At 46.7% G+C, this 279,422-nt stretch overlaps 2 protein-coding genes and 3 long non-coding RNA genes across 12 annotated transcripts; 1 reads left to right on the top strand and 4 right to left on the bottom strand.

Annotated features, from left to right (window-relative positions):
• Positions 1-34,194: 34,194 nt before the first annotated feature.
• On the bottom strand, positions 34,195-47,049 carry ALAS1 (5'-aminolevulinate synthase 1). Of its 2 annotated transcripts, none has more exons than XM_075939434.1 (11): positions 46,892-47,049; positions 46,070-46,309; positions 44,377-44,595; positions 42,731-42,880; positions 42,363-42,585; positions 41,467-41,651; positions 39,320-39,499; positions 39,019-39,183; positions 37,071-37,339; positions 35,936-36,098; positions 34,195-34,498 (listed from the first exon to the last, which is right to left on the bottom strand). In XM_075939434.1, exons 2-11 carry the CDS (start codon positions 46,290-46,292, stop codon positions 34,338-34,340), a joined length of 1,938 nt encoding a protein of 645 aa, XP_075795549.1. In that variant the 5' UTR covers positions 46,293-46,309; positions 46,892-47,049; the 3' UTR covers positions 34,195-34,337. The 2 variants fall into 2 exon arrangements, with proteins under 2 accessions (XP_075795549.1, XP_075795550.1); XM_075939435.1 differs by having other exon boundaries at positions 46,094-46,309; positions 46,892-47,048.
• Positions 47,050-87,046: 39,997 nt separating this feature from the next.
• On the bottom strand, positions 87,047-97,804 carry LOC142830964 (uncharacterized). The gene is made up of 3 exons (XR_012906538.1): positions 96,819-97,804; positions 94,545-94,706; positions 87,047-88,240 (listed from the first exon to the last, which is right to left on the bottom strand). It is a non-coding gene; the product is annotated as an uncharacterized LOC142830964 (long non-coding RNA).
• Positions 97,805-115,485: 17,681 nt separating this feature from the next.
• On the top strand, positions 115,486-278,889 carry POC1A (POC1 centriolar protein A). Of its 5 annotated transcripts, XR_012906534.1 has the most exons (13): positions 115,487-115,732; positions 116,114-116,198; positions 118,682-118,853; positions 125,197-125,376; positions 129,454-129,561; positions 131,302-131,417; positions 142,777-142,910; positions 152,333-152,401; positions 155,116-155,214; positions 181,996-182,130; positions 242,970-243,072; positions 243,715-243,796; positions 278,768-278,889. XR_012906534.1 is itself a non-coding variant. In XM_075939432.1 (11 exons), exons 1-11 carry the CDS (start codon positions 115,715-115,717, stop codon positions 199,815-199,817), a joined length of 1,176 nt encoding a protein of 391 aa, XP_075795547.1. In that variant the 5' UTR covers positions 115,486-115,714; the 3' UTR covers positions 199,818-200,312. The 5 variants fall into 5 exon arrangements, 4 of the variants coding, with proteins under 4 accessions (XP_075795547.1, XP_075795546.1, XP_075795548.1 ...); XM_075939432.1 differs by lacking the exons at positions 242,970-243,072; positions 243,715-243,796; positions 278,768-278,889 and adding an exon at positions 199,758-200,312 and having other exon boundaries at positions 115,486-115,732; XM_075939431.1 differs by lacking the exons at positions 242,970-243,072; positions 243,715-243,796; positions 278,768-278,889 and adding an exon at positions 185,355-197,717 and having other exon boundaries at positions 115,486-115,732.
• Positions 153,665-160,795, bottom strand: LOC112546515 (uncharacterized). Of its 2 annotated transcripts, none has more exons than XR_003090212.2 (3): positions 160,033-160,795; positions 155,567-155,707; positions 153,665-154,343 (listed from the first exon to the last, which is right to left on the bottom strand). It is a non-coding gene; the product is annotated as an uncharacterized LOC112546515 (long non-coding RNA). The 2 variants fall into 2 exon arrangements; XR_012906537.1 differs by having other exon boundaries at positions 160,064-160,795.
• LOC142830963 (uncharacterized) lies at positions 174,199-227,632 on the bottom strand. Of its 2 annotated transcripts, XR_012906535.1 has the most exons (5): positions 227,369-227,632; positions 210,786-210,870; positions 182,737-182,877; positions 176,938-177,058; positions 174,199-175,849 (listed from the first exon to the last, which is right to left on the bottom strand). It is a non-coding gene; the product is annotated as an uncharacterized LOC142830963 (long non-coding RNA). The 2 variants fall into 2 exon arrangements; XR_012906536.1 differs by lacking the exon at positions 182,737-182,877 and having other exon boundaries at positions 227,369-227,631.
• Positions 278,890-279,422: the final 533 nt, after the last annotated feature.

Below are 279,422 nucleotides of genomic sequence, written 5' to 3'. Positions count from 1 at the left end.
CCTGGCTTCCTGGCATGGTACCTGGTGTGTGACTTGTGGTTCTGATTACCAGTTTCTCTCCTGCCTCTGACCCTTGGTCTCACTCGGGTTACTGACTCATGGGTCTGATCTCAGCTTCTGAGTTCCTGCTAGCCTGAATCAGAGGAACTCTTGTCTCATGACTGTGGACTCTAGCTCTGACCACTAGGTCTGGCTGCCCATAACCCTGTGTGCCCGGCCTTGTGTCTTCACAGCAGAGTTGGAGTTGTACCTGAATCACTGTGTTCTGTGTACTGTGCTCTTGGTGGGAGGCCAGGGTGGGAAATGGTTTCTTCACCCGCAAGAACTTGAGAGCATTTGAAAAATATTCCCCTCCTCCCCAACTGGGATGGGAAGTCAAGATCCTGAAAATTGTTCCTGAACAGAGAACACGGAAAAAGAAATAAAGTTGGTTTGGGTCTTTTAAAATGTTTCATTTTGATAATTGTGAAACCTTGCCTTTGGTGTCAGTTTAAATCTTTATTTTTAAATGTAATTACAATTTCTAAAGGTAAGTTATTTCAAACCATGAGTCAAAATGTTTCTTCCAAAAAAATGTTGAAAGGGGCTATTTTGACATTTTCAAAGCTTTTTTGGCCTTCTCAAGTCATATATGTCATGGCATGTGATACGATCCTACTGGACGTTTTGCTTTTGATGAATTTGCATTTTTTTACCCCCTCCCCCCCCTTTTTTAAATCAAAACATTCCTGATACAGCTCCTTGGTTCCCCCGTCACCTGTGGGCTAGTGGATTACCAGCCCGAGTGGAAATGGAACCCAGATCCCAGCTGTGCCAGCTAGTCAAGGTGGAAAACCCCACTGAACTCAGGTGAGAGTTTATGTGAGATCAGGTAGCTGGAGGTTGAGTGGCAACTTCTGAGTAAGACCTATTCATATATTCCAGAACATGTGTGCTATATACACCCAGCAGTTTGCTGCCCCCTTAAACAGGCATACTTTGTAAAGTATCAGGGCCATAGGTGTCTGGCCATGCTGCCAACCTTATCCATCATCACTGGATCATTAAGATACCAAGGCTTTTGTGGTCTCTAAGGAGATGGACCTACATGATAGATGGATACCCCTGTCTCTTTCTGCTTGTTCTTGGTATTAGCATGGTGCTTCTAGGGGAGCAGGGTTAAGGCTGCTTGCATGACTCTGCAGGCCTGTACTTTGGGTTATTGTAAAGCAAGCCCTTCTCTTGGCCTCTCCAGGCGGGTTAGAGATGAGAACAGAGGTCTCTAAAGGGGATTTTGGATGCAGGGACAAATTGTTTTCCCCTTACGGCCAGGCTTAATGAAGATGGTTGCTTGGGATTATATTACAAATGCAGAAAATGACACTTAGCATTCTCCTGTTTTCCAGTGGGCAATCTCCTAGCTCCTCTGCCATTTCTCCATGCACATCTCTTAAAGGAATGGCTCTAACCTCAGCAGAACACCAACAGCAGCTAGAGGGTTGGGGGCCATAAATGGTGTATGTGGACAGCTGCCTGAAAACTCAGGAATACCTCTGTCTATTAACAACCTCTGATCTTCACCACCACATCCATCCGTTTGGATCAGCTGTAGCGGAAGTTTTTCCCAGGGAAGAACACAGATTTGCATACTACACATGCTCCACACTACACACGACCTGGAACAGCCAGCTTCTGCCCTGCTTGGCTGAATTTTGTTCCATGCAGTGTATAAAGGAAACAAACAAATATATCATCCCTTTAACAATTATTTCTCTTTCATTCTTGGTTCACTCCTCTCCTTTCCTGCCCATTACCACTCACCTAGCCCAGCTTTTTCTTTATGTGGTACAAAGAAAAAAAAATGATCCAAAAGAAAATTATGTGCTAAGGTTCTCTCCCACTTAGATTATCGTATGAAAAACCAGTATGACAGCTGTTTTAACAAAAAACAGCAATAAGGGCTCAAATTTAGTCGACCCTATGATTTTCTTTATTTAAAAAAAATCAATGTTAAAATTTTGATATGAAGGATACTCAAGACTAGAATCTGAGCTCTTTGAAAACCTGGTGCGAATCAGGAGCCAGGGCACAGCACTTAAGTTACATTGGTATAAAATGGATCAGATCGGAACCTGGTCCCTGGGAGACAAATGAGCCATTTTTCAAGCTTGTTTTTCTCAAATGGCAACTTCTGAAAGCTGGAATTTGTTTATAGGCAAGAGCAAGAAAACAGCAGGATTTTTACACCCAGTAATAATTTTTGAAGAAACAATTATCCTTGATTTTTTGCTACACACTCACTTAGGGAAATCAATAAACTGACTAGCCATAAATGTATCTGCAATTCCTATGGGAAAAGAAGTCACAGAGGTCAGGAAGCTATGGATAGCTTTGTCATTATATTTCGCAAATGATCATGCAAACTGAACTGGGGGTGGAGATTCTATAGATAAAGGAAAAATACACTGTCTAGTCTAGGAAGTTTTGGCATGTTCACAACCAGGGAAGAGGAGGAGACAGTTTAGAGGAGAGAATGGTTATCTCCCGGGCTTCCCCTTTGCGCTCTATATCACTGCTTACTCCGCCACTGATCTGTGCAGCTAATTTCCCCAGCCCCTTCTCACTACACTGTAAATCTGGTTTCCAATTCCTCCTGGCTCTTAAACTCACTTACTATGCACAGCGCTTGGGCAGAGAGAGGTGCCAGCATGGAAATCGCTTCCACCTGCTGGGTGTGTGTGCATGAGAGAGATGGTCTCAGAGAAACATCCTAGGTCCTTCCAAAACTTGCACCTCTTGCTTTTTCCCCCTCACCCCTGCCCCCAGCTGATGGAGGGCAGGAGATCCCTATCCCATCTTCTTCTCAGCTGTCCTGGGTCCAGGATCTCAGCTGCTGCCGTGCAGGCTCCGACAGGTGAATCCCGAAGGTTTCCCGCACAGCCCTCGCTCCCTCGCCTTTGAAGAAAAACAATGTAATAAAATAATCCAGCAGGAAAATGAGTGGAGAGAGAGAGTGAGAGAGAGAGAGAGAGAGATGGATTCACCTACCCGAGGGGTTTTGCAGCCATGGCCGTGTGCTTGTCCCTGCGCCCCCTTTTTCCTCCCAGCAGTGCCCTGACCACTTTAATGTGCTCTCCTTCGATTTTTTTTTTTAAAGGCTGAGACCTGGAATATCAGGGCACCTGCTAACCCAGCTCCCAGGGTGGGTCCAGTCTGGCTTGCACTAGTTTCCTAGCTCCTGGGCTGCCCAAGGTAGCTCGGTGCCTCTCGTCTGCACCACTTTCCGATGCATTTGCAGATGAGTTTTGCACTGAGAGCCACTAAGTAGGTGTCGCTAAGACCATCGGAACTGCAGGGGAGGGGGCCTACCTGTGGCTGCCCACCCCTGCCTTTGTAGTGGTACAATCCATGTCTGTGTGCTCACTACAACAGCTGTGTTTATGAGTAACTCCTCCGGGCTATCCTCATGCTTGATGGTGGCGCGTGTGTTCATTCAGTGGCACAGAGACGCTACGACGCTCAGCGCGTTGAGTCCCTGGCTGGCAGATGGGGAGGGTGGCATGGTCTCTGCATGCCCATCTTTCCTCTGCCCTCCCTGGGAAGTGGCCTGTTGGAAGAGCCCCTCCCGCCTCATGCCTGGAATTGGGAATAGCTTGGTCCACAAGAGTCTGGATGGGGAACCAATGCTCTCGCCTGGCGCGGGGCAGGGTGTGGACACGGCCTAGACAGCAAGGGGGGTTCATAAAATCTGGACCGGCAGTGAAAAGTGACTCCGCCTGCCCTGGGTCCCTGGAGAGCGTCGCTCAGTGAGCCCAGATCAGATGGGCTCCGTTTCCAAGTTTGCGAGGAGCCAGCCAGCCCAGCTGCGACATCCCGTTTCTGTCCCCGCTGCCCCTGGCGGAGCTGGGCGGGCCGGTAGCTCAGTGTGATGGTGCCGTTTGGACAGTCACACTTCAGGCCCCAAGGCGCAGTCAGAACAAAGGGTAGGAGACACCATTTAAAGCTGAGCCCGTCTAGCTAGGTGACTTTTCTCTGCATTGTCTCTGGAGTGGGCAGAGCCCTTTGACTCAGGGGGTAACACCTAAGCTGGTTCTTTGGGGATGACTCACAGAGACAGAGCTCCTGTGCCGTGCTCACGCCTTGCCTGCTGACGCTGAATGTTCATTTGCACGCCGTGTAATGGGCTCCTGCCCAATGCCACGAGGAGCTGGTGTGAAGGGCTGGCGGATTGGAATGCACCAGCTCACCCTGGCCCATTTCACTTCTGCCAGCCTGTCAGCTCTCTTCCCCAGTGAGAGATTTCGTACAGGCTCTCGAAGCCCAGTGGGCCGGTAACACCCGTCAGCCACTGCGGAACTGGGCTGGATTTGAGACGCGGCCTCGAAATGAAGTCTGCAGTAGCCGGTTGCCAGTCCCCTAGGCCATCAGGAGAGGCCCTGCTCTTTAAGGCACAGTGCATGGCCCAGAGCTGGCCTGGCAGGTATTTTGCAGGATCCATCTCAGAGCTTCAGTCCAGCAGGGGTGCAGCTGCGGTTCCTCCACAGGTCAGTGCTACGCAGAGGGGAGGCTCCTGCTGCTCTGCCGTCGGCTCTGCTTGTGTCAGGGACAAGGGGGTGGCTGTAGCCCCTGCTCTCCCCACTGTGCAGTCACCCCGGTTGTGAGGGGAAAGCTCCTTGGCCTGGGGCCTCAAAAGCAATCCAGTGAGATCAGAGGGGTTGAGGAGATTTTGAGGATCTAGGTTCTTACCCCTCCGGAGCCTCCAGCTGCATGTCCTCCTATGGGGCAGGTACTGCCCTTCCCCACGCCAGACTGCCATCCTCACAGCTGTCCCTTTTAGGTGGCAACCCCTGCAGAGAACATGTTGATCCATACCGAGTGTGAATGATTCCACTGGGCTCAAGCCATGGCAAACCTGGCATCTGCTGCCCTTAAAAGTGGGTCTACATGGAGCTGCCACTGTCCCTTTAATGGAGGCCCTGGGGACGTATAACTACGCCACGCTCGCTGGCTCTGTGCCAGGTGAGTACCGGCGTTGCTGCCACCTGACCCAGGTTTAAGTAGTGGAGCGCTCTGTTTAGCGTCCAGGTGTGTCTTTGAGCAGCATGGCCCTCTTGCTGCTGCCAAGGCACTGCTGCGAAATGACAACGCAGAGGATAACGGGGGTTCCTGAGAACACCCACCTAAGCTCTGCTGCTCACCAGACAGGCAACCGCTCGAGTGGGCCCCTAGCTTCACCCTGGGACACACGGCTTGCCCATCACCAACAGCGGCCTGGAACAGGCTGGCTTTTGGAGGCTTAAAGGAGCTGGCCAGCCGTTCAGTCAGAGTCACCGTTGTGCCAAGACGGGCATTCATGGGAAGTCTGCAGCACCGGGCCAGATCGGGCAGTGGGACAGGAAAGAATTTGTTCCTGCTGGGAGCTGAACTGTGGATGGGGCCCGCTGACAGGGAGCGGGGGGAGACAGGGGCACTTTAAATCGCCGCCGGAGTGCTGTGCAGCTGCTCCAGGCAGCTCGGAGGGCTGGGGGTGCGGAGCATGCACTGTGGTGCTGAGGGCTGGGGAGGGGGCTGATGTGGCATGCCTGCTGTCCCAGACCCTTCCCTGCCCAAGGCCCCTCCCCCAATACTGTGATAGCAGCACCCAATTGTGACTTATCTCAGCTCATGTCTGACATGCTCCACCCATGGGTGGTGGGTGAAGGACCAGTTGGGAAGGCAAACCCGAGGCCCTGTCTCTTCCACAACCTCTCACCCTCCGTGGACTCAAGTCTGGTCCCTACCCCAGGTTACAATCCCCATCTCAGGTGGCCTGGGGCAGCCGTGCCATAGCCCCAGCCCTCCTGGGTGGCTGGTTGGAGAACAGAGAGTGTAGGCAGTTTTGGGAAGGCAATGCCTTCCCTTGCCTGCATTACCCACTGCCCACGGCCCCCCTCTTCAGGGAATGCTTAAAAAGCTATTCCACGCGGTGGCTTGTGCCAGCTGATGAGCCACAGAAAGTAACTTGCATGTGGGTGTGGCAGGACTGGAGCTCTGGAACAAGCCATGGTGTTTGCTGGTTGAGCTAATGCAGTGGTCTCCAACCTTTTTACACCCAAGATCACTTTTTAAGTCTCAGAACAGGCGAAGATCTACTGCCCCGCCCCTTCCTTGAAGCCCCGCCTACATTACATGAGGAAATCTAATGTAAATGTACTGTGCAGGTGCGCAGTTCAGAGAGGGCTCAAGAGCTACTCTTAGAGACCCTGAGATCTACCTTTTGAAAGTTTTGCCTAAGGTCAAAGCTTCTCATTGAAAATATCCCTGAAACCCACATGTGGGGGTGTGGGGACTGCCTCATACTGTCTGTATAAAAGGAGCTGCTCAGCAGCAGGCCTGGCTCCAGAAAAGCACTTTTGGGAGAGCAGTGTGGGGCAGGAGCTAGAGAGGGAGGGTCCAGTCCAGTGAATCCCGACCTTTTCCAGAGGGGGACCCATTTTGACAATTCAGGAAGACGTGGTGACCCAAGCAATTCAAACAATGTGTGACTGGCTCCTTAAGAGCCACCTGGGGAGACACCTGGCGACCCTTTTGCAATGTAATGGTGACCCATCTTTGGGTCCCCACCCACAGGCTGGGAAACCCTGGTCCAGTCTGATCCCTGCCAGGCTGTGGCCTTGCTAGAAAGGCCAAGTGGGTGCAAAGGGCTCCAGGCGAAGTGTCTTAGGGCACGGGAGGCCAGAACAGGACTGTCCCAGAGAGTACCTGGGTCATGACCCAGAGTAGTGGGCAGAGCTGGGTCCCCCCTTGCACCGCAGCTTGCCACCGAGGTGTGGCTGCTGCAGATACTGGCTGGCGCCTGAGGTAAGGGGCTGGCCTTTGGGGCCGCAGTTGGCCGCTGTGGTGGGTGAAATGCAGAGCTGCTGATGCTCTCCTGGGAGGAGGCTGTGGCCCATACAGACTGTGGCTTGCGCCTGAGACAGAGGGGCTAGGCTTGGAGGCCACCCTTGGCCACAGTGGCAGCAGAGGCACAGCACTGCTGATAAACCCCCGGTAGGGAGCGAGAGGTCATTGGCGGGGGTGCTGCCGGAGGGCAGTGTCCCAGAGAGGACGCCATGGTCTAGGAGTGACGCAGGGCCAGAGCAAGAGCACAGCACACGGACGGGTGAGACCCCAGCCTGAAGGAGGCGCCCTGTTAATGAAAGGACTAATTCCCCAGAGCAGCCAGCAGGAGGCGCCGCAGCGGTGAGCCCTGCCCTGTGACACCACGTCATTATTTGCATTTTATTTCGGAAGAATTGTTAGGGAAAATAGCGTTAATTAACTAGAAGATGAAAGACTCCAGTGGGCTGCAGCATTAGGGCAACGCAATCATGCCGCCTACTCCTCACCGCTGCCCTGGACGGTGGGCCTGGGTGTGATCAAAGACCAGCGGCTGTGATTCTCAGCAATGCCTGTGTGATCAAAGGGGTTGCTGAGGATCAAGAAAGGCTCCCATAACGAAAGACCTATTCACGGGCAGTCCTCAGTCAAAACCCTAACCTGTCTCTCCTGAGCAATGAATAATTCATCCAGCCTGCCCAAAGCAAGGGTGATTGGCACCTTAGAGGGAGGGCACACTAGTGCACCTGGGCTTACTATTGCTGTCAGGCTTAAGGGACTGCACCTGAGCCTTATGAAGCGGGAGAAGATTGCAGGTGGCTGGGTGGTGCCTGCAAGTGCTGTGGGGTGGGAGAAGATTCCTGCAGGCCCTGAGGCAGCAGGGGAAGACACCGGTGGAGAAGGCCATGCTTCATGCAAGCAGTGGTGGGGGGGAGACAGACCCTCACAGAGGTAGGCGGGGCCTGGCTGAGTTGGAGATGAAGACTTGGTAAGTTTGGGATCTATCTGGAAGAACTGTGTAGGGCTTGCTCACGTGGATGTGAGGAGGGGACTGTTCTGAACAGTGGGACCCTGTCAGCTTTGGAAGGGGCCCTGAGGGAAGGGGACATTGAGGCCAGCCTTGGGAGAACCATACTGGCCAGCAGGGGTTGCTACCAAGCTGGCATGCCCTTTGGTGCCAGGGGCCGCAGGTATCAACTGCTCTCTTCAAAGCGCTGTATTTTCTGTTAGACGTGTGGCCCTTTTTAAAGCAGTCACAGCAAAATGGAAATGGGCCGCCCTGCCCCCCCCCCCCTGCTGCAAATGGCCAGAGAAAAATCCAGCTGGGATCAAACCTTAAATACACCTTGACCCCAGAGCCTGGATTGGTGTAAAAATGTTCACCCTGTTAAAATGGAAATCTGGGTGTAACCTTAACTGGGGCATGCTACAGCCCCATGTTACAGTGATGTGCCATGCTGGGGGGAGGGGCGTGCAAGCTGAGCTCATTTGCTTGAAGGGTTCCTGAGACGCAAGCCCCTCTCTCCCCCGGGCCTCTGTTACGTTAGTTTGAGAGAGCTTTTAAAAGGAAAGTGCTCTAAAATCCGCACGCAGAGGGAGATGGTCTTGAAAAGCAGCGTGCTGCAGCAGCGACTGGGGTAGTGCTTGGGGTGAAAACATGGGGTCATTTGACCAAGGGGTTCCTGTTATTCAGCCCCCCTCCCACGCTGAGTCTCCCAACTTTCTAAAGGTGCTCTCCTCCACAGCTGTTGTCAGATCACCTTGGAGGCTGGTGCGCTGTAACAGGCAAACTTGGAGTCTTTTGGGTAGCTCAGATCCAGACTCCCCAGTGAGGAGCTGAGTTGAATGTTCACATCGCTTTAAACCCCCTGTAAAGTACAGGTCAGCCTCAGACTGCTCTGTACTTCCTGGCTGTTGGAGGCTTGAGGCTAGACGCTCTTGGGGTGCGGGAAGGATAAGGCCTGGCTGTGGATCTGAATGCTGCGTTAGTGATGGTCTGGGGAAGTGACTGATCTGTGAGGCTCGTTTTGGTCCCTTTGAAACTAACCTAGCGACTGCCTCCTGGAGAGGTGGAATAACAACAAGGGGGAAACCCTGTGGCGGCTGTAGGAAGCAGCACAGCTCTAGCATCATCCACGGCGCTGGAGTGTAGAGGTAGCATGAGAAAGCAGGAAATAGTCTGGGATGTGTGTTGTTTTTTTTTTTTAACTTGGTCTCTGGATTGGGCGAGGGGGTCAACCAGTCTCGCGACTTTTGAATCCTCCTGCAACTGCTTTGTGCATCATGTGAAAAAATCTTCCAGCTTCTAGTAATGGGCCAGATCCTAAATGCATAGCTATCAGAGGTAGGGGATGTAGATATCGGAAGGAGAGTTTCCTGCCTAATTCTTGGAATCATAAGGCTGGAAGAGACCTCAGGAAGTCAAGTCCAATCCCCTGTTAAAATCAGGACCAATCTGAACTAAATCAACCCAGCCAGGGCTTTGTCAAGCCAGGACATAAAAACCTCTAGGGATGGAGATTCCATCACCTCCCTAAGTAACCCATCCCAATGCTTCCCCACCCTCCTAGGGAAATCGTTTTTCCTAATATCCAACCTAGACCTTCCCCACTGCAACTTGAGACCATTGCTCCTTGTGCTGTCACCACTGAGAACGGCCTCTCTCCATCCTCTTTGGAGCTCCCCTTCAAATAGTTGAAGGCTGCTATCCAATCCCCTCCTCACTCTTCTCTTCTGCAGACTAAATAAACCCAAATCCCTCAGCCTCTCCTTGTAGGTCAGGAAGTTTGTGGTTCTCTTCTCTCCTGGGCACTGGGGAAGGAGGGGGCTTTACTGGGAATGCTGCAGCCTGGACTGGTATCAGATACGAAAGCACATCTTGAAGAGCACAGTTATGCAAAACATTTCTAGAGGGAGAGTGTAATTTCCTCTCTCAATTGCAGCCAACGATATTCCGCTGCCTTTGTGCGCTGGCGATTCCCTTTGTAATGGAGATTGCCTCTCCACAGACGTCTGGAAATGCAGCTGTCTAGGGAGTTAGCTTCACATAATAGCAGAGAAACTGTAGCCATGTGCTCTCAGCTTAGAGTGAGGCATAAATCTGCCAGGTGATTAGACTGCACCAGAGCAGGGGAAGCACCCAGCAAAGAAGAGGCAGGTCAAGTCCAGTGGGGATCTCTGGGCTGTCTTTCTGGCTCCACCACGGTCTTGCTGTTTGACCGCAGACAGGTCGCTTCCCCTACTGGTGCCTCGGTTTCCCCAGCAGCATGAGTGGGGCTAAGCCTGGCCTCAGACTGTGCTGAATGCTGCCGTTTGTCTGAATGTTGCCTTTGATTTCAGTCCTTGCGGATTGGCTCCTCTCCCAGGTGTCCTTTGAAGTTTGCTTTCCAAAGTTCCCACAACCTCACATCATCCGGCTGCCTATGGAAACCATCCTGTATCGTAGGGTGGTTAAGCCGGCGTCAATCAACCGGCGTTAACTCAGAACTGGGCCCTGCTAGAAGAGCTGCACTAAATTCATCAGCAGCGTTACCTGCCTTTATCCTCTCCCTTGTAGATCTCCGGCTGTCACCTCCAGGCTGGACTCTGGGCATAGGCTTTATTTGGATGGAACCCGGGGGCTTGGCAAATGCTACCCCCTCTGACCTGGCCATCGGGATTCCTCCATGTGGTCTGATGGTGAGGGACGGGGCGGTTATTGCATTGGCAGAGGGCAGGCATAGGGTAACGGATGCGATTGCTTTTTCAAAGCTGAGAGCTAGGAGAGTGATTGGTTTCTAACCTCTCCTCCAAACATACACAGAGTTCAAACAGGCTTTTACACAGCCACCGCCATCTGCTTTCAGTGCCTAATGATCCAGGCCAAATCTCCGCACGGTCCCCAGGGCCACTCGGACAATAGAGAAGGATTTTTTATCCTGACCCTGTGACAGAGGGGCATTTATCCCACTTCAGTGCCAATTCCTGGAGAAATGCTTTCACCCTGGGATGATCTCTGTGCCTGGAACTGGTTTGCTGAGTTATTCAAGCCCAGTTTTTCCAGCTCCTATACCCTTGGAGGTTGGGGTAGCTCTAACTGGGGAGGTTTTCCAGTTTATTCATATCTTGGCATTCACCATCCCATAGGTGCTAAGGTTGGATCTCCGTGGCAATCAGACTCTGTGTCTGGCCCATGCCGGCTGACTCCGGCTCTGGAGCTGTTTGACTGCCCTATGCTATCCTGGCTCAGGCTGGTGCCCAGGCACTAGTACCCTGTGAAGCCGGCATTACTCCCACAATGTGTGGAAGATGGTACAAGAGGACTGACAGACGTTAAAAGCAATCGACTTGAAAGAGAACTGACTTTGGCAGGCAGTAGGTATTAAATCTGGTTCTGGCTACTGCATGTCCAAGGTCAGTGCCTAGTATCAAAGAGACACTTAGAGTAGGGTTCCCACCCAATGTTCCTTCTAATTTTTATCATCCATGTGCAGAATAAATTTTACATGCACCGAGACAGGTGCAGATGTGCACCACCAATATAAACACATGTTGCCGGCGGTGGGTGCTCTAATCGGCTGGGTGGCATGTGACTCTCTCCTGGGTGGCTCCCATGGGACCTATTTTTCTTTGTGTGCCAAAATAATTGTCATGATGAGGCATCACTGAGCAACAATGCTATGTCCCCACCCCAAAACAATTTTTTTTCTGAATGTGGGGCTGAGTCAGACCCTTGGAAACCGAGCCAAGCTCAGGTGCTGAGTAGAAACTAGCTCTCTGGGTGACGCTGAGATTCCTTTTCCACCGGGGCACAGAAAAAAAAATCAAAGTGAAACCATCCAGATTCAGGCTCCAGCAATTCAGGCCACGTGTGCTCACGGCAAGTCCTGGGCTCTTGGGAAATCTAATTTCAGGGTTATTCTGGATTTACACCTGTTTGTTTACACTAGAAAAGCAGTGCAGGCTCAGCTTTGCAACAACCGGAATATAAACACTGCCTTTGACTTACAATTGTTGAACTGGTCTAGAATCTGGCGAGTGGCATGCATATAAACACTCACATAACTAGCTAACCCTAACCCTTTCCTCGTACAGAGGTTACAACAAAGCATTCAGTGCAGAGAGGAACGGCTGGGAGACCTCGACGAGCCATGCATCTGAGCCAATTCAAATTTCATTTGCAATCAGCTAACTTCTAATCTTGCAGTGTCTCCGCGAGGAATTAAAATAATACCTCTTGACAGCACTCTATGCTCTGCTGCAGAGGCAGCCCGCCAAAGGTGCCCGTGGTAATGAGCCGCGTTGCCAGAACCGTTTTGACATCTCCGACTGCACCACCAGATCCTTTTGACACACAAAGGAGTAAACAAACCATAAAAGATGCAGAGGAAAAGCCGCCCCTGTCTGAACAAACTTAAAAGGGAAGTTTGAAACAAGTAGCAAACTTGCCTACTGTCGATGCAGCTTATGCTGGAAAAGAGTGCTTTTGCCTGTGTGGTTCATAATGGTCCTTGAATAAAATCAACTGTACCTGCGTAAGCATTCTAGCTGCCATTCTTGCCTATATACTAAGGCTTTTGCCCGTATAGAAGTGTCATTAAAAAAAAAAAAAAGACGCTGGCAACATTACTATGGGCAAACGTTTCTAGTGTAGATCTGGCCACAGACCATTTGGCCCAATGAGTCTAATTCAAACCAGAGACTGAGCTTCCATGCCTCCCTAGGTGATCGTCTCACAGCCTAAACTATAAAAAATAAGCCCCTTTAAAGCTATTGCACTCTCTAGCATGCGCACTTCAGGTTGGATCTCTCTAGTCTGGCACCCTCGGGACCTGATGGGTGCCGAACCAGAGAATTTGCCAGCCCATGGGAGGTCAGTATTGTGTTGGAAAGGCTGCTAGACATCTACTGCTTCCTGGGCTCTTAGAAGACATTTTGGGCTAAATTACAGCACATAACTCAGAGTCAGGGCTGGTGGCTGAAAATAAACTTTATGGGACCAGGGGAAAGTTGGCCACCCCCATGATAAGTGGACAACCAGCTAACTAAGATCATGCCAGGCCACAGATATTGCTGGACCAGGGAGTGCCGGACTAGAGAGTGTCAACCTGTAGTTTTTTTAGATGCTTATCCGCATGTTCAGCCTTTAGATACAAACCTCAGCAATACAGAAACATTAAAGCAAATTCAACCGAAGACCCCCCCCCCCCCCCCACATCAAAACAGCCAATTCCAGTTTAACAAATCCCGGTAGCAATTTGTGTGGCAACAAAACCTGTAGCAATTCATGCCACCGGATCCTTCTTCTCCACCAGAAACTTCCCAAAACAGCAGGAAGCTGCTGAAGCTCATGGCCAGCCCTGTGGCGCTTCCAGCATTGTCCTATGAGGCTCTTTTAAAGCAGAGACTCAAATGGGGCCAAAGTTCAATGCTCCAATCTTCAAATTTCACCTGGATTAGCCCTGAACTCGCCAAGCTCCACAGCATTTTGACTCCAAACCAAAATGCAGCTCTCTGGCATGTAGGAACATTGATTCTTTCTTATGCCCTGATGCTGCAATTGGTCCATGTGGACAGACCTTCGTGTCCTGGCAGAATTCAGTTGGCTTCACTGGACTCCAATGTTGGCTCATGATCTTACTCAGCGTCTCCTGTTTAATTCTGTGTGCAGAGAATAAGAGCAGGTCCATCACTGCACGGAGGTCGGGCCATTTTTGATGCCATGCTTTGGCGCTTCTCACCCTGCCTCTAAAGTTGGGTAGCATCATCCCTGCTAAGCTTGTGGGTAGATGCGTCTCTATAGTACAATGCTGCACTGGTTCATTCTTCTTAAAGATTTCACTTCCTCTAGATGCCCTGGAACCCGCTTCAGTTTTCGTCTGTTACCCTAATGCATCCAGCTCCTTTTCATTCAAAATTAAACAGATGCTTATTACCCAGAAATTCAGCAAGGAAGCGCTTTCATGTTGGGAAAGGATGCTAACTGGGTCATGTAAAATTTATCACGGCTGCTTCTTGATTCCCCCACCCCTCCTTTGCCGCAAGGCCTGACTACTTTGGTGGTGATGTTTGTTGGAATCGTTCACACATCTGTGATGGCATTTCCAGCTACTGTACGCTGAGCTTCTGTGCCTGGATCAGGACCCAGGCAACCTGGCATCGGCTCTTGACTCTGCTACCCCTTGTGCGTGGGATGGCTGCCACGCACTCTCCTTCAGCAGCCAGCAGAACAGGACTCCAGAGTGGGAGCTCTGTACCCGAGTTAGAGGTTCACTCCCTACGCTTCCACAGCTACCAAGCCAGGGCAGTAACTTGGACTGCATGGGAGTGAAGTGGGCTTCACCCGATGTGCAGAGATACCTTCACAGGAAAGCCCTTCGCTCTCTCGAGCACCCCCTCTAGCTCACCTCTCTCAGCATGTGCAGGTGGCGGTCAGAAGAGGATTCTGCTAATATTGATCACAGGCTGGTCTGGGCCTGAATAGCTGAAGGGCTCTTCTAGGACACAAAGGCAGGATCCTTTTATGGCAGACACTGAGGCGGTCCCTCGAACGATGGAGACCCAGGCCTCTGGCAGAATTTCAGCAGGGTCTTAAAAGCGCCCAAGTATTTCCCAAGGGTTAGGGTCTGAGGCATTGAAAGGATGGAGCGGTCACATTTGGGTTAGCTTATGTATTGCTTTTTCAGTCTCTCCTGGGAAAGGAAGCTCTTCAGCTGAACCTTTCCTTACACTTCCCAGTATTACTCCCCTTCCTCCTGCTGTGAGCTGACCACCCTCCAAAAATCACCAAGAACCCCCATCGACAAGAGGCCCACTGGTGAGGTGACTGGTAAATTGCTGGAGTCACCTGGAAGGTCAGAGTTGAAATGCCACAGCTTCTTGTGGCTGCTGATTTTGGAGCCAGGTTGAAAGTCTCCGGAGAAAGGGAGCAGAGTGACTAAGAGGTGGGTGGATTTAGAACAGCGGTGGGCAACCTGCAGCCTGTCGGGGTTGTGTGGGGCCCGCATGACATTTTGTTTACCGTTGGCCACGTATGAGCTTGACAGATTCTGCTGGTTGCCAGCCAGGCTGTTTTTTTCTTACCAGTATTATTGAAGCGACCTGCGCGTGAAGCAAGGGCCCGTGATGTGAGGTGCATCTGATTGCACACAGCACTGACTGGGAGAGCCGTGCGCTCCCTCTGCATCCAGTCCCAGCGCTGCTGTGCTTCCATCGGCCCACCCCCTGCGAATTCTAGGGACGCAAGCGCAGTCAGTAAAACTACCCTGTCCCGGGAGACCGTCTTGGTTGTGACAAGCCCCTGAGGAGGAGGCCTCTCATGTGGCCCGCTCACTCGCCTGGGTTGCCCATTGCTGATTGAGAATGTCTTGGCTTCTGCCACAAGTTAGAACAGCCCCGGGTCCAACTGCAGAGGACTCCTGGGCTGAGTCCTGCCCTCGGTTCCACCCCTGCGGCCCCATTGAACCAGAGGGAGCTGCAGCGATAGACGTGAGGGCAGAAGTTGGCTCAGTAGCATAGCTCAGAAGCTGTTGGTGGGGCTAAACCAAACCCTGGGATGACCACACATGGGATGAAGCTGGGAGCTCTGTTTGCAGCCAGCGTCTATCTTAAAATAGGCTTCATTGACGTCCTGGAGGTGGATAACAGTGTCGGGCCTGTGGGGCCAGATCTGCCGTCTACCGTCTGGACCTGTCCAGCTGTGGCTTCCAGATCCAGGCTCACCAGGCTTGGGACGCTTTATCCCCACTGAGGGGGGCAACAGCCTCACTGGGCCCTTGGGCAAGGCAGGAAGGGGGCAGCTTTGCACTCCTAGAAGGAGCCTCAGGCGGAAGGGGTGGGGCTGGGGCAGCCAGTTCTCAGCGCTGCCTGGACTGCGCCATATGGCGCCTGACTCCGTGCCCTTGCCAGGCCTCTGAGCTGCCTGGAGCACGCGGCACAGCACTCCAGCGGTGATTTAAAGGGGCTCCGGCCACTGCCGCAATAGCAGCCACGGCAGCAGGGGGCCCCATGGCAGTTGCATTCCCATCCCCGCCTTGGGGGGCCTGTCGCCCATTCCCGTATCCTGTGCCTGCAGACAAACCATGGTGTCTGTATGCTGCCTGAGGGGCCTGCACTGACTGGACATGCAATTGGGAGCTGGGCTCCATATAACCATTCACACGAGCCCGAGCCCTAGCCCCCCCCCCCCCCACGCCAGCTCCCCCACCCTCCACAGCTTCTCCTCTAGCCCCAGTTGGTCTCTAGCAGGTTCCATGTCTGTTGAGGGTGTTTGGAAACCCGCTGCCAGTTCTTCACGGGGGCAGGGCCAGCCTGTGGCCGCCAGGCCGCATAAGGGCTCTTTGGCCCAGCGTTGGCTTTGGGGTGTGGGGTTAGTGGCACAGATGCTGACCCTGCCCGGGGCACTGCATCACTTTGTGTAGTGGGGGGCTGAGCACCATAGAGCCAAACGGAGCCCCGGGTCCGACGGAAACCGCTTCAAGCCAGGGGGTGTGTGGCAGCACCTCTAGATCCTCCATGTTTGGATCCACCCCCAATGAGGACAGCGGCTTCATAGGCTGGATCAGGCCCTTATCTGTGAGGGCCCTGGCTTCTTTCTGGGGGGGTAGACACCACTTCAAGGGCTTCCTCTCTAGCCCGAGCTAAACCTCAAGTGGCAATGGACTCAGCCCCTCCCTCCACCCTATAGGTGAGTGAGGTGGGTAGGTGCCGCTTATTATTAATAATGAAGCATGATTGTGAAATACGCTGTTGGGAGCTCTGAGGGCGGAGTGCTCTGAAATTCTCAAGCCGTGTGTGTGTGTGTGTGTGTGTGTGTGTTTTTCATGGAAAAGAGCCCTAGGGTGCCACCTGCTGACAAAAAGCAGGACAATGTAGCACTTTAAAGACTAACAAGATGGTTTATTAGATGATGCGCTTTCGTGGGCCAGACCCACACAGACCCTGCTGACACACGCTCTGCAGCCAGTACAAAGGCCCAGCTGCGGGTTTGCCCAGGTTCTCGTAAGTTCTCAGCTTAGTTTGTGTTGAGAGTTATTCCTGTCCCTTCACACGAGGGGAAGAGAGGGCTGGGCTGGGCCCTTCTGGTGCCTGGAGAGCTGCTGGCAGACTGCTCATTGCAGCACGCCCGTCAGGACAGCTCACCGTGATGATCACGTGAGCAAATGTTGGGAAAATCGCAGGCAGCTTAGAACAGCCCCTTTAGGGGTGTATTTCCTTATGAGCAGATCTCTAAAAACAGACAGTTACAGGGCTCTTGAGAACAGGCAGGGTACAGCTGCTGATGTGATCATTAGAGGACATTTCCAAGGACGTGTTTCGAGGCCTTTTGTGATTGCTTTCGACTGTCATGTGACTAGAGCCCTGCACTGTCCCTGTGCCGGTGCTGGTCTGGAGGGACTGTTCCCCCTGGAGCCTATTTGAAATCCTAGGAGTGATGCTGCCCACTTCTAAAAGCTCCTCCCCCAGCCTTGTGGGAGGGACGACTGGACCCGGGGATCAACTAATTCTGGGGGACAAATAATGAAAAACACAGCCGGGGGTGCGGGTCACAGGTTTAAAATGAGGGAACTGGATGGGGACACGGAGCAGAGAACCGTGGCCAGCGCCCACTGCTATCGATGGAGCCAGTGGATGCTGCCCAGAGGAACTTTTCCCTGATACGTGACGCTAGGGAGGAACGGAAGTAGGCCCCACAGTCGCAGAGAACCCCCTCGTCCAGCATCCTCCTCCTGGTGTTATATACTGAGGCTTTCACCAAGGCCTGGAGGAGGTTGACGAGGAGGTCTCGTGACTTTGTGGGGCCACGAATGGGATGTGCATAAATAAAAAGGTGCGGGGAAAAGTGCAGCCAGAACCTCAATAAGAGACTCTGGAGGAGCTGGAATAGGGGCTGCAACCTGGCGCATTCTAAGTATGCGTGCGCCAGGTTTTCCCTCGTGCTGCAGAAAGGACAGGAGTCTGGGATAGGGGTGAACCACGCCAGGTACACGCCCGTGCTCACGACTCCATGAAGGAGCCGCCAACTGATGTCCCCGATGGGCCGTGGGATTAAGGTGGAATACACGCTGGCCCAGCGGGGTTCCCCAACCTCAACTGGTCACAGGTGGTCCCGCAAAAATATGGAACGCTTCACGAATTTGCGTGTTGGTGCCAGGAGCCCAAGGGAGGAAGAACACAGATGGGCCAGCAGCTCTCAGTAGGGGAGCAGTGGCCTGTTTTGAGGGAGGTGGGGACTAAGTTGGAGGAAAGGGCAGCATGGTTTTGGGAGAAAGGGGACATTGAAATGGTGAAGGGACTGTCCAGGAAGAGAACTGGTTCAGCTCCCTCGCACATGCTGGCACCCTGGCCACAGGTCCTGGCTGTTCAACTGCAAAATCTGGCCCCAACAGCTGAAAGGGATGTTATAAAAACGCCAGAGAGACAGTCGTGCAGCTGGGACTCCAGAGAGGGAAAATGGCCGCCAGGGGTCTCCTTCGCCTAAGAATAGGAAGGCAGAGCACAGCAGGAGACCTGCCATCCTCTTTGCCTACTGAGTCCTAAACTGTTTTACATTCCCCAAACTAAGCACCGGCAGTGACACTGCAGTTTTAGAAAGAAGCAGCAATCCCTCCCCGAAGGGTGTGCCGCCCAAGCCGTCTGCCCTCGTGGGGACGGCCCAGTCGCCACGTTTAATCCGCCTGCTGCAAAATGTCCTGGCCGATAAGCGATCCCAGCACCATCGCTCTGAATCTGACCTGTCAGCCCTCAGCCTCCACAGACGCCCGCCCAACGCTTTCAAACAACAAGACTGGGCACTTAAATGCAAGACTTTGCTCAACCCTACACATCAGGCCCTGGATCTATGGCTTGCTACAGCAACGTGGAACCCGCTAACTTTGCTTTTTGCCCTCTGACTGGAGAGGGGTTAACAGGCCACTTCCCCTGGAATGGTCCCTAGAATATACAGTAAAACTCCAATAGTCCGGCATCCAATAGTCCGGCACTCCTGATAGTCCGGCATCAAAATGGCAAGAGCCTAGTGAGTGAGCTTCGGCCAAAAAAGAGTCACAAGGTAACAGCGGCAGCAGCTGAACTAAGCAAAAAGGGTAAAAAAGGTTTAAAAAAACGAAAACACTACAGTATACTGTATACAATATGTACAATAAAAAGGGTTAAGAACACTTTATGTACAGTATATAATGTATACAGTGTATATATATATATAACTTGCTTATAGTACCTCCTGATAGTCCGGCATATTTGATAATCCAGCACCACCTAAATCCCATAGGTTCTAGATTATCGGAAGTCTACTGTATACCAAGTCAGGGATAGACTGAGGCTCGTGAGCTGCCAGTGGCTCTTTGTCCTGTGACACAGAGCCACACATGATAGTAAAACACAGTGGGATTTAATTATTAACCAATCTGAGTTATGAATCAATAGGGATGCTTTTACCTTGGTATTAACCAATTGAATTTGATAAAATAATACTTGGTCAGTCATTTTGCCGTGAGAATAATGGTTATGCACAAATATTCCCGTCAGACTCAGGTCTGAGAATCACTGTGCTACCTGCCTATTTTCACATGGCAAGAAGCATTTCATGAGAGGGGAGACAGCCAGAGTAGCACCGGAGGGGACAGGAAGTGGGGGCACCCTGGTGTGAAGCTCTGGCAAGAGCTGTCCGAACTGCGGCAAAAGCCAGCAGGGAGCTATTGAAAGAACTGGCAGGGACCTGGGTTGCAATGGAACAGCACCTGTAAGAAATTAAGTTACTTTCAGTGCCGAGCAGCACACCTGGAAATAGAGGAGTCTTGAATTGAGCTGTGAGGCTGAGTACCTTTCCCAGGCCAGAAGAGCGATGCGCACCTCAAAGGCGTGTGTCTCTCACTGACACATATTGGTCAAATAAAAACAATTCCCCCCTCCACCTCGTTGCTCACAGAAGATGACACTGCCCGTTGTCCATCTCATCTGTGTCTCTCGTGCTCGTCACTGGAGCTTTTAGGCCACAAATGTAATGTGCGATCACTTCTAACAGTCACAAGGCTGCAACCTAAATGATGACCAATGTGAGTTCCAGATTTTAAAAGGGCGCTTTTAAAAAAATTATTATTCAAGACCACTGTGTGACAGTGCCACACAAATGGAATTGTTGAAATTAGTCTCTTGCTGATTATTGTAAGAGTTAGGTTCACATGGTCATTATGTAAGCAGGGAATTGCTTCTTTCCCTTTACTCGTTTAATTGTGTTACGTTAATTCCTGTTAATGTTGCTAGTCTCTCTGGCTGAAAACGACATAGAAAAATTGTCAGATTGCACACACAAACCTTGCAGCCCGCCAACCCGACATCTACAACCGGCTTTTGGATTGTTGTTTTGAAATACTGATGGTTTTGCACAGTTCAAGCAGCCAGACTCCCCTTCAGTGAGGCAGGTGTTGGTGGCAGGCTGAAGGAGTGTGACGGGGGGTGGGGGGTATGCACACAAAATTATCCCAAAGATTCTTCAGTCTCTGAAGGGTTGTTATATAAAGAGGGGATGATCACGGGGGTGGGACACTGTCCCACAGACTCATTCCAAGTTGTGAAGGCCAGATCCAGAAGACTGACAGGCCCCCATGGAATGCACATCATACCAGAGTAACGCCATCATGCCAGCCGGGAAAGCACTTCACCATCGTTCTAGTCCTGTTTAGCCCCATCAGCACCGGCACTGGTTGGTGACGTGTTCACTTGTGGGATGGATGGAGAGGAACAGCAGACAAGGAGGAGCACGCAGGGTAGACAGAGAGAAAGGGGAGAGACAGGTGACTTCTCAGAATAATTTTCTATTTTCTTTTTGGCCTGACTCAGTTGTGAATTTCACTCTGGCCTTTTGGGCACCACCTCTGGCCTGCGAGGCACCATGTCCAACAGATTCTTTGGCTGCAGATGGTGCTAGCCTCTTATACACAGCCTACAAAGCCTGGGCAGACATTTCTTTTCATAAATACCTCCTTTAATTAGAAGGGAGGGAATAATTTTAGTTTCAGCCTAGAGGAATAGGAAGGGTTAAATAATCATGGGGGTGCATCGCCCCAGTCAGGATGGGAGGAGAAAGACAAAGGAAATGTTATTAATCTAATTTTGGAGTTGGGGAACGGAGCTTCCAAGTGATTAAGTGACTCTGCCAAGGTAAGAATAAAGTCAGTGGCAGAGTTGTAAATAGACCCTAGATCCCCAGTGTGTTAGCCACAAGAGTTTTCTAACTCTCTCAATCACATGTTGATCCCGTTGCATGTCAGCTTTAAAGGCCAACTGAGATGACATTTAATGGACTATAAACAAACCCGAAACTGACTCTGGAAAGCCTCTGCTTCATGCAGTTTTTTGCTGTGCTCTCCGGTCACATGATGGCCTTCACGCCCTTTCAACCGTCACACAAGAAATGGCATTTCCTTCCTCCCAAGAAAGAACAGCAATTAGCCAGGCTTCAAGTGGTATTCTGGCTTCCTGCTGAAGTGAGGAAGAGGAGTAACAGTGTGAAGTTAATCAATGGCAAAGATGGAGATCATTATCAGCCACCTGGCCCTGGGATAATAATACATAAAGGAAAACACATGATGCATCTCACGCTAATTTTCAAATCCCGGCTCTTGGGTAATTCTGTTAGGCGCCTTTTTGCCATTCCAAATACAATTTCTTTTACGGAAGGCAATCACAGACTAACCTGGCACTTATTACCTACATGTGATCCAAGTACTTCATGTGCACTTGCTTCAAATTCCTATTTAGGGTAGCCAGATGGTTTAACCAAAAATACCGAGCAATCCCTCCTACCCCTCCCCCCAAAAAAACTCACCAGGGAAAAAATTCTGTTGAGGGGGAAAAAAAAGGGGAGACCAAAGTTGTTGAACAAAAAAACAAACAAAAGAAAAAGCCCAAGAATTATTAAGCTAAAAAAATTAAAAAATAAAAATAAAAAAACCAGCCTGGCCTGTCTAAGAAATGCTTTTGAGGCTTTTTGGCTCTAACAGGCTGCCGGTAGCCATCTGCCATCTTGTCTTCCGGCTCCAGGGCAGACAGCTTCCCTGTGGAACCAGGTAAGTACCTGGTATTTTCACCTCCTGGCCGGGAAAAAATCAGAAAATACCAGACATTTTAGGTATCCAGTATTTTCTGAATTTTTTTACCAGACAGGAGGCGAAAATACTGGACTGTCCGGGTCAATACTGGATATCTGGCAGCCCTATTCCTATTGCTTCCAAAATATGGACCCAGCCATACATAAAGGGCCTGATTCTCCAGTCATGGGCACTGGTGTGAATCTGGAATAAAGCCACTGAAGCCAGTAGAGCCTCACCAGGAGAGAGGGACACATTTCAGCTCTTGGACAGCAAAACAGCCCCTCTGCCGTTACGGGAGTTGTCCTGTTTGCTCAGTAGCATGCTGCCACCAGCAGGGAGGTTCTACCATCAGGCCATAAGAGTGCCGCAGCAGAGGCTAACGCAGGGGCGGGCAATCATTTTTGATGAGAGGCCGAGTCAAGATTTTGGTAAATGGTTAAGGGCTGCTCTTTTCTATGGAGGGGGTGATTGGGCTGGGGGCGGGGCCAGCGCGCAACGTCTCCCCATCCGACCATCAGCGACATGCGGCGCCGAGCTGGCAGCCATTTTGAGCAGCCTCAGGCTGCAGCAGGTAGAGAGCCTGCCTCGGGGGTCTTGATGGCGTGGGCCGCCGTCTGGCTCAAAAGGCTTGGTGGGCTGTATCCAGGCCATAGGCTGTATCTTGCCCTCCTCCTCCCCCCCAGGCTAATGTCAGAAGTAGGGCACTGGGCTTTGGACATTTGCTTTCAAAGCTACAGATAAGTTTTTTCCTTTGAACTCTAGGAAAAAATACCGTGTGGTAAAATACCGTGTTGTTCTATTTGCGTGTTGTGTGGCACAGCACTGCTTTCCGTGAGCTTGACAGACATTCAGTGCTGGAGATGGTTCCTTCGCGCCGCCTTTTCTCAGCAACCTCCTGCATTGTTTGTTGTTATTGTTTCTATCCCCTTGTAGGGTTGCCAGATGGTTTCAACAAAAATACCGGACACACTTGACATGCCATCATAATCGACATTACATCTTATTTAGAAAATACCGGACAGTTCTATTTTCTCATTTCTATTTTCTCAATTTGTTTCCCGAACAGAAAACTCAAATACTGGACTGTCTGGTTCAAAACCGGACACCTGGCAACTCTAGCACCTCGGAGGCTGCGTCACAGACCAGGACCCAGTGAGATAGGTCATGTACAAACACCCCTGCCACCTACCTGTTTGTTGCCCGTGTTTTACTTTGGCCTCATATACACTCAGGGTTGGTCCAGTCCACTTTCAATAGATGCCCCTCTGTCAGGCCACTCATGTTAGCTAACACAGGCTGGTTTGGCCTGTGTCGATGGGACACATCCCCTCTCATTATAACCAAACCACGCAGCAGCTTTGGGCATTACAGTAACATGTTTCTGTAACCTGATTACAATCTCTATTGGTGTCATCGCCACACACAAGCCTAGATTGTGGTAGGACGTGCTTTGGGGACTGTTGGGTTCTAAGCGGCTCTCCCACCAGGTTAAAATTACCATGGAAACAGGCCGGAGTAAGATCAACACCACCCATTTTGCACTGGCTGAGCACGAAGCTTGGCTTGTTTGGATTGTGTGGTTCCAGGCGGTTACCAAGTTGTGTACACAGTAGACGGGGATGACGCATGAAGAAAGGCCTGGATGAAAATGTCTGTAAGTGCTCTCCACTTTCCCTGTGCTACATTGTATGTAAAACAGGGGTTTTGCACTCAATTTACCTTCAGACAAGTGCTACTCCTGAAATCCTCCTAGTGGGCTAGCAGACACTCCCCTCTGGCAGGGCTCTGGAGAAGGAGGACGTCCTCCCCACGCCCCCATCTCCCAGCCCCGCCAAGCAGCCTGCATGCTCCTCTCCCATGCTGCCCTCAGTTTACCCCCATCCTGTCCTTGTATGCATAGCAGCTGACTCATTTCTTCAGACTTGGCTGAGGATCTGCCATGTCTAAATATCACTATGTTGCAGACTTTGCCTGAGTCACATTATTTCTGGACTTGGTCAAAGCCACCATTCATGCAGGCATATTCTACATTCATCCAGGAGAGACTCAGTGTGTTTGTTCCCTGTTCTTGTAGTCAGCACCAGGAGAAAAGTTTCTCCCTGCATGAGGGACCATGAGGGACTCAAGTGGGGAAGCAGTAGATGTGATATATCACAAATTTAGCAAGGCTTTTGACATAGTTCCACATGACATCATCATAAGCAAACTAGGGAAGTGTGGTCTAAATGAAATTACTGTAAAGGGGGTGCAAAGCTTGTTGAGAGACTGGCTAAAAATGTAACTATCAATGGTTTGCTGTCACACTGTGGGAGATGGATTTAGTGGAAGTCCCACAGGAGTCAGGCCTGGATCCAGAACTATTCAATATTTTCATTAATGACTTGGATATCGGAGTGGAGAGTATGCTTATACAATCTGTGGTTGGTGCCAAGCTGGGAGGAGTTACAAGCACTTGGGAGGACAGGATTAGAATTCAAATCTACCTCAACAAAGTGGAGAATTAGTCTAAAATCAACAAGATGAAATGCAATAAAGTGCAAAGTACTAAACTGAGGAAGAAAGAGAGATCAAATGTACAGCTACAAAATGGGATTAGCTGCCAAGGCAGCAGAACTGCAGAAATGGGTCTGGGTGTGATAGTGGATCACAAATTGAATATGAGTCCACAATGTGATGAAGTTGCAAAAAAGGTTAATAGAATTCTCAGGTGTGAATAGAAGTGTTATATGTGAGGCCACATCTACACTACTGCAGAAAGTTGACCTAAGGTATGTAACTCCAGCTATGTGAATAATGTAGATGGAGTCAATGTATGTTAGGTTAAGGTACCTCAGGGCATTCACCGCAGAGGGTGTAACTCTCCCATTGATTTTCCCTTACTCCTCTCATTTGGATGGAGAAACACGATCGACTGGACAACAATCTGCAGTCTATTTGGCAAGTCTTCACTAGAGCCACTAAATCATTGGAGTACTCTGTCCAGTTCTGGGTGCCACACTTTAAGAAAGATGAAACAAAATACAGGACTATGTAGCACTTTAAAGACTAACAAGATGGTTTATTAGATGATGAGCTTTCGTGGGCCAGACCCACTTCCTCAGATCAAATAGTGGAAGAAGAGAGTCACAGCCATATATACCAAAGGATACAATTAAAAAAAATGAACACTTATGAAAAGGACAAATCACATTTCAGAACAGAAGGCGGATGCGGGGGGGGGGGGGGGGAAGGAATGTGAGTTAATGATATTAGAGGTGGGGAAGGGTAGATGTCTGTGAGTTAATAGTATTAGAGATGATAATTGGGGAAGCTATCTTTGTAATGGGTAAGATAGCTGGGGTATTTGTTCAGCCCCCTGCGGAGAGTGTCAAATTTTAGCATGAATGCCAGTTCAGAGGATTCTCTTTCAAGTGCAGATTTGAATGTCTTCTGAAGTAGGATGCAGGTGAGTAGGTCATTGAGACAGTGTCCTTTCTGGTTGAAATGGCAAGCAACTGTTTTTTCTTTGTGATCCTGTCTAATGTCTGTTTTGTGGGCATTGATTCTTTGGCAAAGTGTCTGAGATGTTTGTCCAATGTACATAGCAGACGGACACTTTCGACACTTGTTTCAGCTACACCAGACTAACACGGCTACATTTCTATCACTATTCTTAAGAAAGATGTGGACAAACTGCAGAGAATCCAGAAGACAGCCACAAAAATTATAGCAGCCTTAGAAAACCTGACCTCTGAGGAAAAGCATAAAAAAAAAAAATTGGCATGTTTAATCTTGAGAAGAGAAAAAACTGAGGGGGGACATGATAAGTCTTCAGATATGTTATGGGCTCTTATAAAGAGGATGGTGATCAATTGTTCTCTATATCCAGTGAAACTAGGACAAGCAGTTATCAGCTAAAGGAGAGTTAGCTCAGATATTAAGAGTGTTTTAACAATAAAGATAGTTAAGTTCTGGAATAGGCTTCCCAGGGAGGTTGTGGAATCCCCATCGTTGCAAGTTTTAATGAACAAGTTGGACCAATATCTGTTTCGGGTGGTCTGGGTATAGTTGGTCCTTCCTCAGCACCAGGGGCCAAACTATATGACTTCTTGTGGTCCCTTCCAACCCTGCATTTTATGATTCTATAAATGGTTGTGCTTTAGTCACTCATTGGCTTAGTAAATGGTACCACAGAATATGGAGGACAATGTCTGCTTCCAATTGCCTCTGGTTCAGATACAGTTGGGAGAAGTGAAGCTTCAGGGAGGTCTTGTCTGTCTCTTCCACACTGGGTTGTAATGAGGCAGCTCAACCGGACGGTAGTTTAGAGTCAGGAACAGCCTCTTTCACCGCATCCTGCTCCTCCTTCCTCTCATGCTCCACTTGCCGGCTCTGCCTTCTGGGTCAAAACTGCAAGGCCCAGGATGCTGCTAACTGCAGATGGACCAAGAAGCCTGGAAGAAATGCTCTCGCTGAGACGATATATTTCTAGCCAAAGGGATGCAGTGGCTTCTAGGGAAAGGCAAAGACTCGTGACCAGTCCGTTTTTTGTTTCACTTCCCTTCCTTCTTCTTTCTGGTCTTGAAACTGAAAGGTATAGATGGACGGGAAACCAAACATGAGTCTGACGGTTAGAACAGGGAGCCAGGTTCTGCCTTGGCCCCTGGCACGGATTGGCTGTGTGATCTTCACCTCTCTATACGTTCATTCTCCCAGCTGTAAAATGAGAATAGTGACTTTTCCCTACTGCATATAAATTGGAGAGTGAGACTCAGTTACTGTGTGAAAGCACTTCAGTGATTTGTACTCTTACATCTTTCTTCATCTTAACGTTTCGCATGAATAACAGTTACTGTTAGAATTTCACCTGCATTTGAAAACGTGACGCTCTTTATCTCTGTATGGCATTCCAAGAATGCCCCCAGTGAATGATAAGCGCTTTTAACCGTGTGAAATGTGTCCGCTGCACTGAAGTTGTTGATTAAATGTGGCCTTTAGCTTGTCACATTGCTGGAAAAGTGAATAACGAGACCCCTAGTGAGGGAAATGCATGTGGAAGAAAGCCGGGAGCTGGTTTAGTAGCAGATGGTAAAGCTACACAGCAGCCTCTCCCAACCGCTGAAGGAGAATATCCTGTCTGATCAAAGCTGCACAAGGAATTTGGCTCACACCCTGGGGTTAACAGACACATTCCCCTTCTTCACTGAACTGGCCAAGTCTGAAAGAACATGAGGTGATATCGTCACTGCCCAGCCCGTGCACAACAATTCTGTGGTGGAATGAAGTTAGAATAGCCAGCCTCAGAACCACAGTATGCTCAGTTAGGATTTTAGAGGTTGCTTTTACGTAAGGGGTCTCAAACTCATGGCCCAGGGGCCACCTGTAGCCCAAGAAGTTCCACAGTCTGGCCTGTGCACGGCTGCTGGCACGTGAGTCCCTGTGGCCCTGGTCATACCAGTAAAACCTTTCCTTAAAGATAAGGCCTGTTCTGGCAAAATGCCAACCTAATCTCTCCATCATCTGCTCTTGGCTTACTCCTAAACAAAAGCTTGATTTGATATTTTGGGGATCCAGTAAGAAGCTGCTCAGCTATACGGACAGGCTGCAAAAAGCTGGTGGTGTCAGCACTCCCTGGCATTTACCTCACGTATACTCTTGTCCTCGAACAAAATTCCTTCTCTTGCACAACTTGTCATTTTGCTTTTCAAATTCTCCCCAGACTGTCACCCTCAGCCAAACTGTAGCCAGAGTCATCCCTCTGCCGGTTCAGGTCCACCTTAGAAAACCAGCCTCAGCAGCGATCCCCATCTTCAAGAGAAGGCTATTGCAAGAGTCCAAAGCATTTTTCTTGAAGCACACAGCTCAACACCTAATGAGAGCCTGTCCAGAATCAACAGTTGAGATGGGATCTGTTCTCCTATGGCTTTCTGTGAGACCATGAATCACGGTATGGCGGCATCACTGTCCGGTTTCACGTTTGTATCTCTGCTCAGCCACTTTCCTCCTTTGTGCCCCCTATAGCTAATCTTCCTTCCCTCTTACTACTCTTAACTCCCTGGCATCCACTTAAGCAATCTATGGGTGCGGCTACACTGCAGGGCTTAAAAAATAAACTATGTAAATTGAGCTACGTCAATTGCGTATCTTATTTCAAAACAGATTATTTCGAAATAGGGAGCATCTACACAGCACTTATTCTGAAATAGAGCACTCTTCCTCCGACTTCCTCTCTTCCTCGAACAACGAGGATTACAGAAGTCAGAGTAAGAAGTTCTCTAGCTTGACAGTATTTTGACACTATTTTGAAATAACTGCCTGCTGTGTAGACATGGAATAAGTTATTTCGGAATAGCGCTAGTTATTTTGAAATAGTGTTGCAGTGTAGACATACCCTAAATGTGCTATCTAGGTGAAGTAAGGCAGCATGCATTTCCCTTGTTTACTGTGTTGCAAATTATTTTTTGTTTACATAAAGCAGATTCCTTTTCCCACTGGGCTGTAGAGGGTTTTCATGTGCATTCAGCTTTTGTTCTCATCCGTACTCATTTTTGTTTCTTAAAGTTTAACTACTTCAGACAGAGGGGGTTCTTTGTTGGGTAGACATTCCCAATATTTCTTTTAGGTTTCTATAGACATCCTCCCTAAGATTTGTCTCTTCCTGGAGCTTTTTATTCTGGTAATTTAATATCTTTCCAAGTAGATTCCCCATTTACCTGTAAACCAAACAACTGAATTATATAACCTGGTTTATGCAACCTTATTTTGCAAGCTTTGTTTGTACAGGAACAATTACATTTTTATTTCTTTATTCTCCTCTCCGTCTCAAAGAAAAGTTGATCCTTTCTGTCCTCCAGATTATTTGCAGGTCTCCACATTCACATGACATGGCATTTTCTTGTTGATTTCACCTCTCCTGTGGCCTGTCTCCGATTTCTGTCCTGCATTTACAAGCACCACGTCTATCAGAATAAAAATGGCGGTTACAGTCTTTGAGTATGTGCGCCTAAATGAAAATCACTGGGAAGTCTGGACATACCCATTTCTATTTCCATATTATCCATTTTAAACCCATTTTGTTACCTGTTGAGTGAGAATCGTCACCGTCAGGGTAGCAGCTATTCAGGTTACATTTTTTCATACTGTGTTTTCTGTTATTTGCTTGTCCGGGCAAACCTTCAACATACGAGTTACAAACCTCTGACGTCCGAACACCTGCACGTACAAACACAAGCCCACCTGCAGCCTCGGGGAGCAGGCAAGAGGCACGGGTGGTGGCTAGCCGCACAAATGCTGGCAGGGGGCTGTTGCAGAGCAAAGCAGCAACACTCTGAAAGGGAAACTGCCACTTCTCTCCAGCCGCCGGCTGCACGGCAGCCCCTTCTCCTCCAAAGTCCTCGGGCCTCCGCTTGCACCACTCACTGCCGCCTGGTGAGTGTGGGCTGGGTGCAGCTGGAGGCGGGTTCGGCGGGGCTGGCCACAGGAGCCAGTGCAGAGTCTGTGGTGGCACAAAGGGAGGCCAGGGGATGCCCAGAAGTCCCCTTCAGAATCTCCACCTACCTCCTCATCCTCTTGTAATTAAACCTGCCTTTCCTCACATACCAGCATTCAAGGTTAAATTAAAAAAAAAAAAACCTTTCTACTATTTTTTCATTGCAGATGTACAGTATTTCAGCTACATTCTGGGTTCAATAGACTTCTGTGGGCTAGCCTGGGAACCTAACTACCATTTATAACATGGTTTCTATGCGAAAATGTGTTCCGAGTTCCAAACAACGGGCTTACCAATGAACTTTTGGAACAACCCGTTCGTAAGTGGGGGACTTGCAGTGTACTGCCATGTAACTTCTATACAGGTAAGCGCTGGTCTCTTGTGAGTCTAGCTAAGCCTTGGAGAGTAGGAACACACTGTTAACGCCTGTAGATGACTAAGGAGATGAGCAGCCCAGAGAGCAGCTTGAGAAGTCCAGATGGACTAGGACTGCACAGGGGTAGAGGGTCTGTCTGCCACCATTTTTGGTGAGCAGAGGAAATGGCTAAACGGGCCAGGGCTCATTTGCATTTCAGTTATGCAGTCTGGGGCATTTTGGTTAAAGTTCAGTTAAGTTTTGAGTTTAGGGGCAATAACCTGCGATTATCCTCGCTGGGAAATGAAAGAACAACAGAACTGAACCACATGGCCTAGAGTGAGGGATTACCCTGACCAAGATTACAGTAATTGCATATGGGAGAGGAGTCAAGGCTACTGAGAAGAAAGGAGTGTCTGTTAAATATGTGTTTACAATGGGTTTGATGTACTGCTGCTTTTTTGCTCTGAAGACTCAATATAGAGTCAGGTGTTTTGGCCTCAAGTGGCAGAGAGTAGCCACTGAGCTGAGGGACTACAAGGTGGGCCCCCTTCCTCAGCAATCGAAGCTAAAGTTCCTTCAGCTGGGTCAGGTGGAGAGCTTACAGGCTGGATACAGACTTGAGGGCTTTTCCCCCAGACTCTGCCAACTTTGCACAGCAAACCGTGAGTGGGGGAGCCAAAGGACGAGGAGGGAAGTGGCTAGCATGCACTAGCCAGTTACAACTGTGAAGATTAAGGCTGCGTCTAGACTGGCACGATTTTGCGGAAATACTTTTAACAGAAAAGTTTTTCCGTAAAAGCATTTCCGCAAAAGAGCGTCTAGATTGGCACGGATGCTTTTGGCAAAAAGTGCTTTTGCGCAAAAGCATCCGTGGCCAGTCTAGACGCAATTTTGCGCAAGAAAGCCCCGATCGCCATTTTAGCCATCGGGGCTTTTTGCGCAAAACAGTTCTTCCCTGTCTACACTGGCCCTCTTGTGCAAGTATTCTGCGCAAGAGGGCTTTTTGCTGAGCGGGAGCATGAAAGTATTTGCGCAAGAAGCACTGATTTTATACATTACAAAGTCAGTGTTCCTGCGCAAATTCAAGCGGCCAGTGTAGACAGCTGGCAAGTTTTTGCGCAAAATCTTGCCAGTCTAGATGCACCCCAAGAGTATTGCTAAGAACCCTCCGGAAGTGGGCAGTCTTGCCTAATATTTGCTATCGATTTGTTAATTGTTGGCTTTCTTAGGTTTATTGCCCTCCCAAAAAGTTTTGTTTTAAAACCCTGGAGCTAATGTGTGAGTGAGGAATATTGCTTAACCGGGGTACCCAGAAGAGGTTCCCTAGGTTGGGGGCTCAAGCTGCTATTAGATTTTCAGAAGGAATCCCTGCCTAGATTAACACTTAGCCCCCTCTCCTGCTAACAACACTTGATGGTGGGGGGAGGTTATACTTACTCACACTGGGAAGCATTGGGCCAACTCAGTACAGGGCTCGGAAAAGAACAATGAAATTTTGCTGTTCTACCAGGAGCAATGTTGGTTCTATAGTAACTGATGTTTTTCACTTCACCATGGTGCTTTGAGGGACACTGGTGTTTGCTGGCCATACTGTATTTTGGAGGTTGTGTAATTTAAAAATATTAATCATCAGTGGGATGGAACTTTATTTAAAAAGCAGACACTGTACAAGCTACACTGATTAGTGAATCCTGGCTCCATTGATGTCATTTGTTTTACCACCATTTGTTTCCATGATGGCAGGCTATGACTGCTCTGAAATCATTGCTGGGTATCACAGAAATGTGATGCGTAGATCACGTTCAGTTTTAGCATGAGACATATTATTCTCTATCACAGGAAAAGCAAGACAATGAATTGCATAGTACTTATTCCTGAGTAAAGTCATTTTCTCAGGTTATTCAGAACAGCTTCTAAGAGTAAAGTTAGTATCATGGGAAGAGACAGAATTAAACACTGTTCTGCAAAGTGACAGTGACCAAAGATTTTAGAATTTTTAAAACCACCTTCTTTAAAAGGAGCTTGTGATATTAATATTTCAGTGATGAAAGATGTTTCTCCCTCCCCCATGTGAACTACCTGGCTTTCTTATTTTTATGTGAATTGTTGCAATAATAAAACTTAGATTTAAATTTTAAAAATGTTTGGGAATGAATGCACCTAAGTTGTGGTTTGCTTGGTTTTGTTCCTCTTTGATCGGTTTCCAATTGTGCTCATACGATAGGGTACATGTGAAAGCTAGGAGCTCTATCTTCTGCAACCAAGTGGCTATAGATTCTCTTTCACTCTTAGCTTGATAATTAAGGGCTACTTACAGACTGCTAAACAGGAGGAAATAGCACTTTGAAAAGTGGTGTGCCTTTGTGAATAGCTCAAGTTCAGCAGTTTGGTTTCCAGGATGCACATTTATTGCTACAGGTCATTCTGATTGTCTTTACAAGAATATCTAGTTCAACTGGGTTTTCTAGCCAGTTCACCTAAAAAAAAGAATTAACTCACGTCTGTAGGTACTTGTATGCATTTGTGTGAAGTGCTATGACTTTTTTTTCCCCCCTTTGCCTTTCAAGATCATTTTACATTACTCATAACACAGTATATTAAACTGTTTTCTAGAGGGTCTGGCTGTAGCAGGAGAGGGGAACCCAAGGCCAGTTCTGGCCCCTGAGGCTTGGGGATTGCCCTTGCAGCATTGGGGAATCTGTGCTGGTGTTCCAGCCCTCTGGCCTCCCTTCACCGCTGTAGTGTGCATAGGTTATGTGGGGAGCGTCTCATCCTCAGCCATGGGCTCAAACACACATTTGAGATTGCTTGATACCCTGGCACAGAGCTTAGGTTTTGGAATTATGTTTTCAGCCACAAGGGAACTAGCCCTTAATGGGATATATACACCTCACTCAGTTTTCACTGACAAGTGGAAAAAGTACACCTAGTTCATACAATTTATGTTGTTTTTACCTGCATCACTCCTTCTATGGTCTCCACCCCAAAGAGGAAATATTTATGATTAAAGCACATAATCTGTTCTCTAAACAGAATACAGGTCAAGAGCTTAATGAAAAGTTCAAATTTCTCTACCACATACTATTTAAATCTTCTTCAGTTATTTCCTTGAATAGATATTGTATTAATAGTTGCTGTATCCAACTCTCAAAACATGCCTTGGCTGTTATCTGACTCTCAGGAAAGCATTTATGAACTATGGCATAAAGCAGGGCTGGGAACCCTTTGAGTCAGGGGTTTGCTGAACCACAGAAAAATCAGTGGGGGGGGGGGGGGGGAGGAGGGGAGAGAGAAGAGGAGGGAGGAAAGGGCTGTGCCTAAGATCTGTGCAAGGGTATCAAGCAATCTCAAACAGAATGCTTAACAACTAACTGGTTTTTTTTTGGGCTGAGGGAAAGAACATTGTACAGTAGACTTCTGATAATCTGGCACCTTTGGGACCCAGATGGTGCCAGATTATCAGATATGCCGAACTATCCAGAGATACTCTAGCCTGGGGGGGGAGGAGGGAGAGAAGAGAGCACTGTTCCCCAGTGAGCTCCGCCCCTACCCCTGCCAGAGGCAGTAGAGGAAAGAAATTGTGAGCCTGTCACCTATGGATCCACCCAGTGGTAGTGTAATTGACTAAACTTCTTGAAACAGCTGCCGGAGCACTTCCAGGTTCCAGCTGATGCCCGACTATGGGGAGTGCCAGACCACTGGATGCTGGACAATTGGGGAGTTTTACTGTAACTTCCTCCAGAAAGCCACTTTCTTCCCTGAGGATTCAGGACTGAGGGAAAATAGCATTGGAGGACAGAGTGCAAGTGTTCAGGCTTGTTTGGGGAGAGGTGTTGTATCTTAATTAAGGTGCATTGTAGGAAAGGGCAGAGATAGGATTAAAGACTTAGTGCGGACTACACTAGTTGAATAAGTGATCCTCCAGAAACAAAGCACTACCCTCTAAAGCAGGTTTCAAGGCCCTAAACTCACCAAGACCTGTCTGTTGGCAGGTCTGCTTCCACACTAGCGTAAGATTTCCTTTCCCTTAGGGCTGTAAAAGCCTGTGTAATCAGTTAACATTTAACCAGTTAGGTGGCTAGCTGCTCTGGCCAGGCTGGAGCAGGCTATTGCAACCTCGATAGACCAGCCCTGGCCTGCATCAGGTGGTGGAGGTGGGGAAGCTACTCTAGCCCAGCTGGGCTGTCGGTAAACCATAACTTCAGTGAGCATCAGTGCTTGCTGGTTAACCATTCACATCCCTACTTTCCATTTCACCTCATGGCAAAAATTTTACAGTGTGCTAGTTAGTGATGCCAACTTTCACTGATATCACCCAAACCAAAGTTGGATGATAGCCAGTAGTACGCAATTGAGAGTTTTTGTTCCACTTGGTGGTATTAGCCCCTATAACTAAGATTGTAGGACGAGTGGTGAGAAAAATACCAAAACAATAATGAGCTGAAAAGGACAGAGCCAGGACCCACTGTTTGGAAGTTTATTTCCAGAGGTGTATTTAAACTACTGATTAAAATGTTTATATAATTTAGTATGTAATTTAAAAAGGCTACTGAGGCTATTTTGGATATTAGAGGACTAGACATGGATAGAGTTACACAGGTGACTTTCATGCAGTGGCAGATACAAGTTTGCTCATGCCACTGAAGTAGGATCTTTCCCTTTCACTCATCACTTCAAAATGCAGAGGTCTTCTACAAAAATTGCATTCCGCTGAAGAGTGTGGTTTCAACTCCAGACCAACATCCTTCCATGTAGCCATCAGTTTCTCTGTCAGAGAAGAGGAAGACATTTTGGGGTTTAAATAAGCTTTCAGTACCTAGAATTCTTTCTAAACACGGAGTTCTGCAACTGAGATGAAAGTTAAAAAAAAAAAAGAGCCACCTGCTGGAAATGCCTGCCCCTTTTGCTTAGCAAAGAAAGCTGTGGTGGAAGCTCTTGTACGGACACTGGCTCACTTTCAAAGTTACAAGCTAGCCCCCACAAGCTAGCCCACCACTGTCCATTGCTCTTATTCCATAATAAAAGTGCCTTTCTTCCCGTGAATCAGAGCACTGAAAGCCCTTCAGCATGCTCAAGAGGTAGGTATTATCCAGTATTCTACGGTTTACTTACCTGAAATCATATTGTCCCTGGGTCACTAGAGTCTACTGACACAGACCATGGAAGCAACCCCCTACCCCGCGTCCAACTTGGATTAGTGCTCTACAAATAATATAGACAGCACTTTGAAGTTGTCGCTCAGGCTCTGAAGTCCACCCCCCCATCTTTAGAGCCCAAGACACAATTTAAGTGCCACCTACAGAGCTAGTTTTAGGGTAGGCTGTGTGCTGACAAGTGGGTTGGGAGGCTCACATTTGCTGGCTGTGCACAATTCCCAGCTCTGTCCTGGCTCACTAGGTTGAAAAGCCAGGAGTCCCAACTCCTTTCATTCTCATTTGTAAACACCCTTTTAATATGAATTAATTGGACTGAAGAGGTTAGATCCTGGGATGCTTTGCTACAATAGATCTTGATTAAATGTACAGATGACTAGGTCATTTAAGGAACTGAAAAAATCCTGGAGTAGCACTATTAAACCACCACCTCTGACTGTAAAACACTCAATGTTCTATTTTAATTATTAAGAACCATAAGTTGGCTGAAGACTGGTTTAGTATTGGTCTGGGCTTCTGTATTGCAGCATGTTGTAGCCGTCAGATTGCTACCACCACTTATGCTCAAAGGTAAATCAATAGTAAACATGGATGTTTTCTAACGCTTCGTTTATTGCAATACAGTCATGTTTTCTAAGGCAGTGGTCCCCAACCATTTGAGGCTGCTGGGTGCCAGGGGGCGTGGCTGTTCACCTGCTGGGCACCAGAGGGCATGCCCCCCAAGCGCTATGCGCCCAGAGCACAGCAGCCAATCCACGGCACTCCCGGGGCTGGTGCTCACCGCGCGCCATGCGCCTGGGGCCGGCGCCGGCACCATGCATGTGCCATGTGCCCAGGGCCAGGCCAGCCCCAAGCACTTGGCGGGCGCACACAAATGCCTCCACGGGCACCGTGTTGGGGACCACTGTTCTAAGGTGAGCTTTCCTAGCCGGATCCAGCAAAGTGTAGATATCTTATTTTAATTAAATTAGCAATAAATGATAGATCTTCAGCATGAAGATTCTATAAAATGTTCTGGTGTTCTTGGCTCTGACAGAGTCCATTTACTCACCAAGGAAATAATTCATCATCTGAGGAGTGTGATGAGGTGTAGGAGCAATCCGCAGCAGCTCTTCTCCTCGTGGGACTGTGGGATAGTTTATTGCCTGGACGTAGATGCTGTGCTGACTCATCAGTCTGTCACAGATCTCAGTATTTTTAGCAGCATCTGCAACCTAGATTTACAAAATGGTCAAGTGCAAGGTAAGCAACGATGCAGTCAAATAAATAATCTCAAATAACTTTATGGGATTGAAAAGTTAAAAGCTACAGTTTGTGAAAGAGTCCATTCTAAAAATGGATTATCCACAAAGCCCAACCCTCCCCATTTAATCATTTTGTCCTCCCTATACTTAAGCAGAAAGGAATTTAACCCCCCCCCCGCCCACTTATTCTGGCCAGACAACTTTAATGTATACACCTTTGTACACCTGAAGAAATTTACATTTACAATGTTCTACAGAGACCATGAAATGCTACACAGTAAGTTAACTGTAAATGGAATTTATAGTATTTGCCAATTCAATGTGTTGCCTACGCCCTGCTGCATAAAACAGCAAGGCTGTGTCTACTCTGGCGTGTTCTTGCGTGAAAACAGCCGCTCTTGCGCAAAAACATGCCGCCTGTCTACATTGGCTGCGCGTTCTTGCGCAAGTAAACTGATGTTGTACTGTAGAAAATCAGGGCTTCTTGCGTGAGAACTCTGACGCTCCCTCATAAGAAGCAGCCTCTTGCGCAAGAGCTCTTCCAGATGAGGCCAGTGTAGGAAGACAACATGAATTTCTTGTGCAAGAAGCCCCTATGGTTAAAATGGCCATCAGAGCTCTCTTGTGGAAGAGAGCGTCTACACTGGCATGGATGCTCTTGCGCAAAAGCACATGCCAGTGTAGACACTCTCTTGTGGAAGAGTTCTTGCGCAAGAAGCTGCCAGTGTAGACGTAGCCCAAATTTTAGTCACTTAAGGAAAAATGACCACAGCTTCAGTCGACATCAGCCTACGTAAACCTAAAATAAACCCTGCACTTTAGCATATTGTGAAAATGTAAAATTAGCTTCAGGTATTTCCTGTAGTACAAAATAGTTGATTCTTGTGGAACATCTTTCCCTAAACTTGCATAGAGAAAAATACCGTAATCTTAAATAGTTACCCTGATTGGAATGATGTGACTAGGACAGTGTACAACAGGGAGTCCAGCATCCATCAGCATTTGTCTCATGAGTTTAACATTGCGTTGGTGCTGGCGTCGAAGAACTTGGCCTTCTGTGCTCTTTAGAGTTCTGACAGATTCAAGTGCACCAGCTAACAGCATGGGTGGCAGAGATGTTGTGAAAATGAAGCCAGCAGCATAGGAACGTACGGTGTCTATTAAAGAACTTGTACTGGCAATGTAGCCGCCTACACAACCAAATGCTTTGCCTGAAAACAAAACAGTCAAGATTTACTCTGTCCTTTAGAAAAAGGCACTCCAAACCAGCATCTGACAACTGTATTTTTCTCTTGAAAGCAGAGATCATTCTGATTCAAACATTTCAGAGAAGTGGAATGACAGGTTTTGACATGACATACTTATCAGCAACAATTAGGTGTTTCCAATAATTAAGCACATCAATTAAGGGTCCTCAATTTTATTCTAGTACAGGTTGAACCTCTCTAGTATGGCACTCTCAGGACCTGACCAGTTCTGAACCAGAGAATTTTCCAGACCACAGGAGGTCAATATTGTCTAGCAGCATTGCCAACACTTCCACTTCTTATTGGGCTGCTAGAAGACATTTAGGGATAAATTAGAGCTAAACAGCACAGAACAGAGAGCTAGAACTGGTGGCTGTAAACAAGCTATGGAACTGCAGGAAACATGGCCACACCGTTAAGGTCTGGCAAACTCAAATCATTCTGGACGATGGATGTTTCCAGATCAGAGAGTACTGGACTAGAAAGGTTCAACCTGTATTTACAAATTAATGGTAAATTAGTAAAGACAAGGTTAATCCACCTCACTCCACAAAAAAGTCGCACATGGTTATGAAGAAATTGTGTGACTGCTACTAGAACATTGCTTAAGACAAAAAAATGCAAACACCTATTGATTCCTGGAACAAAAGATTCTTGTACTGTAGTTTGATACCAAAGAAGAAAACTAAGTCCTGCCCAAACAAAATCAGTAAGTATTGGAGTAATAAAATATTTCAGTGAGTTTGAATAGTTGGACCATTATTTACACTCCACTACCTCAGATTTTTTTAATCCAGCAGGTTTACATGGGTAATCTATCCCTGATATAACTAAAAATAGCCAGAGCTCCTGTCTTCTAGTTGCATCTTTATTTGCTTTATGCAGTCTACTGGGCATGTACAGTAACACCATCTCAAGGTATAGTGTCCAACATTTAAAGGCCAAAACAAAGCCAAGTTAAACTGAAGCCTATGAACAGGATAGTGCAATATGCTCAAGTTTGAGAGCGGAACATCTTTTCACAGTTTCTAGAATTTGAACTGTTGGAGAACAGTCTGCATTACATCCAGAAGAATTTTATTGGTTTTCAGTTCTCGCCAAATCTCCTTACATAACACCCATCTCAGGTTTCTGGATTAGGAACATTCCACTTTACACAAAAGGAGAGTTAAGATCTAAATATAGAGCACTGCCCCACAATTTTCTCATACACAAATTCACTGTTGGTAAAATTACTCCAGTGGCATAGCTAGAACTCCTGTAACATTTCAGGTGGCATTTTTTAAATCAGCTTAAGTGACTTGGTACAAGTTTAAGGAACATGGGTGCCTAAAAAGTTAGCCTGAATGATTATTTTGAAAAATCACATCCTTCCATTCCTATGAACAAAGTAAGTTTACCAACTAGATTAGAGTTAATTTTATTCTTTCATCTTGTCTGCAATGTTGAGCTTTGCTGACATTTATCTAACAACTTAAAGGCAGTTTCATCTGAACTGGGTTGTACCCATGAAAACTCATGATACCATCTACATTTTGTCTGTCTAAGGTGCTGCAAGACTAAGTTTTTCCAGTTACAGACTAACGTGACTACCCTCTGAAACTTATGCATTTTTGTAATTGAAGGCCAGAAGATACACATACCAAGTGTTCCAGAGATTATGTCCATTTTACGCATGACTCCATCCCGATCGCCTATGCCACCACCTCGAGCTCCATATAGCCCAACAGCATGTACTTCGTCTACAAAAGTGATTGCCCCATGCTCATGAGCCACATCGCACAATTCTTCCAACGGACACACTGCACCTGAGATCAAAACAACAATTGCAATCAATTGCGAGTTCTTGCTTTTGATGGTATATATATTTTTCATAAGTTAATGTTACTGAAATATTTAAGTCACCTATTTAACAAAGGATGCTACCTTTTTAAAAACACTCACCATCCATAGAGTGAACAGTCTCAAATGCAACAATTTTGGGAGTAAATGGATCTGATTTTTTTAGTAGTTCTCGTAAGTGACTGACATCATTATGGCGAAATATGTGCTTGGGCACTCTGCTGTTCCGAATTCCTTGAATCATAGAGGCATGGTTTCCTGCATCTGAGTAAATCTCACAGCCTGGGGAGACAACCAAAAGTTACTAGTAGTTATGGCTGCACTGAAAGAACACAGGTGATTGTTCAGGTACCTAAAAATTACATAAATGGGATTGTGCTGATGAATTCATGTTCTGGCCCCCTGAAGAAAGATGCTATAGAAGTTTGTTAAATCAGTAATTTTACAATAGAATACCCAGCAAAATAGCTGTGGTTTCTGTTTTTGCTTGAGAGCTTCTGAAATATAAGATGTTCTCATGAATTCACATCTATAAATTTGCTTTACTGATGTAAGGCAAGTAAACATCTAATCCCAAAACAAATATACTTTAAATGTAATTTTATATTTGGGAGTTACAGGGGTATCAATTGTAGACATTTCTGTAACAGCAGACACAGGATTGGAAAGAGCCAGTTTACCAGTAACTATATCCTGGATCATAAAAGGGGGGGGGGGGGGGGTGGAAATCTCACATGCAGCTACTTGGGATGGGGGAAAACATCTTTTCAGAAGCAAAGCAAGACTCTGGAAACAGCAAGGAACTACAGCAACTGGGCAGGGAGACCTCTGGGGCGGGGAGGGAGGAAAAGGGACTGTCATTTGCTGGGCCCCATGAGACATCAGCAGGTTGTCTCATGTCAGTCTCCCTCAATTCCTCCTCACCAGTTTCCTTTCTTTGTGCTCCTTTCCATTCTTCCCTGCCCTTTAGAGTTTCCTCACTTTTATATGGCGAGAATAAATGGAATGGAGGAGATGTCCCCATCATCACTTTGGACACTGCTCATAGATTCTACCCTTGCTTTATTCTACTGTAAGTTCATCAGCCTGCACCTATCAGGAACAATTCCCCAAATCCTGATCAGGCTGTTTAGGTGTTACCACAATAGAAGTGAGCAAAGATTTTTTTTTTTTTTGTTTTTTAAAGTACAGGCAGTCCCCGAGTTACGCGGATCCGACTTACGTCGGATCCGCAGTTACGAACGGGGCACTTCCTCTCCCTGGTCTCGAGCAGACCAGGGAGAGGAAGCAAAGCAGCAGCGGAACGCGCGGCCAGCTGACAGCCCAGACGCATCACAGCCCAGACCAGGGGGAGGGGGAGCAGAGCGGAGCGGAGCAGAGCAGAGCGGCAGAACGCGCGGCCAGCTGACAGACCAGACGCGTCTGGGCTGTCAGCTGGCGCGGGCTCCGCTCTGCTCCCCCCCCCCCCCCCTCTGCAGACCAGGGGGAGGGGGAGCAGAGCGGAGCACGCGGCCAGCTGACAGCCCAGACGCGTCTGGGCTGTCAGCTGGCCGCGCATTCCGCCGCTCTGCTCTACTCTGCTCTACTCTGCTCCCCCTCCCCCTGGTCTGCAGACCAGGGGGACGGGGAGCAAAGCAGAGCAAAGCCACGGAGCCGGAGGGCAGCAGGACAGCCACGGCGCGTCTGGGCTGTCCCGCTGCCCCCGTGCTCCGCGGCTTTGCTCCGGACGCCTGAGGTACAGCAGCTGGGGCGCTGCCGGTTGGTCCCGTAGCGCCGCTCTGGGTGCCACTGGACCAACCCAGCAGCACCCCAGCTGCTCTGCCCCAGGTGTCCCCTAGTCAGCAGCTGCTGAAAATGACCAGTGGCTGACTACAGGAAGCCCCTGCCCCGGGCTTCCTGGAATCAGCCGCTGATCAGTTTCAGCAGTAGCTGACTTGGGGATGCCTGGGGTTCTTAAGTTGAATCTGTATGTAAGTCAGAACTGGCGTCCAGATTCAGCCACTGTTGAAACTGATCAGTTTCAGCAGCGGCTGAATCTGGATGCCAGTTCCGACTTACATACAGATTCAACTTAAGAACAAACCTACAGTCCCTATCTTGTACGTAACCCGGGGACTGCCTGTAGTGAGATTTAGTGACCAAAAGTGTTCAGAATCTCAGCTATCACCCAAAAGGTTTGTTTTCAATGGCATTTAGGGTATTTTATTTGCGGGGAATGTAGTCTAGTATGCAGTACCATCAGACCTCACCTGGCAACATTTTAGCTAATGTGAAAAGCGTGGAATCATTAGCTACAAAGCAGGACGAGAACAATAATGCTGCATCTTTTCCATGGAGATCAGCCAACTCTTGCTCCAAATCAACATGAAATTTACTTGTTCCAGAAATATTTCTGGTGCCTCCTGCTCCAGCACCATGTTGTTTCAATGTGTCCCTTTAAGAAAAATTCAAAAGGAAGCAGCATTAATAAATACTATTTGACTTGGCTGCATATGAACAAAGAAAAGGGACGCTCTTCTAGGACAGACCACCATTCTTTAACTTACTTAAAAGCATTAGGGCTTAAAGAGAAATGGGCACAAGAGGGTACAACTACATGGTGTTTGAATAAGGATTTTAGAAACCAAAACTAAATTTCACAAGAAACTTATTGGGCTTAGACCTAGTACAATTTACTAGCTGTGCTCCCTACAAAAGCCATAGGAAGGCTCCATTAACTTACACGGAGCCATTTATCTTTAACAGGTATTGAGAATCACAGTATTGCATCCAGCATTTGTCCACAACCTCCCCCCCGACCCCAACATGTAACCAAATACAGACAGGAGGAATATCAGGGGTTCACTAATTAGCATTGCAGCACTAGAGCCAATTGTATTTTAAGCTGTTTTGATAGTATCCAAACATGTGATAAGGGAGCAAATCGCAAGATGTTAAGAAAGGATATACTTTAAACAGCAGAAGGAATCTAATTATTTGAAGTAAATTATTCTCAAAACCATGAAGTTCAATTCTCTCCTCCCTCCACCCCCCAAAAAGACTAACCAGTTGTAGGAAGGTAGTTTTGTCTAGTTCCCTACACATCACTGTATACCTTGCAGTTACCAAACATTTTACTTTTAAATTAAATTCTAGAACTACTTACATAACAGCTCCACACACCCGCGGATGGCGACTCATCCCTAGGTAATCATTGCTGCACCATACAGACACTTCTTTTTTGCTGATAAGGGAATCAGAGTAGTCATCTGCCATGGGAAAGATCTGTGCCCTTCGATTCACAGTTTTGAATACACGGTATGTATGATCCTTTTTTTTCTCATCAATTTTTTTCTCAAAGAACTGGTCATATTGGAAAGTAGAAACAGCTAGAAGAGGAGAGAGGCTATTAAACATAAGAACTAACAGTTTTGAATATCAAAACATCTGTCTGCTGCTGGTACTGCAAAAATGGATTTAGCAGACATAATAGATTCAAATATATTTTGCTAGCCAAATGAGAAGGATTCTTACATTTTGGCAAGTTATCCTGAAGCAGATGAGACACTCTTTCTGGCTTCTGCTTTAACATAATATCCTGGAACTTTTTCAGCAAGCCATTCTGCTCTTCTCCAGAAGTCTTGATGTTTATCATGGTGGGATTCACTGGCGTTTTAGTGAACTCTGTACATTTGAGATGTTACAAAGAAATCCAGTGAGTTAAGTTAGTTTCACAACATCTTATATAAAAAGATTGTATGCCAAGAAAAGTTATGAATTCACTATCTTACATTTTTTAATAAAACAATCATAGTTGAGACAAGAGCAGAGCACAAAGACTCAAGCTGAAGAGAATGCACTGTATACTCTCTTCAGATCTTGTGAAATCAGAACTTGTCTAACAAACATTTGAGGTCCAATTAAAAAGTGCCTGGGACCAATTCAGTTGACCTAAGAATTTGGTAGGTAGGCTAATACAACTAAAACACATACTTGGTTCTAAGTAAAAATGTTTCCCTGCTGTTCCAAGCTTTGGATCATTGTTACTACGGCTTGCAGCAGACTGGAAAAGCTGGAGTGAATGGGTAAGGAACAAACTGATTTCTTCCAGAGGAAGCAGCGAGACTTTATAGGTATTGGTGAAAGAAAAGACTTTAACACTGAGTTTTGACAAAACTCAGTTAATCTGAAAATAACATTCTGTTTATGGTATGGACAGTTATTTGTACATGTGCTATGTGAGCCCAATCTCTGATCAGGGCCATTAGGCACTACCAAAGTATTAAGAAAAAATGGTCCAGGGTGGAAGGGAGGCTGATTCTATTCAATTGCTACTTGTCTCTAGTGTCCTGTTTTATGCTTTCCAGTCTAGCTGCTTAATTCTTTGAAAATGCTAATGTGTTCTATATACTGGTAAGACTTTCTGGTAACAACATTGAATTTTTATAAACAATAGCAAGAGCTATTCTTTCAAGCTAACTGACAAAGAATGCTATAGCTTGACAGGTTTTGCAACTAGAACATAGTCTCACTAAAAGCAGCTACAAAAAACATGTAGACAAACAGTTGGTATAAAGAAAGATTACACAAACTGGCTGCGTCTAGACTGGCATGATTTTGCGGAAATACTTTTAACGGAAAAGTTTTTCTGTTAAAAGTATTTCTGCAAAAGCGCGTCTAGATTTTGTGCAAAAGCATCCGTGGCCAGTCTAGACGTGATTTTGCGCAAGAAAGCCCCGATCGCCATTTTAGCCATTGGGGCTTTTTTGTGCAAAACAGTTCTTTCCTGTCTACACTGGCCCTCTTGCGCAATTATTCTTTTGCAAGAAGGCTTTTTCCCCCGAGCGGGAGTGTGAAAGCATTTGCGCAAGAAGCACTGATTTTGTACATTACAAAGTCAGTGCTCTTGCGCAAATTCAAGTGGCCAGTGTAGACAGCTGGCAAGTTTTTGCCTGCTTTTGCGCAAAATCTTGCCAGTCTGGACGCACCCTCTGAGTATTACAAACAGCACTACATGTGCACATTAAAATTCTTATATTCTACAATGAAGACTTTTTGTTGCAGTGTCCTATGGCCTTCCCTCTGGCCTATAAGATAACTATTGTCAGACTTAGGTTTTATCTCCAGGTATTACAAGAGGCTATATTTCATTGTTTATTGCAGCATACGTAAAAACATACCTTTCCTTACAGCCTGCATTTCATGCACATCCTCTTGGAGTTCTAGGCTGGCTTTGCAGAAAACATTACTATTCCTAGGGTTCATCTGAGCTGCCAGGAAAGGGCATTTAGTGGCAGAGCTCTGGTTAGTGTTCTGGCTAGTAACAGCAGGCGGATGGCCAGTAGGGAGCTGGGATCCATTGGTTTTCTCAGGGGACACATCTTTGGAATTTTTGGCCTCTTAGATAGGAGAAACAAAATAATGGTTAAAAACCAAGAACTGAGGTGACTGGATTGCCTAAAAACAAAAACTCTGACAACTGACGCTAAACCACAAGCTATTCAGAATTGTGCAACTGAACCATCTATACTTGTGTAATCACAAAATATGAAGTGTCAATATCTGATTAGCATTTAAACTCAAGTTTTCTTGAAGTGTTCAGCATTATTGCCTCTTCCCCCTATGTGGAACCAGTATGCTTTGTGTAGGAGTTTAATTTCAACTTCAAACTTTTTCCAGCTGCCCCTTCTCTATTATTTATTATAAATTCTCATCCAGGGTCAATAACAGCCATAAATCATAAGCTGATAACTCCACTGACCTGGATTTGTACCAATTACATAGTTATGGTCAGCAGACCTTTGCTCTCAGACACTGCTCTAGTTTGCAGAGTATGAACAATAGTTTTAAGATAATCCAATTGATTTCTTTGCAAGTATTTGTTAAATTGATAAGCAACACGTGTTAAGAGAAGATTGAACACAACACTTAGAAGTAAACTGGTTCAGGCAGTTACAATTGCCAGACGTTTCCTTCTGGCTGGGCAGTTCCCAGGGTGCTTAAAGTTCTTCCTCTTCTACTTAAGCAGGAAGCTTTTATTACATAAGTCAAAGGTTGTTATTGTGAAAAACTACTGAATAAAAATGGCACCCTGCAAATGTTACAGAACAAGTAACCCTATCATCATTAAATGCACGTTAAAAGGATGGAATATTATATAATAATGTACCTAGGATGCAAATTAGCTATCAAGAGCTGATTATATCCATTTAATGTTGCCCTGTAATAATTTAATGTATGCTTAGCAAATGCCCCAGGGACCCAATTCATTTTTATCTTATTGCATACCTTTTCACCGTTGCTTCGCAGTAAGATAGCAATGTTATAGCATACTCTGCATTCCTAGTTTTTGGAAGGTGGTGTGTTTTTCAAACAGCTAGGTTCCACCTCCCACAATTTCCCTTTCGGTTGTTCAGTGTGCATTACATACCGTAGCTGTTTTCATTTACACTTCTATTGCATTAGAAGACATACAAGATTTGGATGAATTACAAAATCCAAAAGTCAGAATTCCAAACTCATAACCCTATTCCAAGTGCAACACTGAATCGTACAGGATTAAGTAGTTTTCTTTCAAAGAAAAGCTTAACAAACCAGACAGACCAGTCTTTAAAAACAAACAAAAAATCCCAACACACCCTGAGGCATTTGAATGAGTATATAAGCAATACAGAGTAAGAACAACAGCGAGATATTTACTGGTAAACTTTTTTGGGTTTTCACGCCACTCATTGAGAGAGCAAAATCAGGGGCAATTTAGAGGTTCTAACCTCTCCTAGCCCTATAAATGAAAGGAAAATGTTGGGAGCTAGTATTAAACAATCTAAAAAGCCTTATGGTGAGGAAGCTTTATTTTACCATAATTTTAAGCACCTGAAAGACAAAATTGACACTGACTGTCATTAGGTGGAGTTGTTTCTTCGGCCTGTTGGCAGTGAGCAACTGAAGTACCCAGGGCACGGGAAGCAGGCTTAGTCCCAACCTCCATCATTTTAGGGCAGCTCTGAGCGTAAAAGAGCAGCGACTTGCCAGCCTTCTGCAGAAAAGCCTGGGATACCCGTGACAGGAACGGGCAGCGGCGAACAACAGTTTCCATTTTCGGGTGTTTGGATCCTGTAGCAAGATGCAGAAACGGCAACAGCGTTAGATAATGTCTTACCTACAAGACTGCCAGGTTGCATAACACACACAACAATCAAGCCCCCGCGGGGGGAAAGCCGCGCAGTGGCAGCCCCGCGGTGCGATGAATGAAGCAGAGACCCAGGGAGCGATCAGAACCAGGGTGGGCGATGAGGGGGCTGCGCTCCAGGCTGCCCACAGGAAGGGGCGGGAGGGGGAGCGTTTAAAGGGGCAGCTGCAGGGAACGGACTGACCGGGAGGTTACTGCGATGGGCGGGCTCAAGCATTCCCCCCCCCCCCCCCATTTACTTGGTGCTCGCACCCGGGGCCGGCCCCGCGCGGGGGGGGGGGGGAGGGGGAGGGTGCCCGGCAACGCCGAGGGGCAAACGGGGTTTCCCAATGTCGGGGGGGGGGGGCAGCGAGACCCCTCCCCGGTTTCAGCGGGGCGGGTCCCCGGGCGGGGGGCCCGAGCGCTGCGGACCGGAGCCGGCAGTCGGGGAACCCGCCCCCCTGCCCTGCCCTGCCCGGGCGAGCCGCGGCCGGAGCGCTCTCCCCCCAGCCCGGGGCCCCACTCGCCTCGGCCGCTTGTCCGGCTGCTCCTGAGTCCCTCCGCGAGCGCCTCAGGCCGCCGCTCCCTATATAACCACCCCGCGCTCCGCGCAGGCGCACAACAGGACGACTGCCCGCTGTCCCCCTGCCCGGACACACAGCGGGAGCGCACGCGCGTCGACGCCTACCTACGCTATGACGCTCGCGCTCGCCCCCTCGCCCCGCCCCCCTCCCCCGGCCTGCGCGCTCGGGGGGCGGGGCCAAGTGACGCAGCGCCGTTTGGGGGCGGGGCAGACCGAGGGAACGGAAGGCGCCTCGCGCCTGCCCAGGAACGGGGCTGAGGAGAAAGCTCTCGCTGCGGGCGCCTCGCCCCGGGCCGGCTGGAGCAACACGAGCCCCTGGCGCGGCAGGGCCTGGCTCGGGAGCCCGCAGGCCCCTTCCTGCCGTGCCCCGGCCCGCGGGACTCAGCCTTTGCCTGGCAGTGGGGCGGGGCGTCATACAGGCAGCTCCCTGCTGAGAACGGGTCTGGGAATCGCCCCCCCGGCTAGGGCCCCGCTGCCCCCTTCCCGGGGCATGTTTGGGGGAGAGGCTGGGCTCAGGGCCCGCTTTACTTAGGGTACGTCTGGAGGACAGGCTCTGGGAGCGTCTAGACTACCCCCCCTCCCCCCCGCTGCGACAGAGCAAGCTCTTTGCCGCCCGCACAGTGTGGATGCACAGGACAGTGTAGCTGCTCGAACGCCTTCTGTCGCCAGACCTCCCTGCGCAACAGGCGTTATTCCTCGTAGAATGGGGTTTCCTGCCGAGTTATGTCGACGGGACTGGGCGGTAGTGTAGCGACAGGTATAGTTTTGTCGACAGAAGTCCACATTTCTTGACAAAACCCTGTAGTCTACACACACCCTAACTGCGAAAGGGAGACAGCTCTGTGAGCATGGACAGTGCAAGCGCTGCTGCTAGTCACTAAAGGGTTTGGAATTTCAGGGTGAAAGATGTTGGGGACAGATACTTGTCTTCTCCCACCAAACTATCCCATCAGCCACGTGTAGATCTAAGATTGGACAGCAAGACACACAGGTGGAATATGGCACCTGACCCTACTGCCAGGTAGGCCTATGTACTGGAGGGAGATAGTCACCTTCTATTAAGTCCAGATCACAGATGCAGGAAGAGTGGGAAGCTATTTGTTGAAGATTAGTTATAGAAATGTAGCTGTGTTAGTCCTGTTTCTTGTTTCAGCTACATCAGACTATGTAGCACTTTAAAGACTAACAAGATGGTTTATTAGGTGATGAGCTTTCGTGGGTCAGACCCACGAAAGCTCATCACCTAATAAACCATCTTGTTAGTCTTTAAAGTGCTACATAGTCCTGTTTTTTGTTTGTTGAAGGATTGTTATCTTTGCTTGTACTGTTACTTCTCATGTCCTTCCATCCCTAGTGCAAGACACTGCCGTACTTATTACATGTAGGGATTTTAAGTCCTTTGACTTTTTTTTAAAAAGCACTAGAGCCATGCCAAATACTATTTACTTCTGCTGTGACACTCCTCCCAGTCCTCAAATATGAGATATTTTCATTTTGAATTATGCTTCAGGAAAAATAACATTTATCATGAATACCCGGATCTTTATTGTTTACCTCACTCACATTACAGCTAATGTAAGCAAGACTTTGGTTTGTTCAAACATTGATACTTACTGTTAAACTCTGATGCTAACACTAAAAACAAGCAGCTCTGTACCATTGTGTTAGGGTGTGGAGCAGGAAAGGGGTGGGGAATTCATAGACACCATTGAAACAAATGACAGCAGCAAGTTCACTGACAAATAACATTCTTCTAATTTAGAGTCATATCATAAAATCATAGAAGTTAAGGGTTGGAAGAGACCTCGAGGTCATCTAGTCCAACCCCCTGCTCAAAGCAGGACCTACCAAATCATCCCAGACATGTTTTTTTTTCCGAGCCTAGCCTTAAAAACCCCTTAACCGGGAGATTACACTGTCATAACCCATTCTAGCACTTCACCACCCTCCAGTGAAATAGTTTTTCCTGATATCTATCCTAGACCTCTCCCACTGCAATTTGAGACCACTGCTTTTTGTTCTGTCATCTGCCACCACTGAGAATAGCCTGTCTCCAGTTTCTTTGTAACACCCTTTCAGGTAGTTGAAGGCTGCTATCACATCCCTCCTCACTCTTCTCTTCTGCAGTCTGTCAGTTATTTTGAAGGTTTAGTAGATACTTCACTCTTGGATCATCGGTGCAATCTTCCCTTTTATATATTATGTTTAGTGGTTTACTTGGCACTAGCCTTTATTTTAGACTATTAAAACCACAAACTTTCAGTAATTTCTTGGCCTCGTGTGGAAGTGATCATTGATAGTGGCGGATAATGATCAGGCAGTTTTGGTTCTGTTTTTATTTAACAGCACAAGTATTTGTGTGGATGATTTTAATGGAAGATAATGTTACTTTGACTAATACTATATTGTTTTTTGGTGAGTGAGATAGGGAGGGAGATCAGAAATAGTAAAGATATGGAAGCCATTTCCAACAATGGTCAGCACATCCCTTTACAAGCCTGAACATTTCATTTAGATGTCAAAGAGAGCAGAGCTCATATGAAAGAGTAATGCACTTTGAGAAGAAGCTTGGATATCATAGAAGTGAGGGTGGTGCAGGAACCTACATAGAATTGAGGTGGGGTGTGAACACCTGAAAATCTGCCGATTGAAAAAAATGTAAATTAAGAGACATGCAGAGGTTACAAGCTGATCCTTAAAGTCCCATTTGTAACTGAGAAAAGGGACCAGTTATTTGCCTGATGCCATGCAATGAGTTAGTGGCAGAGGCTATATTAGAATTCCGAAAGTTGTTGAAAAAACTGCCAACTTTATACTACATAATAAGAGCTAGTTATTAAGAATCAGGGCAAAGTCATCTTCCAGCTGTCCAGGAACTCTGAACTGGGGAAAGAGGGAGAAAAGGCAAAATTCTGTCCTCATTTAAACCTTGTACAGTCCCCCTCCAAAAAAAAATCAATCATCATCCCCGATGGAATTTAGTCTGTTGATCAATAATGTTGTATGACTGAAGTTTTTTCTACATGTAAAGTGTTTAAATGCCTTTTTTGCTTAAGCTGTAAGAATCTTACACTACATTGGTCAACATTTTTTATACTAATAAAGCTGAAGTAGGATTTGAACTCACTCTTGGCTATATAATGCAAAAACACTGTGTACCAGATTATAGACCATTGTCAACAATGGCAATTTACACTTAAATTACCACAAGGAGAAATAAAATGAGAATGATATATTAATATCTGAATACAAGGACTAAATGTTTTATCAAAGCCTGTCACCTGGTCATACTCAAAGTTAGGTGCATTCAAAATGTTCAAATCAAGTTTGTGATTTGTTTTATTGAATAAAAACAGTCATATCAGAAATACATTTTACATGGAACCACAGTAACTATTTTTGCATGGATTAGATGGAGGCATGAAAACAAGACATAGGTTCACTGCTTAACAGTATCAGAACAAGTCCCCTCCGCAAACAATTCCTCATCTAGTTCATCCAGGCATAGAGAGTGTTGCTCTTTTTGCCTAATTGGAATCCAATTCCACTAATGGCATATCTTCAATATTAATTTGTTTGCGAACAGGAAAGTTCCCTAGCCTATTTGGAATTTGTCAACTATGCCTTATCTTTATAAATGTGGCTCCTTCTGGTGAATCTATGAAAAATAAAGCAAAGAAATCTGACCAATTAAACAAAAATGGGTAGAATGGTAAAGGGTGTCTGATGGATACTGTTCAAAAAAGTTGGATCAGGTTTAGAATTACTTTTGCTATTTGGAGATCTTTGTAACTTGGCTAGAAAACGTTCAGCTTTACGAATCTTTAATTCTGCGGTTTTAAACTAGACTCCTCATATATGCTGTGAACACTACCTCCTGTAGTTACATGTAAAATATCTGTCGTGAAAGAACAATATTTAACCTAGTAGCTTAGTGGAGGTGAGCAAAGTTAAATAGTTTTGGAGTACAGTTAACTTGATTTCCACTGCATTTGCTAGGTCGGAGGCCTGCCAAAGAGTGTCACATTGGGAAGGTCAGGGTATTTAATAACCAGGAGAGTAACTGGGTATGGAGTGTGTCCACAATTCTACCTTCCTGTTTTTTGCAGAAAGGAAGGAATACAGAGAAAGGGAGAAAAAAAGTAAGGTGATTGTATTTTATTGTATTCTCAGAGTTTAGGTGTTGTGCACCAATAAAGCTGACACTAAAAGCTGAAGTGTATTAAAGGTGATAAAGAGGATTTAGTTAAAGCACATTTTGAGTTAGTGATCTAAGTTCATTTTGGGGGTTTATTTACTTTTATTTCTAAAATGGAAAAATCTTTATTAATAGAACTGGTTAGACATTTTTCCAACAGTCCCCATCATGCCAAAAATGGACAGTTTTGATAAATCTCCCAATTCAAAAATTACTGGAAAAAAGTTTGTAATCAAACCCTCCCATTTTGCAAAAAGAAGTTTTTTAGCTTAGAGTTGAAACTGCCTTAGTTTTGAGATTTTACTAAATTTAGAAAAGTTTACAAGATCAAAATGAAATCTTTTGATAGATCCAAACCAAACACTTTCCAGAGTTTTGGTTAATAAAATATGAGATTTCAACTTTGTCCCAATTCAGAATGTGAAAGTTTTTCAAAAATTTTCAAAGATTTTCACAGGATGAGAAAGCTGTTTCCTATGCAGCTCTACTTACTAAATGCAGACTCCTGCAATTAGAAAAGATTCTCTGTTCAAGGCAGCCCCACACCACCTCCCTAGGACCCAAAGGTAGGCTGTAATTTAGGATCTATTTTTAGCTACATTTTTAAAGATTACCCTGACATTAATCCTTGTGCTGCTTAGTGATTTCCCTGGGATGGCACAAGTGTAACATAGGTCAGGCTTTTGATCCAAGATATTGAGTAATTCTTTGTCAGGGAAATGTTTGATTTGGTATGTGAATTGGAGTTCAGAGGCTCAATTATACTTGGCTTCCCATTTGAGTAACTGGAGTTTAGGGCACAACTTCTTTCAAGATTTGGCCCTAGGTCAGCAGGGAAAAAATCCATGTTTTGTACCCCAGGCTGGGGTCATCAGGATATTGGAGGAGTGCCAAAATATCACAGCTGTAGATGTCTTTCTTTAAACATAGTGTAAAAATGTCAGAAGGAAGTTGCCTTTTAAAAAAGGCCAATAGAAGCACTTCCCCTTTTGCAAGACAGGTTTCTCTAATATTTCTGGAAACAAAAACTTGAACAGCCAGTTTGTAACCTCTCACACCAATCAGATACACCCATTAGTGATTAGAGCTCCTGCACCCTGCTTTTTAGCGAGGTAGGCACTGAGGGATTTTTGTGCTTCTAAAAAAAGAGATTTCAATAGTGTCCGTAACACGGTTAAACTGAAAACCATTTCCTGCCTCCTGCTTTCATAGCACAAGCCAGTATATAAGCTACTCGCTGCAGAGGAACATGAGCAAACCTTAAACCCAGGCACAGCCCTACAGACAGGATTAAGTTTTTACCTTAACTCCACACAAGTGGCCACATCCTAAGAGGTTTCTTGCCCCATTGGTACATATGGAAAATTGTGAAGTAAAAGCTATTGTGATATTTAATACAGGCATCAAGCTAGAAGAGGGGACACAAAATAATGCTATTTTGAACTTACATCTCTCTCATTATCTGATCTCAAGATGCTTTACAAAAGTGGGCCATGCCCATTTTAGAGATGCAGAGCAGTTATGCAACTTGTTCACTGCCGTACAGTCAGCAGGGTCAGAAATAAAGTGCCAATCCCAATTTCTCCGAGTTCCAATCACTCTCCTTAACTCCACTAGAACCGCAGAATGCCTTTAAAACTCATGACCTATTGGTGCAGCCCCCAGGACAGCATTAAGAATTTTCTAGACTAAAAAAAAAAAAAGACATCCCCTGCCGTAGTTTACAATCTGAGGGACAGAATGCAAGTTTTCGCATATGAACAAACTCTACCTATGCAGAACCTCATGCAGATCAATGGGGTTCTGTGTGGGCACAAAGATCTGCTCGTGTTGCGTAATTTACACAGTCTCGGCCTAAATATTAGTAAAGATGCAATGAGCTACGGCAACCAAGAATAGGGTGCAAAAGAGGCATGAGAAGGGTTAGATTACTGAAGAAAGGCCTTTCCGTCAGAATCACCAAGAACAGCACATAAACCCACACGTATGTGCAGGTAAGGCATTGAAACAGCAAATTTTAATCTTAATAGATTCAGAGCACAAAGAAAATGATGGCCTTTATAAAAAGTCCAGAAACCAGAACATACATATTAATCCTGTCTATTTTGGAAAGACAAAAAAAGCCCCCTGACTGTATTAGAAATATTCAACTGAGTTTTTTAAATGGCATTTCTTATAATAAGCAGGTTTCACAGTTGCGTTATACTTTACAAGAAAGTTAGAGATGGTATAAGAAGTGTTGTTGACCTTGACCAAGATTTGCAGTTAATTTGTATTTAAAGTTTGCTTGGAAAAGGATAATATGAACTCCAGAGTTTTACTGAAAGATGGAGTAATTTTTGCCAGATATGTTCTCCTCTTTTCCAGGTGACAGTAGCCTTAGAATGGAAGATAATTACTTTTGTGTTGTCAGAGTTGGAGTCAGCAAGGACTCAGCTTATTGAAGTTAACATTGTATAGTAGCCGTTGTGTTTTACACTTTTAAGTAGATTTGTGAGAGAGGAGAGCAATCAAGCTTGGATCTCGGGCTACTGTAAGAAGCAGACAGCCTTGCAGTTACCATGCTAAGGAACACAACCCAGAGCATACAAGGACACAATTGAGGCAACCTAACAGAATTTTGTTCTTACCTTCTGTTTGCCAGTTGAACCCTCTTATTTTTCCAGGGTCTAGTTTTCATCTCTCTGCCATTGGCTTCTCTCTCTCTCCCATGGGTCTCATAAAGAGAGAAGTATGGCCTTGAAACAGAATGGGCTCGTCTGCACTGGCCCCTTTTCCGAAAGGGGCATGTTAATTTCACAGGTCGTAATAGGGAAATCCGCGGGGGATTTAAATATCCCCCGCGGCATTTAAATAAAAATGTCCGCCGCTTTTTTCCGGCTTTTAGAAAAGTAGGAATAAGATCCTCCGGAAAAAGGCTTTTTTTCCGGAGGATCGGGGCCAGTGTAGACGCTCTTTTCCGGCTTTTCTAAAAGCCGGAAAAAAGCGGCGGACATTTTTATTTAAATGCCGCGGGGGATATTTAAATCCCCCACGGATTTCCCTCTTACGATCTGTGAAATTAACATGCCCCTTTCGGAAAAGGGGCCAGTGTAGACGTAGCCAATGTCTTCTAAATGAAATGTTTTCCCTCTAACAACTGGGAAATACAACATCTTGCCTCAGTTCTGGGCTCTATATGGGGGCATCCTACAAAGCAACATCTGACAGCCAACTTGAGGCTCTGATCAGTGCCACATGCCCCTTTCAAATGTTGTTTTCTAAGGGCCAGCCAGGCCTGTGCGTTTGAAGAGGCAGAACAGCAGAGGTATGGCTGGAGGCAGTGCTAACCGGAATCACCTGTAAGACCTCCCTGTGACAGGGGAAGAATGGTTATTGGTAACTCTGCAAGCAGAGTGGTGAGAATGATGATGACATATTCAAGTAATGCCTTTTATCCAGGCAGGTGCCCCAGAGTTTTAAAGGTCTTTGCAAGTGCTACGGCTGGCTTAAGGAACTAGGCTATAAAACCATTCACTTAGGAGCTGCTTATCCAAATCTCTCCCTCCCCACCAGTAGCTTAAGGGTGTTAGTATTATACTTTGTCTGCAACACATCTATGTTGCTCTCTATTGATGTGGCACTTTATAGAATGTGCTTTGTGACCTGAAGATCTTACAGCCTGTCAGTCACTAGTGCAGAGTAGAAGGGAGGGTATTTTTGCTGGAGATAGTTGTTCCTATTTGGGAGGGAAGCAAGGTGATCCTGCAATGGAAGGGTTTGGAGGAGTAGGTGAGTACTTAGTGGTCTCTGATGATTGGTAAACTGAGTTGGGAGGGGAGTTCCTTGGTCCAGGGCCTACTGGACAGGAGTTGCCTCAACAAAAACATTTATAGCAGCTCTGATCAGCAGTGTCAGAGGCCAAGAGTTGACTGCACATGAGGACTGAACTTCTCTTCACCTCTAAAAGTGGCCGTGCCATTGGATATTCGTGCGGCACCACAGAGGAGACATACAGTCTCTGGTGCCACCCACTCGGTATCTAATTTCTGGGGGTTTCTTTGTGGTATTTGAAGGCCTGTGCGTGTTGTTAACCAAGAAGGTGTGTGGAGAAGTAATATGTGAATATTATACGACGACTGCCTGCCTGTAAACAGGGGCACCCACAGCCTCTGCTGGCCCCTGGGCAAGGTATGGGGGGTGCTTTGTGCTCCTGGAAGAAGCAGGGTCTCGGGCAGAAAGAGTGCACCAGGCAGCCTTCTGCATGGCACTGCCCCTCCCCTCCAGCCTGCAGCGCTGCCTGGAGCATGCAGATCAGTGGTGATTTTAATGGCCTGGGGCTCTGGCTGCTGCAGTAGCAGAGGCTGTGGCTAGGAGCCTCTTCTCTGAATCGCTGGGCCCCGAGGCACCTGTCCCCTTTGCTCCCCCCCATCAGCAGGCCTGCCAGTAATAGACAAGCGGAGGAATCCTGATCCAGGGGAGAAAGTGCTAGTGATTTTTCCACCTATCATCGGGTGTTCTGGCAGATTATGTATCCCAAAGTTTGTCTCATTGAGGGGTGGGGTGGATTCTGCCCAGGTCAAGCCGTGACTGCATACCTGGAGCCCAGTGCACTGGTTAATGCATCCATCAGTGGATCCACCGCTCCAGAGCAGCTGTCAGCTGGGTCTGCCTCCTGTGCGTCAGCCGGGCTTAGCACTTCCTTCTCACCCTGGCCACAGGCACTGCTTTGCATTCAGAGGCTGGGCTAGGAATGAGTGTTATGTTTGTTGGGCAACTTCCAAATTGCATCATGCTTGCAATATTTTCCCCAGTGTGGGAACCTCAGATTTCTTTGTCTCCAGATCTGGAATTCTCAATCTTTGACAAATTCAGCAGCTTCTCTTTCCTCAATGTCCACTCCTCAGGGACAGGGCTGCCATCACCGTTTTCAAATCAGATGCAGTTATGAAATAGACTTCCTACTTGAAATGAAATTGGAGGCCTTGGGGTACATTGAGCTGTCCATTTCCACAAGTCAGTGCACTAGCCTTCCCCACCCTAGCAGAAGAGGGCACAAGGGACATGAAATGCTGAGGCTTTCTTATCACATACATTGCATTGGGGACTTTCTAGCTTTGCTACACACACAATTTATGAGGGTTATTGGCTTGTTCACGGAAATCAGCCTGAAAGGAAAAGACATGCTCATAAAGCACATGCCCACACCCATACACTAGGAGAAGCCAGCCCATGTTCCAAAAGCTAATTAAAGGCCTTGAAAGTTTTAATGTGATGCTCTTGTCTCAAGTCATGAAGGAAGAGGAAACCTGGTGGAAAACCCCAAATCCTCTGTCTAATTCAAAGACTCGATTTCATAGCGGGTGCAGTGACACGCCTGTTCCCTTGGAATGGTGGACTACAGGAAATGTGTGAGGCCTATCTGAGAGGACAAGCTATTCCACTTTGTATAAAATAACTGAGTGGTCCTTGGGCCAGAGAGAGAATCACTCCACGACCTGGCAGTTGGAAATTCACCTGTCTCCACATCAGATAGAGGAAAGAACTCAACCTAGGACTCCCACAGCCTGGGTGCATGCCCTAACCATGGGGCTAAAAGTTAGACCCCCAACAAATTCTTCCAGATGTTAATACTCTAACTTAAAAAACCCATATACCTTACTCCCAATTTGTATTAGGGTAGCTTTCACTTCCAGCCATTGGATAGGTTTGCTTGCAGTTCACTGTCCTGTGGTAGGGTTGCCAATTTTGTATTCCTGGGCATCATCACATGACATAATCATGGATGCTGGGTAAACTCAGGGCTGGGGGAGGCAAGCCCCCAGTCCTTCCCTGCCGCCCCCCGTGTATGGTCAGGCCAACCCTCAGCAGGAGGTATGTAGCCCCAGCCTTCTCCCCGAGTGTGGGGAGGGGCGGGTGGCACATGGCTCCAGCCTTCCTCAGAGCACAGGGAGGGTGGGTGCCTCCCCCCAGCCACAGCAGGCAGGCAGCATCCTTGGCCTCAGAGTGTGGGCAGCACCCAGCCCCAGCCTCCCTGACCTCTAGAGCAGTGTTTCCTGATTTTATTTGGCCACGGAACCCTTTTCAGCTTAAAATAATTTCAAGGAACCCCTAGGGTTCCCAAAGTAGAATTTGGCAAGCCAAAAAAAACCACCCCGCCAGAATTGGTTGAGCGGGGCAATGCCACGTTCTCGCGGAACCCTTACTTTCTCTTTGCGGAACCCTGGGGTTCCACGGAGCACCAATCGGGAAACAATGCTCTAGAGGGCTGGCAAAATAGCCCCATACACAGCAGGGCAGAAACTCAGACAGCCCCAGGACACTGAGGGAGCCATATTGAACAGGAGTGGGGGCAGAGGGCGATGCATGTGTGGGGGCAGACTTAGAGTTTTGCAATTGCCTTCCCTTCCCTCTTATACTTGCCGCCCAGGCATATAATCGGGCATTAAAGATTAATCTTGAATTCCTGGAGACTCCAGGTCAGTCCTGGAGAGTTGGCAGCCCTACCTAGGAGGTCTCCATTGTAAGGCTTGGGCGGCTTCGCATGTGAGCTAGGGTGTAAGATGCTCCCTTTCACACCAGCCGAGAATTTGGCCCTCATGATGGTGAAACTACTTCCTCCATGAGAGATCATCGCATTGTGAAATGCAGCCTTGAGAAAGCATCATAAAAATGGGCCAGCTGAAACCCAATTAACTCTCCTACCTCCCCCATAATGGTAATGACCTATTAGTGAGACCGCACTCATTCATTAACACCAAGTACTAACCTAGGTGATTGTGTAAGTCTGGCCTAACGTCTCCCACTCCCTCCCCCTCCTTCTTCTCTCCCATACTTGTAAAAACTTGAAGTCATTCATAGTAGTGTTGCTAGCTTTGCAGACTTAGAGAGGCACAGGCATGAATGAGTCTTTCTGGAAGACTGGAGATGGAGCATGAGACAACCTGGAGCCAAGCTGGTGTCGAAATCCAGACTTCCCTTAGGAAACTTCTTGTATCATAGAGATTTAATCCTTTGTATTGAGCAACTTTGTGAAGCATTTTAGTGCATTTGGCATGTGCTCTGCTCTCCTGAGAATTGTGATTGTATTTTAATTGCTTGATAAATAAAACATAATCATCATTAGTGCAGTCCACGTGCCTGACCCTAGGAGCCTCAATAGGTGCGGTCACAGGGAGAAAGATGCAAAGCGTGAGTCCATTTTCAGTCAGGGCTGACAACAGATTCAACTTTCAAACTGTCTTTCCTGGCCCCTTAGACCCCCCATAGACACTTTCACTCAGATTCCTAAGACGGAATCGTGTTTTCTTCTTACTCCAGAGTCCATTTGTCTCCTAAATGAAAGGAGGTGGCTGTTCTGTTGTCCTCCTCTGCCTCATCCCTTCTAGGCCTCCTCAGATTCTGTGTGGCCTACATCCCAAGGTCTTATTTAAGGTCTGTTTATGAGCTGGTGTTACTTCAACAACCTGATAACACACAGCAAATGTTGGCTCACCAACCCCTGTATTTATTGAGGATCACGGGCGTGACCTAATTAAAATGCTTCCTAAGCCTGCATTATTTTTTCTGCTCCTCTTCTTTGCCATGGGGATATCTCCAAGTGGCCTTTTGAGGCCCCTCTGCTCTGGTTACTCACTGTATATATCCTGCTGGGATTGAGCCCTTTCTCTTGTTGAGCCCAGAGCGCTCGAGTTACATCCATTTCTTTAATAGATTCCTGCTTTACCATGTGAGGATTTAGATAGCTGCTGCCTGCTCACAGCACACCTGTGTGGATTAATCTACTAACCTAAATCTTGCCCGAAGTTACACAAGAGCACAGCCCAAATTGAAGTCATTGGGGCATAACCTGGATACAGGGGCAGACCGGGCCTCAACTTTGGGGCTTTTTTGGTATTGATTGTACCTCCGTCCTGACACTCCCAAACTAGCTGGTCCAGCTTTGTATCTACGCACTTCCATGTTCACTGCTCTCAATGTCTGTAAAAGATGGGAGAACCTGGCCTTCACTGGTCTTTGTTTCCCAGCCTGGCATCATGCCTGTTGAAGATAGTTTAGAAACTGAACTTTCTTCTTCTGGTGATCTTGCCTCAATGGCTCTAGTGGGACTTTCTCCCCTACCCCATGGGATGGATTGGCATCAGTGTTCCCTGTAAGCGGTGCACTTGTGCGGCCTCTCAGGAAACATGCAGATGCTGCCCAGCTGCCTAGCAGAGCACCCCCAGCTAGGTTTACTGTTTCTCCTGGTGGTGCACATTCACACATGCCTTGGTGCACATAACATTTAATCCATACAAGGATGGAAAAGATTAGAGGGAACATTGATTGGCACCCCCCAACCCATGGGGGATAGGTTGGCACAAAGTGCCTAAGAGCCCCCGGCAGAGGGAAGGACCCCAATTGTGTGAGGTGCTTTACAAACACGGCCCCAGAGAGTTTGCAGTCTAAGCAGGTGTCATCATCACCCTTGTCCCATTGCCTTCTCAGACAGTTGCCTCTGTTCTCCCTCTTTTCTCTTCCTGTTTCTTTCTTTTCATGTTTTCTGACTTATTATTATTGTGATGGATTTCTTGCTTTGTGCTCTCTCTCTGTCCCCAGCTTTTCCCCTTCACTGGCAGCCCACCTGCTGCTGCTCAGAGAGGCAGCATTCACCGACGGCTCAGGAACATGTGCTGCCCTGGCACGTGCCGGGAGAGGAGACTCAGGATGGGGGTTGGCTTCCCTGAGCCTGCAGCCCTGTCCTCATGGGCTGCTCCAACACCCCACATTACTGTCCAAGGGGAAATAAGGCCGATCTGGGCCCTTGAAGAAATCCCTGTCCCTTACTGCTCCCCCGAACAAGTCTGGAGCTCTGGTAAGGGCCCCGTTACCCTCTAGCTGGACCGCAGATTTCTCCTGTGGACCTTAGAGTCCCTCCTTGGCTGCCGAGGGGGAACCGGACCCCTGGGCACAGTGTTTGGTTTGTTCTCAGAAGCACGCGCTACGAAGGGATTGCAGTGGCTTTTCTCCTCAGTCTCAGAAAAATGTCTCCTATGCCCCAGTGACCCATTTATTATTTAGGTCAGACAGAAGCAGGGGAAAAACAGCGTCTCCGTCAGAAACATGTAACAAGCTGTTCTTCAGGGAGCCAGCTCCCTCCGGAAAATAAAGATATTTATCGTGGGCAGGGGCGGCTGGCCCACACCTCTTCCTTTCCCTCCCCTCCGCCAAAGCAAGCCATCAGTCCGGATGGCAAGTGTTAGCAGGCTGGGATACTAGCCACACGCAAAGGTAGTCAGAAAGAACACATGTAACTGTTTGAAGTGAGAACTGGGGTTTTCTAGCATGGAGCACATGGGCAGGGGACACCAGACACACCAGCATTAAAGGATTAATGAATCTCTCTCAAAAGGAGTGGCACACTTGGATTCGTTTATTACGAGGCTGTCTCCTCCAGTCACCAGTCCATCACACTGCTTGTTAGTGTGTGTACAATGTACTCTTGAGATGACGGCATCGCCTCTGTGTCCAGCTGAGATCAGGGCCCCTTTGTGTTGGGTGTTGTACGTACAAATAAGAGAGAGCCCCTGCCACGAAGAACTTGCAGTCTGACAAGGGAAGACAGAGGTGCAGGAGCTCGGTAGCACCTGAACCCGGGTGTCTACGACCCAGTGCTATACCTGAACCACCAGCTGAGCCTTCCTCTCTGCGGAAGCTTTTGTAGCTGATGATATACACTTGGAAACTGCAGCATCTATTGCATTTTTGAATTGCTCTCTGCTGTGACTTGAAATCACAGGCAATTTGACAAGCAACCACTAGTTAAAAACCAAAACCAAACCTCCCCTCGCCCAAACTCTGGGACAGACGGGTGGGGGCAGCAGGAGAGAGCTGACTGTGACAATCAAGAGGCAAGAGAAGGGACCGGATGTGCTCTTTCCTAGAGCAGACGCTCTCAACCCTTTCTATAGCATTGCCTGCAGCCGCACAGTGTCTTGGGACCACTTGCAATCTCACGTACCTGCTCCCTTCCCACGTCCAGTGGCAGAACACCCCAGGGTCCCCGACAGTAATTGCTCACATGGAATAGGAGTATGAAGAAAGTTGTTAGTGTGTTTGCGGCCGCCTTTTCATGTGATTGAACAACTAGGCTGTACCATGTGACCTGCCAGCCCCATGCAGACCTCCGCTGGAGAAACGCTGTTTCAGAACAGGCAGTTCTAGTCAGGGAACAGTATTTTCTGTAAGTGATCAAGAGACTCTTTATCCCCTTTAGGAGCTCTTTGAGGCAAGGACTGGTACTTACTGTATGTATAGTATTGCTTAGCATACGGAGTCCCCAGCCCGGCTGAGCTCTCTAAGGGCGATAGCCATATAGCTAAATAATGATAACATAAGAACATAAAAACGGCCGTACTGGGTCAGACCAAAGGTCCTTCTAGCCCAGTATCCTGTCTACCGACAGCGGCCAGCACCAGGTGCCCCAGAGAGGGTGGACCGAAGACAATGATCAAGCGATTTGTCTCCTGCCATCTCTCTCCAGCCTCTGACAAACAGAGGCCAAGGACACCATTTTATCCCCTGGCTAATAGCCTTTTATGGACCTAACGTCCATGAAATTATCTAGCTTCTCTTTAAACTCTATTATAGTCCTAGCCTTCACAGCCTCCTCTGGCAAGGAGTTCCACAGGTTGACTACACGCTGTGTGAAGAAGAACTTTCTTTTATTCGTTTTAAACCTGCTACCCATTAATTTCATTTGGTGTCCTCTAGTTCATATGGGACCTGCTCCAAACCCCTAATCATTTTAGTTGCCCTTTTCTGAACCCTTTCCAAGGCCAAAATATCTTTTTTGAGGTGAGGAGAAAACATCTGTACACAGTATTCAAGATGTGGGCATACCATAGTTTTATACAGGGGCAGTAAGATATTCTGTGTCTTATTTTCTATCCCTTTCCTAATAATTCCTAGCAACCTATTTGCCTTTTTGACCGCCGCTGCACAGTGCGTGGAAGTTTTCAGAGAACTGTCCATGATAACTCCAAGATCCCTTTCCTGATTTGTCGTAGCCAAATTAGCCCCCATCATACAGTACATATAGTTGGGGTTATTTTTTCCAATGTGCATTACTTTACACTTATCCACATTAAATTTCATTTGCCATTTTGCTGCCAAATCACTGAGTTTGGTGAGATCTTCTTGGAGTCCCTCACAGTCTGCTTCTGTCTTGACTATCCTAAACAGTTTGGTATCATCTGCAAACTTTACTACCTCACTGCTTACCCCTTTCTCCAGATCATTTATGAATAAATTGAAAAGGATTGGTCCCAGGACTGACCCTTGGGGTATACCACTAGTTACCCCTCTCCAATCTGAAAATTTACCATTTATTCCTACCCTTTGTTTCCTGTCTTTTAACCAGTTCTCAGTCCATGAAAGGACCTTCCCTCTTATCCCATGGCCATGTAATTTACACAAGAGCCTTTGGTGAGGGACCTTGTCAAAGGCTTTCTGAAAATCCAAGTATACTATATCTACTGGATCCCTCTTATCCGCATGCTTGTTAACCCCTTCAAAGAACTCTAATAGATTAGTAAGACAGGATTTCCCTTTACAGAAACCATGTTGACTTTTGTCCAACAAATTATGTTCTTCTACATGCTTCACAATTTTATTCTTTACTATTGTTTCGACTAATTTGCCCGGTACTGAAGTTAGACTTACCGGTCTGTAATTGCCAGGATCGCCTCTAGAGCCCTTTTAAAATATTGGTGTCACGTTGGCTACCTTCCAGTCATTAGGTACGGAAGCCGATTTAAAGGATAGCTTACAAACCACAGATAATAGCTCAGCAATTTCCCATTTGAGTTCTTTTAGAACCCTTGGATGAATACCATCCGGTCCCGGAGATTTGTTAACATTAAGTTTTTCTATTTGTTCCAAAACCTCCTCTAATGACACTTCAATCTGGGACAGTTCCTCAGATTCATCACCCACAAAAGACGGTGCAGATTCGGGAATCTCCCCAATGTCCTCAGCCATGAAGACTGAAGCAAAGAAATCATTTAGTTTCTCCGCAATGGCTTTATCGTCCTTGATGGCTCGATCATCTAGGGGACCCACAGGTTTTTTAGCAGGCTTCCTGCTTTTAATGTACTTAAAAAACATTTTGTTATTTCTTTTTGAGTTTTTGGCTAGCTGTTCCTCAAAATCTTTTTTTGCGTTTCTTATTACATTTTTACACTAGATTTGACAGTGTTTATGTTCCTTTCTATTTATCTCACTAGGATTGGACTTCCAATTCTTAAAAGATACCTTTTTGTCCCTCACTGCTTCTTTTACATGGCGGTTAAGCCACGGTGACACTGTTTTAGGTCTCTTGCTATGTTTTTTAATTTGGGGTATACATTTAAGTTGGGCCTCTATTATGGTGTCTTTAAAAAGTTTCCATGCAGCTTTCAGGGATTTGGCTCTAGTCACTGTGCCTTTTAACTTCTGTTTAACTGACCTCCTCATTTTTGTGTAATTCCCCTTTTTGAGGCAAGGACTGGTACTTACTGTATGTATAGTATTGCTTAGCATACTGAGTCCCCAGCCCGGCTGAGATCTCTAAGGGCGATAGCCGTATAGCTAAATAATGATAAAATCAGCTCTGCTTTTTAGCGTGTTGTGGCTAGAAGGGGCTTCTATTAAAACCTGTCATATAAAGATGTGCATATTGAATGAGGGCAGGTACTGGATACACATAAAACAGACACGTGACAGTGTTGTGCTGCTGTCACAGCCAGACAGCTAGCCACTCCAAAGGAGTTGTGTAGACCCAGCTTGGATTCACCAGCCATATTATACACCTCAGCTGGGGTGAATTCAGAGAAGACCAGAGACAATTCTTGTGTTTTTATATAACACTGACACCACAAATACATCAAATGCAACAGGCCAGGCTATCCCAGTGGACCTAATAAATGTCCACCTCACAGGTATTATGCAAAACATAACATCCAACTATAATGACAGAAAAGTTTGCTTTGCTGAGATCCAATCTTGTCAGTAAATAGCACCTCTAGCCCTTCAGTCTGTCAAAGGCACAATAAACAGCCATCCTGCACTTGCCGTGTAGGTAGCTGACACTTTCCTGGGTGAACCTTTTTTTCGTCTAGGTGTTGGAGAGAAGTTCCAGAACCACAGTTCTTGTTTAATCTGTCTCTGCTTTCTTGCTCCAAGACATTTCCAGATAATCAAAGATGATTAAACTGTGGAACTCCTTGTTGCATGAAGTAGTTGAGGCCAAGAACTTAAGATTCAAAAAGGGATTTGTCATGTATGTGGATAACTAGACTACCCAGAGTTATCAGAATGTAACCATAACACATTTTTGGAAGGAATATTTAACTGTGTTCCTCAGGGCTCAATGGCTCACTACTGGAGAGTAGGATGAGGGTTATGGACATCTGAAGGGGGACAGATTATTTCACATTTGTTACTGCTAGGTGTGTTACAGCCAGAACAAGTGACTGAAGCCTACGTAGACAAGTTAGTGTTCAAGCAACAATAGCAGTGAACCCATGGCAGCGGGGGGCAGGGAGCACTGACTGTGGCTTTTATGTTTTATTGCTTTCAAACTCTCTTTTGAAAACTTCAGATCATTTTTCTGTTGCTGCTCCAGTTTCTTACACACACACGATCTAATCACACAGACCCTGGACTTGAGCGGATGTAGGATTGGGCCCACTCTGTCTGCTGTTATGTGCTACCTTTTCAGTTTCCTCTCTTTTTCCCTGCCTTTGATGTCCCTCTTGTCATATGGCCTCTCCTCTTCAGTTTCAGGTCATTTACTCGCTAACCCTTTCAGCTCAAGGTTATTTTCTTTGATCCTGTTTCACCTGCTGTGTTTGTCCTCGGGCCACATTGTTTGACTAGACTAGTGTTGTGCAGCTATACTCCCACCCGTACTGGCCATCTCTGCAGTAGTCCATTTGCCTAATGTAGCCAGACCCTAAGATACACAGACAGCCCCAAATCCTTTTATATACTAACAGGAGAGCAGGGAGACTTGAATCAGTAACGAGTCAAGTTCACCAAGGCCAGGCCTGATGATGGGGGCAAGGGCAAGGGGGAGGAAGGGACAATTGCCTCAAGACCTGGTGATTCAAAGGCAGCAGTGGCGGCTGGAGCTCGGGGCCCTTTAAATTGCTGCCGGAGTGCCGAGCTCTGAGCATCTCTGAGGGCTGGGCGGGAAGGGGTATGCAGCACTGAGGCCTGGCTGACCCCGGCCTTGCTCCTTCCGCCAGAGGCTCTGCCTCCCCCAGGAGCACAGAGTTGCCCCGCCATCAAGCGTGACCAGGGTGCCAGCATACAGCCTTTAGGCTACTTAAGCTCCCATGAAGGCTTCAAAAAGGAGTTCCATCAGCTCCAGAACTGTAGAGTCCAGTTTCTTTGCACAGCTCCCTTTTCCTGAAGGAGTGTGGGTACTGACTGACTTTCTGTGGGAAATGAAGAGTACTTTATGTCTGGGGGCAGACCTGTTCTTAGGTTATGTAGCTTTTGTGGAGCAGATTCTAAGAATCGCTGGTTTGCGGTCCTTTGCCAGTTTCTTATGCAATCCCCCAAACATGTGCACTTCCCCTGTCCTGGTGATCAGGCTGCATGTGAAATATTGCTGAGTGCATAACTGCTAAATTTGTGTGCCTGATAACTGTGGAACCAGTACATAGTTGATGGAAGTCCTTACCTTCACAGTCACAGCCTTTAGTTAGCCATGAATTTCAGTGAACACTGCAAGTTATTAGAATCTCTGCCTACAGATCACAGTGAGATTCTACAATGAAATGTGCGAGAAGCGAAATGAGGATGTATAACCGGTGCCTCTTTCACACAACAGACCGACTCCCTGCGTACATTCAGTCACATCTGTTGACTTCAGTGACAAAGTAAATGTTTACTCTTTTAAACCCTATTAGCACTGCATAGCCAAGAGAGCTGGATTCTGTTAAGACTTACATATCAGCACTAGAGAGCTATTAACTAAAATGCACAGGGACGCATTTAAGGGCACATTGATTGTGCAGCTGTAACCCAAGGTAGATTTGGGCCTTTATTGTGGGAGGCCATGATGAATGAGAAAGAAACAACGCAGCTTGACTTTCAGATCCCAGTTTGGGACGGTGGTGCTGGCAGGTAAGGGAAAAGCACTTCTTTACTAGATAGCAGCATACATTTGCTGTGACCAAAAATAAAACAACGCCATTTTCAAAGTCATTCATAGTTAAAAGCGTGCTTTGGGCCTGACTCTCCTCTCACACTGGTGTAAATCAGGAGTGACTCCACCGGAGTCAGAGGAGTTACTGTGGTTTAAAAACTGTTGGGGTGAGAACGGAAGTGGAGCCTGCATGCTTAAAGCAGAGAAACATGTTGGGCTTGGAGCTCGCTGGGCTGACCGCCATAGAAATAATAAAACAATTGGGTTGGGTTATTGACGTTTTGATAACGTCTAACATGCACCTTTTCCTGCTGGGAGCCCTTGCTTATGGTAATCGAGGCTCTGGAGATGTTTTCCTGCTTCCTCTGTTAAAAAGCAAACTTGACTTAGAGCTAGTATGAAATTAACAAGGCAGCTGACACTGTCGTACATGTTAATAATGCTTTAGGGATTTTTGAATCTAACAACAATCTAAACAGCTGTCATGGATGGTGAGTAACTTTAATCCCACCGGGGATATTCCTCCCATCCCTTGCCTAGCTTTTTTCTGATATTTTTGTTGTTGGAAACTTAGTGTTGATAATAATGGTATTTTGACAGCAATTGACATGCAAAAATGGAACCATGCACTTGAAAAAAATACAGCTGAGATTCACAGGCAGCTACTTGCGTGCAGGCCTGTCAACATGTGCTCCCAAAAGGCGTCAGGGGGACATATAGGGTCTGGTTTTCTGCAGCCTCACGCATTTGTGCAGGGTGGCCTTGTGAGCAGAGCACTGAGGCCTTGGTTTTATTCTGAGCTCTACGGCTGGCCAGCTGGATGACTGAATACTTCCTTTCTCCTTGGCCCCATGTCCCCATAGGAAAAAGGGGAGTGGAGCTAGGTATCATTATTAGTTGCTCCCTTCTGCACAAGTGTAAATCATCTACTGGCCTACATGGGTGAAAGTCCTTGGAAGTCAGTGGAGGCCTGTCCATTTACAATCACGGGGAATTTGGTCCAATGGGTGAAAACGGAGCCAAAATTGGGTGCATATGCCTAAATCAGGTCCAAAGCAGTGGTGTGCTAGGACAGCATTTGGTTCCAGGCATCCTCCTTAGTTTGCTAACAGACAAAGAGCTCTATATTTTTAATGTGTATCTCTCTGCCCCTTCTCTCAATGCGTTTCTTTTCTGAAGAAACTATAGTTGCCGGCTGACCAATTTCTACTTGGAATATTTCCTGCTGAAGAATTTCTTGTTTATTTTTGTTTCTCTTGTGCAACCCTCTTTTCATGGACTGCCTGGGCTTTTTTTAAAATCAGGCTTGTGTGTGCTCTTGCAAATGACATCACCTTGTTATCTTTCCAGACCTCCCCTGCACGCACAGGAAACCTTGCATGAGAGTTCTTTGCTGCTGTTCCTTATGTGATATGTTTTCCTTATTATTTTAGCCTTTGCTTGCCTCTGAGGTATGGTGACGGGATGACATTTATAAACTTTGGTTGTGTATGTATTTATCTTTAATCCTATGTGTCCTTTCTCTTTTAGTGCATCATTCCAATCTGTTTCATTTAGGACTTGCTGCTCTATGCTGAATCTTACCAGCTCAGCATCCTGTTTCTCTTTGTTTTTATTTTTGTCTTAATTATATAGTCTGTTAAATCCATGGAGCCTAGTGCTTAGATCAGGGTAAGCAAACTTTTTGTCTTGAGGTCACATCAGGATTCAGAAATTGTATGGAGGGAAGGGTAGGGCTGTGCTCCTGAAAGAGCTAATCATGGCCTGTCCACCAGCCCCTATCTGACCCCCCGTCATGGTCATGTGGATCAGACCAATGGGTCCATCTATCCCTGCATCCTGTCTTCCAACAGTGGCCAATGCCAGGTGCCCTAGAGGGAGTGACCAGAACAGGGAATCATAACATGTTCCCTCCCCTGTCGCCCATTCCCAGCCTCTGACAAACAGAGGCCAGGGACATTTGAGAGCATGGTTTTGCATCCCTGCTCTTCCTCGCTAATAGCTATTGTTTGACCTATCCTCCATGAACTTATCTACTTCTTTTTTGAATTCCATTGTAGTCTAAGCATTCATGACATCCTCTGGCAAGGAGTTCCACAGGTTGACTATACGTTGTGTGAAGAAATACTTTCTTGTGTTTGTTTTAAACCTGCTGTCTGTTAATTTAATTTGGTGTCTCCTACTAATAGCTTTCATTGGACCAACCTCTGTTGGTGAGAGAGACAATTTTTTAAGCCAGCCAACAACTCTCCAACACCTTCTATTTTAAAGAGTTTAAGGATGACCTGAGGCTACAATTTACCCAGGAACTTAAGGATGTCATCAAATCCCCATTCCCCAGCCACTCCAACAGAGAGTCTACACATTTTTCCCACATGTAACCACCCTGGATGCCTTCTCCAGGCTTCCCAATATACACACACAAAGGAACCAAAACAGATTCATCCTATCTGGCCAATCTACTTTTGCAGAAGGAATATCTGCATTCATAGAGACCCTCTTAAACTACTCACTTCATCGCTTCCTCCAGGACACAACTGATTTCCTCCACAGTATTAACAGCTGCCTGTAGAACACCATCCTAGTCACCCTGGATGTTACCTCCCCTATATGCCAGCACCCCTCACCATGACAGCATAGCTGTCTGCCTCAGAGCATCAAACAACTCTCCAGCATCCAATCAACGGATCTTCAAACTCCCCCATTTCATCCTCCCTCATAAGAATATTACATGAAGCCCAGACCTAACAAAGAGCTCTGGGTAAGCTCGAAAGTTTCTCTCTCACACACACAGAATTGTCTTGTAATAAAAAACTGTTACCTCCTCCACCTTGTCTCTCCAGTTGCTTCTAAGCAGGCTGCTAAGTGCTCCTCTCTTCACTTTCTTCCTCTCCCAGTTTTTCATTTACTCAATGGGTTGTGGTAAAGTCCAAGATGTTGACATCTCTCTACATTAATTTACTTTTAGTTCCTGTCTGGCTTTGTGATGCTTCTGGTAAACCCAACCCGCTCATAAACTTGCCCCACATGCAACCTGCTGGAGTTTTCAGATGGTTTCCCCATTATTACTCTTCTTTTTATTCCTCAGCCCTCTAACTCTTTTGGTTTCTTTGCTAATTTTATTTCCTCTCATTTGCTTATACTGAATAAACTCCACCTAGGCCAGACCAGTGAACAGAGGAGAGCATTTTCCTGTGTAGCGTAACATAAGGAAGCTAGATAATTAGCTAATGGGACAAGATAATTAGCAATGAGATGATTAATAATTTACATTCATATAAAGTCTTCCATTCTAAAAAATCCCTAAGGACTTCACGTCTACCATACACACAGAGAGAGACAAGCTCCCTCAAATATATATCTGACTGTCTGTTCAAGAACTCCTTCCTCCTAAATGGTAAGAGCTAGGAACATCAAATTTGGTATACAGCTTCCTCTTCTCATATGAAACATGAATTTATTTTCCGGTAACCATCCCACACAGCGACATCATAAGCATCCAGGAACCCAGCCCTGCAATCAGCCCCGTTGCCAACTCTACCCACATATCTATTCATGCAAGCGAATTCATCACTGGTGTCAATCACACAAGCCACCAAATCAGAGGGTCATTTAACTGCACATCGAGTAATGTGATCTATGCCAGCAATGCCCCACTGCAATATATATTGGACAAACTGGACAGTCCCTACGGGAAAGACTCAATGGACACAAATCAGATATCCGTAAAAGGAACATACAGAAACCTGTTGGTGAACACTTTAATTTGCCTGGTCATTCATTAAGAGATCTTCAAGTTGCTGTTTTATTACAGACCAGTTTCACAAGCCAAATATACAGGGAAGGGTTGGAAGTACAAGTTATTCACAAGTTTAATTCTCATGCCAATGGTTTGAATTGAGATACTGGATGGCTGGGACATTATCAGCCAACCAAACAATGAAGGTGCCAATGGTTCTTTGTCTGTGTAGATTCTGGTGTTAGTACACTTCCTCTCTAATTGCTAACTAATGGTCCTTATCTGCTTCTTTTAACTATCCAGTTTTTAGGTGCCTATTACCAGCTCAGTTTTCCCTTTGATATTTATATACCCACTGCCTCCTTTTGTCCCCCTCCTCCCATTTTTCCTCCCCCCCTTCTCTGCTATTTATTTTGGTTCTGGACATACAACACTCCAGTCATCTGAAGAAGTGGGCTGTGCCCACAAAAGCTCATGATTCCATCTACATGTTTTGTTAGTCTTTAAAGTGCTACCAGACCATTTGTTGTTTTTTAAGTTTGTTGTGTTTTAAGTGTATCGTATCTTAAAGCAAGGTCAGGGTTTGGTTGTGCCAGGAAAATGTGATATGCCTGGAATGTGATTGTGATTGCTTCTCAGAAAACCATACAGAAGAGACAGAATCACCAGGCAGGTGTAAGTGATTATTCCAACCCCGCGCCTCCCACCCCTTTAAGGGAGGGAGTGTCAGTCCCACCCCCAATTCATACAGGAACATTGCTGGGTGTTGCCGTTCATCAGGGAGTAAGGGGAAAGTGCACAGTTTGCTGCATTCCTCCCTCTGGCCAAGGAGCTCAGGAAGCCGATGAACCTGGACCTGCCCCAGCTGGGGGACATGCACCCTCCCCCCAGTAGTGCTGGAACGGCCATGGAGAGGTGCTTCTTACCTGGCCCCAAGATGCTGCAGTGAGAGAGGGCTGGGGTGGTCCTCTTTTCCCTGGGCAGCCTGCAAACTGAACCACTGCTCCTGGGCCCCTCCCCAGATCCATCATTCAAACGACGCATGAGCATTTTCATTTCTAAGAAACAACAGTGAGCTAAGGACCCGAGCAACATGAGGTAATTCGTCTAGTACTTTATTACATAGCATTCTGCCATCTACACAGTACCACCAACATACAGCCACCTCGGGGGTAGAGAGCGCACACGGCAGTCTGGGAGAGGAAATTCTGGCTTGGGACATGAATGCCAACAGCTGCGTGGAAGAGCAGCACTATGGGACACATTCTGCCACGCTTATGTAACCCCCTGTTACGCTGTGGGTTCCCCCTCAGGATCACAACTCTGTCATCATCGGGGTTACCCGCCAACGGGTGCTCACCCTTTCCCTGGTGTTCCCCCTTTCCCAGATCCCTTCATCTCACAGTTTCCCAGTGATCCCCCTGAGTCTGCCTGCCTCAGTTCAGCGGGACTTGCCTGGCCCAGTGCTCTGCGGAGAAGGAGGGGGACTCGGGCCCGCCCCCGCTCCAGATCCCGGCCCAGGACCCTAAAGGCAGCGAAGTGGATTCGCTGTCTGGTTGGTGGGGAGTTTCCTCATAACTCACCAACCCTCGGAGAGGGGTTGCTCCTTCTCCTGTCCCCGTCCTGGGCCACTTCCTCCTTCTGTTTGCAGTCGTTGGCTTGGTGCATTGGCTGCACGGGGTCCTCAGCAGTTCTCTCCCTGAGCCCCCCCCCCCCCCCCCCCGGTGGGCCTGGGATGCCATTTAAACTGCTGCCGAACATGGCCACACTCGGCCCGCCCCCCTCACTCGCCAATGACGTCAGTTGACGTCCTCCCCTTGCCAGCTTCGGCCCGGCCCTTGATGGCCCCAGAGCAGGCCGGACAAGATCGCCAGTGAGCATCACCGGGGTTTGGGCACTCAGTCATCCGGGGTTTGGGCACTCCGGGCTCCTCACGATGCGCTCGCTGCTGAGCGCCTCCTCCTGCGGCCTTGAAGTGCAGGGCATTGGGAACTCCACTTGTTGGGAGCCTAGTGCCCCGTCACACCCCCCGAGGTTGGATTTGAATGTGGGACTGCTGGAATTTAGTGTAGTGGCCTCTCCAGCTTGAGCTATAAAGCCAATTAGCTCTCAACTTAGGCTATAGAGCTCCCTTGTTCTTATCTCTTGCTGTAAGTGGTCTAAGTACCACTACATGGGACAGTGAACCACACTAGGGCTACGTCTATATTGCTTCCTTCTTGCGCAAAAGCCTATGCAAATGAAGCGCAGATTAGCATATTGCCACGCTTCATTTACATAATTAATTATGGGCTATTTTTGCGCAAGAGGCTTTTGCACAAAAAAGAGCTGTGTAGACGGTTCCTTTTTGCGCAAAAACCCCCTCTTGCGCAAGAGCCGTTCTTGAGAACCCAATGCCCCTCCCTTTCCCCAAAACCAGGCAACCTCAACCCCCCTGCTCTAACCCAATGCCCTTTTCCTCCTGCAGAGCTGGGGACATAAATCTAGCAGGGCAGAGGGTAATACCCTGGGTCTCATCAGAATCACGCGCTTTTCCCTCCATGCCCTGGAGCCGTGCACAGAGCATCTGTGAATGGTCCGGGCATGTGGCTCCGAATATTCCACTGAAGGCACATGCCACTGCCCCCTCCCTGTTTCGGGTTGCCAGATGGTTTCAGAAAAAATACAACAACAAAAAAAGGCCGCCGAGAATTGTTAAGAAAAAAAAAGCGTGACCCCTTTAAGAAATGCGTGGTGAGGCTTTTTAGCCCTAACAGGTTGCTGGCGGCTGCCCGCCATCTTGCCTTCCTGCGCAGGGCTGGACAGCTTCCCTGCGGAACCTGGTAAGCCCTAGGGTTGCCAGGCTGCCTCCTTATTGAGCTGGACAGCCTGGAATTTTCGCCTCCTGGCCGGAAAAAAATCAGAAAGTACCGGACATTTTAGTTGTCTGGTATTTTCAGAATTTTTTTACCAGAGGGGAGGCAAAAATACCGGACTGTGCGGTTCAATACTGGACACCAGGCAACCTATCCCTGATCCCCTTTGCAGGGCAAAAAATCCTGGACATTTTTTGCCTTTTAAAAAACCCGTCCGGATGGCGATTTAACATGTGAAAACAAGGACATGTCTGGGAAAAACTGGACGTATGGTAACTCTATTCAAACCCCAGTGCAGACTTTTCTCACCCCGGCCTCACTGCCTGGTTCTGCCGCCACCTCACCATGTCTCTTGCTGCCCAGCTCCCCTACTGCCTCTTGCCACCCCTGGCAGCTCCTGCGTACGGCCTGGCTCAGGGCAGTGAAATGTGGCTTGGCTCGCAGGGAGGTGCTGCCACTGTGGCTGATGCGGCTGGCGAGCTCTCCTGCCACCTCTTGCTGCTCCCCCCCCGCTGGCTGGCAGCTCCTGCGCACCTGGTTCAATGTGGCGCCATGCGGCTCGGCTCGCTGGGAGGTGCTGTCGCTGGAGCCCACAGCAACGAGGCAGGCAGGTGGCCCGGGAAGCGGCTCAAGGTGCCACAGGCCGCATACAGCTTGAGCTATAAAGCCAGTTGGCTCTCAGTTTAGGCTGTAGATCTCCCTTGTTCTTGTCTCTCGCTATAAGTGGTTTAAGTGCCACTACATGGGACAGTGAACCACAATAGGTGTGTGGGTTACACATATTCACACTGAAGCTGTCTAACTCTAGGACCTACCCTGTATGGGTATGTCTACACTACCCCGCTAGTTCGAACTAGGAGGGTAATGTAGGCATACCGCACTTGCAAATGAAGCCCGGGATTTGAATTTCCCGGGCTTCATTTGCATAAGCGGGGCGCCGCCATTTTTAAAACCCCGCTCGTTCGAACCCCGTGCGGCGTGACTACATGGGGCACGAACTAGGTAGTTCGAACTAGGCTTCCTAGTTCGAACTACTGTTACTCCTCGTGGAATGAGGAGTAACGGTAGTTCGAACTAGGAAGCCTAGTTCGAACTACCTAGTTCGTGCCCCGTGTAGCCGCGCCGCACGGGGTTCGAACGAGCGAGGTTTTAAAAATGGCGGCGCCCCGCTTATGCAAATGAAGCCCGGGAAATTCAAATCCCGGGCTTCATTTGCAAGTGCGGTATGCCTACATTATCCTCCTAGTTCGAACTAGGAGGGTAGTGTAGACATACCCTATTTTATTAATGGGACTGTTCCTGGAGAAAGTTGATGATCACTGCAAGTAAGGGGGGCAAAACTGGGTCCTGCAAAAGTTGGGTCAAACTCATCTCTTGTGTAACTTGACTTGAAGTCAGTGGCTCGTAATATCTTAGAGCATCTTATTACCTGTCGTGCGGGACCATGACTCAGCTGCGTACTTTGAACTCTCGCTCCGTGGTTCTCTGAGGCCATTAATTATACTCGGCAGTGGAATGATAAATGCTGGGAGTGAAATGCAGACATTCAGGGCTCTGGGTGAAATGCTGGCCCCTTTGCAGTCAGTCCCCAGACACCACTCATATCAACGGGGCCAGGATTTCACTGCCTCTGTGTAGCTCTTCACAGATTCTGCAGCAATGGTCACCGAGGCTAGCCTTCTGTACAGAGAACGGCCCCACAATAATTCCCAGAGCAGAGCTTGTAGAAACACCTCCAGCGTTGCTATAAAAATGGTCGGTGATGGAAAACCCTCCATGACGGTTGGTAAGCTGTTCCAATAGTGAATTTCTGTGGCTGTTAAAAATCTATGCCTCATTTCCCGTCTGAATTTGTATAACTCCAGCTTCCAGCCTCTAGATTGCATAGAACTTTCTCTGCTAGATTAGGGTCCTAACAGATACATTTCTCTAGCATAATAAACGCAGTCCTGTACCTCTTTATGCTGCTTGAGTGAAACTTACCTCTCTTCAGAGGCTCACACGCAGCCCTATGCTCCACTGTGGCCCTGTGGAAAGACTTTGGGAGGCGGTAATAGGAGCACAGGGACGTGTATTCATCTTCTGGAGAAAGATGAATTTCACTGACACATGGGGCATCAGTAGCATGGAGGGTCTTGCAAGTGCCCTTGAATTTCGTCTTTAGTCACTGTGGGTGACGTTCATCCTGGGCAGAGGTCTTGCAAAGTGTCAGTGAACCACTGAGGCCCTCAAAGTAAGGGGTAAGTAAGATCTAAATGGTGCACAGCTTTGTGTGGACCTTCTGGACAGTGGTGGATTTCACCCAGCACTTGTTGGAGGTTTAGGGAATTTTCCCTCCTTCCCATTCTCTAATTCTTTTGAACGTGCCTAGACGCTCACACAGTCATTGTAGGATAAGTAGCAGAATGACTCAAAGTCTTCCTGTCCTTTGCCCTTCTCTGCAGCCGAAATTTTTCTCCTGTAATCTCATTCTCCTGGTGAAGAAAGCCCATAAAGCAGAGGTTCCCAAACGTTTCGGCATCACGCCCCCTTTTTGATTTTTGAGAAACCCTCACACCCCCGCTCCCAAAAAAATAGCAGAAAAACTTGGGGTGAGATTGACGGGGGTGTGTGTGGCTGGGTCGCCTCGCACCGCCTCTGGAAGTTCTTCACGTCCCCCAGGGGGGCACGCCCCTGAGTTTGGGAACCCATGCCATAAAGGAACAACATCCCTTTTCTTCCAAATGAGCTTCCCTTTCCTTGCCTCTGATTATTTGATGAACTAGTATTAAGAGAGCCCTCCACCAGAATTGGTCAGGGTGTGTCTACACTGCAGGGCTTAATTCGAAATAAGCTATGCAAATTGAGCTACTTCAATTGCGTATCTTATTTCGAAATAGCTTATTTAGAAATTGGGAGCGTCTACACAGTACTTATTTCTTGAGTACTCTGTCCAACTTCCCTTACTCCTCATACAATGAGGGTTACAGGAGTCGGAGGAAGAAGTCCTTCAGCTTGACGGTATTTCGACATTATTTCGAAAGGACTGCCAGTCTGTGTAGACACAGACTAAGTTATTTCGAGATAACACTAGTTATTTTGAAATAATGTTGCTGTGTAGAGTACCCCTGATATAAATCCTGCTATGCCTAAAATCTTTGGAAACATATTTTTAACATAAACATCTGGTGAAATTTCATAAACCTGTCTGTTGTTATGGAGAGCACACACAATAAATTAGTGTTCCCTTTTTCTAAAAGCAATGAACTTTGTTATGAGCACACTAACCACTCTGATTACTTTAAAATCATGTCTTTGTTTCAGTGCATTACATATGCAGTAATCTGGAATGATGGCTTTATGAAGGCTTAAGAGTACATTTAAAATATAAAATCAGCTTAGAAATACTGAGGAAGAAATGTAAAACAGAAGAGCTGCATCTGTAGTCCATAACATTTAATGTTGCACTCAGCAGGACAACCAACTTGCCCTTACTACAAAGTTTTTGCAAATAAGTTTTGCCCAAACCTGTGACCATACCTTCTGCATGTCCAGTCATCACAACTGTGGAAAACATGCTCCATTTTCTTTAGAAATAAATTTTAGAAGAGTGTTTTCCCCAAAGGTCATTTGCTACATTAGGGTTTGGAGATGTGGTTGGAAGGGGTGAGCAGGGACGAGGAGGGAAGAGAGACAGTGGGGAGAAGGCAGGGTCTGGGCGGAGCAGGGGGAATATGGGTGGGGCCACAGTCTGTGAAGTTTGCTTCCCCAAGCAGCAGCTAGACCCACCACCCTTGATTAAAAGAGAAGCCTCAAGAGAGGCATGGAGAAGAGGAGAAGGGCTGCCTGCCTTTCCCAGGGGAATGGTCTCGCAGACCCCTCAGGGAGGGCCATGGGACACCTAACATGGAGCGAAGCAGGGCTGGGCGTGAAGGGAGCAGGAATAGTTTGGTGTCTTGTACTACATTTCATACACGAGACACCACCAAGGGGATCTTCACTTAAGCATTCTGACCCAGGAGTAAGGGCAAAAACCAAACCAGGAAGGTGAGGGCAAGGCAGCTGCTGAGCCACACTCTGCCACAAAGGAGCCCCCCTGCGATCGTGCCTCATTACAGCCCTGCTTCTCTGAACACAGCAGGCTGTTTGTTTGGGTAGCCATCCCCAAGTCTGCTGCTCCAGGAAGCTCTGCCCCCGAGAAGCCCTGTCCCTCTGTTTCCTCTCAGGGTCACACTCCCAACACCTTTTCCAGGCTTCCTTTCGTCAACCCACAGAGCCGACAGTCCACATCTGACAATCCTGCCCCGGTTTTCACCAGGGAGACCCCACACGCCACACAGCTTGGCCAAGCGGCATGTTGCCCTTTGGGGCCACCACCCTCATTGCCTGCAGCTGCTGTTTTTACTACAGAAAGGGGCTTGACTGCTCTTTCTGCTGAGCTTAAGGAGAGAGCCTGATGCCCAATTGGTCCTATTGGCCCCTGGGAAGTGAGCGGGTTTATGTCTGCCCACAGCGAAAGGACTCTCCCCTAACCTACGAGGGGATTCACTGAGCCCAGTGAACGAAATGATTATGAGGGACTAATAAAAAGAGAAACTGGAGCAGGTGTGATGGTCAAAGGGCTAAAAGAGGGGAACTGGAAGGGAACACTCAGCAGAGAGCCCCACACAGCGACCTCGAAAACATCCAGGGAGCGACTTTGTGGGGCCACGGACGGGGAGCACATAAATAAACAGGTGAGGGGAAAAGTGCAGCCTGAACCTCAATAAATGTTTCTGGAGGAGCCAAAAGAGGGGCTGTCACCTGATGTACCCCAGGTAGAAGTGCCCCAGGGACACCCCGATTGGTTTAGTGAGACCTTCTGACTAGGGGCAGGAGACAGCACTAAGCCAAAGATTTTTCGATTGTATCTCCAACAAATGTACAGGCAGTCCCCGACTTATGCGGATCCGACTTATGTCGGATCCGCAGTTACGAACGGGGCTGCCCCAGAGTACACGGACTGCGGGACCTCGCGGTCCTGCCGCCCGTGTACTCTGGGGCTTTCTCTGCGTCTCCCTGGTCTGCAGACCAGGAAGACGCAGAGCAAAGCCGCGGAGGGGCTCGGGCGCCTGGGCTGCCCCACCGCCGGCTTCCCCGCGGCTTTGCAAAGCCGCGGAGGGGGGGAGGAGGGGGCTCGGGCAGCGAGTTGCTCTGCCCTGGGCTTCCTGGAATCAGCTGCTGATCAGTTTCAGCAGCAGCTGACTTGGGGACGCCTGGGGTTCTTAAGTTGATTCTGTATGTAAGTCAGAACTGGCGGTCAGTTTCAGCAGCGGCTGAATCTGGACGCCAGTTCCGACTTACATACAGATTCAACTTAAGAACAAACCTACAGTCCCTATCTTGTACGTAACCCGGGGACTGCCTGTAAATCCTTGAGAGTATTCTGTTCTAATTCTTTGGGGGTGGGCGTCCAATAGAGAAAACAAATGAAGACATGATCTAATTTTAACTGTATATTGATTGCTAAAGGCCGTGTTAACACAGAATAACTCTCTAGGTTTTCCAGTGTTAGAGAAATCCTCAGACCAGGGATCATGGATAAAGACCCCTTTGTGTTGCATTGTAACACACAGCACAAAGGCTGTAGCTCTTTGAGGACTATCTCCGCCCCAGGTGAGAGAGAACAAGTGGGAAAGCACCAGCTCTTGGGATGACTGTAATTAGCCGGGGTCACAGGTATGTTTCTCATCCTCTTCTTTTATGGCGCTCGTCTATCCATGATGTCAGTGATTGCAACATAAGGATGAGTAATAAATGTGACCTGTCTTCTACTTTACAAGTGACGCTTGTCTCCCTGGGGCTGTTCTGAGGCGAAATTCATTGGCAAAGCTTGTTGCAGTGTTTTACAAATACTAAGGATCACACCAGCTCTGTGAGGAGGCGTGGATCCCAGCTGATAGCAGAGAGGCCCCATCTGTTGCTCATCTTGCAAGCGCTGTAGTGGAGAAAAAACTAGAGCCGCGAAAAAATATTGCGGTGGAATGCCACAGTGTGTTGCACAAAGGAGAGAGATTCTTTCGGCATGAACATAAAACAGAGCATCTGTTTGCATTGCTGGGGCCAGGTTCTGAGCAGATGTACCTGCTTTGATCGGATGCATCTTTACTGGGCTTCCAAAAAAGCATCAACAGAAATTTATGGGAGATAGGCTACAAAAAATTCAGAGGGTATACTGAGGGTGAGGTGGGAGACATGCTCTAGAGACACTCTGCTATACTCATACCCAGCAGAACCTTTCTGCAGGCCAGATTGTGCCTCCTTTGGTTGTCTAAAACAGCAGAACACTTTCCCTTTTCTCTTGGCGGTACTTTCCCCCACTGCTGCACAAGCTCTGGAGCTGCATATCCCAGTCCTACAGTTGTCTGTCTTCTCTGCAGTGAGCTGAGTTATGAGTATTGTTTTCCCTTCTGGCTTATGCATCCCATGCTATCAATAACTTGTGTTTCTGACGTCGGCTGTATTTCACTGTCTGGGCATTCACATCAACTGTCTGTCTTGCTGGAGGTTTTTTTCTTCTAAAGGTCAGGGCACTTGCAAAGGAAACAGCTGTTAACCTTTCCCGTGCCGGTCCTCTCCTGTACCACTCTGGACGGGTTAGGTTGTTAGCTGTAATTGGGAGGGAATGGTGATGGCATGGTACGGATACAAGCTGGAAAAATATTTCCATCCACTGCGATCCAAGTGTGCAGATCGGTAAAGTAAGAAAAATGCTGCTTGAGGACTCAGACTAAGTCCAGTGCTTTAGGCTTTTGAGTTACGCTTGTTACAGGAGGCCTTGTGCAGGGCTCTCCAGCCTTTTTAAGCACCAGATCACCTTCTTGAATCGGAGTGCAATCCAGGATCTACCTCAAGCCCCGCCCCTGTCCCGAGGCCCCGCCCAGCTCATTCCATTCCTCCTCTTTCCATCCTCACTCACCTGAGTCAAGTTGGAGCAGGGTTAAGAGGCAGGGGGCTAAGGGCTCTGGTCCTGAGGCAGGGGATTACAAGTATGGGGGGACTCCCAGGCTGAGCCTGGGGCAAGGGGATGGGGCACAGGAGGGGGATCAGGGTGCAGGCTCTGGGAGGGAGTTTGGGTGCAGGAGGGGCTCAGGACTGGGGCAGGGGTTCAGGATGTGAGCTCCAGCTGGGCACTCAGGTGGCTCGTGGGCGGTGGTGCAGTGGGGCTAAGGCAGGTTCCTCCCCCGCCTGGCTGTGGGCAAGGAAGGTGGCTCCTTGCTCTGCCCCCATCGTCAGGCACCGGTCCCACACCTCCCATTGGCCAATGGGAGCTGCAGGGCGGTGCCTGCAGGCAAGGGCAGCATGTGGAGTTCCCCGCCCCCAGGGTCCGCGGGAACGTTCCAGACACTTTCAGGAGTGGGGTGGGGCCGGGCAGGGGATGTCTGCCTTAGCCCCACTGCACTGCCAGATCCCCCAATTGGCTGCAGGAGCCCCCAGGAGATGGAGCCCGATTCCAGGGGACTCCCAGCTAGTGTTCCACTCGTGGGCGGAAACAATTAGAGGGAATGAATGTTGTTTTGTGCCCCAGCCTAGAGGGTCTGTGCAGATGTGCACCACCAGGAGAGACCAACCCGAGATCTAACAGAGAGGGTTAGAAGATGACCAAAGGGAGACTTACCCCTGCCCGGCCAGGCTTGGCATTCTAGAACTCGCTACGCAGGGAATTCAATTTAAGCCTGAGAGAGAAATGAAAAGTCCGAAATGTACAGCCCAGTCAAACCCCTAAAACCTCACCCTTTGAAAGAAGGAAAAGAAGCAACGGCGACACCACAAGTGTGTGTTGGGTCAGGAGATGAGTGTGACAGTGTATGTGCGTGTGTGTGTGTGTGAGTGGCAGTCAGGTTGCCCCTTTATGTTTGAATGTGCTCAGCATACGTGGGAGCAGCTGCCAGCAAGCGCCCTCCATCCCAAGCCCTGTCGTGTCCCTCTCTTTGTGGAGATGGGGTTAAAGGGAGGGGTCACCCTGACATCAGCACCCACCACCTCTGCCTCCCCCACCCTGCACAGCAAGCAGGAGGCTCCCGAGAGGTAGCTCCAAGGCACAGGACAGGAGCAGCACAGCAGTGGGGGGAATGGGCAGCTGACGTGCCTGGTCTTGATAGTTTCCTGGCCACACCTGTGGGGAATCACCCCAAGATCAGAGTGCGAGATCTCCCAGTAGAGCCCTGTCTACTGGCTGGTGACTGCTGGTGTAGTGCAGGGCTGGTGAAAAAAGGGGTGATTTGTACATTTCAGGGTATTGCCTTTGTGTATTTTGACACGTGATGTTGACCGTTTTGTTAATGGTTCCTAGAGCTTTAACTTGTCGAATCTCAGTGTTTACTGCCCTTAAATAATTGTCTGACTTCTCCCAGCCCCCATCATTTCATACCACTTTGAACATTTAAATTGATAACCCCCCACTGCTTGCACATAAACATTGGTGTTTTCCATCCAGGTGATGCAAATGAATTCTGCCAAACATCCCTCCCACGTGCTGCTGATGCCCAGTGAAATGTGGAGGGCAGAGACACCCCCGGGGTTCCACTCCACGTAGCATCCCCATTGTTCAAAGATGATGGATCAGACAGCCATGAGGCTGACTTAGAGACTGTGATTTTAGAAAACACTGGGGGCTCTTTTTCTGTGCCCTCTGGTTTGGAGGTGCACACACGTCACATTTTCATGCTTTTCTCTGCAACCAGCAGGGACAGGAACGTAGTTTTTAAAAAGGGAACTCTGAGATGTTCATGCAGTCACTTGACTCCAGGACCCGGGGCATCTGGAAAACCATTGGTTACTGTGAGGCTTGTAATAGGGATGTTTTAACTGTTACCTGGTAAGCCTCTCCCTTAACGGGTGAGGCTTACCGGTTATGGTTAACTGATGGGGACTGGAGCAATCCCCCACCCGCCACAGGTCAGCCTCGGCATGGTGTAGGCATGGTGTAGCAGGAGGGGGCTTGCTCCAGGCTTCCCTCCCCACCCCCGCTTGCTCCTATTTAATTGGTTAATTGGTTAAACTTAATGTTTAACCAGTTATGTGATTAAACAGGATTTTACATCCCTAGCTTCTCCCTTGCCTCTGGGCTGCAGCCCCTCCGTCAGGGTTCACCTTTGGCAACTTTACTAGGTTTATATTAGAGCTGTCAGGAATTATTCTCAAAAACGGTTTTTGTCAGAAAGTGCCAGTAAAAAAAAACTTTTTTTCCCCTCTTTCATTCATAGGAAGATTTCTCTTCCAGGGTGGAATTTCAGATTGGAACAAGGTCCCTGTACCCCCCACCAAAGGCTCTCTCCTCCTCTCTCCTTTTCCTTCTCACCTTTTTTATTTTACACTTTGCTCTGTTCGGAGCTGCCCAGATCAGTTACTGCTAATATAAAACCCCGGGAATTAAATTAACCTTATTGGGGACCAAACCTCAGCCAGTGTTAATCTGTGCCACTTCATTGGAGTAAAGGGAAGTGCGCCCATTTATACCAGCTGAGGATCTGGCCCGCATGTGTTTTTTAAAGAAACAAAACAGGCCACTGAGCCCCGTTGAATGTGAAGATGTTGCTGGTGCATCAGGGAAGCAAGCTTTGCCAAGGGGTACCTGGCGTGTTCACCTGCTGTGGCGGGCAGCACAGAGGGCTAGCTTTAATGAGGTATGCCTGGAGTACCTAGCAGGCCTGTGGCTGAGTGCCACCTGACCGCCCTTTGAGCATTCAACCACACAGAATGTGTATGCCCTCTCCCCATGCCTGGAACATGTTGTGGAACAGCAAGTGGCTTCTGCCTGGACCTGTCTGTGGCATGAGGCTGCAGTCCAAGGTCCTATGTAGGAAAGGGTCTAAGGAACAGTGTGAACTTTCTCTCCTTGGAACAGGGTAGCTCTGTTGGGCCATTGTGTAAACCAGGGGTCTCAAACTCAATTTACTGTAGGGCCAGAGCCAGTCCTCAGAAGCAGGCCAACAATGTCACTGAAGATGGTGTTCGGAAAAAACAAACACACTTGTATTTTTTATTTTGAATTTCTTAGAAATAAAAATCCTGTTGTACAACTTGATACAATCCCTCGCCTGGCAGAGTGCGCCGGTGTTTGCCAGACACCTGGCAACGCTTCAGTTCTGTCAGCTCACTGATGTTTGGCCTCAGGGACTGAGCAGCTGAAACCTTTGGGACTACAGCATGGTGGGCATCAGATCGCTGGGTTCGGTATTTTGACTTATTTAGGTTCATTGTGAAAAGTGTGTGTGTGGAGAGAGAATTTGTGTGTGTGTGTGTGTGTGTGTGTGTAGAGATTTCTGTGTGTACGTAGATGGTGGTTAAAATCCCCTTTCTGAGGGCAGGGCTTTGAACTGCAAATGCTCTGAGCTGTTCCATTAATCATTCCTGGAGCTCCAAAATATCACACTAATAATACCGGTCACCCCAGGAGTGATCAGCGGCTTCCAAGTGGCCCTGCCCCACACGCCCGTCTACTCCGATTGCCACTTCGACCTCAGCCCTTTCGCTTTTTCGCTTTGCTGGTGCCTGCCTCACACCCACAGCGCCAAACTGTGTCGGCTCGCTTGTGTCTCAGGAAAATCCCAGAGAAATCTCCCGCTTGGTCCAGCCCAGTCTCTGCCCCAGGGGGTCTAGTCACTGCACCATAAACCCTCTCCTGCACCCCGGTAACATACAGGCCCCCACACTGGGATCCCCCCACTAACATCCATGTCCTCACGCAGAGATCGCCTGCTCCCACCCTCTGTAACTGAAAGCAAAATTCACTGGGCCCCCTGCCCACAGAAGCTTGTCAGCTCAGGCGGCTCCCTGGCCAACACGATTTGCGTTATGGCAGAAGAAGCCAGTGTGGCCCGAGCAGCCCCTTCTCTGGCTGGCAGTATGTGGGTACTGGGAGGCTGGGGAGTGCTGCTGGGAGCTGTGTGTGGGTGAGTCCCCATGTGTGGGCCCTCCCCCAATCCCCTGCCAGCAGCCGGGTGGGCCTGATTGAAAAACTTTTTCAAAAGTTTTTGCAGGCTGGATGAAGGATTCTCTCAGGCAGGAGGCATAAGGGATCTGTCGAAAAAGGCTTTCTTTCTCCACCGATCCCCCTCTAGACTGGCGCTTTTTGCGGACAAAGTGCTAAGTCGGCAAAACGCGGCGGCCATTTTTATGCAAATTAGGTGCCGGATATTTAAATCCCTGCCTCATTTGCAATGTCGACCTGCCTAATCTGCATCCCTCTGCCGACAGAGAGATGCAGTCTAGACATACCCTGAGATTCTCCTGCAGCACAAATTGGAGGTCTGGTGCAAAACCGGGTCAGAAGGCTCTGTTGCCTTCCCGGTGAATGACACCCAGCAGGTTGACATTGAGAGGGTGTCAAGTTACTGGATTTTAAGGAGAGCAGCCAGAGCACTGCTGCACCCATGGGGGGGGGGGGGGTATTTGCCCTAACATGTATTCAAAGGGGCCATGTGAGGTGTCACATAAAAGCTTATGTTCTACTGATGCTATACATGCTATTCATGTACTTGTCTAATATCTGTATGTGGAGTTATAAATAGGGACTCTGTGCTGATGCTGGAAAATTCTCTGTCTGAGGCAGAAAAATGTGCCAAGAATGTTTGCTCAATGGCTGTGCTGATGAGCGAGGGTCCAGGGACAATGAATCTCTAGGGGCCAATACACATCTCAGGAATGTGACTGATACCTAAGGGCTGCCAGCATGGAACACAGGGATAGGCCACTGACCAGGTGACCTGCTGCAGCCAAGAAGATGCCAGGAGAGGTATATAAGTGCCATGTGGCCTCTCCATCGGGTCTTCAGCTCAGCTCAGCTCTTGATCCTAGAGGCAGCCTTGCAGGGAACCACGAGCTGGAAAAAACTGTGGACCATTCTGACATAGGATGTACACCAGAGACTTTTAAGCTAGCAGTGTATAACATCTCTGCTACGAGCCTGTATCGAGAACTGGGTGATTCGATGCATGTAATGTATTTTCTTTAACAACCTTACTCTCCTGCTTTTCTTTCTTTTAATAGTAAACCTTTGGATTTTAGATTCTAAAGGATTGGCTCAGTGTGATCTTGTGGGTAAGATCCAGGGTGTAAATTGACCTGGGAACTGTGGCTGGTTCTTGGGACTGGAAGTACCTGTTCGGGGTAGGTGAGATTGGGTTCTAAAACCCCTCACCTGTGTGTTAGGCCTGGGGCTGATTGGGGCATGGATAGGGCTGGGGTGTCACAGGGGTTTTGCTCGTGAGGCTTCTGGCTGGGCAGGCAGGCAGCTGAAGCGCTCTGTGTGACTGGTTTGTGGCCTATTTGGGAAGGGCCTCCACTCAGGGGCTGTAAGGAGCCCCGAGTTTGAGCAATTTGCCCTGAGAGGACGCCCTCAGCGGTGTCCAGACCCGGCCTGGTCCGTCACAGGGGAGGTCTGAGGCAAGATCGTTATTTTGTCACTTCTCAGTGGACCCTGAAATCATCATGTGTCCTCGGCCGAAAATCCCTCATCTGGTAAATGTAGCCACAATGGATCACAAGAGGGCAGAAGACCATGTGCTGGATTAACCAAGTTTTCAGTTAACACCAGATGTGTCATAGCATGCAATTTCATCACAAGTTTTGCTCCACTTCCCTCTCTGTGCACACTGGGTGGAGTAATATTGCAGAGAACCGGTAACCACGGGAGGGGAGTAGATTTAAGAGTGCCTGAAATAATATGCAGCGTGTATAGTGATCATCTTTGTGTGGGACAAGAGAGCACAATGCTTCACCACTGAATAACAGAGAAGAAACATGAAAGGGCAAATTCCCACCACATAGAACAAAGTTCCTAGCTTGTGAGCCAAAGTATTTTGTAACTGGGAACGCTGGCGTCCACTCTCCGCACAGCAGTTCTCCGAGGCTGCTCAGGGTTGTATGTCCTGTCTGCCGCACTTTATATGTTTCAAATTTGTTCTGATTTTTTTCCAGGAGACGAGGAGAAACATCACCTCTTGTCTCCTAGGGATGAGTCTAGCGGTGCACTGCGTCACCAGCAGCTTAATTTAACATTTCTGTGCATGGGATCAAAGCACAGTGATAAGGAGAGATGGAGGACGTAATTCTGATGGTTCATCAAACGGGTAGGCAGCATATCTGGCATTGAGCTGAAGGTCAGAGGAAGAGGAGCACGTCTGTTCCCAAGGAGCAAGCATGAAATGCGGCAGAGGAGAACGCAGCAGCTGGGCATCTGCAGAGGAAATGAAACCCCTGGGGAAGCCTGGAGGCACCAACCTGTGGGAGATGTTACGACAATTCTCCACCTGCCACTCAGGAGGTGGCACCAAGCAGCCAGGCCAGTGGGAGACGATTCAAAAAGTCAAAGCGTTGCAGTGAAGCGTGAGAGAATCTAGGAGTCTTATATAAGCCCTTGTTCCTGTGCCAGCCAGCCCATTGAACAGCTGGACTCTGTTTGCACGTGGCTGCAGACAGGCTGGGACCGAGAGCAGCGCCGGTGTGCTGTCCTTTGGACTCCTCATTGCTTGTGGAGTCCGATTTTAAAGGCACAGAGGTGCTCAGAAACGTCAGGACAAAGGCTGTTTTTTCACAGGCTCCCGGCTTTCCCTCACATGGTTGCCAAAAGCTGGCAGGAAATAGGCCTGAGAGGTCCCGGTGAGCATTGGCACTGATTATAGAGGGAGCTGTTCCCGTTCTTTATAAAGTCTCTGCTGCTTAGACTTTGTGAGGCATGTCAATGGCAGAGTATGAGCTGGCACATAACATCCTATGTTCCTATTGCTCCTTTCACACCACACTCTGCCGCCTTCCTGCCGACCCTTCCACTGAAATGCAGCCACCTCTGGGGGGCGGGTCACAACCAGCCTAAGCATACTGCATAGCACTAGCGGGAGGGGGACATTTTGTCTTAGGGCAAATCCATGTTCTTTAACATCCCTGAGGAGCAGCGGGGAGCCTGGTCATTAAAAGTCTAAGGGGAAAAGCCCCTATCACAAGTAGTATTATGAATATTATTGAGGCCCCAGAGGCCCTGAGTTCAGGGCCCCATTGTGCTGGCCGCTGCGCATATGCAAATGTAATAACAGACAAGGAATGGGAGGAGAAATAGAGATGTAGGGACGTGTCCAAGTTCACTCAGTAGGTCTGTGCCACGCTGCCCAGGCAGAAACTCCCTGGTATTCAGTGGAGCTGCCTCGCGAATACAAAGGCCTGAATTGACCCTGGATAGGACGATACTTGGGCCTGAACTGAATCCTAGGTGAAGTCAGGACATTGTCGCACACAGGTGGGGTTTAAATCAAGAACCCATCTTTCCTATGCCATGTAGAGTGGATCCACGAACGAGAACTGACATACCTGGTTAGGGCTTTTCAGGACAGTTAATGCTAAGGATGTTAAATATCGATTCATTTACTAGTCACGTAGTCGATGGAATTTCCATTGACTACTCCACTAGTCGTTAGGCACTTCCGCATTCCTCCTTTGAAATGTACAAGAGCCCCAGGGGGGACTCTTGTGCATTTCAAAGCAGAAGCGCCCGCGTGGAGCCTGGGGTCAATGGGAGACAGAGTCCCCTGCTGAGCCCGGGCTCTATGCGGCACTGCCGCTTTGAAATGTCACGCGGAGCCAGAGTCAGCTGACCTGGGCTCCATGCAGCATTTCTGCGGAACCCAGGTTGGAGCCCAGGGTCAGCCTGGGAGTCCCCAGCTGACCCTGAGCTCCATGTGATGCTGCTGATTTGAAGTACCCCCTCTCCCCACTTTGCTGCTTCTGTCTGATACAGTCATCAAGGGAAGGGGGGTGTTAAGCAACCAGTCGACTAGTCCTTGACATCCTCACTTAATGCTTCAGCTGGTGAAATGAAACGAAGTCCCTTGTCTGCTTACAGGAGTGAAGCAGCTGCCACCAGGACCTACGTGATACACAAACTCACTCCCCTTGTCTGCCTACTGAAGGGTTTACTCTCACGCTTACTGCCATAATAGCAAGTGCTACCAGCCAGAACCTTGACCGGTAGCTGAGAAAGCAAAACGAGGCAGTGGGGCGACCCAGGAGGCACAAGAAATAATTCTGGTGGATTTGTTGTTGGATGTATTTATACATGCTGTCTGGGGAGCATTTTACACCTACGCTCTCCCAGGGGGCTGACTACCCAAGGTATACGGCAGTAGAGAATCAGGCTCCAACAATGGGCTGTAAATATTACACATGAAATCTTAAAGTTAGAGGACACCTTTCATCCAGAAGCATCTGAATGCTCTTGCAAAGAGGGGGGTCACTTCACGGGCCAGCGGTCACAGGAAAATCAAGCCACCTCTGAGGAAGAACTCAGCTTTGCAGGGCAGGACAGGATCAAGGAATAGCACATCCAGTGGAAGCTGTGGGGTAGATTGGAGGACGTGGATGTTAGTCGGAGGGGAGATGGGATCCCAGTCTAAAGGTTATGGTGCAGTGACTAGACTCCCTGGGGCAGGGACTGGACTGGACCAAGCGGGAGATTTCTCTGGGATTTTCCTGAGACAAGCGAGTCGACACAGTTTGGCGCTGTGGGTGTGAGGCAGGCACCAGCAGAGCGAAAAAGTGAAAGGGCTGAGGTCCAAGTGGCAATCGGAGTAGACGGACGTGTGGGGCAGGGCCGTTTGGATACCTGTCATGGCAGGTATCATTAGTGTGATATTTTGGACACACATACACAGAAATCTCTCTCTCTCTCACACACACAGAAATCTCTCTCTCTCTCTCTCTCTCTCTCTCTCTCTCTCACACACACACACACACACACACACACACACACACACACACAGAAATCTCTCTCTCTCTCACACACACACCCCTGTCTCTCTCTCACACATTTTCCACAGTGAATACAAACAAGTCAACACACCGAACCCAGCGATCTGATGCCCACCTTGCTGCAATCCTGAAGGTTTCAACTGCTCAGTCCCCTGAGGCCAAACATCACTGAGCTGACAGAACTGAAGTGTTGCCAGGTGTCTGGCAAACACCGGCGCGCTCTGGCAGGTGAGGGATTGTATCAAGTTGTACAACAGGATTTCAAAGACATTTGAAATCAGAACCACCATCTTCAGTGACATTATGGGCCCGTTGGGAGGATATGAGGACTGGCCCTGGCCCTATGGTAAATAGGATTTGAGACCCCTGCCTTAGCTGGATTCTGATGCCCTTACTTGTGGTGAGTAAAATCTGGCTCCGTTTAGACTCTCTGACTGCAGTGGAACTACACCTAGACCATGACAAAAGTCATCAGACGCCGCCTGTGTGTGATTAATGGCTGCGTGTTGAGGCCCTTGGACGTCAAATCTTTACCAAACAAGCTCTGCCTCTCGGGATTACTGGCAGTGCTGATCTGGCTGGGAGAACTCCTGTAGCCTTCAGTTCCCTGTGGAATTTGGAGCTTTGCATCCCCCGGGAGAGATGAAGAAAACGGACAAACACCGATCAAACTGAACAGAACACCAGGAGACCTCCAGTGTGGTTTGGTTCAGCGTCCTGCTTCTCTTGGATCCTAGCCAGCTCCGCTGCCATTGAAAATGTTCCTCCCATCCCCATCCTTACAAACAGAAAAAGTCCTACGGAGGGGATGCAAAATGCCCCCCCTCAAAGCCACACTGCTCTACCACTCCAGAACACGGCTGGCAGGTGTGCATTAGGGAAGATCACACTTACTGTGCATGGTGTGTTTCTGGCATGTCAGAAACTCCCAGCCATTTCTTCCCCCGTCCACTGATGAAGGTCAGTGTGTGCTGCTTATTTTAGCCGGCCAATGTATTCGGCTCTAGCATGGTGCTCCAAGGCTGTCTGCTGCCAGGGAGTGTGCTGGAAGCACTGAGCAAGGACAGAGCAAGGCAAAAACATCGATGGCTCTGATTTGCTTAGCCGCTGGAGTCACACAAGGCAAGTCACACCTAATAAATCCACTGTCCCAAGAAAGTGTTTTTGAGCAAGTAACAATCAATGCACAATATGTGTGGTCTTCCCTAATACACACCTGACAGCTGTGTGCTAAGTGGTAGTAATGGTGCAGACTGGAGGGGTAGGATTTTGCACCCCCCCCAGAATTCTGTCGGACTCTTTTTGTGTATGGAGTGGGAGGGAATGGGATAAATATCTTCAATGGAAAAGGGGCTGTCTAGGCTCTCAGAGAAATAGGCCGCTTGCGAGTGGGGCTGGTTTGCAATAGAAAGAGGATGATGAACAGAGGGCCAGCATCAGACTGCAGAGGGAGGCCAACAGAGAAGATCGTCGGTGTTCTGGAGGAAGGAACAGGCTGTGCAGCTACTGAATGAGGCAATGATTAAACATTTGGGGAGGGAAGAAAAGGTGACTGGAGGGCAAGGAAATTACGTATGACTTGGATCATTTCAGAAGCTGACCTGACAGGTGGGTTTTGGCTGAGATGTAAGCAGATGCAGAGGCATAGACAGCTTTGCCAAAAGGAGCCCTGCTTACAGAAACGTCACCTGTGTGATCTTCTCTTCCATACAGCTTCTTTCCCGCTCCTCTTACTGTTGTATCTGACCACCCTCCGGTAGTGCCACCAGTCCGTACGGAGAATAAAAGGGTTGTGTGATTTTGGGGTGTGGGGTCTCTGGGTTGGGGAGGGGAGTACAGAAGGCAGATGAGACACAAAGTATGCTGAGGGAAGAGAGCCTAAGGAACAGAGTAGGGAGCTGGCCCCATAGTGCAGCTGTGGAACTCAGCATAGCAAGACAAAGTGGCACGCCCAAGGTCATCCAGTAACTCTGTTGTCAGAGCATGGAAATGAGACTAGTTATGATCCTAATCCCTGGAGCCAGAACCCCTCAGTTGCTGACTTACTGAAGCCAAGGGGCCTGATTCTTGTCTCATTTATTCCTGTGTAAATCTGGAGTGATTCCATTAAAGTCAATGGAATTACTCCATGATCGAACCAGTGTGAGTGGAGAATCAGGCTCCGCCTCTTGCGTAATCTTCTGATCAATAAATTAGGCAAATACAACTTAGATGGGGCTACTATAAGGTGGGTTCACAATTGGCTGGATAACCATTCTCAGAGAGTAATTATTAAAGGTTCACAATTATGCTGGAAGGGCATAAGAAGTGGGGTTCCGCAGGGGTCTGTTTTGGGACTGGTTCTCTTCAATATCTTCATCAATGATTTAGATGATGGCATAGAGAGTGTGCTTATTAAGTTTGCAGATGATACCAAGCTGGGAGGAGTTGCAACTGCTTTGGAGGATAAGGTCAAAATTCAAAATGATCTGGACAAACTGGAGAAATGGTCTGAGAAATAGGATGAAGTTTAATAAGGACAAATGCAAAGTGCTCCACTTAGGAAGGAACAATCTGTTCCACACATACAGAACAGGAAGTGACTGTCTAGGAAGGAATGCTTCAGAAAGGGATCTGGGGGTTAAAGTGGACTGCAAGCTAAATATGAGTCAGCAGTGTGACGCGATTGCAAAAAAAGCAAACATGATTCTGGGATGCACTAACAGGAGTGTTGTGAGCAAGACACAAGAAGTTATTCTTCCACTCTACTCTGCGCTGGTTAGGCCTCAGCTGGAGTACTGTGTCCAGTTCTGGATACCACATTTCAAAAAAGATGCAGAGAAATTGGAGAAGGTCCAGAGAAGAACAACAAGAATGATGAAAGGACTATAGAACATGACCTATGAAGGAAGACTGAAAGAATCGGGCTTGTTTAGTTTGGAAAGGAGAAGACTGAGAGGGGACATAATAGTGGTTTCCATGTATCTAAAAGGGTATGGCAAGGAGGAGGGAGAAAAATTGTTCTCCTTGGCCTCTGAGGACAGGACAAGAAGCAATGGGCTTAAACTGCAGCAAGGGAGGTTTAGGGTGGACATTAGGAACATTTTTCTACCTGTCAGGGTGGTTAAGCACTGGAATAAATTTCCTAGGGAGGTTGTGAAGTCTCCATCTCTGGAGATATTTAAGAGTAGGTTAGATAGACATCTATCAGAGATGGTCTAGTTCAGGGGTGGCCAATTCGTTACAGGCAAAGAACCAAAATAGTGGAGGATATAGCACAAAGAGCCTAGGGAAAAAGGTTGTCAACCAAAAAAAAAAAAAAAAAGGGGGGGGACGCTGCCCCTTTAATGAAAACTCCAGTGTGGCTTTTTGGCCACATCAGGCTCCCATCGTCCGGCACCATTTTGCTTCACTGCGCCGGATGGCTCCCCTGCACCCAGTGAGCACAGGGAACCAGGGGCCCTTTGTAGAGGTGCAGGGGCAGCATCGCGAGCTGCGCTTTCTGCAGTGAAGAGCTGTATGTGGCTCACGAGCGTGGGTTGGCCACCCCGGGTCTAGACAGTACTGAGTCCTGCCATGAGGGCAGGGGACTGGACTCGATGACCCTGTGCTGTCAGAAAGGACAGCCAGAGAAACGACCCTGCCATGTAATTGGGTGTAGGGGCAAGCTCTTCTTTCTGTGTGCGGAGGGAGATTTCCAGGCCTATCTGTCTAGCTCATCTGCTAACACAATGTCCATTTGTGGCACAAGCCACAAAAGCCCCAGCTGCTGAAACTGGCCCTGTTCGTCTTACCTGCATGTTGACTGTAAATTATGATATTAAGGCCAAGGACATTGCAATCATAAGAACACTGAAATCAAAATGGAGTCTTGGATTCCACACACAAATCAAAAAGGAACCCAAAGGACTGAAAGATGTTTTTGCCGCCAAAACCATCGTCTGCACATAGCACATGGCTGTGCACACAGCACTGTTGCTCTGCACACGGCATTAAAGTCTGCACCAGGAACGCTAATTTGCACCCAACACCACACCTTGTGCACTAGAGATGCTCCTGCTGTTTTCCCGCCTTGGGATTTTGATAAGCTCAGGCCCCTGAAGAGATTGGGTTCGTTCGTTCCTTCGGTTTGTTGGTTCCTGTTCGTCAGCAGCTTGCTGTTCCCAAGGACCGTGGTGAAGGCTGGGACCTACTCCGGGACAGACCACCATCCCAGCTGCTTACAGTGTACTTCAGTTCACCACTGTGGCAATTGCCCAGTGTTGTGGGCTCCAGCTACTTGCACCACTGAACCAAGCATACTGCCTAGTTCCACTCTGATTATTGTGGCAAAAGCCCTTAACCCCGGAGCCAAGAACTATCATTTCCATCGTGTGTGTGTGTGTGCTACTCACGTGCTGTCACACCATCGACAGAGCAACATCAATTGGACTCCTCAGTGTTCCTGCCGAGGCTGCCTAAGCCAATGGGTTGAAGGTCCTGAGCCTCGGCTGTCATCTACCATCAACCTCTAGAACAGACTGGTTACGTCTAGACTGGCATGATTTTCCGCAAATGCTTTTAACGGAAAAGTTTTCCAATTAAAAGCATTTGCGGAAAAGTGCGTCTAGATTGGCACGGACGCTTTTCCACAAAAGCACTTTTTGCGGAAAAGCGTCTGTGCCAATCTAGACGCGCTTTTGCGCAAAACAAATCTGAGCTGTCTACACTGGCCCTTTTGCGCAAAAGGACTTTTGCCTGAACGGGAGCAGCATAGTATTTCCGCAAGAAGCACCGATTTCTTACATGAGATCGTCAGTGTTCTGGCGGAAATTCAAGCGGCCAGTGTAGACAGCTGGCAAGTTTTTCCGCGAAAGCAGCTGCTTTTGCGGAAAAGTTGCCAGTCTAGACACAGCCACTGAGTATAGTGTTCCTCCTTTATACTGTGCTATCTTCTATCACTTCTGGGATGAGGGGTTGTTTTATGCAGTGTTGCATTCTTGGGTTATTCTTTGTGTTATCTGTTGTATTCAATATATCTTTTAAATTTGACATTCGTGTCTGTGTTTATTTTGGACTGGAGAAATCTGCCGGTGATAGATACAGTGGTTTCCAGGGCGGACCACCTTCTGGGACAAAGGCATTTTCCATCTGTTTGGCCCCACACTAAATTTAGTTTACTAGTGCTCCTTTGCTGGTAACAAATTACCAGCACCCACAAGCTTATGCTGCTTAATCATTCATCCAGCACAAACAATTGGGAAACCTCTTGTTGGCATGACCTCCGGGTAACTAGGCTTGAATTTGGTCGTTAGAATGCTTCACCTGTAACACACTTTGTGGATGTGTCTGGCACATTCTTCTTTACCTTGTTCTCCTTCCAGGCTCTGGCTCAGATCTCAGTTGAATGGGGGTAAGTCGATGGATTGAAACTGGTTTAACAGAGACCAGACTCCACCATTCCTGGACTCCAATACTAGCGAGCAGGGCCGGCTCGAGCCATTCCTGTGCCCCGGGCAGCGGGTGCGCGACACATGCGTGGCTCCGCCCCCAGGCTCATGGCGCATGTGCGGCCCTGCCCCCCGGCAAGCTGCGCAGCTTATAGCACACCTGATAGCAGCTCTAAGGGGTGCCGTGTGGCCCCCGGCCTGGGCATGCGGCGCCTGATGGCAGCTGTAAGGGGTGCTGCCCAGCCCCCAATGCCGGGCGCGTGGCGCCCCTTACAGCTGCCATCAGGCGCCCCCCATAGGTTGGCGCCCTGAGCAGCTGCCTGGCTAGCCCCCCCTTTAATCCGGCCCTGCTAGTGAGCAAAGGTTTTAGAGTCTGGCCTTTAGACATCAGCAAAGTATAGAACAGTTGATGGCATTGGGGTAAGTTCCTGGGAGCCTTTTCCTGCCACTGAGAGGCACGTTGAGCGGCACCTACGCTTACTTGCAGTGTACGTTATCCTTCTGGCTCTGCATAGATCCGGTGCACTCCTGAGAACTCCAGTGGCTTTCACCTGGCAGCGAGCTCTGTGTTCACCGTGGTTGTGTCAGCACGCTCATGAGTGCAGCGCAGGTTGTGAACTCCAATGGCCTTTTTGTGCAACCTCTGCAAGGCAGAGGAAAAAGGCTGGAAACTCCATGCAAAGTGCTTGTGGGCCCAGCCCAGCAAGGCCAGGGCCTTGGACGGCAGCTCTGTGTTTACTTATCAGGCACGAATATTTTCAAAGATTAAACCCATTCAGAGCAAAAGTTGCAGGGGCTGGGCTGCACTACGAGGGAAAGATGCACGGAATGAGAGGTATGATCAGCCCGGAATAGTGTACAAGTGCCTACACCTCCCTCCCTTTGTAAACCTCCACTGCAACCTACAAACCAAGTTGTTCCATATTTTTAGGTCCTATCTACAGTGGGGAAAATTTTTGACTTGGTTTTAAAATTGGTTCAGTGGACACAGTTTTAAAACGAGTTAGAGCAGATTTAAGGAGTTTAAGGTAGGACATTGGATCCATTTCCCCTTAACCTAGTGTCGCTCACCCAGCGGTACGAGTACCCCTGGAGATACTGAGATGTAAAATTAGATATTTGACTAATTTTACAACGGGCTACATAAAAGGCTCTAGCGAAATCAGCACACAAGAACATTTCATTCAGAAAATGAACTTGTTTCTCCTGCTCCATATGCCATACGCTGAAATCTACATACAATATTTCTATTTCAACTGATTTATTTTATCATCTGATGGTACAAAGGAGAAAGTCAGCAATTTTGCAGTAGTAGTGCGCTGTGACACTTTGGTATGGCTGCTTGTGTAAGCCAGTAGTTTTGAAGTGAGGTGTAACGTGGGGATATGCAAAACAAATCAGACTCCTGAAAGGGGTACAGTAATCTGGAAAGTTTGACTGGCACTTGCCTTCAAGATCTCAGGTTGCCTTAAGACACCAAGGGTTAGCATTAGGGTTCTAAGCAGTTTGAAAACTGGTGAGACAATTTCCCTGGTGTTGATAGGACCTTGGAGTCTCAGGGAATATTTACACAGCAGCGATATTCTAGAATAGCTGACGTTATTCCGAAACAACATAGTGTGCGTTTACACTACAAGCCTCTATTTCGAAATAATGTCGAGCTGGAGGACTTCTTACTCCCACTCCTAGTAACCCTAATTTCACGAGGAGTAAGTGACATTGAAGGAAGTGTGCTCTTCCTTTGACTTCCTGCTATGTAGACAGCACCAGCAGCCGAATTAAGATATTTCGACTTCAGCTATGCAACTGATGTAGCTAAACTTGCGTAGTTTAATTTGACTTTGGCCCTGCTGTGTTGACGTGCCCTCAGAGTAAAATTCTGGCCCCCACTGAAGTCAATGATCATCATAATTAAAGTGTTGCAGTTTTTGGGTGAGGACAAGTCCTTAAAGAGACTGGGCTACAATAAGTAGGAAACATCATGGCTTACACATGGCCAGATGTCTTGTCATTGTGACCAAGGCATTCCACACTCTGCCTGGTGCTGCTCCACCTGCCCACACCTCGAGAACCTTTGCTTTCGAGAAGTAAAACACCACTGGTGGTGCGAAATGAGAAGGTTAATCTACTGTATATTTGAGACAGTCTGTCTGTTCAAGAACCCCTCCTAAACTGTAAGTGGTAGCATTACCAAATTCACTATGCAGCTCCTTCTTATCATAACTTAAAGCAAGGAAACGGTTTGGCTGTGCCAGGACAATGGGAGGTGCCTGGAATGGGATTGCTTTTCAGAAAATCATACAGAAAAGAAACAGAATCACCAGACAGGTGAAAGGGGCTGGCTGGGGGCACTCCCTTGCCCTGTCTAGGACTGCCCCAGTTCTAAGCCTCCCACCCCCATGTATCCTTTAGGAAGGGGAGGGAGGCCTTCCCTCCTCTCCAGTTCATTCAGAAACACTGCTGGCTGTTCTCTGTCGGAGTGAGGGGAAAGTGCACAGTTTGCTGCATTCCTCACTCTGGCTGGGTTGCGCAGGGGGCAGACGAACCTGGACCTGCCCCAGCCGGGGGACATGGACCCCTCCCCCAGCTGTGCCTGCTGGCGCTGCAGCAGCCATGGAAAGGTGCTTCTCACCTGGGGAGGGCCGAGGTAATCCCCTCTCCCCAGGGCCAGCCTGCATCCTGAACCCTCCTCCCCAGCCCCGCCCCAGAGCAATCATTCAAACGAAGGAAAACAAAAACGAATTGAGTTAAGGACCTGAACAATGCCGGGGAAATCTTCCATTATCGTTATACAGCTGAATGCTCTGCCGCACCTTTCTCTGGTCTGCACATTTGTTATCACAGAGCCCAGGGAATGGAGTCTATGACCTTTAGTCTATGACCCTGGTCTCTAAACTCGCATGACTTCTGTGCACAGTGACTGATTTCTGATAAACACCTGTGTGCTTTTCTCTTCGTTCACACAGGGTCCATGGCCGAGCTCCTTACTCCATATTTACTCTGCAAACGCCCATTAAGGTCAACAGGAGTTTTGCCCAAGTAGGGGCTGAGTAAAGATCTTCGAGTGCAGACAGTGTTCAGTGTGCAGCCCCCAAGAACTGTAAATGAGCACAGACATGGGGGAAATCCCACCAACCACACGCAATGACTAATTCACACTGAGCTGCTGGAAGGACAAAGCAGGCTGTGTATGTAAAGAGAGAAGTGACAGGGACTCAAACCACACTCCGGTGCTGTACATCAGCATAGGTCCTTGGAAGCTAATGGCATGACACCAGTTTACGTCAGCTGGGGATCTGACCTGTGGGATCCTGTGGGCCAGCTTCTCCAGTGGACTGGGGCTGCTTTGCACCACGTGGGTGGTGTCGTGTGATCTTAAAGCTGGTTTAACCAGACCACAACTGTATCCAGGGGATTCTGCTGCGACGTACGGGCTCCGTTGACACTAATTCTACTTGCTGCTGGTGTACCAGGATCCTCTATGCTAAATCAAGCATCAGCTGTCGAGTTGGCCCTCGGAGGTGCTAGTAAACTGCCTGGACTGTTTATGTTCATAAGATAGCGTCCCAATGGGACTACGGTGGTTAATGCTGAGCTGGCTGGTTCATCCCACCATCTACTTTGAGTTGTTTTATCCCACCATCTGGAAAAGCCACTGGGTCGGTTTCTGCTCTCAGCCAGAAATATCTCCCCTGAACTCAGTGGGCTGGATTTTCTGGACTGCGGAGAAGCACCAGGCACAAGTTTGGGGCAGGAAGGAAAAGTTGGCAGCTTTTAAGTCACTCCCCTGCTCCAGGGAGACCTCAGAGAAGCACTTGGAGTGCTCCAGCTTGAGTTGGCTGCGAACGCCCGCGGAATCTTTGCGCGGCAGATGAGCCCAGAGGACTCAGCTTTCTGGCCTGTCTTGGAAATCAGAACCAGGCTCGTTACCGTACTGTGGCCGAACTTTCTCCGGGGAGGAATTACCCATCATGGAGAGATGCCGTGGGGTGGGCTGTCCTTCGCAGACCACTCTGTGACTGGGAAACTGCAGCCCCTGCCTCAGCTCCCATTTTAAACTGGGTGACTCACAGGCTGGGGGACCGTTGCCCTGGCCAGCTCCGTCCTCTTCCTGAAGACTGCCCCCTTGCTCCATCAGAGCTCCCCTCTTCCCGCAACCACCAGCATCCTCTCGCTCCAGAGTGGGTGGGTCTGCAGAACACAGTGCAGCCCCCGGAGTGGACAGTTCATAGCCCCTGAGTGCAGCATGTGACCTCAGAGGGCCCCCTTCCCCGAGAACCTCCAGGCCTCCTGCCCCTAAGCACTGGGCAGCACTTGGAGACCCCCCGACTGCTAGGTGGCCCCAGCAGCTACCCCAAGTTCCAGCTGCTCTGTTCCCAGCACACTTCCCTGAAAAGGAGCAACCAACCTGCCTGGGCTGAGCCTGAGACCAAGGGGGAAGATCAAGCAGGAGGAGTTTTGGGGGAAAACGTGGGCAGGGCCATGATGGGCTATGTGAGGAGGCAGAGCCTTCCGCAGCCTGTGTGCCGTACGGCCCATGGGGCCATCACTGCACATAATGCGAAGAGATCACCAGCTCTGTGCTTAGTCTGACAATTCTACTGCTCTGCGGCGACCCGTAGGGTGGGGCCCTACAGCAGGGTACTTTGCTCGCTCAGCGGTTTCTCGGTGGCAGGGTAATCTTGGCCAGTTCTTAGTTCATTAGGAACTCCAGGATAAAAATACAAAGCCGGCAAAATGGATTCTTGAGGGTCAAACTTGGCTGGAAAATAGGAACACACCATTTATGAGCAAGGCAGGATGTCCTGGTGGTTAAAGCACGGGCGAGGATGCAGAAGATCTGGTTTTCGTTCCCGTCTCTGCTGGAGATTTTGTGTGGGCCTTTCGGCGAGTCGCTTTCTCTCTCTGCATGTCGGTGCCTCCGCTGCAAAGGGGAGACAATAATGCTCTATTTCTCCTGCCACTTGATCTCTTGTTTGTTTAGACCAGGGGTGGGCAAAAGGGCCTCCGTAGGTCAGATCCAGCCCGCTAAGTGGGTGGATCCAGCCCGCGGAGGCCCTGCTGCTCCCTCACCCCCCAGGCCTATTAGGGCCTGGAGGCAGGGGAGTGTGTGAAGCCTCCGCCCGTCCTGCCAGGAGCACGGGGCGGTTTGAAGCGCTGGGCGCTGCTTGCAGGGCGGGGGGAGAGCGGAGGAGGCTTCGTGTGTTCCCTCACCCCCAGGCTCTATTTGGACTAGGGGCAGGGGAGCACAAGAAGTCTCCTCCCATGCCATGGGCATGGGCACCTAGGAGGAATGTGGGGGGGGGGGGGCAAAGGCACTCCCTCACCCACAGACCAATCATTGTCTGGGGGTGGGGAATCTGGAAGTATCTTGGCCCTGCCCCTTCCGCTTGATGCCCCGCCCCTTCAAAAATTTCCGAGGTGGCCCCCAGCAAAAAATTATTGCCCCCTTCTGTTTAGACTATAAACTCTCCTGTCTCTTACTATGTGTCTGTACAGCACCTAACATGGAGCTGGCGTGGCCTTGTGTGCAGCCGTTAGGGGCATCCCAGTTATATAAACATAATACAAAAGGTAAGAAATAGAAATACATAGTATAGTTGTGTGCGTGGGGGGGGGGGTTATTTTCAGCCTCTCTCGTGTTAGTGAAACCTTTCCGAACTGTGCTGTTCAATGCAATCGGAAGTGGATGATTTAGGAAATGATAAATTTAGATCCAATGGGCTGAGCAACAAATGTAGTCGTACAATTAATACCCAACTGCTTGCAGAATCAGGCCCTTTCTTTGAAGCCAAATGCTCAGTGTTCTTTCATGTACCATCTGTCTGAGCTGAATTCCATGGCAGGATGGCAGGATTGGCCATTCTGGAGGGGGCACAAAGCGGCCTGTTTGTTTTATCCGTGACCCTTTATTCACAAAAGGCAGGAATTATGGAGCTAGTTCATGTCTCTATGGTTACAGAATCACAGAGAGGCTCTCAGTGTGAATCCTTGGCAGCCTGGCAGGGGCTGGAAATGCTGAGAAAAGGTCTTTCTAGTTATAAATCAGGTTGCAGATAGGACAGCCTCCCTGTGACAGCTGGATCTCGGTTACATCCCAGTTATATAAACAGCCTATGTTGAAAGGGTCACTGGAAATTAGCTGCTAATTTTGCAGAACACAGGCACTGAATGCAAGGCTGGAAAGTGGACTTCAGAATGGTTGGGGGCTCAGGTGTGTAACCAGTCTGACAACTCACATGCATCAGTTACTCTTTTCAGGAATGGCCTCTGGGTCTGGCCCTTGGTTCTGGTATGTACTTGTACTGAGAAATGTCAAAGTGAAGTTATCAGTGATGGGAGAGTCTCACGAGGAGCTAAAAGGGAATTAAAAGTTTGCATGTTACTCTGAAGTAATAACACTTCACACTGGTGCTTCATACTTCACGACGCTTGGTCCTGCCATGAGGGCAGGGGACCGGACTTGATGACCTCTCGAGGTCCCTTCCCGTTCTAGCATTCCATGGTTCTATGATTTGCAATCAGCCCAGCGAGGGGAACATTCAAGTCCACTTGCATGAGACATCTCGTATTCCAACTCCTTTCAATACACCATAGAATTCACTCCAACTCCCATTGAAATCAATGGGAAAATTCCCAGAGAGTCCAAAAAGTATTGGATCAAGAGGACCTACAGGTGACCTCAGTATTGAAGACATAACCCTAAAGTCACCAGAGGTGTCTAATGAAACAAACATACCTTGTGCTTACCACAGCTCAGGAGAAGCAGGGTAGAGTTCACCATAGAGTCTGGCTGGTGTAACTGTTTATTGAAAAGCGGAATTTTTGTTGCATGGGAAATTCCTACTTTCTCAAACTTCCTTTTATCCCCATTGGAATGAGAAGTTGAAGATTTGAAATCTCCCATAAAGCAAAATTTCAGAAAAAAATTTGTTTTGGAAATATTGAAATGACCTTTACGAAACTGCCTATATCTCTGGGTCACTCCCGTCCTCCTGGCCCCCCTCCCTATGGAGGTAACACTTGGTGCATATGGTGAGGAGTCCTCCTCTTTGCCAACCCTTCCCCCCCAAGGTTCTTTCATTCATGGGTGGTGGGCAGGATCTGGCCCTTTGAGCAGCTAAGAGATGGCTAGATTAAAAGTCTCAGAGGGTGGGTGTGAGTCTATAACTTTAAAAAAATGAGTAGTCCTGTGGCACCACAGGCTATGTCTACACAGCGACATTATTAAAAATAACATAGTCTACACAGCCGGCAGTTATTTCGACATAATGTCGAAATACTGTCAAGATGGAGGACTTCTAACTCTGACTCCTGTAACCCTCATTTTATGAGGAGTAAGGGAATTCGGAGGAAGAGTGCTCTATTTGAAAATAAGTGCTGTGTAGACAGTACCAAAACTTGAAATAAACTATTTCAAAATAAGCAAAATCACATAGCTTGATTTGTGTAGCTTATTTTTAGTTAAACCTGCTGTGTAGAGGCGCCCTTAGAGACTAACAATATATATATGCGTGTGTGTGTATGTACAGGCAGTCCCCGGGTTACGTACAAGATAGGGACTGTAGGTTTGTTCTTAAGTTGAATTTGTATGTAAGTTGGAACTGGTCCATATTGTAGGGGAAACTCTAGCCAAACATTTCTCCAGAGCTCAGTTTTATTCTCCCACACCTCACTTCCCTCAGTCCTTTATTCTCAAGCTGAGGTGTCTGCTGAGAAAAGCCGCTCTGCGTCTCCCTGGTCTGCTGGGGGGGGGGGGGAGGGGCTAGTTTCGCGTCTCCCTGGTCTGCTGGGGGGAAGCAGCTAGTGCGGGGTTGCCTCACCCCGTTTGTAAGTAGGGATCCGATGTAAGTCGGATCCATGTAACCCGGGGACTGCCTGTATATCTATATCATCATGCACTTTCATGGGCAAAACCCACTTTCATCTGAAGAAGTGGGTTTTTCCCACAAAAGCTCATGATACTATATCTATATCCAGGGCTTGACGAACAGCGGCAAAAACCGCTCGCCAGCCCCATACTGCGCATGCACAAGAGCAGCATTGCACATGCGTGTGCCGTGGATGAACGGGGTACGCGGCTGAAATCTACTCACCACGGGCGAGTAGATTATATTGTTTGTGGAGCCCTGTCTATAGCGATAGCTATAGCTAGTTAGTTTCTAAGGTGCCACAGGACTACTCATTTTTTTAAGGTGTCTAGAGACATCTAGTGGTGCGTAGTTCTTGCAAGAGGGATTAGTAACATGCCCAGTTGGGGATTTCCCTGACACCCCCTGAATTTCCCTAATACCCGTTCCCCAGTTGCAAGAAGATTTGCTAATTTAATCAGTTGGAAATCTGAATTGAAATGGAAATATTAATGCACACTTTAAAGGCATATATAGTATATAATAAAATACCAGTACCTGAGAAAACAGAATGAGTTTGAAAAGCATGAACACAGACTAGCTTTGTCAGACTGCTGTTCTTTATGGCAATGTTGGTGCATTTGTTTTGGCTACATTGGCCTAGCTAATCATTTTAAATGATGATTTGTAAGCAACATCTGAATGAGCTTTCCCCTGACAGCTAGGCTGTGTCCAGACTCAGGGGTTTTTTCGGGAAAAGTAGCCTTTTTCCGAAAAAACTTCCCCTGCGTCCAGACTCAAGCCGCATTCTTTCGAAATTAAATCGAAAGAACGCGGCTTTTCTTTCGATGGCGGTAAACCTCATTTCACGAGGAAGAACGCCTTCTTTCGAAAGTTCCTCTTTCGAAAGAATAGTGATAGAGATGTAGCCGTGTTAGTCTGGTGTAGCTGAAACAAAATACAGGACTATGTAGCACTTTAAAGACTAACAAGATGGTTTATTAGATGATGAGCTTTCGTGGGCCAGACCCACTTCCTCAGATCAAATAATGGAAGAAAATAGTCACAACCATAGATACCAAAGGATACAATTTAAAAAAAATGAACACACATGAAAAGGACAAATCACATTACAGAACAGAAGGGGGATGTGGGGGGGAGGGGGAAGGAAGGTGAATGCCAGTGAGTTAATGATATTAGAGGTGGGGAAGGGGAAATGTCTGTGAGTAAATAGTATTAGAGGTGATAATTGGGGAAGCTATCTTTGTAATGTGTAAGATAGTTGGGGTCTTTGTTAAGTCCAGTGCGGAGAGTGTCGAATTTTAGCATGAATGCCAGTTCAGAGGATTCCCTTTCAAGTGCAGATTTGAATGTCTTCTGAAGTAGGATGCAGGTTAGCAGGTCATTGAGACTGTGTTCTTTCTGGTTGAAATGACAAGCAACTGTTTTTTCTTTGTGATCCTGTCTAATGTCTGTTTTGTGGGCATTGATTCTTTGGCGAAGGGTCTGAGACGTTTGTCCAATGTACATAGCAGACGGACACTTTCGGCACATGATAGCATAGATTATATTTCTGGAGGCGCAGGAATATGTATTCTTGATCTTGTAACTCACTTGGTTAGGCCCAATAATGGTGTCAGCAGAGTGAATATGTGGACAAAGCTGGCAGTGGGGTTTGTTGCAAGGGAAAGTACCAGGGTTGGTATTAGTGTGGTATGTCCTGTGGTTGTTGGTAAGAATCATCTTGAGGTTAGGTAGTTAAAGAAGGCATTCTTCAATGTAAATAGGGCTTCTTCGAAAGAGAGCATCCAGACTCACTGGATGCTTTCTTTCGAAAAAGCAAGCCGCTTTTTTGAAAGTTCAACGTGCAGTCTAGACGCTCTCTTTCGAAAGAGGCTTGCATTCTAGACATAGCCCTAGTGATCAGCCCATAGTGGGAGGAAAAGCTTCAGGAACAGTCTGTATTCTCATGAACTCACCTACTCTACCCGGTATCCAGCAGAAAGAGCTGATTTTGGCTGATGTTGGGTTACAAATCACTGTATTATTAACCTGCGGGTCATGAAATGTTGTTAAACTTATTGTATGAGGCAAGGGCAACAGAAATGTACTTAAGCACTGAGGGAGACCCCCCTCACTCAGGCAGGCTAATTTGGGCCAGGGCTTGCCAATGCTTAGCCTGAGCACCTCTAGGCCTGGCAGTTCATAGCCCCGGGACCGCTGAGCTTCCTACATTAGCCATGAAAGTAACAAGCTTGCTTGAGCTCCGTCAGCTCTTTCATTACAAATTCAGCTCGTTTACTCATCTCTGTCAGGTCTGTGTATCTGCCTATCGTCTCTGGCTCACTCCCATCCTCCTGTGAACTGCTCTGCCAAAGCAGGAGCTTTGGAAGCCAAATCCTAGTGAAGAGACAGAGAGAGAGGGTGTGTGTGGGGGCGGAGGGGCGGGACAGGTGCTTTGCTAAGAGTGGTAGGCCCTATTTGACCCGCCTTTCCCTCCTGTTTAGAGATAGAGCTAATTAGGTGCCTTAATCTTTTGGCTTAAGTGACCACTAGCACTGAAATGACTGATAATCAGGTCTAAGTGCTGTGGGACAGTAGGTCTGTTGAAGAGACAGCCCAGCCTGCACTAGTCGCGAGGTTCAAAATCTCCGAGAGCTGGGTGGAACCTCTAGAGCCCGAATTGCAGAGATATTAGTGGCAGGGGGCAGCAGAAGGTGGCAGTGCAGGGCTAGTGGGAACTGCACAGGTGTGACAGGGAAGACAAGACCCTGGGCCAGAAAGGGCCATAGACAAGTCCTCCAAGAGGCTAGAGAGAGGCTTTAGAGGAACTGGCCAATCAGGGGCCAGGGAGGCCTACAAAAGGAGCTGCAAAGCTCAGCAGCAATCCGTGTGGGGAGGAGCTCAAGGTGAGCAGACTGCCAGGCTGGCTGAGGAAGTTGCCTTCAGGAAAGAAAGTCCTGGAGATGTCACTCTCAGGCTATGTCTAGACTGCAGGCTTCTTTCGAAAGAGGCTCTTTCGAAAGCATCTTTCGAAAAAGCCTCTTTCGAAAGATGGCGTCTAGACTGCAGGCGGATCTTTCGATAGAGGAAATCCGCTTTTTCGAAAGAGAGCACCCAGCGAGTCTGGATGCTCTCTTTCGAAGATGGCCTCTTTACATTGTAGAACGCCTTCTTTCGAAAGAGGAACTTTCGAAAGAAGGCGTTCTTCCTCGTGAAACGAGGTTTACCACCATCGAAAGAAAAGCCGCGTTCTTTTGAAATAATTTCAAAAGAACGCGGCTTGAGTCTGGACGCAGGGGAAGTTTTTTTGGGAAAAGGCTACTTTTCCCGAAAAAACCCCTGAGTCTGGACACGGCCTCAGTGAGGAAAAGAGATTGAGGTGAAATTGAGAAACAGACATGGAGACACCAGCAGAGGGCAACAGAATGCTGTGTACCCCAGGAGTGTGACTCAGCCGGAGTGCTGAGTAGCCAAAGGCTTTTAAAGAGGCACTGCAGGCAAACGCACTCAACCAGATGAGGGGTACTCATAGGAGGTGAGTGCCAACCTGTTACAGTGGGACAGTGAACAGTGGCACAACAAACAACAGCGCACAGATCCTGCGTTTGCTGGACTATGTTTTGGTGACATCTAGAATGCTAGATTAGTGACTGGGAAATGTATATAAATATAAGATAATGGAGCAAGAAATTAAAGAATTCATTTGCAAATATCTGGATGCTAACAAGGTGATAGGTAACAGCCGGCATGGATTTGTAAAGAACCAATCATATCAAACCAATCTTTCTTTGATAGGATAACAAGTCTTGTGGATAAGGGAGAAATGGTGGACGTGGTATTCCTAGACTTTAGTAAAGGCATTTGATATGGACTTACATGATCTTCTTATCAATTAGGCAAAAAAAATGTTCTCCTTTGCCTCTGAGGATAGGACAAGAAGCAATGGGCTTAAACTGCAGCAAGGGAGGTTTAGGTTGGACATTAGGAAAAAGTTCCTAACTTTCAGGGTGGTTAAACACTGGAATAAATTGCCTAGGGAGGTTGTGGAATCCCCATCTCTGGAGATATTTAAAAGCAGGTTAGATAGACAACTATCAGAGATAATCTAGATGGTGCTTGGTCCTGCCTTGAGGGCAGGGGACTAGACTTGATGACCTTTTGAGGTCCCTTCCAGTTCTAATGTTCTATGATTTGCCAAAGTCGTTACATTACATCATCACTATCTTGAAAGATCAATATCTTAGGCTTTCCATATTAACTTTTTTATCATTATAATTTTTTTTATGTAAGACTGGCCATATTGGGGCAATCCAATGGTCCATCTACCCCAGTATCCTGTCTTCCAACAGTGGCTATTCTAGGTGCTTCAGAGGGAATGAGCAGAACAAGGTATCATCTAGTGATCCATCCGCTGTCATCCACTCTCAGCTTCTGGCACACGGAGGCTAGGGACACTCAGAGGACGACGTTGCATTCCTGCCCAGCCTGGCTAAGAGCCATTGCTGGACCTGTCTTCTATGAACTCGTCTACTTCTTTTTCGAGCCCTGTTATAATTTTGGCCTTCACAGCATCTCTGGTAAAAAGTTCCATGGGGGCGTTGTATGAAGAAATGCTTCCTTTTGTTTGTTTGAAACTCACTGCCTCTTCATTTCTTTGGATGATCCCTGGTTCTTGTGTTAAACGAAGGGCTAACACTTCCTTATTCATTTTCTCCACACCAGTCAAGATTTTATTGGCCTTTATCATCTCCCCTCTTGGTCATCTCTTTTCCAAGCTGAAAAGTTCCAGTCTTATTAATTTCACCACATATGGAATCTGTTCCAGGCTCCTGATCATTTTTGTTACTCTTCTCTGTATCTTTTCCAAATCCAATGTCTTTTTGGAGATGGGGAGACCAGAAATACACACAGTATTCAAGGTGTGGGCATATCCAGTGGTGCAAGTAAACAAACAGTTTTGCTGGTATTGGAGGCATAGGGCACGCCAACTGAGAGGGAAACCATGTGACACCCCCTCATGATTCCATCCCATCCTCGGCTGGGACAATTCCCTCTTCATCCCACAATACCTGGAGAGTGCGGCAGCTCGGGACGGTCTGGCAGCCAGAGGGGAAAGGAAACCGGGGAGGGCGGAGAAAGCACACAACCCCCAGCCTCTGCATGGTGCTGCCATGTCTGTGTACAGGGCTGACGGCAGAGTTCTGCCCCTTTCCTCACTGAGAGGGGCAGCAGAAAAACTCCCAGCCATTACCCCCAGCCTCTCCCTGTTGGGAGGGGCAATGGGGAAAGAAGCAGAACCCCCAGCCCAGAGGGTCAGGTTAGCTGCTCTAATGGTTCCTCCGGGCCCCAAAGTCTCCTAATTGATAACAAATGGAGTGTAGCACGGGGAGCAGCCTCTGGTGTTTTACTTGTAGCCTGAAGGATCCCCAGAATCAACAGCCATTGAATGGAGTGATCCATAGGGAGCAGCTCAAACATCCAAAGGGGCTGGCAAGAGGCAGGACATTAGCCCTGCAGGTGGTGGGTCACACAGTGACATCACACAGGCCTTTGGTAGGACCTCAGCCCATTGGACAAAGATTATGGGGAGGTGGTGACCTCACAAGAGACCATGACATCAGCCAGGCAGGACAGGATACAGGGCCAGGACAACCTCAGAGACCCCTGTGGCTTTGCTTCAGCAAGTCTCCTTGTGTAGGTCTCTCCTTGAGGAATGAGCATTCTGGCCCATGTACGTGACCAGCAGGAGGAACCACTGAGTTTTCTCCTTTCCTTTGCCTGATTGGGCTAGAAAACAGATATCCCTGTTGAGAGGGCAAGAGGCTTTGAAGGGTTTGGATCCTGTTCAGTCTGATCCACCTGGTGCCGGTTGAATTCCAGGCATGAAAAACCCTCTATTGAGGTGGCAGAATTTTATTTCCCACCCAGGATTTTGTGTCTTAGGGTCACTGGGGCCTTGGGGGAGGAGGGGGGAGTTCACCCTTTGTTCTTCCCTTTTCTAGCATACCTTCTTTTCTTTTCTTTTCTTTTCTTTTCTTTTCTTTTCTTTTCTTTTCTTTTCTTTTCTTTTCTTTTCTTTTTGCTGCTCCCCTCCCCAGGAGCTATGTGTGTGGCGGGAGAGAGGGAGGGGCAGGGGTTGATTTCTCACTGTGGTAGGCCCTCACAAAGAGGTGAGCTGGGCCATTCTTGGGTCTATTTGATGAGAACGCTCAGCTTCCTGTCTCTCAAAGTTTTTGCTCTGATTGGCTGAGTAGGGAACTTTTGACAGTGGGGAGCTCAGATCCTTGTTCTTTTTTAAGACCAAGCAAGGCCGTCACCCCAATGAGCTATTGGACAAATGTGGATGCATCTCTCCATTCATTGTCTCTGAGCAGTTCATGATTCTCTCAGCACAGTTCTCCTAAAATACTCGCTGAATAATTGCTGTGAACAATGGCAGGTCTGGAGCTCATCTGAGAGCACTTTCTTCTGATCATTCCGGGTATCGTAGAATCAGAGAACACTAGAACTGGAAGGGAGCTAGAGTGGTCATTGAGTCCAGTCCCCTGCCCTCACGGCAGGACCAAGCTCCATCTAGATCAGGGCTTTTCAAACTTTTTTTTCATGACCCAGTTGAAGAAAATTGTTGATGCCCACGACCCAACATAATTTGACTATAGTGGGAGCTCCGGGGTGCCGCTGAGGATGAGAGGTTTGGGATATTGACGGGGGCTCTGGCTGGGGGCAGGAGGGGCTTACCTTGAGCAGCTCCTGGTCAGTGGTGCAGAGGTGGGGGGGAGTTGGGGCACTGAGGCAGAGGCAGCTTACTGCCTCTCCTGGCACTGTGGACCACGCTACGCCCCAGAAGCAGCCAGCAGCAGGTTCCCAGTCAATGGGAATGCAGAGCTACTGCTCAGGGCAGGGGCAGTTTGTGGAGCCCTGTGTGCTCCCCTTCCACACACATACCTAGGAGCTGGTTCCGCTGCCAGCCACTTCTCAGATGCAGCACAGTCTGTGGTGCCAGGCAAAGCAGGTAGTTGCCTTAGCACCCCCACTGGTCAAATGAGCCCCCTGCAGCAACGATACCCAGTACCCAACATTCCACCACCCAGTACTAGGTTGCGACCTGTAGTTTGAAAACCACCGCACTAGATCATCCCTGACAGGTGTCTATCCAACCTGGTCTTAAATATCTCCAGGAATGGAGATTCCACAACCTCCCTCGGCAATTTATTCCAGTGTTTAACCGTCCTAACAGTTAGGAAGTGTTTCCTAATGTCCAGCCTAAACCTCCCTTGCTGCAATTGAAGTCCATTGCTTCTTGTTCTATCCTCAGAGGATAAGGAGAACAATTTTTCTGCCTCTTCCTTGTAGCACCCTTCTAGGTATTTGAAAGCTTCTATCATGTTCCTCACAGTCTTCTCTTTTCCAAACTAAACAAGCCCAGTTCTTTCAGCCTTTCTAGCAGGTCATGTTCTCTAGACCTTTCATCATTTTTGTTGCTCTTCTCTGGACCGTCTCCAGTTTCTCTGCATCTTTCTTGAAATGTGTTGGGGGGCAGGGCGGGAGGAGATTTTGCGCGCTTCCCTCCACTCCCAGGCCCTGGGGGCGGGGGGAGCGGCAGGGCCTCTGTGGGCCAGATCAATTCGCTTGGCAGGCCTGTGGAGGCCCTTTTGCCCACCCCTGGACTAAGGGCTTGTGTAGGGATGTTTGCACTGGTCTGTAATGGAGGCTGCTTCCCTCCCAGCAAGCCTAGTTCCTGCACTTATGCAGCTTCATCTCCATTGCCAGCTTGTACGTCCCAATTGAAGCTGCTGTCCTCAGTGTGTCTATGCCCTTGATTGGCATTAGGCTTGACTCCTTCTCTCGTCTCTCCTACCCTATGTCTGCAGACAGGCATGTCACAGTCTCCACAGTCCAAGTAAACCACTGCTGTGACTCCACCCTTCGTTGAAACTGTCCTTCCCCCGGCCTTTGTCTTCTCCTGACTGCACCACTGCAATTTCTGTCCCTGAATGGCCTTGACAAGTCCTAGCTATCACTACTCCCTCTTGAGCAATCAGATCACATCATGTTAGTTCTCAGAGCTAGACTGTCTCCCCCATTCCAGCTCAAAACTGTCCTCCTCATACAATGCCTTCCTGAGATTTGCTCTCACTTGGCTTGGGGGAATTCTCTCTCTTTTACGCTTCCTTCAATTCTTGTTTTGTTCTGGCTTCCTCTCTGGCCTCTGCAGTCTCACCTCTGATCAGAGAGCCTTCTTCTCCGCAGCCTCTGCTGGATGGCATCTTGCGTCTATCGGCCTGTTGGACTCTCCATCCCTTTTCAAAATCTCCTCTGCAAAGCTCCTTTCTCCCTTGTCTCTGCTTCTAAATTTTCCCTTCCTCTGCTTTCATTTTGTGCACTTTTATAGACTTTTTTTTTAAATGATGAAAAACACATTGGGACACAGATTATGGAGAAGACAGGATAGAAAAGAAACTTCTGCAGAACTTTTAAAGAGGCTACATGAATAGATGTTGCCCGCCCCCTGGTGCTGTATTGTAGAACTACTTCAATTAATACAGCAGCTGGTGGGCCTCATTTTACCCTCCACTCCAATAACATACAGGGCTAAATCTATAAAAGGTGTGCATCAAAATGCACAGCTCTCAAGCAGACAAGCCCTAAAGGCTAGACAAAGAGGGCAAACATGATCTTGGACTCAGAACGCCACAGATTCAGTGGGTGCCTATGGACCTCAGTCTCTGAGATTACTCCCTTTTAGGCATATCTGTTTGGCTTGCAAGTTCTTTAGAGAAGGAACTGTCTGTTATTGTGTATCTGTACGACACCTACCACAATGGGCCCTGGTCTCGGTTGGGTTTCCAAAATGAAATACACAAAAAGGCAAATTAAAATGTAGGATGAGGGAGAATTTCTTTTCACTATGGCTGTGTCTAGACTACATGGCTCCATCGATGGAGCCATGTAGATTAGGGTTGTAGGCAAAGGCAAATGAAGCCGCGATTTAAATGATCGCGGCTTCATTTAAATTTACATGGCTGCTGCGCTGAGCCGACAAACAGCTGATCAGCTGTTTGTCCGCTCAGCGCGCTAGTCTGGACGCTCCCCTGCCGACATCAAAGCCCTTTGTCGGCAGCCCCGTTATTCCTCGTGGGATGAGGTTTACTGGTGCTGCCGACAAAGGGCTTTGATGTCGGCAGGGGAGCGTCCAGACTAGCACGCTGAGCGGACAAACAGCTGATCAGCTGTTTGTCGGCTTAGCGCGGCAGCCATGTAAATTTAAATGAAGCTGCGATCATTTAAATCGTGGCTTCATTTGCCTTTGCCAAAAAAACAAATCTACATGGCTCCGTCGACGGAGCCATGTAGTCTAGACATACCCCTTAGGACAAGTTTTCCTTAACCTCAATCGGGGCAGGATTTCTGAGGCAAATAATAATTACGGAGCATATAAATATACCTCACATTTCACATGCAGAAGACATGAGAGAGAAATGCTCCTGTTTAATTTTTTTGTTTGTTGTTCCACATTGGTAACACGTACCTCAAAAATTTTACTTTCACTGCTTCTTTAAGTTGGGCTGAGCATTGTTCTAGCCGATGATTAGGCATATCTGAGGCTTCCGGAATATTCTTGTTTCCTCGGAATCTACAGAAGTATATACCAGTAACTAATGCACACTGAATTCCATGAATGAGCAGGAGAAAGAGAAAGTGAGGTTGTAAAGTTTCAAATGTCTGTAACCTTAATACTATCACTAGATGGCATCACAGGGGAAAAAAAGAGTGATGGATTCTCTTTGGGAGTGCAGAATCTTTTAGATGAGTTGTACCATTCCTATTTCAGTCCCTCCAAAACACAGCTGCTAAAATTACCTCCTTTCTACATCAAGCTGTTCTCTGCTTGAATCCTACAACTAGCACCACATCACCAAGTGAATTGTATTTAAATTTCCTGTCCTTGCCACTAAGGCTCTACATAGCTCTACATGTTTTTCATTTTGGTTGCATGCATTCCTGGAGGTTCATCGTATGACATAAGCTTTAATTAAACAGTAATCTTTAATTCCTGGAGACTGCAGGACAGTCCAGGAGACTCTGATCCAGCTTAGACTCTTATTACATGGCGTCCTGTCCCACCCACTCTGCTTGGGTATGTCTACACTTGCCCCCTAGTTCGGACTAAGGAGGCAAATGAAGCATACTGAAGTTGCTAATGAAGCATGGGATTTAAATATCCCAGACTTGATTAGCATATTCGCAGCTGGTCACCATATTAAAATGCCAGTTGCCCGATTTAACTTGCAGCGTGTAGACACGGTAGTCCGATCCAAAATCCTTCCCTCGAATTAACTGTTACTCCTCATTGCATGAGGAGTAACAGTTAATTCGAGGGAAGGATTTTGGATCGGACTACCGCGTCTACACGCTGCAAGTTAAATTGGGCGACTGGCCGCGAATATGATAATCAAGCGTGGAATATTTAAATCCTGCGCTTCATTAGCAACTTCAGTATGCTTCGTTTGCCTTCCTAGTCCGAACTAGGGGGCAAGTGTAGACATACCCTCAGTGACAGGAGCCTCTGATGGTACATTCATTTCCTTCAACCCATTTCAGTTCCATGACCATAATTCAGACTCTCACAATGTCTGGCCACTACAAAGGCCAGATGCTGCACAGTGCTGAATTCCTCACAGGAGGTGCTGAGCATCCTGTACTACTGGTGGCTTCAGTGGGAATTGAGGGTGCTGGCATCTTGGAAGGTATGATACAAAGTTGGCTGGAAAAAAGAGCTTCCAAGAGGCAGCAGAAAGTGTGTGGGAGAACATCAAGCCTACTCTCTGCTCCACAGCCCACCATCAGGGGAGGGAACCAGCCTGAAGGTGGATCTAGGTAGGTTTTCCAGGAGATTGTGATCCAGGATGCTGTGACTTACAAGGCCACAGTACAAGAAAGATTGTGACTGGTTTAGACCCAGGGTATATACTACAGCAGGTTGGGGATTTTCCAGCAACATGTCTGTTCATAGGAAAATGGTTTGAGGGAAATAGTCTGTTTTGCTGACTTCCCCAATTTGAAAATGTTTTGGAGAAAAAAGTTTTTTTTTAAATAGTCTAAATGGAGTCTTTTGGCATTTTTCCAAATGAAAATTTAGTTGTCTGGCTTGAAGAAATGACTTTTTCTTTTAAAATGTAATGTATTCAGACTTTTTTTTAAACAAAGCTCAGAACTGAAAGAAAATGTTTTGAGATGATCAGAACAAAATGAACTAATTTTGTAAAAAAAATCAGATTGACAACTGAAAATTATTAAGATTTTTTTACTAAAAATGGGGATATGACATTGCACCTTATATTCTTTATGGAAATATGCTTATGAATAGGGATATGACATAATTCAAATACGGAATTATGGAAAATAATTTATGTAACATACAATTTAAAAAGTTATAATCTGCTGAATGTGCATATTCTATTTGTGTGCATGAATAATTGCTATATTTGAAGTTAGAGTTATGAAGTATAAACCTGTTTACTTGTCTAGATGTGCCAAGTGAGGGCCACTAGTAGTAATCAAGGAACTTAATGGCCCAGTATTTGGAACAATGATCTGTGAATAGACTTGCTTTTTCTGAGAGCCTGGACTATGGATGGTCCTGCCAAAACATGATTCTGGAACCCATTCTGGATGCCCTACTTTTCCATTGGAAGTGTCAAATTTTTTAAACTGAACACATAGGATTTCTGGCTTTGGCAACAGAAATATAAAGGTGGGAAAACAAACAATAGGATCAGATGCCTGTTTACCACCTAAGCTTTCCAGCTTGCGAGAAAAGATTATTACAATTATTGTCAAGGTAAGACACTGCATGTAACAAGTTTCTTTGAGCACTAGGCTTAACTGGTGTGGTTTGTTTTATTTTGCTTAGTAACTTACTTTGATCTGTCTGTTATTAGTATTGCAACCACCTAAATCCTACTTTTTATACTTAATAAAATCACTTTTATAAACAAACCCAGTGTAAATGTTACTGGGGAGGGTTTTGATAATAGCTATGCATCTCGCTCTCATTGATAAAGGGCTTTACACAGAGTAAGACGGATTTATCGGGGGTTCTGGTCCCACTGGGGCTGTGCTCCTGGGTGCTTTGTCAAGTCCCTTTGACCGAACCTTCCCGAACTGAGCTGTTCTCAGTGTCTGTGTTGCTCTGCTGTGGGCTGTGACCCCAACTCTGTGCCATTGCTGGAGTTGACCGGAGGGTCTGGCTCAGCAGCTTAGGAAGGTGGGGCACCCCAAAGGGCAGGTAGGTGGGCTCGTGGGATTTCAACACATCAGGTGACAGTCTCCAGGGGATGTCTTTGACGGAATTCTTCACAGCGGAGATATTTCAAAAGCTCTCATGGTATAAGAAACCAATTTCCTGCCTGCTCTAATGTACTCTTTGAAAGGCTAGGGCCCACCCTATGCACAAAAAGCCCCCTCCTCTCCCATACCTGGGCAATCTTATTTACTTAGGGGCCAACTCACATCAAGTAGTTTAACAATTGATGTTATATATTGATTATATATATTTCTTATTTCTTTTACTAGCTTTTTTTATCATTCTTTGTTACTCTGGATATTTTAGTGGGTTGTTTGAAGTTGGATTTTCCTTCAGTTTGGAGTATTTCAAAATAAAAGGCAAATATCGTAAGGTGAGTTTAAAACAGTCAACATTAGTATTTGTAATAGAATGTGAAACTGTATTATAATGGTTAGCCAGCAGGAGAAGCTATGCATAACATACCTGCAGGCTGCAGGGACATGCTGGCCACAGCTTCCCGCAGCTCCCATTGGCTGGGAATGGTGAACTGCGGCCACTGGGAGTGGGCCTAGAGATGGCCAACGTAAACAAAAGGTCTCACGGTCCAACAGTGGATTACCCCTCAGGTGCTGAAGGTTGCTGACTTCTGACCTATATGTTATTGTTACAGCTGCATTGGTGGCTAAAAAGAGGACAAATGAGTTGTCCTCCAACTATGAGAAGCCTTTCAAATTAGTGATGAATCATGACTAAGGGAAGCTTGCAATGCTGCTGTTCTATACAGAGTGAGCATCAATTTTCTGGGCTGCCCCTCCACCAAGCAACCTTATTATTTTGGGGGACTTAGGGGTAGGCCACAGCATGGCATACAGGCAAGGGAATTAGGAGGTAGTGACAACATGGGGCACAATTAGAGGGAAGCACCAGCTACAGTGGCCCTTGTGGGTACGTGCAGGTATGCAAGCAAATATGAATAGACATTTTTCATCACATTTGTGTACACGTGTGAATTGTGTGTGCAAATAGTGCATGTGTGAAAATGTATAAACACGACTTGCATGTGTAGGAGCACATGCATGTGAATTTTGTACACGTGAGTTGTGAACGGGTGTGCATGTGAATTGTGTCTAAAATGAGGGTGGACGTGTGACACAGCCATGGCCGTTGCACTGTGTGTGTGACTGAGCGCCCGTGAAGTGCAAGTGTGCGAACGTGTGTGCGCGTGAACTGACTGTGAGAGCGAGCGCGCGCGCGGAGCTAGCGCGGCTGTCAGAACGCCGCCGCGGGCGCTCGAGGAGGCCGGGCACCGCGCGCTCCCGCGGACCGGGCCCTCCCGCGCCATGGCCCCGCCCCGGCCCGACGGCCCGCGAGGCCTGGGCCGCTTTTCCCGTCGGAGGCGAAGCGCCAGCCGGCCTCCCCTTTAAGGGCCGGACGCCGTTGCCAAGGCGGCCGGGGAGGCGCGGAAACCGAACCGAGGCCGCCAGAACGACCGGCCCCGCCGCGCGCGCCATGGCCGCCGCCGGCCTGGTAAGGGCCGGGCAGCCCGTCGCGCCGCGCCCTGGGACCGGCCGTTGCGCGGCGCGCGCCTTGCGGGGTCCCTGCCGCCCCCCCCCCCCGCTCGCGCCTCGCCCCGCCCCTTGGCGCCGCGCGGGCCCCGCAGCTCGGGCCCTGCCCCCGCGGGAGCCCCCGTCGCAGTACGCGCAGCGCGGCCCGCCGCTGTTCCGCCCCTCTTGCCCCCCCCCCCCCCCGGTGCGCCTCTGTCCCCTTGCACACGCCAGGCCTGTCCGTGTCTCCCGGCGCGGGGCCTGCCCCCCTGGAAACCTGGCCTGGGTGGGTGGCTGGGGGGGGGGGGGTATTTGTATTGTGCAGCGGTCACCGGTAACGCTTGCCCGTGCTCTTGCCATTCAGGAGGATCCCTCTCTGGAGAGACACTTTAAAGGCCACCGAGATGCCGTCACTAGCGTGGATTTCAGTCTCAATAAGAAGCAACTGGGTAAATTATATTTTTGTGCTCGGAGAGTCCCCCGATAAGTTTCTTCTTTTTGCAGTGTAATTAAAAAAGCCACCGAGTACAAAACAGAAAGAATCACTTGCAGATCACTGAAGAATAACTTCTAGAAATGACATTTTTAAGGGGGTGTGTGTCTATTCCTGACACACACTGAGCACTGAGTGTTGCACTGTCTCACATATTTGTGTGCCTCCCTTTACTCTGAGACCATTGTATGGTAAAGCTTCACTCTTACTTCCTGTGACTAAACTGAGGCTTGTTTTCCATCCACTGCTCATCATGGCTGTGCCCAGAAAGCGCATGATACCTTTGTTAGTCTTTAAAGTGCTACCAGACTATTCTTTTTTTTTTTTTTAAGTTTATTGCACTGGAATTAGTTTTCTTTCCTGAGAACCACATAGAAATTGACAAGATGTCCAGTAAGGCCAACTGTCCTTTTTAGCGCAGCAGAGAATTGCTATGTCTGTTGCAGAGGTGGTGAACAAAGAAATAATATGGTAGAGATGCTCGGTAGCTACATACAAATACAGCAAGGACTAGCATCTTGAAATTCGTAACATGCTTAAGGAAAGGTATTGCTGTCAAAAAGTCATTGAATGGAAATGTATGATTTTTTTCCCCTTTAAAGAAACATGAATAATGGAACGTTCTGTCTGAAATGAGACTACATTAATCCTAAGTCTTTTCCAAGAAAGAGAACTGCTTTTTTTATTATTATTATTATTTGAAATGACTGTGAAATAAAAGGATGCTTCCAGCAAAAGCTATTTGGTATTTTGCCACAATTGACATTAACTAAAAGCTTGTGATTATGACCCTAGCATTTAAACCTAGTATTAAAAAAACAATGTTTTATTTTCTAGGCATCTGTTTTACATATCCCACTTGCTGCTCTGACAAGGAAATAATGTTAGGGTTTTGTATGTTTTCATTCTAAAATTTGTATACAACCGTTGTATACCACTGTTTTTAAGCAAACAAATACAAACTAGACAATTGTTGTCTTTTATTTGCTTAAGAAAACCTGCAAATTTAACTTCTCCCTGAAGCTTCTGCAGTTTAAATATAGGGTTAGTTTGAAAAGAGATTTTAATTGTCACCATTTTAGAAGTTTGTTCTTCAATATTTTTCTGTAAGTTGCCATTGAGTATCTCTTCCATTACACATCACAGTAAGTGTCCACTGTGCTACGAACATATAAAATACAGCATGTTGCAGGGCAGCGATGGGCAACCTAGGCTAGTGAGTGGACCACATGAGTGGCCACGATGAGAGTGTCGTAACCAAGATGGTCTCCTGGGGTAGGCTAGTTTTGCTAACTGCACTGGATTTTATGGGATGTGGCAATTGATAGAGCCCTGTGTGGGATGCAAAATTTGTATCCTCATCCTCATCTGTATGCACAAAAATCCACTGATATCTGCATTGACGCTTGCAGCTGTGCATACTTGCGGGTATTTGCAGGGTTCCAGGTACAAAACTTGTATCCGCATCAATATCAGCAAAAATGAGCTGCTAATATCCCTGTCCACAGATATCTGCTTAATATCTGTGGATTTGCAGAACTCTGCCGACTGAACTGTAGCTGTGTTTTGATTGAATGCAGGAGCAGCACACAGCTCTTAGAGTCAGTGTTGTGTGCAATCACTTCAAATGCCTTTGCTTTACGTGTGTGTCATTGTATTAATACCAATAGGAAAAAAACTTACATGTACAGAAACCAGCGGGATCCGGCAACCCTGCGTGTAGGCAATGGTAAACAAAATGTCTTGTGGGCCACACATTGAACTGCTATGGTCACACGTTGCTTGTAGGCCACCAGTTGCCCACCACTGCTATAGGGAAAGATGGATAGCTTCATTTTCATCAGGGTCAGTAGCCCAGAGAAAGCTGAGAACATTCATCTGAAACCCTGCCCAAGAAAGACATCTAGGTAATCGTAAAAAAGCTGGTATCGTGGGGCACAAAACACTGTCATGAGTGTGGTTTTTTTCTATATGTTGCTAATTTACACAAATCAGATAAGTCCAGCATCTCCTTGGTTAATTATCCAAATGTAAATGGGTGACTGCTGTTTGCTCTACAAAAAGAAAAAAATCTTCTGGATGAGACACTGAGCCTCAAAATTTTGGACCCTCTGTACATGTGTGTGTTGCATATTATTGAAGTATCTCTCACAATGTTTGTATTTTATTGTCTTCAGCAATAACAGGCTTACCTGATCTAACTCTTATCTTGGGTTGCCATGCCTACTTTCAGTTAAAAAGCAATTCTAGATGCTTGGTTTGAATTGTTAATGAAATGTACAGTATGTAGTGGTACTTAAGGGTTAACAAAGGTCTTAATTCAGTGAAGGGAACTATTGTTGGCGCGGGCTGAAATCTGTGCACATCGCTTTAGTGTATGTGATTGTTCCAGTGTACCCGGGGAAGATACTAACGTGAGTCTTTTTCCTCTAAATTTAGCAAGTGGTTCTATGGATTCATGCTTGATGATCTGGAGTATGAGACCCCAGATGAGAGCCTATCGTTTTGTGGGTCACAAAGATGCAGTGATGTGTGTTCAATTTTCACCTTCAGGCCATCTGGTGGCCTCAGGCTCTAGAGACAAAACTGTCCGTTTGTGGGTTCCAAGTGTGTAAGTATATCCTGCTTCCTAACTCTTATGCTAAGTTGGGGTGTACAGTTTCCACTAGCAAGAGTGCTCTATTGTGTGGGTCGAGAATCTGTTGTTTGCTAAAGGAAAGATTATTGGGTGATGCAACAGCCATTTTGCATAGGACTCTTGCATAAAATTAATTTAATCCCGAATAAGATGTGATCTTATTAGTCCTAGCGACTGAAATCCTTTGTCCGCAGAAGTACAGCACAGATAATATCAGGGTAAGCTTCCTGACACAGCTCTAGTACTGTACTTAAATAGTGACCTACTGGTGTCCCTCCCAGTTCACATTCCATGGCTGATTAAGCGGCGAGGAGTCCTGTGGCACCTTATAGACTAACTGAAGTGTAGGAGCATAAGCTTTCGTGGGCAAAGGCCCACGAAAGCTTATGCTCCTACATTTCAGTTAGTCTATAAGGTGCCACAGGACTCCTCGCCGCTTTTGCAGATTCAGACTAACACGGCTACCCCTCTGATACATGGCTGATTAGTCCTCTTTGTTAGTGCCAGAGCAAAACATTATAGACAGCCGTTCTAGAAGTTAGATTTCTGACTTTCTGTAGTTGTACCAAACAATAGGTGTCTTTTTTTTCCCCACAGCATCTAGTTTTTAAATTTTAATTGCTGATCTAAAGGTTAATAGTAAACTCCTGTTCCATTAATACAGAGGTGGCAAAGTATGACCCGTGTGCCAGATCTGGCCTGCCAAGCCTTTCGCTATGATGTACTGCCCGCTGGGACTTTCAGGCAGGTTTCCTGCCTGCTGCAGCCCCAGGCTGTTCAAAGTGGGCAGCTGCTGGAAGCATGTCCCTTGTGGGGGGAGACTTCATGCGCTGCCCCCACCCCAGCACAATAGTTGCAGCTCCCATTGGCCCCCTCCTGCACCCCAACTCTGTCCCAGTTCACCACCCCTACCTTCTCTACATCCTCCTTCTCTACATCCTCTTGCCCACCTGCCCCAGGTTGCAACTTCTTGCCCCAGGCAGAATCCTCTCCTGCACACACACCCCCTCTCTGACCCTGCACCACAATCCCCTACCCCGGATCACAACTCCCTCTCAGACCCCACATCCTCTCCTGTACCCCAGTCTCCTACCCCAAGCTCCCTTCTAACCCAACCTCCATCTAACCGGCACCCCCTCCATAGAAAAGTGGCTCTTGACCACTTAACAAAATCTTATGCCCCCCCCCTCCAAATTATTGCCCACCCCTGCATTAATAGCAGAGTGATTGATATATGGTTAAAACAAAGGCCTTGAAGCTGGGAGAGCTGAATTCCATTTTTAATGCTGTCCTAGATTTGCATGGGACCTTATACTTTCTGTGCCTCAATTTTCGTCACTTCTAAAATTGTGATAATGCCCTACTTAACTGGAAGATTGGAAGACTTAGTTTTCTGTTTGTAACATGCTTTGAGACCCTTATCTGGAAGCTGCTGAGCATTTTTACCATTTGTCTAAACAATCCTGTCTCTGTACTGGTGGGTTCACAGTGATCCAAGTATATTGGCTCTGAGCAGGCCCATCTACTAGTCATCCAACTAAAATACACTGTAAGTGGCAGAGGCCTGCATGCAATATGGATTCGCATCCTACTTCTGTATGCACCTTTACTTTTTCTACAACTAGTATCTGTTGGACTTCTGTGTGGAGCTGAGAGCGCCTCCCTCATTTTGCCAGACTCCAATGTTAAACTGGAGAAATGATATTTCCCCTCCATGTGGCAGCCAGCGTGAGGATTCCAGCGCAGATAGCTGTGAAAGAGTGGCTCTCTGGGAAGGGCTGTTAAAAGACTAAAGAAACAGGGGGTTTGGGCCCTGAGAAGGAAACAGGCTTGTGGTGGGTCTCTTCAGCAGTCTAAACTAAACACAGGGCCCCAGGAAGCAGGGAAGACATTCTAAAATTAATCGTTTCTTTTTGTTGGAATGTCTAATAGCTATGAGTAATTGTATTTTTGTTTAACACAGCCTAAATTAGACTGTCCTAGTTCTTGCTACAATCTAGAAGTGAGTCAGATTTAAAAAAAATCCCAGAATCTATTTGCTGGGGAATACAAAAAAAGATTAGACATGCCAAAAAAAAAATCTCAAGGGACCCACTTTTTTTTTTTTTTTTTTTTTTTTTTTTTAAAAAGCCTCTTATTTATAAACTATAGGCTGTCTTGTAAATTTTTGTTCTGTACACAGAGTAAGTTATACATGTAGGGAGCATAAACTTGTTATATAGAAATAGTGTAACCCTTGCTTTTAATTCAAATCTCAATTTATGCTTTAATATGGAGATACTATTATGTCTTCATAATGATAATGTGACTGTACAATAGAGCTAATTGACAGTGAAATTGGATAAAGTTAAACTACGCTTACCGTAAAGCAGGATGAAAATATGCAGATTGCAATGTCAGTTATCTTAATTTCTACTTAGTGGAACTTCCCTGGAAGAAATGACACACTTACATATAAAAACATGTATATTTAAAGACTCTAGATAAATTACACTAGATGGATGAACATTGAGGCTAAATCTTAATCTAGACTGAAAAAAGAGAGTGACAGTTTCTTCTACTTCCAGAACCTGACTGCTAATATATGTAATCCTGAAAACATAGTCTACAAAAAAAAAACCACTTATAGGAGTTCTTGGAAGTGAAAAAGTAAATTTTGTGGAAAAACTGAATGTAAATGAATGCCAGATGATATCACCTCAATACCGTTGAAGACATTAGTTCAGTGATTGAAGCTGTGTGTGTGGTTGCCATCTCAGGGTAGGTCTACACAGCAACATTATTTCGAAATAATTAGCGTTATTTTGAAATACTGTCAAGCTGGAGGACTTTTTACTCTGATTCCTGTAACCCTCATTGTATGAGGAGTAAGCGAAGTCAGAGGAAGTGTGCTCTATATCAAAATAAGTTCTGTGTAGATGCTCCCAATTTCAAAATAAGTTATTTTGAAATAAGCTTATTTTGAGTGAAGCCCTGTTGTATAGATGCACCCTCAGAAGTGCGCTAGAGTGGAAAAGGAATTATTATACTTGTGGCTGTTTTGAAGCAGCTCATTATGTACTGTTGGATTGTGTAGCTCTTATCAGCGCTGATCTTCTATAACTATGCTCAGTCTTGATGTTTTTGGTTAAGTCTTTTTAGTGTGTTAAATTCACAGCTTGATTAAATGTAGTCAAGTAGATGCAATGCAATCTCTTACTAAGGGGAGAACTTAAAAAGCAGTAATGGTAGTCTTGAGAGTAACTTGCTACACAAGTCAGTAGCATTGCTGTTAACAGTATGCTGTGTGAGGTCTTGATAACATAAAAATTTACAATACCAAGTTAACGTTTGTATATCTTGCTCTAAAAATAGGGATTTTATCCATTTTGAGATTCATTTCTTCTTTCTTTCTCATCAGATCTTCCTTGATCCCACTTATCCTGTTCTCTAATGCATGGGTTTTGAAAATAAATTCATAAAATAAAGACTTTAAACTCAATGACAGACTTTTAGTACCCTTATAATGATAGTTTACAATGATTATTGTGACATTGTCTGGAGATCCAACCTAATTATCGATTAAGCATGGCAAGATCAGGGAATTAATGGGCTTACCAAGAAGGGCTGGCTACTGACTGCCCTGGACGTTCTCAGGTGTGAACCAATGAGCTCTTGTAATCAGCTCCATCATGTCAAGTTCTAAAGAAGCAGAAATCTGCACTAGATGGAGAAAGGAGCTCCTGGTAAAATACTTGGGGCCCCTGCAAACTAGTTACTGTGCACCTGTGTCACAAGGGGGCGCTATGATCCGGTTGATCAAGCCGTATCTCACTACTCATTTGGTTCAGCATTTACAGAACAAAAGTCTTAAACAGTATCTTAAACATACTTTTAACAAGTTTTATTGCAGGCAATTCAGGAGCAATTTTAAAAGCACTGTATGTGTATATATATTTAGTACTAAGCAATTAAAATAACATTAAAAGACATTAAAGGCATTAAAAGCAATATTTAAATGGAATAATTAACAATCTACATCTAAGCTTTAACCCAATTTAGCAGCCTAATTCTTAATTCAATTGAATACACTCACACTCACCCTCCGGGGCTGGCCAGACCCCAGGTAATGTTGGTTAATTTGTTTGAGGTGCAAGTCCGACATGCACATCACCCCAATATGCCGAATCAATGGACTCCAACTTGTGGGGGAAAATGTTGTGGTATGTATCCTCTTGGCAGGGCCCAGTCTGGTGAAATGCCATCCACTGGTTACACGCGGTCCAGATGGGGTGATGTACATTAGTGACACCCCCTTCTTCTTACTGGTGTGTCCATGACCGATCCAGAAATATCTGGTTTTTGCACCGCTTGCCTCACCAAGAGTGTGAAACAATGATCTGTCCTTGGTTAGATTCTTCCCTAGTTACTTTTTCTTATCTGGCAATGCTGGGAATGCTGCCTCAGCACGCATATACATTTCTTTTATTTCACAGTCCTTTTTCTTAAAGTTGTAAACAAGTCCATAATCCTCTGGGGCTCTTGCCTGGACCTCAGCATAACCTCTCTTCAGCTCATTTACTGTAGATTCAATCATGCACTCGTACTAACCATTCACGCTACGCATGATTCATGACACCTGCTAAAAATCTTAGTGGTTACATGGATTGTGAGCTCTGCAATAAGCTTTATACTGCAGAGCCTGCAGTGAAACTGCCTCCTTGGGAGCAAGGCAGCAGGGGCTGCACTGTGGGCTCTGCAGCTGGCTTCTCGGGAGCCTTAGCATGTGACTTGCAGGGGTGGGAGGCCAGAGCAACTCCTGCCTGCTGTGGGCCTTGTGAAGCAGCTGTATGCCCGGGATGTGTGAGCAGCTGCTCCAGCCCCTACCACTTAACTGGGTGAGGCTTACTGGTTAACCTTTTACATCCCTATGCAAACTTTTCTCAGCAGGTCAACTCCATTTGAGTTAACTGGGGCTGCATATGGCTGCTGAGTTTGTCTACAGGGAATAGATTACAGGATCAGGACCTTAGATTTGTTGAACCATGTTTACAAATGTTGCCAGTTCACATGGCTAATTTAAATGCCAGGTAAAGCTCTCTCAGTTGGCAGAAGGAATAGTTAGTTACCTGTAGGCTTTTTAAAACTAGAGGATAGTCTATGTTGCATTTAGATCCAGAACTCCCTTTTCCTTGTCAACCTTTCAGACTTAAGGTCACCAATTGTAGCCACCAGTCTTCTGATAGGTTAGGACTGGGTGGGATTTATTTTGGAGCCTGTCAGATTGTTGTTTGTTGTTGAAACAAAGGAGAATTCTGTCTCTTCCCAGAGCCTGAATGCATTCCCTCTGCAGGATCCCTTGTCTCTTAAAAACCAGGGGTTCAGGAATCTGGTAACAGAACCCAGCTTTCTGATACCAGTAACAGGGAGCTGATCCGTTGTTAGCTGTAACGAGGAAACCCCACCACCACTCATTCAGCTCTTGGCTTGAGCTCTTTGATTGTTCAGCTTTGTGCTATTGCTAGTCCACCCTATACTAGAGAGTAAGCCTACCATGCACCTACTGAATCTTTGAAATACTTGGCATTCCTTGCTGCGGTCTTCTGTCTGCCAGAAACATACCTTCCATACTACTTTGAAAATGCGGGTGAGAGGAAGATCTAATGGAACGTAATAATAAATTCTGTAGCTACTTAATGTTTTTAAATTATTCTTACTTAGGTACTTTTAATCCGAAATACCAGAAATGTGACAATCGTGTATTTTTCAAATGCTGGGTGGGAAACATGCAGCTGAACTGTCTGCTGTTGTATTGTTATGTGATCTATCCTAGACACATTCCTGTTTGGTAGCAGTAATAGTTTATCTAACTGTAATTGAAACTCTCCTTTGTATACCTTGTCCTCATTGGTATGACAGTTAAGACCTGATGTTGGTCCAGAATTTTTATTGTTCTTGTCTTTATATACTGATTGATATAAACAGTCCCCTTTTAGCAGGATCTTTGATTTTTGCTAATTAAAAATGTCTCTTTTCTTACCTCTGTATAGAAAACACCAATGTAAATTGTCTCAAGATAAGATGGGCTAGACTAGCTAGCTAAAATTAAAAAAAAAAAAGAAAAAAGATCTGTTTGAAGTGCTATATTTTGTATCCTTCCTAAACACTTGTCTGCTTAGTCTAGGTCAACAACTTCCTTCTAACATAAATGTATACAGTGCCCATAGAAACAGTGGTTAGAAACACCGTCTAGTATACACAAGCTTCAGGCTGTTTAGAACATAGTATCTTCGCTTCTTGTGCAGCTTAAACAAAATCCATTACTTTTTCTACCCAGCAAAGGAGAATCTACTGTGTTCAAGGCTCATACGGCAACAGTAAGAAGTGTTCACTTTTCCAGTGATGGACAGTCCTTGGTTACAGCCTCTGATGACAAAACAGTCAAAGTATGGACAGTTCACAGACAGAAATTTCTTTTCTCCTTGAGCCAGCACATAAACTGGGTTCGCTGTGCCAAGTAAGTACGTGCTGCTGGCAAAAAACAGTGCTGGTGATGTATGTCTTAGAACAAAGAGAGCATTTAGCCTGTGGCTTTGGTGTAACAACATTGCCTTATGCTTCAAATAAATCCTCAGCTGAAGTAACTTTGAACAGGTATACAGATGCATATAGCCCTTGTTCTCCAACACTCAGGTAAATGCCACATCTCAATTTTTTCCTTTTTAACAGTTGGATTTGTGATGACTGGGAGAACCGCATGGGGAACTGCTTGATGGTGCAAAGGTTGCAGATCTCTTGATATACTTAGACAGATTTGTGCACAGTGTTGGGGAGGAACCAGTAGTCACGGCATATGTAGTACCAGTGATATAGGGAAAGATAGGAGAGAAGTCTTGGTGCTCAAATTTAGGGTGGGTAGCTAAGATTTTATTTTTAAGTCCTCCATGGTGGTAGTCTCTGAAATGCTTCCAGTTCTATCTACAGGGCCGGTTTGATAGTCTGCATTGAGACCCTGTTGTTATGCCTAAGGTAATGGTGTTGAGAGGAGGGATTGGGTTCATTAGAGAATAGAGAGAACTTTTGGGAAAGGAGGAGCCTATGAAGGAAGGACGAGCTCCATTAAACCAATATGGAATGAGATTTCTGGCATGTAAAATTAAAAAGCCCGGAGAAAAGCTTTTAATTTAAAGTCTCTGGCAAAGCCAGCAGGTGCAAAGGTGCACACAGTTTGGACAGACACATCGTTGAAGGGGAGGATTTATTAAAGTGGACACTATAAAGCCCTGGTGTCCAACACTAGCCACATGTTGCTGTTTGGCTGGTTGTATGTGGCTAGTTGAAATACAATAGACTCTCTACGAATGGACATTCCATGCTCAAATAAGAAGAGTATTACATCAGGAATAGCTGCTGACAACTTTACCAAAATGGGAAGGATGTTTGTGAAATGCTTAGGCAGATTAGAGAGGCAACAAAAACAGAAAACCCAATAATAATGGGGACTTTCATGTACAGGCAGTCCCCGACTTACGCGGATCCGACTTATGTCGGATCCGCACTTACGAACGGGACTTTTCTCGCCCCGGAGCTCATGGGCGGCGGGTCGCCACCCGTGTCCTCCAGGGCGAGAAAAGCTTCTCCCGGTCTCCATGGTCTGCTGGGGTGGGGCAGCAAAGCCGCTGGACTCCCCCAGCAGACCAGTGACACCCGAGCAAAGCCGCTGCCTGGGCGGCTTTGCTCGTTTGCCCGGGAGCAAAGCCGCCCAGGCAGCGGGACCCCGCCGCCTGGGCGGCTTTGCTCCTGTCCCCCTGGTGTGCTGGGGGGGTCCAGCAAAGCCGCTGGACCCCCCCCAGCAGACCAGGGACACCCGAGCAAAGCCGCCACCTGGCTAGCTGTTGTATGTAACCTATTGCCTAAATAAGCCTTGGTACAGTCGAATGGAGGATAGCTAATGTATCACCCATGTTTTCAAAAGCCTCCAGAGGTGACCTTGGCATTTACAGGCTGGTAAGCCTAATCTCAGTACCTAAGCAAACTGTCTGAAAGTATAGTAAAGAACAGAATTATCAGACACCGAAAGGAATGCAATTTAGTGGGAAAGTGTCAACATGGCTTTTGTGAAGGGAAATCATTTCTCGCCAATCTATTAGAATTCTGTGAGGGAATCAGCAAATTTGCAGACATGGATGATCTAGTGACTATAGGGTACTCGGACTTTCAGAAAGCATTTGACTAGGTCTCTCACCAAATGCTTTTAAGCAAAGTAAACAGTCCTGGGATAAGAGGGAAGGTCCTCTCAAGCATCAGTAAGTGGCTAAAAGATAGTGAAGAGGAGGTGGGAGTAAATAGTTTTCAGAATGGCCAGAGGAGCAGAGTGACTCAAGAATCTGCATTGGGTTCAGTGCGCCACATTCATAAATGATCTGGAAGAAGGAATTAACAGAGAGATGGCATTGTTTGCAGAGAAGATAAATCCAAAGTAGATTGACAAATTACCCAGGAATCTTAAAAAAACCCCAAACCAACATAAAAGCAAAACTGGATGATTGGCAACGAAACGATGATAAATACTAAGTAATGCACACTAGAAAACAATCCTAAGTATGCATACAGAATGATGGGTTCTACACAGGATGCTGTAACTCCAAGATCTTTAAGTCATCCTGGATAGTTTTCAACAACAAAAAAAATCAGTGTGCAGCTGTAGTAAAAAAAAAAAAGTTAACAATGTTGGGGATCATTACGAAAGGGATAGAAAAAAAGATGGAAAATATAGTACCCTGTATATAAATCCATGGCACTCCAACACCTTGTGCCCTGTGTGTAGTTCTGTTTTTCCCCATCTCAAGAGATATATTATAATTGGAAAAGATACAGAAAAGGACAACAAAAATGACTTAAGTATGGAACAGCTTTCATATATGGAAAGATTAAAAAAAATGGGACTTTTCAGGTTGGAAAAGAGATGACCTAAGATGGGATGTGGAGAAAGTGAATAAGGAAATGTTGATATTTACTCCTTCACATAACAGAAGAACCAGGGCTCAATGAATTTTTTAGGGAATAAGTTGAAAACAAAAGTTCCTTTTCTATAATATACAGCCAACCCGTGGAACTTATCAGAGGATGTTGTGAAGGCCATAAGTATAACTAGATTAAAAAATAATTAGATTCTCATGCAGGGATTACTCAATAAATTTTCCTGTTTTGTTTATTCCCTCTGAAGCATCTGGCCCCGGTTGTTGTTGGAAGACAGGCTACTGGGCTAGATGGACTGTTGGTCTGACCCAATATGCCTGTTTTTATGTTTATTTTTCTGTCCAGTTACTTCAGCCCTGTTCATTTCTTCTTATCTTGTATAGGATGTGTGTTAAATTGAAGAACCCCTAAAATGTATGTAAGGTAAGGTTGCTTGTTCATCTAAACATAAGAAACATTAGAATTGCCATAAAGGGTCAGACCAAAGGTCCATCTAGTGGTCTAATATCCCATCTTCCAACAGTGGCCAATGCTAGGCCCTCCAGAGGGAATGAACAGAACAGGGAATCATTAAGTGATCCATCCCAGCCTTGACGAAACAGAAGCTAGAAACATCATCCCTTCCCATTGATGGGCCTGCCCTCCATGAATGTATCTAGTTATCTGGGTGTTCTAGTGAAATTTAATCTCTAATATTGATACCATTCTCTGGTGTAGGGGCTATACATGATGTGATATCAGAAGTAGTGTATGCACATTATACTATAGGTATGGCTGTAATTCTTTCCTTGCATCCTAAAGCCTTGATCCTGTAAAGATTTATGCATGTGAGTAGATGTGTTGAGCACTGTGGAACTACTTGCACATGTGAAATTCTTGGAGAGGGTGGCTTAAGGTTGCACTTGTTTTCAACACCCATTTTGAGCTTCTCCAAAGAGCCTTAATCAGAAATACAGGCATTTTGGGGACAAATTAATTATCCTTCCTACTGACAGTGAATCTAGAAATTGTATGAAGCAGGGCCTAGAAATGAAGAACTTGAAACAGGCTTAAATGAAAACATGCAGGATAGATGATATGAGATCAGTTTAGCCATTTTTTTCTGAAGAGTCATTTAATCTGCATTCTGTTCAATAACTTCAGTCTCTTTGAGGCTGTTTTTCTCAGTAATTGCAGAAATCAGCGTTGCAGATTTAGCTCTGCATTCTGCTTACCCTTACTCTTTCTAAGGCTTCTTGAGGAGTAAGTACCTGAGTACATGAACATTTAATTTGCAGCAAGCTGGGGTATAAATCTATTGCATGCCAAGTGTCTGGACGTGCTACCACACGCTAACCATTCCCTAGTGCAGTTTGATCTATCCTGCTTTGAAATACGAGTAGATCAAAGTGCACTAGGGAGCAGTTAATGCAAGGCAGCAGGCACCACATAGACACTTTGTTCATGGCAGGCTAGTGCAGGGTAGACTTGTATCCCAGCATACTGGGAACTAAATGTTTGTGTAGACTGGCTTTAAGATACAACCCAGCATAAGGTACCTAGCTTAGTTCAGACTGTCTGTCACCTGCCCCCTTGTTAGTTCTGAACTTAGTTATAACTCCTGTCTTTGTTTTAGATTTTCTCCTGATGGAAGACTAATAGCTTCTGCCAGCGATGATAAAACTATTAAACTATGGGATAAAACCAGCAGAGAATGTATACATTCTTTTTGTGAGCATGGTGGGTAAGTATAAGTAGAATGCACCGGGGAAAACACACAAGACTGTCTGTCTTGTGCCTTCCACATGTCTTTGACTGTTTTGTATAGTCACATAGATCCTAGCTATGCAGAAATGACTTTTTGTCACCAATCATTCCATCCAGGATCCCTGCAGCTGGGCTTGAAAGTGACAAAGATGCTAGTGTAAATGGAGACAAATGTGTTTTAATCTCCATCTAGTGGCCTAGATATGAGCTGTTTCTTATAAATCATTTTAGTCACATTATGCCTTGTCCAAATGTGAAACTTCTCACACTTCCCCTCCCAGCATGATCTTTCTCTAGCTCCAGAGAATTTGAGGTTTGAGTCTAATTTTCCTACACTAGGTTTGCCAAAACTTCATTAATTCAGAGCACTATAAAAATAAAGTTCAAGGACTCAAAGGTGTTTACAATAATGCTTTCATTCCTGGTTCTCTAAATCATAACGTTAAGCAACCTTGTATGTGTCTGTGACATAGGGAAGTGTTGTACCATTTTATAGCTGAAACTGAACCACTGCAAGATTAAAGAGCTTGTCCAACGTTACAGAGCAAGTCCGTGATGGAACTGAGACTAGACTCCATGGTTTCCATTCCATGGTGTCATTTGACGTATTCTTCCTTTATAGACCTGTAACTATACATTTTTGTTTGTTTGTTTTCCCTTTTATATAATTCTCTTGTTTTCAAGATAATGTCTGAATTTATCATTTAATACTGTGGTACAGTCTTGTTTTTCATAAGCCTTTTTACTATACCTGGTTCTTCCACACAACAGAACTAAGAATTTGAAAAGCCTTGGATAAGTGGTTGATGGTATCCTTAATATGGTGCAATGTAAGGATGTTAGTAGGGCAGTTAGTTTTTCTTGTATCTGATCTGCTACTTATTTCAGTGGAGCAAGATTTGCAAAGCACCTTATAAAAGATCTTTAAAATAAGGCTATGTCTACACTGCAAGTTTTTGTGGTAGAAAATATGCTAATGAGGAACTCATTAGCATGAGTTGCCATGTCATTAGCATATTTTCTGCCGATTCTTTTTGCGCAAGGGGTTTCTGCACAGAAAGCAGCAGTGTAGCCTGCTTCCGTTTTGCCCAAAAAAACCCTTTTGAGCAAGATCTTTATGCCTCGAGCATAAGGATCCTGCGCAAAAGTGGTTTTTTTAAATGCAGAACGGAAGCGGCTACACTGCTACTTTTTGCCTAAAAACCCCCTTGCAAAAAATAAAACCGGCAGAAAATATGCTCATGACATTGCGACTCATGCTAATGAGTCCCTCATTAGCATATTTTCTGCCGCAAAAACTTGCAGTGTAGACAAAGCCTGAGTGTGTTACAATATGCAGCCATGCCCTTTGATCTCATAAGTACTAGTGAAGAACTACTGGACCTTAGTAAGAAAAAAATCTTCTATTTACATATAAACTTCTAAAAATTAATGTTAAATCATCTAAATCTATCAATCATCTAAATCTACAAAATTCCAGAAGCAAACCTGCTGGAACTCATTTAATTGTATTAAAGAATTTGAGGACAAACACATGTGTGTGGTGTTTGTGGGTGGGTGGGTGCTTTTGAGAGCACAGCGCTCGATCCTGCCTCAAGAATGTGAAAGAAATACTGTCAGCTGTCCTTCTGCCCCTGTAATATTATACTATCGTACGGTGGTGCTCCTTTGTGGAAGGGATCTCTTCAAGTTTAAACTGTTGGATTTTTCTTTACAGGTTTGTGAATCATGTGGATTTTCATCCCAGTGGTACATGCATTGCTGCAGCTAGTACAGATAACACAGTGAAGGTGTGGGATGTTAGGATGAATAGACTCCTCCAGCATTATCAGGGTAAGTTACAGCCCTAGGTGAGTAACTTAATAACTGGATCCCCAGGAGGCTAGACACCCCCCCCCCCCCGAGGGGGGGGGGGGAAAGCTTGCAATGAAATCTTCCTTACTTTAACAAAAAACAGGACTGTGTAGCACTTTAAAGACTAATAAGATGGTTTAATAGGTGGTGAGCTTTCGTGGGCCAGACCCACTTCCTCAGTCTGGCCCACGAAAGCGCATCACTTATTAAACCATCTTGTTAGTCTTTAAAGTGCTACACAGTCCCGTTTTTTGTTTCAGCTGCACCAGACTAACACGGCTACATTTCTACCACTTCCTTACTTTACAAGTTGAAAATAAAACTTGCCAGTTCTAAATTCAACTATTAGCACCTCTGTGGCTTTAGCACCTCTGTGATATCTCCCTACCCAACAGTGTTTTCGACTTTATGGGTCTGTTTACTTAAGGCAGACTTGGAGAACTAAATACTCTCTAGCTTCTCTATGTTAACAAATAGCAAATGTACATATAGCTGAAAGGTGTGGAAAACTGCAACAATGCCAGAATAGCAGAATTATCTTAGCACTTCTCCTGAGTAGCCAGCTCCTCCTTCACACCTACCTTTAAAAGCATATATTTACACTCTTGTTACGGATGAGTGCTTTGAAAGGAATATGTTCAATAGTAAAACGGGAAATTGTGCGAAGAGGCCACCAACATTGCAGAGTCTTTAGTACCAGAAGGATGCTAGTGAGCAGCAGCACTGTAAAAAGAACTTGTCTTTCCTCTTTTCTTTGAGTGTTTCTGAAATTCAGAGCTATGGGAGGTTCTCCTTGTACTCGTGTGATGAGCCCTGGTCCCGTAAAGTTTGTTTACAACCACCAGTCCTGGCTCTTGGTGTTCTGTGCTGTTATTTAGCTTTAATTTACACCTAAATGTCTTCTAAGAGCTTAGAAGCAGTAGAAGTGTTGGTAATGCTGCCTGACAATATTGACCTCCTGTGATCCAGCAGATTCTCTGGTTCGGTACCAATCAGGTCCCGAGGGTGCTGGAATAAAGAGGTTCAATCTGTACTTGTTAATTGTGATGAAGTACCTTCTACTTTTTTTTTTCTTAAGTGAAACAGAACTCCTTGAGTCTTTCACTGTAGGGCTTGTTTTCCAGTCATTTAATTGTTCTTGGGTTTATCAGTGAGCCTTTTCCAATGAATCAGCATAAGCTAAAGAAAACAGACATTTCGGAAGAGGTCATTGCAGAATGCTTGTGGATGGTGCATGAGTGTCACTATATTACTGGTTATACTGTAGTTGTAACCGTGAATTTCAACACCGAGGTAAAGGGGATACATCCTTCCTATTGGCCATAACTCCACTAGCAAAGTTATCTGTATATTGAGAGAAGTGCCTACTATAAATTGTGTATGTATTAATGAAACTTGCAAATAGGTATAAAAGCTCTTCTGTTAAAACAGGCAGAACTTCTTAAACTAGGGTAAAGGGCAACCTGAAACTGCTGATCAGCTTTTATGCAGTGGCAGGATACACGGCATGTGTTTCAACCACATCATTACTTGGCTTTACGGTGATTTCTTCCTACATATGATGTAGAGCTATTAAATTGTCTGGGTCTAATGCGTCCTACTTGCAATATGACTGTCAGGATTATTTTTCTCTTGGAATTTTAACTTTTTCCTAAGTGGCATTTTATTGTTATACTGTAGTTATTGAAATGTTGTAAAACTAGCTACTGCATAAATCCTAATTAGGCACCAAACTTTCAGTTTGAAATAATACATTAAAATTAATAACTTGCAGTGGTTATGTTGCTCAGTGAATTCCTGCCAGTTGCTTTGCAGATATAAATGGGTATCTTTCATTTCCCTAAGGATTTATATGCCTAAGGATTTATATGCCTAACTCATTTGATTTAGATGGAAGTGACAGATGTTGCACAGGTGAAAACAAAATTATAGTTTTAGAAGTCAGAGAACCATCAAATCACTAAATTCCACTAGAGGGCATCTTTTCCCTTCAATATATAATATTGAGAAACTGACATGCTTGTTTGAGGGTTTTTTGTTTTAAGGGAATCCATTTTAAGAGTCAGATTGGATTGATTAGAGAGTTGAAATTGATAAGAAGTTCCCCCACCATAGAGATGTGAGTAACACTTTGGTTGTTATCTAAACAACTGATTAGTCTTTGTTGTTGTTGCAGAGGCTTGTTCCAGTTGCAGCATTTGTAAAAAACTAACGGTTTTACAATTTTTTTTCTGCTTTTGTCGTCTCAGTAAATTAACTTATAAATCATCTGCTTAATAAGCAAATGAATGAACTGTTTATTTCCTGCATTGATACAAAAACTCTTTTGTATAGCAAATTAACCAAAAAAGTCTGTATTATATGTTACTGGTATTAAGTTCAGGAATATGTTAAGACGTGTTGTCTAGAGCAAATCTGATGACATCCTGCAGAATAAGGAAACTAGCATCCCCTTGATATGACTTGACCTGCACCTCCTGGATAATGAGGAGTTGAAGGTCAAATAGTGGACTCTTAATAACTGTCTAAATTTACTGAAATATATAATTTATTAGTGTGACACTGTTGTGTATTAGGCACAATGCACTATTCCTGTACGTAGCAGGATAAAGTTATTGTGGTGATCTTTTACCAGTCCAGTTACAGCAATCACTATATAGCAATTAAACATGGCCTAATGGAGAACATCTTCAATATCTGCCATCTGTTTTCTGGTAGGTTACTTTGCATTAGTCTGAGTTGTCACTAGAGATGTCTTTGGGGGTTTTAACTAGTAACAGAATCATTTAGGAGATTGGACTATGCAATATAAGCCACTTGGAGATGGTGGGACATCTTGTTCTGTGTTCATTTGTATTTAGCATGATGGCGTCTGGCCCGTGGCTGGGGCTCCTTGGTGGTACAGCAATACAAATTAGTAATAAAGGTTGAAAGTAATTTATTCCATTTATACTTATTCCATATGGAATAAATTACTGTATCATAGTATTTTTTTGCATTTTAGGTCCTAAAAAACAGAGCAATGGAGTTGAATACCATGGGCAGTCATCTTGATTACGCTGTGCATTACCAAAATTTTTTGTTTGCCACATTTGTATTCTGTTTTTAGATTTGGGATGGTAAGGGTGGTAGAAGGAGGAATCATTTGCAGCAGGAGAGAACAGAGATTTTCATTAGTAGTTTGGATTTCCTTCAATTTTATCCATTATTTCTCTTTATTAAAAACAAAAACCTGCCGTCCAGAATCATTGATCTGGGAGTAAGACCGTTAGACCTTTAAGAGCTAACCTGCTGGCTTCGCAGTGTGTGAAGCTTGGCAGTTCACAGTGGGCTGACGTTAGTCTATTGAAATAACTGTACCCTTTTTTTATTTTGTAACATGACTATATTGTTTATTAGAACTGTTGATAAAGAAAAAATAAATGATGAAAAATGTAGAATAATACACATGCAATGGAAATCACCTTAAAGGTGGTGGTGTTTCGGCCATCTTAATTTCTATTCTAGTCAATGGCTGCTAAAATGGCATTAGCTAATCTCTGGCACTTGGTGGACTGACCCATTGTCACAGCTCATGATTTAAATTTTGTTCACAGTACTTAAGTTCACTCTACAGACCACCGGATCTCTATTTCAGTGGATAAGTGTGAAAAAGAAAGGTGTTACCTTAGTACTAGGCTAATTCTAACTGACTGTTAATAATGACTGTATACCATGTAACTGTAGCCACATTGGTCCCAGGATATTGGCGAGAGACTTTGTTTCTCTAATATTGGCCATACACACTTCTAAGCCTTGAATGGCAAATGCACAAGTCAGTGGCAGGGGCTGCTTCTTTCCCCTGCTGCCTCAACCATTCATTGGTCACAGCATGAAATAGATGTGGATCACAGTATTTGCTGGCAAACTCAGTGTGAATGGGTGTCGGGAGGAGGAGGAAGAGATGGTGGGTGGTGGTTTACAGTATCGCCTGAAGGAAGAGCAGCAGTTGAGCTATTGGTCACCTCCTACTGTCCATGATGCGGCCTCTATGACCCACTTGTTAGCCTCTCCATGCTACTTCATGAGCTTGGGAGGCATTCCCAATTACTTTCTGCAGAGCTACTTTATCATCCACCTTTAAATCCTCCCTCAAAATTTGTTAGCTATGAAGCCTATGAGATTTGACAGTGATTACACTGCTAGCTTGCTGAGGCCACTGCTTATCATGCTGACTACTGTTGCCTTATTGTTTGTACTCCTCCCTCTGTCTATAGCAGGAGTCTTAAATTTCAGGTCCATGGGTCAGTACCTGCCAGAGTGATTGTGCAATCCGGCCCAGGACTCCCGGTGGGCTGGGGCGGAGAGAGGGGGGCTGACAGTTACCAGCCCCCAAGCCCTGTCCTTTCCCACCCTCTCCCCCGTGACACTCTGTCCCCCAGTACACGGCTTTGGGGATCACTGGGGTGGGGTCTGGTGCTGCGTGGCGGCAGTGTTCATGTTGCCTCACACTTCCTACCATGGCAGGAGCCACAGGGGAAGCAAAGTGTGCTCGCCAAATGTGCTCCTAAATAAGAACATAAAAACGGCCGTACTGGGTCAGACCAAAGGTTCATCTAGCCCAGTATCCTGTCTGCCGACAGTGGCCAACACCAGGTGCCCCGGAGAGGGTGGACCAAAGACAATGATCAAGCGATTTGTCTCCTGCCATCTCTCTCCAGCCTCTGACAAATAGAGGCCAAGGACACCATTTTATCCCCTGGCTAATAGCCTTTTATGGACCTAACCTCCATGAAATTATCTAGCTTCTCTTTAAACTCTATTATAGTCCTAGCCTTCACAGCCTCCTCTGGCAAGGAGTTCTACAGGTTGACTACACGCTGTGTGAAGAACTTTCTTTTATTAGTTTTAAACATGCTCCCCATTAATTTCATTTGGTGTCCTCTAGTTCTTCTATTTAGGGAACGAATAAATAACTTTTCTTTATCGGCCCTCTCCACTCCACTTATGATCTTATATACCTCTATCATATCCCCCCTCAGTCTCCTCTTTCCTAAACTGAAAAGTCCCAGTCGCTTTAACCTCTCCTCATATGGGACCCGTTCCAAACCCCTAATCATTTTAGTTGCCCTTTTCTAAACCCTTTCCAAGGCCAAAATATCTTTTTTGAGATGGAGACCACATCTGTACACAGTATTCAAGATGTGGGCATACCATAGTTTTATACAGGGGCAGTAAGATATTCTAGGTCTTATTTTCTATCCGTTTCCTAATAATTCCCAGCATCCTGTTCGCCTTTTTGACCGCCGCTGCACACTGCGTGGAAGTTTTCAGAGAACTAGCCACGATAACTCCAATATCTCTTTCCTGATTTGTCGTAGCCAAATTAGCCCCCATCATACTGTACGTATAGTTGGGGTTATTTTTCCCAATGTGCATTACTTTACACTTATCCACATTAAATTTCATTTGCCATTTTGTTGCCCAATCACTCAGTTTGGTGAGATCTTCTTGGAGTCCCTCACAGTCTGCTTCTGTCTTGCCTATCCTAAACAGTTTTGTATCATCTGCAAACTTTACTACCTCACTGCTTACCCCTTTCTCCAGATCATTTATGAATAAGTTGAAAAGGATTGGTCCCAGTACTGACCCTTGGGGTATACCACTAGTTACCCCTCTCCAATCTGAAAATTTACCATTTATTCCTACCCTTTGTTTCCTGTCTTTTAACCAGTTCTCAATCCATGAAAGGACCTTCCCTCTTATCCCATGGCCATGTAATTTACACAAGAGCCTTTGGTGAGGGACATTGTCAAAGGCTTTCTGAAAATCCAAGTATGCTATATCTACTGGATCCCCCTTGTCCGCATGTTTGTTAACCCCTTCAAAGAACTCTAACAGATTAGTAAGACAGGATTTCCCTTTACAGAAACCATGTTGACTTTTGTCCAACAAATTATGTTCTTCTACATGCTTCACAATGTTATTCTTTACTATTGTTTCGACTAATTTGCCCGGTACTGAAGTTAGACTTACCGGTCTGTAATTGCCAGGATTGCCTTTACAGCCCTTTTTAAATATTGGTGTCACGTTGGCTACCTTCCAGTCATTAGGTACGGAAGCCGATTTAAAGGATAGCTTACAAACCACAGATAATAGCTCAGCAATTTCCCATTTTAGTTCTTTTAGAACCCTTGGATGAATGCCATCCGGTCCCGGAGATTTGTTAACATTAAGTTTTTCTATTTGTTCCAAAACCTCCTCTGACACTTCAATCCGGGACAGTTCCTCAGATTCATCACCCACAAAGGACGGTGCAGATTCGGGAATCTCCCCAACGTCCTCAGCCGTGAAGACTGAAGCAAAGAAATCATTTAGTTTCTCCGCAATGGCTTTATCGTCCTTGATTGCTCCTTTTATAGCTCGATCATCTAGGGGACCCACAGGTTTTTTAGCAGGCTTCCTGCTTCTAATGCACTTAAAAAACATTTTATTTCTTTTTGAGTTTTTGGCTAGCTGTTCCTCAATCTTTTTTTGCTTTTCTTATTACATTTTTACACTTGAGTTTACAGTGTTTATGTTCTTTTCTATTTATCTCACTAGGATTGGACTTCCACTTCTTTTAAGATACCTTTTTGTCCCTCGCTGCTGCTTTTACATGGTGGTTAAGCCATGTTAAGTGTCCAACCGAAACCTCCTTTGCTGCAATTTAAGCCCATTGCTTCTTGTCCTATCCTCAGAGATAAAGGCGAATAATTTTTCCCTCTCCTCCTTTTAACACCCTTTTAGATATTTGAAAGCTGTTATCCTGTCCCTTCTCAATCTTCTCTTTTTCTAAACTAAACAAACCCAATTCTTTCAATCTTCCCTTATATTTTCTAGAGCTTCAGTCATTTTTGTAGTTCTCTGGACCTTCTCCAATTTCTCCACACCTCTCCTGAAATGGAAATACTCCAGTTGATGCCTAATCAGCGTAGATTAGAGGGAAAGATTTACTTCTCCTCATGTTTTGTGTGACCCTTGCAGGGGGGTGAGAGACTTTGTGTGTTCCCAGGACACAGTTGTCCTGGAGGCAGGGGAGCATGTGTGAAGTTTCTTGCCCCCCAGGGATGCGCAGCGCTGAGCAGCACATGGAGGGAACCCATGTGGCTGGGGCTGCTGCAGGAAGGAGCCTGACTCAGGGACCTTGTTGGACTACTGGCTGGGAGCCACCTAAGCGAAGTGACTCCCAGCCAGAGCCTGCCTCTTGCACCCTATCCCCTCCTAGTTCCTAACTCCCTGATCCAGGTCATCACCCCCTATGTCACCACCCAAATCCTCTGCATACCGCCCCAGATCACAATTCCCTCCCAGACCCTGCAACCTCTCATACAGCCCTCCACCAGGTCAAAATTCACTCCTGCATCCTTACTCCTTTTTGGACCTAGCACCCTAACCCCCTACTTCACCTAAACTCCTCAGACTCCACATCCTCTCCTGCACCCCAATCCTCTACTCCTAGCTCCCTTCTGCACCCGACCTCTGTCCCAAATCCTGCGGTCCTCCATAGAGAAGCGCGGCCTTTGACCACTTTCCAAAATCTTGGAATGGCCCCCGATCAAAAATTATTGCCCACCCGTGCTCTAGATGGATCCACAGACCCTTTTTTCCAGTTTGCCCATATCATTTTGAATTTTAACCCTATTCTTCAAAGCGCTTGTCACCCCTCCACAAACTTTATAAGCGTACTTTATATGCCATTATCTAAATCACTGATGAAAATATTGATCAGAGCTGGTCCCAAAACTGATCCTTATGGAACCAAACCTGTAATGTCCTTCTAGCATGACTGTGAACTTTTGATAACTACTCTTTGAGAAGTGTTATCTAGACAGCTATGCACCCACTTTATAGTAGCCCCATCTATGTTGTATTTCCCTAGTTTATTGGTAAGAAGGTCATGTGAGACTGTATCAGATGCTTTACTACCATCTAGCTATCCCATGTCATCCTAGGTTCCTGTACTAACATCCCTATTCTTGTGACATATGAACAAAAATAAAATATCTGTAGTAAAAATTGGGGATGTTAAAAGGTGATTAATTGGGTAGACGTTTAACTGCTGAAAATCTCAGCTGGCTCTCTGCAGCCCTACTCCAAGGAGTCGGCTGCTGCCCCACACTGTTGTGTCAGTATCAAAAGCAGCAGCGTGGGGACAGCAGCCAGCGGCCCAGGAGTGGGGTGGGAGCCTGCGTGTAACCATGAACCATTAAGCCCAGGTTTATTGGTTAATGATTTACATGGTTGAACAGGTTTTTACTAGGGATGTGAAAGTATACGTTTTGATCTATGGATCAATTTCTCTCCTTCAGAAATTATTAGGATTTTTATCACGTGCCCCCCCTGTAGGCATTGAGATTTTCAGTTACATCCGAAGGTTAAAAGTGTCTTACCTGAGGCAACTTAAAAAAATATCGAACAGTCTTGCACCTTAGAGACTGACAAAAAATGTAGATGGCATCATGAGCTTTCGTGGGCACAACCCACTTCAGATGAACGGAGTTGAGGAGTCTAGTTTCCAAATAACCTGGAAATGATACTATTTATCTGGATAGGATTAAGAATCTACTTTTGTATAGTTGGGCCTCTCCTTTAAAATACGCTTTAATCGTTGATGTGAGAATTGTTAGTAATGTTGAAGGGGGAGAAATATCTACATTCTGTTACAAGTTGGTAAGATTATTTCAGATTTCGCGAGCTAATGATAATGCAGGGTATTAGTCTTACTACAACTCAGAGAGAATTCTCTGCAAGTTTAAATGTGCAACTTGATTGAAATGTAATCTAAGAATTTTGTTTTTGTCTCTATAATCAAGCATATATGTAAGACACAAGAATATTTTGGAGTCAGATAATGTAACTAAGACAAATTAGGCTTCATATTCAAAACACCTCTTAGTGTGGTTACTCTTTAATATCATGAGCAGTTGTACATTATGTGAAAAACTGTATGTTTCCACAGATAAATACTCTTGATCATATTTATGCTATAATATTTAAATATAAGGGTCATATTGTTGCAGGAGGTTTGAAAAAGCCGCTATTCAGACTTTTTTCCTGGAGATTTTTTTAAACTCTTCCAATTAATGCTCTTAGGCTTTGTCCACATGTAAAGCTTGTATCACTTGGACACTCATTTTAAAATACTACTTTAAATGTCTTGGTGAGTTTTATTGAAACCATAAAAGACCTCTCAGGCTAGACCTTCAAATAGGGGTATTATCAAACATATGTTTTCAGTCTGGTAGGTACAGGCAGTCCCCGGGTTACGTACAAGATAGGGACTGTAGGTTTGTTCTTAAGTTGAATCTGTATGTAAGTCGGAACTGGCGTCCAGTTTCAGACACTGCTGAAACTGACCGCCAGTTCTGACTTACATACAGAATCAACTTAAGAACCCCAGGCGTCCCCAAGTCAGCTGCTGCTGAAACTGATCAGCAGCTGATTCCAGGAAGCCCGGGGCAGAGCAACTCTGCCTGGGGCTTCCTGTAGTCAGCGCTGGTCAGTTTCAGCAGAAGCTGACTTGGGGACGCCTGGGGCAGAGAAGCTGGGGTGCTACTGGACCAACCCAGCAGCACCCCATCTGCTCTGCCCCAGACGTCCTGATTCAGCCGCTGCTGAAACTGACCAGCAGCGGCTGAATCAGGACCTGGGGCAGAGCAGCTGGGGTGCTGCCGGGTTGGTCCAGTAGTGCCCACGGGCGCTGCAGGACCAATCGGCAGCGCCCCAGCTGCTCTGCCCCAGAGTCCAAAACAAAAGCCTGGTCTGTTGGGGGGGGGGGGGGGGGGAGCACACTAGCTGTGCGCCCCCCCCCCCCCCCAGCAGACCAGGGACACGGGGAGCAGAGCCGCAGCGGCAGCGGGGTGCCGCGCCTCTGAGGCTTTGCTCTGGCAAAGCCTCTGAGGCGCGGGACCCCCCGCGGCTGCGGCTTCAGTCAGGGTGCCTGTGGTCTGCTGGGGACCGTCCCCAGCAGACCACAGGCACCCTGACTGAAGCCGCAGCCGCGGGAGGGTCCCGCGCCTCTGAGGCTTTGCCAGAGCAAAGCCTCAGAGGCGCGGGGAACCGCCGCTGCTGCCGCTCCAGTCTGGGTGCCTGTGGTCTGCTGGGGACGGTCCCCAGCAGACCACAGGCACCCTGACTGAAGTCGCAGCCGCGGGGGGGGTCCCGCGCCTCTGAGGCTTTGCCAGAGCAAAGCCTCAGAGGCGCGGGGAACCGCCGCTGCTGCCGCTTTGACTGAAGCGGCAGCAGCGGCGGTTCCCCGCGCCTCTGAGGCTTTGCTCTGGCAAAGCCTCAGAGGCGCGGGACCCCCCCGCGGCTGCGGCTTCAGTCCGGGTGCCTGTGGTCTGCTGGGGACCGTCCCCAGCAGACCACAGGCACCGGGTCTCATGCGGCAGCAGCGGGGGTTCCCGCGCTTCTGAGGCTTTGCTCTGGCAAAGCCTCAGAAGCGCAGGAACCCGCCCGCTGCTGCCGCTTGGGTCCCGGTGCCTGTGGTCTGCTGGGGACGGTCCCCAGCAGACCACAGGCACCGGCACCCAAGTGGCAGCAGCAGCGGTTCCCGCGCTTCCGAAGCTTTGCTCTGGCAAAGCCTCAGAAGCGCGGGAACCCGCCCGGTGCCCCTGGTCTGCTGGAGACGGTCTCCAGCAGACCAGGGGCACCAGAGCAGCTTATGAACGGGGCTTTCTCGCCCCGACTTCCGGGGCGAGAAAGCTCCGTTCGTAAGTGCGGATCCGACGTAAGTCGGATCCGCGTAAGTCGGGGACTGCCTGTACTTCTATTATGAAGGGTCTTAAACCAAAACTGCAGATTTTGGAGGAAGATGAAATTTTGACACGCATGGCAAGTCAAAACAAAATCACTTTCCATAATTAGACTTTTACAAAAGTGCTAGCATTCTACTTATGACTGCTGGCTTTTGGGTTTTGCCTTCATTTTAAGATGGCCTAGAATTTCCTCAGTGGAAGCAATTTTTAATATTGAATTTTGACTAACAACATCACTTCTCTTTGGTAAGAGAGGCTCTTACTGTACAGTTCAAACTTCTGGTTTAAGCCTAAAATGCATAGGGCCAAAGTGGGCTGTGGAGTAACTGGCAAAACTTACTTTTCACCACCCCTGAATATGACCCTTATTGTAGCATGCCTTGAAAATATTTCCTGCAGAATGGGAGAATTATGGTCAGAAAACACATTAAACATTGTATAACAGTGTACTGGAAAGTGCTTGAACACTTTTTTGGAGGGTAACTCATTGTGTAAATTGGTTTCAGACATTTCTTTGTGTGTGTATTTTATATATAAATATATATTTTTTTCTCCTATAGTGCATAGTGCTGTGGTAAACTGTCTTTCCTTCCACCCCTCTGGAAACTACCTCATTACAGCCTCCAATGATTCAACCCTTAAAATTCTGGATTTACTAGAAGGAAGACTGCTGTATACTCTTCATGGTCATCAGGTAAGGAGAATCTTCATGATTACTTTAATAAAGTAATGGATATAGTATTCTCAACAGACAGAGAAATGCTAGTGAGTTCAGTGTTAAGCTGCAGATTCTCAGCCTATAACTGTTAAGGTTCCTTAGTCAGTGGATGGAGATTAGGAAATGTAGAGGAAAATATGACAAGAAACAGAAGTTCTTCTTCGAGGATGTCCCCGCGGGTGCTCCACTGTGGGTGGACACCATCTCGAAGAATGACCAGTTACTGCACCAAGGTGAGCAACTTCGCTTTATTGATCTGATGTACTGCTTTCATAAGGGAGGGAGTATACACCTCAGATCTAGATTTGGCTTTTAATTTGTGAGAACTAAATTTAACACTTTCCTGCAAAGTCAGATATAGAAATAAAAAGTGCTAATATGTAGGGATCAGCATTGGAAAATGTCTTTATATGCAGACTAGTTACTGGGCTTGATGGGACCTCTGAAAAGGAGGGAGGGTATGTTCCTGGGCATGATTTGGGTTGAGAGCTTTTCTGGATTCTTTTCAATTTTGTTAGCTGGCTAAGTTAAATTGACAACTCTGCCAATCTGGAATATTAAGTAAATGTATTTGTATCCTAGTATTAATGCTGTTGGGTGTCTTGTTGTGGTAAGTCTGATTATGTTGACATGCACAGATGTCTTGTGTTTTTCAGATGTTAAATATAAATAGTCTAATGTCACTGTCCAAGCCGAGTGAAACAGCAAAGGCATTGCTAGTGAAAAGCAAACAATTCTAGATGGTTTTTTTGCACGATGGTGATGATAGTGACATCTTAAATTTTAACCCAAGACCTGTCATTGGCTGAGGGCTGGGACTTCCAAAATCAAAGGGCATTGGGTTTTTGTATCCCAACTTGGAAGGCCTACCTCTTGCAGACCTATTTAAAAAAATCCCAGCTTGAAGTTGTATAGTGGGTTGAGTTACATGAAATACAAAAACCAAGAATATCCACTAAATACATGACATATTGTAGGTATAAAATTGTTTAATAACTTGCTTTCTTTCATATTTAAAGTCCTTGTTCCCCTAAATTATTTCTGTTCAGACTTTTTTTTTTTTCTGGCCGCTCTACCCGGATGATTGCATAAAGAAGAAAATATGACCTTGACCTAGAGTAGTTTCCAGACCTGAAAAAGTAGTGAATAGCTGTGAGGTCATTAAACTTTGCATTGTGTAATGCTACAGGAGATTTCATTTGTAGACTTATGAGTGTTGATATTATATATATATATATATTTAAAAAAAGACTAGATTCCTGAATAAGAAAGTCAGATGTGGGACTAACCACAGATATACAAATAAATCGTTGTAGAGACTGGTCAAGGTCAACAAGACATGACTCTCACCTGCTGGATTCTAGCAATCCTTATTACATTATTATTAACAGCTGGAAACCCTTCTGCAGCAAGGCACTGCTACAGACAGTCTGTGTTGCAACACGCTAGACCCTCCAATTAGGGAGCAATGAAGCATTTTTTGCAAAAATCAGACGTTCAGTCTTAGTAGCATAGGGCCTGGTTCAACAGGCCTGTTTAGGGAGATCAATCTAGGCCTTAACCTTATAAAATCTAATATGTTGATTTGGAGGTTGACTTTTACCATAACTTAGTTTTCCACATACACTCCCCTTTCCAAGTGTGTGTGATATGTATTGTCTTTACTGCTTCCCTTCTAAACTTAACACAGCTGTTTGTACTGCCTCTGAGTTCCCACCTACCTATGGTAGCAATTAGGGATGTGAAAGACTAGTCATCTAGTTGCTTCCTCCATCCTCCTTGCTGCCTCTATCAGAAAGAGGCAGCAAGGAGTGGGAAACAGCAGAGGGTACTCCAAAGTGGCATTGGCGCTTGGGGCCAGACCCCGGGCTCCTTGCGGCGTTGTTGGTTTGAAATGCCTTGTGTAGCCCGGGGCTAGCTAGGGTGTCCCCTGGCTGAATGCGGCATTTCAAAGCTGCAGCACCGTGTGGAGTCCAGGATCAGTTGGGGACTTCCCTGCTGACCCCAGGCTCCATGCGGTGCTGCTGCTTTTAAATGCCCGGGGGAGCCTGACGTCAGGGTTCCCCACGGTATTTCAAAGCAGCAGTGCTGCACAGAGCCCGGGGTCAACGGGGGAGTCCCCCTGCTGACCCTGGGCTCCACGTAGTGCTTTCGCCTTTGAAATGTAGCAACAGCCCCTATGTATCCCTAGGAGCTGTTGCTACACTTCAAAGGCAGAAGTGCTCTATCAACTTTTGAATACCTGTTTGATTGGTCATTTAGTCGGTATTTAACATCCTTAGTAGCAATGAAGCCCTGGCAGCTGGCTATTCAACTCCGGGCTTCTGGGTATGGCCTCAGACATCTAGCCCATGCTACTGTCTACCTCTATTGTGACTTCTTCACTTCAGGTACCAGCTGTAGCTAGATCAAAGCTAGCTCATTGTTGTCTGTATGTGCTGTTGGGGCGGTGTAGACATCTCCAGACTCAGTGCCCATAGCTGTTGGTGATGAAAACAAAGTGTTAAAGACACACACACTTTTTCTTTTAAATGAGCAAGATCATAGAAATATTAGTCACCCAGATGAACAGCTTGTTCTGAAGACATTCTTGACTTGTGAGTTTGTGTGGGAGAAGATGCCTGATTCAGCTTTGGTGCTGGTTCTGACAGCTAACTGCTGTTCTGGGACAGTTTGTTGTAAGTGAAAATTTCAAGAAGACTGAGTTCCTTCAAACATACTTTGACGCAACTGTTGGAGTGCCAGGAATTTGTGTTACCAGTTGATTAGCTCTAGTTTACATAGGGAGAATTGCCAAGTTTACATTGCTGCATTTAATTATAATAGAGCTGGCCTCTCAAGGATCATTAGACTGGAGTTTGTAGCTCTGAGCTGACATCTTGCAGCTGCAGAATATCATGCTGTAGCTGCACATTTTTATTCTTAAGTGCTTCAAGTTGTGAAATACTTTCACTGCCTCGCTCTCATACAAATGAGACTTGGTATGCAGACCCACCATTGATATTTGTTCATCATACAGGAGCAGAATGTTACAGGACCTTTAGAAGTCATTCTTGGGTAGTCATTAGAAAACTGTAAATACTTACACTGTGTACGTACCCTTCTAGACAACTTCATTAACAAAGTAGACGTTGTAAGCAAATAGCAAAACATTATTATGATTGCATTTTTGGCCTTCTGCTTATAAATATAGTTAGGATTCTGCAAGGAACCTTAACTTTGGCCATATAACCCTCACCTTCTGCCCACTTGATTGGTAAGTAGTGAAACTCTCCACTTCGCTGACTAAAACTGTATGGCACTTTAAACAAATGTAATGTATCAGCCAGTGGGTGTGCTACATAGCTATATGCTCTCAAGGTATGTGGAGAAGACCGTATCAGATTTGCATGTGTTTCCAGGCCTTTGAGGTGTGACAGCAGCAGCGTGGGATGGGATGGGAGGAAGGTGTTTGAGGTAGATGCACATGTGTCTGTATAAGTAGGGAATTTTTTAGATACCATTTGAAATATGGTATGTGGAGGCTTTTATTTTTCCATTTTAACCTTTTTTTGAAAAAAATAAATAAATTATGGTGATAAAGCCAGTGAAGTCTCTTGTAAGTATTTATATCTTTGTTTTTACTATCATACATGCTCCTTTTTACTAATTGTGATATGTCATCCAAATGTTTTTTTCCTGTGACAAAGTAATTTATTTATATAATTGCTGCTTTATATTTTTTGAAGGAACCGATTGTCTTTTGCCAATACAACTCCTCCCCAGACAGAAGGTATTAAATATCATGGCATCATGTGCTCACCATCATTAGAATGGATTTCTGCCACTCCATCTTCCTTATCCATTACTCAACTGGTTCTCTGTGCATAAATGGGTAGAAAATGACTTTGTTGTTGAGACGTGATAGTCTGCAGTTACCTCTGTGGAAAGGATAGTGGCATTGGCTCAAGGACTATGGATCATTGTGTCTTTTGGTAGCATCCCCAGAGATGTCACTGAATTGAAGATTAGGAAGTGTGAGATCTTTTTTTTTTTTTTTGTGGTGGGGCGTATATAGATACTCTGTCAGTAGTAGGATCTCTACTGGGCAGCTCTGGTGACTGAGGATGGTGCGGGAGGTCCATGAATAATTGAATGACTTTTAGGGAAAGGTTACCTTGGTGAACTGCCAGCCATAGTAACTGGTGTTCCTTTTCAACGTTGTATCTCTAACAAAACGAGCTAGATGCTGTCTCGTTAACGAAAGTGTAAACACAGGAGTTCATAACCTCTGTCAGACTTAATAGTTTTGAAAAAAAATTTTTTTTTAACCTTGAGTGTCTTTCTTCCAAATCGACTACACATCTATTCAAAAAATACTTGGACACTAATTCTCATTACAGGAAACTGAGCAAAACTTCAGATTTCCAGTTGAAGTCATTTTTTGACCCAACACCATAAATTAATCTTTACAGAGATGAAGACCTCCCACTTGCCAGATTTACCTTGTCTAATTATTCTCAAGTTTGGGGTGACTGGCTAGTGGGGAATCTCATTGGACCTGAAGACAATGGGAGGAGGTTTGGGAGGATTTAAAAAATGAAATTTATAATGGAAAGTTTGTTTTAGCTTTGACAGGGGAGTAACTATCAGGTCTTCATGATGGCATCTGTATAGAAAGTTATAGGGCTGCCTTTGTTAGGTTTGTATAGTGCTTTATTGCTACACTGTGCAATCCCCAGCTTTTATAGGACTTCATGACCCAGCCTGTAGGTGAGATTTTATTTTTGTTTTTGAGGAATGTGTTTAGTAACAAGGAGTTTAGTAATCTGATCATATTTTCCAGCGCAGTCCCTCACTCGCAGTGTGGTTGGTCTGGCAAGGCTGGAGTGGGCCCCCTGCCAGCTCCTCACTAGCTAACTGGTTACTGTGGTAAGTATGCCGGTAAGGTGCATGCTTACTGGGTAATTGGTTAATAGGTTAACCCTTTGCATCCCTAGAACCTACCAGTTGTATTTACCATAGAGTACTATTTAACCTTTTAATAGTAAGATGATTAGTGAAAGATAATGTGTTTAAAACAATTGCCAACCCTTTTGACTTTTTTTTTTTGAAAGCTTGTATATTACTCCTCTTGTGGAAGATATTACTGTTTGCTAAGCTGCTTTCTATCAAAGAAATGGCATAATCGATTTCCCCACAAATTCAGTAATTAAAAAATAAATAATATTAATGGTAGAGATTTACCTTGATTTCCTCTTCAGTGTCATGAATTAAACCATATTTTATGTGTTGATATAGACCTATTCATAAGCATGTATAACAAAGGAGAAGATTTATCAGACGTTGCTTCGGTCCTTAAGAAAAACAAAACTTTATCTGAGTTCATTTAAATCATTGCTCCGGGATGGGTCTGGGGATGAGGGGTTCAGTCTGCAGGCTGTACTGTGGAGAGAGGACTATCCCAGCCCTCTCGCACTGCAGCAGCTTGGGACCAGGTGAGAAGCTGGTGGCTGCACAAAGGAATGTGAGTGCAAGTAATAGTAGTTGTCTGCCTGACCACAAACAGATGAGCTTACTGGTTTATAGTGGAAACGTATCTGGTATATGTGTATTCCTTGTTCAGCATTTTAAAGTTCAGTGTATGTTTTCTAAGCCTGTGTTTCTCAAGTGTGGCCACAAAGGGGTTTCGTTGCTGCCAGGATAGCTTCTGGGGCAGCGATGGCTTGTCCCTCTCCATCCATGGTGCTCCTGGATGTGCAGCTCTGCATGTCTCTAGAGGCTGGCAGGGCACAAGGCTGAAGGAGCAAGTTGAGTACTTGGAGGGGAGAGGGAAAGGAGGCTAAGTGGGACTTGCAACCTGGGATGGTTGGGCAACAGAAACTTAGGGAGCTTGGCTGTAATCGAGGGATGTTAAATTTAGATGAATTGGCTAATTGAATAGTCGGTACAACTTGCATCAACTATTCGATTAGTTGATAAGGGCGCCTCTGCCTTTGAAGTGTAGCAACAGTCCCAGGGCTGATGCTATACTTCAAAGGCAAAAGCTCTGCAGGGAGCTTGGGGCCAGCATCCCCGGGCTCAATGCGGTGCTGCTGCTTTGAAGCACCCCCTCTACTTCTCCCTCTCCCCTCCCTTGCTGCCTCTTTCTGATAGAGGCAACAGATGGGGGGAGCGACCAGTCGTTTGCATCGCTACTCCAGGCATGGGGCTTTGGGCCTCAACCCCCAGCTGTGGCCATGCAGCCCTGATCTTCACCTATAGGGCTACAGATTCCAACCCCTGGCTGTGCAACGGCGAGCTCAGATTCCCAGCTTTGGCTGCATAGAGCCAACTCCCAATCCTGGTGGCAGCACCAAGTGCTGACCACTGTCTGTGCTCCAGTCTGGCTGCTGGCTCTAGTGCAGATCCAGCAATGGCCTTGGGCTCCAGCAGGCGTTGGCTCTGGATGCCAACCCCTGGCTGTGCGGCAGTAGGTGCAGACCTCAAGCACTGGCTCCCAACCCCGGTGTCCACCAATCCCTGGCCATGCACTTCAACCACCAGCCCTGGCTACTCACTCTGGGCACGCTCCTGGATGTTGACCTTGGGTTCTGGCAGGTGCTGGCCCTCAAGACTGGCTTCTAGTTCCTCTGTTGGGTCCTAGCCCAGGACCCTGACTCCTAGCCCTGGCTGTGCAGCAGCAGGTGCAGACCCAAAGCACTGACCCTGGGTTCCTGTCTCGGTAACACAGCAGCAGATGCTGGCTCTGGGTGCCGACCCCTGGCTACATGGCAGTGGATGCTGATCCCAAGTGTGGGCGCTAATCCCTGGCCATGCAAGCAGTGGTGCTGATTCTGTGTTTCAATGGGTGTTGGCCCGGAGCACCAACCCTCAGCTTTAGACACAGGCGCTGACCCTTACCCTGACCACACGGTGGGTACCCCATCCATCACCTCTGCTTTCTGCCCCCCCCCCCCCGCCATCCTCCATGGCTGTACTTTTATTGAGAGTGCAACCCCCCTCACATACATGGTCCGGTTGCATATATGGGCATGGTTATTTGTTTTTCCTCATGTTGAGTAAGTATTTTAGGGAAAATGTCATTGCGGCCACCAGCAAGTAACATTTTTATTGAGAACCCCTGTAAAGCACATCAGAGAAAGAAGGGGACTGGGTAAAGTAGCGTGATGGGGTGGGTGGGTGTGTTGGTCTTTTTTTTTAAGATGGGGAAATAAGTGCAATGCTATTAATGTAGCACATTCCCTTAACTTGATTAAGGGCAAATTAAGAGTAATTAATGAAAAGCTGCTTGTCTGCCTGTTTGGGTACAGTGTGACCTGAAGTAACATCGCAAGATTGACTGAAGTACAGTTTAAGTATACATTTTGTGTTCTACAAGTGCGTTTTTACTTTCCCAAAAGCCTTAGTCATCAGCAGTCTCTAGAAATCTGATCCAGACTTAAACAGAAGCTCAGCCATATATATTCATTGAAGCAGGCTGCGAAGTAATTGTTTAGTGTCTGTCATAATATTTCATTCTTGGTATTCTCCACTATTTATTCCAATAGAACAGTTTGTCTATTGCATCTGTACTTAGATAAGTATTTCCTAACTCTGCTTTATTGCATATAAGTGTCTGCCCAATCCTTTTGGGACTGCGTGCTTCTTAAATACTTGAAACCAGAGGTTTAAACATGTGAATTGTATTGCACTTTTGTTCAACCACTACTTCTGTTGAAGTCTAGTTAAGACTATTTAAAGTTTTTTTTTTTTTTTTTTTTTAAAAAGACTCATTCCTAATGTGATAGTGATATATTATCCATACCTTACCACAATACAGAGCCACTAAAGCAAGGGTGGGGAGCCTCTTTTGTGTCTGGGTCACTGACCCACAGAAAAACCATTTGGGGGCCGCACACAAGCGATAAGCAAAAAAACAAACAAGCCCTCACTGACATGGCCCCCAATTGAGAAGGAGAGACACGCTCCCCACATTCCCCTCCCACCCCAGAGCCTGGGGGGCCCCAGCCTAGTAGATTTTATGTGCTTCAGCCCTCCTGGTGCGGCAGCGGGGGTGGAGGGCTGGCGCGCCAGTGTGGGCTCCCCAGTGCTGGGTTGGGGGGCTCTGGGCCTCGGGGGCTGAATCCAGGCAAGCAAGGGGCTTGAGGTTCCCCACCCCTGCTTTAACCTGTAAATAACTAATTACGTTTTTTCTAGTTGTTAACCTTTTAGTTAGCTTAGTACAGAATTGTCTAAGCATTGTCTTTGGTATGAGATCTTAAGTTACAAATTGAGCTGAGGTAACTGACTGGTCTCTTGGGACTCCCTACTGGGAGTAGCCTTCATATTTTGAGATCTTTGGTGACCATTTATTATGTAGCCCAGTCTTCCTAGGTGGCAAGATAGAGTCCACCTGGATTATTGTAGTATTTTGGAAGTTCACACTTGTAACTTGGATTAGTGAAATCTAGTTCTAGAACACACAATCCATTTGGGGGCATCTACCCTGCTTTTTGATAGTCTGCACTAAGCTTGGAAATTTCTGTTGTGAGCCACGCCAGGCAGTGACACAGCATTGATATGTTACCATTTTCCACTATTCTGGCCCTCATCTCATCATGGAAGGACCAAATGACAGAAATGAACTAGGCAGGGCATCCAAAGATGAACAAAAGTTACCAGAGTCCCTCGTGATTTACAGAATCAAAAGCCTTAGGAAGTTGACAACCACCATGAAAAGATCATGACTTTGCTCCAACTGAATGGAATGTTTTAGTTTACTTGTCATTCATGCTATCAGCATTAACAAGGAATCAAGTAATGCTCTTCCACAGTGCCCATTAAAAGTAATTTTTGCTTGTCTCCCACTTGTATGTGATTAAAAGCTAGACTCTTCTGAGCCCAAATTTCTGTAAATCTGAATTCTGAAATCACTTAAATGTTATTTTGAATGAGTATAGAGAGGAACAAAGGGTGGATTACTCCTTAAACAACGAGGAATGATGTTTTTAAAGAGCCCAGAAATCAGATGTTGGGCACGTTTAAGTGTCTGAAGATGCAGATAAGTGCCTAGTGGAATTTTTCCAGAAGCAGTCTCTTTGGGTACCTAAATACCCTTTTGAAAATTTGGTTCAAGTTGATTTAAGTACTTTTGAAAATTTCACCTATCGTCATTAACTGCTTCCCTCTAAAAGACCTAGTGGTGTTCTTTTTATAGCTGGCAATTTGGTATTGAGGAGCTGGGTATCTTAAGTTAAAAAGTAAAGAACTTACATGTTGGTTTTAGAGAAACTTCTAGTACCCTCTTAAGTAACACCTGTCAATCTGTATTAAGAAATAAGTGTTTGATTATATTAATTTCTTGTCTGAGGGCCTATCTTGAACCTCAGCGTTGTAGCTCTCACATCTATAAATGTTTTTTTGTTTTTTTTTTACAGGGGCCATCTACTTGTGTTGCCTTCTCAAGAACTGGGAACTTCTTTGCTTCTGGAGGGTCAGATGAACAGGTGTGTGCTGTATCTGTTCCCTAGATTCTTGATGTAGTTGAGTGCATGGAAAATGTGTCTCTAATTATGATGCAGAAAAATCAAGGGTTTGTGGAACTTGCGAAAGAGACAATACATTAGCTTTACCATGAGCCACCTTTGAAAACTCTATAAATTGAGAAAGTTGCATGCCTAAGATGAGGGAATGAAATATAGATGGAATTGATGTAGGTTTAGAAGTTAAAATAAAAAAAGAACAAGTTAAAATTATTTAGAAATGTTAGATGTCTTCAAGTCACCAGGGCCTGATGAAATGCATCCTACAATACTCAGGGAGCTGATAGAGGAGGTATCTGAGCCTTTAGCTATCATCTTTGAAAAAAACATGGAAGTCGGGACAGATTCCAGAAGACTGGAAAAGGGGCAAATATAGTGCCCATCTATAAAAAGGGAAATATTTTTCTTGTTAGCCTTTAAACAGGATCTTTTGAAGCGCTAGTCAGATTACTTTTCCCCTTTTGCCTTGCATTGTTAAATAATGAGACAATTCATTAAGGTTTTACTTGCAGTTTTACTTTTGAAATAATTGCCTGATTCTGTGTTTATAAAGAGATTAAAAGAAATAGCAAGTTGGCTGTGGTGTGGCTTTTCTGCTAATACTGACTTTTTTTCTGAAGAAACTGAGGTGTTGAAAGCTGTATTTACGATGTACTTCAAAAATAGTTACAGTATGAGAAGATTATATAATTATTTAAAAGTTCATAATTTTTAAGATTCATGTGACTTTTTTAAACTGATCTCAATTTCCAATTTAAAGTACTATGAAGAAAGGGAACAGTATTAACTATAATTTCTCTATTACATAACTTCTGTGGCAACCTGCGTACATGGATGTCCCCCCCCCCCCCTTTAATTTTAAGTTGCAGAGACTTCTTGGATTCCTTTATTTTGGTTTTGAATTTCCCTCATATGAAAAAACAAAAAACAGTCTCTGCTATATCCAGCAGTCCTTATTTTTTCTCACTGATGACATTTCTCATGTTTAGAAATTTCTCTTGCTGCTGGTAAGCTGGAAGCTGAATTGTAGCTCTTGACCTTTTTCTTTATTCCAAAAGGTCCTATTCATCTAGTTTTTCTGTTAGCAGGTTCCATTATAAGGTTGTTTATACCATTTTTTAAAGCCTCTCCTTTTGGCCGTAATTTTCTTTACTTAACATCAGCACAAAAGTGTGTGTGTGTGTGTGTGTGTGTGTGTGTGTGTGTGTGTACACACACACACTATAATGCCAAGGGGAGGAAAACTGTGACTCTATTTCAAGTCTTCTGCCATGACTGTGTTCCGTAAAAGTTTCATTTAAGGTTAGAATTAAAATCCCATTTATGGAAGTTTAAATACATGTTGCCTATAGCCTGATCATGCAATGTTTTATACACACGTTTGATGCTTCATGCACAGAGTTGTCCTGGGTGTAAATCTTTTTTGAGGGCTTCAAGTTATACCGAAAGGTGTCTTTTTTTATTTTGATTACTGTTTTCAAAATTGCACCATCAGTTTCTGTAACTAGAGATGTCTAATGTGAAGTATGATTAGTTCTATGTTTTAAAAATATCAATGTCAACAGTTTTTTTTACATCAAACACTTTTTAAAATTAGTAGCTAAAATAAACCCCACAAATATTAAATCCTACAAATATTTAAATTACTTTTATTTGTACAGCTTAATATATCTCAAACTACTTATCAACTTAGGTAGGAATTCACTGTCTTAAAGGACTCCCCTTCAGTCCTTCCAGTTCATTTTCATATGTTCAAGTGGTCACTTCATGAAGAGAAGCCAGATTTTTTTTGTCACTCTCCAAAAGTGCTTATGGTGGAATTCATTAGGGAGAGAAGTTGCTTGTTACTGAGGTTCATCGTCATTTGTTTCCATTGGTTTTCCTTTGCCATATAAGTACGCTTTTCCTGAGTGATAATCCATAGGTTAAAAAAGGAAGTGCTGGTAGTTTAATAAAATATAACTTCGGTGGATTTTCTGATGGTGGTCAAACATTTTGGAATTACCTACGCTCCAGGGCATACTTGACCTGGAGAACTCTTGCTACATTTCAAAGGCAGAGGCACAGTAGTCAGGACCTGGCACGAGCAGTGACTGCTTGAGTCCCCGCTCATGCTGTTTCCCCACTGTGCCTCGGTCCTCTTCTCCTCCCTCCCCCTCCCATCTGCGGAGACTGTGTTGGGGGAAACTGGCTTTTTAGCCAGCTCCCCACAGTGTCGTCTCCTGCTCTTCCCCATCCTTGCTGCCTGTGATACAGAGGCAGCAAGCGGGGGAGAAGTGACTAGTCAAGTGGTGACTCGACTACCCGATAAGCCTGTGCCTGTCAGGTAGTCGACTAGTTGCTTACATCCCTAATGTGGACCTTGTTAATACCTACTTATGTGCTTCAATCGATCCCATTTCAGAGAGGAGTAGATGAAAGCACATTAACATACTGTTAAAGCATGTCAGGTCCACATAGACAGCCTAGTACATGTCAGACTATTTGTGGGCTAGATTTGTGCCCTAGCTTGCAGCAAACTAAATGTTTGTGTAGACAAGCTCCATGTAGTTTTCCCCCCTCGGAATCCTTGGTGTGCTGGCATTTTTCCAGACTGCCAGCAAAATGAATGTATATATATGTACATTAAGGTTTTTTTTTTTTTTAAAGATTTTAGCCAGCTGGTTTTTATTCTGCAGGTGATGGTATGGAAAACTAACTTTGATGCTGCTGACTATGGAGATGTATTGAAAACTCAGAAGTATGCCACTAATGTAACAGGATCTCTTCACAATCCGGTAGGTCAGACCACCTTACATTTAATACTGTTAATTATTGTTGACGTTTTGACTTCCCTAGTTTATCTACCTATGTAACACATTTGCAAGGAGACACTAGTTTTTCTTTAAAGCTTTGTAGGGAGAGCTATCTTCCTCTTTCCTCCCAGCTCACTTACGCAGTTCATTATCAAGTGACCTTAAATTCTAATCAAGTGCCTGACAGTAGCTCTCCAGAAGACACTCTAGAAATCTGTGTGAGCAATGCTCACTGATTCTTTCTAACTTTTTTAGCTTTTGCATAGATTGTGAGGCAGCTCTTTTTCTTTTTACTGAGAGAACTATGAGGATATTTAATGAGCATTATCTATACCTTCGAGGTGTCTGGTTATATTTCACGCTACAGAGTCATCTAGTTCTCCAGTTGCAGAATGTCTGTTTTATTGATGAGGCTGGTGTTGTTTCCGGTTATCCCATAAAAAGTGCAATTCAAGAACTGGATGAATAATATGGCCTTAGAGAAAGGGAAATATGTAAGCAATAACTTCAATAGAAGAGTGCTTAATGATATAGCTATAATCAGGATAATTAATTTAAAAGAAAACAAAACATTAGCAACAACTGAACTCTAGCCTTATAAAATATGAATAAATCCATTAGGCTTGTGTCAGAGTTCCTAAAATAGATTTTGTAATAAAAACTAATAGGCCATACTGGGTCAGAACAATGGCCCATGGAGTCCAGTAGCCTGACTTCTCATACTGGCTGGTGCCAAATGCTTCAGAGGGAGTGAAGAAAACGGGTCAGTTTATCAAGTGGTCCATCCTTTGTCATCCAGTCCTAGCTTCTCCCAATCAGACTTAGGGACCCCAAGAGCACAGGTCTATGACCATATTGGCTAATATCTACTAATGGACCTATTCCCCATGCACTTATCTAATTTTTTTTTAACCCAGTTATGTTTTTAGCTGTTGTGACCTCTCCTGGCATGGAGTTCCACAGGTTGACTAAGCATTGTGTGAACAAGTAATTTTTGTGTTAAACCCCCTGGAGTTTGTGTTATGTGAAGCAGTAAATAACACTTTTTTTTTTCTCTCTCACTGTTCATAATGTTAGAGACCTCTGTCATATCCCCGCCTTAACTGTCACTTTACTAAAAATAAACAGTCCCGGTTTGTTTAATCTTTCTTCATAGGGAATCTGTTCAGACAAGTATTTTTCCAAGCTAGCTGCAAATCATGATCTAACAAATGAAACTTTGCAGATGTTAAGTGCTGAATACGAGCTAAGTAGTGTATTAGGTTAAAACACTATTTCTAAGGGCTGGTCTACATTTGGGAACTTTTATCAGCATAATTATGTCTCTTAAAGGGGTGAAAAATCCACACTCATAAGGTCTGGTCTACACTGGGAGTTCAGGTCAATTTTTCTGAACAATGATTGCACACCACCAAGTCCCTTCCATCGACTTCAAGAGTTGTTAAACTTGATGAGAGGTGCCACTATTCTGACTTTGTCCTTAGTGTAGACAGCGGTAGGCTGACAGAAGAATTCTTCTGTTGACCTTATTATCACCTCTTGGGGAGGAGGATTGCCAGCATTCCTGGAAGAACCCTACCTCTCAGTGTAGTTCGCTGCACTTCACTATAGACATTATGCTGCTGTAGTGCTTTAAGTGTAAATACAGTATACCCTAAATTTCTGAAGACTCAGGTTCAAATTTTTTCCTTGGGTTATGAGTAATATAAATGTTTTGATTTGATGCTCTTAATGAAATCTAATGTGAATGTGGCTATTACAAGTGTAACCTATTAAGGCTACCAAATATAGTGGATACAAATGTATTCTGTCTAATGTGATAAATTTGGTAAATAAAAGTCTTTTGTGGATATTGCTTATAAGCATTTTTAGCCTCCCATGTCCAGTAGCATTCAGTAGTGCTGCTCTGCTTATGGTATTTAGATATAAATGCTTTCTAGTGAGTTAATTTTTGGATCATGAAAAGTATGATACACATTTTTAAAAGATGGACTTCCTGATTTATAATGTTGGCAGAAAGTGTTTTGCCAAAGTAGTGAAATTGTGACTCTAATAGCGGTGCTTACAATGCAGTAAGAATGGTAGCATTTTGTAATACATGCCAGGTAGCTGTTCCAGTTGATTTATTTTCTAGATCTGATGCCCTAGGAATGCTGAACGTTCTGTTAAAAAAAGGTTGGACTAAACAAAACTGTTAGAACAAGGAGGTGCTAGATGGAATGAGCAAGATGCTCCAAAAGGTTAGAAAGCAAGAATCCCTTAACTGCTGTTGGATAAAATAAAAACTTGTTTTTTCCCTTTATATGATGAAAATGTAAAACTCTGCCAGTCACACACTCGTAAAGTGTGTCAGCCCCTGAACTAGATGATTTTAGACTACTAATATCTTCCTAATTTCAGATGTCCTGGTTTCCCCAATCTTGCTGCCCTTTAATGCAGTAAAAGCAGTGTGTCACTGCAAAAGGAGCAGGTGTACCAGGCAGAAACTACTTTCCCTTTACTCTGCACCCTTGTTCCCTCCCGCCCCCTCCTGGCCACTGGAATGACAGTGGCTTTTGGTTCTGCTGGCTTTTGTGTGCATAGTTCCTTTTGGAAAGAGACTCCTTGCAAAGAGTAGTTGCAGTCAGCTCAGTTCCTTTCTTTCTCATGAGACAGTGGAGACTACTTTGCTCAGCCTGGACAGAGGCGCACCCTAAGTAACATGTCCCAGAAAAGCAGCAAAACACCTGTTAATCACTGAATTTCAAAAGTAGTTGCTCAGTGGAATTTGCATGTACTGGAGTGAAACAGAACTAGATGAGGAGGAAGTTTTAGTATGAGGCCTAGTGACAAGGAATCTTTTAAGAAATGTTGCACAATTGCACTATGTGGGAAGAACTGTGGGAGCACTCGCATGATGTTTAGCCATCATGTCTTCAGATTAACTGTTACTGTCTTAGTTTAAAAACACTCAGGGCCTTTCCATGCTAGTGTTACTGCTTGTCAAGCTGCACGGGGGTTAGTAAGAGTGGAAATTAAAATGCTAGCTGATGCTGTCTGAGAAACAATTCAGGGCTAACACGCCACATCACTCACTTCCCAACCACAGTGTAATTTCTGTTGTATCCTAGGAATTGGTTAAAATATGTTCTAGTGTTGCCATGTGGATGATCCTCAGCAGAAGAGTGGACCTGGGGATGAAATGTTGGCCCCATTGAAATCAGAAATAAAACTCCCTTGACTACTCTGGTTACAGGATCACACTCCCGGTATCTTTTGGGTTGTCGCTGTTCTTCCCATGCTCATATAACAATTTTACTGTGACCAGATGAATTCTAACATGGTTTAAAATATAGTGAAAGCCGAACATATATAACTGTTTTCCCAATGGATTTGCTACACACAATCAAAATTGTGGTCCTGTAGTTTTTTTTTTTTTTCAAAATAACAATGCTCAACAGTCTCAGTTTTCCGTATCCTGGTATACACTGGGTGACACAGACTATTTCTTTTTAAAAATCCATAGTTTTCCTATTGTAGGTGGGTTTATAAGAGGATGAGATGGTGTTGAGCATGTTTTTCCTTGAGAAGAGCCCAAGCACAAATTTAAATTCCATAAGTTGTCTAGCTTTAAAAGGGTTGTGAAATAGTCTGTGAAGCATAGCAGGTGTGGCTGTTGAAAAGATTCTGGAGGTGGTTTGATTTTATTATTTAAGTGGTGTAAATAGCTTGAACACTGAGCCCTAGTTTCCATAACCTTTCACTTGCACATCAGATGATGTGTTACTTTAAATGCTATTTTCAGACATTGCTATTTCAGACAATGCTATTTTCTTTAAAGGTAAAGTCGGGTTTTTTTTAAAGCATTTTCTTATAACTCCGTTTTAACTTGCAACTTGTTCAGTTTTCTTTATGTGTAAGGGCTGTGTTTTGTCTTGGGCAAGCTAAAGTGCTTTAAAAACAAGATATTTCTGCAGATAAGTTTTTGCTATAATTTTGAGAGGTTAGTTTCCTTTCTCCCCTCATCTTTGTGCTGACCAACCTCTTAAATTACGAAATCAAACTTTAAAGCTGCAGAATAGTGATAGAAATGTAGCCGTGTTAGTCTGGGGTAGCTGAAGCAAAATGCAGGACAATGTAGCACTTTAAAGACTAACAAGGTGGTTTATTAGATGATGAGCTTTCGTGGGCCAGACCCACTTCCTCAGTCTCACAAGTGGCGTTTGATTTCCTGATTAAGAATTACCCATTAAAAAGGGAAGCTGCTTACTCTTTTCCTGCCCCACAACTGTATTAAGAACTTGCTATTTTAAAAAAGGTCGTCTGCAGAATAGGGATGTAAGCGACTAGTTGGCTATCCGATAAACAAAAGCTTATTGGTTAGTCAAGTAGTTCCTTGACTGGTCGCTTCCCCCCACCTTGTTGCCTCTATCTGCAGGCACTTGAGACCAGAATGCTTCAAGAGCAGAGTCCAGGGGTCCATACCTGCACCTTACACTTCCTTACAGAAGCAGCAAGGGGAGGGGGAGGAGCAGACAGTCTTTTAATACATTTAAAAGGCTAAAGCGCAGCAGGGGGGGACCCAGCGTGAGTCGGGAATCAGCTGTCCTGGCTTGCCCTGGGTCCCTACTGCTGTGCTTTAGGCTTTTAAATGTATTAAGAGCCTACCGGCTCTTAACGTATTTAAAAGGCAGAGCCACGGTGGGAAATCCATCCACAACTCGATTAGTTGATTAAACTAAATTTAACATCCCTACTGCAGAATTCTTTAACCTTGTTATTAAGTTATCCCTTCAAAGGCTATTGTCCATTATTCCTTACCAATACTGTGGATACGCTTAGGCGCTTACACTGTGTTAAAAAAATTCTTTTCATTCCCTCTGAAACATCTGTCATCGGCCACTGTCGGGGACAGGCTGCTGAACTTGATGTATCGTTGTCTGACCCAGTACAGCCATTCTTGTATTCTTAAGGTTTGGGTATCCTGGCTTATTTCAGAAGTAGAATTCTTGTCCATTGCAGGGCCTTGTCCTACTTCAAGCTAGTACGTCTGGAACAGAAGGTCACAATGCGGGGGTTCTGAAACGTCATAGCATTGTGATTTCCCCTTCTGACAACAACAAATTACAACATGACCTCGGGGAGGGGCTGGGAGTGGGGAGAAGCCTGAGCCTGCCTGAGTCCCACCATCCTGGGGAGGGAGAATCAAAGTTGAAGCCTAAGGCCTTCATTCCCAGCCAAGGGACCTGAAGTCTGACAACCAGGGCTGAAGGCCTTGGACTTCAGCTTGTGTCCCAAGTGGTGCGACTCGGGCTTTGGCCCCAGGCCACATCAAGTCTAAACCAGCTCTGGCAATCCCAATAAAATGGACCCTTGACCCACTTTGCTGAACTACAATAAAAACCCTGCTAGGCAAAGGAGAGACCTTGTGAGTGCGTGCGTGCGCTCCCAAGACATAATGAAGTGTGTGTGTAACTTGGGTTTGGAAGCTGAATGTGTTCCTTTAAATGATCACACACAGGCTTCACTCAGGTCAGGGAGGGTATGTCTACACTACCCCCCAGTTCGAACTAGGGGGGTTAATGTAGTCATACGGAGTTGCAAATGAAGCCCGGGATTTGAATTTCCCGGGCTTCATTTGCATGATCCCGGCCGGCGCCATTTTTAAATGCCGGCTAGTTCGGACTGCGTGCCGCGCGGCTACACGCAGCACAGACTAGCTAGTTCGGATTAGGCTTCCTAATCCGAACTAGCTAGTCTGTGCTGCGTGTAGCCACGCGTCACGCAGTCCGAACTAGCCGGCATTTAAAAATGGCGCCGGCCGGGATCATGCAAATGAAGCCCGGGAAATTCAAATCCCGGGCTTCATTTGCAACTCCGTATGACTACATTAACCCCCCCTAGTTCGAACTAGGGGGGTAGTGTAGACATACCCGGAGGTAATATCTTATTGGATCATTATCTATTTGGTGAGAGGGACAAGCTTTTGAGCTTACACAAAGGTCTTCTTCAGATTTGGGGAAGCTTGTGTCTACCTGAAGTAAGTCCAATAAAAGACTTTACCTCATCCACTTTGTAGTCTCCTGTGACCAGTCAGTCATAGGTTCTGTATGTAAACTTGAAAGCTAAGGTTGCCAAATTAAAAAACAAAGCCTTCGTGTGTGAATTATAGTTTTTCCAAATATCCAACCTACACCTCTCCCACTGTAACTTGAGACCATTGCTGCTTGTACTGCTATCTGTCACTACTGAGAACAGCCTCTCTCCATCCTCTTTGGCAGCCCCCCTTCTTGTAGCTAATGGCTGCTATCAAATCCCCCATCACTCTTCTGCAGACTGACTAAGCCTTGTTTCTTCAGCCTCTGCTCATAAATTATGTGGCCCAGCCCTCTCATAATTTTTGTTGATCTCCACCATAGGGATATAAGCGACTAGTTGACTACCCAATAAGCATATGCCTCTATCAGAGAGAGGCAGCGGGGATAGGAGGGAGCAGGAGCCGGTGGTGCTGGGGAGAGCGGGCTTAAAAGCTGGTTCTCCCCACCACTGTCTCCGGCGGGACAAAAGAGGCAGAGAAGCAACAAGGGGAACTGGGAGCGAGCTGGGAATCAGCTGTCTGGGATTGAATCTGATCCCCCAGCTACACCTCTGCTACTAGGATCTTAATACATTTAAAAAGCAGAACTGCAGCAAGGTTAGCTCCTGGGCCAGGAACTAACCCCGCTGTGGCTCTGCAGTTTCCCCCTGATCGAATAGTTGATGGAATTCAATCGACTATTCAATTAGCTGATTACCCACAATTTAACATCCCTACTCCGCTGGATTCTCTCCAGTTTGTCCACATTCTTTCTGTAGAGAGTGTGTGTGTGTCGGAGGAGTGGGGGGAAAGAGTGGTAATTGGGCACAATACTCCAGATTTGGCCTCATCAGTGCCGAATATAGGGGAATAATCACCTCTCTAGGAGGAGCACTGCCAGCCGATCTAATCAGGGGTGGCCCGTGAGCCTAGGCAAACTAGGCAGTGCCTAGGGTGCTGCCAGTTGGGGCGCCCTGTGGTTATGTCACAGCCATTGATGGGGGCACCGAGCACGCCTTCCGCCTGGGGCGCCAGCTGCCGCAGCTAGCCTTGGGCCGCTCCTGCTCCTAATGCATCCTAATAGGTCCTTAGCCTTCTTGGCTGCAAGGGCACACTGTTGACTCATATCCAGCTTCTCACCCACTGTAAACCCCCAGGTCCTTTTCTGCCAAACTGCTGCTTAGCCAGTCGGTCTCCAGCCTCTAACACTGCTTAGGATTTTTCCCTCCCAAGTGCAGGACTCTGAATTTGTCCTTGTTAAACCTAATCAGATTTTTTTGTTTTGGTCCCAATCCTCCAATTTGTGTAGGTCATCTGGATGATATCCTACCCTCCAGCATATCTACCTAGCCCCCAGCTTAATGTCATTTGCAATCATGCTGAGGGTACAATCCATCCAGTCATCTAAATCATTGATGAAGAAGTTGAACAAAACTGGCCCCAGAACTATCCCTGGGGCACTTTGCTTGATACTGTCTGCTAACTAGACATTTAGCCGTTGATCACTGGTCCTGATGATCTAGCAATTACTGGATGGGGGTCTGAAGAAAGTATTTAGAATCAAAGGCCTGGATCCTGCAAATGACTCAAACTAAATAGATACTTATGCCATGCAGTGGAGCTCACTGGGCAGAGGAGTCTGTGCATATGACAGGATGAGACCCATAGAATGTATTTCTATTTTCTTGGAATATGTGATCTGAAATCTTTAATTGGATAAATTATTCTTCAGAGAGAGTTGATCACACTGTAGTCATATTTTCTTGTCAGTACAAAGAATGCCTATTGACGGGGAGGTATTTCCCTTACATTATATAATGAAATTCATATGCTAGTTAAATCATATCAGTGATAACTATGTATTTGCTGGCTTTAGTTGCCAGATTCTAGGAAGACTATGTATGGTAAATTTTTTTTGAAGAGCAAATGCTGAGCAATTGATATCACATTGACATTTAGAAACTGCTTAGATATTTATCTGTTTTTGTGCACTAAAAAGGATGGTGGTGGCGGACAAAGATTGTGGTTTGTGAGCTTAGCTTGTAAATATAGCTTTTAGTATACATGGAAAAAAAGGGAAATCCATTATCTTCAAGACTTTTTTCGTAAACTTAAATATTGGCCCTTTTTAGGGATGTTAGTGTTTGAATTTTCAAGTATGAGATATTACTGCACTCGAATAGCTGTAAGGCTGAGGTGGAATTTAGTATGTAAACCTGTATTTTCTGCTGGTTTTTGTACTCTTTGAAAACGCTGCTTTTTGTCTCATGCTTGCCAACCTTGTTTCTAGGCCCTTCTGTGATACTTTGTACTGTGGTGAAAAGTTATACCTATGGGAAAGGGAGAGACATGGTCTTAAGTGAGGGATTTTTAAAAATGTGAGCATGTCAGAGTATGATGGGCATGGGGGAGAAAAAAAAGGTAAGCTTGTCACTGATGGCAGAGGAAGTATGCTTTATCTTGTCAGATGGGAGTTTTGCAACTGTATGTGTCAAATACAGACAGTCCCCGGGTTACGTACAAGATAGGGACTGTAGGTTTGTTCTTAAGTTGAATCTGTATGTAAGTCGGAACTGGCATCCAGATTCAGCCGCTGCTGAAACTGATCAGTTTCAACAGCGGCTGAATCTGGACACCAGTTCCACTTACATATAGATTCAACTTAAGAACCCCAGGCGTCCCCAAGTCAGCTGCTGCTGAAACTGATCAGCAGCTGATTCCAGGAAGCCCAGGGCAGAGCAACTCTGCCTCGGGCTTCCTGTAGTCAGCCGCTGGTCAGTTTCAGCAGCAGCTGACTTGGGGACACCTGGGGCAGAGCAGCTCGGGTGCTGCTGGGTTGGTCCAGTAGCGCGGCCGCTCCTTGGCGCTACTGGACCAACCCAGCAGCACCCCAGCTGCTCTGCCCCAGGCGTCCTGATTCAGCCGCTGCTGGTCAGTTTCAGCAGCGGCTGAATCAGGACTCCTGGGGCAGAGCAGCTGGGGTGCTGCCGGGTTGGTCCAGTAGCGCCAAGGAGTGGTGCTGCGGGACCAACCGGCAGCGCCCCACCTGCTCTACCACAGGCCCCCGGCTTTGCTCCACATCTCCCTGGTCTGCTGGGGGGCACTAGCTGCGTCCCCCCCCCCAGCAGACCAGGGAGATGTGGAGCAAAGCGGCGGAGGACCCGGGCCAGACCCGCGGCCGCTTCCAGCTGATCTGGAAGCGGCCGCGGGTCCGGCCGGGTCCTCCGCGGCTTTGCTCAGCGTCTCCCTGGTCTGCAGACTAGGGAGACGCTGAGCAAAGCGGCGGAGGACCCGGGGCCGGACCCGCGGCCGCTTCCAGATCAGCTGGAAGCGGCCGCGGGTCCGGCCCTGGCTCCTCCGCCGCTTTGCTCCCCGTCTCCCTGGTCTGCTGGCTCCCCCAGCAGACCAGGGAGACGGGGAGCAGCTTTTCTCGCCCCGGAGGAGGCGGGCGGCGGGACCAGGCGTCCCGTCGCTCCAGTCCTCCGGGGCAAGAAATCCCCATTTGTAACTGCGGATCCGACATAAGTCGGATCCGCGTAACTCGGGGACTGCCTGTAGTTAAAAAAAACAAACAAACAAACGTGGCATATATTCCAGAATGAGGCCTATTGCCTTTCATCTGTCCACAGAATTTTGGTTTTTGAAATAAGTAGTCTTGGTAGAATTCAGGTTTTTTATATAGAATTACAACAGCTAATACTGATGCTTATTTTTTAGCCTTTTTCTGTAATTTATTTAAATTTTCAAAGTTGGGTCAAATTACCAAGGGGGTCACATAATTGTTTAAATAACTGTAGATGTTTAGATTCAAGAAGTTTAAAACTTTATGATCATTAAAACAAACTGTCAACATCACATGTCAAAATACACAAAGTAAGTATCCTTAAACTTTAGATTCTTAAGCAAAGTTCTACCTTCATGTATCTAAATTTTGGTTATTGGTGAAATATTTTTCTTTGGAGTGTGTACACAATGAAATCCACACTTGCCAATAAACATCTAATCCAGCCAATCCTGGAAATGTTATGGATGTGTTTAAATGGGACAGCCAGCAAGTGTATTAAATAAGTTGTCCTAACTTAGAACAACACATCTGGTTATGACTGAATGATTCAGGTCTTACTGTTTGGAAGACCGACCTTATGCATTCAGATATGCAAAAATTGTCTGAAGGCTTCATTCTTCCAATGTAACGAATAGTCCTCTTAGCCTTCTTCAGTTATAACTTGTGTGGATGTAGATGTGAAAAGGTGTGTATCTATGTTGCCTCTAAATTTTTTTCATCCATGTGTGGGAATAAATTATGTGCATCAAAGCATGTGCAGATCTGCACCACCAATAGAAACACTTGCTGGCTCCTGTGGGTGCTCTGTTAATCAGCTGGGCAGCATTGGGATCTCTCCTGGGTGGCTGCCCAAGTGCTCAGCTTACAAGGAACACTGGTGTGTATAGCCACACACCATCTATACAGCTTAAGTCTTAAGGGGAACACCCAGTATCACATTTTCCTATAGCTTTAGAGGGGTAGCCGTGATGGTCTGTAACCAGAAAACTCAAACAACTAATAGTCTAGCAGCACCATAAAGACTTAAAAAAAAAAAAAGTCAATCGTATCATGAGCGTTCGTGGGAACAACCCACTTCTTCGGATGAATGGAATTATTAAAAATCCAGTTCCAGAGTAAAAAGGGGATGGGGGAGAGGGGATCATCTTCATGTAACATAAACACTCTAATTCATTATTTTTCCCTTTTCTTCCCCTCCCATCCCCTATTTATTTTGGAACTGGACTTTTAATAACTCCATTCATCTGAAGAAGTGGGTTGTACCCACGAAAGCTCATAATACCGTTGACATGTTTGGTTAGTCTTTAAAGTGCTGCTAGACTATTCGTTGTTTTTTAAGCTTTTACATTTTCCTACAGTAATCTTAATTTTCAGCTTGTGTTTAACAGGTTTTGTGTGAAATTTGGAAGCTAATGGTATAGGATAGTGTTTCTCAACTTTTTTTTTTAAATAAAGTACCCCTTTAAAAAAAATTCAGTACCTACAGCTTTCAGACACTATTTTTTTTTCTACCATTGAAACGCATTTGTTTAAACAACTTAATCCTAGCCAGGCAGGCGATTAAATTTTTGGGTGCAAAAAGTACAAAAATAATACAGTGCTGTAAAACTTAAATTCAGTTTTCTTCAAATTTCAGTTGTGTTGATGTACCCCCCCTCCCCCCGCATACTTCTCTCGAGTACCCCTAAGGATACTCATATTACTGATCGAGAAACACTCGTATAGGAAACTTATGAAAAATAACATTATAGCTGCAGTACATTCTAATGAAAGGGACAGTAGCCAGTTCTGTTCCTAAACAGATGCTTTTCTGGTCTGAGCGTACTTGACCTGGACTTATCCTGTTGGAAAAGCTAAGTAGGTTTGGAACTCTTCCCACACCAGTGGATTTAATGCTTCCTTCATTGGTCACTTACACAATGAATGTCTTGGTTCCTCAGCATCTGTAAAAGGGGCTGGGACATGTTTCTATAGAAGACTTAATGTTGATTCTTAGTGACTTCAGAAAAAATGACTGTCTGGTAAGTTGGACAAAATTCTTTCCGAACAACCAAGAAACAGAATAATTTTTAAGAGCTCTAGTTAAACATTCTTCTGATACACACTAGCTTTACCTTTTTACCTCTTCTGCGTGCTTCCCAGTTATCTTTGCTATCTGAGTGCATGCACTTTCATATGTTTAACTGTGATGTCTTTCGTGTTGTCTCTTGTCTCTTTCAAAACTGTTAAATGCAATAAATGCCAAGGCATCCAAACAATTAGTTTAATTACCAGCTATTTATTATGAAGATTTTATAGTAGTAAAGCATATAGTTCACCAAGATCTGTGACTGACAGGTGGGGTAACAAAAATACAATTATGTGCACAATTTAACAAACAAGGGAAGAGGGGATTGGGTTGACTGGGACAAGTAGGGAAAAAAGTGAGAAGTCAGGTGGAATGGAATCTTGAAATTATTTGAGCATCTCACATTTGGATAAGGAATGCTATCGAGATGGGGGTCCACATTTTTTTTTAAGTCCTATTATTGCTCTCTACGTAGATAAACTATCCTTTCTTTGGCTGCTACTCAGACAGATCTGAATACTTCTGTTCTGGGCATCAGTCTACTCCTCCATTTTTGTAAAATCATGTGCCTAGTAATCATTGCTGCTCTCAAGAACCGACATCTTTGCCCCCCACCCATGCAAAACACACTGTCCCTGCCTGCCGCCTCTGGGCAATTAAAAACCTGCTGGGGGCCTCTGCCGCTGCCACTGGCAGGGCCGCATGGCTAGATTGTTTTCTGGCTGCTAGTTCCATGCCACTGGCACATTGCTATGTCTCAGGGGAGGTGTATGCAGAGTTGTCCTGTCCGTAGGTATAAGCTGTGAAACTGACTAAATATCAGCAATACCAATTCTCCTGATTTGATCACAAGCCTCCTGATAATTGGGGCTTTTTGTTGTTGTTGGAAAGCTCCTGCCACATCCTCACGTTGGGATCCTGTGCCTCTGCCTGGGGGTAATGAAAGCGAAACCTGCCAGCCTCACCCTGCTGGCCGCAAAAGCATGTCAGCATGGCTTCATGGACCACGCTGTGCTGTCTGTGACTGCGACTACATGGGTTCTGGGAGCTGTCTCCCCTGGGCCAGCAGCAGCACAGGCCTAATTTAAATAACTTTTCCAAAATATTTCACAAGCAGGATTGGGGAAGAACGTGGGCTGTAAGTGCCTCGCAGGCTAGGGGCTTGAGTCCCCTGTACTAAGACATCTGGACCAGATGGATGCTTTCAGTTGTTTTAGTTGCAAGTACTGCCATTCCACTGAGATTGGCAGGTTGTATAGTTACTTGATCACCTTTCCAGACGACTGTATCCCTTTCTGGGAGTCTGATTTGTCCTGTGTGCCCCAAGTTTCGTCTCCCTTTAAAAATTTGCAAAATCTGACACATACGAAAGTGTCACAGCATACTACTACTGAGAAATTGCTGACTTGCTCATATTTACCATATAATTATAAAATAAATCAACTGGAATATAAGTATTGCACTTACATTTCAGTGTATAGTGTTTCATATAGTGGCTTGTTTATACTGCTGTATAAATTTTAGTTTTCCCTGACTTCTCTAGTGCTTTTTGTGTAAACTGTTATAAAACTAGGCCAATATCTAGATAATTGTACCCATGGGAGACATCTGCGTACCTCTGGTTAAGAACCTCTAGCTTAACTGTTAGTCATGGATGACAGCCATGAGTCTTTTCTAACTGGGCAATTCATATGATGCCTGCTCAGTCAGGTCTTCCAAACTGTTGTCACCCCCCCCCCCCCCCCCCCCCAATTTGCAAGGCTGAGTTACCTCAGATAGATGCTCTTGCATAATGGTGAGGATGAAATTGATACCCATTAGGTAGGATAGCCCAAACCCTTCATGCTGCCAACACAGTAGACATCTTATTTTTCTCCACTGGACAAAAGATGAATGAAGCAGTCTCCAAAGGGAACTAGATGGATCAATATCCATTCAGTTTCCACCCATGCAAGTACACTAGGGTTAGCATTCTGGAACCAGTTTAGTATCAAATGTGTAAAAGCATAATAGTTACTTTGCAAGTCTGGGAGTCCAGATCCATCCAGACTAAAGGGAGCTGGCGTGTTTTTAAATGGTAGTCACGGGCATTGACCTGGACCCTATGGAATCTCTCATGATGTTGTTAAATTGTCTAGAATAAGATGGAAGTATATTTACAGATAGGCCATTTAACATACAGAGAAGCCTAGGCAGAACATTAATTTTGATTGTATTAACCCGTCCCCACAGGCTCAGGGAGAGAGGATGCCTCCTATTTGTATCAAAAGGGATGAGAGAAAACAGGATTTAAATTTATCTGCTCTAGTTCATTAGTGTTTCTTGGTATCTTTATACATAGGCAAACTGGTGCAATCAAGTTCCTGTGGAAATTCCATTGAGGAAAAAGCCTCTCTACTTGATAATTTCAATGTTTCCCATTTAATCAGTATTAGATACTGTTCTGAATCTTTGAAGTAGTGATAGAAGAGCTGGAATAGTGGTTTCTGGTTTGAACATGTACAAAAGCATTTACATGAATTTTATATTCTGTGGAACCAGTTGTATGCCTCAGATGAGCCCATATAGCTGGTGCCTGGGGCTCAAAAGCCAAATCAAATGATACTTTGCTGAGTATCATAGAGGATAAGCTGTGTGATTGATTTTTTTTTTTTATAGACTTCCTAAACCCCAGTCTACCTGTCGCATTTTAGTCCCTGCTAAATGCGTGCAGGGTTTTGTACCATTTTCTCCTTTTTCCACATTTTCCCTGTGGTCTGTCACATTGCTCTCATTGCTGAGTGCAACATTCATTCCGTTATCCAGTCATTCTTTATGTAAGTAAATTCTTCCTGAATTACTCATATGTCAGATGTTTTTTCTATTCTGACCTCTTGGTTTTCAATTTAGTAACGATCTCTAATTTTGACTTCAGCTCATACTTCCCTTTTAGCCGCCCCCCTCCCCCCCCCCCCCCGCTTCTAGTCGCATCTTTTCTTGGCATGCATTTTCATCTAGCTACATGGATTTAGAACTCCCATTAACAGATAGAGCCCTGCATAATCAGCTGTGAATAAAAACAAAACCTCAAACTCAACCCTCTTGTATTCTACATTGAATAGGAGTGATGGTGCAATGTTTGATTACTATAGAATGGTGCCGTGGGTGTCTTATTTCCTTCCTATAGTTGCTCCACTTAGTGGATGACAGTCTGCTACTGCTACCATTTGCTTTGTTAGCTCCATGCAATGGATCTAAAGGTTCCAACCCTGCTGATGACGTGTGATGCCACATGATGGAATTTCTGTTTCTTCTTTGAGTACATATTTACCTAACCTTATGCTCTGAAGTGGTGAAAATATTCAAAAAATTCAGCCTGAATCGAGAAGACACTATGAAAAATTTCAACATACATGCTTAAAATTTGACAATGTTGATTATAAGCAGCTGAGAACAGGAGTCTGCTCATGGAAAGTGTCAGGCAATTGTAACTGTAGATACCACTTTTTGTGTCACTGGTACTAGGAGGGGTATTATGTTTTCAAATTAGATTAAATCTCAGCAGCTTTATCTCTATTAAAAAAAATTAGAAGACTTACCCAGTGTTGCTCAGGTCCTTCCGGGCAGGAGACTGAGAAGGTGGAGGAATGCAGGGGCTCGGAGCTGTGGGGGGCTCAGAGCGGGAGGCTGGGGGTGTGGGTGTGCTGGAGTCAGGGTTGGGGAGTAGGGATGTAAGTGATTCGTCAACAATCTCATAAGCAAAAGCTTATTGGATAGTCGGCTAGTCACATCCCTCCCCCTTCCTGCCTCTATCAGAGGCAGCAAGGGCTGGGGGGAGCCCATCTTGGTGTTACAAAGGCAGGCTTGTGCATACAGAATTGATACAGTGTCTTGAAACATCATTTTAATCTTTTTTGTGCACTTTTAGCCCTGCAGCACAGGGTGCTGCTCCATCCCCCACTGATTAACTGGAACTGGTAAGCATCACCTGTTAACCTTCCGCATCCCTAATGGGCTGCATCAACTTTTGTTTTTGAAGAATCCATTGAACATTCCTTTACTCACAATGAAGATTAATAGATATTAACAGCCACGTCTGAAATGGTTGTTTTGCTGAAGAGCAAGTATTCTGCTTTGACAAGAATTTTTTGCAGAACTAAAAATGAGAACGATCCAAGTTTTATTTTCCTCTCATAGCAGCGAATAGATTTGTTCTTCAGCTAACATCTGGCACTTATTGAGTGTTCAGCCTGTTGGACGATAAAGCAAGTCTATGACAAAGCATTATTGGAGAGATGAAAATTACCTTTATTTCAGGAGTGCCATTTCAGGCTAATTAATGTAAATTTGCCCACTTGTGCTGCTGCTTTATGTGGCTTATTTAAATACTTCAGGCATAATCCAAAGAGAGAAGCAAAATTTGTTCCTTCCCCGTGATTTATTTTATGTCTGTTTTAGAGAGTGAGTCAGTCCTTAGCTAATTAAAAAACCTTACTTCATGTTTATTTGCACTAATAGTTTAGAGAGTGAAATAATAAATGTAAACATTACTGTTGTGATTTCTTATTTGACTACAAAGGAATTAATGACACCAGTAAACAAAATGAGACACTAAATGTAAGTCATCGCAGCATCTGCTGTACTGTTTTATTGAATGGGTCATTAATGTGTATTTTGCTTTTTCTTTATTGGGCTTATGTCTTTAAAAAAATGCACCCAGTTACACATACCTCAAAGAACACGTTTTAAGTATGTAAAATATTTGGTATGTCGAGAACCATTCCCTCACATGCTTTCCTTGAATTATCTTGAGTTGTTTAAGACAGTAATCTTTTGGTGGTCCAAAAGGATTTCTAACTCGCCTGTTCAAATTACTCTCTCGGGCCCAATACAGAATTCATGTCAGGGTGTCTTTAGGTACAGAAACTGTTCTGAATTTGTATTGGCATTTTATCCAGCTGAAGTCGTATGGTATGTTGATCTGCCAGAGATCACTTGTATACATCCAAAACTCATAGTGCTTTGGATATTTAGACACTGAAGTGGTTGATGTCTCTTGCCAAAAATTCTTAGGCTGTATTGTGGTTTGAAGTTATGCTGACCAAAGAGCATTGGCGAAAGTGAAACTGGAATTACCTTTTCTGACCAAAGACCAGAACTGCCTCTTGGGTTCAGGAAGTGGCAGGAGCAAGAAGGAAAGAACAAATCACCTGACTTTAGAGAGAGCAGGAAGGAGTGAGTCATAATTCTGTTATCTTAGGTAGAGAGAATGTGTGATGTGGATCCTGCAACTAACTTCTCTTTACTATTAATATACTCTTTTCTTTAGGAGCACCTGATAATACTTGAAATTCTACCTACCCAAATAATTATTCTTCTAAGGGGGTACCAAATACAGTCTCTCTGTAATTGCACACCTGGTCAATATCTTTGCTAGCTACAAAATGTTATGTGCATAAAGTCATAAATCAAAGAATCCTAGTGTTAGAAGGGACAAGGGTCAGTCTGTCTCCTGGAAAGATGCAGGATTCATTGCATGTAAGTCATCCAAGACAGATGGTTAGCGAACCTCCTTTTGAAAGCCTCCAGTGAAAGCTTCCACAACCTCCTCACGTAGTCTTCTTACATATTCACACAGTATGTAGCGGGTTCTTTGATCACTGTGGTGATTAGGTAGTTCACATTGTCACTGGAGTGGACAAGGACCTGGACACTTTGGGCACTATTTCACCAAAAAATTTCCTATCATTTAACTTTCTACAGCAAAACTGTGGAATTACTTCTTCTATTGTTTGCTTTTATTCTCCTGTCACTTGAGCCTCTCAACCTGCCTTAGACACTGGCTCCAAAACATCGGTGTTCAGGAGGTACAGGCTCTCTAGTCTTTTTATAAATTGAGGTGTAAAGTTTTTCTTGCCAAAAATCCTGTGGAGTCTTCGATGACCACAGGACTGAGAATCAACTACTAGGTATACTTTTCTACCTTGAAAATAGTACAGACTGCTACTTTCTTCCAGCTCTAGCATGGAAAGAAGGCAGATATGGCCCAGAAAACGTGAGCATAACTGTTGCATGGATACCATGGAATTTTGGCACAAAATACAAACCAAATGGAATGCTTGGATGCCGTGGAAATTGGTTACTCTGAAAAGACATTGTAGGAATTCAATTGTTTTTCTTAATGCTTCTGGATTTTCCCTTTAAACATTTACTAGTATCAGTTCTCTTAGTCAGCAAAGTGACATTTGCTAAAGGTAAAGCACAGCTGAGTAGAACAAAGCGATACAGAGAAAGTTAAGAAGTGAAAGGTGAACAGTAGTAAAGGAGTGGGGGGGGGGGAGGGGGGAAAGAGAAGCTTGTGATAGGAATGCCCATCTGTAGAAAAGAGGAATTTCTTGTTTTATTTGGGGAGGAAAAAAAGGTGCTGCGGGAGAGGGAACATCCACTCAAATGTCTTGTATGGAAATCTAAATTTTCTCCGCTAACATTTTCCTCCCTTTGCTTCATGAGCTCTTTGTTTTATGTTTGCTAGTGAAACACTCGTGGTAATACTCTGATAGGACCGCTAACGGCCACCATATCAGCATTTTATTTTGTTCCTTATTTAGCAAAGCTAGATGGTGACGCCTTTTGACTGGAAGTATCCCAAATTTGTTAGTGCCTCATCTGATCACTGTAGGAAGGTGTATCAGTCAGCTAGGCAATGGTGCCTTTTGAGTTTAAAGTTATTTGATTTATTGAAATTCAACTGTTCATCTTCCCATGTAATCTTGGACTAATAAACGGAATACTTCATGGTTTACAGAAAAAAACAAGGGTGTTAATGTAGATGAGCCATGTATTAATGTCATAACTAGGCATTCTCGGTGCCAGCAAAAGGAAAAAAAGCTTCAGTTCAAAATATTTGTGGATAAAGATGCTAGATGCAGATAGGGACCATCGGATCCGTCCTGCATTTCAGCATTGTGTGAAAGTATACCTCAAACAAAAATGTGCATGGTGTTCCGAGGATATGCCAGGACCTCCTCGAGAGCAGGAAACCCTCTCCCCATCAGAGCTACGTGGCTAAATGGATAAGGTTCTCATGCTGAGCAGCTGGTTGCTGCATCTCCCCATTGGATGCTCTGATTCAGTTGTTCCTGGATTCTCTGCTCCACTGAAGAACCAGGGCCTTGTTCAAGGTACATCTGGTGGCTGTTTCTAGCTTTCATCCCTCATTCCAGGGTCATACAATCTTCTCCCACAAGGCCAGCAAATTCCTCAGGGGCCTGGAGCAGCTTTTTCCCCTCAGTTCAGGCCTCCAGTGGGACCTGAGCTTCATCCTGGCCAGGCTCACAGGGTCTTCCTTTGAGACATGAGTCACATGCATCTGGCCCCATCTGTCCTGGAAAGTCACCTTCCCTGTAGCAGTAACATCAGGCAGACGAATCTCTGCGCTGCGATCCTTGACCTCCGAATTTCCAGTTTCACTCTCACTCAACCTTTGTTCCCAACGTGTCCACTTTCCACCTCTTCCTTCAGTCCTCTGTCCCAAGCCCCACTCATCAATGAGGAGAGACGCCTCCATACATTAAATGTGAGATGGGTCCTGTCTTTTAAACTGAACTAGGCTGTTCCAGAATTCTACCCGGTTTGTGTCTGTGGCAGGGCAGATGAGGAGCCAGTTGATCTTCACCCAGGGAATTTCAAACGGCATCACTTTGTGCATCAGCACCTGCTATGACTTAGCTGGCATCCTCCACTGCTGATCATGAGAGCCCATTCAAACAGTGCAGGCCTCTTCCACAGCGTTCATACTCCCGTCCCGATCCGGGACATCTGTCTGACAGGTTGTCGGTGCACACTTTCACTATGCCACCATCTCCCAACCTAGAGATGACACTGGGTTCAGCAGAGCTGTACTGCAACCTTCTCGTCCTCGAATGCCTACCCACCTCTGAGTGGATACTGCTTGAGAGTCCCCAATTGTGGAATGGACATGAGGAAGAACTCAAGGAAAAGAAAGTTACCTGTTCTTAACTGGTAGTGTTTGAGATGTGTTGCCATGCTACATCCCATCTTCCTTCCCCGATACTGGAGTTTCTGGTAAGAATGAGCTAAGGGTTGGGGGAGCTATGGAGGCGCCATTCCCGGGGTTGCTAGCGGTGTCTGTGTCCCCTCACGGGTACTGCTAAGGGAAAAAACTTCCGGTACCGGTGCACATGGCGATGCATATACCTATTTGTGGAATGGGGATGAGGAACAGATAACGGTCGTGGGTATTTTTTTTTTTAAATGCATGGGTGGGATACTTTTTTCCAATATGCCTTACTTTAACACTTATCATATGAAATTCAACACTTTATTATGTTTCCATTCACCCAGTTAGGTGAGATCCTTCTAACCCTCACAGTCTGCTTTTTGAATGGGTTGACACATTTAGAATCCTGTTGTATTTGTTCAAATAATGGTATTTTGCATCAGTAAGCAGGGGGAACTAGAAAACCTGAGGATGAAGAGTGCCCAGGAACTGGTATTGTGTAGTACCCATGACCTTCTTGACTAGTTTATCTTGAAGCTAAGGAGAATTTCCACTGGATGTCACTGTTTACTTTCCATAGATACAGTTAAAATAACATCTTACCTGTAGTGAAAATGACTCTGGAAGTGATTTAAATATCTTTTGTTTGACTTGCATAATGAAGTCTCAGATAAGACAACCTATACTACCCAGTTTCTTTCAGTTAGTTCCTGCTTTATTCCAACTCCCAAGCCCTTGAACAGTCTAATCTTTGTATATCAGACTATCCATAGTTTGAACGTTGTCAACTGTTTTCTTTCTAACTTAACTTTATTTTTAATAATCTAGAGTTTTCTAAAAAACCTTTTAAGTGGTGCCTGCTGACTTCTTGTGAATTCCTGTTCTTGTTTTTAAGAGGGTTTTTAGCTCCCCTTTTAGCTTCTTGAGAGTCTGTCAAACAAGGGAGAAATAGTGAAACTGATTAGAGGCAAAGTGTTAGCAATTAGATAAAATAGACTACCAAAAAAACCCCAACCCCCCCCCCCCCCCACTTTTTGCTCCTACTTTCTGCTATATAAAGCTTTGGGTGTTAATTGTAACAGTCAATATAAGGGTTTGAGATAGAAATGTGACTAAGCTGTTAGCACCCCCTTTTTCATCTCAGAAGCGACCTGTAATTTTATATAATTCCTTATTAATTTGTATCTTCAATGGGCTTATGTTCCAAAATTGACTTGTCTAAGACCTAGCAGGATGGTAGCTGCATAGAATACTATCTAGTTACAACAATTATCATAAGTTTCAATGTGAAGGATTTTGGAATGAAGGCTGATTTATTTCCACTGTCTCCATGGGTCCCCAAATAGTTGAAGTGTGCCTTTTCAAACATCCCACTCTCCCCACCTCTAATATCATCAATTCACAGACACTTACCTTCCTTCCTTCCCCTCCCCCCCCACATCCCCCTCCTGTTCTGAAATGTGATTTGTCCTTTTCATATGTGTTCACTTTTTTTTTTAATTGTATCCTTTGGTATATATGGTTGTGACTATTTTCTTCCACTATTTGATCTGAGGAAGTGGGTCTGGCCCACGAAAGCTCATCATCTAATAAACCATCTTGTTAGTCTTTAAAGTGCTACATTGTCCTGCATTTTTTTTTTTCAAGTGGGTGCTCTAAAGAAATCATTTGTTTTTCCCTTTGTCGCTAAGTGCTATATTTTGTTCAGAAACTGCATATCCATTCTTTTTTAATGTTCAGCTGCTTCTTGCTATATTTCCAATGCCTAATAAGCAGATGTAATAATAAGATACTTACTTAATGACATGTACATTTGTTCAGTTATGCTGAATAAACTGTTAGCTTGAACTATGACTAAAATAGATTAAACCTCCACAGCACTGTCGTTGTCCTTAGTGTCCTTCCCCCAGAATTCATCTGGCAAGTTACCTTACAATTTAGTAGTAAGGGAGTGCAGGAATCTTTGTGTAATAGTGACACTTGACAGTGCTGAAACAATTGTGGTACATAGCTGGTACCTGTGTCAGGCTTTTGATAGCATGGATTATTTTTGTAGCATTTTCTCTTTTTTTCATTTGCTTGAAGAATGCACATGAACTTCCTTCCAGTCCCATTGTAGTCATCAGCTTACCACATGCCCTGTAAGTTTATTAAAAACAAGATGGCTGCTACTTGTTTTCAAATGCACTGTAACAGAAACAAAAATAGCCCTATGACAAAAATGGGAAAACAATGTATTCTTACTTTTCTTCAGTTGGGTGCAAAATTCCAGTAGGCCATATTGCTACTTCCAGTATTCCAGACACAGATTAAGGGTGGTTGTTACAGAAAAGTTTGCAAGCACGTGAACTTCTCAGGGCAAGACACAGGTCTCTCCTGAGACCCCACAGTGATATTTGTCACTGTAATCTGGGGAACCTAGTAACAAGTTAATGATGGGATGTTTTCCAGTAATGCAGCAGCAACCTCTGTCATTGTTGTACTTGCACTGTGCCAAAAGGGGTGGCAGTGGCTTTGGGAAGAACTGCCACTCAATCTGACATACAGTTATGTAGCACAGGCTTTTTCCCAAAGAGAACTTCCTTCATTTAAAAAAAATAGTAATATGTCTACTTTTCTGCCCTTAGTCGTTTTGTCGGGGCTCAATTCCTGACTCTGGCACTCCAAGGCTGTGTCTACATTGGCACCCTTTTCTGGAAAAGGGATGCTAATGAGACACTTCGGAATTGCAAATGCCCCAGGGATTTAAATTTTCCCTACGGCATTTGCATGAACATGGCTGCCGCTTTTTTCCGGCTCGGGGCTTTGCCGGAGAAAAGTGCCAGTCTAGACAGGTATCTTTCGGAAAATAAAGCCTTTTCCGGAAGATCCCTTATTCCTGATTTTAAGTAGGAATAAGGGATCTTCCGGAAAAGGCTTTATTTTCCGAAAGATACCTGTCTAGACTGGCGCTTTTCTCAGCAAAGCCCCGAGCCGGAAAAAAGTGGCAGCCATGTTCATGCAAATGCCGCGGGGAAAATTTAAATCCCCAGGGCATTTGCAATTCTGACTGGTCTCATTAGCATCCCTTTTCTGGAAAAGGGTGCCAATGTAGACTCAGCCCAAGTGCAGAAGATGGGGCCCCACAAAGACTTTAAATATACCTAGCCACTACAGGCACTGGTTACAAAAACTTCCCCAGAGTCACAGATACACTTGCTCTGAGAAATAACCAAAAAAGCTGCCACTGCCAAGTGAAACAACCTCCTTCCGTCTTGAACCTAGGAAGAAAGTACTTGGACTTCCCTTCCTCAGAGGTACCCCAAGCTCCTCTGCTACAAGAGAGCTTGAAAAAATAGAGGAAAAACAAGCTGCGGTCTTTGTTAGCTGACCCCTCAGTCTGAGAGATGCAGACACACACAGACAGACAGACCTCTTGTACTTTCCTGGACACAAGAATGAAATGATCACCTTCATGTTACATAGCAACTAATGAAAACAAAACAAAACAGAGATGATTTCTGGGAACAATGCTTAGATGGTAAATGGGAAGGGGAGGTATAGATTCACACAGAGCAGTTCAAACTATACCACAAAATTAAAGAAAAATACCCTGATCATGACTAGATTCACTTTCCCTCCCCCTTTTATTTACTCTCAAACTCCTTTTTATTCACTCCGCTTCCATGCCCCGAATTCCTTGGAGGCATGGTAGTCCTGTCTGGGTTTAAATCATTCTGTGTCTCAACTCCTGGTTTCTCTCCCACACAAAGAAACAGGCAAGGTATCTATGTCAAATTCAAATTTCAGCTGTCTATTTCGATTGGTTCTCCTGGTCCCCGGGCCAACAGCCTTGCTAGCTACCCGAGTTTGACCCCTTAGTCGCCAGATGCTGGTCAGCACCCCTCCTATCCATTACAGGTGCACAAAAGAAATCCCAGAGGCCTCATTCAGATTCGGTGTATTTAGAATCTGTTAATTACTGTACCTACCCTTTGCCCTACAAAGTCCTGGTTCTGTTTCTTATAGAGGCAAAACTGACTTCAGTTTTAGGATATTTTGGGTAATGATGTCGTTAACAGGCTTCTGAGCCTCATCTGTCCCATTTTAACCAAATCCATATTTTAAAGTCAACGGTCCTGTCAGAATCTGATCAAGATGGAAGTATGGGTGAAAATGCGCTGTTACCCCAGAAAAGGAAAAGTGATGTTTTTTGTTGGGGAGAAAGATCATCACATAAGAGGAATGATGGTGCTACCTACGTGTTGAGACCATGAGCTCTTAAACCTCTCTTTCTTGACCTGTCTCTAAATGTGATGTACAAAAGAGAGTAACATTTATAAATATTTTTCTAGGATTATTATAACTTGAACCATTTTTTTTAAAGCTTTCTGTTTCTTGCTTTGTTTACAGGTAGAGGGATAACAGTTTCAGTACAATTATTTTTCTGCTTGAGCAAGTCAGCTTCTAATGGGTTCTGACATCAAAGACCATAAACACTTGACGTGAAGATTTTGTATAATGTTAGTTGTGCTTGAAGCTCAGATACACAGGGATGGTGTGGAATAACTATAGACCAGTCAATCAAAATATAAATATATTTGAATATTCTGTGTTTGAATATCCTTTGGGGGAGAGGTTATGCCGATCACCAAATGGGCATGTAGTATTTTTTCAGGTTTATCAGGTTTCCTTTGGCATTAATTAGCTTGTGTTAGAGCAGGGGCAGACCAGATACAGGCTGGATCTGGCAGCTTCCATACTGGGACTGTCAGGCACAGAGCAGCCAGCTGCTTCAGAGCAGCCCCATACCGCTTTAAGCTTCTGACTGCTCCCTGTGGCTCTCTGCTCCAGGCGTGGGGAGTGGGAGGCTTCATGCACTGCCCCTACTCCCAGCAATATTGCTTAGCTCCTGTTGATTGAAAACTAGCCAATAGGAGCTGAGATTTTGCTGGGAGGTACCTGGAACAGAGAGCCACAGGGAGCAGCCAGCCATTTTGAGCAGCCTTGGGATACGGATCCTGCCTTGGGATCCTGCAGGGCTGCTGGCCAGGAGCCACCTAGGTAAGAACCTCTTAGCCAGAGCCTGCTTCTGGTACCCCAGCCCCTCCCTCTCCCCCCACCCTCGTGACCTGGAGGAGGGGGCAGGGAGGTGAAAACTCCCTCCCAAGCCTTGCATCTCCTCCTACACCCCTTCCTCAAGCCATAATCCTTCCTTGCACCCATACTCCCTCCTTGACCCTGCACCTCAATCACCTGCCCCAGGTCACAATTCCCTCCTTCACCAGAACTTCCTCTCAGACCCCACATCCTCTCCTGTACCGTAGTCCCCGGCCCCCAAGCTCCCTTCTGCACCTAAACTCCATCCCAGACACCACACTCCCTCCATAGAGAAGTGCATCCCTTGATCACTTTCCAAATCTTGGAGTGGCACCCCCCATCAAAAATTATTGCACACCCCTTTGCTAGACCAAACTTGTATTGGTGAAGTGTCACTGGACTGCACTCTTTAGTGGTTAAACATTTCTGGAATAGATCTAATATACAAATGGTGGACATTCGTTGTAGGGCTAGGGTTCCCACTCTTCCCAACAATCTCTTTGCATTACACCGGTAGGGTCCTCCAGGGCGGGATCAGGGCCTTACTTTACATTAGACAGCAACTGGAAGGAATGGAGGGCACCAAGCAATGCTTAATATGTAAATAAATGTTTTATAATTATGTTCTTCCAACTTCTCAAAAGCTAGGTAATCTAGAACTCCTGTGGATTGTTAGGAGGCAGGGCTGTTGATTTTAAATATATTTCTATTTCAGATAGGGCAACAAAACTGTCCTAGCCTTAAAATTACAGCATTGTTGTATAATGTATTCAAATGACTCACATCAAGTAGGGCTGTGACAAAATAAACAGCGTTACTCAGAGAAACAGACTATTAATACTGAGCCCATGAGTGAAGAAGGCAAGGAGTCATTAGCCACATTGTAACGAAAGAGGGGCCGAGTAACATGACTTGGATTACGAGTTCTAGCACTCAAGTCTTGAGCACCTGCTTTTCTGGCTTGCACATTTTCGAGTCCTTTAACTAGTCCCAAGCAGATGTAATATTCTAAAGTGGTATCAATGACTCTGCAAGGTAATGGAGGACCAGATTCTGGATTTTAGATTCAAATTCAGTCGAATTCTGTTGCTTGTATAAAGTAGTAAGTAGTTGAACATTCAGCATCATTCATTCTGATAGTTAGTTTTTACATTATAAAAACGGCTTTCAGTTTTTAGTTGACACCAGTTCACTTCTATTCAAAAGTCAGATACAATTATGGGGCTTGTCTCCTATAAAAGATCACCTTTTAAGGAGGAAAGGAGGTAGATTTGGCAAAAAAAAATTGGTGGAATTTTGAAGTTTTCATGATAAAAATAGCTGAGATTGAAACTTTAAAGTTGGCTTGTTTTTGCAGCCTAAGTGAAGAGGGAGAGTTGAAGATCTAAAAAAAAATTAAAAAGACCAAACTGAAATTATGAGCATTTAACTTGTATGTGCACAGGAATATGTCTGCTTAATTTTACATGCTTTTGGTGTAGAAGTCAACTTTAATGTAGCCATCAGATCTGAAAAGTAAGCCTGTTGTTGCCTACATTGTTGCTATAAACCTCTCTGCTTCCAACAGTGTTGGGCTAAACCTGTAAGAGATGTTCATCGCCATGGTAACTTGTACATTCTCACTTGTAAGGATTTATTTATAATGTTTGCGTGTGTGCAAAAGTATATAAATTGTCTCCCTCATCTCTCTCTTCAGGTACACTTTGTGCTTCTGTAGCACTGTCTCTCCAAGTAGCCAATAGGTGTTCACAAATTTTAATAACTTGAATCATGCATTACTTCTGAGGTACATATGTTATCCCTACACTCCAGAGTTTACTTTCCCCAAGTTGCCCAAGTGTATGGCAGTTCTCCTGATTTCTGGCTGTGTGCTGTTGCCTTAATACCATTGTTCCCTTTTCATAGAAGATTCAGTTCCCCAGGACAGATCATACTGAGGCAGAAATACTTCTATTGTTTGCATTATACTAACACATGGCATCTCTTTGTTTTCCTAGACATCAGAAATGGATTGTGGTGATCCTCCTAAGAGAAACAAAATGCAAGAATCTGCCAGGAATCAGCAAGAGGAGGAGACAAGTCTTGCAGACACCTTAGAGCATATTGTTGGGCAGTTAGATGTTCTTACTCAGGTATGAAGTATTTATAGGCTCATGGTAATAGCCATGTCATCAAATGAAATACAGACTTTAAATTATGGATCCTTTAAAGCAGTGGTCACCAACCAGTAGATTTGAAATCTACTGGTAGATCTTGGAGCCTCTGGCAGGTGATCTGATGGGTTTGGCTGGGAAGCTATTAAGCGCTGGCACTTCAATTCCCCCTCCACCCACTGCCATGCTGCTCCTGCCCTCTGCCTTGGAACATCTCCCCTACCCCGGGAGCCTCCTGCTTGCAGAGCAGGGTGTGGGAGGGAGAAGGGGGGCATTGATGTCAGGGTGTCGCTTATCCCCCCATTTCTGTACCCTCTCTCCAGACAGAGAGAAGGGGATGGAGGGAGCTTGGCAATGCAAATCTTGGTCACTCTCACACTTTGTGTGTCTGTCATTCTCACAAACACACACTGTCCTTCACTCATCTCCCGGTCCCACACATACGTGGGGGGTTGTTGTTACTACTTTTACTGCTTGCAAAGTGTTTTATTTTTGGTTTTTGACTGTTCTGTGCATTTCATAATTTTCATTTCTCTCTTATGATTAAATTGAATTCTTTGAGTATTGAGTTCTAAAATGCCTAACCTGTCATGGCTGGAGTCATTATCTCTGTGGTAATTACTGCCTCTGGAAGTGGCTGGCATGTCCCTGCAGCTCCTGAGACGGGCAGGGGGTCTCCACACGCTGTCTTTGCCTGCAGATACTGCTCCTGTAGCTCCCATTGATCTGTAATGGGGACCAATTGCCAGTTAGAAGCTGTGGGCTCGGTGCCTGTAGATGAAGGGCAGCACATGGCACCATGGATCCATTGCTGTCCATGTCAGCTGCTTTCAGGAGTGGTGCAGGGCCAGGGCAGAGGTAAGCCTGCTTTAACCCCACTGCTCCATTACCTGGAAGCAGTCTCGGTTAAATGCTGCCCAGCCAGAGCCTGCTTCCCGAACCCCTGTCCCAGCCCTGAACCTCCTCCTGCCTCAGACATGAGTCCCCCTGCACACAAACTCTTTCCCAGAGCTTGCACCCTGTAACCCCTCCTGGGCCCCAACTCCCTGCCTTGGGGTAAGCCTGGAGACCCCCCCCACACACACACACTTCAAACCCATTGGCTCAAGACTAGAGCCTGTACCCCAACCCCTACTCCAGCTTGGTGAAAGTGAGAATGGGGGAGGATGTAGTAAGCAGGATGAGGCCTTGGAGAAGGGGTAGAGCAGGGACAGGGCCTCAAAGAAGGGGCAAGAAGGAAATGGGGCAATGGTATTTGGGTTTGAGGTAGATCTTACATTGCACTTAAATACAAAAACGATCTTGTTAAAAAGGTTGGAGACCACTTTTTAAATTAAAAATGTGAATAGTCTCAAACTTATCTTTTTTTTCAGAAGCTTATTGGTAAATCACGTTAGAACGACGGAAAATGTCAGATTTCTGGATAATCTAAAAAATTGTCACAATATCCTTAAAATGCTATTTTTGATAAGTATTGGACATAAGTTTACAGTCCACAACACCTGTCACTTAAATACAATCCCATCTCATCTACTAACTATTATCTTGCTTCAGAGTGAAACACGCACTGCTGCTGCTATCAGCATTTACAGCAGTGTTTCTTAAACTTTTTAAGATGAAGGAACACCAAACAATAATTTTTTTTGAGCAACACCAAGGACTTTTTGTTGAGCAAAAAAAAAAAAAAGGTTGGGGGGAGGAGGAAAAGTCGCCTGTCCCTTCAAAGGTGGCCATTTTGAACTGTGTTGTTCTCCGTGGCACACCGGTGTACCACAGAACACAGTTTAAGAAACATTGATTTACGGTCTATGTATTGTGCCACATCCCACTGACAGAGCAAAGTTAGGCCAATGCTGATGGTTTTTCAAAATCCCACCTTTATTTTTTTTAATCCTCTTTCTGAAGCTAGCGTTACTTTTCTTGGGAGTTATTGAAGCTCATAGAGAATAATATAGGGGGTACCATAACAGATCTAGATGATTCTATTAAAATGTCTGCCAGCAGTAGCCTTTTGCAGCAATCAATTCTTGGTCCTTTATATAAGTGCTTTACTTTCAAAGCCCTACACAATGTAAATTTGCAATGGTTACAAATCAGATACTAAAATTTCTATGAATTCACAGAATTAAATGTCTTCGTGTCCGTTAAGCTGTCCTCCACAAGTGTGTGAGCCTGCATGGATCATCATAGGGATCTAACAACTGTTTTTATTAGCCTACTGTTGTCTAGTAATAAGGAACTGTGTGCATTCAATTCATATTTAAATAAATGGTCTGAGATTCTACATATAATGTTCTGCAGTTTAGGGAGTGCATCACTATCTTTTATGAAGAGAATGAATAACTTTATCTTTCTAGATCCTCGGCCTGTGAAATCTCTGCTGTTCCGTTGTCTCCTCCCCTACTCAAATCCTACTTTTTCCTGACTTTCCTTCAAATTCTGCCATGTTCACCAACAGCTGTCCTGTTTCTCCTCACCAGACATCTCCCAAGCTCACGTCTGTGTCCCACCATAGCCCTTTCTTCTCTTCTTGTTTTTTTTATTTAAAATATTTTGTCATAAACACATCTCATCCACAGCATGACTCCTGCCTCTAGTAATTCAACACACCTCTTTAATTCAAATCACAATGCTTAACCGTTGAAAACAGGTTTACACACCACTCTTATTTATCGTTTCATTTAAATAAAACTACTTGAAAGATTATAGATACCAGCTTCCTAAAATGGTAAACAATTTACACACAGTCCCAGCCATGAACACACAATATGCATAAATCCAGCTCAGAACATAACCAGCAAGTAAAAATCAATACCATCTTCAACAAAATACCAATTCATCAGTGCAGTTAAAAAATTATAATTTCCATGTGGTCTGGTAAGATTAAACACTGTATGTGGTGGTGCAGAGACAAGGCATGTACTTTAGGGCGGTAGATGTTGATGGCATAATACAAAAAAGACCAATTTGTAGTTGGGATTTGGAAAAGCTGAATGAGAAGATTTTAACAAGTAGCTTTGTGGTGATAATTAATGATTATATTTGTGGTATGATTATTCAAGTGCACATAGCTGTTCTTTAATTTAAAGATTTTTTCTTTTTTTTTCTTGTATGAGGGAGAATGTATAATCATTTGTATAAATGGAATTGATTGGTCTCCCTCATTTTCTCATATTTTATAAAAATTCCTTCCCTTTTCATAGAATGAAGAAGAATCTGAATGTATCCTATCACAAACACTAATTCTCATTCCAACTCAGTCTTCTACTCGTGAGGAACAGATTGAACGTTATTGAAAAGTGTGGAGGTTGGGGTGGATCGCTCAGAATAGTGCTAGTTTTATATAAATGTGTTGAATCTTGGACTGTTTCATCTTTAGTAGAAACAGTGAGGTGAACCGAACCCTCCCTCCCCCCAAAAAATTTCAAAATAACTCTAATGCTAGTCAGTAAAAACACAACAGAGTGCTTTTAAATCCTACCACTGATCTGTTTCAAACAGTTCTGGTTAGCATCTCAGATTTTGTACACAAACCACTGGCCTCCATTTTATTGATACAATATTTATGTCCATCACCAGTAGGATTTAAATTCATTCCTTACCTTTCATTATGTAATTCTGATCCACAATTCTCATTGTTGTGTAATGGGCTACATTTCTACTCAACAGATGTTTTATAGGAGGAAAAACACTGCAGTAAACAGTATATATGCAGGGTCTTAAAATAGATATATGCAGTACAACCATACCTTTTTCAGAGATTCAGTACCTTTAGAAATTCCAAATGTTATTTTAGACTTAGCAAAGAGAGAGAGAGAGGAGTGGAGGAGGAATAAATTAGAATATTATAGGATAAAGATGGAAATGAAGTCTGAAAAGATGGCAAAAATAGCAGCATTTAGGGGAAAGCTTTTTCCTAGCTGTATCTAAACCAGAATAACACTAAAATAATTCAGTTATTCAGTTTTAATTTTTTAATCCTTTAACATTGTGTCCTTGGGTGCACCTAGTTTAGTTATGAGAGGATAAATATGTGCACACCTGTATTAAGCAATTCCACAATGCTGTAAGCACTGTGGTGGTATTGTACCCTTTGGATTATGAGACTTTGGCTGAGTTGGAGAGACAACATGCAGCTAGGACTTCAGAATGCTGCAGGGTGGGAGGACCAGTAGAAACCATGCTTTTGTTAGTGTTAACGGAGCCATGTGTAGAGAACAGGAGACTAGAAGGGGGTCAGAAGGGACTGAATTTGTGCTTCTTTGGCATGCCTGGCTCCACAGGATTGTGAACCATTGTCCTTGCAGCTCTGGAGGGCATAACTAGCCATGTTGTGAGGTTAAATTTACTGAGGCTTGGGTCCTAGATCATCACTAGCCTTCTGTATCTGTGCCAGGGTGTAATGTGTCACCTCTCTCATACAAGCTACATGGGGAAGGAGGCTCTGCCAAGCCACTGCTGCTGCTTTCACACTGGTGGCTGGGGACTGGAGGAGGCTGGGTGGCCAGGTGGAGACTAATGATAAATACAGTCCTGAGACAATGCCCTCTCCCCCGTTCAAGAAGAAACTGAGAACCAGACTGTGACTGAGTGAGTTTTCTTCCTGAGCTGCTCCATCTGTGTGCTGCCCATTGGCCAGTGAAGTGCTTGTTTACCCCTTAACTGGTGTTGCATGTTTGAATTCAGATTCTAGAAATAAGAGTGACTCTCTCTAAAACACATACATGAAATGCAGACACAAGTAGTTCTTAGTCTGGTGTTTCCATAAAAGAAAGGTGTACAAAAGGTCTATTTGGAAAAAGAACAGGAGTGTATTAGCTTTCTCTTACTGGTATCTTTTCAATGACCCATTTAATTAATATTCCTCAATAGCACCAATTAGGAAAGCTGTACTTGTAAACAGAATCATACCGTTAAAAAAACGAGTCAGATTTCCACGTGCTGTATATTTGTACTTCTGTCTTACTGTTCCCAGGCATTTTAATTGCTTAGCATTGAGGAATGTTAGTACATTTCTAATGTATTATCTTGAGGAGGTTGAAATAAAACTGTGATCATGATGTTCTTTTGTTCTCATTGAAGTTACTCAGCTCTAACCTTTTAATTAGCATAATGTGGAGAACACATTGTAGTTGTGATAAACTTCTTTGGGAAATTATGCAAACTTCACACTGATCTATTAATTTCCTAGTGTCTCTTTTTACTTAACCCATCGCTTAAGTGGTTTAGAATGTTAAACCCTAAATAGTACTTTTAAGGAAGGAGAAAAGATGATTTTTCGCAACTTTGCAATGCTGAGAGATCATTAGTACCAGGGAATCTGTGTGCTGAAAGTTGAGAACTGTACTGCTGCCAATGCACAGTTCTTTGTTCCACGTTGCAAATTTGTGAAGTTAGATTCTTTGCTCGCCACTTGTCAGTATCTTCCTGACACTGAGTGCAGCTGTAAAGTGGAGTGCTGTCTGCTTATGAGACAGCAGGACTGTTTTGATTCCACTGAGAGGCCTATTTCTGCCAGATGCCAGGTGGAAGTAGAGGTGATGAAGCTGTAGAGGCGCTATGGCATGTCCAGCTGGACATACTGATGCTTCTTCAGTGAAGCAAGTCAGCTCACTATAGAAAGCTGTATCAGAAGGGACTAGTAGCTATGACACACTGGGTAAATTTGATGTAGGTATTGTCATGATGACAGTTGGTGTTATGCCTGGTAGCAGCATGTCTTACTCTTGGTTTGTGCAAATGGTTTTCACCAGTGTTATATTTTTCTACTTGAGAGTAAAAGTTACTCATTTTCCTTTGTTTACTTTGTAAATTCAGGGGTCTTAATGTGACATGTAAACCATATTAACTAGAAATCACTTTTCATTTTGATTTACTTTGCAAATATTTTATTTTGCAAACACCTTAAATCTGAACATTAGCATAGATTTGACTTGCAAAGATAATAAGTTAAAAGCTCAGTTTCATTTTCTTGAGGAGCAGCATGAAATTCATCTCTGTGCTAGTCTAAGAAATGGGCTAACTGTAAGGAAGCAGCAGTTCATTCAATGAGTATGTAGATGCTGCATTTCATAGAATCATAGAACACTAGAACTGGAAGGGACCTCGAGAGGTCATCGAGTCCAGTCCCCTGCCCTTAAGGCAGGACCCAGTACTGTCTAGACCATCGCTGATAGACATTTGTTTAACCAGCTCTTAAATATCTCTAGAGATGGAGATTCAACAACCTCCCTACGCAACTTATTCCAGTGTTTCACCACCCTGACAGCTAGGAAGTTAGGCGACCAGGGACTGTTATGAACAGGGGCAGCTAACAGGGAGTTTCGAGAGGGAGCTTTCTAGGGGAGTTGGAAGGGAGAGGTACACTTGCCATTCTATTAAACTTTTAAACTAAACTAAAAATCAAACTTCCTGATTTAAATAAGAACTCTCTCAATAACGTTGGTAGCTGTAGGAGAGACTGAGAGTGGGGAATTCGATCATTAGAAACATAGAGAGCTGGCTTTGTGATGACTGGGAGAACCATATGGTGACTTGCCTGTCTGGTGTGAAAGTTGCGGATCTCTCGAGACTTCTAGATAGACTTATGTGTAGTGCTGGGGAGGAGCCAGTGGTTGTGGTACATGTTGGTACCAATGACGTAGGGAAAGGTAGGACAGAGGTTCTGGAGGTCAAATTTAGGCTGCTAGGAAAGAGATTGAAATCCAGGACCTCTATGGTAGTGTTCTCTGAAATGCTTCCAGTTCCATGCGCAGGGTCGGGAAGGCAGGCAGAACTTCAGAATCTCAATGCGTGGATGAGACAATGGTGTAGAGAGGAGGGGTTTAGATTTATTAGGATCTGGGGAAACTTTGGGAATAGGGGGAGCCTATACAGGAAGGATGGGCTCCACCTAAGCCAAAATGGAACCAGATTGCTGGCGCTTAACATGAAAGGTTGTAGAGGAGCTTTTAAACTAAGGGGTGGGGAAAGCCGACAGGTGTGCAGGAGCACATGGATCGCACAGAGCCAGCTCTTACGGGAGGTTCATTAATAGAGATGCTCTATGTTCTAGTCAGGAGGAGAGGACGGAAGTATGGGTGGGATCAGATGAGACAATCAAATGAAAGAGTCTAATACATCAAGAAATGGCAGACCGATAAATAGTGACAAATTACTGAAGTGCTTATACACAAATGCTAGAAGGCTAAATAGTAAAATGGGTGAACTTGAGTGCCTAGTTTTAAAGGAGGAAATTGATATAATAGGCATCACAGAAACTTGGTGAAATGAGGACAATCAATGGTACTGTCAAAGCTGTTCCCCACTCTAGCACAATAAATGCAGAAGTGGGGACCCGCAAAAGCACCCCAAAACCTGATCTCTGCAGTCTTTGGTACAAAAATTCCCCCCCCCCCCCAATCCTAATACAGGCAGTCCCCGGGTTACATGGATCCGACTTACATCGGATCCCTACTTACAAACGGGGTGAGGCAACCCCGCACTAGCTGCTTCCCCCCAGCAGACCAGGGAGACGTGAAGCTAGTGCCCCCCGCAGCAGACCAGGGAGACGCGGAGCGGCTTTTCTCAGCAGACACCTCAGCTTGAGAATAAAGGACTGAGGGAAGTGAGGTGTGGGAGAATAAAACTGAGCTCTGGAGAAATGTTTGGCTAGAGTTTTCCCTACAATATGTACCAGTTCCGACTTGCATACAAATTCAACTTAAGAACAAACCTACAGTCCCTATCTTGTACGTAACCCGGGGACTGCCTGTACCCAGATTTTGGGGAATATCCGGTGACACCACCGAAGTATTCCAAGAAAACCAGGGAAGAGATCACTTGGGAAACCTCCTCCCTAAAATCTCAGGGGTACCTCAAGCTCTTTTTCCCCCAAAAAAGCTTGAAAAAGAAAAGAGAAAATAAGCTGCAGTCTGTTGTAGCTGTCCCCTCGTCAGAGGCATGCAGATACCCACAGCTAGATTTTCCAGGACATAGAGATGAGCCAAAACCAGGTTAATAAAAAAAAGCAAACGTTTATCATCAAAACCAAATTATAGTTGCCAGCATTGTGACTAGATGGAAAAGAGCCATCAATTAATCTAGATACTCAGGGGAATCCCCTGGGCTCAGGACTTTAAGTACAAAAGGAAAACACTTTTAAAAGGAAAAGGAAAAAAATTACATTTTGAACAGCGGAGACATCAATTCCACATTCCCAAACCAGAAAACAATAAAACCTGATGGGTAATCTAGACTTTGCCCTGTTTACACATATAAGAAGTCGATTCTTGGGAGAGAGACAGGCCTTCCCATTTCCCTGTTACATGGAAGAAACCGCTCTGACTCAGACAAGGTGGGAAAAGTTTAAAAATTCCCTTGTCCCAGTTTGAAAGCCGTACCTACATTACAATTGGCTGACCAGATACCTGGTTTGAGCCAGGAGCCATAGTTAACCCCTTAATTCCCAGATGCTAGCCATCTCTCATGGTTATGACAGGGACACAGTCATACCAGGATACAAAATATGTCAGAAGGACAGAACAGGTCGTGCTGGTGGGGGAGTGGCACTGTACGTGAAAGAAAATGTAGAATCAAATGAAGGAAAAATCTCAAATGAGCCAAAAAGTTCCATAGAATCTCTATGGATAGTAATTCTGTGCTCCAATAATAAGAATACAGTGAACCCTCGTTTATCGCGGTAGATAGGTTCCAAACCCGACCGCGATAGCTGAAAATCCGCGAAGTAGGCTTTGAAAGCTGCGGAGGGGCTCCGGCGGGGGAGCAGCCCAGGCGCGCCTGGGATGCCCCCCCGCCGGCTTCCCCCGAGGCTTTGAAAGCCGCGGAGGGGCTCCGGCGGGGGAGCAGCCCAGGCGCGCCTGGGATGCCCCCCCGCCGGCTTCCCCCGAGGCTTTTTAAAGTTTTGGTAAGGATCAATTTTATGTTCACAGTACAGTGAACCCTCGCTACTTCGCGGTTCGACCATCGCGGATTCACGTATATACATAATGTAATGAAAAAAGTCCGCGAAGTCGTGAATCCGCGATGGTCGAACCGCGAAGTAGCGAGGGTTCACTGTATAGCAGTAGGGATATATTATCGACCAGCTGATCAGGACAGTGATAGTGACTAAGAAATGCTAAGGGAGATTAGAGAAGCTATCAAATTAAAAAACTTGATAATAGTGGGGGATTTCAGCTATTCCCATATTGACTGGGTACACATCACCTCAGGATGGGATGCAGAGATAAAATTTCTTGATACCTTAAATGACTGCTTCTTGGAGAAGCTGGTTCTGGAACCCACAAGGGGAGAGGTTTTTCTTATTTTAGTTGTAAGTGGAGCACAGGATCTGGTTCAAGAGGTAAATATAACTGGACCGCTTGGAAATAATGACCATAATATAATAAAATTTAACATCCCTGTACTGGGGGGAAAAAACACCTCAGCAGCCCAGCACTGTGGCATTTAATTTCAGAAAGGGGAACTACACAAAAATAATGAAGTTAATTAAACAGAAATTAAAAGGTACAATAACAAAAGTAAAATCTCTGTAAGCTGCATGGAAACTTTTCAAAGACACCATAATAGAGGCCCATCTTAAATGCATACCCCAAATTAAAAAACACAGTAAGAGAACCAAAAAAGTGCCGCTTTGGCATAACAACCAAGTAAGAGAAGCAGTGACAGATAAAAAGGCATATTTTAAAGAGTGGAAGTCAAATCCTAGTGGGAAAAATAGAAAGGACCATAAACAAGTCACCGGGACCAGATGGCATTCACCCAAGAGTTCTGAAAGAACTCAAATGGGAAAATGAAGAACTATTAACTGTGGTTTGTAACCGATCCTTTAAATTGGCTTCCATGCCTAATGATTGGAATATAGCTAATGTGATGCCAATATTTAAAAAGAGGTCTAGAGGTGATCCTGGCAATTAGACAGGTAAATCTAACGTCAGTAGCGGGCAAATTAGTTGAAACTATAGTAAACAACAAAATTGTCAGACATATGGATGAATATAATTTGAGGGAAAGTCAACATGGTTTCTGTAAAGGGAAATCATGCCTTACTAATCTGCTAGATTACGTCTAGACTGCAAGCCTCTTTCGAAAAGGAACGTCTTGACTAAAACCAGTACTTTCGAAAAAGCAAGCCGCTTTTTCGAAAGTGAGCACCCAGGCAGTCTGGATGTTCTCTTTCGAAAAAACACAGTCTGCATTACATAGCGCCTTTTTTCGAAAGAGCATTTTCAAAAAAAGGCATTCTTCCTCATAAAATGAGATTTTCTGCAGTTGAAAAATTTGCTGTGTTCTTTAGATTTACTTTCGAAAGAATGCGGCAGCAGTCTAGATGCAGGGGAAGGTTTTTTTTTTCGAAAAAAGGCCACTTTTTTCCGAAAAAAACTCTGTAGTCTAGACACACCGCTAGAGTTCTTTGAGGGGGGTCAACAAACATGTGGACAAGGAGAGATCCAGTGGATATAGTATACTTAGATTTTCAGAAAGACTTTGACAAGGTCCCTCATCAAAGGCTCTTAAATAAAGTAAGTTGTCATGGGATAAGAAAGAATGTCCTTTCGTGGATTGATAAATGCTTAAAAGACAGGAAACAAAGGGTAGGAATAAATAGTCAGTTTTCTGAGTGGAGAGAAGTAACTATTGGGGTTCTCCAAGGGTCTGTCCTGGGACGCATCCTATTCAACTTATTTATAAATGATCTAGAGAAAGAGGTAAACAGTGAGGTGGCAAAATTTGCAGATGATACCGGACTGCTCAAGATAGTTAAGACCAAAGCAGACTGTGAAGAGCTTCAGAAAGATCTCACCAAACTAAGTGATTGGGCAACAAAATGGCAAATGAAATTTAATATTGATAAATGTAAATTAATGCACATTGGAAAAATTAATCCAAACTATAAATACAATATGATGGGGTCTAATTTAAATACAACTACTCAAAAGAAAGATCTTGGAGTCATTGTGGATAGTTCTCTGAAAACATCCACGCAGTGTGCTGTGGTAGTCAAAAAAGCAAATACAATGTTAGGAGCCATTAAAAAGGGGATAGAGAATAAGACAGAGAATATCTTCTTGCCTCTATATAAAGTCATGGTACGCCCATATCTTGAGTACTGCATACAGATGTGGTCGCCTCATCTCAAAAAAGATATATTGGCATTGGAAAAGGTTCAGAAAAGGGCAACAAAAATAATTAGGGGCTTAGAGCAGGTACCATAGGAAGAGCATATAAAAAGACTTGGACTTTTCATCTTAAATACGAGGAGACTAAGGGGGGAGATGATAAAGGTCTATACAATCATGACTGGTATGGAAAAAGTGAATAAGGAAAAGTTATTTACTTATTCCCACAATATAAGAACTAGGGGTCACCAAATGAAATTAATAGGCAACAGGTTTAAAACAAACAAAAGGAAGTTTTTCTTCACTCAGCGCACAGTCAGTCTGTGGAACTCCTTGCCAGAGGATTCGGTGAAGGCTAGGACTTTAACAGGGTTCAGAAAAGAGCTAGATTGATTCATGGAGATTAAGTGGCTATTAACCAGGATGGGTAGGAATGGTATCCCTAGCCTCTGTTTCTCTGGAGGTGGGTGACGGGAGGGATCACGAGAGGATTATCTATTGTGATTCCTCAATCTGGGGCATCTGATATTGGCCAGTGTCGGCAGACCGGATACTGGGCTAGATGGACCTTTGGTCTGACCTATGGCCGTTCTTATGTTCTTAATTTCCAGTCTACACCTCCCTTGCTGCAGTTTAGGCCCATTGCTTCTTGTCCAATTCTCAGAGGCCAAGGAGAACAATTTTTCTCCCTGCTCCTTGTGACACCTTTTTAGATACCTGAAAACTGCTATCATGGCCCCTCTCAGTCTTCTTTCCAAACTAAACAAGGCCAGTTCTTTCAGTCTTCCTTCATAGGTCATATTCTCTAGACGTTTAATCATTCTTGTTGCCCTTCTCTGGACCTTCTCCAATTTTGCCACATCTTTCTTGAAAAGTGGTGCCCAGAACTGGACGCAGTACTCCAACTGAGGCCTAATCAGCACAGAGTGGAGCGGAAGAATGACTTCTCATGTCTTACTCACAACACTCCTGTTAGTGCATCCAAGAATCATGTTTGCTTTTTTTGTGACAGCATCACACTGTCGCCTCATATTTAGCTTGTGGTCCACTATGATCCCCAGATCCCTTTCTGCAGCATTCCTTCCTAGACAGTTGCTTCCCATTCTGTATGTGTGACACGGATTGGTCCTTCCTAAGTGGAGCACTTTGCATTTGTCCTTATTAAACTTCATCCTATTTACCAGTTTGTCCAGATCATTTTGAATTATGACCCTATCCTACAAAACACTTGCAACCCCTCCCAGCTTGGTATCATCTGCAAACTTAATAAGTGTACTCTCTATGCCAGTGGTCCCCAACCTTTTTGTGGCCAATAGCACATTCATTTTTTCAGACGCCAACAGAAAAAGGCGTCAAATGTGAAATTGAAAGCTATTTTCATATTCAATGTGAATTGGGTAAATTTGATAGAAACTTAATTTAGTTGGATAATTTTTATTTTAATTATATCATAATTCATTCTTAAACAAAATTCTGCATTAATAAAAAGGGGAGGATGTCCAAATGTTGAGCAAAAAAAAGCACCCCCCCCCCAAAAAAAATCATGGCACCTTTAAATTTCACACTCCCTTCCACATGGCAGGGGAAGAATGTCCCAAGTGGCTTTCCAGCTGAGAAACTGAAAATACCAGACATTTTACTGGGGGGGAGGGGGGGGTGTCAGGCCAGGGGTTTGGATTGTGCCTCAGGGCAGGGGATTGGGGTGCAGGGTCTGGGAGGAGAGTTCTGTGGGTGAAGATATCGGAGTGGGAGTAGCTGGGGGGCTGGACACTTACCAGCAGATGCGCTGCTCTCCTGTTTCTCCCACAGGACCTGCCTGGCCATATGCTTGCGGATTGGTAGGTTCCCACAGCTGCCATTGTCCAGGTCCGGCCAATGGGCTTGTGCGGGGGGAGCAGAAGTGACCATGAGGGACCCTCCCCTGCTGGCTCGCAGCTCTTGCACCACAAAGGGCCCCGCCACGCTGTTTTGCGTGGGGGGCGGGGCTGTTGCTGCATCGCAGCCGGACCCGACTAGCATAGGGTTTGCTACTAAAGCGCCTGCGTGTGCTGCCTGCTGCGGTGGGGGCGGGGCTCAAGCCTCCAAAGCTCCGCGTCGAGCTCCCTTGCGGGCCCCAGGCTTCCGACCCTGCTCTAAGCAGGGCTGAATGTGAGTAGTTTTGAAATGCCGGCGCAGACGCACATAAATGCCCCCGCGGGCGCCATGGCGCCTGCGGGCACTGTGCTGGGGACCACGGCTCTATGCCAATATCTAAATCGTTGATGAAAATACTGAACAGAACTGGTCCCGAAACAGGCCCCTGTGAAACTCCACTCTTTACGCCCTTCCAGCAGGATTGTGAACTATTAATAACTATTCTGAGAATCGTTATCCAGCCAGTTATGCACCCACCTTATAGTAGCCCCATGTAAGTTGTATTTGCCTAGTTTATTGATAAGAAGATGATGCGAGACTGTGTCAAATGCCTTACTAAAGTCTAGGTACATCACGTCCCACAGTTGGCCTGTGTCAGTTGGGCTTGAGGGGCTTAGGCTATGAGTCTGTTTAATTGCTGTGGAAATGGTTAAACTTGGGTTCGAGCATGGGCTATAGGACCTAGGGTCCCAAGCCTGGCCACCATCAAGCATCAACATACTGCAATTAAACAGCTCCATTGTCCAAGCCTTGCAGGCACAAATCAGCTGATATGGGCCAGCCCCAGCTATTGGACTACAGCTAGCCATACCAAATGTATCCAGATAAGGAGTTGGAATGGATATTCTCGAAACTTTTTTGTGGGGAAACAAAGATGTTTTCTTTCGTATTGCTTTTTCATTAAAACCCATTCCCTCTAGAGTATGTGTGGTGTATCTAGAGGAGACCTGGCATTCAAATGTGTCAGTATGCTATCTCACTCTCTTTCTTAGCTGCATTTAAGGTTCAAATATTCCTCTGAAAGAGCAGAAGGTCAGTGAATTAATATTTCACTGCAATGGAAAACTTAACTTGGAATGATTGGTGTGCAAGGTTTATATACTTCGCCATCATCACAAACACCAACAGTTGCCATTACCAGTAGAACAAATATATGTAACACTAGAATACAGTGGGCACTTGCTGAGGGAAATAGCTTCTGTTTTGTGTGGGAAGAAAGATGTCTGTTCCAAATGAAAACAGTGTTCAGAATCAGGTTATCATGAAAATTCATAAATTGCTGAGATAATCCACCCACAGGAAACAGTTTCATATACACTCAAAACTAACCCTGCATTGAAGCCAGGGGAAAATCAACACCATGAAATGTAAAGTTCGTCAATCCCTGGGATCATCCACATCAGGACCTAAGGACAGTCTAGGTTATGTGAGGTTAAAGGATCATTTCACTTACTCCCAAAGAGGTTGTGGTGGTGGGAAGTTTTTAAATGAGATTCATGAGTATAAAAATATTTTTTTGCCTTCAAATTCTGAGCTTAATTCAAATTGAAACTAGTTTTCACAAAATCAAGTATATATTGTCTAACATAAGTAAAACCAAATCATGATTGTGTTTACGTTCAGAAATATTAGTCAGAACATATAATGCAAAGGACTGAAATGGTCCTTCCCTTCTTTGAGATGCATTAAGTATAGAACAAGCGGAAGGGTTTGTAAAATTCACAAATAACTTCAGATAGGTGCAGCTCAGCTGGGTAAAGTACCAAAATTTTGGCTCTTATCCACTGTTGTATTTGTGTACAACAGAGGCCCACTAGAGATCAGAAGAGAGACTTGTGGAAAATATGAAATCCATCAATTTTTTTATTCTAGTGCTGTGTTCCTTATTTGATCTCTTTAAGAAACATTTCTATCTGAAAAACCTCTGAAATATTGGAGGAGTTGTTGCTTTTTGAAATCTGGAGGACCTAGGTGCTATTTTTCATAATTCCCAATCCTCCCGTTTGAAGATACAGTAGCTTTAAGGCTTGCTCAGGATATTTTGCGTCTTTGCAGGATGTTGACAGTGCTCTGCGTTTATATTCTCGTAGCTACTTTTTGCTGAAAGCAACTCTCTGAAACATGCTTGTTTTCATTCCTTTATAGTCCTGAAATGTGGAAAGTTTTTTCCTCTCTAAACCTGCACCCCATGTGTCACTGTAGGCTACAGAACAAAGATCTGCTCCAGAAAAGTGCTGAGCACCTTCACTGAGCTCTGTGGACCTTCAGCTTCTATTGTCCTTCAATGAGAAGGAGCACTCTGCACCTCTCTGAAATGGCCTGAAGCAATTCCCCACTGCAGTCAATGGGAATCTTCCCATTGACTTGAGTGGGCTTTGGATTCAGCCCAAGGTGCAGAGTGCCTTGCGGGACTGGGACTTTGGCTTCTAGAAGCTATTACTCTAAACCTGGGCTGTTGCCCATGTCCTCTCAAAGACTAAATCTGTTAGACTAAATGGCTACGTCTACACTGGCCCCTCTTCCGGAAGGGGCATGTAAATTTCAGCAGTCGTCGTAGGGAAAACCGCGGGGGATTTAAATATCCCCCGCGGCATTTAAATAAAAATGTCCGCCGCTTTTTTCCGGCTTTTAAAAAAGCCGGAAAAGAGCGTCTAGACTGGCCCCGATCCTCCGGAAAAAGTGCCCTTTTCCGGAGGCTCTTATTCTTACTTCAAAGTAAGCGGCGGACATTTTTATTTAAATGCCGCGGGGGATATTTAAATCCCCCGCGGATTTCCCTACGACAACTGCTGAAATTTACATGCCCCTTCCGGAAGAGGGGCCAGTGTAGACGTAGCCAATATGTTTAAAGTGGCGTGAATGCCTTTAAAGTGACTAATTCTGCAGAGCTATAGTGAAAGGATCAATGTTTAGGTCACTTTGAACTAGAAGTAGCAATGTATATTCAGTACACATTAGTGGCTAAACAAAAGCAGATAGTTTTGAAATATGTTGTGTATATAATCCTTTACGTACTATAGAACTTAAATGTCTGAAAGTTCACCAAAGTACGCAAGGGGGGGGAACCAAAAATCAAAGTTACCTGCCTCTGTCCTTAAATATCTTCAGACAGTGTCCTTAAATAAAACTCCAAAGTAATAGTAAGGTAAAATCAGACAAGTGACCCATTCTAAAAATTCCCCAAACTCTCCCATTTCCCCAAACTCTCTGCCCCAAGGGATGCGGCCTCTGGGATTACTGGGGGGCAGAGACTGGCTAGGGCAGCAGCAGGGTCAGGCCTCCTGTACTCACTGTGGCAGAGAGAGCTGTGGGGAAGTGGAGTGAGATGTCAGGGCCGTCTTAAAGAGGGGTGGAAGGCTTGGGACATCCTGCCATGCACCCCCAAGTCCTGTCCTAGCTCCACCTCTTCCCAGCCCTGCTCCACCCACTTTCCCAAGCAACATGACCCCAGGGATTTGTGGGGGGCCCTGTACCAGCAGCAGGGTCCGGGCTCGCACTCACCAGAAGTGGCAGGAAGTGGAGTATCTCAGCCCCAGCCTGCTTCACTCAGCTCCCAGCCATGTTGCTCCGCTTCTCGCCACCAGCAGTGAATGTGGGGGCAGGCCTGACCTCTGTTGCCTGCTAGTCCCTTGCATCGGGTTCCCAGCAGTTGAACCCTTTAAAAGGGTGCTGCCAACTGGAGAGAGCAAGTTGGCTGTGTGCAGTCCTGGTTCTTACCAGAGCTGTGCCCTGGCCGACTTGTGGGTAGTAAGGAAAATGAATTCCAACAGCATCCACCTGCACTTGTTTTAGTGGGGTTGGGCTTGCCCCTGGCATTCAGTCTTTGTTCCATATTTTTATCTTATTTCACCCTCAAACCCAGGCCAAACAATATTTGCTGAACTGACCAGTCGTCATCCCAGTTCTTAACTCTCCAGGGGGATGTGTGTTGCTTCTCTCTTGTATCTAGATCTGTTGCTGTGTTTGAGGAGTCTGAAACTGATAGAATTACTAATTTTAGAAATCGCATCCCCACCCTCCCTAGTCTGCATCACTGCTCTGTTTAGAAGAATCCCTGCAAAAAGATGTTTTTCCTGTGTTCCAGTTTCATGTGTGAGAAGAGTGTTTTATTGGTGTTTATAACAAAGCGTCTCCTTTTTGGTTTTCACTAATAACGTAAAAATATTCATACATATGAAATTGTTTAAGTGATTAAATCTTGATTTATTATCCTTAATGGTTTCTGTATCCAATATTTCAATGTTATCAGCTTGCTCTAGTGCCCTTGAAATGCACTTTTATGTTGCTGACTATCTTTGATTACTTCAAAGTAATCAATAAATGACTTCCAGCAGAAAAGTGTCTCCTTGTTATTCAAATATGCTCACAGACATGCAAAGTATGCAGGATCTAGATTTTAGAGCTCCGATAAAGAGCTAGTGATATTTATAAGGCATTAATCACAGTCTGTTAGAGGGCACAAATGCAGTGTTCAGCTAACCATGTCGAAGAATATTTACCATTGTTTTTGTAATTGTCTACTCTAGACTCCTTGTCTGTCAGTTAATTTCTGGTCTGTCTGTTTGTCATAAGTCAGCAGCCCAAGTGGCACAGCAGCCAGGAAAGGAGAAAAGAATTGGAACTGAGAGATGAAATGCAAGACAACAGGTCCAAAAAGAGAGAAACTATTGAAAACATCTGTATGCCAGGGGCTTAGTGAGCACCTCTTAAATGAGCTCTCTGGTATTTGGCCCAAATTGTCTAGGTACAAAAGGACACCACACTCTCCCCAAAGAAGGGAGGGAGTGAAGAGGAAGTCTGGGCCCATTCTGTGAGGCCGCTCAGCGCCCATAACTAAGGCCAGGTTTTCAGATGAGCTCAGCAAGCTCCCATTATCCTCAACAGAGGTTGCTGAGCATCGAGCCCTTTGGAAGCCCTGATTGTGGAGCACAGAGCTGCAAGAGCTTGTGATCCATTGTGTTTGGCAGCTGTACTAACAGCAAGCGCACAGCGTGCGGCTTATCTTCATGTATCGTTCAGCAGCTCTCTGCGTTTTCCTGTTTCACTGTGCAGACCGTTTCCATTCTGGAGCAGAGACTGACGCTGACCGAGGACAAGCTTAAGGAATGTCTTGAGAACCAGCAGAAGCTCATGCACAGCAAAGGGAATTGATTCTACAAGGGGCTGACCAAGCCGGAGTGGTCTGGAGGCCTGGGGGTTTGTTTGTGTGTTTCTAATCATTTTTAACAGCTGGAATTACTTACTGTATTGAAATAAAATGTATAGCCAATAGGGTCTGTAAATACACATTTTGTTACTGTAATAATAAAATTATTTCACTAAACACGACTAACAGCTTGTGATCCTTTGAGTGACCTCCCTGTTGAGCAGAGGCATTGCTAGGCCATTGGAGGCCCCAAGCAAGAATATTTTTTTGCCTTATGATACATCAGTGAATGGGGTTTCTTTGAGCTGCTTGGGGCCCTAGGCACTTATTTGGGGCTAGTGTACACTAGAATTGCTACAGCAGCAGAGGTGTAACTCTGCTAGTGTAGATGCTCTGCTGACAGGGGAGATCTCTCCCATTGGCATAATTCCTCCACCTCCCTGAGTAGCAGTAGCTATGTCAGTGCTTAGGTCAGTGGTGTAATCTACTTCACTTGGGGGGTGGCTTATTCAGCCCCCTGAGTGGCAGGAGTTATACTGAGTCTACTTATGCCTAGTGCTGGCTCTAGTCAGAGCGCAAGTGTGGAGTGCAGACCCTAGCTTTTCAGAGCTGTTGCTGCTGAGTTAAATGGATGAATCTGAGCATGTGGGGAATGTGGAGCATCTTGCATGTGCTGTACCAGAGTTGCTGCTCTGTTGTGGCTATGTGCGCTGGGGGGGGGGGGCGCATTTGCTCACAGGCAAAGAGTGCCCCAGTAGCGGATGCACACCTCTGTTCTGAAACAGTAGCAAGCCTCAAATGGGGAATGTGACTCCTGCTTTTAGAAGGTTCTGCCTCCCCCAAGTCCCAGATGGCTGCTAGACAATTGGATGAAAATCTCTTTAAAATCTGAATGAATGTCCTTTGCACCATGACTATTCTAGTGTATGGGATCTACGCCTCTCTTACACATGTGTAGAGAATGAAAATAGCAGGGCCCAAGGGCAAGATGAGAGGCACCAGCAATGAGAGACCATACGGTCCCAAGAAACTTTCTTCTTGATATATTTCATTCATTTCTAAGGGAGTTGTGTAGAGGCAGATAAATAGCAGAACTGTAGTGCAGCATTTTGCTTTGAGCTGAAGGAGTCCCAGCCTCACCTGGCTACTGACACACTTCTAGCTGCTGCATTTCTGACCCATTCAATGACACTTGTGTTGACTCCTGGTCTCGTTCCTCTCCCACATCGTTCCCAAATCCTGCCATCTCCAGACGTGCTCTGTGCAATATGGGAGTGTGCCAGAGGCCTGGTTGGCATGTAAAACTAGCCCGTTTCCTGGCACCTGATTCCAAGTAAGGCTCTGTCCACCTGAATTCTATCAAAGTCTTGTTAATTCTGACAGGACTGCTTATTTCCACTTTTTGACAAATCTTGTTTCACTTTCACTCTCAGCACCATTTTGGTTTACAAGCACTTAGTAGCTTTGCTTTGTTTCCAAGCATCTTTGGATGATGAATTTGAATTTTTCTGCAGAACCACAGACTAAGAATACTTGTTTTCTCCATTTCCAAGCTCTGAATCTGAGAAATCACTATTTTCACTCAAATGAATCTTCTGGAATCAATCCAGTGATATTTTTTCCCTTAACCATATTTTTATACGCTTTCTAGAAGCTTTCAGTGGCCTTCTGCTGTGGATCCATTACATCATTTTCACTGATGGAGAAAGGAAATAAAGAAAAGGAAAATCTGCTTTTAAAGAAGAATTATTCCTAACCTGATCTAATTTGATTGGTAGAAATTATTAGAATGGAAAGTGGTTTCATGCATTGAGAACTTGTAATTGGATCTTATCAGTTGAATTGAAATGTCTTGAACATTCTTTTATTTAAGTTAGGTTTCAATTTTCTTCAGTTTCTTGACTTTTAAGTGCTTTTTCCCTTCAAACTTTATGAAATGTAGTTTTGTATTGCTCTTAATGGTGTAAATATATTAATGTCTTGGAGACCTACGCATTTTGTATAATATTTTTATGGAAGCTTTCAATAAAATCAATATGAATATAATGTTTTATGTAGACTCTTTTCCTTTTAGTTTTTAAGATGAACTAATTTCCAAGGGTATATGTGTACACAACTTGCATTATAACTGATTTAGAAGAATAATGATGTTGTAGACATGTCTAATATATGTTCTGAGGTGGCTTCTTTCTATTGAGCTTTCAGCTAAAAATGCTCTGGATCAATAAATTTCAAATTTTTCTCCTGAGCATTAGAGGCTGTATTCGCAAAAGCACCTGCCTAAGTTAGAAACAGGAGTGCCATGGGTTTTCAGTGAGACCTGTCCTCTTAACTCGTTTAAACTGTTTTGGAAATTCCACACTTCAAGTTACCAGTGTAGCTCCAAGTTTCTGTGATCTCAAAGGCTGACAAAGCCTCTTAACAGAACATTAGAACAAAATATCTTCCTGAGTGATTTACATCGACCTGCACTTTTAAATTTAGCATTTTCATGGCATTGGAAAATCTATAATGACCACTTTGCAAAACTCTTATTTCAGGAAGCAGTTGAGTAGATGAGTGAGTGAGGGGGGAGTGGGTTGTAATTTTATTCCAAAATATACAACTATACAGTGTGAGAAGGGCTTGTTTTGCCGATTTTGCTCTGAGTGACTCATGGTAGGACAGCCAAGGGTTAAGGATTTTGTTTTGGATCTCCAAGGCAAACCCGAAGCCAAGTTCTTAAAAAAGTAGTTTAATTTGTTGCCATTATATTTGCCAGACATATGACCTCACTAAACTTTTAGCAACAGTTCTTTGTGCCGAGATTGGTCTCTAGGGGAGTACATATGCCTGGAGGCTGCAGCAAATGGATTTTTGGCTGATCTGGGTATGGAGCATGTTAAACATAAGCATGATCTGTGAAAACGCAAGAATCTTCATGCACTGCCCACTTTCCTTCCTGTCTGGGAGCTGGAGTTGGAGAGAGACCACAGTTTAGCTCATAACCCAGTAGGTAAAAGCAATGAGCACTATGATGCTGATTGTTCTGGGTTAGAGGCTGGATGCCCAGCAGAAATTACCTCTAGCCACAGTGTCATAACCAGACATCCGTCAGCAAACTAAAAAATAGGATTAAACTCGATGAAGAAGCTGTACTTGTCCTCACCAACCTGGCAGTACAAATCACGCATTTTCTTGGTCTCTTAATTTTAGTGTAGATGTAATTTTTTAAAAATAAACTGGCTCTTCAAAGCACAAGCAACTTGAAGTAACTGCTTTGTGATGCTAAAACAGAAGAGGTGCAATTTTTCTCCAGCTTTTAAAAAAGGTCCCTTGTGTCAGGTGAATTTCCAACAGGATGACTTATTCGATTGTTTCCCACACTGCACTGGTTTGAAGTGGAGATCATGGATGGCTCACGTGAAACCAGGGGAAAACAGAACCCAACCAACAGCTGGCTTGCCTGGAGCCAATCTTTTGCTGTCAATAACATGCTGGACTGCGCGCCATGATGTCTAGTTTCTGTTCCCATCTCTGAAATGGAACAGCAGGGAGGTCTGTTATCTCTAACTCTGTTTCCCAGCCTCTAAAATAGGGATGGCACAACTTTGTAATGTGCTTTGGGCTCTACAGGAGGGCGAATGATGGATCTGAATACAATGGTATTTTGTAAAGGGGGAGAGAACTAATATTTGGAGTCAATTCTTTTTAAGCATTCGTTGGTTCATCTTTCTAACGGCAGCAAGTTAAGCCATTGTTGTGTTACAGATTTCCCACCTCTCCATTCGCTTGCTTTCAGCGGGAATGACTGACTCTAAGGCTTTCAGACTGAAATGTTTGGGAGATTGTTGCCTTTCCCAGTGAACACTCCAAACTACTTTATGCTCAGTGCATCACTTAAGACACACACTCCTTCCTCTCCAGTAGCACAGCATGTGCGGGGAATCCCCTGTATTCTTCATTAACACCCAAACCGCACAATGCCCAGCATCCTATCACTCTGTTCCCCTTGGTAATTACTACTCCTTGCAGGCATTTTTCACACGCCCAGTAATGCACTTCCAAGTTGTTACTGCCTCTTCAGTCCAAGAGCACAGTGACTCTTGGTACGGCTAAACTGTGAGCAGGCCACCCCTATCAGTATGTGTTCCTGAAAATGGCGACTAAGCAGTAGGTCTAAATCATTTTGCAAGCTTGCGACACAGTGGAGGAGCAGCATCTTTTGGGAAGTGTGCTGGTTTGCCTGCTGGAAGGGTTAATTTCCTACTTTGCAGAATAGCTGCCTGGATGGGATTTAGCGTTGCTTCACTTCCCTTTTACACTCCCTCGGCGAGTATTTTCCTAACAGCTGTCTGGGAGTTGTTCCATTCAGACTTCCCCCAGCGTGGGCCTATACAAACACGTCGGCTGCTGCTCTCAGGAAAGTTTCCATTGTCACACTTGCATACGCTTTACTGGAAAGAGGAAAAACGGACCTTCGTGCACGCTCCTGCAATTTACCATGGACCGTGACTTTCCTGATGCGCTTTTTTTTGTTTTGTTTTTATTTAATGGAGGGGAAACCGTCATCACTGCTGAAACAGAGGCATTGTCTACACTACACAGCTTTTAGCAACATGGCCGTGCGGACACAGCAGTGTTGCTAAAAGTCTGGCAGTGTGAACGCTGTTGGTTGGCACTATTGCTGACAAAGTACTTTTTGCCCCCTCCGAGCAGGATTCATGTCAACAGGAGAGCTGTCACAAGGAGCTGCTGCAGCAAAACTTTTGTCTGGGGGCGGAGGGGCCTTTTTAAGCGCCTGTGAATGCCAACAGTTTTGTTGTTCACTTGGCAGTTTAGATAAAGCCAGAACAAGTGAGAAGGGTCTCTGGATTTCTTTAATTGTTTCACCACCTTGCTGTGTAGATTCAATGAATGGGATCCACAGGAAACCCCAGTTTCAGGGAAAGGTCATTGCTTCCTACCCTTCTGCGAAGTCACCCCCTGGATGCAGTAATAGAGGAACATGATGCCCAGGGGGTACATTATCCATGTGGCCAGCCACCACATGCTAACTGCAGACACACCAGGCTGGCTGTCGCTCCTGAATTGCTTCCCCACTGCTCAAGAAGCAAGGTTGTACTGTATAGCTATACCACAAGGTTGGGCTTGGCTCAGAAGACTCAAAGCTTTGCCTTGGGGAGAGAGAGAGAGAGAGAGAGAGAGAGATGTGTTACTTCTAACAGATACCAAATGATTAAAAAAAAAAAAAGGTTGGTAAAGGCAGCAGTAAATGTTGGGGGAGAAGGTGGAGGACAAGAATTGATCCAAGCTGTTACCTGGCTGCAAGCAGCAGGCTCAAATGAGTGCTTTAGGACAAATGAGTGCTTGGTGCCAGGCGTTGGCGGTGTAACAATCTCAGGACTGCCAGTCCCAGGACAGAGTCAAAGGATTAAATCCTGGCTATAGCTTTTGAACTGGCCTGTTACTGCTTCTGTTCGTATGCAGCTGGTGAAACTGGTAGCTTTCTTCACTGGATCAGCACTAGTGGGTGTGATCGCTGTGTAAACTGCCAGGCCGTCTAAAACCGTGGTGTCCAACAAGCTAGCCGCCAGTGGCTATTTGACCAGTTGAGTGAGGCTAGTTTGCTATAGCAGTAGCCACTAACGTGGTTGGACACCTTGGGTCTGAAGAGTCTGGGGGGAGTTTTTGAGCTGCCTAGAGCCCGTGTGTTTGACTTTGCCCTTTGGGCCTTTGTCCAGGGGTTTTGCTCCTTGAGGCTTGTATGTGTCCTGAGATCCAAGGAGAATGGCTGGGCATGTAAAGTCCAGCCCTTCCCTGCTATCTCGGCGCTCTCCCTCCAGTAGCACAGCTTCCTTTTGGACCCTTGCTTACCTGTCTCCTCGCCGGAGCCTGCGAAGTTCGTCCCCACGTGCAGTGACAGCATGGAATGGGAATCGTCAGGACTGATGCTGACGAGTGAGGAGCCAGCTCCTACAGGTAAGCCCCAGTGGGTCTGCGGGCCAGTGAGGCTGTATTGAGGGGCTCTCCGTTGGTCATGTTACCTCCCTGCCTTACCGTGGATTCTCCAGCCTTCTCCAACCCCTGCTCTTTTGGCATTCCCAGTGGGGTTGTGTGGCGGGGGGGCAGAGTGGAAAGTCACAGGGAGCCTAAATAGCATCTTTCCTCCCCCTGGCAGCCTGGTGGCCATTTGAGTGAGCTCCCCTTTGACTCTTGCTGTGACAATCTAAATCAAAGGAGAAGCTGTGTCCTGTAACCTGCTTTTCAAGGCAGCCTCAGGGGTGGGGCAGCGCTCCCTCCAGGGGGACAGGTGAGGACACCACACTGTTCGTCTGCCATGGCAGAGTAATGGCCTGTTCCCTGGGCAGCTTGCTTGGCCCGTGTTGGGGCACGTTGGGAGGGGATCTTCTTCCTGGAAAGCTGCTTGGGTAGAAATTCAGTTGTAGCTGGTCCCGAAAATGTCTGGCCCTGCATTGTAGGCCTAGAGAGCCATCCAACTTCCAGGGAGAAGTTTGGGATAGCAAAGGAGTGTCTGCATGGACCCAGCCCCCTTCAGTTCACCAGTGCCCCTTGAAAAGGGCAGAATTGCTGGGGGGCAGCCAGCTGCCCCGTTTAAGATTGCAGCCTAGCTGTGCTGGGTGCCGTACCTGCGCGCAGTCCGACCGCCCGTGCCCCTTACAGCATAAACAGACGGGGAATGGAGAAAAGGCACGGCGAAGGGACGTGACCTGCTCATGGTCACCTAGGAGGCCATTGGCAGAGGAGGTCTCCTGGCTCCCCTTCAGTCACGTCCACTAACCCACACTGCTTCCCCATACCAAAAGGAAATCTGCATTCCCGGTCCAGGCTGCTTCCGGCTCGCTGAGTACTGACAACTAGATGTCTGACCCTTTAGACTGGCTGGGCGGAATGTGATCCCTGCGCTAAAGGGCTCGGTTGATAGGGAAAGCGGCCAAGAGGAGACAGATGCAAGGCCTAAAGGGAGCTGAGGTCCAGCAGATCAGGTGCCAGGAGGCTGCGAAAGTGGGAGTGTGATATTTAGTGCTGGCCAGAGGGGTTTGCCTTCAGCGGGAAGGCGGGATCAAGCCCCGGTGCTCAAGCTGCAATGTCTGGTCTTGAGTTGTGAGAAATGTGGCAGTTAAGTATAGGGGATTCATCGACCAAGGAGCCAAGATGTCCTTGTCCAAATATTGCATCAAACCATGGCCGGGCTGAGGAAGCAGCCAGTTACGGGAAGAGCTGTAATGCCGTTTCAGCTTTTGCTGAAAGATCAATTCCCCACCACCGCCAAGCTTTTTTAAGATCTTGTTTAATGTTGCCTGAGGGGGACTGACGTGCATGTGGTCTGTTATTTATAAGATCACTGGCTCTCACAAGGGACTGATCGGTGGAGTGTTGCCCCACAAACACACACTTGATGTGAAGTTAACCAGACAGGACTGGTGGTACGGGGAAGGCAAAAGGGGAATTGTCCTGGGGCCCAGTGATTCCAAAGGGCCCAGGACTCCTGGCTGCTACTGTGGGAGTGTCTGGAGCCCTGGACCCTTAACTTGCCATTGGAGTGCTATGGGGTGCACTCCAGGCAGCTCTGAGGGTTGGGGAGGATCACACCACAGTTCAAGTGGCACAGAGAGCTGGCTGCTTCACATCTGCACTTTTGAGTTTGCATTTGTTCTCGTTTCTTAATCCCCATGTGTGGGGCCAGGTGAAGTGCCCTTGATTTCCGTGGAGTTATTCTAATAGCAGAGCGTCGTCCCATGCAGATAAAGGTACCCAAGCTTAGCCACTGGTGGACTGGGCTCTTCCCCTCTTTCTTTTGGGCCATGAGCATCCCTGAGCTCCCTGCCTCCAAGGCCGCCCCCTCCTGCTATAAAAAGTTGAGTCTATTGCCGTTTGACAGCGTGTTTAGGAGGTTACATTCTCTGCTGCAATTACAGCTTGCCTTTGCTTCTCATTACTGCACTTCCTTTGTTGCCAGGTCCCAGAAGGGAAGCAAAGATTAAAGGGAGCAGAGATGATTATATTTAATAGCACTGGAAATTGGCAAAATGATTTGGGGGCCATTTGCCGTTTTCTGCCGCCTATTAAAGCGACGAAGCTCCTTTGAAGTCATGCACTATGTTTTTTCCGCTAGACATTGAGCGCCTACATTCAAACGAAGGCCCCTTGCTGTGTCTCCACATCTTAAAGTTAAAAGCCAGGGATGGATTTTCCATCGAGGGTTTGCGTTATCAGAGCGGTTCAGGTGCCATATTGGACTCAGCGCTGCTTAAATTAGCAGTAAACTCTGCACACCAGTCTGAAAGTGAATGCCCTGGCATGGACTCCATACTATGGCATCCCTCAATGAATGGGGCAGGAGAGCCCGTCTGGCTGGAGAAGCCAGGGCTTCCTTTTAGATGCTGGAAATGGGTATCTTGCTCACTTGCAGGCACACGGGGGCTTGGGGCATTTTCTGTCTCCAACACATTAGGTCCTGAGAGAGTTGACGCCGCAGGACTACAAACCTTTGTTTGAACAATTGTCTCCAGTTATTACTTGTATTATCCTGCTAATGCGTAGAAGGCCTAGCTGAGATTGTAGCACCATTGTAGTAGATGCCACAAAAGCATAGTGAGACAGTTGGCAACCTGAAGAATCCCATTTAAATTCCCGGGAATAATACAACAAGCAGGTGTTGACCTTGAGTTGGTTGGGCCAAACCAAAGCAAGGAGTTGGTCCTGGAGATGAAGAAATGGCAATCTGCCTGCAGCCAGCCAGTCTTCACAAGTGCGTGAGCAGCTGCGTGATGGACTGAGGGTGTTTTCCAGCCCTCGGAGAAGGTGCTAGGTTTTCAGCCTAGCTATCTCGTTTGTTTGCAGATACGATCGAGACAGCAACAGAGGAAGCATCGCCCATCCCATGAGGGTGCTCGTTAAATCCTTGCTTTTGGCCCATGCCCAGAGTATGAGATTTGTCTGTTTCTCGGATTTACCCGGTAATGGGAGCTTTTACATGCAAATGTTAGCTCTTTTATCAAAGCAAACTGAATCCTTGAGTACGGTTTGGTGGGTCACCTTTTCCAATGCAAACATTGCAGTGCACAAAAACATAAAAATGGCCAGAGCAAAGATCCATCTAGCTCAGTATCCTACCCTCCAACCGTGGCCAATACCAGGTGCCCCAGAGGGAGGGAACCATCAAATGATCCCTCCTCTGTCGCCCATTCCCAGCTTATGGCAAACAGAGGCCAGGGACACCATCCCTGTATCACCTCTCCCTTTTTCAAATGAGCAAGTTACACAGCTCAGGAGACCCTGATTGTCACTTTCACTTTGCCGCTGTTTAAATCACTTTGGCTGCATAAAGGTCCATTTACACCCATCAAAAGGCCCTGTCATTCAACCAGACTGGTTTAGAGTCTTGTTGCCTTGTATGTTGATCAATCCACAGTGATTTCATTAACCTAGATTTGTAAACTAGTTTAAACTTGTACATACTCCTGGGTGGAAACAGGTTTTAAAATGGCCATTATTGATTTAGCTTCCTTGCTGCTTGGCTGACCCCCAGGGGTCTACAGCAGTTGAACTAAATCAGTTTAAAGCCATGAACAAGTGCCAGGTTATATGTAGACCAGGCCCAAGTATGAGTGAGAATCAGGCCCTGACAGGGAATAAATGGAAGCACATTTTGAGGGGATGTGTCTATTCACCTACCCCCAAGGTCCACACGATCTGTGCCGCTAGATCTCTGCTCGTTGCAGGGTGCGTTTGCAGAGAGCAGAGATGTATTTGGCCATGGTGCAGAGCCTTTTGAGCTCCAGGCTGGGCCCACTGATTCGAGAGGCCCCTTCCAAGGTTATTCTCCAGGATCAGGGGTTTGAATGTAAAGCACATGCTCCTGGAAAGGCAGCAGAGAGATTCCCTCTGAGTTAAGAGCAGGTGGCTTGCCTTGCTGGATGTGCTTTTAACCCTGCTCCTGCTCTGACCCACTCCACAGAGTCCCTTTCCTGAGTCTTAATTTCTAGAGCGTACAGTAGATTGGGGGAGGGGGACAGAGCTGCCCGTTTTCCCCGAAAGTCACACTAGTCATTGTCACTGAAGTGTTGTCTCCATGGATACTGTTCAGGTTTGGGAGGGAGCGGTCACGCTACACAGGTGTCCTGTCTCCACTGGGCTGCTGATGTTCCACAGCCAGTTTTACAAATATGAGAAAAGAGGCTAGAATTTTGGCAACCAAAATCAGTTGAATCCTGAGCAGGAATTCAGTTCCAGATCTATCGCCCTTAAAGATCTCAAAGCACTTGGAAGATGCAGATTATCACACCCCTCGGGAATTATTCAGGCACTGCTGGATTGTGCTACGCGGCATGGTACAAAACAGTGGAAGGATAGACGACAGTGTTTGGCTCTTACGAGCTGGATTCCCCCCAGGAAGCCTCTCCTTTATCCATGCACCATTGCAGAGGCATTTTGCAGGTGCAAAGACTTACCCGTTCGCTGCCAATGTCCCAACTGGAGCTGTCAAACGAAACCTGCTGATTCATCCATATTGAAACCGGCCACGGGAATGTGTTGCTGTGAATGACATTTTCATGGCAATGAAGCAAGTTCCGGCCAGCTTGCCTGACTACTTGGCCGCCTGGCTCCCGGGGAGTCTATTTTATTTTGGAAACAACAAAACGCTTCTACAGTGAGAAGGTTTTGAGGTTTTCTACATTAATTATTAAGGACTTCCACTTTGCAGGTAAAAATATTGAGGTTTTGGGTTTGTGTCCCATTTTGGAATGAATATTTCCCCCCCCCCCCCTCAAAAAAATCATTGTTTTTTTTCCCCTGGAACTGGGACTCCATTTTCTGATCAGCTCTAATGTTAACGTTGCGCATGAAGAATTGTACCCTCAAAACAGCTAATGGCATTCCCTGTTGGAAATTCTAGTGTTAGGCTGTTCAAGGTGGGTGAAATCCACGCTCCCACAGCGAGCAAGCATGGGGCTGACATGGCACATAAATGGTGCCTTGGGCTGGGTCACTGTGCACTCCGGTCTTGGCACTTGTACAGTGCATCGTCCTGTGTCTGACATGCAGAATGTACAGTTACATGCATGTGCAAAATAGCATGTATGCTTCTGTGGCTCAGGCTTTGAGTGTACACCTTAAATCCATGTAGAGCAGAAGGCACTGGATATTTTTAGCCCTGATTTTGCCATCAGAAGTGCTGATGGGCTGGAATTTGCAGAAGCACTGTGAATTTCAGCTCTGTTTCAGAGGCCACTCTACCCAACACCATAGCTACAAACAATAGCTCTTTGTTGCTCCTAGGTATAGCTATGTAAGAACATAAGAACGGTTATATTGGGTCAGACTAAGGGTCCACCTAGCCCAGTATCTTGTCTTCTACAGTTGCTAATGCCAGATGCCCCAGACAGAGTGAACAGAACAGGTAATCATCAAGTGATCACTCTCCTGTCATCCATTTCCAGCCTCTGACTGACACAGGCTAGGGGCACGATTCCTATGCATCTTGGCTAATAAGTATTGATGGACCTAAGCTCCATGAATTTATCTAGTTCTTTTTTGAACCCTGTTAAAGTCCCAGTCTTCACAATATCCTCTGGAAAGGAGTTCCACAGATTGACTCTGTGCTGCATGAAGAAAAACTTCCTTTTGTTTGTTTTAAATCTGCTACCTATTAATTTCATTTGGTGACTCCTAGTTCTTACATTCTAGGAACAGGTGAATAACCTTTCCTTTTCACTTTCTCCATACCTGTATGATTTTATAGACCTCTATCATATCCTCTTTGGTCTCCTCTTTTCTAAGATGAAAAGTCCCAGTCTTTTTAATCTCTCTTCATATGGCACCTGTTCCAAACCCCCATCATTTTTGTTGCCCTTTTCTGAACCTTTTCCAATGCCAATCTATCTTTTTTGAGATGAGGAACTACATCTGTATGCAGTATTCAAGATGTGGGCGTCCCATGGATTTATAGAGGCAATAAGTTATTCTCTTTCTTATTTTCTATCTCTTTTTTTAATGGTTCCTAGTATTGTTTGCTTTTTTGACTGCTGCTGCACATCAAGTGAATGTTTTCTTTAGAGATGCTTCATTTAGAGCTTATATTTTGTTTTCTTCCCTTTTCCAAACACACAGACAGCTGACACTTTATTCTTTCTCAATTCTCTTTGTCCATAACATTCATGTGGTTCCATTACCTAGTATCCTGAGGGCTTCACAGTGTTTTATATACCTCTGGCAGAGGCTGAGTGTGATAGGAAGATGCGGCCCCAAAGCTGGACTAAACTCTGGGAGCAGTATGGTTGTGCTATTTACAAGTGCTGTTTAAGTTTATTGTGCCTTTCTCGGGTAAGTTACCAACACTGGGTGCTTGGTGTCTGCCTTGGGGGAGGGGGGGGGGTTATTTCACTTTAGAAGTGGACACAAAGCAGAAGCTGTTAATGAGCACTGTAGCCGGTCATGCAAGATCGGCTGTATAAAACAAGACAACATGGATTATTTTTGAGTACTCCTGTCCATTCCATGTTGGCATGTGTGTTCGCCACAGGAACTGTTGTTGGACATTTGTCCCTCAGCAATAGGCATAGGGGGCTGGCTGTGGCGCCCCCTGCAGTAGCACCTTATATGGTGTGGTATAAGAGGCACTGCTGGCCCCCCAATACCCTCAGTTCCTTGCCACCAGTGACGGCGCAGCAGACACTCCTTTGCTCTACAAAATTTTTTCCTTTAGGAGTTTGTACAAACTTTCTTGTATATAATTGTCAGATTCCAGTTTTTCCCTTCCCTTATCTACTTATGGACTTGGCGCTGACCAGACCAGTCACACTCGGGCTCAGCACACAGCACCTTGTGATGTTGGCTTGAGTCCTCCAAGGCCTCAAAAGGGTGTTCCCAGCTGTAAAGGATTCTGTTCCTTATTGGGAACTCTGGGTGCTTGCTCCTTGGCCCCCCCTTTTGGTGCAAGGAGTTCAGCCATATGTGTGTTGAAACTTAAAGCACTGATCTCGGAACCTCCCTACGTGATCTTTTATAAAGACCAGGTACAATTATGGCCTCACCTGGCTTTTCTTCCAAAGGTGGCTCTGTGCATTAATCAGGGCACCTTCCTGCTGGTGTTCCATCTCTGTCAGAGCTTTCTTCCAAAAGACAAAGTCCTAAAAGTACCTAATTCCCACTGAAATTAATGGGACTTGGGTGTCTGAATACAAGAGAGGGTCTTGGCATAAACCCTTCCCGTCGCTATTGTTCCTCACGCCCACTGCCGTTTCCAGCAGCAGGCAGATTATGCAAGAAAACCACCTACAAGCTATTTTTTGAATCAGAGAAAGTGGGGACAAAATAAAAGGAACGATATAATAGGCTCAGTCATGAACATTCTAAAGAGCAGGTTTTGTTAAACCTGGTGTGATGAGCCAAGAGTTGCTCAGAGCAGAAAAACATTGGTGCCAGCATTACTGCAAAACTGATTCGAGAGTGGAAAGCTGGCACCGAGTGTCTGAACGATGAGGGAGTTCTCCCTTGGTTGAGTCTGCGGAGCCGGAAGAGGTCAGGTTTGCTGCTGATTGTTGGAACTGAGCGCCTGCTAAGTTCCCAGGCCTGGCTCTCCACTGCACCAGGCCTGGCGTTGTCAGGTCCACGTGTGCAGAGCTGATCTTCTGCATGGAAAGGAAATGTACGTTGTTTCTCAAAGCAGAGGAGAACCAGGCCTGTTGCTTGGGGTAGCATATGCCTAGTCTTGTAGGATAATACAGGGAGCAATGGATCTCAGATCCCAGCCAACCCTCAGGGATGTTCTTGCATCTCTTGTGAGAGGCCAGGGTTTCATTGGGGCCATCTGCCTTCTACAGCCTGCTATGTGAGCAGGCCAGGGATCTCAGTCACTCCTGAGATGGCATTTCTCCCTCGCAGGTTCTCTGAGGTAACGGGCTGTCCAGGCCAGGAGCTGAGTTATTCCTTGAGCTCCTCAGAGGTCTCGTGGCTACTCCGTGAAAGGGCTTCAAGGAGTCCTCAGGACTGCAGCAAAGAGCCACCTCACATGCCTGGGTGGTGGCTTTGGCTCCTGCTGGTGAATCTAGATTGTCGCGTTATCCTCAGAGATACTAATTGTGACCCCCACCCATACAGCTGCGGAGTTTCCACTGACACCCATAGCAGCCTCCCTGCCTGTCAATTTCTCTCCCTTCCTTGTTGGTGACCCTCCTTACCACATCTGGGCATGTTGTGGGAGCAAAGTGTTATGCAGATTTGATCACCTGTGAGGACAAACACAGGCTAATCTGGAGGCTCGGGGGGCTGAGCTGACTCACTCAAGACACCCAGCAAGTTCATGGAGGAGTCAGGATTAATGCTCAGAAGGTGCTTGGATCCCGTGGCGACGAAATCTGTGTAAGTACCTAGCTGGCCAGAACAAATGCATGCTCTGGCTGGTGGTGTCCATTAGTGTTGCATTGCTGTTTCCCAGCTGTGGATTATCTATGTTGCGCCCCATTAGGCCTGATGCAGAGAAGAGACAAGGCCATCTGGCTTCACTTTCGGGTTTAGCCCCTTCCAGAGGATCCCAGCATGAAAATTGTCCAGAGAGGGAAAAACATTCACAACCGTCCTCCACTTAGAGACTCCGTGAGGGCATGAGGCAGAGGGCCCCAGTACAGGTTTGCTCCGTCTCCCGTGACGTCTCTCATTTGTTAGAGAACTTACACGGGGAGGCCAAGTTAGAACACAGCTCGCCTGGGCTCCAGGCCAGCTCCAAAGCCGCACTCACTCGTTCATTTCCTGTTCACCTCATTGCTGCTAGCACATGGCTGATCTCAATAGAGTTAAGAACCTTCCTGTATTTCCACAGCCAACCTCTTCCCCCTCTCTGGGCTGGTTTCTTCCGCTCAAGTTTTCCTGCCTGTTAACCATCTCCATTGACTGCTGGATTCTAGATGATTTTGAGTCTACATCTGACTCTCCCTTTCTCCTGCCCAGGAGAATTGCTTCCTTCACCACAGCTGCCGCGCCTCTCAAAGCAACAGGAGTGGCTTTCTCAGACATGCCCCTCCCTAGGTTAGGACTGATCTGCAATCTCCCTTCCCTTCAGTTGTCATTTTGGCTCTGAACCTTTGTGATCACCCTTTCCTTGTTTTTTTTCTGGAGTGCTGCTCTGTTCAGTTTAACATACAGACCATTTCTGCCTGCCAGTGAGGTCGGAATGAATCTTCCCCACCATCCCGGATAGAGGCGTCAAGCCTTTCTCCCAAGTTTCTCTCTATGATGTGCCTCAGAGCGGGCAACTTTTTTTTTATCTGAAACTATTTTTTGCTGCAAGTTGACAATTCGGGTTGGCTGAAATATTTGGAGAACTTGCTGAACTGTCTTCACTGGAGGGGGAGGAGGGGAAGCCCAATTCTTTTTTGAATTAAAATGTTTCATTTCAACATTTTTAAATGAAACGTGTTTGATTTTTTTTTTTGTATTCAAAATTTACTTCCAATGCAGGTAGTGTTGTGGTTTTTTTTTTTTTTTTTTTTTTTTAAACTATAAAACACTTCACAACTGACGCCTGTCATTCAACCTGACAGGACATTTTGTGTTTATTTTTTTGGTCCACAAAAAATGCAACAGAAATTTGGTTTTGCTTTGACCTGCAATTTTCCCACTTTTTTTGGCCAAGGAACCAAAAAAACCTATTTGTGCAGCTCTGATATGTACATCCATCTGCCCTGTACCATAGACCTTTTAAATAAGAATCCCTGCTCATTGACTGCAGTCAGGTCTGTGGTGTGAGCAGGAGTATAACTTGCATTCCTAGTGCCCCCCGCCCCCATCTCTCGCCTCCCCCCTTTCACTCATGCACAGGGACCATGTTAAAGCAGCACTTGCAGCTGTAGGCTTTTTTGTAAATCCCAACCTTATGAAATATCCCGTCCCCCATCTCGCACTGCTCACCCACATGTCCTCAAGTCTCTCAGACGCTGGCTGACCCTTGCATATCATACACCCCCTCCCCCTGTCTTGCATGTGGAACTCATTACCCAGACCGCCTGTTGTAACTCTAGCCCACCCGATGTGTGTGTTTGGCTGAGGCCTGGGGAGGTGAAGCAGCCCTGGGCTTTGTGCGTGATACGAAGAGCAGCGGTGATCTCACACAAGTGACTGTAGGAGAGCATGATGGGAACTTTCCAGTTTGATTGTGGGTACACCCACATCTTGAAACTGCATGCAGGTGTAGTTGCCCCAACTCAGAAAAGATATATTGGAATTGGAAAAGGTACAGAAAAGGGCAACCAAAGTAATTACGGGTATGGAATGGTTGCTATGTGAGGACAAAATTTTTCAGCTTGCAGAAGAGATGACTAAAGGGGGATATGATTGAGGTCTAAAAATCATGATTGGTGTGGGGAAAGTAAATGAGAGAGTGTTATTTACTCCTTCTCATACACAAGAACTAGGGGTCACCAAATGAAATTAATAGGCCATGGGTTTAAAACAAACAAAAGGGAGTAGTTCTTCACACAATGCACAGTCAACCTGTGGAACTCCTTGCCAGAGGATGTTGTGAAGGCCAGGACTTTAACAAGGTTCAAAAAAGTACTAGATAAATTCTTGGACGATAGCTCCATCAGCGGCTATTAGCCAGGATGGGTAGGAATGGTGTCCCTAGCCACTGTTTGTCAGAAGCTGGGAATGGGTGACAGGGGAAGGATCACTTGATGATTCCCTGTTCTGTTCATTCCTTCTGGGGCATTGGCCACTGTCAGAGGACAGGACACTGGGCTAGATGGACTTTTGGTCTGACCCAGTCTGGCCGTTCTTATGCCTGCTTACGACCTTCTTGAATGGGCTGTCATGCCATATCCGAGAATGTCCCAGAGGATAATCCAGAACTACTGCTTAGGCAGAAGGATTCTGTTATGCAGGGGGGGCATCTCTTGCTTTCCATAGGGTGGCCTTGTGGGCTTGGTTTAAAATATCTTTGAAGACTGAAGCCCCCGGAGTGAGTCTGGTATCATGATCCTGATCCGGTGCGGCTCAAGTTGCCTGCAAGAGCCCAAGGTAAAAACTGATGTGCAGCTGAGGGAGCCTGGCCTGCCATAAATCACTATGGTCAGCGAGTTGCTTTCTGCCCTCTAACAGGGATGCGGCCTAAGAGGAGAAGGTGGAGCTTTAAGATGCCTCCTGACATACCAGCGAGGGAGAGTTCATTTTTCCTTCTGGGCTCCCATCGTATTGTATGGAATGTGGGCAGAATGGAGACACTGCAGCGATGTGTGTCAGCAGGAGGAGGGTCGCTTTTAGGGCCATATCTCCATGGTGCGCTTGCCCTACCTACATGCCCAAGAGTAGTGGAGCAGGAGCACTGACGTTTGTTACCTATTTGTTCAATGCCAATTAATACAATGAGGGCGTCCCCCTGCTCCTGGACATGTCCACCTTCCACTCTCATGTTTCCTCAACACGACCCGGCATGGGGATGTGTAGGCTCAAGATTAATATACGCCTATAGGGAACGAAGCCATACTGGAATGAGAGGGTTTCTGTTACGCACCCATGTGTGGGCCAACTCCCGAGACCTCTCTCCTAGTCACAGTTCCTGCATTTTCTGAAATGGAGTGGGTCTATGCAGAGCTCTCTGACATCTGGCCTAGTTCAGAAATGCTTTGTGTGGTTTCCAGTTGGGTTGCTTCTATGGGTTGCGACGTCTTATAGGATGCTTGTTATCAGCTGTCGCTTGGTTCAAAGAGGCTAGCTGAATAGCAGCCATTAGCTCAAACAGGATTTTGAGGGTGACTGCAGGGAGAACTGTAAAATCAGATCCTCCCTGCTGTGAACTGCTGCAGCTTCAATGGAGATCTACACAAGCTAAGGACCAGGCCTGTTGTGTGTAATTGCTTGTGAATGGTTGGACTGTCACCTGGCCAGTTGGATATGGTGCAATAGCATTAATGGATCTAATGGTAACCAAGTGCTATACAGCCATGTGGCTCCACAGATCTCCCCAGGCTGTGTTGGAATTACATGGTTTCATGTTGCTTGTACCTATGAGGAAAATAGTGTAATAAAAACATGAGGCCAAATGTATCCCTAGTGTAACTCTGCCAAAGTAAAGTAGATTCCAGTTAGTTTAGTTTGCTGTTTCTCCTGTCATGATTCTGGGCACTAGCACAGCTTCATGGGGCTTGTTCATGACAAACTAGTGTTACAGGGAGATGTCCAAGGCTGGAGTGTAAACCATGAGGATAACCTCTCCAGTTTTCTTTGTTTTGAAGGGATCAGTGTAAATCACCAGATTGCCCACTGGGAAGCCAGGAGATGGCGGAGCAGGTAGGATGCAATTTAAAATGAACAAAGCGATAGCAAACCTGAGCTGATTGGAAGTCTGTGTGCTGTAGTGGTATGTTTATGTGCATTATTTTATTTGGTCACTAGAGGTCTCTCTGTGCTGTATAGAATTCGTGACAGTTCCTGGTAAATAAAGATGACAAAGCAGGAACACAAGTTGTGTGGAAGACTTGTAATTGTCATGGTTTATTTTAACAAAGATCTCGTGTTTAAGGTGAAACTATGACCAAGTCTCCACTGACAGGTGTAAGGTGCTAGTAGTTACAATGCTGCTCACAGAAAGCTGTGGAGATTTCCACTTCTTCAGATGAACGGAGTATTAAAAGTCCAGTTCCAAAATAAATAGGGGATGGGAGGGTGGGGGGAGAAGAAAGGGGAAAAATAGTGAATTAGAGTGCTCATATTACATGAAGCTGATAGAGAAGGTGCAAATTGTTCTTAGGGAACCATTGTTTGGTTTTTTAAGTCATTAGGATGTGGTAGGTAATGTGCTAGCCAGGTAATGCCTTTATTCATATCTTTGTGATGGGTCCGAAACCAGTAAATGAAGTTAAGTTCCAACGCTTCCCTGTGTATTTGGCTTGCGGAATTGGCCTGAAACAACACGTTGACATTGAGATCCATTAATGAGTGCCCAGGCAGATTAAAGTGTGCTCCAACAGATTTCTGTGTGTTGCCTTTTTGGATATCTGATTCATGTCCATTAATTCTTTCCTGTAAGACTGTCCAGTTTAGGCAATATACACGGCAGAGGGGCATTGCTGGTATTTGATGGCATAGATCACACTAGTGAATGTGCAGTTAAATGAGCTTTTGATGTGGTTGGGTCCAGTGATGAAATTGCTTGTGTAGATTGTGTGGACAGAGTTGGCACCGGGGCTGATTGCAGGAGCTGGTTCCTGGATGATTATGATGGAGGTGTGCTGTAAGTGAGGATTGGCCTGTCCCCCAAGGCTGTGAGAGTGAGGGGTCATTTTCCAGGATAGGTTGTAGATTGTTGATAATGAGTTGGAGGGGTTTAAGTTGTGAGCTGTAGGTGATGACAAGTGGAATTCTGTTTTCTCTTTTTGGCCAGTCTTGAAGTAGCTTATGTCTGGCTACTCTTCTGGCTCTGTCGATCTGTTTTTTCACTTCTCCGGGTGGGTATTTTGGTTTTAAGAATGCTCTATATAGATCCTGTAGGTGTTTCTCTGTGGGATTGGAGCAAATTTGGTTGTATTTTAGGGCTTGGCTGTAAACTATAGATTGAGAAGTGTGTCTTGGATGGAAGCTAGAAGCATGAAGATCAGTAGGTTTCTGGTATAAGGTGGTGGAAATGTGTCTGTCATGTAATTGTACTATAGTGTCAAGAAAGTGGAACTCTCATGTGGACTAATCCAGGCTGAGGTTGATGGTGGCGTGGAAGTTGTTGAAATCCCCGTGAAATTCTTCAAGAGTCTCTTTCCTGTGGGTCCATACAATGAAGATGTCAACTATGTAGTACAAGTAGAGTAAGAGAGCTAGAGGGTGAGAGCTGAGGAAATGTTCAAGGTTAGCCATAAAGACATTGGCATATTGTGGGGCCATGCAGGTGCCAATGGCTGTGCTGCTGACTTGAAAATACAAATTGTCCTCACCTACAACTACTTGCAATTGAGACAAAGTTGCAGAGTTCTGTAACCAGATACGCAGTGGTGTCATCGGGGATGGTGTTCCCGATAGCCTGTAATCTGTCTTCATGTGGAATGTTGGTGTAAAGAGCTTCTGTGTCCATGGTGGCCAGGATGGTGTTTTCAGGAAGATTATTGATGTCCTGTAGTTTCCTCAGGAAGTTGGTGGTGTCTTGAAAATCGCTAGGTGTGCTGGCAGCATAGGGTCTGAGCAGAGTCAATATAACCAGATAATCCTGTTGCCAATGCTTGAGATGATGGGTCATCCGGGATTTTTAGGTTTGTGTATCTTGGGTAGCAGATAGAAAACTCCTGGTTGGGGTTTCGGGGCGGGGGGTGTTTGTGTAAATTTGGTCCTTCATCTGAAGAAGTGGGTTGTACCCACGAAAGCTCATGATACCATCAACATGTTTTGTTAGTCTTACGGTGCTGCTAGACTATTAGTTGGTTTAAGTCTTTCCAGTTATAGACCACTCGGCTACCCCCTGAAGCTTTTGTGCCTGCATTGTGCTAGGGGATAGGGCACTCGCCTGGGGGAGCACAGGGTCATGGGTTCGTGTCCTGTCTCCCTCTGGTTGGGATGACCAAGTGCCGGGAAGCCCTGGGACAGTCAATATAAGAGGCCTCCCCGCGGTAAGGTGGTGGGGTGGGTTCCTGCATGGCCTGGGGATAGGGTGCTCGCCGGGGGAGGGCAGGGTCGTGGGCTCTAGTCTCGCCTCCTTTGGGTTGGGTCGGGACGGAACAACCAAGTGCCAGGCAGCCCCAGGCCAGGCAGGATAAGGGGCCTCCCTGCGGTAAGGTGGTGGGGCAGGTCATTGAGAGCAGTGCATTATGGGCAGGGTTCGACAAATAATGCAGTCTACTCACCTGTGGCGAGTAGATTGCAACCCGGAAGAGCCAGGTTTGGGCGATCTGCACCACGGTTCGGCGAGCCCTGATTATGGGAGTTATCCCACTGTTATCCCACTGTGTACCTGGCCGCAGGGTACCTTTGGGAAGGGTTTGTAATGCCGCATGGGCAGTCAGCATCACCCAGACCCATTGCTCCATGGTCATCCTGCTACACTGACAGCTGCTTTTCAACAGATGTGGGGAAAGAGGGGAGAGTATGACAAGGAATGTGTCAGTGTGTATGCGGGGCAGTGGCTATCTCTCAGCATGCTGTCTGTAGGTTCGGACAGTGGCAGGAAACAACCCCTCTTGAGGCAGTGGAAGGGGGAAATCCTAAAATCTCAGACCCACTCTCTCCCTCCTCCCCCCACCTCTTTGCCCAGCCTCTCTCTCATGCTCCCCACCTCTTTTCCCAGCCCCTCTCTCATGCTCACACAAACAGATCCCTGCCTCTGTGTTCAACAGCATGAGCATTTCATCTGGCTGGCTTGCTCTGTGTCCCGGAGCAAATCAGCACAGCCCGCAGGGTGTCCCAAACGGAGCTCTGCTGAGGGATATGCACCGACCTGCATGGCAGACAGCCAAGTTCCACAAACACAGAGCAGAAGGGATTTGAGGGATTATGGGCCATTTCTGGAGCCCAGTCAGGACACAACAATCAGTTCGTCTCCCCACTGGCTCCCTAGTTCTGTATCCAGAGCACAGCAAACTCGTTGAGGTGATTTACTTAGAGCACAGTAACCGTTGAGTTACTGCATGTTAAATGCTTTGCTAGTGTGGACATCTTGTCAGTCACGGTGCTGGGGGCTGATTTACCTCACAGTCGCTTGCCGGTGTGGACTTGGCCTGTGTTTCTGCAAATAGTGACAGATGCATCCTGCCCCTGCAGGAATTAAGAGGAGTTTTCAATTAGAACTTAGATCATGGAGATCGACTGGATGATAAACAATTATCCAATCGTCTCTGCTGGTGAGATGATTAAGGGCAGTTCCCTTCATTACAATGCCTGGTGCTGTGAACAAAATTCCCAGTAGAAAAAGCTTTATCCACCTACTTAAAAAACAAAACAGAACTAACTCCTATTTTTCAAACTTTAGTGCGTTACCGGGCCTCCGCCCAGCGTGTTGCCTGATGATGTGTGGCAGTAAATTATCTTGCGATGCCGGCAACACTTATCTTACAATGATCAGATAAATAAATAATTTACGAGGCTCTGCCCTGATTGGCATTGTGCAACTGAGGCCAGAGGCACAAAATTGGTTGCTAAGCCTATGTTTCCTTCTCTGATATGGGTAGGCAGAATGGAGTCAGCTGTAACCAAGTCGTAATCTTCGGTACAAGGACTGGGAAACTTCCTTTATTGTCACTTTTTGATACCCTCACCAACCTTTTTAGGACTTTTCTTCTGTTCCCTGTCTGTTCAGCCTCACATCTCCCTCTAGCCTCAAATCACCTCCTCCGTTTACTAGTCTGGTGGGGAAAATAACAGTTGCCAGTTTGTCACTAGACATTGGCCAATTGAAGACTGAGATGATTGTCCAAGCTGAAACCTAGCTTTGAGTGGTACTTGGTGGACCAGTACAGGGCCTGATACCAGTTCAGATTCTCAGGGCCTGATCCTACAAAGGGATCTACCAAGGTGGGCCCTAGCACAGCTGTGTAGAGACCTGCTGGCCCCAGACAGGTGGGTTCCTTTGTACTACTGGGGCCTGAGTTAGAGTTTGTGGCCTTGTTCGAATGTGTTGTGGTTGCAGTGTGCTGGAGAGTGCGGGGTTATTTATTCCTGAATAGTCATTTACAGCCTAGAAGTTCAATGTGTTCCTACGCTTGGTGTGACTAAGATGGAGGCTGGGTCGACATGGTCCAGGGAGTGAGCCTGGGGCTGATGCTCTGGAGTCTGATTGCATCTCTGCCACTAACTCGCTGTGTGACTGTGGACAAGTCCCGTGGGGCCCAGTCCTCGCTGGGGCTGAGATACCTGCTTGTGGACGGTAAGTGGCTTGATGGAGGGGCTCCGTGGTTTGTAAGAATTTCCTGCTGTTCCCTGTCTGTGTGAAGGGGGCGTAACACTTCTGAGGGTGCTGAATGAAGCAGCTATCTCCATTGACATGTGGCCCTGGGAAGCCACTGTTTGTGTTCATGGTCCCGGAGGCTGGTGCTATCACTGTCTGTATGTGGGGCAGGGGATGTTTGTCTGTTTTTCTCACCACACACCTCCCCTTTGGTGCATTCCGCCAAACTCTGCCCTGAATGCCAGCCAGCTTGGCAGAGAACCATGGAACTGGGAGATGCAGATCACCAATAAGGCTCTGTTGCATCCACTCCTGCAAGTCCCTTCCTTGCTGGGGCTGCCCATGTGAGTAAGGGCCCTGATTGCACCATGGAGTGGGCTCAGAGGACTGCAGTACCTCATCTTACATCTACGTGATCGCTAGCTTGCCTCTTCTGCCGGGGAAGGGTTGTAACCAAGGCTTCAGATTTCATGTATAAACCAGAGTTTCCCAGCAAGATCGAGTGACTATTAACTGCAGTTGGAGCTGGGGAGCAAAGCCTGGAAACATTGTAACTCCACTCCTGACTTTCAGAAGAGCCGCAGAACTCTTGCCTCGGTTTGGAGTCATGGGAGTTCCTCGCCTCTGAATGTCGGACATGTAACTTCTAGGGCCCCCACTCTGGTGTCAGGCCCCCTCCTCATCCGTTCCGTGCCAGGGACAAGGTGAACACCAGGAAGAAAAGAGTCCTCTTAGCTTGGCATTGGGCTTCCAGCAAATCTCCCTGGAAAACAGGAAGCCCTGTATCAGAGTATGTGAAACGCGGCCCCACCTGGTTTAAGTTACCGGCTCAGTGAGCCTGGCTTTACTGAAATAAGCACGTTCCCTTTGGCTTGCTTGATCCAGCACAGATGTCTGGTGTGTCCAGAGCCTGCACAATGTTTTTTACAAAAACATTGTTTGGGTAGAATGTTAGTCTTTGTGGTTCCTGCTATTAAATAGTCTGAGCCGGCTGGCCAAGGGAGTCGATTTTTGAATCCCCTGCTTTTCTTCTCAACTGTGGCAAAATTCTTCCTTTCTTTCTCCTCTTCGCATTCCCAAACCCAGCAAAACACAAACCATGTGCCATTGGCACGGAGGCTGAAATGCTGCCTGGTGCAAGGGGAATGGCAGGTCGGGGGCTCAGGACAATAACATCTTCCTATTTTCCGAGGAAAAGTTTCATGCTGACGTGACAAGGCCTTTGCTTTGCTTTCTTCTGCTTTATTCATCCCAGAGGACATTGCAGTCGATGGAAACGGAAACCTAATATTCCTGCTATAAACATTTCCATGCATATTTACCAGCACCACACAGAGCTGGTAACCAGAAATCTCCCCCTCCCCCCCTCCCCCCGGCCTTCATTTGTTTGTTTCTTCACCTGTTCCCCTTTGCCCATGAAGTGTGGGAAGAAGAGGGCTCCTGAATTCACGCTGCTCACACACTGAGGCTGGTGCTGGAGAGTTCTGTGTGCCGGGGGAGAGGTGGCGCCCACTCTGGTTGAGCTGTTGAGGCGAGAGTTCATTCCTGACAGCTGCAGGAAGAAGAGGCAAGGGAGCTGATGACGTAAGGGAATTTTGGCATCTGATCACTGCACCATCCTCTTGTTTGGACCATGGTCTCTGGTGGCTGAGAGCGAGCTGAGGCAGGGGTGTTCACTGCACTACTGAGATTGGAGGAGGGCATGGAGTCAGCCTGTACCGTTAAGTGCTCTTTTACCTGAGAGCCTTCAAGGGAGATGGAGCCGTGGCCCAGCAGAGCGTATTTAAATGTTACCTTCCTGACTCTGTGCATCTGAAGAACAGCAAGAGGAGGAAAGTTGGAGTCTCGTTACAAAAATGTAGCCCCTTGAGTGCACTGTGGTAACACCAAGTCTGTGTTTATGGTCATCGTTTGTGGTGCCGGCTAGGAGCCCCTGATCCCGAAGTAGGATCCCATTGTGCTTGGTGCTGTACAAACCAAACAGAATGTCACTGCCTCATTGCCGCCTACTGGTCCTGGGTGTTGTAGGCAAAGTTATTCTGCTGTTAGATAGCACAGCCCTTGGAAAGGAGATGTCCAATTTCAGGTTAAGTGCGTGACCGTGACTCTTCCCCTTTGCATGTGCAGGGTTCTGGACCGCCTGTGATTGCCCGCTACAGTTGGTCAAAGGAAAGGCAAATGGTTCTGCGCTAATATTGACAAAGCTTTTCTATGGTGTTCTGGCCCAGTGCCAGAGGTCTAAAATTCGAACCATTCCAACCAGCTCTAGAGCTGGTGGAGAAACAAGAGCGACTTTTTGTTCTTTGCAAAAATCTAGTTCATGCCTCCCGCCCATTTCACAACTTTTGATGAAATGTAAAAAAAACCACCCTCTCTCTCACAAATGAGCTGTCAAACGCAATGTAACCCATAATCTGTGTTGTTTTTTTGAAAATGGTGTGCTAAATGGTCTTTCTCAAGGCCTGCTCTGCCCTGTTCTCTTACAACTACATCTTCATGTAGTCAGAGATGCGTAATGAAGTGGTAACATTTTTTGTACATGTTCAAATCATCATGGGCCTCTCTGGCTTTAGGATCTATAAATCTATAGACACACACATTGTTTGAAAAACTCTGCCCTGAACAAGTTCTGTGATGCATGTTTCAGTCTAGTTTAGAGTTCTGTTCATGGGAGTCTGGGGGAGAGCTATTTCTGCTGGGGAGAAAATTCATATTTGTGATTGCTCCTCTACTTAATCGACTGTACATTTGAGAGAGTTTGTCTGGGGCACCTGACACGGGCTACTGTTGGGCTAGATAGACCTTTGATCTGACCTAGTCTGGCCTTTCTTATATGTTGCCCTGGGACTGTGTGTCTTTTCTGAGATCCAGCTATAGGGGATTAGTTTGGGAATGGGAAGGGAAAGGACAGAAAATGTTTCCAATCCCGTTGATTTATCTTCCACTTCCTCCGAACTGCATTCTTGACACCTACTACGTTTCTTCCTGGGCATCCCAAACAAGGCCCAGAGGTGCCTTTATCTTGGGATCTCTGGAAATGATGGAAGAATGAGTTGGACTGATTTTCATGCTCCCTAGCTAATAGCGGGGCTGGGCATGGACTTGTTGTTTTACTACGCTAGGAACGTCTTGGCCTGTGCTGAGCTTCCTGCTTTTCAACAGCAGAGTGAAGGGTTCCTGGAAAACTGGGCTGCATGCAGGTTAGCCTGGTGGAGAAGCTCCTAATGAGGCACTTGTGGCTGCCAGCTGGCAGCAAGTAGCCGACTCGTTTGCCAGAGGCATCTTATCGGGAACATCAGCACCGCTCCCTTGAGGATTTCCAACATCTGAGAGAGGGGAGCGAGTGGCGAACCCAAGAGATTAAGAAGTTTCAGGCTGCGGCTTGAACAGATTTATCTTCAAAAAAGAGCCAGATAGAATAGGTCCTTTGATGGCTATTAGCCAGGCTGGGCAGGGAGGGTGTCCTAAGCCTGTTTGTCAGAAGCTGGGAATGGGTGATGGGGGGGAGGGTAATGGGGATCACTTGATGATTCCCTGTTCTGTTCAGTCCCTTTGGGACACCTGTTGGAGGACAGGTTACTGAGCTAGCTGGACCATTGGTTTGACCCAGTCTGGCTATTCGTTCTTATATCTCTTTCTTGTTGGCGACCGCTCCCAAAGCTAGTGAATACTGAGAGAGTCACTTCTCTGGACTGCGCTGCAAGGGAAGTTGGACAAAATACATTAACTAATCCGCTGTTTAGGGTATGTGTCAAGGCTGTTCCCTACTCCTGCACTCCGAGTGCAGGAGGTGGGGGCCTGCAAGCTATTTTAAAAACAGCCTGCCACTAAAGGCTTGACACAGCTCCCCATGGTCACAGATTCCCTGGCCTTGGATTGATATTGCTGCTACCATTGAAATGCAAAACCCCCATTGAGCACCCAAGAAGGTGCATTTGGGATTTTTTTTTCCTGTGGGGTACCCTTAGGCTCTTTAAACCTCCCTCCTAGTAGTACGGCTTGCAGTCATAGGCATGTGCACACAGAATCTCCTGCCTTCTAAGACACAGGAATCAGAGCATGGCCTTAAAAGGGTGATTTATTAACAGAACAAAGAAAATATGGTTGGTTGAAATATTGCCTGGTTGCTAAGTGTTACAGAGCAACTGGGGGAGGGGGGTATTAAAACGTAGTTTTACTCACCCAGCTGTAGTTCCAAGATTGAGTCCTTCCCTAGGCATGGATGTCGCTGGATTCTCCATTCCTGGCTCCCTAGCTTAATTCATATCTCCCAGGCTCTGCTCTGGTCACACAAAAATAGAAACAGGAAGGCCACTGCTTCCAATTCAAATCCCCACACTGTTTCCGTTGGCTCTCCTGGTTTCCTGCCAACTCACTTCCTGCTTCCCTCGCCTTAGTGTGGAGGTCAGAGGTTCTGAAGCCATTGCCAATGTACTCAGTGCACTTGACAACTCCAATCAGAGCCTGCCGCCTGTCCAGGCGGGCTGCCCTTCAAACACCCAGTGGATAACTGGAATACATTGGAAGGCGCATTCCATGATGCAATACATCATGGAAAGGATCTGGGTGTTAGTGGATTACAAACTAAATATGGGTGAATATGCACCATACTGGGATGTATTAACACCATTCTGGGAGTGTTGTAAGCAAGATGCAAGTAATAATTCTTATCAGCGCTGAGAAAAGCAGAACAACGTCCAGCCCTGAGCCCCGCACATCCGGAAAGATGTGGAGAAATTGGAGAAGGCCCAGAGGAGAGCAACAAAAATAACTGAGAATCTAGAAGACACAACCTATATGGAGAGAGTGAAATAATTGTGTGTGTGTCTGGATGGAAGAAGAGAGGCCTGAGGAGACACACATATGTCTTAAAGTACATGAAAGGTTGTTATAAAGAGGAGGGGGATAATCTGACCTCCTTAACTGATGAGGAGACAAGAAGCAATGGACTTAAATTGCAGCCAAAGAGGTTGACGTTGGACATTAGGAAAAACTTCCTCTCAGAGTGGTTAAACATTGGCATAAATTGCCTAGGGACGTTGCAGAATCTCCATAATTTCAAGAAAGATGTGGAGAAATTGGGGAGGGTCCAGAGAAGACCAACAAAAGTAATTACAGGTCTAGAAAACATGACCTTTGAGGAAAGACTGAAAGGATTGGGCTTGTTTAGTTTAGAAAAGCGAAGACTGAGGAGGGACATGATAGCAGCTTTCAAGTACCTAAAAGGGTGTTAGGAGGAGGAGGGAGAAATATTGTTCTCCTTGACCTCTGAGTGTAGGACAAGAAGCAATGGGCTTAAACTGCAGCAAGGGAGGTTTAGTTTGGACATTAGGAAAAACTTCCTACTTGTCAGGGTTGTTAGCACTGGAATACATTGTCCTGCATTTTGCTTCAACTACCCCAGACTAACACGGCTACATTTCTATCACTATTGCCTAAGGAGATTGTGGAATCCCCATCTGTGGAGATTTTTAAGAGCAGGTTAGACAAATGCCTTTCAGGGATGGTCTAAGTAATATTTAATCTTGCCTTAGTGCAGGGGACTGGACTAGATAACCTCTCGAGTTACCAGCCCTATGGTGCGGGGATTCTACGTCTAGATCTAGGAACACAGACTGCAGGTCATTCTTATGCAAATCTATCTTGGGAAGCAGCGATGCTGAAAAAGTTTCTGCCCCTCGAGCGCCAGAAAGGGCTTTGGTTTCACAGCTTCCCTGTCAGCAGGCAGCACCTCCCTGCTGTGGTACTGGGAACAGTCCATAGGAACACTTATAGCTGCCTGAGGGTGGGAAATGGTTCTGGGGGTTAAAGCAAAGGCTTGGTAGCAAAGGGCTCTGGGTTCTGTTCCCAGCCCTGCTGCAGACTTCCCTGCGTCTGTCCCTGAAGTTAGTTATTTATAAACTGTTCAGCTGCAATTCCCTACAGATGCCCTACAGTCCAAGGCTGCTGGTGTATACTCGGAGACCCCCCCCCCCCCCCCGACTTCATTGGAGTTACTCTGGATTTACAAGGGCTTGCACGAAATTGGAACCTGTGCCTCTGTCAGTTCTATTGTAGACTGGCATCATGCACCCGCCAGAGAGCTGGAGCCCTGGGGGCTTGAAACGTGTTTTAACGGTACGCCGTGGGCAGGGGATGTAGTGGACAGAGCTTTAACTCATATGAGTTTGGCCCCCAGTGCTGGACTACTCTGTATAGAATAAATGCTGCATGGACGTGTCTAAGCCCTGTGCTTGGCTACACTCCGTTTCCAGCAAAGCTAGTGTTGCCTTCCAGAAAGGGAGCCTGTGGGCTGCTGGTGTTTACATCCAAGATCCAGTTCCACCATTGAGAGCAATGGGCCTACGCAGCAGCTTTCAGATCTGGACTGAAACTCTCCCGGACTCCAGAAAATTCCAATGCCAGGTTTTGCTGGAGGCCCATCTCTCTGCAATTCTGGATAAGGGCGGAGGGTGGGGATGATAAGCACGTCACACTGGCTCAGACCTTGCGTGAAACCAACATTGTGTGCAGCCCTGCCAGTGGAACCCCACTGCCACGGTGATCCTGCTGTAAGTCACCTGCCATGTTCCAGGCTTTGGACACCACCCAACAGTCAGTAGCTGTAAAACAGAGACCAAAAAGCTTGTTCTCTGTGTTCTAACATCCCGGTGTGCTCTGTCCAATGGGACTGACAGTCTTGCTGGACCCCGGAAGGGGCGTGGCCTCAGCCAGAAGGGGTGGAGCCTGGGGCTACGCTCCCCCAGGAGTGCTCTGTGCCAGGCTCTGGTGGCCCTTTTGAATCACCAGGTCCCGGCACAGTTTTGTACTTTGCTCCTTCCCCCAGCAGTGGGCCTGGCCCCATCTTTTTGGTACTGCTCTTCGGAGTTTTCGATCTTTGGGGCAGGAGCTGTCTTTACGCTGAGTTTTCCTGAGCACCGAGCAGATGATAATGAATGAGGTGGTTTCACAACTGCAGTCGGCCTTTCTCAGCATGGAGTGATGTGCAATATGCTTTTCTCAACCCCCAAACTCCCTCTCCCCCAGTGATTCTACTTGGACACGCTAAGCAGGGCAGGTCCACTCGTGCCTGCAGTGACTCAGAGATGGGCAGGCCCTGAAGACAGTGGAGGTGGCAGACCATCACTTGGCTGCAGGGTAAGCAGGTTTTGTCAGCCCCACTTCTTGTTTTAGAAATGTGCATGTGGGAAGTAGAACAGCTAGGTCCTCCCTGCTCCCTGAGGGTAAATCGACACCTTGGGAAACCCCAGCCATCAGCAAGGGCTTGGGATGTGTAAAAGGGGTGTGCTTCTGAGCAGGAAGCTTGGATCCCCGGATCCCTGGCTGGCAGCATGTCTCATGCACTTCCCGAGGGGCTGTGTTCCTTGCCTGGTGAACGCTAGTGAGCAATTGGTGGTGTAAGCCGGGTGAAAGCTCCCTAGGCCAGGCCGAGAGAGGGCTCGTCGTGTCCCGGTCAGCACACGGCTGTAGATTGGCTTTGAGATTTTCTCTATTGCCTCAGGGCAGGAGTCCAGCCTCAGCTGATTGGCAATTATTCCAGCAGGCTGGAAAAATCAAACACATGTTGTGTAATAGCTTGAGCACCTTGTCATATTTTTTTCTTCCTACAGAAAAGGAACCATTTTGTTAAAAAAAAATTATAAAAAATGATTGTTTTGGAGGAAAAAATTGCCTGGGCTGGGTTTTCCCCCAAATTTTTTTCTTCTGCTGTTTCCCCTATTTTTTTTCTTCCCCCTTTTTTTCCCTTTCTCTATTTTGCCACTGAAAAGAGAAAAATGGGAAAAAACACAAGTTTTCAGTGTGTAACATCCTCCCAGATTAGATACGTTAATTACTGTTTAAAACAATCAGTTAAACTGCTCTGGCTGGGTTAACCAATTACCCAGTAAACATGCTGGTAAGGCTCATGCTTACCAGGTGACCAGGTAACTGTTTACATCCCTACCGCAGATATTAAAAAAGCCATTTTCTACCCTCAAAAATCTTGTTTGAAAAATGTCAACCAGCTCCAGCTATCGCTTTGCAAAGCAGTCTGCTCTCCGCGGACTCGCCAGACGAGCAGCATATCTACTCTGTGGTAAATCTGGCATCGCCAGTCTTAACAGCCTTTCCTGCTGCATGGGAGCCCAGGGGCCATAGGAGCCCTTATCCCTGGAAGAAATGTAATTAGGAGTGGAGCAATCAGTCCATGTGACCATGGGACTCAAAATTAATCAAGAGGGCATCAACGCAGCATGTGCTTCGCCGTAGAAGCTGAGAATATAGGATTCAATAGGTTGTTCTTCACCGTCTCCATCCAGAAGTTCAAACATAAGCCTGAATCTAGCTCTAGTTAATTTTCTGAGGGAGCCATGTGGAAAGTTCCCCTGCACAGCTGGAGAGAGAAACCACAGCTACTTTCCTACTGGCTGTGCTGTGGTGCTTGCCGCAAGCAAAAGTCTGCTAGTTCATGGCTGTGCAGCGCTTCGCCACTTGGAGCATTCGTGCCTCTGGGCTTTGCAGTGGGAGAAATTTCAGTTCTCCTCACAGAAATGACTGTAGCGTAGTTGTGCTGGATGGGAATGTCTCCGTATGTGACATTTTGGTAGCCTGCTGTAGCTCCTTCTGCTTTTGAGGGGCTCGTTTTCCAGCCATTGAAACTCGAGAGGACTGGCTTGGCCTTTGGAAGATGCTGAAGTCAGACCTTCACATTCTGTCCACGTGTATCTTCCATGGCAACCACATCTTTAAAGTGGCTCTTGTCTCTATGCCTCCATCTCTCTTTACTGCAGCTTCTTGCAAACCCTCATGGCTTTATCCTGAGGCTGTCCTTGTTGGGTGGGGTGGCATCATTCCCATTGCACAGATGGGCAACAGAGTCGCAGAGATACTGATGCAATCATCTAGATTTGGAGGGCACATGGAGCCATTATGACGCTCTAGTTTGAGCTGCATCACAGGCTCCTAGAACCCCGCTCAGTGATTCTTGTGGCAAGCCCAGAACCTCTGGCTGAGCTAGAGAGTCTCTTTTAGAGACCAGTCCAACCCTGAGGTCCAGAATTCAGGTGAGACAGACTCCACCACACACTTAGGTAAATTAGCCCAGCAGCAAATGAATTTCACTGCTAAAAATTGGGCTTTTTTCCAGTGCAGCTTCAGCTACTAGTTGAGAAATGTGGCCAAAGTCCCCTGCAAAACAGTGGCTTCAAGTCTGAGAAGGTGAGGGCCGTTAACCGATCGCTTTGGTTTGCTGACTTTCCAAACCCAGACTTTCCAAAAATTTAATGGAAAAGTTGTTTTTCCAAAAGGTTAGTTGGCAGTTGAATACAACATTTTTTTTTTTTATTTCAAGCATTTTTAAACTTGTTTAAGTTTTAAAAAAGAAGGAATTTTCCAACGGAAAAGTCTTTTTGAATGGAAAAAGGGGAATGCTTCCTTTTTGAAAATGCTGGATGCTCCCCCCCCCCCCATCTGTAACAAATTTCACAAAATGAACAAAGATGCAACATAAATCAGCCTGAAAAACCCCCAGAGTTGGTTTGGGGACCTTCACTCCAGAGGTACCCGAAGGCTAATCCACAAGGCCCTGATACAATCCGTTACAGAAGGTGCTTTGACAAGGGCAGTACGAGGAGATACCGTACCAATGTGACGCTCTTCCTGTACTTGAGGCCATTGGTGTTTGGGAGACGCTCGGTTTGACCGTAAAATCAGGCACCTCCGATCCTGTTTGCTTCTGTTTGTTCTTTAGTGTCTTCTCCATATTGCCCTGGCTGAAATCTCTCTCTTCCAGCAAGGCTTTTCCTAAGCTTGAATTCATTCCCATTCCTTGCCTGGCTGTGCGGCAGAGCCCTTCCTCTGCAGCATCACAGTCATTTCTATAGCAACTGCACGTGCGGCGGTGTAATAATGTCAGATTAGGGCCACTTCATTGTACATGACAAAAGGAAGAGATTCCCCAGCTGTCGGGGTGAAAATGATTTGCACACAGGCTGGTTAGCTGAGGGCGAGCCAGCCTTTTGAGATGCAGGGGATGATGTTTATTCAGTGCGGTAGATGCTTATTAATGATCATTATTTGATTAAGCGTCCTAGCCATGATTTGCTGGTGCTGGGGAGAGGTGATTTCTCACACATGTATCCTGTGAACTGGGAAACAAAGCCCCCAAGTAGAGAGAGTTTGTTGTCCTAGAGAGAGCCTGAACCATTATCACAGATCCAAATTTGGACTGGCCTCTGCAGCTCACCCCTCTGTTCATCATGGGACTAGGGCGGGGTGGGCAAGGTAGAAATGAGGCCCCCTTCTGCTCTGCCACCAGTGTAAATCCAGAGCTCACCAGTCCTCTGATGCCAAAGCCTTTTTCAGCAGCAGGAGCTTCTTTCACGCCATCCTCCGCACCCAATGGTGTCTAGGGATGAGAGGGCAGTTCAGTCTCCGAGCTCCAAACAGCCTTTGGTTGCTCGGCTGGGGGGCCTGCCCACCATGGGTCAGGACTGAACCAGAACCTTGGGCACTGAAAACACAAGCGTCTATGACCTGAGTAATGGACTACAAATTCCCTAACCCAGCGGTGGGACTCTGTGGGCCTGCAGGCCACTTGGGCCCATTGGGGTTCCACGTGTGGCCCATGCACAGGGTTGCCAGATTCCACTGCTTTCCGTCTGTGTCGTTTTTCTCCTACCAGTATGACCCAAGTGACATGCATGTGAAGTGAGGTGCATGCTGACTGCACACAGCATTGACTGTGAGAGCCGGGCGCTCCCCCTGCAGCCAATCAGAGTGCTGCTACACCAGGGGTGGGAAAAGGGCCTCCGCAGGCCAGATCCAGCCCACCAAGCAGGTTGATCTGGCCCACGGAGGCCCTGCCGCTCCCCCCGCCCCTAGACCAATCAAGGTCTAGAGACTGGGGAGCGTGAGGTGCTTAGAGTCAAAGGCAGGGAGCGAGAGATTTGTGCTCTCCCACCCCCAGGCTAATCAGGGTTTGGGGGTGGGAGGAGTGTGCAAAGTGTCCTCCCGCCCTGCAAGGGGTGTGGCACTTCTAAGTGCCCTGTGCTCCTTGCAGGATGGGGGCAGGGTGGGAAAAAACGTCATGTGCTCCCTCCCGACCCTCAAGCCCTGATTGGGCAGGGGGGAAGGAGGGAGCATGTGCAGTCTCCTCCCACTGCCAGGGACACAGGAACCTAGAGGGAACCTAGGTGGTTCTCGCTGCGGGGGAGGGAGCAAAGATTTCACATGCTTCCCCACCCACAGACCAATCAGTGTCTGTGGGCGGGGAAACATGGAAGTGTTCTGCCCCCACCCTTTCCACCTGAGCAATTTCTCAAGTGGCCCCCGGTCAAAAATTATTGCCCACCCCTGTTCACAGTGAGCAGCAGTGCCCTGACTCAGGAGACCATGTTGGTTATGACAATCTTGTGGTCATTCATATGGCCCACTCACTTGCTCACAACTACCTAACCCCCCGGACAGCAGACTTAACCTCTGAGGACAACCAGTCATGAGAGGGAGCCAAAGTCCTATGCTCTGGTTACTGGCGTTAGACTACTATGGGGAGGGCACTGTTGTTGATGCTGACACCACTGGGCTCCACCACCTAATCTGGAGGCTGCTTCTTGAAGCATGAATGCTTGTAGCTTGATTCGTACCTCCGGAGGCCTTGTCCAAGTTAGGCGGTGGTGCTCCTACTTCAGTTGCTTTTACTCGGGGTGGTGGTTAGTGATAGAGCATAACTAGAATTTCCCCTGACTTCATGTCTATCAAAGAGATCAATCCTCAGAGACTAATATGATTGCCTGAGCATTATTTTGGATAATTAGTTGTCACATTTAATGTAATTGAATTAGCAATAAATGCAGAAGCAATTAAAAATGCCCAGCTGAAGTACACTTTTCCATAGGAATGAACTGTTCCTAGGGGCTAGTTTGGAAGGGCCATGAGGAATGGGGTTGGATCCAGAGAGTCTCTTAAAGATGCAAAATCCAAAGAGGTCAGATTTAAGACCTGAGTTAAGCAAGTTTGACAATAGTGATTTCTGGGGATTTGTTCCATTGACCATCTGAACTGGTCGGTGGGGTGGGCTTAGTGAAATATGGCGTGTTTTGTGCTGGGGAATGTTTTCAGTTGTGAGATCATGGTGGAAGAAGACAAATATGATCAGGAACTCTAGATGCTCCATAAATGCATGGCTGTTTGGCTCTACGTGTGGAAAGTCTGGTTCGTACCTGAGCACAGCAAAGCCCAGACACACTGCTTGCTTTTTTCCAATACTGGGCCACCCACGTCTTCACTCTAGGAAATGTAGTGGAAAGCATTTCTCACTGGCTTGTCATTCGTCCGTTAGTCTACTCTTTAGAATAGCATGAGTGTTCACAGTGGACGTGTTCATACCGCCTCTTCAATGCTTTGAGAGTTATCCAGTCAAAGAGCAGAGACAATACCATGTAACCGTGCGGACCACTCAGAAAGCTGGCATAGCAAATTGTGAACAGCAGTTATTAGACGGAATAGTCTTGGACTAATTTACATGGAAGCCATAAGGTGAAATGCAGACATAAACCGTTCATGAGTATGTTCCAAGTAACACACAAATCCACAGACATAAAAGCCAGTTCATGGAAAATTCTTGAATGGGATAAATTCACTGAATTACCTGCTGTAAATAATCAGTTCAATTCTGAACATACAGGTGAGTGTTTTATTGCTTGAAAAACTAGTGGCAGGTGCAAAAGCAAAATACTTTTTCATCAGTAAGAGGCCCTCTTATGGATCTACACCTGTTGTTAGTAGAGAGACCTGATTAAAACAGATTGGACAGCCAATTTCAGCCCTTGGAGATGCGCGTGTAGTGCCCCTGGATTTCAGTGGGAGTTGAACAAGGCTTTTGTGAGGGAGCAAAATAAAGTAAAGGTTTATATGTGTGTCTCTTTCACAATAAGTCAAACAGCCTGGTTTGTAGAAGCCATTTGTCTAGGTCAGTGGTCACCAACCAGTAGCTCAGGATCTACTGGTAGATCCTGGAGCCTCTGAGCTGATCCGGATTGGTTTGGCTGGGAGGCTATCAAGTGTCCCTCCAACCACTGCCATTGTTTTCTTGCCCCTGCCTTGGAGCTGCCCCCCAGGAGCCTTCTGCTTGCTCTGCCGGGGGAGGGGAGTGGGAGGGATGACAAAGGATGGAGTACTGATGTCAGGGTGTCCCCTTCCCACCACCTACACAGCATGAAGAGGGGCCGGACCTCAGAGAAGGGGCCGGGAAGGAGGCGGGACAAGGGTATTTGGGTCTGAGGTAGATCCTGGATTGACTTACATTCAAAAGTGACCTTGTGCTTAAAAAGGTTGGAGACCACTGGTCTAGCTGTATGTGTCAGGGCACATTGATGGCCCTCACTCATAGCCATTAATTTGGCAGCTATTAATTAGAGAGAATTATGGCCGGGCTGTGATTACAGGGAGCCATGACAACGTAGGGGAATTCTTATTACTACAGTCACCACTGAAGTGATGCACAAGGTTGTTTTTTCTGACCTAGGCCAGGTCTACATTAGACCTGGAAGGTCAGGTTAAGGAACGCAACTCTAGTTATGTAAAATACATAGCTGGAGTCAGCTTACTTTGAGCTGAGCTTGGTGCTGTCTTCACAGAGGGAGGCTGACAGGAGCAAACGCTCCTTTCGGCTTCCCTTACTCTTCACGAAGAGTATGAGTACCTGCATTGACCGGGGGTGCCCTCAGCATTTGATTTAGCGGGTCCTTACTAGACCTACTAAATCAAACTTCAGAAGATTGATCTCCAGCACAGCAAGTGAAGATGTGGCCCTACTAACCATGAGCCATAATTGAGTGGGGTCCAGGGTAAAGAGGCAAAACAAAGATGGCTTCCAAACAGAGAATTTGACAGTCCAGGGGAGCTAATATTGTTTGTATGATGATGTGTGACTCAGTTTACCTATTTGGTATCTTGTGCATAGCATTAAACCAGAGGGAGGTTTTAGTAAGGAAACAGACAGGATCCAAAGCAATGAGAGAGGAGGCTTTTTAAAGGGAACAATGCGGGGAGCTATTAACTGGGGAATGCCCTATCTGGGTCCATCCAGGCTGACAAGGTTTATTCTTCCCTCGGATCAAAGGGGATATTCATGCTACAGAGATTCTCGCATGATTGAATGGGTTATAAGCAGTACCTGGCCTTTGGGGGAGATGCAGACACTGAGGGAGAGGGAGACTAACAAGATTTTTGCCAGAGACATGGGTTACAGGGCAGTGGGGAACTGACTAAAATTTGCAAGAGAAGATTGTGATGAAGGTACAAGCCAAGCCCCCTTTTTTTTTATTGGATCCCTTTGCTGCTGTTGCTATTTATTTATGGTAGTTCCTAAGAGCCAGCCAAGAACGGGACTGGCGATGTGGAAGCACAGGAATCGCTGGTCTCTGCCCCCGGACAGCTTCCAATCTCCATAGACAGCCCAGACGTGGGTCGAACACCCCAGCAGAGCGAACAGTGGGATTACGACAAACACTCTGTTAGTTCTGGGATTTGTCGATTGATTTGTTCAGGGTGGGGTTATTAAAGTGGGGTTCAATGAAATGACAATAGAAGGAAAGGGGGTTTGGGAGAAGAGGTAAGGGGGCAGCGTAGAATGGGGAATCACTTTAAACAGCCATGGGTTGCGGGCTCCTGGAGGAAAAGAATATTCGCTGGGCCTGAACAAGAGCAGTTGTGGTAGGGCCAGACACCTGCACCCAGAGATTCAAAAAGGGTGCCCATGTCAAGGTCTAAAGGGAGCTAAAGTCCAGCTTGATGTATAACTGAGTCAGCCTGGAACAAAAGTACCCGGAATATTGGGTTGTAATGTAGACTGGCACCCTCCACTTCCAACCGCCATATTGCTTGCTTTCTACTCTGCCGCAGCCATTTGTGTGTGTGTTTTGACACATCACCTGGGTAACACACTGACTCATGGCATGATAGAAGCACCCTCAGCACTGGCATTACTCAACCTCTGTCCCTTTCGATGGTTTCAAACCCATCTTGTGGGTTCTCTTTCCCTAGGAAATGACTCAGCAGGCTTTTGCCCAGGCACTAAACTCTTCCTCTGGCACCGACATGTTAACAGCGGAGCCACAAACGAGAACCTGTGTGCGTGTGATTGCCCCTGGCATTTGTCCGTGTGCTGGTTTTAGGTGCATTTGAGTCATGAGCTTGGAGGAACAATGCCTACGTTAGACACGGTTAACTCTTGCTCCAGAAAATGGCAGCTGTCTTGACAAGCTTATGTCTCTGTAGGTTCATTTGAACCTCTGCATCCCTGTGTGGGCACATCCTTCATGTTGTGTGGTTTTCCTTCCTGTAGGTCAAAGGCCTTGGAGAGGTTGGCTGGTGTCCTAGTGCCCTTATGTCAGTTCTGCACAATGGAGCTGTGGGAATAATTCAAAGCAAAGAAACTTTGTTGAATGTGTCCTCTCTCTACACTGGCAGAATGTCCAGGTTAGCTCAGATTGATTAATGATTCAGAATTATTCAGTGAACTCTTTCTCTAGTTGCAGTAAATTCATGGAGGCTAGGTCCATCAATGGCTATTAGGCAGGACGGGCAGGGAGGGTGTCCCTAGCCTCGGTTTGTCAGAGGCTGGCAATGGGCGACAGAGGAGAGATCACTTGATGATTCCCTGTTCTATTCACTCCCTCTGGAGCATCTAATATTGGCCACTGTTGGCAGACAGGACACTGGGCTAGGTGGACCTTTGGTCTGACCCAGTCTGGCCGTTCTTATGTTCTAATGACTAAACTGCAAAATTCCAGTTATGTAGCTTAGCTGGGGAGTGATCACATGACAGCCTTGCTGTTCCCAGCTTGCAGGCATATAAATAACTCTTTAATACTCAGTTTCGGGAAGTGGGGGTTATTTTGTATAGAAAAATGAATCTGAAACTCTGTTTCCAATAATATTTGAGGATAAGCTGAAAACCGGAGAGGGGGGAAATGTCAGAAATGGAAAGTAATGTTTTTCCCCGTGTTTAGAAAAGAAGCGATGGTTCAGATTGAATGTTTTGCACATCAGTGTACACTGAGGTTTGTTTTAGACTAGTTCAGGACCAGCCCGGACAAGGGAAAAACCATCACAAGTTTATTATCAAAAGTTCAGATTTAAGAAATTGTGAGTGAGGATAATGAAAGCAGGTGACATATAAAACAAAAATAGAACATGCTTTCCAGAGACTAAATTTAGCAGGATAATCACTAGTCTAAATACACCTTAAATGTTTTCTGTGGCATTTCAACCAGGGCTGGTTGTGATCCTGTTTCCGTTAATGTAATTGCTCAAGTACTTCCCTAGGGGTGTTTGTCTTTTTTGCCTTTTTATATCACCCCAAAATTCCTCATCTGCCCCAGACAGGACAACATCATTCAGTCTCTTGTCTCTGTTGACCTCACAACCCGCTGGTGACGTCGTATGTGAATGGGTCTTCCACAGGATAGGATTATTACGCTTAATTTGCAAGGCAGACCAAGCAAGACAGGCGCGTTTACATCCTTTCTTTGGCAGGAACGTGTTGCCAACCTAGCCTTGATACTGACTTGGAGAGCATATTTTCATTGTGTACATAACTCCTTGCATCGTATCTGGACATTCTTTTCACTTAGTTATTAATGACTCGCCTGACCCTGGCTTTCATTTAAAATCAGACCTGGCATTCTTTGGTGAACCAGAATGCATGGATTGGGATCAGGGTTCTTTTGTTACTCCCTTGCCAGCGGGCAACGTCTGAGCAGTTCATAGAATCACAGAACCCTAGGGCTGGAAGAGATCTCAGGAGGTCATCGAGTCCAGCCCCCTGCTAAACACAGGGCCAGTTCCAACTCAACCAAAGTTCTAGGTGTAGCTGAGTGGCTTGGCATGTAAGAAATTGAAGAATCCACAATGACAGTCAAATTCTTGGCCTCCTTCCCTAGGAAAGCATTTCCTGGGATGTCCTTCCCGACACCGGTATTTCTCCAGCCTGGTTCCACCCTATTTTGTCATATCCACTGAATCTCACTTTTCTGAAACTTGATGGATGTGTCCGACCAAATCCTCTGCTGATATAGACATGTGAGAAATGCCATAGAAATGTCCCCTCCACAGCTGCAATGAATGTGACTCCTGGTGGTAATTCCACCTTTTTCTTTTGCTTATCACTTCCTCTACCAGAGCCATTCAGCCCCAAGTCTTCACTAGGGTGAGCCACGTTGAGATCAGTGAGTCTCCATTGGTGGCAGTGAGCTGTGGCGCTCAAGCCACGTTCTCCTACAGAAAGTGCCCGGCATACTTCAGCTCGCCCAGGTAATGCTCATCTGCTCGTGCCTCTTCTAACCCCAGCTGTCAGGTGCTGGTGGTTGTTTCTGGTGTGTCGTACCCAGTACCTGGCTGTCTGCAGTTCGCCAATGGCTGCAGCTCTGCTGAAGCTTGTGGAGATGGGCCAGGTGACATCGGCAGGGAATTTAGCTCTTTGGGAGCAAATTGTCTGATTTCTTTGGCAGGGCTGGTTGGAAGCGTGTGAGAGATGCAGCCAACAAGTCCCTTCCTTGCAGGTCATCAGATACTCAGTCATTGGTGGCTACTCCCCAGCTGTTGTTTCTCAAGAGCTCTCCTCTGCCATGCTATTCCCCCAAACCCCGGGGCAGCCAGATATTCGGCCTCTTTTGGCTCCCAACCAATAGCTTTTTCCTTACTCCAGAGTGAAGGGCACCAGCAGCCTTTGCCATGCGTTCCCCCACAGCATGGCCTAGTCATCCCTAGCAGCCTCGAGTAGGATGTGCAGTTTGGTGACTAGGGGCAGGCTGGGAGCCAGCCCTGTCTGTGCCGCCTCTCTGGGGCCAGGGGTGGAGAGGTGTCGCTCGCTGGCACCTTAGGCAGCGAATCCTGCAGCAGACTATGGCTGTTGTGTTTATTTTGCACAGTTGTTGCTGGGGGAGGGGAAAGGGAACCAGGAGAGAATTATGTCACAAAACCACCGGGTGCATCGATTTCCTGCTCCCCCCTCCCGCCCCCCACTGAACAGAGCGTTCTGGCCGGAAGGCCAGCCAAAGCCCTGCCAGCGGCTTCATCTTTGAGCCCCTTCGCAGGCCGTGTTTACCAACGCTCCCGTGCACCACAGCTTGGCTCTGCTCTGATACAGCGTCAGCTCCCACGGCGCCTGCTGAGCCAGGGAGAACTTCCAGCCGCCTCTCTCGTGTTGGGTCCCAGCGATTGTCCTTGGGGGAGGAAAAGGCAAGACACAGCTCTGAGGAGAAATAAAATGGCGGTTGGCTGCTGCATTGGCTGCTCAGGCGAAGCGACAGGTGGCTGGAGCTGCTGTTTTTTCTTTCCTTTCATTCTCCCCCCGAGGGTCAAGGTTTTTATTTAAATAAACCCCACCATGCTACATAGCTCCTCTTCCACCCCCTCCCCAGCAGGACCTGCCCTGCCCCCGGTCAGGTGAGCGTTAGCTGGAAGGAAATCGGGCAGCGGGGACCCCGCAGGTCAAACTTTCCAAGAAGCGCCCTCGTGCTTTCTCCGGGCTGCCTCTCAGGCTTTCCGTCCTCCTCACAAGGTCACCGCCACAGCCTTCAGACCCTTCCCTGCTGGGCAGAGAGAAAACCCAGCTGGTCTGCTCCGCCTGCCACTAAGCCCCAGTCTCACCCCTGCCTCGTGCTTTCCTCAAGCTGCTCCTTGGCTCTTGCCTGATGCACAGCCCCTGGGAGGGGATTCCCAGCTGGATAAAACGAGCAGCGTGGGTAGCTGCTCGGGCTAGTCACCTAAATATGTGCCCCAGGGTCAGGTGGGACTGCACCCCTAGCAACTGCAGCCGTACTGCTAGTATTAGCACGCTCCCCTTTCTACAGCGGGTCTGGGGATCCCCCTCCGGCTACCGCATGGAGATGCCTTTAACTCGTAAGTGCCTTAGAGCTCACGCCCTCTCTTTGGCACGCACTGGTGCTGCACCTGGCACGGCGGAGCCCCAATACACCTCTAACCATTCTGCTGAGAGGTATTGTCGGGAGGGATCCCGACTGCCGCTCTGGGACGCAGGCCACTAGGACATGCCCTGGGATCATGCTGCTGATTTGAAATAAATAATCCCTGCAGCACTTAGCATGCTGCTGGGCGTCCCTGCCAACGGGGCAGGACCAGCCTCGCTTGTCTCTTGTTCTAGATCAACCCAAATGCATAAAGAACTAGACGATTTACCCACCTATTCCCACTGGGAAAAGCTAGAAGTGATTTGCAGAGCAAACTGCAGCTACTGTTTTTACCTCTTCGCAGGATGTGCTACGGGACACAGGCTGGTAGCACAGAGCGGGAGACACATTCCTTTTTAAAACCATGTTTAGTTGGAATGTAGAAATAATGATCTGCCTGAAGTTAGTTGGGGTTTTTTAACTCTACATACACGAGTGCCTCAAGTGAAAGGCTAAGAAGTCAGGACGTTGGTGCTCCATTCCCAACTTTGCCACTGATTCACTGCACAGTCTTCGCCTCTGTCTTCTCTACAGTAGGGGGTAACGATGTTGCCTGCATCATGTGGCTGCATGAGGCTCCGTTCATCGAATGGAAGATGCTATCACAGTGGTGGGGGTGTTCGGCCGGATCATGGGACACCTGGTGCAAAGCAAGGGGAATTGGCCTGTTTCTCCTCACCTTGGCTTTGAGGAGAAACTGAGGGGTTGGGTGGAACTCAGCTGATCATTCCACTGGGGAGCTGTCGGCCGCTAGATAATCTGAACCCCAGTGATTAAAATGACAACCCTGTATTGAAGAGCCACTGAGCGTTGGCTTTACTTTTAAACAGCGCGGATGGCGGCGACGAGGAGAGATCCTGGTTTCAAGTTTGTGAACATGCACTGTGATCCAGAATTGTTCTGCTGTTTCACGTGGGATGCCTGATGGACCAGGTGAGTCTCGTTGGCTCTGAGCCGGAGTAGAAAAGGGCTGTAGTGCCGTGTAAGGGAGAAGGGGAGCCACCTGAGGTTTATGGCTCAGGAGTGCTTGGGAGTCATCATTAAGATGAAGCCTTGTCTATACTTACCCGGATGCTTTGGAGATTGATCTTCTGGGGCTTGATTTAGCAGGTCTAGTAAGGACCTGATAAATCACATGCTGATGATGCCTCCATTAACCACAGTACTCCACAGGGTCATGAGGAGTAAGGGAATCAACAGGAGAGTTTCTCTAATTTGGGCCACCATGGAAATTCGATTTTAAGGTTTGTCAACTCCAGCTCCGTGGTTCTCCTAGCTGGAATTGCATATTTTGAATCAAATTTCTCCCCCAGTGTAGACCTGGCCTAAGAATGAAGACAAGGTGCAAGGAGTGAGTTTTAGACACTAAACCTTCGTGTGTGTGTGTTGTATTCATTGTCCGGGAAGTCCTGTGGTGACTCCCCTTCTCCACAGTCTCACTGCTGCTTTGTTCAAAGGTTCACAAGTGCTTTGGAAAGGGTGTTTGGGTGACAATGTTTGTCTCCTTCCCCATGCCGCTGAGTCACTTGACCTCTTCTGCCTTCTGCTGTTCCTTCCCTGTTCTCTATTTTGAAGGGAGGTTGGTGGGCAAGGCAGAGGAAATGCTTCCTTCCCTTGGAGAGGATGTGCCTGAGGAGTTTCTGTTCTGCTTTCTGTGGTGAGTACAGCACCGTACTCTCCCCTCCCCCCGCCCCCTGCTTTAGGCAACCACTGGACTATAGTGGCTTTGTCAGCCCAATCCCATCGCATTGCAAGAGTAGCCCTTGCGGTGATTTGGCCATGAGCAGTCCCCTGTGTGGGTTTCTCTTCCCAAAATAGCCATCAACCCCTCACCTCTGGCAGTGAGTTGTAATGTGTGGGGCCTGATCCCGCCCCAGCTCTGCCCAAGAAATTCCTGATGAGACACCCTTAGGTTGGGCAGTGACGCCTGCCACTCTGCGGGGCTAGGATCCACCGGGGTCAAGGAGAAACCACACACGGGGCCTGGGGGGTTTGTCTCCCCTCCGGGATTCAGGCCTTTCTGTGTGAATTGTAAATCAAGCCCAGCTGTAGCCCATGGCATGTTCGTATCTTCAATGCCCTCACCTAGCTGCCAGATAGTTGTGCTGAAATTGCCCAGATTGGCTCCTCTCTCCTGCTTGTACTGGGTTCGCCGGCCCCTTTCCCATGGTGGTCTGTCAGGACTCCGATGGGTAGCCGGTGGAGTGAGCAGACGGGTGTGACGTGCTTTCTTGCTCAAAAGCCAGGCAGCTGCCTCTTGGCCAGAGACGATGTATCCATGGGCCGGTCCAAGCCCAGGTGGCAGGCATGCCGCCCAGAGTCGTCCTCTCGCTTTTGGTGCAGAGCTGGGTTCTTGCCTCCGTGTGGGCGGGCGAGTGGAACTGCAGGAAGGGGCTTGGGTTTTAGGGGGGATTTAGATGGGTGAGGAAGCAGGGCCTCGGGAATGCCAGCCTAGTGCTGGTAGCCCCACATGTTGATGCCTCAGCCCTGCCAGCTTCCAGCGTTGCTCTTTGCTAATGAAACCTTTAGCAATCAGACCTACCACACTCACTGGGCTGAGGCTAATTCTGTCTGATCTGTATTTTGGGCCGGTAACCACTGCACCCAATCAGAGGGCTGTCGCTGTTGTGGCTGGAATCTGAATGCAATCACAGAACCTTGACCAAGCAGCAAAGGGATCCCCTGTCCCTCCTTGCCACAGAATAGGCCATCAGCAGCTGATCATTCCTCAGTGGTTAGTGTGTAAGTGTTTAATGGATTTCACCACCTCTCTCTTCTGTGAGTAGCAGTGATGATCAAACAGCGTGTGTGCTAGAGGGGGTGGGAGGGAAGGTGGTTTAACAGACCAAAGCACAACAAAAGGAGCAAGCATTCTGGCACAAACGACCAGCTTTCGGCGTACAAATAAACAACGTGTTTTCCTCCGCCCCAACTGTCTTCCCCACGGCAGTGGTGATGAGTAAGAGCGAGATTGTATCGAGCATTCTAGACGCTGAGCTGATCATGGATCCTGCCAGTGGCGCGGGGTTAGAGATTATAGTCGCTTTGTGCGGTGGTTTAGTGGTCGTGTCACTGTGTCAACGCAGGCGTGTGTGGAATGGGGGTTTCTTACGCAGACCTGGACCTTTCTGGACAGAGGCCAAGTTGGCTGAATCTCTGTGTCCTGGTCTTCTGGTCTCAGGCTCAGACCCTCGCAAGTATTGAAGGGCCTGATTCAAAGAGTTTATTGAATGCAGCAATCATTCTTAAATAATGCCCCACGTTCTCCTTAGTCCAAATACTAATGACTTAGCCCCAGCACTTGTCCCTTCAGAGCAGGGAGCCACTTAAGCAATTGCTACTCCTTGGTCCCAGTGTAACCCCAGTTCAAAAGAGATTCGTGGGCCCTGAGTCAGCATAATGTATAAGCAGATGTCTTGCTAATCACATGATTAGCTCCATTGGCTGCAGTTATGGTCCCATCTTAAGCAGCTTGCTGGGCCCAGAGCCTAAATCAGAATGTTGGAACATGAGAACAGCCACCCCGGGTCAGACCAAAGGTCCAGCTAGCCTAGAGTCCTCTCTTCTGACAGCAGCCAATACCAGGTAATCTAGAGGGAATGAACAGAAAAGGCAATCATCAAGAGATTCCACCCGTTGCCTATTCCCAGCTTCTGACAAACAGAGGCTAAGGACACCATTCCTACCCATTGATGGGCATAGTCTCCATGAATTTCTCATTCTTTTTTGAACCCTATTAAAGTCCTGGTCTTCACAACATCCTCTGGCAAGGAGTTCCACAGGTAGATTGGGCATTGTGTGAAGAAAAAGCTATTTGTGCCATTCATTCTGCCTTTGCGGACTGACCGTTTATTGTCTGTGGTTGGGAATGGATCACTGAAATAGATGTGAATCTATCTGATGGTCAGGCAGAGCAAATACTCGGAAGCAGGGAACAGGTCTGACTGAAGAAAGAAAAAAGTGTCATTTTGCAGGAAACATTTCACTAGTTTATGCTGGGCCCCGTGGGAGCTCAGAATGACTCTGGATGAAGCATCCCTGCCAGAAAACGCAGAGGACAAGAGCTGCACGAGTGCAGTGCAAGCAGACAAACCCTCAACTTCCTCATCGCAGATCTTGTTCCTAACACAGTGTAATCAACACAGCTGGCAGGTGGTGCGTATTGCGGGTGCGTACGACTTTCTGTACGCAACAGGCACTTGCTGGATTGTGACTATTGCCAGGGACCAGGTATCTGTAAATAAAAAATAATAATTTAGCAACTGTAGTGGAAACATTCAACGTTGTAGGAAAATCTCTGCACTGGAAAAACTGCTTGGATCCTTTCCCCTGATGGTACCTGTTCCTAAGCCCCACCGGGGTCTGCAGTGGGCTGTTTGCTTCAACAGTATTGCTCCTCCTGCACTTCTTGGTCTGTATGTCAGCCTCTATCGGCCCCCGTTCTCTGCTGCTCAAAAACCATCGCTGGGTGGAGAGAAGCCGCCTTGTTGGCGTGCTCAACTCTCCCAGCTGCTCTGCAGAAACAGCCAGCCAGAGGGAGATTTCACTCCTCCAACCTCCCGGCTTCCCGACATAGCATCTTCATCTGGTGAGTAGGTAAGAGGAGCAGATGCCCGCCTCGGGAAGCCTTCCAGTTCCGTTGTGCTTGGAAAGCCAAGGCGCTCCATCCTGGCAGCGCTAACTCAGGATCCCTCGCTCCGTCACGAAGCTGCCACCAGCACAGCTGCTGCTCCGTGGGGTCCACACTGTGGTGCTGAGCAACCCGTGGGCAGGGCACAACCGAGAAGAGCCCGGGAGCTCTGCACTTGGAATGCGAGCCTTTCATGGCCATTCAGACGTTGCTTGGGCGGCAAGGGCCTTGGCACCTCCCAAGAGCCATTGAACCATTCATGAATGCCAGTTGGGTCATTTGCTCTCCTCAGAAGCAAGCGTGGGACACAGTTAGGGCGGAATCAAGGCCTGAGTCCCTGACACTGCGGTGAAGGGGCTTGCCCCTGCAGCCCCCTGGAATCATGGACTCGGAACTGAAGGGACCTTGAGAGGTCTAGTCCAGTCCCCTCACCTCACAGATGCTTGAGCTTGTATCCACCTTCTTCAGGTCCCTATTGGCAGCTGGGGGATGGGGAGGTGCAAGACTGTTCTGGCCCCAGGTATGCGCCCTTGGGAGACTAGTGGCTTTGGAGTCGTCATGGGATGTGACGCGGACAATCTAGCAGCTGCTGCTGTTCTCTATTTGCAGTATGACAGTATCCAGAGGCTGCGGTAAGGTTCAGCATTTCACTAAGCCATATGTGGGTAAACCCATAGAAAGACATGGCCTGGAGTTCCAAGATACCTAGGTTCCTAACTTCCATGGATTTCAACAGTGCGTAAGTAGCTTTGTGGACCTTGGTGACGGTCCCTCCTCTGAAACACTTACAATTAACAAAAGACCAGACACAAGTATCAGATATACAGTGTGTGTGTGCGCGCATATCCTCTAGCTCTCTACCTAGGTAAGTGTACTGGAACGTGCACACAGCTATGGACACAATGATATCTCGTCTACTCTACTAACCTGATCTTAGTTTTATTCCTGCAGCATCATTTGCTGTGGTATCTGGAGATTTAAACAAAATTACCGTACAGAAATTCCCCCCCTCCCCAAATTGATGCTTCTGTGCAATCTGCCATTTTGTCCTTGTGACCATAAAACTCTGCGTCTTTTCAAACACACCTGGTGGTGTAATTCTACGGTTCTGTGGTCCTGTTGGCCTGAGTTGCATTTTTTAAAAAAAGTGTCATTGGGGAAAAATCCTTTGTAGCTACATACAAACGTCCTGGAGTTTGCGCTAAATAGTGAGGGGGCAAACTGCGCTTGTGCCTTGCCAGGGTCCCAGCTGGATAGCCCACTTGTACTGTGTAGGTGATGTCTCGGAGTTAGCTCCTTGGCTTGTGGGAACAGATTTAGGTGCTACCTCCACTCCGTAAGAAAGTGCGGAGAAGTATGCATGAGACAACTTGAGAGGCCAGACAGATTTGCCTGTGGGGGACAAGGCTGTGTCTTCACTCTGTGGAAGATGGATGCTGCTGCAATCGATGTTCTGGAGCTCAGTTTAGCATGTCTAGTTAAGACCTGCTAAATCAAATGAAGAAGGTGCCCTGGCCAGCGTCTGGTATTCCTGCTCTTGTGAGGGGTAAGGGAAGCTGATGGGACTGTTTGCTCCCATTGTGGGAATACTGCCAAGCCCAGCTTAAGGTAAGTAATTCCAGCTACGTATTCTATGTAGCTGGAGACGCATACCTTGCACTGAGCTGCCGGGTCTAGTGTAGACCTGGGTGAAGACAATGGACTGACGCCAGGTCTATACTAGACCTGGGAGGTCGGCTTGAGGCACATCACTCCAGCTACGTTAATAATGAAGCTGGAGTTGACATACCTTAAGCTGAGCTTGACACCATTTTCACAGTGAGAAGCCGATTGGAGCAAGTGCTCTCATCCACTTCCCTTACCCCTTGAGGCTGCCAGGAACACTGGCACTGACCAGGGGCGCCCTCAGCATTTGATTTAGTGGGTCTTTACTAGACCCACTAAATCAAATGGCAGAAGATGGTCTCCAGTGTGGCAAGAGGCGACGTGGCCTGAGAGTCAAGGGATGTGAGGACAGACCCTTAGCTGGTGGATCTGCCCCCTGAGTTCTTTTCCTAGCTCTGCTGCTAATCTGCGATTCAACCCTGGACATGTTATTTAAGCTCTCTGGTTCCCCATCTGTAAAACCCAGCGATAATGATGGTTTCAGAGCCCAGAGGGGAAGGTAGCGGGGGCTGCCGCTGTTGCTCTTTTTCTGCACTTGCTAATAAGACACTCGGTGGGATGCCATCGTCCTGGGAATGCTCAGAGAAAACTCTTGGCGCGAGCATGACAGAGGTGGGGAGCAAGAGAGCAGCATTTGGTGGACTCGTTCTTAGGGAGTAGGATGAGTTGGCCCTGGCTAATCCGAGCCTGCCTCTTCCCTAAAAGAAAAACAAAGAACCGGCCTCTGCATTTTTTTTCTGAAATGTTACTTACGTTTATTTATAGGGCTGACAATGTAAAGGGAGGCCTGAGGCATCTGCACATGTTACCAGAGAGAACTGACAATGTACTTCCTCTTTGCCACCACTTATGCACTAGGAGCTGCCGCTCTATTTTCAGGTTTCCTGTTCCACCCTGTAAGTGTCCGTTTGCATTACGTTGTCAGTGTGGGTCTGGCAGTAACCGTGTCCGAGGCTGCCAACGTGAGGAAATGCAGGTAGTTCCCCACAGAACTGCGACTGAAACCGTCCTCTGTACAAGATGGCGGCTGGGTCAGTGAACTCGCTTCTGAGCCAGGTTTGCCCCAGACTGTCCCGGTGGCGCAGCCTCTGAGGATGGGGACCGTTCTGAAGAGCTGCCAGTCGGAATGGTTCCTCCCGGAGCGTCCCCCTCGGGAGCACGAGCGTTGGTCAGTGTGCACGCAGGCAGCCTATGTTTAGAAACTGTCTCTACTCCGGTCAGTCAGGAGCCGGGGCATGGCTGCATTTGGGGCATCTCACTCTAGCTCCCATCTGTGCTGTTGGCTGTGGAATCCCCTTCCTCTGTACTCGCGTCTCTCCCCTTCCCCTCCACTCATGCACCCAAGCGCGTGGCCAGGGAGGAAACGGCAAAATGCTTCTGGGTTGGTCTGTAGGCAGCTCACAGGTACCACCATCGCCTTCCTCATGCGCAGGCTTGGAGAGGTTTGCTCTCTTGGGCCTTCTCTCTGCTATTCTTCTGGCTGCTTGTTCCTTGAGATTCTGGGATAGCTACCGCATGACTCCCTCAGCACTGCTCTTCTGTTCCTTCCCCGTCGGGTACCCCATGGTGGCACTGTGCCGCATGGGCGCCTGCTCCCCTCCTCCCCACAGATGCTGGGGCTGTGACTGCCAATGGCCTTTCCCCTTGGCTGTGGGCCAGGGGCAGCGCCCGCTCCCCTTTGCTGCTCCACTCCGTTAAGGTGACACGTGTGGTTTCTGGAATTCTTCAAGAACCAATTCATCGGCATCTTTGTGTGCGCCCCCAACTCTCCAGTACTCTGAGCACAATATTTCGCTCTGTGACCATCTACGGAGCTAGTGAAGTTTTCATTTCGGTTGCCATTGCAATGTCCCCAGGGTGATGTTCTGAGGGCTCTCTTGGTGAGCTGTATCTGCTTCGACCTGCACTTCATGGGAGAGATGACGGGGGCAAGTAGCAAGGTGTTTCAGTATATGGCTAGTAGCCGCCTTTCCGGTCCCTGCTAGTCTGTGAGCCCAGACAAGCCCACAGAACTCTCAGCTTGCCTTGGATTTAGAGATTCACCCCGGGGAAAGTTGCCTTCATTCAGCCCAACTCCTCCTGGTTCACAGGCTTTGGCTCCAGGGCCAGCCCACAACATTTTGGCACCTGAGGCGGGGAGCTCAAATGACGCCCCCATAGCCCCTTGCTTGGGCCAAAACTTTGAAAGGTCTCAATTCTCTGGTTCCTAGTGGTGCCTCCCACAGTTTGGCACCTGAGGCGGCTGCCTCAGTTGGCCTCATGGTAAGGCCAGCCCTATTTGGTGCTCACATTTGACATGGGAGCGGGCTGGTGAATGGGACAGAAGGTTTTTCAACTCCAGTTCTCCCCTGGCGTCTGAGCCACATCTGCCTTAGAATCAGTGTGTGCTCTGGCTGTTGCGTGTTTGTCCCAGTATTTGCACCTGTTGCCTCCCCCAGAATAACCCGGGCGTCTTCCAAGACATGCCAGGAAATACTCTTCCTTGGGATTGCAGGTGATCTAGGCCCTAGTTCAGCAAAGCACATAAGCACAAGTGTCGAGTTTGTCACGTGCCAACAGCCCTATGACTTCTCAGCTGAGTGGAGCAGTCTCAGAGCTTGACTAAACTGCTCTACGAGAAGCTTGCAAACTCCACCCCTTATGAAAGCCGAGGGCATCGAGTTCTGCTGGCATCAGCCTACATCCAGTGTGCAGTTTGTGGTACATGGGGAGACCTCTCACATCCAGATTATATTGGTCGCTAATCCCGCCTGGCACCTCCCTCCAGGATTTCAGTGGTCACATGAATGACTCTCCCCAACTTGTTCTCAGCATCCCTGTTCCAACCAGCCATTGGAGTTGGTTGGCTCGGGTTTCTGCCTGCCCTGACTTCCTCTTTGACTTGCATGTTTCACTTTGGAGCCACATCTCTGCCATCACCCTGTCACCGTGAATAACGTTTTGAAAAACACTAGGCGCAGTCTGGGACTCTTGAACCCCCACCTTGCCTCCTTGCGGGGGGCTCGTCTGCATTGCAGCCAGGATTCCCGTTGGGCAGTGCAGAGTTCCGACTAGAACAGTTCATAGAATGAATAGCCCATCCCTTTCCTTCCTGTAAGACAGGAGGAATTTTGAGGTCACCTTGCTAATTGCATTACTGAGGTACCTGGATGGCCCCCGTCACTGGGAAACGGCAGCACCTTGCAGTCTTCAGTGCATTTATCCTCACAGGACCCCCTGCAGCAGGGTGGTGCTGTTGTCCCCATTGTTGAGTTGGGGCCCAACTCTCTAGAGGCATTCAGGGGCCTAAATCTCTTTGAAACCAATGGGAATTAGGTGCCTTTGAGGCTTGGAGTGTAACTTGCTTGGGATGGCTGTGGGGAAGCAAAAATGGAGCCCATGTTGCCCAGGGACCAAACTAGCTCTGTCCTTCCCTCTTCCACACTTCTGTTTCTCACAGCACCCTGGTGAGGGAGGATGAGCATTATTAATATGCCCATTTCACAGATGAGAAAACTGAAGCACAATGGTGCTTCAAGTGACTTGACCAAGGTCACACAGGCATTCAGTGGCAGAGACAGGATCAGAATGAAAGTCCTGGCTCCTTAGCCTTCCTTTAATCAACCAGCAACATCCGCTTTCTTCTTGCTCCTCCACAAATACTTCATAGTGACCAGAACCATCTCCTTTCTATGCAGAATTTAGTGCTGTCAATGCTGTTAAACAACAGCCCCAAGAAGCCAGCAGATGGGGCAAATATTGGCTCTTTCTGGCACTCTGAAAAGAGACACGATGGTTTTTCTGGAGAGTTTCTCCATGAAGTCAAACTCTGAGGAGCCTGTGTTAAATTTCAGCCCCCACCTTGTTGGAAATGGCCTTTGAATGCTATACTCACTTTCCTCTGGCAGAGAGGGCGCGGAGCAGGTAAGACCCTGCCTGAAACAGACCGAAACACACCAAAGCCAGGCAAGTGGATGGGTTTTGGCTTCTCCTGTGGCATCACTTTAAATCCAAACCCTGTTTGGCCTTTGGGTCCGATTTAAGGGCATGACTTAATATTTGCCCATGGGGAAGCCTCGTTTCACTGAGGCGGAAAACACAAGAGCTGGATAAAGCGTTATTGTCTTCTCATAGAAATTCTTCTGTCCTAGAGAGCACAGCTGTGAGAGACAAACATGCCTTTCTTTTGTGGTGTGGGTTTTAAAATCATGGTTCGCACAAGGAGGGACCCTAGCGCTCTGCTGCTCACTTTGAATCTGGAGCAACTCCTAATCCTGAGCAGCTCCATTGACACCTAGGGATTTAGTTCCAATTTAGCCAAATGGGAGTTTGGTCACTGACTTGAGAGCACTCCGGACATAGAATCATAGAACCACAGAGCTGGAAGAGACCTCAGGAGGTCATCAAGTCCAGCGTCCTGCCCAAGGCAGGACCAATCCCAATTAAATCAACCCAGCCAGGGCTTTGACATGGCCCAGATGCCAGAGTGACTGGGAAGAGACTTCAGTTTTCTGTAAATAATCCCCCCCTGCAACCAACTTAAGCATGTTGCCTAACTAAAGTTCCACCAACTTCAGTTGGGTTACACTCATGCTCAAAATTAAGCACATGCTTCAAGTGCATTGCTGAATTGGGACCACAATCTGTCGGGCCCGTCTTGCGGTTCATAGGCAGGCAAAATTCCTGCACAACAAAGGTAAGGCCAGGCCCACGGAGTGTGTCACGAGGCCTCCCTCTGTAGGAAATGTGTTCCAGGAAACCACCTTCCTTTGCGCTCTAACCCAGCAGGGTTCCCATGGAACTGAAAAGCAAAGAACAAAACAGCCAGGAGAGGTCTAGCTGCTTTGCGAAGATGTGGGACATGAATGCAGCTGTTACTCCCCAGCAACGAGGAACTCCTTGGGTGATGTCTTGGCCTGTCTACTGGCTCTCTACTATCACCACCAGAGTAAATACTTAATAAGCCAGCTCCTATGCAATCTCCCCTCTAATTTTTTCCATCGGTGTGTGGAAAACCAATCCTTGGGGCACTCCACTTGAAACCGACTGCCAACCAGACATTCAACTGATGATCACTACCCGTTGGGCCCAACAATCTAGCCAGCTTTCTATCCATCTTACAGTCCATTTATCCAATCCATACTGCCTTAACTTGCTGGCAAGAATCCTGTGGGAGACTATATCAAAAGCTTTGCTAAAGCCAAGATATGCAAACATGCCTCTCTTTTGTGGTGTGGGTTTTAAAATCATGGCTCGCACAAGGAAGGACCCTAGCGCTCTGCTGCTCACCTTGAATCTGGAGCAACTCCTAATCCTGAGCAACTCCATTGACACCTAGGGATTTCAATACCTAGGGTACGTCTACACTACATGGCTCAGTCGACAGAGCCATGTAGATTTGTTTATTGGGCAAAGGGAAATGAAGCGGCGATTTAAATAATCGCAGCTTCATTTAAATTTACATGGCTTCCGTGCTGAGCCGACAGACAGCTGATCAGCTGTTTTTCAGCCCAGCACGCTAGTCTGGACGCTCCCCTGCCGACATCAAAGCCCTTTGTCGGCAGCCCCGGTAAACCTCATCCTACGAGGAATAACGGGGCTGCCGACAAAGGGCTTTGATGTCGGCAGGGGAGCGTCCAGACTAGCGTGCTGAGCCGACACAGCTGATCAGCTGTTTGTTGGGTCAGAGCGGCAGCCATGTAAATTTAAATGAAGCGGCGATTATTTAAATTGCCGCTTCATTTCCCTTTGCCTACAACCCTAATATACATAGCTCCGTCAATGGAGCCATGTAGTCTAGACACAGCCCTAGGGACTGGCTTCCCCATGTCCACAAAGCCAGTCACCTCATCATAGAAGCTAATCAGGTTGGTCAGGCACGACTTGCCCTTAGTGAATCCATGTTGACTATTCCTGATGACTTTCCCCTCTCCAAGTGCGTCAAAATGGATTCCTTGAGGATCCCCTCCATGATTTTTCTGAGGACTGAGGTGATGCTGACTAGTATGTAGGTCCCTGGATTGTCCTCCTCCCCTTTTTAAAGATGGGCATTGCATTTGCCTTTTTCCAATCATCTGGGACCTCTCCCGATCTCCATTTTTCAAAGATAATGGCCAAAGGCTCTGCAATGACATTTACCAACTCCCTCAATACGCTTGGATGCATTAAATCCAGACCCACAGATTTGTGTATGTCTAACTTTTCTAAATAGTTCTTAACCTGTTCTTTCTCCACCAAGCGCTGCCCACCTCCTTCCCATACTGCGTTGCCTAGTGCAGTAGTCTGGGAGCTGACATTGTCTGTGAAAACAGAGGCAAAAAATGCATTGAGTACTTCAGCTTTTCCCACATCATCTGTCACTAGGTTACCTCCCTCATCCAGTAAGGGCCCCGCTCCCTCTCTGATCACCCTCTTATTGCTAACATGCCTTGTAGAAACCTTTCTTGTTCTCATCCCTTGCTAGCTGCAATTCCAATTGCTCTTTCACCTTCCTGATAACTCCCCTGCATTCTCGAGCAATAGATTTAAACTCCTCCCTAGCATCTGTCCAAGTTTCCTTTCCATGTCTTGTAAGCTTCCTTTTTGTGTTTTGTGGTCGCCTACCATATTTGCTTTTCTTACTGCGCATCGGGATGGTTTCTTCCTGTGCCTTCAATAAAGCTTCTTTAAAATACTGCCAGCTGTCCTGGACTTCTTTCCCCTTCATGTTAGCATCCCAGGAGATCCTGCCCATCTCTTTCTTCCATAATATTTAAACATACATATCATGAATATGGTATGCTAGTAGCTGGCGGGCGCCGCAGGGGCACTCACCCGAACAAGCGCACATGACCTCAATATTGGTGCACAAGACAAAACTCACTTCACTCACGGATGGAAAATCTTAGAGGGAACGCTGTTCCCAGGCCTGCCGATGGAGCCCAGTAAAATTAAGGGGCTCCTGCGGTTCCCTTTCAACAGCACTACTGTAGCAGTGTGGCAGCAGGAGATGCATTTGGGAGGGAATGAACGTGGTGGCTTTGTACGGGAAGGGTGATTTCACTCAATACCATGAAACTGCAGTTCTCCCTTCTCAGAGAAAAAGTGGAAGGTGTTTGAGTCCCAATTCAGCAGAGGATCCCCGTTCTGAAAGGGAGCTGGAAGTACTTACGTGTTTGCCTGAATCAGGGCCTTAAATTTGTAGAGTGGTTTATAATGGCCAGATCCGGCCTGTATTGAAATCCATAGGGGCTTTGCCACTGATTTCAAAGGCAGCAGAACAGGAATAACCCTTGAACATACGAACGGCCAGACTGGGTCAGAGCAAAGGTCCGTCTAGCCCAGTGTCCTGTCTGCCAACATTGGCCAATGCCAGATGCCCCGGAGGGAGGGAACACAACAGTTAATCCTCACATGATCCCTCCCCTATCACCCATCACCAGAGAAACCAAGTCTAGGGACACTTAGTAGAAATTAGCCAAGGTTGACTGACGTTTGCAGCTACATCAGAGCAATATTTGCTCAAGACAACATAAGAAATCTCTACCTTTTTTTTTTTAAAAAAAAGGAAGTTCCAAAAAGTGCCTTGTCTGAGTGTGAGGGGGCTGGAGCAAGCTAACGATTGCCTCCAATGTTCCGTGCTAATTGCCTTTTTCCACAGTTGGGTCTCTTCCTCCCCTCTTGAGATCTTGCACCTGTTTGAATTGTCATCCCCTTTCTGGGCAGCAGCTGTCTGAGTGACGTGCATACTTCTGTTCAGTAATGTCATGGCCCCGAGCTTCCCAGGTGTTTCCAAAAAGAATAAAAACACCAGAGAAAGTTGTAGTTTTGCAAAATCCCAAATAGCTCCAAAGAGTTTCTGAGCTATAGTCCAAACAGCATCTGGACAAATTCCTTTTCAAGACCTTGCAGCATCCCCCAGCCAATATTGACCGAGTGGGTCTTTGCTCATGAGAACTTATGGCCAATGAATTCTGTTAGGGGCCACCGGACTCCTCATTTTTAGCAGTCGCAGAATAACACCGCTCCCGCTCTGATGCCAGCCATACTCACACGCCAAGCCTGGTGAGAAATCACTCCGTTTGGGTCAGGAAAACAAAAGAAACGTACAATTTTTAGTAGGAAGGTTTCTCGACTGGGTGAAAGGTACACCTGGGGCAACAATTCTGAGGTGTTGCAATGAGGTTTACAATGGTAAATACCTGACCATTGTGTGAGGTGCGTGGATACTAGAGTAATGGGAGGGGGGCAAACAGTTACCATGGATGGAGCAACTCTCCCTGTTACACGAGTGTAACTTAGGGCAGAATGAAGTAATCTCTTCAGACAGAAAACCACCGATTTTCCTATCCCCACCGCTTGCACAAAAGCAGTGCTGCAGATTTGGGACGCCCTTTCTCCACAGGCAGAGGCGGAACAGGTAGAAGGGGTTATTTTATATTCTCGCTAAGAAGAGCACGTCCCACTTGAAACCAATGTGGAGGACTACACCCAAGAGCGAACCTTCGGATGCACGCCCGAAGCAGCCACCCACGGAAGGAGAAACCCTCACGGAGGAAGCGGATGCGGGGGGACTGCTCTCCGATGAGTCACTCCCGGGTGTTGGGCAAGACGGCAGCACCACAGCTGCTGTGTTTAGGGAAGGATGGTAATGAGCCGCATTGCCCAAGCCCCGCTTGTTGTGACACAGGGAGGATCTTTCGCAACAGTCGAGGCGTTCATCATGAGCCCCTCTCTTGACAGAAGTGCCAACACATGTAACTCTAAGTGACAGAAGGGTTGTGAAATGTATTAGCAACCAGAGGGTTTATTTTTAAACTAAACCCATTTGACAAACTTGGTTTTTTCTCCCTTATAAGTACAGCGTTTGAGGTCCCTTTGCAGTGCGCAGGGGAACGTTGCGGCTGGTCGCCTGTGCCGGCCTGGGGTGGGAGGAACACACTCACTCCCCGGCAACACATGCCACCCACAGCAGAGAGTAAACTCTTGGTCTAGCCTCTCTCCTTGTCTCTCCCCTCTGGAGGGATTTGGCCCTGCAGTGACTGAGTGGGAGGGCCACACCGTTTGGCCCTGTGTTCTTCCGGGTGAAAATCACCCAAGCAGCAGTTTGAGCTAAATCCCTAAGATATTGAGATCACGAGCACTAGCCAGGTTAGTTACTCCAGTCTCAGGGAGAGGGGGCATAGACAGAACCAAAGGAACAGCTGATTGTCCCATCCACAGCCAGCCTTGCCAGAACCTAATTAGATGAATCCTAGGAAACCCTCTGGCCTGTTGTCGATTGCTCGCCCGCTGGCAAAGCAAGCCAAAGAACTCTTCACTCAGTGGGGGCCCGGACCACTCAGGAGCTGGCCCCTAGGGCTCAGCTGTTGGGGTATAGGGTTGCAAGAATGGCTACGGAGAGGCAACCTCCTCTAATAATCCCAGTTTCCCCACCATGCAGGTGAGGTTAGGGAAGTCATGTTTGGTGGTTCCCTCCATGTTTTAAAACTTCAGGATCCCTTCCCCCCTCCACTTCTCTTTCTAATTTACCCACCCCACCAGGGAGGCATCTGGCACTGCGTTAATTACCCAGAAAGGCCGGGGTGAAGCAATGATTTCTTTTTGCCTGCTCTCGCCCCCTGTGGCCTGCTCCAGGCTTGTGCGGGAGGGACCGTTTTTGAGCAGCAGTGTGGCAGGCTGTTGATATCAACACCCTACTGGTGTTCTCTTGTGGCCTGTTCTATATAATGATCCCTGCTACTGCTTCACCTGCCACCCACAGGGCTACCCATGGGGCTACCCCTGGAGAGCCCTCCCTTGAGGCGCTGTGTCTTGCCACGGTGCTGGACTGTACGTTCTCTGGCACAACAGGCAAATGGCCACCCAGGAGCTGATGTGGAAGTTCAATGAAAGGTCCCCAGGGCAGGGATGTGTGGGAGGACAAGCAGCCCCAGCTGCCTCTGGCCCCATGGAACCACCAGGCCTGTCTGCAGCAAGAAAAAAGCTTTGCCTGGGAGGAAAAATCCTGCACCCAGGCTGCAGCTGGCACTGCCCAGATACCACAGTGACTTGCCCAGGGGATGATCCAGAAGGTGCCCCTCTCCCTTTGCTTCCTGGCTCTAAGTGTCTCGTCGCTTTCCAGGGAATGCATTTCCTCCTCCTCCCCCCCCCCCCCCCATCTCTCTGTGACTTGCTTTGTCAGGTGTTAAATGGATTGTGACATGGGGCTGACCTCCGAGGCCCCGATCCATCACCCCCGGCGAAATGGAACGTGTCCTGAGATCCTCTTCTCCAGACTTCCCTAGGTGATGGGCTAGCTGGGTGCTCGGCTTGCAGACACACCTACCATGCCCCCATAGCTGACACTGGAGTCTTATGGGAGTCGGTCCATGTATGTGCGGCATGGCCTGGTTTCACGATGTGATAGATGCCCCAAGCAATCAGCAGGGAGGCGGCTCTGTGATCCTGGGGATGAACATGCTGGCCTGGGAGGCGAGAGATCCGACGTCTAATCTTGGCTCTGTCCCTGGCTTCTATAAGACCTTGGAAAAGTCCCTGATTTCCCTTCTCTGTGGAGATGGAGACTTGTGCCTGGCTGTGAAACACACGGGCAGCTACCGCTGGGCAGCAGCTTCTGCTTTTCACTTGTCTCGGCGTCTTAAAAAATCGCATGTGGGTTTTTTACACTGAATTTCAGAGAACAGTTTTGGGGAAAGCAAACCAAGGTGACGCCCCGGAGAACAGTTGGTCAAATGTGTAATAGATGGATTCTGATCTAAATATGGATCAGCTGCGCTCGCAGGGAGCAGGAGCGGCGGCTTGTGCGTTTCGGCGCTGGGCCTGCTACATGCTCTGAGAGTGGTCGTCAAGTTCCCATTGTTCTTATTCATAATAAACACTATGAAAGGCCCATCTGATGTATTGAAAGGGGTGAAAACTGTCCAAGGCACATCCTCCGCTGATGTCCAATGTCATGGCTCCATTCATACACCAGCAGAAGAGCCGCCCCTTTTGAGAGTGGCAGCTCCAGAATTGTGTTTAATTCCATTTGGAACAGCAGGAGGCAACAAAATGGGGCTTTGGCCAAGATGACCTTCAGTGCCTAGTGATTTTTGGGGACCTCGCTTCAAGGAACCCAGCAGGACTGATTAAGAACGTAAAAATGGCCAGACTGGGTCAGGTGAAAGGTCCATTAGCCCAGAATCCTGTCTGCCGACAGTGGCTAAGACCAGGTGCCCCAGAGGGAGCGAATAGAACAGGGAATCAAGTGATCCTTCCCCTGTCATACATTTCCAGCTTCTGACAAACAGAGGCTGGGGACGCCATTCCTACGTGTTCTGCTAACAAGTATTGATGGACCTAACCTCCATGAATAGATCTAGTTCTTTTTTTGAACCCTGTTAAAGTCCTGGTCGTCTGGCGAGGAGTTTCACAAGGTGACTGAAGAAAAAGGAACGGTCTCAGCACGGTCACTCCAAATCTCTAGGCACTGGCGGGTTCACGAGTTGCACAAATGATTTGTAACGAGTTATAGAATCTTAGGATTGGAAGGGACCTGGAGGAGTCTTCTAGCCCAGTCCCCTGCACTCAAGGCAGGACTCAGGATTTCCTAGCTAAGCTCTGAGAGGTGTCTGTCTAACCTGCTCTTAAATATCTCCAGTGATGGAGACTCCACAACCTCCCTGGGCACTTTATTCCAGTGCTGAACCACCTGTACAGTTAGGAAATGTTTTCTGATGGCCAATCTCTTCTCTGATCTCTTCCCCGTCTCTCAGCATGGCTGTGAGCAGATGATTTCCTTGAATTTATTCGCAATTGGATTTTATTTAGCAATTCCCTGTAATTGTTGGGTTGACCCGTGGCTTGCTATCCAAATTGTAAACCTCCCCCCTCTCGCCGGCAGCTGTTGCTTTCTTGTGACTGAGCATAAGTAACATGATAGTGTTTGTTTCCTGAGTGTGTGAGCAGATACGTTTTGCTTTTCGTTAATTCTCTTCTCTGGGCTGGGGTGTAAGGATGGCGGTGAGGTATAGGAGAGAAAGGTCGGTACTGGGAGCTGCAAGACAGTGTGGGGTTGCACCCCCAACTGGCCTATTTGACCTGGCCATTGATTTCCAGTCCAGAATCAGCGAAGGGGTGGATGGCAGGAAAAGGTAATTCCGGGGCAGCCTCCCTTGAGTGTGGTGGTGGCACGTTCTCCATCCACGCTAGTATGGTCCTGTTAACTCAGCAATGTCTTGCCCAGACGGGCCTTGTGTGCGTGAACGGGAGGTTGAGTGAAGGGACATGAGCGAAGTGGAAACCTGCGTTCTATTCCCCGTTACGCTCTGGCCTGTTGTGACACATCAGCACTGCTTGCCTCAGTTTCCCCATGGGAAATGGGTCTTGTGCTGTCAGAAGGGCCCAGACTGAGCGCCTTGTCCCAGGCCGCTCTCAGACCCATGGCAGAATGCTCAGGGGCCAGGCAGGGTTCCCCATGCTGCCCCGCCATCCTGCCCCAGACTGGGCCTTGCTGAGCTGGGCCAGGGGACAAAGACAGCCGCTAAACCCAGGGGGTTGCTAGGCTCTAATGGAAGCCAGGGAAGGAGCAGCTCCCTCCTGCTCTGCCTCTTACCTGCTCTCCACACCTCCCTGTCCCAGACGGACAGACCCTCAGCTCACCCCTCTTCCCCTCCTGCTGCGGTTCTGAGCTGGGGGAAGGGTGGCAGCCTCCCTCATGGCGGAGAACCCATCTCTCCCCTGAGCCCCACGAGCGCCATCCGACCCCGGGGGATCCTGCAGCCCCAGCCTAGCCACTGTTTGCGAAAGCACAGTAGCAGCGCGCACCTCTCCAGTCCCCGGCCTGCCCACCGGCCAGTTCCCGCCAGGCTCCTAATCCCACAGTCCTTTGCAGACACACCGGATTGTGGGAGCCAGAGGGGGCCGGGGAAGAAATCAGAGATGGATTTCGGGTCCTGGGTGGAAAAGGGGGAGAACCCCGGCTCTGGGGAGGGCACCTCTGAGGTGAGAAGGGCCTCGCGCTCTCTGCTCTGTGAGGTTGGGTGGCTTTGCAGATGGATGTTTGTGGAGACCCATCTCTGTCTCGTTTCACATGGCCCAAGAATCGGCCGTCAGCCTTCCAGCTTGTGCCTTGCCGTGGTTGGGAAGTTACTCCCGGATATCCTGGCCCAGGCTGTTTGTGTGGCGAACTTTCCCCTTTTACATTGATCGCTTTTGCCTGAGTCTCACATAGCAACGCTCCCATGATTCATTCCACAGAGGTCAGCTCTGCTGCCGCCTTCCACTTCGCAGCGCGCTTACAAATCCATCGTCTTGCGTTCCGCTTCCCCGTACGCTGGTAAATCAGTGCCGTCCTGGAGGCCTGACGCCAATGGCCTCGTTCCAGCATCTCTAGCCGCCTCCTGCCCACGGAGCTTTGGTGGCACCCATCACACTAGGCTTTGGGTTACACATGAGTAGGCAGCTCCGAGAAAAGATTTATGTGAGGTTATCTACGTCAAGCATCCTCACCCAATGGTTTCCCCTGACTTGAAATGGGGACTTCAGGTGCTTTGATAAATAGAAGAATAAAATCTTAGGATGGGAGGGAAGTTTTTCGTAATGTCCAACCTATACCTCCCTTGCTGCCATGTAAGCCCATTGCTCCTTGTCCTGTCCTCCGACGTGAAGGAGAATAATTTCTCTCCCTCCTCCTTTTAACCACCTTTTACATACTTGAAAGCTATTCTCATGTCCCCTCTCAGGCTACGGTTACACTGCTGATCTTTTGCAGAAGAAGATATGCAAATTGCGCTCACATTTGTATATCTTCTTCCAGTTCTGTTTGTGGAAGAGGTTTTGCTGCTATTTGGCCCTGTGTAGATTGGGCCAAATGTCGCTAAAAAACCCTCTTTGGTAAGACCCTGTAAACCTTGATTTACGAGGAGTACTGGGTCTTGCAAAAGAGGGTTTTTTGTGACATTTGGCCCTGTGTACATGGGGTCAAATAGTGGCAAAACCTCTTCCGCCAAAAGAATCGGAAGAAGATATGCAAATCGTGCTCACATTTGCACAAAAAAGGCAGTGTAGCCATAGCTTCAGTCTTCTCTTTTCCAGACTAAACAAACCCAGTTTTCAGCCTTCCCTCCTAGATCCATGTCTTCTAGACCTTTAATCATTTTTGTTGTTCTTCTCTGGACCTTCATCACTTTGTCCAAATCTTTCCTGGCATGTGCTGCCACTTTACTGCACCACAACTTTCTTGCTCGGAGATGTGAAAAATATGCCGCCCCGAGCACAGCAAGTTACAACGCTGAACTCACCAGGGTGCACAGGCTCCTGGTGCTAGGAGCTGTGCCCTTCGTTTGGACAGCCACGTTTTCACTTTAAAGCCCTGCCGCTGTAGACTTAGCCTGAGGTTCTTCAGCAAATATCATGAGACTTGTAATGAAATCGTGAGTGTTGGCAATCCCAAGGGCTGTTGAAATCTGACGTCTGGCCTCGGAGTCTCTGTTTAGAGGAGAATAGCCACGCCAGGCTCATGGGGGCGGGGTTCTCTGCTCCTGGAAGGGGCAAGGCCTCAGGTGGAAGGGGCGGGGCCAGGCAGCAAGTGTGTCACACACCAGTTGCCCTTAGCCATACGGGGCATGCCCCATCAGCCCTTCAAGTCTCTTGAATTGCCAGGCCGTGGGGCTCCCAGCCCCCTTATCCCTGGGCCTGCAGTTGTTCCTTTGTAAACGGAGAGGACGGGCCTCTTTAACTGTAACGTTAACATCCAGCTTGGCTAAAGAGCCAAAAGACTACACACGTCTATAGCGAAGGTCATTAAAAAACCAAGATTGGGCAAGCCGGAGATCTGTTCCTAATTAACACCAGTTCCCATCCCAGAAATCATCCCATTCAGCAAAAGTTAATCATCTTTGCTCATACACCAAACTCACTCCAAGAGGGAATGAGTCACTCCCCTTGAAATGTCTGATGTTACGAAATCCAGTGTGACTGATGCAACAGATCCAGTCGAGGAATTCAAACTGGCTAGGAGCACAAAGGGCGAAATGCAGCCCTGGTGTAAGTGAAAGCAGCCCGTGGTGGCTGTCCCTGGAGTTGTGCAGGGTTGCACCAGGACAAATTTGGCCTCTCTGTTACTAACCCAGCTCTGAATGAATGGCTCAAGAAAGAATGGGGCGGATTTGTGAATGGAAAAGGCTGGAAAGGTGCAGTAAGGAGAGAAGAATGGAGGAAAAGTTTAAGTAAACAAAACAAAATTGCTAAGCCCAAGGTCTTCTCGGGTTCCTGGAACTGATTAAGTTTTCCTGGCCAGATGGGGGAAGGGCAGATCTAGTGCAGGAACAAAGTGATGTGCAAGGCACCTTAAAGCAAAGTGATCCAGTGTAAACTGCTTCCTTGAGCCATTAACAAATCACAGGCGTTGGGCAGATTCTGCTTGGCCCTGTGAACAGACAGGCAGCCTACGGCCGGCAGATGGATCACAGGAGGGTGACTAGCCCCTGTCCTGCCCAGCTGGAATAGAGCACAGACACATCCACCAGGCTGTCTGAGCCAGAGCTCCAGCGAGGCCTTATGGGATGGGGCTTGTGGTCAGACCGTATGATCTACATCGTCACCTGCTGGAGATTTGAACCACGGCTTCTCTGCAGCACTCCCCCTGCCTCCCTCTGCAGGTTAGTCTTACCTGTCCTTTGGGAAGGAGCAGACTGTCCGATGGGCAGCTAGGCACACAGCTGGCCCCGGCCTGAACAGGAGCACACAGTATGGATTTCTGCACTGGAAGGTTCAGACTTGGGCGTGAGTCGCAACGGTGCCAACATGAAGCCCATGGCCATCCACAGAACTATGCCGTGTTTGTACTGGTGTAACACAGAATCTGCCCTCTTCTCGGCTTTGCTAGTAGCTGAAAGTCCATGCTGTCTCATGGATGTGGCAGTTGGACCACGCACACTATCCGCTCCACCTTCTCTCTCCTGTGGGCAATGGAACTGATGCATGCGCATTAGTTGTGCAGCCAGGAGTGGTGATTACTTGAGTTACTTATGTTTGGTGGGAGGTCAGAAGAACAGAAGCATGTCCGTGCTGGGTCAGACCAAAAAGTCATCTAGCCCAGTAGCCTGTGTTCCAATGGTGGTCAATACCAGGTGTGCCACAATGAATGAATAGAATAGGGAATCACCACGTGATCTTGCCTCTGTCGCTCATTCCCAGCTTCTGACAGAGGCTAGGAACACCATTCCTGCTCTTTTTGGCTAATAGCCATTGGTGGACCCTGTGCTCCATGAATTTCTCTAGCTCTTTTTGAACCCTGTTAAAGACCTGACCTTCACAACATCCTCTGGCAAGGAGTTCCACAGGTTGACTATGCATTGCATGGAGTAGTAATTCCTTTTGTTTTAAACTTGCTGCCTATTAACATAATTTGGTGACCTCTAGTTTTTATTCACTTGTTCCCATAACCTACGTTTTCCTTATTCACTTTCTCCACATTAGTCATGGTTTTATAGATACATAAATTTCTATACATACCCAGCTATACATAGAAAATGATGGGGTTTATACAAGCTGAGCCCATCAAGAAAGCAATCTTGGAGTCATTGTGGTTAGTTGTCTGAAAATATCTGCTTCACGTCTAGTGCCAATAAAAAAACCCTAAGAGTGGGTTTTATTAGGAAAGGGATAAATAAGATGGATAATACCATATTGCTGCTATATAAATCCATGCTACCCCGCCCATATTGAATACTGTATGCAGATTGGATCATCCCATTTAAAAAAAATCTATTGGATTTGGGAAAGGTACAGAGAAGGGCAACAGAAATTATTAGGAGTCCTGAACACATTCCATCGGAGGAGATACTAAAAAGATTGGGACTTTTCAATTTGAAAAACAGATGATTAAGGGGGAACTATGACAGGTCTACAAAATCATGAATGATATGGAAAAATTGCATAAGGAAGTGTTATTTATTCCTTCAAATAGCACAAGAACTAGGAGTCACTCAATGAAATTACTAGGCAGCAATTTTAAAACAAACAGAAGAAAATATTTCTTCATGGTCAGCCTGTGGAACTCTTTGCTGGAGGATGTTGCAAAGGTAAAAACTATAGCAGCTGTGACAGACCCAGGGCAGCTGACTAGAATAGTTTGGTGGCAGGCAGACATAGCGGGAGCTGGGTGAATGGCTGAATAAATTGCCAGAGACTTCAGCCACGTAATTGAGGCAGGCAGGCACCTAAGTTTAATAGCTTGCCTGAAGCAGCAGGCTAATCAGGCACCTGCAGCCAATTAAGCCTGCGGGACTACTTTAAAAGGTTTCCCCTCAGGTAATGGTAGGAGAAGAGGAAAGGACTGAGAGGAGGAAGTGTGTTGGAGAGCTGGGGCTTGCAAAAGGAAAGAGTCACTCAGGTAGCAGGATTATGGGGGGGACTTTGCCCTAATCCTTTGATTTTGCCAGGATGAGGATGGCTCAGTAAGCTGTGACCCTGGCCTCTAGAAAAGGTACGAGGCAGTGTGGAGGGTCACAGCGAGCCTCTGATGTACAAGAGAGACGGAGCTTTGCCACGCAGGATTTAAAAAAAAAAAACCTAGAGAAGTTTATGGAAAATAGGTCCCTCTAAAATGGTGCCCCTGCCCACACTGGATTTCAAGAAGGAAAAAAAACCCAAACGCACGCACGGGCCCCCTTTATTACATTCCCATTCTCTGACTCCCAGGCCTAGAACACTGAGACGTTATCTCACATAGACAAAATGTTCTTCTGAGTGCATGGGCTCAGCCATGTTACCTGGGTCATAGAAGTTTGGCTCTTCCTCAAAACCCCACGCTGCCAGCCCATCCTTTAGCATCTCACCTAAAGGTTTATTATCAAGTACTAGTGAGTTTGCTGGCTTGAAAGTCCCTCTGGGCCCCATCCCCACCTTGGATGGGTCATTCGGGCATTTGTTCAGAGCGTCAGATTGTAGAAATGTTACTCCAGAGACAAGAGCCACGAAGCAGGATTGAAAACAACATGCAGACAAGGCAGCTGCCTTTTGTATTCCCTTTGCCCCAAACACATCCTGTGCAGCACATGGTATGGAAAACCCTTAGAATTCAGTCCATAGGCATGGCCCCCCCCAGTGCCGCCCTTGTGCCTTTCCATTGTACAGCTTCTGGGCCATGAAGCAGGTCTCAACCTGATGCCAATCTGACTGGGGATGTCACCAGATACACTGCACAGCTTGGGCAAGTCATCTGTGCCCTGTGTATCTCTAACTCACTATGCAGCGGTGAGAGAAACATAGAAACAAGATGCTCACAGCAGGGAAAGGATCACATTTTCACAGATGCCTTACACAGCACATCCGGCATCACTCCCGATAGCTCAGAGTGTCCCCCCGATTCCAAACTGCATCACACCCTCCACCTGAAATGGATGCCGAAAGGGGTGTCCCTAGGAATCGCAATGTAGGGTCCTGTTGTCATTACAGCTTTCAGTTTAATGCCACAAGTATTAATGTACATTTTATCAACTCACGTCTGACTACATCAAGCTCTTTATTAAGGCTTCCTTCATGTTCTGAACCTATTTTCCCTCTGATCTCACTCTAATAAGACACTAAGGGTGCGTCTAGACTGGCAAGAACTTGCCAGCTGTCTACACTGGTTGCTTGAATTTGCAAAGAGCACTGACTATGTAATGTACGAAATCAGTGCTGCTTGTGCAAATACTTTCACGCTCCCGGTGAGGGATAAGCCCTCTTGCGCAAGAATACTCACGCAAGAGGGCCAGTGTAGACAGGCACCTTCATTTTTTGCGCAAGAAAGCTAGATGGCTAAAATGGCCATCGGAGCATTCTTGCGCAAAAGCACGTCTAGATTGGCACGGATGCTTTTGCGCAAAAGCATCCTTGCCAATCTAGACGCTCTTTTGCGGAAATACTTTTAACGGAAAAACGTTTCCGTTAAAAGTATTTCCGCAAAATCATGCCAGTCTAGACGCACCCTAAAGCTTCCAAGGATGTAATAACCTTGGCAGTTAGCCATGACAGCAATGTGGTAGTGTGCCTCAGTTTCCTTTCTATCCACAGACTAGATTTGTAGAGGTATCCCTGCTGTGCCAAGTTCCAAAGTCGCTTACCAGTGTCAATTTTAGTATTTCAGTATCCTAGGGCTCTGGAGAGAGCGTGTATTTTTTCAGTGTTATTTCCAATATGTGTACAGGAGTTTTACTCATGTCAGGCACATTTGACCTTGTGACCAGAGTTGACATCAAAATTAAACACATGCGAGGACTTAACCGTAATGGCTACCCTGCCTCTGTGCCAGGCGGGTGATTAAGTATTTCGTTTGTGCTGTGTCTCCTGATTCACGGCCAGCTGTGCCCTCTGTGCTGCCAGTGGGGGGCAAGTACTCCTCCCTCCCCTCCAGTGGGAGCCAGGCTGATTGTATCTACTCAGACACCAGCCTGAAAATTCAAAGGGGTCTGGCTCTGAGGGCTGGCAGGAGGGAGTGTGCTGCGGTCTGGGCAGCAGGAAGGCCTGAGGCCCCGCCCCTGCTGGGGCATGGAGCTGGCTCCTCCGCACCTTATCCCGGGACCCTCCGTGGCTGTTGGCCCTGCTGGCAGACACTGCTCCGGGGACGAGGCAGTTCTCCCTACAGGGGAAGCGACATGTCCAGGGGTGGTTTAGGGGAAGGCCTGGTGTTCCAGGATTAAAAATAAGGCCCCACAGGGAAAGGCACGCCTTTGGTTTGGTTGCGGAGTTCTTAGGCCTGCCCCCGGCTACATCACTAAGTGAGCTCTGCGGCTGACATGCTGCTTCCTCCCCACATCCGGCCTGAGGAAAGCGCAGCGCAAACCCCGGCCCTCGGGCCTCACCGCGTCCGGCCTGGCTCTGACGTGAGATGACAGGCGCCAAGGAGGAAGTGCCGGTCCCTTAATCCAGGGCCCAGTTTCCCATTGAAGCTGACCCACCGGCATCTCCCTCGCTCACTGGGCCCGGTGACAGCCGGGGCCCTGTCCCTTGCCCGGCTGCTTCCATTCTCATTTCCCAGGAACTTTCTTTGATTCCCACACTCCCCTCTTCCCGTGGGCCCAGGGCAAGCAGGCCTTGCACACAGTGCTGGGTCACCTAATTAAACTGCCTGATTGCACAGCAAGGGCCCTTCCCCATTTTCAGTTTCCTTTCCTGTGTTGTGCTACATGCTGCCTTTAACATAAGCTGCTATGGGGTCAGTGGACTAGAGAGACCATTAACTGCGCTGTGCTGGGGATATTTCCTACCCGTGCATTGAAGCCCCTGTTCAAACCACCTCGGGCCCCAGTGGAGACGCAGTGTTGGGGCGGGAAGCCAACGCGGTGCCCGCAGGGGAAGCCCGCGTGAACGGGAGGCTGCCTCATACCTCCAGCGGGTTGTCAGCCTGGTTAGAGAATCTGCCCCGCAGCCCGGCCGGTTCTCCGCGCTGGCACAGCAGCGCCGAGCCACTCAGCCCCCTCCCGCAAGGAAACCTCCCCGAGCGCACTGCAGACACACACCGGCTAACCGCTCTGCCGGCAGCCTCCACCCGGTACCACCGGCCGTGCCGCGCACAGGCCCTGAGCAGTAACCCGCCGGCACCTCTTGCTGGGCATTGGCCCGCCGCCCTGCTCCCCCGGGCTCGTTACTGGCACTAGGGAGCTTTTCTGCCATTGCTACAAGCGCAGTGAGCTTGCTGCTCAGCACAAGGCTGCGTGTCACCTGGCGCTAAGCCAGCCTGGGCACCTGCTGCTTCCCCAGCAAGAGCAAGCAGGTGGCTGAAGGGGAGGGGGAAAGCAGGCTTAAGTGCGGACAAAGCCTGGGGGAAGCGAGAGGGCGACCCGCGCTGAGGCGGAGCTCCCGGCAGACGGAGAGTGAGGGAAGCAATCCAGGCCCGGAGGGAACTGGGAGCCCCAGAGAGTAACTTGGGAAGAGGGGTAGGAGGTGGTCTAGGGAGCGGCACAGCACAGGGCGAGGAGCAGACCTTTCATTGGCTGCCCTTTTGCGAAATAAAATATCCTGCCTTTCAAAATCAATTTCTCTGCATAAAAATATGGTCCCTCTTCGGGGTTTCCCATTAAAAAATGACAAACACGTGGTCCCGTGGCACCTGAGAGACCCCCCCCAAAAGAGCGAGAGTAGCGTGAGCTTTCACGGGCAAACCCACGCAAGCGCTTAATGGACTGTATCGATTTTCGTGCGTCTCTGCGATGCCGCGGGCCTGCCGGCTGGTTTTAAAGTTACAGGCTAATACGGCCACCCCTCTGAGACTAGTACAAGGTGTTATCTACACACATTTCAGAACTAAAAAAAAAAAACCCTTTAAAAAGTGTTTCTAATTCACACGCCGCACCCTGGGGAAAATAGTGGCGTGTGCAGAGGCGTTCACACGAGTGGGTTTTCATTTTGAGACCTGCTTTCAGTGGCTGGCCAGGGGGCAGTTGAGAAGTAAAAAGGATGTGGGGGACCATCAGGCAGCCAGGGCTAATTAGGGAGCTCGGGCTAACCTGCTCAGCACAAGGGGCTTTTCACCTGAGTGAAAAGGGTCAGCACACAGGAGCCCAGCTGATCTGCTGGCGTCCATGCAGCCCAGCTGAAATCAATGGGGCTGCACTTTGCGAGGGCACAACAGAGCAGAATCTAGCGTGGCAGAGTCGGACTCCTTCCTCCAGAAGGGAGGCATTAAAGGGGCCAGGAAGGAAAGTGGGTTTAAGGTGCCGTTTAATGCATCTGGCTCTTACGGCCTCCTCTCTCCAAAGCTTCTCGTGTGCTTTGGGAAAAGGAAGCTAAAACTTTTGGGGCTATTTTTTCTCTGCCTGTCCTTCTCGGAACGGAAATGCAAAGCAGCTGCATGGAGAAAAGGTGCCTCTTTGCTCCTCCAGCCAACCCAGATTACGGTCGCAGTCTGCGTCCCACTGTCTGCTCCTCTGTCGCAGCTCCACGTACTTCCTGGAGGCTAGCAGCTCCATTGCTCTGCTACTTGCAGGCAGTGGTGAATGTCTGGTCAATTTCCCCTTGACAAGTTATGCACACTGACCATGTTCCTTTTTCCTGTTCCTCTCGCCCCACTAACGTCCGTGACCTTGGCTTGGGTGTTGGCTTGTCTACACACGCAGCTATTCGGCTGCTCCTCAGTAACTCTGCCTTGCTCCCGTTAAGCTGAATGAGAGGATGGAGAATGGCGCCGAGAGACTAGTTCATTTTTGTGTTGGGTGGCCAAAACAAAGCACCAACGTCTAGTTGTTTGAGGATGAAATGAAACGTATCCCCGAGAGTGAGTGGTTTTTATGCTTGGTTTCGTTTTCAGGTGTGTGAAAGGGTAAACTTTGGGGCTTTTTAAAGAACCGTCGCTCAGTTCTAAACAAATCGTCGAAAGTGCCAAAGATTTCAACATTTTCGAGGGGGGGAATCTTCTATCTCCCACCTCAAACTACTTGCTGTGTTCACCCGAATCTGGGAATGGCTTCAGCTGACACACAGCTGCCTTTTTAGGCTTTCCTTGCAAAAAAACCCAGCTCCCAAAACTGCTGCTCTGAAAATGTGGCTTTCCGCTACTAGCAAGTGGAATTGGATCCACAAGCCCTTGCAAAGGAGGCTGGAGAAAGTACAGACTCTTGCTTCCCAGGGACAGGAAACACAGTTGGAAGTGCAGGTTGCTGAGCTTAGTGTCTCTGTAACACAGAGAGGAGAGAATGCAGATTCTGTAGTAAGAGATGGGGCAGAAACCTATATGGAAAAGCGAGGGAGTGAGCCATGTTCTCCGATGGATGCTTGGGTTGAACGTGCACACGAGGTAGGTGTGCCGAAATTCTGACGGGCATGCTGCTTTCATCAGGCAGACACGCATGCATTGTTGTTGGCTCACAAAGCATTGCACAGAATGGGGCAAAGAGGTGGGAAGCCCCCAGTTCCAGACGGAAACCTACTTAGGCTGCCTCTTTGCTGCTGCCCTTTCTTTAGTACACTCTGGTCTCCATGCGTGGGGGTAATGTAGGCAAGGGAAGGCATTGCCTTCCCCAAACTGTCCACGCTCTCCCTCGACCACCTGGGAGGGCTGGAGCCGTAATGCCCCAGGTGCTCTGCCACTTGCTGAAGCTGGAGGCAGTAACCTGGGGTGGGAGCCAGGCTAGACTCCACAGGGGGAGGAAGTTGCAGAAGGGGCGGGGCCTCAAGTGGGAGGGGTGGGGCCTTGGGCTTGCTTTCCCCAGCTGGGTCTTCACCCACCACCCATGCTGGTCTCCCCTGGTGTGTTTCTGCCCACTCAGCTCCTACCTTCAGGCTCCCAGCAAGCAGCTATCGTGCACATCAGGTGGGGGGAAACATGGCCCCCATCTCCTCCCTGATAGCAGGCACTTGAAAGCACTCCTGGTCTGCAGCAGAATTGCTAGGCTAGGTGGCGAGGCAGAGGCTGGGCCTTGGCAATGGAGGTAGATGGGCATCGTCAAGTCCCTGAGTCTGATTGGGAGCCCATGCCACTGTCAGCCCCAAACCACGATGCTGAGGTGCATAGAATTACCTTGGGTGTGCAGCAGCATGGCTGAGATGGGCCTCTGCTCCTTCAGCTCGTTGGCGCGCCAGGGATGGGCAGCCCATCTCCAGGGCTCCGGTCTGATGGGCACAGCAGGCCTCTGCTCCTCAAGGGACCAAGCTCTCTAGCAAGGTCTCCAGCTACTGCCCAGCGTGGACGGGACAGGAACTAGCTTTGCTGGGTGTTCAGTGGATCTGCCCGAGTCCTGTGACTTGAGAGAGATTTACGGAGTCCGTTGCCAACGACCAGGAGTCGGCAGCCATCGGCTCTTGGCCTGCCAGGGTAACTCGCGGGCGGGCCCTGAGAAGTTTTGCTGGCGTTAACCATCCATTGGCTGGGAACGGTGGACTGCAGTCACTGGGAGCAGCGAGGGGCAGTGGTTGCAGATGGCCAACGAAATAGAACGTCACGACCCTGACTGGCCAAAAGCCAAAGATTCCCGAACCCTGCCCAGGACAAACGGCCCCCTTTCTACTCCCTTTGCTAATCCATCCCTCTCTTCCGGCCTTCCTAGCTCTTTTCCTCCCTCTCACCCCACAAGGGCCTTGTCTAGCACTCCCCCAGGCAGCCAGCTCTCTTCCCCTGCTGGCTGCCTTCCATGGACAATCGCTCAGAGCACAGGTTTTCTGGCTGCCTGCTGCTCAGTCCAGCCTGGCCAGCCCTCCCCCAAGCCAGAGCCCCAAGCATGCATGATGCAGGATGCTCTTACAGCTGGCAGGACCTTGGCAGAGCTAGGAGGTGTGGGAGTCCCAGAACTTCCAAGTGGGGAAATCGCTCACTTCTAATCTTCCCATCCACGTGGACGGCCCCCCTCTGGCTGCCGAATGTCCCTGTCCCTCAGCCTCCTCGGTAGGTTGAGTGGTGAGGCCAAAGGGCCTGAGGTTCTGGCTTGGGGCAGGAGCGGGCTTTGGGTGTGGCATGACGATAAACACCAGAAATGTCACTTACAGCTGTCGGTCAGCTCAGTGGGATAGTCTCTGACCGCCCTCCTCTCAGTAACGTCACTTGAGAGGGCCAGATCTGGCCACTCTTCCTCACGCTGAGGAGCGGCGTAGTATCGGACCAGTCCCTTTGAATGCAAGGGGGTAGCAAGACAGGTGTGGGGCTACCCAACATATCGGAGCGTCAGATTCTGCTTCCGGGGATTGACTCTGGGCAGCAGGGCTGCGGGCAGGGTTTCCGTCTGCCACCTGGGAAGAGGAAACATCGGTGTCTCTTTAGCCTGGCAGGGAAGACAGCAGCTTCCAGGCGGACTTTCCATCTCTGTTCTCAGCACAGAGCTCCCAGGGAGGTCGTCAGAGGCCTCACGCGGGTGCGGCTCCATGGCGTGGGTTTACAATCCTGTTTTACACCATTCTAGACGAGCAGTTATGGGAAAGTTGGTGCCCAAGGGCTGCCTGGGAGGCCATGTGACTTGCTGTTGGCTGGACGTCTGTGGTGGCTAAAGGAAGAGTCTTGGTGTAACCCTTTGCCCAGCCTGTTCCCAAGCTGAGCTAGCCTGGAGCCAGAGTTGGGCAGAGAGCTGTTAGCTGCCAGGGAGAGCTGGCCAGGCTGTTTTCCTCTCAGGATCCTCTTGTATTTCCTAAGCCAGGGGCGTTGGGCCCAGTCCTGTAGCCTTCGCTCTGCCAGAGCTCCCAGGGACCTCCCGCTGGCCGACCGTTTCTATAGGAACTGGTTTTCGACCCACAACGATTTTGTCTGCGTTCGGTGGCCGTGCTGGGGTGTCGCGTCGCTGGGAGCGCGGCTGTTCGGTGGTAGAGCCACGTGTTGGATTTGTGGGGTGGGCCCTCTCACACCTGCTGTGGCTGCCCCATCCGGTCCCACAGGGAGCGAGTCTGTGAGGGGCCTACCGCCACCCTCCGCCTCCTCCTGACCCTCTCCGGTTACTCAACTATTCAATGAACCGATATTTAACATCCCTGCTCTCGGTTGTGGGTCCCCTGAGAATTGTCCCACCTGCAGCTAGTCCAGGCAGCAAGCACCGGCTGTCTCTATGCCATGGCCGCCCACTTTTGTTTTGATGGGGCCAGCCGTCACAAGCCCCTTCCTCGGGCAACGTGTTCCCAGCCTGCTGCGCCTGACAGCGAATGTCCGACCTGTTCCATAGCTTTAAAATTGCTTCCCGGACAAACATCCTGCAAAAACTACAGCACTCAGCTGGTTCTTCGGTTTTGGCAAAGAACGGCGCACAGCTGCCTCTGGTAAAAGTGAAGATGTCCGGACGCATCCTAGGTGAAGCCAGTGTTTTTCCCAATTTTTTCCTCTTGGCAGGAGATTGGGACTTGGGAGTTTCCCACTCTGCAGTCAGGAGAACAAAGATCAGAGGTGAATGCTGGGGTTTACTGGAAACTATCGCCACTCCTGAGACATGCAAGGGGACGGCAGAGGGGTTCGGGCGTGGGAAACTTGGTCTCCAGAGAGGAACATGGGTGTGAGCTTTCTTAGCAAAGTTGGCCTGCTTAGTGGAGTGACCAGACATGGAAGAAAGAAACGGCCTATATAGGAGAAGCCATGTGCAGGAAGGGAGGTCCAGGGCTCCATTTGAAGCCCAGAGATGTTCAAGAGAAGCGAGGAAGTAGAGGCAGAGAAGTGGGTGTAGACGTTCATGATTTCCTTCGGGAACTGTACACTGCTTGTTCTCACGAAGGCAAAGAGTGATCTGTTTGGAAAGCCCTAGAAAGCCTGAGTCTGTTGGCTTTGAACGGTCATGTGTCCCCGAAGAGGAGACACAAGACCCCCAAAGAGGTCCCCAGATTGCCCAGGGCTATAACCTTGTGAGCAAAGGGATATTTAAGCTACTTTGGGGGTCAGCACGGGCTCCAGAGGGCCATGAGGTCCCATTTCTGTGAAGGGAGAAAAGAGAGGCCATGCCCAGGCAGGAAAGACCCAGTGCTGGAGACCGCACAGTCGAAGGATGTTTAAGAGCACATGGACCCAGGGTGTCCAATAGAGACTGTTACTGCAGAGCGAGAAAATTCAAGGTCCAGGCGAAGCAGAAAAGAGACAATGTCAGAGGAGAGGTGAATGGAAATGGAGAGGAGAACCAATGGGAAGAGGAGAGATACGGGCAGGACTGTGCTAGTGACTACTTAGTGAGTATCAAGCTCTTCTCTAGCAATCTTCTGCCATTAATCTCAAAGCCCTGGCCAGCTACTAGATTACGAGGCCTCATAAGAAGCTGGGGATGTAGCCTGCTTATTAGCCCACATGCCACATCATTGCTACCCAGGTGAGCTTGTATGGGTAAAGCTACCCATGCTCAAATCACACCATCCCTTCAACATCGACCCAAGAGGACCCGAGTGGAATGGTGCATTCACCTGATTGCTGCAGTTCTGCGCTGCTATTAATAGCGGCCTTGTAACGCCGCCAGGCAGAACCGAACCTGCGGCCTCTGGAGTTTAGCGCAGGAGCCGCTACAGCATCAGCTAACCGCCAGCTGGCTCTCAGCTTAGGCTGTGGAGCAAACTCATTATGTTCTCTCTTCACGCGGTCTAGGTGGGACAGTGCACCACCTCCAGCACGACTGTCATCTGAAGACGTGGGCTGTGCCCACAAAAGCTCATGATACCATCTACATGTTTTGTTCGTCTGTAATGTGCTGCTAGACCAAGGGTCACCAACCAGTCGATCGGGATCTGCTGGTGGATCTTGGAGCCTCTGACAGGGGATCCGGACTGGTTTGGCCAAGAGGCTATTATTGAGTGCCAGCACTTCAGCTGCCCCTCCCCCCACTGCTGCGCATCTCCTGCCATTTGCCTTGGAGCTGTTCCTCCACGCCCCCGGGGAGTGTCCTGCTTCCTGTGCAGAGCAGGGAAGGGAGAGGAGGGTGCTGATGTCAAGGTGCCCCCTCCCACTCTGCATTCCATCTCCACAGGCCAGAGACTTGGGATGGAGGGACTTTGCTGACTGCCGTTGGGAGTGGAGCAGGGCCAGGGCAGGGGTGAGCCTGCCTTAGCCCCCTGCACCACCACCCAGGAGCCACCAGAAGTAAGTGGTGCCCAGCTGGAGCCCACATCCCAAACTCCTACTGCAGTCATGAACCCCTCCTGCATCCCAAGCCCCTACCCTAGCCCCAAGCACCCCAGCATCCAAACGCCCTCCCAGGCCCTGCACCTAGAACCCCCAGGCTCAGCTCAGAGCCCCTCTCACACTGCAAATCCCTGAATCCAAGACCAGAGCCTGCACCCCAACCCTCTGCCCCAGCCTGGTGAAAGTGAGGGAGGTTGGGGGAGGGAGGATGGAGTGAGCAGGGGCAGAGCCTCGGGGAAGGGGCACAAACGAGGCGGGGCGAGGGTATCTGGGTTTGAGCTAGATCTCGGATTGCACTTAAATTCAAAAAGTGATCTTGTGTTGAAAAAGGTTGGAGACCCCTGGACTAGACTATTCGTTGATTTTTAAGTTTTTCCAGTTACAGACTAACTTGGCTCCCCCTCTGAAGCTTTTCATCAGCACGACTGTTCCCGAAAGGGCTGTTGGTTTTTGCTGCTTTTTTCCTCCCCAGACCAGAGCTGGTTGCTTGAGCCCGTTAAGCTGTGCTTCTGCAGGAGCCTGGCTCACCGGGCCGCCACCATCTGACATTTCCTCGGGGGCGGGTGGAGCTCGTGAGTCAGGCTAGGGGCTGCAGCGCAGGTTTTCTGCTGAATACATAGGAGGGTAAATGTGAATTCTAAACTTGCCAGGGAGTATTTTTACCATAGCTCCACATTAACATTGATAAAAATAGTCACAAATTAGTGCCGGGGTGGAAAGCAAAGGCAGACGTTTCTCTAGCGAGTTAACCTCTTGCGCTCACCAGTAGAAGACAGTGTAAACCATCCAACCTCTGCTGCAATACCTCCCCTATCCCAGCAGACGCCCTCTTCACTCAGTGAAATCATTACTGCGTAAATCCACAGCAAATTGAGGGCAACTATTCTGAAGCTTGTAGGAATGCAATGCTGCAAGGAGGCAGCAGCGTCAAAGGTGTCAGCTGGATAGAGCTCTGCACATAGTGTCCTTTAACGTGAAACTGTCAGTGTGAGTGCCGAGGTGGGTAAGATTCATGATTGCTGTTCTGTAAATGGGGACACTGAGGCACGGCGTGTCACTTTTCCTCGAGGTCCCATAGCGATCAGACTCAGTTCTCTGTCTCAATTCTGCCTCTCCTATGAAATGCCTCCGACAGTCTGCCAGTTCCTGAAGGGAGTCAGGAAGGAATGATACATTTTATGTTCAGCAAATCAGGGCTTAAATTCAGCAGGAGCCATCTGGAGCAGAGCGCTGGCAATTTTTTTTCAAACCTGCAGGAGGCCCCAGGGCCCCTGGGTGGAAAACTCAAGCCCCAAGTCCCACTGCCCTGCAGCTGAATCCCAAAATTCAAGATGGAGGGAAGGGCCTGGGAGGCTCTGGAAAATATTGTGTGTTTTTAAACCCTAATCGGGTAGGGACTTTTCCACCTTCCTCTGCAACAATAATTAGTATCTCGTGTTAGAGGCAGCTTATTAGATTAGATGGGCCAGTGGGTCCACATTATGTTCCTAATATTGGAAGCACTCTCGGTCATTATAAAGTGCGCTGCTTAAAAAGTGGGAAGGGAAAAAATCTGTTTTAAAAATGTTGTTCTTCCAACAATTCTGTAAACAACAGACACACATTTTGGGCTGAAATTTTGATTTTTATAGGAGACTCCCCCTGTTCTAAGCCCTTTCCCCTCCACCTCCAATTTTGCCACTGAAAAAACAAAAATCGAGAATCAACCCCCAAAATATTTGGCTCTCACAGGAAAAAAGTCTAGAAAGAATTACAGAAGGAGACTTCTGAACAACAAATCATTTACAAATTTGATACTGTTGCCTTGGATTTGAATAAAGACATTAACTGGTTAACACACTACAAAATCAATTTCCTCTGCCTTTAACATCTGCATGTTCATAGCAAAAACTATGAATGGGACACATCTAGTCCACTTCATTAGATGTATAAAATCATGAGTGGTATGGAAAAAGTGAATAAGGAAAAGTTATTTATTTATTCCCACAATATAAGAACTAGGGGTCACTAAATGAAATTAATAGGTGGAAAGTTTAAAACAAACAAAAGGAAGTTTTTCTTCACACATCACACAGCCAACCTGTGGAACTCCTTGCCAGAGGATGTGGTGAGGACTAGGACTTTAACAGGGTTAAAACAAAAAAGCTAGATAGATTCATGGAGGTTAGATCCATCAATGGCTATTAGCGAGGATGGGTAGTAATGGTGTCCCTAGCCTCGGTTTGTCTGGAAATGGGTGACAGGAAAGGGATCACGTGAGGATTACCTGTTGTGTTCTCTCCCTCTGGGGCCTCTGGTATCGTCCACTGTCAGCAGACAGGATACTGGACTAGCTGGACCTTTGGTCTGACCCAGTATGGCCATTCTTATGTTCATTAACACAGGTCCTACAATTGACAGGTAACTGCTTTTGCTATTATATATATCTTGGATTCTGTTATTTCCACTCCAACTCATCTGATGAAGTGGGTTTTACCCACAAAAGCTCATGATCCTATGTATCCTTGTTAGTCTCTAAGATGCCACAGGACTGTTTGTTATTTTTAAAGTTACAGACTAACAAGGTTACTCCTCTGAGGCTTTTTGAAAAAAACTTGGAAACTTTTGAAAAACTTCTTTTAATGAGAGAGATCCATTTTTGATGGCAGTTGAAAGGGAAATATTTTTATTTTAAAAGTATTGACTAGCTCTAATTAGAAACTTCTTGACTGTAGGAGTCATTAGAGATGCTGAAGTGATAAGCTGTCTCTGAGTACAGAGAGATTCTGCAGGATTTCAATAACGCTACTTTGGGAAAGTACATCTACCCATCAATTTTATTGTCTTTACTGGCTTGTTTTTTCCTGCAGGCATTGATCTGAGACCAGTAGACAGCAACATTCCTCTTTACTAAGATTTCAATTATTCTCTCTGCTTGATCTTGTGATCAGAACTTACTCTGGGAGCAGTAACCGGGATGAGATCAGTGCAGGTAGGTGTTTGCTAACAATACTATTACCTCATATGGGCTGTGTCCAGACTCCATGCCTCCGTCGACGGAGGCATGTAGATTAGCCAGATCGGAAGAGGGAAATGAAGCCGCGATTAAAATAATCGCGGCTTCATTTAAATTTAAATGGCTGCCCCGATCTGCCGATCAGCTGTTTGTCGGCAGATCGGGAGAGTCTGGACGCGATGCCCCGACAAAGAAGCCTTTCTTCATCGACACAGGTAAGCCTCGTGAAACCAGGTTTACCTGTGTCGATGAAGAAAGGCTTCTTTGTCGGGGCATCGCGTCCAGACTCTCCCGATCTGCCGACAAACAGCTGATCGGCAGATCGGGGCAGCCATTTAAATTTAAATGAAGCCGCGATTATTTTAATCGCGGCTTCATTTCCCTCTTCCGATCTGGCTAATCTACATGCCTCCGTCGACGGAGGCATGGAGTCTGGACACAGCCATGGTGTCATAATGTAAGTGTATGGTGTTAATTTCTAACCTCGTGAGACAATGACCCAAATGCAG

The sequence above is a fragment of the Pelodiscus sinensis genome, chromosome 11 (assembly GCF_049634645.1).
Source record: "Pelodiscus sinensis isolate JC-2024 chromosome 11, ASM4963464v1, whole genome shotgun sequence".
In the NCBI taxonomy this organism is placed as follows: Eukaryota; Metazoa; Chordata; order Testudines; family Trionychidae; genus Pelodiscus; species Pelodiscus sinensis.
This window is presented reverse-complemented; position numbering and strand designations above follow the sequence as displayed.

What these genes read in the sequence shown, in the direction of transcription:
- ALAS1 (XM_075939434.1), bottom strand. Translation starts at nt 46,292, where the DNA reads ATGGAAACTGTTGTTCGCCGCTGCCCGTTCCTGTCACGGGTATCCCAG. An exon ending in CGGGTGTGTGGAGCTGTTAT is followed by an intron (nt 41,652 to 42,362) that starts GTAAGTAGTTCT and finishes TTTTTCTTAAAG; the next exon opens with GGACACATTGAAACAACATG. An exon ending in GTCACATCATTCCAATCAGG is followed by an intron (nt 36,099 to 37,070) that starts GTAACTATTTAA and finishes TTGTAAATCTAG; the next exon opens with GTTGCAGATGCTGCTAAAAA.
- POC1A (XM_075939430.1), top strand. An exon ending in TCTTTTTGTGAGCATGGTGG is followed by an intron (nt 129,562 to 131,301) that starts GTAAGTATAAGT and finishes TTTTCTTTACAG; the next exon opens with GTTTGTGAATCATGTGGATT. An exon ending in CAGGATCTCTTCACAATCCG is followed by an intron (nt 155,215 to 181,995) that starts GTAGGTCAGACC and finishes TTGTTTTCCTAG; the next exon opens with ACATCAGAAATGGATTGTGG.